At 42.1% G+C, this 288,358-nt stretch overlaps 3 protein-coding genes across 4 annotated transcripts; 2 read left to right on the plus strand and 1 right to left on the minus strand.

The window, feature by feature from the left end:
- Positions 1 to 17,830: 17,830 nt before the first annotated feature.
- Positions 17,831 to 21,819, minus strand: ODF1 (outer dense fiber of sperm tails 1). The gene is made up of 2 exons (XM_077808668.1): positions 21,524 to 21,819; positions 17,831 to 18,146 (listed from the first exon to the last, which is right to left on the minus strand). The coding sequence occupies exons 1-2, from the start codon at positions 21,817 to 21,819 to the stop codon at positions 17,831 to 17,833; spliced, it is 612 nt and encodes a 203-aa protein (XP_077664794.1).
- A 69,724-nt stretch (positions 21,820 to 91,543) lies between these two features.
- On the plus strand, positions 91,544 to 233,679 carry UBR5 (ubiquitin protein ligase E3 component n-recognin 5). Its single transcript, XM_077809900.1, has 59 exons — positions 91,544 to 91,825; positions 119,963 to 120,007; positions 120,475 to 120,556; positions 120,731 to 120,807; positions 121,668 to 121,787; positions 128,242 to 128,431; positions 131,746 to 131,905; positions 139,460 to 139,609; positions 141,638 to 141,849; positions 148,254 to 148,370; positions 148,455 to 148,565; positions 149,332 to 149,486; positions 153,247 to 153,364; positions 164,535 to 164,719; positions 168,876 to 168,985; positions 171,314 to 171,426; positions 178,085 to 178,228; positions 178,314 to 178,425; positions 178,644 to 178,798; positions 180,355 to 180,552; positions 183,275 to 183,485; positions 187,139 to 187,265; positions 188,196 to 188,347; positions 188,808 to 188,903; positions 189,390 to 189,513; positions 190,468 to 190,565; positions 191,234 to 191,382; positions 192,832 to 192,923; positions 193,806 to 193,952; positions 194,058 to 194,176; positions 194,268 to 194,394; positions 194,501 to 194,630; positions 194,927 to 195,087; positions 196,515 to 196,754; positions 197,731 to 197,854; positions 198,742 to 198,853; positions 200,626 to 200,757; positions 201,688 to 201,945; positions 202,627 to 202,895; positions 205,196 to 205,407; positions 205,893 to 206,123; positions 207,923 to 207,996; positions 210,025 to 210,197; positions 210,300 to 210,413; positions 211,094 to 211,314; positions 214,043 to 214,163; positions 214,246 to 214,344; positions 214,764 to 215,007; positions 217,114 to 217,225; positions 218,053 to 218,197; positions 218,505 to 218,635; positions 219,309 to 219,369; positions 221,441 to 221,616; positions 224,449 to 224,533; positions 226,078 to 226,233; positions 226,708 to 226,821; positions 228,717 to 228,861; positions 229,540 to 229,625; positions 230,671 to 233,679. The coding sequence occupies exons 1-59, from the start codon at positions 91,764 to 91,766 to the stop codon at positions 230,881 to 230,883; spliced, it is 8,397 nt and encodes a 2,798-aa protein (XP_077666026.1). The 5' UTR covers positions 91,544 to 91,763; the 3' UTR covers positions 230,884 to 233,679.
- A 14,677-nt stretch (positions 233,680 to 248,356) lies between these two features.
- RRM2B (ribonucleotide reductase regulatory TP53 inducible subunit M2B) lies at positions 248,357 to 286,110 on the plus strand. Of its 2 annotated transcripts, XM_077809901.1 has the most exons (9): positions 248,357 to 248,517; positions 259,668 to 259,823; positions 263,646 to 263,762; positions 266,044 to 266,177; positions 267,331 to 267,425; positions 272,080 to 272,213; positions 279,072 to 279,176; positions 279,821 to 279,934; positions 285,469 to 286,110. In XM_077809901.1, the coding sequence occupies exons 1-9, from the start codon at positions 248,464 to 248,466 to the stop codon at positions 285,619 to 285,621; spliced, it is 1,062 nt and encodes a 353-aa protein (XP_077666027.1). In that variant the 5' UTR covers positions 248,357 to 248,463; the 3' UTR covers positions 285,622 to 286,110. The 2 variants fall into 2 exon arrangements, with proteins under 2 accessions (XP_077666027.1, XP_077666028.1); XM_077809902.1 differs by lacking the exon at positions 279,821 to 279,934.
- Positions 286,111 to 288,358: the final 2,248 nt, after the last annotated feature.

The raw sequence follows: 288,358 nt of genomic DNA on the forward strand, positions 1-288,358 counted from the left end.
GAGGGGAGAGTGGGAATTTGAAAAGCAAATAGCCAGAGATAAAAAACAAAATGAGAAATTCTTTATATCAGAAACAGGAAGTCTGCAAGAGAGTCAATGGATCTGCTAAACTACCAAGGAGTAAAGGGAATATGTAAAGAGGGAAGGAAGGAAGTTGCCAAGAAGATAAATGACTTTGTTAGTCTTCATCTGCTACAGAGACTGAAGTGTCAAAAGGGGTGTATTGGAACAAACTGATAATGTAAATTGCAAGGTCACCAAAACCTGATGCATCCAAGAGTTCTGAAGGAATTTAAGAAAGGAGGGGCTGAGCAATAAAAACTGGCCACTGGAAGTGGGCCCGACTTTCCCACTGACTTGCTTCTCATGTAATTACCTTCACCTTTGCAAATTACAGGAGGTATAAAATGCTCCCAGATCGGAACTCTCCATTCACTCATGGCACAACTTTACACTCCTTTGCAAAGATATAAATGACTATGTAAGTAGCAAGCAAGTGGGGAATCAGGCCCAATGCCTCTTAGTAGTTGAAGTAGCACCTCAGTCATATGAAAATCCAGTCAGAGGAACAATTTTATCTCAATCTAAAGCCAGTACAAGATCATTCATGACAAATATAGTCTTACCTTCAAAAGAAGGCCAGAGCCCAGGATGGCCACAAATCCAAAATGCCACTGGTGTCTGTGATGGGGGGATGCTCTACTCACCATAGGTACGGCACCTCCTCCTGGCCATCCTGGGGATTAACTCACCAGGTCAATGCCCCTTCCCATGGCTGCATTCCATCCCTCCACCTTTTTGTCTGCAGTCCCTCTCACGCTAGGAACTGTTGCAGCCTCTTGGTGACTTATTCCTCCATCCAGGTCACTATTGTGGTTTCCCCTTCCGGGGCGAGGGGTTGGGGAGAGGTAATCCAGGTTCCTAATCTCCAGCCATCTCAGGCAGTCTTCCACTTCACTGGGCCCACCTTCTACTCTGGGTTCCACCTCAGAGACACTCTACACAATAGCCAAAGTCTGTTCTCTGCACCTTGCTGCATTTCTGTGAGCTGTTTCCATACCTCCTAGCCCTCTCCACATCTCTGGGTTTGCCAGTCTCTTTCCTCCCTCCTTCCAGGGAGTAACATTAGGCAGTTCATCTCTGCAGCCCCCCAAACACACCTCCCTTTTCCTAGGGAGCGACTGCAACCTTTCCCAGCACCCCTTATGACGACTCCTGCTTCTTTCCTGCAGGATTCTGTACAGGTAGGAGCATAGTCTTTCCAGGTGTCCCCTCCACCCACAGGCATAACACTCCTTGGGCTGGGCCTCTGGCCTTCTAACCCAGCTACCTCCTTTACAGTTTCACTCTCTGCAGCCTCTACTAACTTCTTCCCACAGGAAGTTAAATAAATACAGCTGCTGTTCAGCCAGTTGTGCCAAATAGTTTTGCAGGTACATCTGGGCCTCCCACTGCGTCTGCTGGTTCTCCAGCACCTGCCTCAGCAGAGCCTGGATCCATCCATGTTGTTTGTCATCCCCCTTTCTGTGTGGGCAACGACTCTGGAGTCCCCACTAGGAGGGTATAAGAACCCTTTGCCTAAAAAGGCTTCCCAACACTGCAGCTCCATTGTCTCTTTTCTTTCTTTCCCTGTCGTGGCCTTTTGCACTCCCCTTGTATCAGGAATGACTGCCTTATTCAGTTTATTCACAGTCCATCACAGTCTCTCCACCTCCCCTTGTATCAGGGATGACTGTGTGCCCACATTCTTCACCAGTTGTCACAGGGTTCACTCACTACAACTGGCCCCTCCTCCTGGCCCTTCTGGGGATTAGCTCTGCCAGGTGCTGCACCCCCCCTCCCAGGTGGCATCTCTCCTGTCGTCTCGCCCTGTGGCCCCTCTCGCTCCAGGAACCACAGACTCCTCTTTGTGACTTGGCCCTCCAGCCAGGCCACTATATGGTTTCCTTTCTTGGGGGTTTACCCAGAGTCATTCTGCACAAACAGTCCCAGGTGGTCTTCTCCAGTGCTGCCCTGATGGTGACACTTCCCCAGTGGCCAGTAGGGGAACCCAGACCTACCGACTACTCTGGGTTCCAGTCCAGGAATCCTCAACAGTTCTGGGCTTTATTCTCCCAGTCCTCACTGCTTCTTTCCTGGACTGCTTGCTACAACTCCTGGTTCCCCTCTCGGTGTACCAGCTCCAAACCCTCTTCCCAGGGAGTGACTGCAGCCCCTTTCTGTTGCCAGCTCCCTGGCTTTTTAGTCCCGCTGCTTCTTCTTCAGCTGAGTATGGTCAGCAATTAGGTCCCAGCCCTCCCTGGCTTCTTGTCCAGTGCAGTTTGGGCAGTTAGTAGTCCTACCTGGCCATCTTAATCCCTTCCAGTTCTGTGTGGGGTGGACACCTCACAGTATCCAAGTATATTTGAATCTACAAGCAACTGTCTTTTAAATTATAGTGTTTTTAATCTATGGGCGATGGAAGAGAAAATGCAAGTTTAGGGAGCCAAAAGGATTAAATGTTAAAATAGATTAACCTATTACTTTACTTTTTCACCTGTGAGTTAAATTTGACTTTAGTCAGAGATCAAATTATTGAACTAAGCTTCCCACCTATTTCTACTTGACTTTATCCTGCAGGGAAAATAATCAAATCCTGATGCTACCTCATAAATTTGTTTCACCTCAAAATGTATCAGTGCAGGATGACACCACACTCCAATACTGTTGCACAATGTCATCAGGCCTCATAAGGCCTGAAATAAATCCAGTACTCTAACTATCCAAACTTGCAGGATGAAAGGCAGATCTATTAAAGGATAGGACTGTCAGGTGAATTTGGGGAGGGTTAGCTTTCTTGGGCATTTGCCCACTTAAAAAGATCCCATCCAATCTAGTGCAACTTGTAGTCTCAACTAAAGAGAGAAAGGTGCCTGCCCAGGATTGTAGTAACAGGGGTATTACTGGCCAGGACAGAGGTGCATTGGCAGAGCTACATCAGCAGAAGCTATTGTACCTGCCTGCACCTCCACATGGTCACACAATTCACCCCATAATTAAAAATGTTTGAGTGAAATTAAAGTGGAATCATATCTACATAGCTCTCCATATAACTGCACTGCAATAGAAAAAACTCCTACATACTCATAAATCAACCACAATACTGAGGCATCTCCTTAAATGACCTTTCATTAAAAGTACTCTGTAGTATATTTATAAACTTCTGATAATGCAGCAAGCTCTCTAATATCAGGGATGTTCTAACAGAGTAACCTTTATGTTAATAGGCCAAATCATAGAGTCTTCACATGGGCACAAATCCAGTTGATGTCAGTAAAGTCAAAGGACATATTGTCTGTGTAACAAAAGCAAAATTTGGCTCAGAGAGCATTTTTTCCACAAGAGTAAGCTGAGGAATACATCTTAAAAATGATGGCTGCAATGTAGAATAAGAACAGTCCAGTAAACTCTTACTTTTGCTAATAGTCTTTACATAAGCAATTCCACTGAAATCAATGGAACTACTCTCACTGGTAAAGACTACTAACATAAGTGTTACAGAATTAAGTCCTAATATAATATAGTCTTGTAACTTAATGTATAACACATTTCATTTTTTTAAATATTTGTTACCCCTTTTTGACCAGAATGACTAGTCAAAGTTCGGGGCTCCGAGGATGCTTTAGTTGGGAGTGGAAACTGATGGAGTCTGGCATTTTCTCTAATGAAATCCTGTTTACTTACAAGTAACGTATAAAGTCCTGCTTTTCTAAACGCAGAACAAACAAAAACTAGGGGATAGTTTCTTTGATTATAAAGAACGCTAAGATTATGTCAGAGGTTGCAGAAGTCATGGAATCTGTGACTTCCAGCGACCTCTGTGATATTGGGCACCCTGCAGCTGACCAGCCACTGCCAGCAGCAGGGGCCCCGCAGCAGCCCGGCCCCCACTGACTGACCAGCTGCCACAGCCGGCGGAGACCCCTGATCTGCCAGGCTGCCGCTGGCAGAGGTCCCCCCTGCAGCGGCTCAGCTGCCACAAGCAGCTTGGGCCCCATCGCAGCTTTCAGTCGCCAACAGCGCTGGTAGAGGGACCCCAGAGCTACTCAGCAGCTGTGGGGGTCCCCTGCAGCTCCCAGATGCCACAGCTGCTCAGCAGCTGGGGACAGGGACCCCCGCAGTTCCCCAGCCTCTGCTGCTAGCAGGCCCCTCCTGAAGCTCCCTTGCTTCTGTGGGCAGCAGGGAACACTCCCCACCCCTCACAGCCCTTCAGGGCAGTGGGGTGGGGAGGAACTGCCCCAGCTCCAGTCCCGCAGGGGGACCCCTCCCAGCCACTGTGGGGGCAGGCAGGGTGCTAGACCCTCCTCTCCCCTCATTTTGTCAGGGATGTTTTTAGTAAAAGTCAGGGACAGGTCATGGCTTGCATGATTTTTTGGTTTTTTGCCTGTGACCTGTCCCTGACTTTTACTAAAAATATCCATGATGAAATCGTAGCCTTAATTATAACCTCAAGCCTCTTTTGCCAGCACCAGACCCAGAAAACTCTCTCTCTGTCAGACTTCTTGCAGGGTCATACGTAGGCTTGGAAGGATTAGATTTTTCAGTAAATGTTGGTAAACATGTATTTTATGTACACATTCAAAGCCCCAGAAAAATACTTCCATCAATAATGGAAATTTACAGATAGGCAGAATAAAAGAAATGCTGCTTGAAAACTTAGAGTCCCTCCTTTTAATGTGTACAAAACATGTCCTAATGTTGCCATCGGTGGATCTGAAGCAGGGGTGTCATTTAGGTAGTTTTAACTTTTTGAATCTCAGCATCTACTGCAATTAAATAATTTCTGATTTCCCCACTCCAAAATATCCTGCAACTGAACATTTAAGTTGACCAAAAAAGGTGTGTGTGTGGAGGGAAAATAAGTAAGTATCAATATTATCCATCAAAATTATTTTTTTAAAATAAATTCTACCAAGCAGCATTAGACAACATGACAACATGTCCCCGGTCTCTTCCCATCTGCCTTCCTCCACCTTGTTCTGTCTCTCTCTCTCTCTCTCTCTCTCTCTCATACACAAAACAGTTTCACCAACCAAAGTCCCAGCCCCTGAATTTTAAAACTCTTGGGCTACATGATTCAACACTTCCATATGCCTGTTGTTTTGGGTGTTAGGTGCTGAAACAATGGCACTGATGACTACGGAATCTTCACTTTTATTCTGAATGGAAGGTGGCAGCTACACCTGACCCATAACAGTGTTTAGCCCAACCCAGAACAGTTGCTATTAATGTTACATGAGAAAAATATAAATTGTAATGTTTACCAGCTTAACTTCTTTTTGAGCATCAGTCTCTTTATTATTTTCTGGAGGTTTTTTAAAACAAATCTGTAGAGACAGACCATGATGTTTGTTTTATAAACATGTGCCACCTAGTGGTAAAATCATGTCTTTTTAGAAGAAACATTTATGTAACTGCACCTAATTATGTGCTAGTAGAGTAGGTTTCCAAAGATATGTTTATTTAGCAAAGCAGAATCCAAGCTCTATTCAGAGGCCTTTTGTGCGTGGCCACAAGCTGTTTCACAAGACACAAACTACCAGGACCAAATGACTCCCAGAAGGATTAATTTCTATTGCAGAGAAGGTAACAGAGATGCTACTATGAGGCATAAGGATACAGTCTGGACTGACATTTTTTTAGATCATGCAAAATGCACCAAGGAATTTTCTCTAGAGCATAGATCTTAATCTGTCTCTCAAATCTGATGTCATCTTTGAGTTTAAACAGTAGAGGCACAGGCATAAGCGCTGACTCCTTGGGTGCTCCAGGGCTCAAGCATCCACAGGGGAAAAAAAAAATATAGTGGGTGCTCAGCACCCACCAGCCACAACTATTTGGTGCCTCCCCCAGCTGCCGAACAGCTGATTGGCCAAGGCGCTTTTAGGAGGACTGAGAACAGAGGACAGGTGGGGGTTTCGGGGGAGGAGATGGAGCGGGGACAGGAAGAGGCAGAACAAGGGCAGGGCCTCAGGGGAAGTGGTAGAGTAGGGGCAGGGCCTTGGGATGGAGCACCACCAGGGAAAAAGTAAGTCAGCACCTATGGGCACAGAGACAGGCTAATTGTCACCACACTGGCGTCACCTGCTGGGTGTTTTGGGAATTAGCTCTGGTCAGCAGGTGTGCCCTCTGGTGGTGGTGGCTCTCCCATCCTTGTCTCCACCTGCAGACCCACTGCCTCTGCTTCCTAGCACAGCCCTCTGGCTGTGTCACAATCCAGGTTCCCCCTTCCAGGGGACTCCTTCCACAAGAGTCTAGCCGCTCCTCGCAGCAGCTTGGGAGTCCATAGCCTGGCCACTCCTGCAGCAGTGAGTGGGGGGGTATAGGAGAACCAAGGCCTGCCCACTACTCTGGGTCCCAGCCCAGGGACCCTGTAAACAGCTTCCCATTGCCCCTCCTTTCTTTCTCCACCAGTCGGTCTCAATCCTCTGGGCCACTGCCCCTCAGCCCCAGCACCTTCGGCTCCTGCCTCTGGCTCCTTCACCCTCTTCCCAGGGCCAGCAAGTTCTACAGCCCTCTAGGAAACCAATCCCCTTGTTTGGGCTTCCTGCAGCTTCCTTTTATATGGGCTGGCTGGGCCTTGATTGGCTGGTCCAGCCGCCACCCTAATTGGCTGCAGCCACTGTCCTAATTGGCTGTTTCCTTGGAGCCCTCCAGGCTGGGTTTTAACCCTATCAGGCCCAGTGTGGGGCTGATGCCCCGTCAACTAATCAATAGAAAAATAGCTATTCTGGAGCTCATAATGTATAAGTCAAACACAGAAAACCAGTCAGTTTATCTTACTACCTGTTTTAATCACTGAAATGTGATTCCCTACTGAACTGTGCATATTTCATTTCTAGGTTACTGGTTCAAATCCATTCCATGTCAATAGTGACTAAAAGTTGATGACAGTTTTGTGGTAGTTGTAAACAGAAAGGTCAAGGAGTGAGTGGGAATGGGGAGTGAAGTAAACTCTGATCCTAGAGATGGGCCCTCTAGGTCAGGATTAAGCCATATTAATAGAACAGTGAGGAAAAGCTTGTGCTCCTGCTGTAGTAAGATGAGGCTCTGAAACATAAACCCTTGTATCAGAGGCCCAGTATGAGGCCTAAGGCCTGAACTAAAGTAATGGTTAAGACTTTGCTAACATAAAGCAAAGTTAAGCTGTAAGCCAGAGGCAGGCCCTGCTCACAGAAGCTGGCAAGAAAAGGGCTGATGTTGCAAAAATACACATACCTGAAAGGTACTGGACACTAGAGAGACAAACATATGCTGGGATGGTACCAGAACACTCCGATACTTGCACATTCTACACAGATAACAAGGAACAGGCTGACCCATCCTAAAGACAGGGACAAAAAGGTAAGATGATGGATAGAGTTGTTTTGTTCTAACCAACATGTACAAGGTGAGAGGCAGAACCTTACTGCGTAGAGGGGTTGTACCTCAGTACATCAGGAATGATGTGTAACTTGTTTGTACCTGTGTATAAGAATGCATCCCTGGGGTGGTGTCTCTTTCCAGCCTAGAGGGCAGTAGAGTGTCCTGCCACTGACTGAGCTGTGTCCATTGTCAGGGGACACATATTCATAGTATGTCCTGTAGAGTCTGCTGGAAACTGTTACTGTGCTTCATTGGACAATAAACCTGGCCGGGTGCCTTCGTACCTTATCAGAGTCTGTGGTCGTTGGGGATTCTCTCGGGTCTGCTGTTCCAGTGATCTGCAGAGCTGGGGCAGCACACAGAGGGAACACACACTCACAGCCAACTGTTGTCAACATTGAACAGGGCAGAGCACAACACCTGTGGCGTCTAACACCTGCTATCCCTGCTGTACCTGTACAGTAGATAAACAAAATCTTCCAGGACATATTTTTCAAATTTGGGTTGCTAAAGATAGGCTCCTAAATCCCAGGTTACATGCCTAAATAATAGACTGGATTTTCAAGTGCTGAGCACCCATTGAAATCAACGGAAGCTGCAGGTATGCAAGATAGGGTGAGCAATTGCTAGATATCCTTGTAATGATATACACCCGTTACTAGAGATGAAGATGCTAAAATTGTTAATGAAACAGAAAAAGCAAAAGTGTTCAATAAATGTTTTGAAAAAAGCAGGATGAGGTACTTGTATCATATGAGGATAAAGAAGTATTTTCTAGTCCATTAGTTAAACAACATCATCTAGGGATAAACATTTTTAAATCAGCAGGCCCAGATACTTTGTATTCAAGTCCTAAAAGAGTTGGCTGAGGAGACCTCTGGCTAATGTTAATTTTTAATAAATCTTGGAATACTGGGGAAATTCTGGAAAACTGGAAGAGTGCTAATGTCATGCCAGTATTCAAAAAAGGTAAGTAAGATGACCTGGATAAAAAATAGGGCAGTTACTCTGACATCAATCCTATGCAAAATAATAGAAAAGCTGATATGAGCTACAATTCATAAAGAATTAAAGGATGGGGATATAATGTCAGTCAACGTGTTTTTATGTAAAATAAGTTTTGTCAAACGTGTTTTCTTTTTCTCATGGGGCTACAAGTTTGGCTGATAAGGGTAACGGGGTAGATTTTAATATACTAGATTTTTATAAGGTGTTTTATAAGGTGGTGTATGACATTCTGATGTAAAAAAATTTAACATTATACCATATCAATAAAATACATGTTAAATGGATTAAGAACTGGCTAACTGACAGATTTCATGAATGAAAAATATCTCTGAAAACAAGGCTATTTTTATTTAGGTATTTTAAATATGGATATAGATACCTGAGTTTGAACCCACTGGCCATAGTGTTAAAAAATTGAGACTAGCAGTGAGAATAAGGAGCAGGCAGAGATAGTTGTGCTGTTGATTCTTGTCAGATTATAAACACTTTGAAAACCTGAAGTCGCTGATCGATGGGATTCATTGAAACATACTCTTCTCTTGTGCCCACCAGGTAATTCCTATTAACAAGAGCTGTCATCACAGAATGAGTGCAATGGCTTTCCAGCTTTTCACTCCGTGGACTGCTTTGTAAGAGAGGGAGTCTCTTATGGACTCAGACTCCCAACAACCCAGTGCCCTACCCCTGGTTTCTCAACATGTTTCACACTGTGGAGCACCAGGCAGGGCTTGGCACGCCACTGGATGTCCACAGACAACAGCGTGAGAACCATGCTACCAGAACGATCCATGTGCATACATGTGATTGGGATCCCAGGGGAGCCGCACTGAAGTTACTCAGTTAGGGTGAACTGCAAAGAATAGGACAGACAATCCCCAAAGCTGGTAGATATTCCAATATTTAGATTTACCAAACCAGCACAAAACAGCTTCTATAATACCTTACTGGTTACCCAGAAGCCAACAACACAGTTCCCTTAAAGCAATCATGCTTAGGCCTCCACCCAGACACCCAAGTCAAATATGATGAGGATTACTGAAAATCTTATTCATCATATAAGAAAGTTCTACCAATCCCAAAGGATTGGACACATTACCTCCCAGGTTAATGAATATTCCAGATCTTACCCAAATACACGCTTACAGCCAGTCCTTATTAACTAAACTAAGATTTATTAAAAAAGAAAAAGAGAGAGTAGTGGTTAAAAGATCAATATACATACAGACATCAGTACAGTCGTGACATCAGATTCATAGTAGAGATGGTGAGCTTTGTAGTTGCAAAGAGTTCTTTCAGAATTAGTTCACAGGTTATAGTCCAATATTCATATTCACAGTAATCCAGATAGGACTGGAGATCTCAGTCTTACGACTTATGCTTCCCTTACATGAAGCATCAAGCAGATCTGAGACAAAAAGGATCAGGACCCACGACATCTTTATACAGTGCCAAGCCTTCTTTTGATAGCTCGGAGTCCTTAGGTGAACAATAGGCAATTATGGAGACTGAAGTATTTCCTAAGCATCACCCGTAATTAGCTACAGGGATTAACATAAGGCAATTGCCTGTTTTCCACCATTTGCAGCTGATTTGCTATACATTTCAAAAAGAGGTGAATACAGTGATATCTCTATGTTTACAGTTCATTTAAACGTTAAGATTTCCTTTTGATCTCTGAATTAACAGAATACAGCATAGACAGGACTGTCTGATTACATTGTTAACCTCTAACAATATATATGTATGTAGTGGGGCAACTGCCCCACTCCTGGAGAAGAGGGGTTAAAAGCAGCTTTGGAGAGGGCTGCGGCTGGGAAGAGCTAGGTTGACTGGGGAAGCAGCCATAGCTGGGGCCAGCCCAACCAGGGCTCAGCTCACGCTGATAAAAGGGCTGTGGGCCAGGAGCTGTGGGAGTCTCTCCCTAGCTCTGGAGAGAAGGTTACTGTGGATGGAGCAGTGCTGGGGAAGGGCAAAGGGAGCTGGGGAGCTCCAGCCTGGTAAACCTCCAGGCTGCAGGCCTCGTTAAAGGCCCCAAAAGGTACTGGGGCTGCAGAGGAGTAGCCTGGGGATAGGCTAAGACAATAGGTCCTAACCCCTTGCCAATGATGAGTGGCCTATACAGACTGCAGTCTGCCCCAGTGAGCGGGGGCTAGATGATGACTGGCAGTAGCCACTGGGGGGTTTAGAGGGTTGTGGGGTTCTCCTGGGAGGGGAGACCCAGAGTGTGGGGATACTGTGGTGGGCAGAACCCCAGGGCAAAGGGCACCAGGGTCCAGGAGGGACATGGAGCCAGTGGCAGGCAAGTCACCGGCCTGAAGAGGGTTCTCCGTACGCTGGAAAAGAGCTAATCCCAGACGACCAGCAGGAGGCACTGTGCCAGTGAGTCTTCACTTCGCTACAGTGTAAACACACAAAACCACAAACATTATCTACTGATATAGGCCTGAAGGTTGAATCTGGGTCAATTAGCCTGCAAGCTGCTTAACCCTTTCTGGCCATGTGTCACAACACTACAGTGTTGCCAGCTCTTGTGACTTTTCATAAGTGAGGGATTACAGCCAGTGCTAGAGCCTGACTGGGCATAGCAGGAGAAGCTCCAGTCCTCCAGTGAATTTCAGCTTTGCCTAGGGGAAACCCCCTCTAATTGGCTGCTTTTCCCACCTGCCTGCCTCCTGGGGCAGAACAGCCAATCAGGGCTGCTGAAGACCTGAAAGGCAAGCTAATGAGCACCCCTCTGCACATGGTGACCCAGACAGGGCAGGTGGATGTCATGGAGTATCTGATCAACACTGGTGTGGATGTCAACTCCCAGAAAAGGGAGTTGTCACAGCACTCTGCATGATGCAAGGCAGCTCAACTGCTACAAGATCATTAAGACACTGATGCTGTGCAGGGCAGACATGATGGCCCAGAACCTGGCAGGCAAGACCCCCCCCCCCCAGATCTGGTGCAGCTATGCCAGGCAAACACCTGGCAGGCACTGGAGACACAGGAGCCTGGTGAGACAGAGGTACTGGCATGAGGGATGGGTGGAAGAGGTACTGGGGGGATGGCGTTTGGCTCTGGGGAACTGGATCCATTTCATGACTTAGCTGTGTGAATCGATGAATAAAACCCAATAAGTGTGTGGGGGGAGGGAACTGGATACCACTCTCGCAGGAGGGCAGGGGAGGATGGAGCAGCTCAGAGTGGCTCTGCTCCCCTCTCCCATCCTGTGAGCAGCCAGACCAAGCCTCTGCTCCTCCCCATCCCCCCCTGAAGCACCCAGCCTGAGAAGGGGCAGGGGTATGTGGGAAGAACCCCTACAGCTGCTCTCCCAGCCTGAAAGGGGAAGAAGGGACTCTGCTACAGCCACCCTTCCCCCAAGTCCTGGAAGGGGGATTTAGAGACCCCCAGGAGGAGCAGAGGTGAGGCTTCGTGGTGGTGGTGGGTGTTGAATCGATATGAGGGGCAGAATTGATCCAGGGGATGGTTGGGGATTTGGGGGGCAGCACCCCTCGGGGGCTGAATGGGAGCTGAATCGCTTGGGGGCTGGGTGTGGGGACTGAGCGGCAGAACTGATGTGGGGACTGGGGGGCAGGATTGATTTGGAGATTGGGGGACAGAATTAACTGCTGGGCAGGGGACAGGCACAGATAAGAGTGAGAGCTCCTGAAGTGGAGGTCAAAATCACCATACCCAATACATTCTGGAGAGTTGGCAGCTCACACGTGCACACACAGACGATGGGCAGGGGGCATTCCAAAACCAAAAGGCAGAGCAAAAAATACAATATAATCTTTTTTTTAAAAAAAAAGTCTCATGATTTTTGAACCTGTGGGGTTGGCAATTCTGCATCAAGCTTTATATACATATTAAAGTTCCATTTCAACAACTTCTTGTATGATACCTGGGATGCTGAATGTATGCTAGAGGAGGCACATAAATCTCCTTGGCACTAAATCATCCAGTGTGTCAAGGTCAAAATAACCTTCATCCAATTCCAAGGAACAAGCTCCCAACACCTCCGCCCTAGCAGGTTGTTCCCTGGAATTCTGTGCCTTCGCTGAAGATGCTTCTGGAATAATGTATCCGAGCACAAGGCTGGAAAGACTAGCACTGTCCAAGCCAAATCAAATCAGATCAGTGGAATGACTGGACCTTTTGGGAGCATATTATAGCAGAAGCCTTTGTCTTTTTTTAGCACCTTTCCTGCAGGGCGTGTGACTAGCCTGAGGAGATGGGGTTGCAGCGGGGTGGGGTGTTCTCTGAAGTCCATGATGAAAGAGGTAGTTGTTTACTGAGTGAGTTTGTGTGTGTGGTTTTTGGAGAGGGGGGGTGAGGGGGTGAGAGAACCTGGATTTGTGCAGGAAATGGCCCACCTTGATTATCATGCATATTGTGAAGAGAGTTGTCACTTTGGATGTGCTATTACCAGCAGGAGAGTGAGTTTGTGTGTAGGGGGGTGGAGGGTGAGAAAACCTGGATTTGTATTGGAAATGGCCCAACTTGATGATCACTTTAGATAAGCTATTACCAGCAGGACAGTGGGGTGGGAGGAGGTATTGTTTCATGATCTCTGTGTGTATATAATATCTGCTGCAGTTTCCACGGTATGCATCCGATGAAGTGAGCTGTAGCTCACGAAAGCTCATGCTCAAATAAATTGGTTAGTCTCTAAGGTGCCACAAGTCCTCCTTTTCTTTTCACTTCCCTTGTAACCTTTGTTCTCTTATTTGGCCATCTCTGAATGACAATAGGGTAATCTGTAGAACCTTAACCTGCTTCTGAACATCGAGACAGGACTTTGCTTTCTGTACCTGAGTATCACTGGGAAACCAGCTGTAACAATAAAAGGACAGAGAGGAAGCTTCCAGGATCACGAAGACCAGAGTTGCTCAAGAGGCATGTTGCAGACAGGGCAGGGTAGGAAGCTTGCGTTGCTGCTGTCCGTTCTGCATCTGTACTATGGATAAAGAGTAATGCTGCTCAACCAGTCACATCTCATGTGGCTCCTAAGGAAGGCTCATTATTATGCAATTTTTTCCCCCACTAGGCTCTTAAAGCTCCACCTCTTGCCTAGTGGCATTGCCACCCAAACTACCACCCATGTTGCTGGTTCAGGCAATATAGAGGCTCAGATTCATTCCTGCTTTATTCCAGCACAAATCAGAGTGAACAGGACACCGTGCTTGAGGGGTTGCATTGTGGCTCAGGGGAGCTGGGGGGGAAGAGGTTGCAGCAGAAAGAGGTTGCCACCTTTTCTTCCCTCCTCCAGGAGGCTTACTGGAGACCAGTTCAGCCTGAAAACAAGGTGGTGCTGTTTGGGGAGCGGCCTTAACCAGGCAGCCAGAAATAGTGCAACCTGCCTGCACCTGCTCCTATTGAGTCCTAATGTAAAATAAAGCTGCCCTCTCCGGGCACAACCCATGAGGGAGTGGAAATGCAGCCTGTCTTTCCCTAGGGGTGAATTCCACTTGGGATGCAGGGGGCACAAATCTGATGCAGCAAATGCAATCTCTGAGCAGATCTGCCTGCCCAGTATTTCAAGACCACTATATCTCCCAGATCCTCCTGCCTCTGCTTAGAACAGCAATGAAAAGAACTCTAGGATTTTACAGTGATGATGCACGACAGTCAGGAAACCAGAGAGCTATGTGAGATCTGCAGTGGCAAATACCCACCAAGCTGCTAGGCAACTGGTCTAAATATTTTGTTAACACTTTGCTAAAAGTGTGTATTGAGGCCTTTCAATATGAAAATGTTTCCATCAAATCCCAGGCTATCAGTTCAGTTCTATCCTAAAGCAGGAAATGCTTTTAGTTGTTCTTACATCTGCTGGTAACTGCTGTTCAATATGTGTGGGAGCCTTGGAAATAAAAGTGCTTTGTCCTTCAAGTGCTGCACCACCCGAGAGGGTTCCTTTTTGTAAAATGTGAGGCAGAGAGAATAATGTTGTTCGACTCCCCCTCTCCTTTTTCTTCCTGAGAGCAGGTGGAAATCTCACCCAAGTAGCCTCCTACATCAACAGCCAAGGGGGCAAAAACACTAACTGACTTCAAGACTGAGCTTCATAAGTTTATGGAAGGGATGGTATGATGAGACTGCCTACAATGGCATATAGCTGATCTGTGACTGCTAGCAGCAATATCTCCAGTGGCTGGTGAGGGGACACTAGATGGGGTGGGCTCTGACTTACGACAGAGAATTCTTTCCCAGGTGTCTAGGTAGTGGGTCTTGCCCACATGCTCAACGTCTAAATTGCACCATATTTAGGGTCAGGAAGCAATTTTCCCTAGGTCAGATTGGCAGAGACTTGGGGTTGTTTGCCTTCATCTGCAGCATGGGGCAGGGGTCACTTGCAGATTTAAACGAGTGTAAATGAAAGATTCTCTGTAACTTAAAGTCTTTAAATCATTATTTGAGGACTTCAGTAACTCAGACCCAGAGGTTATGGGTCTATTACAGGGGTGGGTGGGTGAGCTTGTGCAGGAGGTCAGACTGGATGATCATGATGGTCCCTTTTGACCTTAAAGACTATGAGTCTATCTGGCCGTTAGGGCTGCTACAACTGACTATGTGGAATCTCCTGCTGCTGTTTCAAAAGCCCCCACAGTCTTATGGGGCCTAGATCTGGGGAGCTATCTACATTCCCTCCCCCCCCCCCGCAATGAACCTGCTAGGGGTAATAAAGAGCCCCATGTGGAAAAAAACAAGGGAGGGCTAGAGGATCAAAAATAGCCTGGGGGTGATGGCTGAGGAGACCTGTGTTGCCTCCTTTCTGAAGAAGCTAGTAATCTGAGGGCAGATGGAAGTGCTTCATCTCCCTCCAAAGGAGGAAAAGACAAATTGAAGGTGGCAAGGACAGCAGCTTAGCGCCCCCACCCCCTGTGAAAATGCAACAAGCCAGCAGGATGGATGTGAAGAGGGAAACAGCCTAAGCTCCTCAAAGGGTAGTGAGCTTAGTGGCTGGTACAGTGATCCTAGTGTTGAGGGCTAAGCTCGCTGCTCCTGTATCTGCAGAGCTGAGAGCACCCCACCAACAATCCCTCTCGGCAGCTCTGGGTCTGCTGCTGTCAGAGAGGACAGATTGGGGATGGTTTACATATACACACTCTCCAGGATCCCTCATGCCTGGCTGAGGTGGGTGAATCCATCATGGACAGCTTGTCTTCCTTACAGAACTTTGCCTTGTTTGAACGCAGCAGTAAAGAATCAAGTTAGCTGACAGGATACTGACCATGACTTTTGGGACAATGTAGACAATGACAAGTTGTGTTCAGCACTGTCACCTAACCATGAGTAAAGCCTGCATGTGTGGCAATAGCAAAGGGAGAGCTGTGCAAATAACCAATTTTGTGATTTAGTGGCTGAACCAAAAAATAGAAATTCCTTCCAGGTTAACCCGAAGTCAATGTTTTTCAAATTTTTGGTGAAAATAAAGTAAAAAAAAATTGTTTTGGGGTTGATCGACACATTTTGTTCAACCCAAAATGTTTTGGTTCTCAAGTTTTTACTTTCTATAAAATAAAATGGCTGTAAAATTCAAAAAGAAAAGTCACTGAATTAAAATCAAAATGTTTCCATTTGAAAATGTTGAAATAAAATGTTCTGATCTTTTTCAGTTGAAACAATTAGGCAAATTCTAAATGAATTTGTGAAATGAAATGTTTCAATCAATCTGAACATACCATTTTTTGGCCCCCAAAAAAATATTTCAGCTTTTTTCCCAGCTCTAGTCAAGGTGCTTTCTAAACACAAACCCCTGTGAAGCGAGGAAGTATTATTCATGTCTGCTGGTGAAAACCAGGCTGAAGGTCTCTGGTCACAGAAAGTCTGCCAGGAGCGGGGAATGGTGGCACAAACTGCTTATAACTTCTCTTCTGCTGAGACAGTCCAGATCCATCTGCCACAACCTAGAAAGAGCATGGAGCTGGCCAGGGAGGGGCAGGACCATGTCATCTAGGAAGTGCATCAATTCCGTGCATCTTTCTCGGGCATTCTGCCTGTGAGACTCTTGTGGCCCTAAAAGGGCATTGCAATGCCTCGTCAGAGTTGTAGTTCCATGCCTTATACGCCCATTTTCCTGTATGGGCTTGGATCTCTGACTGGCCTACAACTCCCATGATGAACCATGGCCAGGGAGTCCTGTGGGTACACTCCCACCAAGAGAGGAGAAAATGGTGCATCATGGAATATGTAATCCTACCAGGAACCCCAGCCTATAGATGAGAATAGGAATAAAGCACCTAAAACTACAGCCTCAATAAGGCACCACAGCACCATTTTGAATGCACCACTTTCTCTTTCAATGGAAACAAATTCAATAGAAAATTTCCAACTAGTCCTAGTTTTTGTTTATTTGTGTTCCTAAAAATATAGGGATACACCTATGGTAACCTAGAAAACAAAAGTGTATAAATATTCATGTCCATAATGCCCAGTAAATGTCTGAATGGAACTGACTATTTTATTTCATCCCTGTTCTTAGTGAATATAATACAAAGGCAGTTGGCAGTGCTGGAGAATGGAGAACGTATCAAGTACAGCATGAAAGGTGGGGAAGTGGTATTAGTGAGACCATTAGTGGAACACTATGTCCATGTCTTGTGTCCACACTTCAAAAATGATGCTGACTAATTGGAAAGGGTTCAAGAAAGAGCTATAAGAATGATTCAAGGTCTGGAAAATATGCCTTTATAGTAGGAAACTTAAGAAACTGTCTATTTAGTTTACCCAAAAGGAAGTTAAGAGGTGACTTGTTCACCTCTGCAGTGAAAAGATTTGATAGGTGATGGCTTTTTAGCAGAAAAAGGTATAACGAGATCCATAGGCTGGAAGTTGAAGCTACATATATTCCAACTAAAAATAACCATTAGAATTAGCCATTGGAACAGTTTACCTAGGAATATGGTAGATTTCCCATCACTTGATGCCTTTAAATCAAGACTGCATGTTTTTCTAAAAGATATGCTATAACTCGAACAAAAATTATGGAGTTGATGGAGGAATTATTGGGGGAAATTCTATGGCCTGTGTTATGCAAAAGGTCAGACTAGATGATAATAATGGTCCCTTCTAGGCTTAATCTCCGAAACAATGAGCAGTGGCAATGTCAGCTTCTGGAATTATGCTACACCTATATGGGTCTTTTATTATTTAACAAGTTACCATAGTTTAGTATTTCTAAACAATTTTTTATCTTCATATTGGATAATGTCCCTATTTCTTTTGACTGCTGACAAAGTCACAAGAAACCCTTCAAAATGAAACCAAAAGACTTGCACTCAAAAAAGTAGTTTTGCAGCACTTTTGTTTGTTTCTAAACTGGTCAGAATAGTTGCCAACTTATGCTTAAAAGGTAGAGTTAAAAAACACCCGAGGAGGAGTTTGTGCTATGTACATGTACAGTACTACTGCTGCTCAGAGTCCACTGTCTTCAAATTAGACTCAGGAGGCAAGGAAAACACTTGCGTGGAGTTTCAATCTTCACCATACTGCTAGGTCCTACAGTGTACATCACCTCCTCTTCATGTACCCCTGGAGGCAAGCTGATCTCCTTGGTAAGGTTTGTGTAGTTGTATTCCTTCCCTCGTAGGGTCCTATGCTCCTCCTCATGTTCAGCTGACACTTTAACCTTCCCATCTTTCACCTTCACTGTAACTTCCTCTGGGTCAAACCCCTTAACATCCATCAGAGCTAAAAGCTTATGGTCATGGCGTGAGTTCAACATCCTATTAACTCTTCTTCGAATGCTGTAATAAAAAAAATAAAACAAGAAATTTAGGTCACCAAAAATAAAAAGTCATCCATTCATCCAGACCACCTTAGAAGCTTTGGTCAAATTTTTGAAATTCCTGTTGCTGAGGTCCTCTCCCTTAGCTACTTTCATTAATAATCAGAAATTTATCCCTAGGAAGTATCAAAGTGATTCTTTGTTGTGGGTAAGAGCTGAGATTACTTAATTCAGACATCTGTGCCTGGGTCCTGCTTTGAAATCATACCAAGAGGTATATAATAATGTCAATAATAAAAAATCCCATATTTTCAATATTTACAAGTAAAATATTGTATTGTCAAATATGGATATGAAGTAGCTTTATCTAGACCTTCAACCACATTTGAGGAGTTGATCTAGGAGTAAGCCGGAACAAAAGGTTCAATTTCTAAGATACCTAATTTTGACTGAAAAAGACGTTGATAAGGAAACAACCAAGATGAAAAGATGGGAGAGAGATTTGGACAAATAAATTGATCCGGATGAGTGGGTCTCTGTGGGAAAGGGGATAAACATCTTCAATTTGTGCAGCACATAAAGAATTTTTAAATAAATTACTGTATGGATGGCATTTGACTCCAGTTAAGATCCATCATATGTTTTCTACTACAGAGGCACTCCATTGGAAGGCTTGTGGGGAAAGAGGGATGTGGTTGTATGCAGAAATTAGATGGTTTTGGGAGGAAATTATTAAAGACAAAATGCTGCCTTCCTGGAGATCCCCTGACTTGGTTACTTAATACTCCACTAAAGGATCGATACTTTAAACCGAATGACAAATTAATTTCTTATTGTTAGCAGCTAACTTTGTATGCCACATTATTACAAATGTGACACCCCCCCACCCCGGAATTGTGGTATCAAAAAATATGGACTATCTTTGTAATAGAAAACCTCAAGTATGTACGCAAGAGGAGCACTAAAAAGAGGATAGGTATTTAGAAATCTCCTTTCTAGCATACTCAGGAGAGGTGGGCTCCCCACCCAGCAAGACAAAATCTTTACCAGGTTATTTGAATAAGTAATATATGATGTAGTATTGTTAACATTTTAGTGTAACATTGCCTTAATAAAAAGTTTCAAAAAAATTTTAAAAAACGGAGTTAAGATTAATTTTGTATACAGCATGGAATAAGAACACATTTATTTGATGACAAAGTAAATCCAAGTGTAAGGTCTATTCCCATATATTAATGGAGATAGGTTCATATTTTGATGCACACTACTTGTGGAATTGGCTACACCATCAATGAACAAACATCCATGTCCTTCAGTAATCGAGGGTTTGTGTGCTCTTTGGATGAGACAACTGTGAAGATGAAGAGTTCTGTCACCCTAAACACACAACAGCCAGCCCTCCCCATTAGCCAATAGACACCAATGCACATCCACTTAACAAATCATCCTAAATTGTCAAATGAATGGTTATAACTAATTACATTTTCAAGTGAGAAATTGTTAAATGTGATCTATACATGAGACACACTCTTCAGGCATGCACACACAAAATTAAATGTCTCCTGTGCAGAGCTAGGATGGTGGCTGATTGGACCATTAAAATAACAATTTACAATGTGAAATGACACTAATCAACCAAAAACATGACTCTCATTCAAACCATTTACAAAATATCCAATAGAAGGTCCCAGTCTCAACTGTAACAAACTGAATGGGACATAAGATACCAAATTCAATAGATTGTGTGATGTCAGAGTATATAGGACAATAAACGATAAACTGGACACAGCAAGTCAGATGAGTTTAGCAGTTTATTACCAGTGTAGCCCAGCTCCAGGAATATTATTCCTATTCTACAAAACTAAGATGACTCAATTTAGCACAACATTTAGAAATCTATTTTTCTTCCTTTGTGAGTTCATGAATTCTGTGCTGCTGCCTCCTTGGACTTTCTCATCAATCACTTAAGGAGACTTTATCTTAGGTGAATAAATGTTGTGGAAAAGGAGTGATATGATTGGAAACTTACAGCATCCATATGAGTTTCAGTGTTCTTTGAGAGAGGATGATATTTGATTTTTCTAGACCAAAAAATTTCTTCTCTCATGTGGTGACTATAGTCGGAGCAGTGCAAGCAGATGCATAATGAAAATGTAGCCAATTTCAGAAACAGGGTGAAAGGATTACACTATGGACCTGATACTCGGGCAAAACTCTCATTGAAGTCATTGGCCCAGATCCTGGAGCCCTCAATCTGTTTTTACTCAGGCAAAACTTCACCGGGTTTTGCATGAGTTGCAACTTCAAAATTTGATGTTATGCATCAAATTCTGACTCGAATTCAGCTGGTGAAAATCCAGAGTATCTTCATGTTCCAGCACCTCCTCCACCTCCTCCTGCAGCCTTTGGCATATGATGTGCAACGGGGCTGCGACTGCACTACAGCTATTCTAAGGTGGAGGAGCTGTTACAATGGAGAGAATTTAAAGCAGTCCCGAGGCTGCTCTCACTCCTCCTAGGGTTAGTGTAAAACCCAACCAGGGATCAAGGATCACTATACAGCTCCCCGGGGCTTCCCTCTCCTCCAGCTCTGTCGCATTCCGTGGAGACTGAGCGCAGCAGAGAATATAAGCCAATATTCAAACCTCTGTGTGTACTGGCAGCATCACATTTTTAACTGGCAAAAATCAAAACCTCACCTCCAAGCACAATATTTAACAGAAGTTTAAATTTTGAGTAGGGGAAAAACGGCAGGTAAATAAGATATATTCAAATAATTTATTAATTAAAACCTACCAAAGTTCCCACCTCTTAATGAATATGCTTCTGTCTCTCTGGCAAAGGATTTCTTACCCCTTCTTGTTTCAGATTGCTCATTAACCTTTAACTCAAATGGCAAGTTTATCATTTATCACAGCTTCTCATTTAGAACTGGATTCTGATTTCCTTTATGCCAGTGTAAATCTGGAGCGCCATTGAATTCAATTTCATAATAAATAATACCCAACTCTTAATAGATTGAGTTACTCTGGGTTTACAGTAAGATCGGAATCTGGCCCAAGACTAGATCTATGTATTCTCATTTACTTTTACACGTAGTCTGACATTTAATTTGTTGCCTTAAATATTTTTAAATGATATCCTATTTCTTTTCCATAGGAAGACTACAATATTTAACACTCAGGCACTGTTTATATAATTATCTCCATACCTTCTAGACAATGACATTACCATTTTTTTCAAACTCTTACAGTTCCTACATTTCCCTGAAATTGAGCTTTGTCTATTATCCTGTTTACCCATTTCAACTTTACTCAAAACTCAGCTGTCAAATTCCTTTAATTCAATTTAAAGAGTCCTACTGGCTATAGAAGGCTAATAAATAAGCTCATTTACCTGTCCAGTTCTCGCTCTGCCTCCAGTTTTGCTTTAATGGCTTTCTTCTCCCAAACTGTGAGGCATGATGGTGGATGACAATGTGGATGTATAGCACACAGGCAATGTGGATACGGGTGTACTTCACACTCACAGTGTGGATGCAGGTGTATATCACACAGGCAGTGTGGATGCAGGAGTGTATTGCATAGGTAATGTGGATGCATGTCCATCAGCCTTATCTGTCTCCTTATTTCTCTATCTGCCTTTCTCAAATCTCGCTTGGCATCTTCCAAAAAGCGACAGCACAAAGACATCTTAAAGCTTTAAACCATATTAGCGTACGAGTACAACTTTTGATAACTTGCACTCGTGTGAGAAAAAATTGTCTTGCAAGCTCTGGCCAGAAGTTAGTTTTAAAAAACAAACTGCAGATGCTTTAGCTATATTCCAGCAGTCATTTTATGACATCAGCAGCCTGCAAATGTGTCACAATCCTGCAGTTGGCATGGGAACTGCAATCAGTGGCTGTCTCCCAGAAAGTTATTAAATGCAAAACACTACATGGATTAAACACTCTGGTTGGTATTTCATACCCACACAAGTTAGTCAGTTCAACATTTTGGACAATTTATGGATTCCCCAGCAAGTGTAACTTGGCTCCATTGTACATACATATTATTTTGTGTCACTCTATATGGTGTCCGCTTGTACTGTTTGCTCTAATAGAGTATTTTCTCACTCGTAAAGTTTCAATCACAGTATTGCATTAATATAGTTATTCACATTTATTTCCTCTTTTTTAAAATACAACATATGAACCAAAGCTGGGAGAATGTGCACAGGTGTTTTCAGCCCTTATATAGGCAAAATACTCTGTGGATCAAATCCTGAAGTCTTTATTCACTTTTTAACTCAGACTTTACTCAATCCCCGGTGGGGTTAGATGTGCTACCTGAAGCCTGCTGTTGACCACAAATATTTATAGCAGGAGATGGCACATTTTTTTGTAGTTTTTTTACAGCTGTTTTTAATGTTTTGTTTTGTTTTCGTGCTTGCTGGTTTTGTTTTGTTTTGGCCTGCTTGCTGCTATGTTAGGAGAGTGGGAGCATTTTAAGGCTTTGTAGCTTTTTTAAACTTGTTTTTGTTTTTTTTACTTGCCCTGCCAATTTTGTGGCATGTTGTTAGAACCATTTAACAGCCATGGTTATAGTTTGCAATATTTTTACATTTTAAGGTTACATTTTTTGCCTTAGCCTTACGGACTTTATTTTATGTTTTTTCCCCACTATATTCTTAAAATTTATATGGACCTTTTTTGCTAGCAACCCAGCATATTCATACCGTATTACACTCTGTGGGGATTTGCAGGGAGGGATGAAGGGGGTTTTTTAGCTTGTAGTTTTTTGTTATGTTAGATTGCGATTTTTACAGAGGACAGCTTGCTGACATACCAGATCAGTAGTCGAGGGTTACCAGTGTGGTTACATGTTTGGCTGCGTGTGTGTTTTTCCTGTGTGCTGTCCCAGCTCTGCACAGACAGCTGGCACAGCAGACCTCGAGTGAACCGCCCAATGACCACAAGATCCGTTAAGGTCAAAGGCACCCAGCCAGGTTTATTGTTGACAAAGCACGGTAGTAGCACCTGGCAGACTCTATGAGGATACGTATGTCCGTGACGATGCATGCAGTTCAATGAATGACAGGCCTTTCCATTCCCCCCTTGGCTGGGCGAAGACACTCTTAGAGGTGCCTTTATATACCCTGACACAAACCAGTTATGTACTGCCCCTTAGGCATAATTAGTTACTGCCCCCTAATGTGGCTAGTTATTACCCATTTTTTGGTTAATAAGTTTAATTAAAACATTTTTATTAACATGGTTTAATTAAAGTATTTTTATTTATCACACTGTTATGCTAACCTTATCTTTTAGAAGGGGGTCAGTGTGTTCCTGTTATCCTGGAGGAATGTTTTTGTAAACATCCTTTCTATCGGGATGTTTTGTTACCACTCTTCTGAAATTTGTTTGCATAAGTACTTTGTGCTGAGCACTTCTTAAAAATGTGTGTTTCTGCATTATCAGCCCTGTTCTTGTCAGAGTCTGTAAACTTGCAAGCAGGCAGAGCCTGATATTAGCTCACAGCCTAATTTTTGCTACCTTTGCTTTATATTAGCAAAGCTTGCCCACTACTATAGCTCAGGCCTCATATCTCAGGCTTTCTTCCTAGTACAGTTGGCTTTCTAGACCCTGGAGGTCCTTGGCCATTGTCACAATTTGCCCTCACCTCTGTCTGTCAATGCCATATTTTTCCCATGGATGGTAATGCACATAAAGAGCTCTTAGGTCTTGCTCAATATTATTCATCCATGTTCTCATTGGCTTGCCATGAAGATGGATACCCTAAGGTTGTTCTCCCAAGAGAGGCTTAGCTAGCCTGGCTTGTGTTGTCGTAATTACACGCCCAGCCCACTGAACTTGTTGGAATTTCAATTCAATCCTTACTCAGGTCAAAATTGCCTCTGACTTCATTGCCTTCAGAGCCTCACTTGAGGAAGCCATGAGTTAAAAGTGTGAAAGGAATTTTGCCTGAACAGTAACACAATTACTATCCCTCTTAAAAAATTATTCCATCAGTGTTCACCTCCTTGGTACTTTTGTTGCTTCACTTACCCCAATCTTGAAAAAAGGAAAAAATGTAAATTAAAGAGAGATGTACTGTGTATGCTGATTTAAAGACAATGTGGTTATTGCTTAGAGTTACAGTGGATTGATTCCATTGTCAAAGTGGTATTTGAAGGTACAGTGCAAGCACTTCTCTATGTATCTATCATGTGCTCATCCCTACAGTATCTGAAAAAGATTATGGCCCAGATTGCCAGCTATGTTACAGCCCCTTTATGCCAATGTAAAGCTAGGGAGTCCCTACCCCTAGCGAATATCTAGCTTAGGTGGATTTTTAATGTGGTATAGGGTTGGTAACAGCTCTACGGCCTAGGACGTGTAGCCAGAACATGGCAGGGTCAAGGGGAAAATGGCTAGATGCACTCCAGCGATTTTCAGCTGCCAGAACAGCCTGTTGGGGCTGAGGGCAGCCAAGTCTAAATTAGAGTATCCCTGAGGCTGCTCTGACTTACACCTAGGGTTAAACAGGGCCCTGGCTGGCCTGAGAATATGAAGACATGCAAAAGTGGCATCAAACCACTTTTGTCACCACCAGAGCCTATGCTGAGCACAACGTGACTGTAACTGAGAAACTGGCCCTTTTTATTGGTTATTTGGAGACTTTCAGTTTGTATTATTTGGAGTTCAATTATTTAGGTTTAATACTTTTGTACTAACTGGAAAAGGCTATTTGTTATTGTAAATAGTTTCCCATTTTTTGTATGTTAATGCTCTGTGCATGTCTTAGTAGGGGAGGCATGTTTCAAAATTGTCAAGAATGTTCAGACAAGGGTGCCTTCATTCAGGAACTAAATCTATAGGAGTCATTAAGGAGGCTTAGTTCAGGCACTTAAGATTGAAAATTTTGGCCTTGAAAAATAAAATGATCATTTATTGTTTTCATGCTCATCTACCTTAGTGACCGGGATGTGGGTGGTAGTGCCTAGTGGTTGGAGCGCGAGTCATTGGTCATTAGTGTTAGAGCTGGAGTCACAGGCCAGGCTCCTGAGCCAATGCTCATAGCTGGAGTCAGAACCCAGAGTCAGAGGCCAGATCTGAAGCCAGAAATCAGAGCCAAGGGTCAGCATTGAGTTCCCTGAAGTGAGACAAGGCAGGGGCAAGACTAGGAACAAGGAACTACTGCAGCTGTGGGCAAGCATTTTGAGCAGTAGCTAAACTGCTGCTGGGATTAAGAGCCAGTCTGCAGACCCTTCTTATCAGTCAGGCAGTGTAGCCAATCAGGCAGCCTATTATAGGCCAGCTGCATTTTTTAGGTTGCCTGGAGACTGGTTCTGATTCCTGACACTAGTACCTAAATAGTTCAAATAATATCAGCTGATCCAGGTACTCCCCTTTGTACCTGACTTTTACAGCTCTTACATCACAGGCTCTCTTACTCAAAGTATCACATCAACAATGAGTAACATCATAGTAAGAGTACATGATATTTCAGTCAAGAAGAGAACAAGGAACAAACTGTATAACCCATTCAGAATATAGAAGCATTTATTTGAGATGACAGTTTTACCTTTTCAATACAACAGTATGATGAATAGTAATGTCCATTTGCTCAGTGAACTTTGGAGCAATTTTCTGAAGCAGCATTATGATAAAGGTTTGTGAGTCACAAGCTGATGCCTTTAAGGACTTTTGCAACTACAATCTTCCTCATGTTGTTGCATCAGTTGTTGCTGAAAATGACACGTATGTGTCCTAATCTCAGCTGGATGCCACTAGCATTGTTATAGATTTGCCGGACTCACGGGGGGGAACACACTGGCATAGCTAAAAGTAATTGTGAGCAGCATAACTCAAAGAAGGTTTAAAGCTAATACTGCTAGTTAATTATCAGTCCACAAGGGTTTATTCCACTCTGCAGGGCATTTTCTAGCTCAGTTCTTCTAGGTGACTGAGCTAATAGCTCAGAAATTGCCACAACCTAAGTCTATCAGATACTGAACATGCCATCTAACTGAAAGCCATTTTCTGCTGTTCTAGAATAGCCCTGCTGAACATGTTAAGCAGGATGGGAAACACGAAAGGACTCCTACATTGTTAAGAAGTTGACTGAGGCCTTATCAAAAGAAGTGGAACATGTTCCTTTGATGTGTCTGACAAAACATTCCTTTCCCCAGATGCTATTAATGAAGGTGGGCTGATTGAACCTGAAGAACTGATGCCATATATTAATGATGGCAACATCAGAAAATTTCCCTGTAATCAGCCATATGCTAGAATGCATTGACCTTGATGAGCATATTCAGAGAGGTGACTAATGTTAGGTGCCAGTGTTACAGGAGGAAGAACTGAAAAATGGGATAACAGAGTAGGCCTGCTTCCCCACTGTCCTGCACTGTGTGTTCTCACTTACACCTGTGCAAAGTGAGTGTCCAGGACTATCTTTCTGATCCACACTGCACTCCCTTTGCACCTGGGTCAATCACAGCACAAGGTGCAAGACAGTGGAGAATTAGGCCCAAAGTGGTGACTTGATTTTCAAAAGAAAAGCTGTGTTTTTAAACCTTTAAGGACCCACACAAGTTATTACTTTTCTGGGGTTTTACCCCAGCTTCAAGCACTTCAGGGAAACAAATGCCAGCTTACCACGGAGAGCTGCCACCTGATGCAAGAGTTTGCTTCTGAAGCCACTCACTGTTGCACCAGATTGAGGTGAGCCGGCCTCCTCCCATGGGCTGAGCAAATTGAACACCATGTCCGTGCAATGCTTCCAGACCTGTCAGTCAGATGACTGAGGGGGAAATCCTTGTCTAGAGGAAGATGAGGTGCAATAGGACAGCCCAAGTGGAGGAAAGTTGTTAAAAGCAGGAAAATAAATTCCTTGAAACTTTATTTTGGCTCTCAGAACTTCTTCCCCATTTTGTCCCTCAGGGCCTCATCTCAGGGATGCCTTCATTGTTAAAAAAAACAACAACTCCAAATAGAATCTAATTTTTTCCATCAGTGCTACGTCTCCTTTCATCACTGCTGAGAGATGCACAATGCTCTGTTGGCTTCACAGGCTGTGTCCTCTGCCTCTCTACACTTCTGGCCTTTGCCACCCCAGACAGTGAAAGATCAGCCCTAAAAATCAGACCCAGCTGGAATGGGGGGGACCATGGCCCTCCCACTTTTTGAAAGTGGACAGGCCTAGCCCATCCTCTTTCTACCACAGGACCCACCCCTACCCCTCTTCTTTCCCCCCAAAGCCCCATGGCAGCTGGAGCCTGGCTGGCCAGCCCGGGCAGCTGTGAACCCTCCACCTGCCTGGAGTGGGCCCCCCCCGACCAAGAGCAGTCTCCAGCTTATGTCCCTGCTCCCTGGGATCCTGCCCAGGGCAGGTGGAGGGTCTGCGTCTCTCCACAGCTGCCTGCACAGCTCTTACCATGACTGGGCTGCGGCTCCAAGGCCCCGTCCCCAGCTGGAGCCGGGTCGCAGGCAGCTGTGGGAAGCCACAGACCCTCCATCTGCCCTGGGCCGGGGGCTGCTCTTGGAGGCCCCCACCCAGGGGAGGGGCCTGGCCTCCCCGGCCCCTCTCCAGCTTGGCCTGGGGTGGGGCCTCAGAGGAGGAGAGGAAAGGCAGGGGCAGGGCCACAGAGGGGACGAGGGCACCTAGGCCCCCCACTTTTGGAAAGTCTTTGCTGCCCCTGAAAGCTCTAACAATGGATGCATTGGTTGGCCTGCTAATTGTTTGTGTATTTTTAGAGTATGCCTGCTGTAATATGACCATTTCAAAAATAAAATGTATTTGTTTATAAAAACCAAATACCTGTTTACGTACAGATATTTTGTAACCGTAGTAAGATACTCCGGGGTGCAGGACTGAAATTAGCATCAGGCAACCCAGGTGATGGGCTGGGTGCCAGGCTCGGCGGGGGTGGGGGGTGCGCCAGGCTCCGTGTGCTGTTTTTGTTGTTAGCGACAAAAGGGAAAAAATAGAAAGTTTGAAGTAAAATGTTTCAGGTATTCCATATGTGGATTCATTTTTCACTAATCTCCCAAAATGTTCTGGACATTTGTAGAATCTCATGAAACCTTCCAGACTTTCCAAGACCTACATTTTTCTTGAACTGTCCTAGCCCTGGTCTACACTAGGACTTTAGGTCGAATTTAGCAGCGTTAAATCGATGTAAACCTGCACCCGTCCACATGATGAAGCCCTTTATTTCGACTTAAAGGGCTCTTAAAATCGATTTCCTTACTCCACCCCTGACAAGTGGATTAGCGCTTAAATCGGCCTTGCCGGGTCGAATTTGGGGTACTGTGGACACAATTCGACGGTATTGGCCTCCGGGAGCTATCCCAGAGTGCTCCAATGTGACTGCTCTGGACAACACTCTCAACTCAGATGCACTGGCCAGGTGGACAGGAAAAGAACCGCGAACTTTTGAATCTCATTTTCTGTTTGGCCAGCGTGGCAAGCTGCAGGTGACCATGCAGAGCTCATCAGCAGAGGTGACCATGATGGAGTCCCAGAATCGCAAAAGAGCTCCAGCATGGACCGAACGGGAGGTACGGGATCTGATCGCTGTATGGGGAGAGGAATCCGTGCTATCAGAACTCCGTTCCAGTTTTCAAAATGCTAAAACCTTTGTCAAAATCTCCCAGGGCATGAAGGACAGAGGCCATAACAGGGACCCGAAGCAGTGCCGTGTGAAACTCAAGGAGCTGAGGCAAGCCTACCAGAAAACCAGAGAGGTGAACGGCCGCTCCAGTCAGAGCCCCAAACATGCCGCTTCTATGATGAGCTGCATGCCATTTTAGGGGGTTCAGCCACCACTACCCCAGCCATGTTGTTTGACTCCTTCAATGGAGATGGAGGCAACACGGAAGCAGGTTTTGGGGACGAAGAAGATAGCTCACAGCAAGCAAACAGAGAAACTGGTTTTCCTGACAGCCAGGAACTGTTTCTCACCCCGAACCCCCTCAAGGCTGCCTCCTGGACCCGGCAGGCGGAGAAGGGACCTCCGGTGAGTGTACCTTTTAAAAATACCATACATGGTTTAAAAGCAAGCATGTGAAAGGATTAATTTGCCCTAGCATTCATGGCTCTCCTGGATGTACTCCCAAAGCCTTTGCAAAAGGTTTCTGGGGAGGGCAGCCTTATTGCGTCCTCCATGGTAGGACACTTTACCACTCCAGGCCAGTAACACGTACTCGGGAATCATTGTACAACAAAGCATTGCAGTGTATGTTTGCTGGCGTTCAAACAACATCCTTTCTTTATCTCTCTGTGTTATCCTCAGGAGAGTGAGATATCATTCATGGTCACCTGGTTGAAATAGGGTGCTTTTCTTTAGGGGATGCTCAGAGGTGCCCGTTCCTGCTGGGCTGTTTGCTTGTGACTGAACAGAAATGTTCCCCGCTGTTTGCCACGGGGAGGGGGGAGGGTTGAGGGGGTAGCCACACGGTGGGGGGAGGCAAAATGCGACCTTGTAATGAAAGCACACGTGCTATGTATGTAATGTTAACAGCAAGGTTTACCCTGAAAGAGTGTAGCCACTGTTTTATAAAATGTGTCTTTTTAAATACCGCTGTCCCTTTTCTTTTCTCCACCAGCTGCATGTGTTTCAATGATCACAGGATCTTCTCCTTCCCAGTGGCTAGTGAAGATTAGAAAGAAAAAAAACGCACTCCTGATGAAATGTTCTCTGAGTTCATGCTGTCCTCCCACACTGACAGAGCACAGACGAATGCGTGGAGGCAAATAATGTCAGAGTGCAGGAAAGCACAAAATGACTGGGAGGAGAGGTGGTGGGCTGAAGAGAATAAGAGTCGGGATGAAGCTCAAAATGTGGCGGCAGCGTGATGAGAGGAGGCAGGATTCAATTCTGAGGCTGCTGGAGGATCAAACCAGTATGCTCCAGTGTATGGCTGAGCTGCAGCAAAGGCAGCTGGAGCACAGACTGCCACTACAGCCCCTGTGTAACCAACCGCCCTCCTCCCCATGTTCCATAGCCTCCACACCCAGACACCCAAGAATGCAGTGGGGGGGCCTCTGGCCAACCAGCCACTCCACCACAGAGGATTGCCCAAAAAAAAAGGCAGCTGGCATTCAATAAATTTTAAAGTTGTAAACTTTTAAAGTGCTGTGCTTAAAGTGCTGTGTGGCATTTTCCTTCCCTCCTCCACCACCCCTCCTGGGCTACCTTGGTAGTCATCCCCCTATTTATGTGATGAATGAATAAAGAATGCATGAATGTGAAGCAACAATGACTTTATTGCCCCTGCAAGCGGTGATCGAAGGGAGGAGGGGAGGGTGGTTAGCTTACAGGGAAGTAGAGTGAACCAAGGGGCAGGGGGCTTCATCAAGGAGAAACAAACAAAACTTTCACACCGTAGCCTGGCCAGTCATGAAACTGGTTTTCAAAGCTTCTCTGATGCGTACTGCACCCTCCTGTGCTCTAACCGCCCTGGTGTCTGGCTGTGCGTAACCAGCAGCCAGGCGATTTGCCTCAACCTCCCACCCCGCCATAAACATCTCCCTCTTACTCTCACAGATATTGTGGAGCACACAGCAAGCAGTAATAACAGTGGGAATATTGGTTTCGCTGAGGTCTAAGCGAGTCAGTAAACTGCACCAGCGTGCCTTTAAATGTCCAAATGCACATTCTACCACCATTCTGCACTTGCTCAGCCTGTCGTTGAACAGCTCCTGACTACTGTCCAGGCTGCCTGTGTATGGCTTCATGAGCCATGGCATTAAGGGGTAGGCTGGGTCCCCAAGGATAACTATAGGCATTTCAACATCCCCAACAGTTATTTTCTGGACTGGGAATAAAGTCCCTTCCTGCAGCTTTTGAAACAGACCAGAGTTCCTGAAGATGTGAGCATCATGTACCTTTCCCAGCCATCCCACGTTGATGTTGGTGAAACGTCCCTTGTAATCCACCAGGGCTTGCAGCACTATTGAAAAGTACCCCTTGCGGTTTATATACTCGCCGGCTTGGTGCTCCGGTGCCAAGATAGGGATATGGGTTCCGTCTATGGCCTCACCACAGTTAGGGAATCCCATTGCAGCAAAGCCATCCACTAGGACCTGCACATTTCCCAGGGTCACTACCCTTGATATCAGCAGATCTTTGATTGCATGGGCTACTTGCATCACAGCAGCCCTCACAGTAGATTTGCCCACTCCAAATTGATTCCTAACTGACCGGTAGCTGTCTGGCGTTGCAAGCTTCCATAGGGCTATCACCACTCACTTCTCAACTGTGAGGGCTGCTCTCATCTTGGTATTCATGCACTTCAGGGCAGGGGAAAGCAAGTCAAAGTTCCATGAAAGTGCCCTTATGCATGTGAAAGTTTCGCAGCCACTGGGAATCATCCCAGACCTGCAACACTATGCGGACCCACCAGTCTGTGCTTGTTTCCCAAGCCCAGAATAGGCGTTCCACAACATGAACCTGCCCCATTAGCACCATGATACATGCATTGGCAGGGCCCATGCTTTCAGAGAAATCTGTGTCCATGTCCTGATCACTCACGTGACTGCACTGACGTCACCTCCGCGCCTGGTATCGCTCTGCCAGGTTCTGGTGCTGCATATACTGCTGGATAATGCGTGTGGTGTTTAATGTGCTCCTAATTGCCAAAGTGAGCTGACCAGCCTCCATGCTTACCTTGGTATGGCGTCCGCACAGAAAAAAGGCACGGAACGATTGTCTGCTGTTGCTCTGACGGAGGGAGGGGCGACTGACGACACAGCTTACAGGGTTGGCTTCAGGGAGCTAAAATCAACAAAGGGGGTGGCTTTACATCAAGGAGTATTTCAGGCAGGACTTCACGGAGGGTTCCAATAAGAAATGGTGCACCTAAGTTATTGTTCTTATTGGAACAAGGAGGTTGGTCTGGCCTCTGATTGATACATGGCTAGATTTACCTCGCTGCACCTTCTCTGTGAGTGACTGCAGTGTGACCTAGAGGAATGAGTCCCCTAGACGGGGGAGGGGAAGCAAATGAGTACAAAACAAATCTGGTCTATTTCTTTTTTGATCCACTCCATCTATCTTTTAGATCTTTGGCTGGCAGCAGACGGTGCAGAAGGACTGCAAGCCATCCACATCTCATGGCTGCTCGGCAGAAGATGGTGCAGTAGGACTGCTAGCCATCCTCATCTCTTGCCTGCCTGGCAGAAGATTGTACAGTAGGACTGCTAGCAATCTGTATCGCCTGCCTGCTCACCATAAGATGGTTCAATAGGACTGACTGCAGGACTAACGAGAATGACCTGGTCAAATCACTCCAAATTTAGTCCCTGCGCCCATGTCTGCCCAGGCGCTCCTGATTGACCTCACACAGGCGACCAGGAGCACCTCAGACATGACGATGATGGCTACCAGTCCTATTGCACCATCTGCTGCCACAAGGCAAGGGGTTGCTGCTGCGTAGCCATGCAGTACCACGTCTGCCAGCATCCAGGAGACATACGGTGACGGTTAGCTGAGCGGGCTCCATGCTTGCCGTGGTATGGTGTCTGCACAGGTAACTCAAGAAAAAAGGCGCAAAACGATTGAAAGCAGCAGCAGACACGGAGGGAGGGAGGGAACGGGGGCCTGACGATATGTACCCAGAACCACCCGCGACAATGTTTTAGCCCCATCAGGCACTGGGATCTCAACCCAGAATTCCAATGGGCAGCGGAGACTGCAGGAACTGTGGGATAGCTACCCACAGTGCAACACTCCGGAAGTCGACGCTTGCCTCGGTACTGTGGAAGCGCTCCGCCGAGTTAATGCACTTAGAGCATTTTCTGTGGGGACACACACACTCGAATATATAAAACCGATTTCTAAAAAACCGACTTCTATAAATTTGACCTAATTTCGTAGTGTAGACATACCCCTAGACTGCTGTGAGCCATGCCTTTGCAGGGATATAAGGAGTGGGGCGTTGCCAGTCAGTGAGATAAGAACCAAGCGAAGAGAGAGCCACCTGTGATGTTGTGAACCTGGTTTTATTGTGTAATTGTGAAAGTGTACTTGTGTTTTAAGACTTGGTGTGTACGTAGTGACTAATCAAGGACATATTTAAATCAGATGCCAGAGGTATCAAACCTCGATCTATGCGACAATATAAAATACTGTTACTTCTTTTGCCATGCCGAACACAATATTTGAGGACTTCTTAAGACTGAGAAACATTGACTTTTGCTCTCACTAATACTTTGTTTTTCCTGGTTGAAAATAAAGATACCGCCGAAGAAGCCTTCAGGTGCTCAGTATTGGAAGCAAAAAGTTCAGTTGCAATCTAGTTTGTAGCAAGGGGTAAATCGGATGGGAAATTATTTTTTTGTATTTGCTTATATATGGCATGAATAAATACAGATTTACTGATCCTAGCATGCAAATTTATTGTCTTATATGACAGGGATGAATCATGCATGCAAATTGTGCATTAGAGTCATGAAATGGGATACAAATGTAAAAAAATAAGGTATTAGATAGGTAACAAATGGTAGGGGGTGGAGCGCTGAAAACACTCTTCACCTGGGGTGCCATTTGGTCTAGGGCCAGTCCTGCCAAGGTGTGTCATGCTCAGGTATTGTCCCTTCTTCGGTGGTTACTGCACTTAGACTAGGTAGCCTGAACCCTCTAAACTTTCCAGGGATAGGACATTCACAACAGCTCAGCAGTGTCCCAATTCTACTCCCCATTGAGCTCAATGGTACAGATCCTGTTGACTTAAAATGGGAGCAGAGTTAGGACAGTGCTGAGCTCTTCTGAATATGCCACGCAAGGTTCACAACCTTTTCTTTTTGAGAACTCCACCCTCAAAATCTTGGACCAAATTCAAAGGCAAATCTAAGAGAGTTTAAGTCTAGAGGGAGCCTAAATTGGAAATTTATGTCTTTTTTCAGCCCCACCCCCACCCCAGCATGTATATTGCACCAGTTTAGACTCTGATATACTCACCACCACTGATCAATATCTAACTTACACCCCTCCTTACACATCGCCTCTGAATCGGATATTCAGAGGATAAGAGCATCTAAACTGCTGTAATCCATCTGCTGAATGTCCAGAAGAGAGGAGCATAGCAAGAAAAGCAACTAACAGGAGGATGTAAGAAGGGCATGAGGCCATATTCTGCAGGCTTCTCCATATGTTACTTATATCTGTTTATATACTAACTTACTGAAATATAAAGAAGCTTATCAGTCTACAACAGTCTTACTGAGCACAATGGTGTTGGACACCCTCTTACCCTTTGCTTCTGAATTTGTAACTGAATGACTGTTTGTAGCAGTAGGTCACAACTGTCTCCTTCTGAAGTGTGTCCAAGCTGCTCTTGGTTGGCCAGAGTGGTTGTTGCACTCCATCCCCCTTGAGGATGAGTGTTTAGTTCTTTGGCTGACAGAAATAGAGAGTCAGAGACTGAGTTTGGGTACTGAAGTTAAGAGTCATATGTTGTGTTACTGCTAGACTGCATGGCCATCACAAAGACCAGATATCTCAGGCAAGAAGTTTACTTCCTTAGCAGAAGGCAACCTTCTCCAGATTATGGCAGGGTTTTAACGGGCTTTTCCTGAAATCTACTTGTGCCAGTGGCAAAAAAAAAAAAAAAACTTAAGGGATGAACCTGCTCTTGGGAAGGACATTTACTACTGCCCACCATGGTTATTCCTTTGTGACTAATGGCCAAAATAGCATCAGACTAGAAGATTTCACAATAGAAAAGTAAACAGTATCTGAGTACATCTGTGGCAATGGCCACTCACCTGTTGATAAGACTCTAAAGTTGGCATGCTAATATTTTGCCAGGGGCCTCTGTCAAGGACAACATTTATTTGGTTGAAGAGGTACCAAGTGCTCCCATTGTTTACAATGTTGCTGTGAAATTCTCAAGTTTAGGCCAGGTCTACACTACAGATTTATATTGGTATAACTACATTGCTCAGGGGTGTGAATTTATATGGTCCTAACCCCACCATGTAGACAACACTATGCTGGTGGGAGGTGAGCTACCTACACCAATGGGAAAAGCTCTTCCATCAGCATAGTAGCTTCACCTGAGCGCTACAGCTGCCCTGCTGATGCAGCATTTTACGTGTAGACCTGCCTTGAGAGTCACCTTTCTCTACTGTTTGAAGCATATGAATGACTATTACTATAATAGGTTTCAGAGTAGCAGCCGTGTTAGTCTGTATTCGCAAAAAGAAAAGGAGTACTTGTGGCACCTTCGAGACCAACCAATTTATTTGAGCATAAGCTTTCGTGAGCTATAGCTCACTTCATCGGATGCATCCATGCACCCGATGAAGTGAGCTGTAGCTCACGAAAGCTTATGCTCAAATAAATTGGTTGGTCTCGAAGGTGCCACAAGTACTCCTTTTCTTATTATAATAGGGCATTGCAAATTTCTGTAGTACTTTGCATACATCGAAAGAGAAATGTTTTCTGCCCCAAAGCCTACAATCTAATTAGGACAAGACAATTCAGGGTTAACTTCTCACTTGTGGGAGGATATTATGCACAGCTGTGGTCAAAGAGGCAATGTGACTAGAAAGGGGGCCTGAGGAACAGCACAGAGAACCAAACCATCTATGTGGACACACTGCAACCTGTAGGATTTCCTGTAGCACATGTTACTCTTGTTTTTCCCAGCTATTATATTAGTTAAACGTCAATGTTCAATGCTAAAAAACCACAAAGAAAACAAAACTGTTAAGGTTATTTAAGGGGAACACCTGCCCACACAAACCCTTCAAAGTGAGGAAATATAGAGTTAATGTAAACTTACTCAGTACACCATAATTCCCAAATATCACATTTACCAGAGTCACTTGCCCCTCCCTCTATATATGTTCCATCACCTCCAATATGTACACCAGCACTATGCATGGACCATATTCCCTGACTTTGCGCTATAACAGAAAACCTTAACTCTACCTCAGCAACATCAGTGTTAACTGTATGACTTGTTATTGTCTCAAGGCTGACTTTGCAACAAATCTAAAGAGTGAGATAATATTATGATAAAAATCACCCTTAAAATTATCCACAACATTTTCTGTATATATTATTCAAAAAATTATAACTTCATTCAAAGACAGCCAGTGTGTGAACAATCCCTGTTTCTTTACCTTTCTGACGTGGATTTTTTTCTCTTTAAAATTCTAACGTTCTCCAGCATCTTTGACTCCACTTGAAAGATCCTGTGAGGAGTTCTGTCTCACATAGTAAGATTTTGAATAATTTATTTCATACAGGAGGTTTTCTTTGCCAAGTCATATCTGAAGCAATGAGATCTGGAACAAACCATTCAAACAGAGTACTGAGCTAAATCTTTCTGACAGAATCTTAGGGGTGCAGCCGACACACGCTAATTTTAATGAAGGAAACTGAACAAATGAATGTGTTAACACAACATTGCATCTGTGAATGAAAAAAATCTCAAATGCAAAAATAACTGGAATTAAACCTGCCTTGATTCATTTCAATAACTGGGACTAGGAACATTACAACACATGAGGCCCAGACTCAATGAACCTGGCACAGGCAGGTAAACCCCACCTCCCTATTCTAGACTGGGGGAGTATTCCCCATGAAGGGAGGCTGGTGATCTCATCCTCCCTCAGCATTCTCATGAGGAAAAGGAGCAGCATTAGTGTACAGCCAGGACTCCACACGAGCCAGTAGAAGCTGCTATGGATATGCTGAACCAGCACATCTCCTGCCATACCCCCTCCCAAACAGCACTGGCCACTTTTTTGGCTAGGCGGGCTCCCCACCTGTTATACACTGCAAAGAATGATTGCTGGTGCTTTCTGCTGACAGTTTCCTCATCTGGCAGATTTTCCATTTAGCTAGACTCACTCCCTCGACAAGCAGAATCTAGCCCGTAATACTTTACTCAAAGGTCCTGGAACTCTGGGCAACCATCACTGCATACCCAGAATGGTTCTTTACGGCTATGGAGTGCTACAGTGCTTAGACGCAATGGGACTGAATGAAGAGTGCTGTGGCTAATGTACAAGGACCTTTCTGTTGTGAGTTTAAGCCATGAACAATATTTTCACATTTTTAAAAAAATAGTTAACTTAATTGTCTTAGCTGTGTAACTTGTTACATTACAGCACACGTTGCACTAAATAAATCATTATGAAATGCTGCTTAATAAAAAGGATAGTTTCTTCATACAAGATGTTTTTACGTAGCATGAGAATTCCACCAGAATATGTCTTAAGCTCTTACGCAGTCTAATGGTATTCATATCACTCATTGTGTTGATGATTTGAACTATTCCACATCTGAAAAAATGAAATGCTTCTCTGTGGCATCTTGGCCCCTGCTGCAATATTCAGTCAACAGTTCACCGCACAGCGTGGGGGGACTAACAATAACCAGCATCAGCAACAGGCACAAAGCCATTAGGATCATATGATCCTGGTCAGTTTCCCTCAGAAAAAAAGATTCCACAAATAAAGCACTGCTATTTACAGTCCAAGTGCTACTCTTTTGCTGTGGATAGCAGCCTTACCCAGACAGAGGAAAAAGAGGAAATGAAAATTAAGCAGGTTTGAAGTCTGGGATTTTCAATATTCAGCCTTGGACAAGTGCCATGAAAGAACTGACAGAGTGAGGGACAAGGGTATCCTATTGACCGTGCTTTAAACCACTGAAAAGCTGAGAATCTCAGCTTGCCAAATATATAAATCATTCCCGTCTAGCCCTGTCAGTCATGATATAGCTAACAAAAAAAAAAAAAAAATCAGATCACATGATTCTAATCATCACCTTCCTCTCCCCCCACCTCTTCATTTAAAATATTGACAGTCACTCACAAACTACTAAAATTACAGATTATTATTACGAGATGAAACTCCTACTGAACTCAGTGGAGTTTCACCACTTACACTAAGTCTGGGTTTGTCTCTAATGCCTTAGACCTTTGAAAGCTGGAGTTCCAAGATGCTTTGACATGGTATAAATCATGGGTTTCTAGTTCTAGCAGTTCAGACATCCACACTTAAACCACCACAGAAGTGAAGTGGAAGAAAAGGAAAGTTGTTATCAGAATACAACAACTCTAAGTTCCCATCTCTCATGTCCCTCCAGGGCTAGAAATGCTGGAGGCTTGTACAAATGCTTTCAGACAAAGTAAATATTTCTAAGCACTGGCCCTGAACCAGTAACCAGACAGAAAAGGCTGAAGGAGGAACCGAGAGGGAACAACCTTTCTTTGCCTGGATTGAAGAGCAGGGAAAGACAAAGAAAAGGATACAGCAGAAATAACAGCAGTTGTCCTAAGAGCATGCAACCAAAGATTAGATGTGAACTATTAAAATAAATATTTGGTAGCCCACTGGACTACTATACAACAGACCAGTTTGTTCCCTCCTGCAAACCAATCTAAAGGGATTGGTTGAAAACTTGAAACCTGTTAACAGACATCAAAGGTGCTGATATTTTTCTAATTGGTGGTCCATGGAGCTCTCGTGGGGACTGAGATCTTACTGGCTATTAGAACAAATAGCCATTATTTATTTGATTGATAACCTAACAAATGATCGTAACCTATCTTGGGGCCTTGCTAGATTTAAATTGAGACATTCAAATCACAAGAAGAGAAACCAAAGACTGTGCTCCCCTGCAGCTTTGCCAGTGAGTCAGGAAACCAGGGTTTAATCATTTGGGAAGGCCTGGGAAAAAAGGTAATATTTGGAGGACTGTAGCAAGGCAATCACTCACCAGCATGGCACCTCCTGCTGGCTGTCCTGGGAATTAACTCTCCAGCCTCTGGAGCACTCTCTGCAGGCTGGTGTCTCACCTGCTGCCGGCTCCCATGTCCCTCCCAGACCCCGGTGCCCATCTACATCAAGGTTCTACCCCCAGCAGTAACCCACGATCTGGGTCTCCCCACCCAAGGGAACCCCCAACCCTCTAGCCCCACCTTGCCTCAGTGGCTACTGCCAGTTACCATCTAGCCCCCACTCCCTGGGGCAGACTGCAGTCTGTAAACCACTCATCATCAGCAAGGGGGGTTGGACCAGCTGCCTCTGCCTATTCCCAGGCTACATGGCTCTAGGCCCCCGGCCCCCTTCTCTCCCAGGCAGCCAGGTCTTTCTCTCTCTAGTGCTTGAGAGAGACTACCTAAGCACACAGATCTCAGTCCTTTTATAGGGCCAGCTGCGGCCTGATTGGGGTGTGGTCCCAGCTGTGGCTGCCTTCCCAATCAGCCTAGCCTTTTCTCTCAGCCCCAGCCCTCCCCAAGGGCTGGCTTTAACCCTTTCAGGGCCAGAGCAGGGGGACTGGCCCGCTACAAGGACTTTCTAGACATGGTCCTGGTTGTGTTTGATCATATATCTGCAGAGAGTGAATTCTGGAATTGTGGCCCCATTGCCAAAAAGCTCTGCCACCAGCATCCACAAATTTCCTCTCTGTCACCAGCAAGTGACCTTTAACGGATGTCACACAGCTATATGTTAAAATAAATTATAGGAGGAGAGCCCCCCAAGCTCCTACATGGACACATGTTCTGTTGGTGCTTGGATGACATCTCATGCAGCACCTCCCCTCCACCACTATGCTTCTTAAAATCCTGCGGGAAATAGCACAGTATGATTACCATTGACTAATAATTCTTCTAAAATAAGTTAACACAAGGGTATCCATCATGCTGTCACAGGCACATCCTGAGGACCTGAATTTGGAACATCTTTTGTGGCACTAAACATTCCAAAGTCCTCACAAAGTACCAGTCTGAGATCTTCATTGGTGCTGCCAACCAACCTTTAAAGTTATAAATGATGACGTGAGTTGGAAAATGTGGCTGAATCCACCCTCAGAACTGGGCTGTAGGTCATAAACTAAACCAGAGTGTAGAGCCCTGAGTAACCTGCAGCACTGTATTCATTTTATTGCCATCCCGCATTACAGGCTGGCAATATTTTTTTCCTGTCTCCAGAGCTGTGTGGAGTTTTCTTCAGAATTTTGGTATTTCTTGCTCAACTTGCACTTCCACGAGATGGACGGGGCGGAGGGTGATGGACCGGATGATCTAATAGGTGTTTTCCATCTCTTACTTTTATGATTCTTTTATAAATATCTATGTGGTAATAATCTTTACTGCTCCATCATAAGCTTTGAGCAGAAGTATACAACCGCTTTGCTTTGTTAAGTGCATCACATGTTTGTGTCTCCTTGTTAGAGCACCTAAACTTATAAAGTCTGTTACTGACTGTTCCTAGAGAGACAAGGTGGGTGAGGTAATAGCTTTGATTGGACCAATAAAAGATATTACTTTACCCACCTTGTCTCTCTTATATTCTGGGACCAACACAGCTACAACAACACTACACACTGACTGTTTCTAGAATTCTAACATTGTAATGAATTTATGCTAGCTATAATTGTCAGTCCAGTCACCCGATGCTCCTCCATTCCCATATACCCTTTCTCTCCCAACATGTTTTCCTATCTAATAAAAATATAATACTTTTATTATAGGTAGGGTCTCGTATATCCTGTGCCAACAGAATTTGCCTCCATTTCACCTTCCAGTCCTGAGCAATCAGGCCTGGGGAATCAATCCTTTGCCATAGAATTGTGCTCTACAATCTAAAAAAAGTCTCTAGCCTTCATGATTGGAAAGAAAATGTTGAATACAAGAATCAAAAGTGGAAAATGATAGAAGAGGTGTTTTCTTCTTGCGCCTGCAGATTGCCTAATGTAATAACTTTGGAAGGCGTGAACTGCCCCATTCAACTCAATGAGTTGATCTTTAACGGCTAACTTGTTCCCAACTTCCATACTTTCACAGGTTCCAAAAGCCCCAACTGTCCTCTATCCTCCTGTCAAAATCCTTTGATTCCTCCCTGACATCTTTTCTAATGCAGTTCTATGTTACCAGTACAAAGTTCTATAGCACCTTATAAATGTGGTGACAGCATAAAATAAATGGATTTTAATTTCAAAATAAATAATGCAGGGACTCCTCTGCTTATGGTATTATTCATTTTCATCTTTAATTGGTTTTAAAACTCTTTTGAATATAAATTAAATCGATGCAGAATTTCTAGACCTCCACATATGAGTGTTGTAGAACCCAGGGTCCTTGCTGAAATGAAATTCAACTTGCAAGAAGAATATGGAGGACCTTGACTTTAGGTATCGGGCAGTGTCATGCCTCCCACAGGAAAAAACAATGGAGTTCCATTTGTACCCTCTTACTGAGAGGGCTGAGTTTGTCCCTTATCTCCTTCTGGAGGGGAGACAGGAGACTCTTCTAACTCACAAATATCCTGAGATCCTACTGATAGCCAAACTCTCCTTTCTGCTCACCATCATCCTTTCACCCAGCATCTACATTCATCAACATTAATTCCCACTGGTATTTCCTTGTGGATACCAATCCAGCCCACCCTTCCCAAAGTTTGCAGAGCCCCAAACACAAGGAGATAAAGTATAGGGGCTTCTGCAAGGTTAAATGGAGGAATGGGTGAGATCACAATGCTTACATTCAAACGCTTACCCCCTGGCACATTTTGAACCATTTCTATGGATTTTCATCTCCCTACCGTAGAGGGACTGATGGGGTCCAAAGACACTTTACTACTTTAAAAATGTGTTTTAAAATTTAATTGAGACAATTTAGCAAACTGAGTGAGTCTGGAACCCTGCAGATGTACAAGAAGAGAGAGAAGAAGAAGAGACATACATGGTCAAGTGTCTGAGCACTAATGCCATTTATAGGTTGTTTTCTTGTGGTTTCCAGGTGAAACAATGAGACAACCTCTTGGGTGTGACTGTGCAATAATGACATGGTAGGTTAATTCTTGGGCATGAGACCAAATGCCAAGAGCCACCAACTACAGAACTGTTCCACAATGACTCAACATGTTCCCTGTATCTTGTTTTTTCATTTATCAGTGTAACGGGTTATGTCTTTAAATTCAAATAGAGACAAAAAGATGTGTTTTTGAAAAGTACTGAGAGAGGAACCTTTACCCTGCAAAGTGTAATTTTTGTACTGCCAAAATACATATTTTTACTGTTAAAATAAAGGCTTGATTCTCATTTACACTAAGGCCCCATTACCCTGCTCTGGCAACATAAAAGGCCCTTAAAGTGGATGTAAATAAGGCATGCTGGCCAAACAGTATAAAAGGATCTTGGTGTAAATGAGAATCATGCCATATCTGTTTAATTTCTACAGTAGATATACTTATTTCAGCAGGGGGAATGGCTATGGGACTAATCATGCAAGTCCTCCACACATCGAATTCCCATGGCTTTTTGTTTCCCCATCGGTAACATGGGGATACTAAAGCTTCCCCACTTACCAGAGGTGTTATGAGGATTAATCAATATCTGCAGAGTGCTTTGGATATAAATTACTATGTTTATGAAGGAGATTCCTCAAACAGTAATGTCCTCAGACAGCCATCGCTGCTCTCCTGGAAGACTGTCACCGGCATCTGAAGGGATGTGAAGGGGAATTCTGTAGGTGGAGGGCTTGCTAGGCTGGTCTCAGCATCCCTGATCAGAAACCTCACCAGCTAGTTATAATGCTACTTTGTATTTATATGGTGATGATTAGAGCTGGTTGAACCATAGGAGTTCTGTTCCATGGGAAGTTCCCATATTTCCAGTCTCCTTTCATCCCCAAATTGGAACAAAATGTCAACATTTCCCACAGAATGACGTTTCCAAAAAAATTCATTTCAGAAATATCAGAACGACCTTATGAAATGTTCCCCTTCTGTAAGATCAAAGAGCTTCATTTCAACGTTGTCATTTCAATTATATTGTATTATAAAAGTCTAAATGGTAATGTCTAAATGAAGTACTTCCCTAATTTTTCATCAAAATTTGACAAAAATTGATACATTCCCGCAAAATGTTTCAATTTCATCAAATCAGCATTTTCCACCAGCTCTAATGAAGATGAATTATTAGTTACCACCTATTACAGTGTCATTCTTTACAGCAGTAATTGGACAGTCTTCAAAATTAAAGGGATATTCCTTCAAAGGGATAATTCCTCTCTCCCTCATTTAGCCATTTTCTGTAATATTTGCATCCAAACCATGTTACAATATGTCTGCTTCTTCCTGTGTACACAGAAAAAGATACACGTTATAACTATTAGAGAAACCTGTTTAGTCTCTGGTTCCTTAATGTGGTTATAACTTTTCTTTCCTGTTCACACAGGCATGAACAATCCCTGCTATAACATAGTTTGTCCACAGGCCTTAGGTATAGGCCATATCTACACTAGCCTCGAAGCAGATCTAGACAAAATGGTGGTTAAAGTGCAACAGCTGCTAGTGCTATCATCATGGTCACCACCAATGGAGCACCAGTGGTAGCAATGGTAGGTAACATTAAGGAACAAAATCTATTCTAGACCTGGCAGTATGATCAGATTCTGGTGGTACTTCTGGGAGAACAGTGTCAGGTTAATTCCAGAATGGTTACTTGGAGTAAACACCTTCATAATCATAGCACTTTACATAATTAACTAATGTTCACAACACCTATATGCATTGCTAAGTACTGTGGTCCCCATTTTAGAGATGTTGCCATCATGGTAAGCCCAACGTTTTTAAGACCCCACTAATTTTGGGTCCCTACTTTTAGACACCGGGATGTCTAAAGCTGAAAATACAAAATACAAAATTGAGGCATCCCAAATTGAGGCACCTCAAATCCCAAATCAGAACGACATTCCTGGAATCCTGGAATCCATTCCTGGAACTTTGGCCCTAATCAACTTGCTCAAGACCACACAGTGAAGGGGAGGTACCTCTAAGGCAAAGCCAGATGAATTTAAAATGGCTAATTATATCAGTGTGTTACTGGACTGGTGGGAAAAACAGCCTGAAACAGATGTATGAAGTGCTACTATGCAGGGTTAATTCAAGTGATTTTTTTTTTCTGGGAGTAATCATCAAGTTAAATAGCTTCATAATAGAAATTAGACAAATATTTCTTCAGAAAAAATAATGTAATCCGGAACATGGTTTCCTTCCCCAAGAAAACCATGCAATCTCTCTTATGAAGAGAGAAAGGTAATTTTAATGTATTTTATTATAAAATTGAGTGGAGAAATTAAAGAGTCTGATTGAATGGCAAGTATTCCCAGCCAACTGTGCCTACAAAAAGCACAGTTCATAGCAAGGAACCCTGCTAGCCATGTCTAAATTAGTACATCCATAAAAGAGCTGAAAGGTAGCAGAGAATTGCTATGCTAACCATCTTGACTTAATTTTAAATTGCTGTTAAATTCTCCTATTAAAGAAACTGTGCCACAGGTCTGATCTTTTTGAGGGCTGTTGCAGTTATATAATTGTTTGGCCCTCTCTGTCACATTTTGCATTATGTTTAAAATAGAATTGGTCAGTATTTTGGCTTTTTTCCATAAGAAAGTTTTTTAAAAAATAAATTTCAAATTTTGTTCATAAATGCGCTTTTGATGAAAAATTCAAGATGACAATTTTCTTTAAAAAATTATTTTTCCAACTCCACTTTCCTGGCTTCTCTTCCAAGGGGGGGGGGAAGTGTGGGTGCTTTCCTCCATCATTACCCCCCAAATCTTTTTCAGAGTCATTGTTTCTCAGGATAGAGTCCCCCTTTCTGCAACTATAGCCTATATTCTTTGATCCTAGATGTATAGTTTTGTATTTGCCTGTATTAAAACTTGTATTGTTTGTTTCTGCCTAGCTTACCAAACAATCCAGATTGATTTGTTTCAATGATCCATCCTCTTCATTATTTACTCATCATTTTTTTAAATGAAAAAAGTCTACAAAATTGACCAGTTCTAATAATTAGACTAGATGACCCTTGCAGTGCCTTCTGACCCTATGGTTCTAAGAATAATGATCCCCAATCAGCATTGTACTTATTCCAGGTGTTAAGTTTAATCAGGTTACTCAATTTAAATACCCATATTATGTGATTGGCATATAGATCTCTTTATGCAATTCATTTGATACTAGTCTCTAGAACAGTGGTGGGCAACCTGCAGCCCACAAGCGGCCCATCAGGGTAATCCTCTGACGGGCTGCCAGACAGTTTGTTTACCTTTGCACGGCCGCCCGCAGCTCCCAGTGGCTGCAGTTCACCTTTCCCGGCCAATGGGAGCTGTGGGAAGCAGCAGCCAGCATGTCCCTGTGGCCCACGCCGCTTTCTGCAGCTCCCATTGGCCGGGAACAGTGAACCCCGGCCACTGGGAGCTGTGGGTAGCCATGCAAAGGTAAACAAACTGTCTGGCGGCCTGCCAGAGAATTACCTGATGGGCCACGTGTGGCCCGTGGGCTGCAGGTTGCCCACCACTGCTCTAGAATGTATCTTCATTGCAGAGAGAGTCTGGACAATAGGCACCCACGTTACTTTAGCCTCCTCCAGGGGGAGTGGCCACACTGCAAAGCCCTACCTGAGCTACCTTGTCCTCAGCTGTGCTGTGCCCCCACCCTGTGTATCACTAGGACTTCTGGGAACACATTGCATGGTTCTTTGTGCTGTGATTCTTTCCCAGTGGATTATGGGAATTTGACTGTCATTCGGGGGAATTGGAGGACTATCGCCCCTTGAGTAGCTTAGCCTGCGTCCTCATTGCAAGGTGGGCCAATTACCAGCACAGGTGAAAGTGGAACCTGGCCTCTAACTCCCCCCAGCAGTGGTGCCAGCTAGCCCAGCTTGAAAACATGACTTGACTCAGGTGAGAGGTTTTTGTGTGTTGATGGGACTCAGGAGTGGCAGTTAGTGGCAACACCTGAATAAGAGCCTAGGCTATCGCAGCGGTGAAAATATAACCAACATGCTTGCACAACACTAAAGTCTACACAGGCAGAAACAAGCCATGTCAAAACATTGCTGGAGCTCCAATATGGTTATAACAGCAGTAGAGATGGGACCTTAAACCCTGCCTTCACCATGGTAAGAATGGTGTCAGCAATGACTACATTTAAACCTGGTGGCATGATTTCCCTGAACAGCATGAAGAGGGTCTTTTCTGATAACCTAGTTATGACTATATCACAGATGGTAAGAGAGACGAGTGATCACATCTTGTCTGAGCACACAAGTTGTTGACTTGATTGTATCAGTAATGTGGACAGAACCTAGGGTAGGGTGACCAGATAGCAAGTGTGAAAAATCAGGACGGGGGTGGGGGGCAATAGGCACCTAGATAAGAAAAAGCCCTCAATATCGGGACTATCCCTATGAAATCAGGATATCTGGTCACCCTAACAGGACCTTAACTTTTACCTTTTGGCAAGGCTCCTGGAATGGTCTCTCTCTGTTCCTCTGCATTTTGTTCTGACTGAGTTTTAGATTTTAAATGGCCTACGAGGCATTTCCTGGCATTTCATTTAGGGGGGGGTGCATGTTGGCTGCAATTTTGTACTTCAGTTCTTGTGAAACAAAGAGGCTGGGAATTGGATACAATTCTGTCTTTGATAGGCACATTAACTGCAAAATTAGCCCAATGCAGCATGCATGTTTCCTAGCAACTTCCCTTCACAGTATCTACACTCAGATCAGTTTTGAGAAGTGGTATAGCACAAAATATTGTTCCTACTTATTTAAATAGTTGTCTGGTTCTTTTAAATTGGCAAGGCAAGTGCGGTGACAGCCTTAGCCTCTGTTGACTAATATACTCTGCAGCTGTTCCCTCCTAAAATAATAATAAAGCCAAGTCTCTCTAAAAGAGAGTTTGTTGCTGCTTTTCCTCTGCCCAGATAAAAGATCTCTTGCTCAAATTGCAGCATTTGAAAAAGTTACCCCCACCCCGCAGAAAAGTGGGCACAATATTCCCTACTGTCCATGCCCTTTCACATCACTGATCAAATCCTTTTGCATTTTCAAAACCAGTCTATGTTGCTTATATGCAATGGACCATCCTTCCCACTAGATAGCTGTTTGCCATGAGAACAGCAACACAAGGACCTGGCAGATCTGTCACCCAGGCTCCTTCAATCCTCCCACATCCAAAACTCTCACATAAGGCCTAGTCTAAATGCAGAACTCACATGTTTTAACCAAAATCAGTACAAAACCCAAGTTAGCTAAACCAATGCAAACCCCTCTTTGCACACAGTGATACTGGTTTAAATTGGCTATATCTGTTTAGTTTGTGTACATTTACTGATGCTATCTAAATAGATATAATCCAGGCGTGAGAGTATCCACACGGGATTTGGTATTGGTTTAACTAAATCACTTTAACACTGCATCTTTTATTAAACTGGTGCAACTTTGTAGGTAGAGCAGGCCTAAAATAATGCAAGCTTGGGGTACAGAAGGAATGCAGAACCAAGATCCAGATTAACGTAAACACCGTAAATCCATGAAGTAGCATCAACCCAAATTATTTATTGTAACAGGAAGTACATTATTCATATTTCTTCAAGATCTTCAAACCTAACAGACAAAACAGAAACATTATTTAGGATTTGATAAATGAATTTCAAATATCTTAGTTTCCGTGAAGCCTTCCCTTGTCCTGAATCTCAGCAAGTTTTCTCTTATAGGACAACCATGAGCCACTGAAGGGCCAGAGTAAATATGAAACTCCTGTGAAGCTTTTGTATACTGCATCCAGTCTCATTCTTCACGTCAGCAGGAGCCATTTCCATTCCATTCTGAACAAGCCACATATTTATGAAGTCACAATACAAATCACCTCTCCTGGGCTTTGGAATATAAACAAAAAGGTCATGCCAAAATAATCCTACATGAAATGCCACGCCTTCTCCTCAGGTTTAGCTACCCCTTTAATTACTTTATCTTGGTATAAGACCTCTCCTCCAGCTTGGCTAAATTTAACCTTGAGTATACAAGGAATTTGTCCTGATCTCAGCAATCTGCTCCTTTCACTGGTACAAATATTGGCTTTCTTCAAAGAGACATGGGGTTTGCATTGGTGCAGCTATATCAATGACTGGCTATCAGCTGCTGGAATCGGAGTAAATTTCCAAAGCAACTAAGGCCTTAGAGCTCTTTCTATCAAAACCACTCTGTTCCTGGCTGAGGGTAACTCCAAGCTCACTTATACCTGGGTGCCATAATGAGCTAATTGGAGCCATCAATTAGCATAACACTTAGCTCTTTAAATAATCCTCTCCCCCAGAAAGTGATTGTTTTTATTGTATCTTGTGTATCAGTCATTTTAAAGAGCTTTACTCAACTTCCAGTTGTCAACATCAATTCCTTTTAAAGTGCTGGGGCAGTAATGGCATTTGGAAAGCTACTGAATACTTTCCCCCATGGTAGTCACTTCACACCTTTTGGAAACAGTTTGTATTAAACAGTGCCTGGCTGGCAGCCACACTGCTTCTGCTTCCCAAGACATCCATGCTTAAGGCTGAATTCTACTGCAAGTTCTGGGCAAGAGAGCATGTTTAGCTTCACCATAAACACAACCCCCATCTGATTGTTGTTATTAATTATGCTTTTTTCAGTAGTGCCTAAGGGCCAACCAAGAATAGGACCCCATTATGCTAGCTGCTGTGCAAACACAGGGTGGTCGATGGTCCCTGCCCCAAAGAGTTTATAATTGAAATAGATAAGACAGGCAGGATGGGGGGGAAAGGTATATAACACACAAGCAGAGTGATGGCAGCAAACAGCATGTTAATTCCACAATTTTTTGCAGGGGGAGAGTTACGTTTATTGAGGAGGGGATAAGCTAAATTGAAAGTGAACTGGATGGCGGAAAGGACAGAGGAGAAAAGGGTAAGAAGGGCAGATGTGAAGTGAAGCCAAAATGCTAGACTGTGAGGGAGAGGGAGGGTAGGAGCAAAGAGCCCAAGGCAGAGATAGTTCAGTCAAAATTTTAGAAGCTTCTTTGCATGTCCAAAGGGCAAAAGGTCCAGGCCACTGATTGTAAAGTAGGTATTTCCACAAGGGTTAGCCTAATTCATTCCATCATGTCCTGCCTTAATAAAGATTATTACAGAATCCAAGGGACTGAAAAGAATTCAGAGTTGTAGTTCTTTGTTACAAAAGGCTTGTCCACATTGGCAATTTACAGCACTGCAACTTTCTGGCTCAGGGGTGTGAAAAAACACCCCCCTGAGTGCAGCAAGTTTCAGCCCTGTAAAGTGCCAGTGTAGACAGTGAACCAGAGCTGAGAGCCGGGCTCCCAACGCTGGCAGCTATGCCCCTTGTGGAGGTGGGTTTTTTAGAGTGCTGGGAGCGCTCTCTCCCAGTGCTGCACCGCGTCCACACAAGGCACGTTAAAGCGCTGCCATGGCAGCACTTTAGCATTGCCAGTGTAGACTAGCCCAAAATCTACATTTAACTATAACAGTAAAAGCAATGCTTAATTTGTAATAGGGCTGTTGATTAATCGCAGTTAACTGATGCAATTAACACAAAAAAATTAATCACCCTTAATCGCAGTTTTACTCGCACTGTTAAACAATAGAATACCAATTGTATTAAATATTTTTGGATGTTTTTCTACATTTTCAAATATATTGATTTGAATACAGTATACAAAGTAGACAGTGATCACTTTATATTGTTGTTTTTGATTTAAAATATTTGCACTGGAAAAATGGCAAACAAAAGAAATAGTATTTTTCATTTCACCTCACCCAAGTACTGTAGTGCAATCCCTTTATCATGAGAGTGCAACTTACAAATGTAGATTTTTTTTCTTACATAACTGCACTCAAAAAGAAAACAATGTAAAACTTTAGAGCCTACAAGTCCACTCAGTCCTACTTCATGTTCAGCCAATAGCTAAGACAAACAAGTTTGTTTACATTTACAGGAGATAATGCTGCCCTCTTCTTATTTACAATGTCACCGGAAAGTGAGAATAGGCATTGCAAGGTATTTATGTGCTAGATATGCTAAACATTCATATGTCTCTTCATGCTTCAGCCACCATTCCAGAAGACATGCTTCCATGCTGAGGATGCTTGTTAACAAAATAATGCATTAATTACATTTGTGGCTGAACTCCTTGGGGGAGAATTGTACGTCTCCTGCTCTGTTTTACCTGCGTTCTGCCATATATTTCATGTTACAGCAGTCTCAGATGATAACCCAGCACATGTCATTCGTTTTAAGAACACTTTTTCACAGCCGATTTCACAAAACGCAAAGAAGGTACCAATGTGAGATTTCTAAAGATAGCTACAGCACTCGACCCAAGGTTTAAGACTCTGAAGTGCCTTCCAGAATCTGAGAGGGAGGAGGTGTGGAGCATGCTTTCAGAAGTCTTAAAAGAGCAACACTCCAATGCAGAAACCACAGAACCTGAACCACCAAAAAAGAAAATCAACCTTCTGCTGAAGGCATCTGACTCGGACTATGAAAATGAACATGCGTCGGTCCGCACTGCTTTGGATCATTATCGAGCAGAATCCGTTTTCAGCATGGACACATGTCCTCTAGAATGGTGGTTGAAGCATGAAAGGACATATGAATCTTTAGTGCATCTGGCACATAAATATCTTACGAGGCCGGCTACAATAGTGCCATAAGAACACCTGTTCTCACTTTCAGGTGATATTGTAAACTGGGCAGCATTATCGCCTGCAAATGTAAACAAACTTGTTTGTCTGAGCAATTGGCTGAACAAGAAGTAGGACTGAGTGGACTTGTAGGCTCTAAAATTGTACACTTTTATTTTTGAATGCAGTTATATTTGTACATAATTCTATATTTGTAAGTTCAACTTTCACAATAAAGATATTTCACTACAGGACTTGTATTAGGTGAATTAAAAAATACAATTTCTTTTGTTTTTTACAGTGCACATATTTGTAATAAAAATAAATATAAAGTGAGCACTGTACACTTTGGATTCTGTTGTAAATGAAATCAGTATATTTTAAAATGTAGAAAATATCCCAAACTATTTAAATAAATGGTATTCTATTATTAACAGTGCAATCATCACAATTAATTTTTTTAGCTGTGTGATTAATCATGATTTATTTTTTTAATCACTTGAGAGACCTATCTTGTAATGAAAGAGGTGCCAGAGCTCCAGCAATTTTTTTTTTTTTACTTTCATAACTGACGCAGCAAGCCCAGAAGTGCTGGGGCTATGAACTGCCAAGCCTAGAGGTGCCGGGGCTCAGCCCTGGCAAGCCCTGACACAAATTTAGCACTGAGTAAGTGTTAATATTATGCTGAATACCTACAAAAATCTGCATAATGTGGGATTTGGCAGCTTTTCTGCACAATTTTAAATTTCTCTTTTCTTTTGTAAATAAAATCTAATAGAATTTCAAAAAATGGAAGTGCTGGATATTAACAATATAATATAACAGGACAATACAGTTAAATATAAGTATTATCTGACTTGTTCACTTACAGTTTTTAAATAATGTTTACTGATAATTTATTTCGGTATTAAGCTTATTCATTATTATTATTTAGTATTTGCATTACCATACTGTATTCATGGACCAGGACCCTACTGTGCAAACACAGAACAAAAAGGTGGTCCTGCCCCAAAGACCTTACAATGTAAGTATAAGACAAGAGACAACAGGTGGATACTGACAGGCTTATGGGGAAGTCCAAGGAAACAATGGGACAATATTGGTCAGCATGATAGGCTGTGGTCTCAAAACACCAAAAGCCTAACTATTGTCAAGTTTTTTGTAGGTATCACAGCAAAGGAGAGTTTTAGAAGGGGTTTTGCATTACCTTTGAGGATGTTTATGGGGACCTACCTGCAATGGTAAGGAGCAGCATGGGAGAAATCACAAAGGTGCTTGTTTGAAAATTTAACAGTTGGGCAATGGAGGCTGGCATCATGGGCCAATTGGAGATGTAAGTCAACCTCTCAATAGAAAATGAGAGATGATAGGTAGGGTGGGGATAGGCCAGGAAGCTACATGTCTTCACTTTCAAGGCCCTTATGTTTGAAAAGGGGGAGGCTGTGGAAGGATGCAAAGAGAGGGATAACAGTCTGTATCCTGTTTGCCACTTTTACAAAACTATTGTAACCCTTCTGCCTGTCAGAGTTGGCAGCAACAAGGGCCGGGTTCAGTATCTAGGGGTTCCGTTTCAATAACACAATGCAAAACCGGCTCGAGCCCCCACCCAGTGACCTTTATGACAATTATATACCACCCACCTGGGTGCCTCTAAGAGGCAATACTTCCCCTCTTGTAAGCACAGAGTCTGAGCGTAGCAAAAGCCTTTTAATAAAGGAGGGAAACAATGTGGCATTATGTTGGGGAAACACCACAAACAGGATTCATAACACCAACCATGAGCAAAAGACCCACCCCAAGTAAGTTTGGCAGCATCCTTTCCCCCCCAGGGTCTTAAGTCCAGCAATCCAACAGTCACCCTTCCCCCCCCCCCCCCAGTTTCTGTCCTTGGTCAGTGCAGTCCCCCCACCCCTCCAGAGTTCAGAAGTTCATCTGCAGAGTTTACCTCCCAGCCTGGGTGGAAGTGGAGGGAGGTATGGGGGGGGTATCTTACATGCTCCGCTGCTCGGGTCGATGGCCAAGTGCCACGTCTCTCCATGGGGGTTCTGCTGCAGTCTTCGCCACCAGCTGCGCCTGTCTGTCAGCTGCTCTGCTATCCATTCCACTCTGCTCTCCGCTAGTTGTCCTGCTGTCTGCTCCTCTCCGCCAGCCACCCAGCTATCCACTCCGCGCCAGCCGCCAAGCTATCTGCTCTGCTCTCTGAGCTAGCCATCCTGCTGTTCGCTCACCAACTTGCCTTCAGGCCCCCCCTGCTTAACACAGCTCACAGTGATCGCAGCTCTCAGCAACTTCAGTTCTTTAGTGATTTCAGCTCTCAGTGATTTTTAGCTGGTAGTAGGAAGAGCCTCAGTGCTGGTGCACCACTACCCGAAGGTAGGTCTGATGCTTAGACCTAGGGTATCAGTGATTTCAGCTCTACAGCATGTAACAAGACTCCTAAGGGAACCAAAATTAGTTCTGCTATTACACCATCAAGAGAGGAGGAATCAAAGTAGTGTTTAGGGCCCACAGAAGAGGCCCACACTACCAAACACACATACCTATCCCAAGCCTCTCTCAATTCCATGGGTTTTGGAACCCATGTCCCTTGCCTAGAGAGTGTTACTTAGTTGAGGGCGAGTCCCTCCATCATAAAATGCCAAGTACAGTTCTACTGTCCTTGATTCACATAACCAGGATAACAACCTTTTATTACTCCTGCCCCAATAACAGAGAGACTGGGGATCCCACAGCAGCCAAAGTGACCATTTGGGCAAGCAGTCCACCATGCTAGGCAGGGTGGGTGTGCCCATGCAAATGAGAGTGTTTATGTATACGAGATCAGCCCCTGAAGTCCTTTTCCACAGCTTACCACCAGATGTCAGGGCAGAGCTCATTCTGACTCTGCTTACACAATGATAAATTTTGTACAAAGTATGCCTTGTGAGGTATCATTTGAGAACTCGTAATTTGCTGATCATTACTGTACTGGTAAAATATGTATGGCAATACTGTATGTAAAGTTGTAAGATTCTACTGCATGATGTTACTAAGGGCATGGCTACACTTGCAGATGTAGAGTGCTTTGAGTTAAACCCACTCTCAGAGAGCGCAGTAGGGAAAGCACTGCAGTCTGTCCACACTGACAGCTGCAAGTGCACTGGTGTGGCCGCATTTGCAGCACTTGCAGCAGCATTGGGAGCGGTGCATTTTGGGCAGCTATCCCACAGAACACCTCTTCCCATTCTGGCTCTGTGGCTTGTGGGAAGGGGGCAGGAGGTGCAGGGCATTCTGGATCCTGTCCCAATGCCCCATGATGCATCGGTTCGCATCCCAGCAATCCCTGTGCTTCCGTCCACATTTGGCACCATATTTCAATGTTTTTTGTACTGCGCACTCTGTCTTCCCTTTCCGTCTGTGGGAATGAAGCCCGAACTGCTAAGGAGCATGCTGACGAGTCTCGCCAGCATGTCATGTTTGGCAGTCGAGTTATTCCTCATGTTCCAAAGCGACAGTGAGGGCTCCGACGATGATATTGACGCGAGTAATGCATATGACACGAGTTGGCTTGTGGCATTCACGGACATGCTCACCACCATGGAACGCCGCTTTTGGGCTCGGAAAACAAGCACTGAGTGGTGGGATCACATCGCCATGCAAGTCTGGGGTGACAAGCAGGGGCTGCAGAACTTTCGGATGAGAAAAGCCACTTTCATGGGACTGTGTGATGAGCTCACCCCCACCCTGCGGCACAAGAACACGAGATTGAGAGCTGCCCTGATGGTGGAGAAGTGGGTGGCTATTGCAATCTGGAAGCTGGCAACTCCAGATAGCTACCCCTCGGTCGCTAACCAGTTTGGAGTGGGAAAGTCAACCGTTGGAATCTTGCTGATTCAAGTTTGCAGGGCCATTAGTCACATCCTGCTCAGAAGAACCAAGACTCTGGGTAACGTGCATGACATTGTGTATGGCTTTGCACAAATAGGTTTCCCTAACTGCAGAGGGGCAATAGATGGCACGCATATTCCAATTCTGGCAGCAGCCCACTTAACCTCTGAGTACATTCATCGGAAGGGGTATTTTTCTATGGTTCTCCAGGTGCTTGTGGATCACCATGGGCGTTTCACTGACATTAAGGCAGGCTGGCCCGGAAAGGTGCATGACACATGCATCTTTCGGAATACTGGCCTGTTCAGGAAGCTGCAAGCCGGGACTTTTTTTCCAGACCAGAAGATCACCGTAGGGGAAGTCGAAATGCCCATTGTGATCCTTGGAGACCCCGCTTATCCTTTAATGCAGTGGCTCATGAAACCCTACACAGGGAGCCTTGACAGCAGCAAGGAGCAGTTCAACAACAGGCTGACCCAGTGCAGAATGACTGTGGAGTATGCTTTTGGCCATTTAAAGGGCCACTGGTGCTCTCTGTATGGGAAGCTGGACGTGGCCAATGACAGCATCCCCGTGGTTCTATCCGTGTGCTGTACCCTCCATAACATTTGTGAAGGGAAGGGTGAACGATTCACTCAGGCATGGGACTCGGAGGTTCAGCACCTGAAGGCTGAATTTCAACAGCCAGAGAGCAGGGCTATTAGAGGGGTCCAGCAAGGATTAGGAATGCCTTGAGGGAGAAATTTGAGGCTGAAAGCCACCAGTAATGTCTGGTGCCCTGCACGGGAGTGAAGTGCAGTGGATCCAATGTTAGTAGGAATCTATGTTTGCTACGCTGACTTGCAGTGCCTGTTTCTTTCCTGGGCTAAGGTATCTTTTACTTTATGCAATAATAAAGGTTTTCAAAGCCAAAAACTCCATTTATTGAAAAGAAACACAACTGCTTGGGAAACAGAAAGGGCAAGGGGATGGGGTGGGGAACGGTAAAATCACAGATTTGTGTGTGTCCTGTTCTCATACTCAGCCTTCCTGTCTGGAGTGTTTGTGCAATGAGTGCTGCACTTCAGGATGGCTATACTGCATTGTGTTGTGGGTTGAGTGCAGTGGGTAAGGGTCATAGTTTTCAGGGCTGGGTGGTGAAGCTACAGGTGTTGGAGGTGGCTGGTGGCAATAAGAACCCGTATGTTGGGGAAAGTGGGTTGGAGGTGACATGGGGGCACAAGGGAAAGAGTTTTGGGAAAAGGGTTGTAGGGTGGGGGCGGCTGGCACGGTAGTGCTCCGCCTGCATGGCTACGAGCGCCTGGATAGAGTCCGCTGGGCGCGCCATTATGCTTATCAGCCGATCCGTGCTTTGCTGCTGGAGCACCGCGCTTTTGTACCGGCGCTCCTCATTCTGCTGGTGGATCCTCCTTTCACTGTCCCGCCACTCCTGCACTTTTTGATTTTCATTACTTGAATGCTGCATTACTTCATGCAACATGCCTTCCTTGCTTCTATGTGGCCTCTTTCTGATTCTTTGGAGTCTTTCAGCCAGTGATAACACGGACAGCTAAGATCTCACGGTTGCATCTATAAAGGCAAAATGCAACACTTTACAGAGGCAGCATTGTTCACACCAGAGAGAGCAATGATTCCCCCATACTTAAGGGCAAGCACAATCTACACAATAGCAAATTTGCCAGTCCCAAAGCGAGTGCACATAACCCACAGGAGCCCCAAAATGGTGAGTAAGCACAGGGTCAAGCGTGACTGTTTCACGGCTGTGCTGTCCTCTGGGTTTCTGTGCCTTGGGGAGAGCCAACAGCGGCAGGGGGCCCCTATAATGAACACTGTCCCCACATTTTCCACAGGAGTTCGTCCTGGAAGATATCTCGCTGCTGAGGGTGACCTGGGAAGCGAGGGAGGGTCTTCTACTGCAATGCGGCTTCCGCCCTGGTCCATATGCAGCTTGTCTGTGTGCAGTAATGGTTCCCCTGCCCCTCATGGCACAGTGGCACCGACAAGTTAGCCTTACTGGGTCAAGGACAACACTTGCTCTCCAGAGAAACCTGCTCAAGCGCATTGCCCAAGGTCTGGATGAGACCTTTGAAGAGATCACTGAGGCTGATTACCGCGATGTGAGAGAGCACATCAACACCCTATTCCGCATCTAGGCATGCATACAGCCCTAACCATCCTCGCCCCAAGATCCAACACCAAATAACTTCCTTCACAAAATAAAAGGTGCTTACCGGGAACCTCCTCTGGTGTTTGTCCTTCCCCAAGCACCGGCTGCCGCGGCTGGCTACCTTCCTCCTGGCTTGAGAACAGCTCCTAGCTGCATGCATCTAGGGATTCCGGGGTGTCTTCCTCCACCTCAGCACCCTCGCTCCCAGTTTGCTCCTCCTCCTCGTGCCTTGTTGCACTGGGCTCTGAAGTGTCCATGGTGGTCCTCGGAATGGAGGTGGGGTTGCCCCCAAGTGTCATATCCAGCTCTTTGTAGAAACGGCAGGTCGCAGGGGCAGCACCGGAGCAGCTGTTTGCCTCAAGGGCTTTGCAGTAGGCATTCCACAGCTCCTTCATTTTAACCCTGCACTGCAGTGCCTCTCAGTCATGGACCCTTTCCATCATATCCCTTGATATCTGCCTGAAGGTATCGTAATTCCTATGGCTGGAGCGCAGCTGGGACTGGACAGCTTCCTGCCCCCAGGCACTGATGAGGTCCAGCACCTCGCCATTACTCCATACTGGGGCTCACCTGGTGCATAGAGAGATGGTCACCTGGAAAGATTTTCTGAGAGCACTACACACCTTGCTGAGCAAACAGGAAGGGGATTTTCAAAATTCCCAGAGAATTTAAAGGGCGGATCTGACAGTTGGTCACCTGAGGGCAGGGCAGTAGAGTTCAAACTTATGACCAGAGTGGCTAGAACAGGCATTGTGGGACACTTCTGGAGGCTAATCAGAGTGCACTAACAGACCAGGGTGTCCACACTGGCACCACGGCACTTCAGCAGGGGCGCACCAAATGTTATTCCACTCACTGAGGTGGAGTAGCAGGAGTGCTCTAGCCACAGAGTCAGAGTGCTGTATGTGCCTTGCCAGTGTGGACAGGTAGTGAGCTAGTGTGCCCGGGGCTCCTTTAATGTGCTCTAACTCGCAAGTGTAGCCAAGCCTTAAGGCATATTCCAAATCTGGGCCAGCAGCCCAAACCAGTTCCTCCGAGACAAAAGGCTAGCCAGCACCTCAGCCAGGTGTCATCTTAATCAAATAGACTATCACCTGGAAGAAGAGTGTGAGTGAGAAATTTACATTTTGGCAATGGAACAGCTGGGGGATCCCATGTAACAGACTGGCTTTCGCCTGAATCCCAGCTGGAGATGATTCTCAAAGAGGAGGATAAGATATAAAAATGAGGAACAGAGGCCTCAAATCACCTCTCTCCCCTCACCTCTACTCATGGCATTAACAACATTTGAAAGACAAAAGAAGCATCATTGAACTGGGGGAGTGGTCCTGGCTGAGAGATCCATCCAGACTCCTGTGAGAGAAACCTTTTTGCTTCAAGTTCACTTAGCTTGTTAAGTTAGGTATTTGTGTTTTACCTTTTATTTCTTTGTAATCAATTCTGACTTTTATGCCTCATTACCTGTAATCACTTAAAATCTATCTTCCTGTAGTTCATAAACTTGTTGTATTGTTTTATCTAAACCATTGTGTGTTTGGATTGAAGTGTTTGGAAACCTCCATTTGAGATAACAGTGTTTGTGCATATCATTTTCTACTAATGAAATGATGGACTTTCTATGAGCTTGTATTGTCCAGAAGGAAAGAACTGGGCAGTACAAGATGCACATTTCTGGGTTCAAGTCTGTGACTGAGAGTTTTCTTGTGTCTCTGTGCAATATAATTCAGGAGTGGCATATAATTCAGCAGTGAGTGATTTTGCATGCTAGAGGCTGTGTGTGAACAGACCAAGAGTGGTGGTTTCCACAACAAAGCATTGTAAAAGGCACCCCAAGTTGAGAATTGAGGGGACACAGCTGTTCAACAGTCCAGATGGTATGCAGGGGAACATCACACATGGTCATAGTGACAGGCTGTGAAAAGGATCTTTGCAGCAGTAAGAATGGATATGAGCAGGGCAAGGTTGCATTTGTTGAGGCCAGAGAGAACCATGTTGCTGTAAGAAAGAAAGGAGATGATGAGAGCCTGGGCAAGAGATTTAGCTACATAGGGCAGTAGTGAGCAACCTGCGGCCAAGGGGCCGCATGCTACCAGTCAGGGTAATCCGCTGGCAGGCCACAAGACAGTTTATTTACATTGGCACCGCCGCCTGCAGCTCCCAGTGCCCGTGGTTTGCTGTTCCCAGCCAATGGGAGCTGCAGGAAGTGGCAAGGGGCACAGGTTGCCCACCACTGGCATAGGGGGATAGGAAAGGCTGTATCTTAGAGACATCACGCTGAAGGAAAAAGCATAATTTTTTAGACATAGTCTCGTCATTAGAGGCCTGAGTCTAAGATGATGGTCTGGTTACAGGCCTGAGTGACAGGCTGAATGTTGTTGTTGTCAACAATGACTGAGAAAGGAGGTAGTGGGGAGAATTTGGAGGGGACAATTAAGAGCTCTGTTTTTGCCATTTTGAGCTTGAGCTGACAGCTAGACATCCACGAGGAGCTGTCAGGGAGGCTTAGTTTGGACAGAAGGAGATAGGTCTGGAGTAGAGAGGTAAATTTGTGAATCATCAGCACAAGAGATGGGAGTTGAATTTGTGTTTGCAGATGAGATTACCCAGAGATAGGGTGTAGAGGGAGAAGTTAAAGGCATCAAGGACAGAACCCTGTGGAACCCACACAGAAAGTTGGAGGGGAGGATAAGGATGATTTTCTGAAGGACATGTTGAAGGAGAGATTAGAGAGGCAGGAGTAGAACCAGGAGAGGACTCAGTAATGGAAGCCAAGGGAGGACAGGATTTCAAGAAGAACATGGTTGGCCATGTGAAAGGCAGCTGACAGGTCAAGCAGGATGAAGATGGGGTGCTGAGCTTTGGCTAGGAAGAAATTTTTAGAGACTTTGGTGAGAATGATTTCAGTGGCGTACAAGGGGCAGAAACCAGATTGGAGGGAGTCTGGCATGGAATTGGAAGAGAGGAAGTCCAAACAGCCATTGTACACAGCACATTCAATGAGCTAAGAGATGAAAGGAGAAAGCAGGTGGGGTGGTAGTTGGAGAGGCAAGTGGGGACAATGGTTGGCTTTTTAAGATGGGAGAAACTAAAGCATGTTTGTAATGTGAGGGGAAAGAGCCAAAGGAAGGGTGACCAGATGTCCCGATTTTATAGGGACAGTCCCAATTTGGGGGGCTTTTTCTTATATAGGCACATCTTACTCCCCACCTCCTGTTCCCATGTTTCATACTTGCTGTCTGGTCACTCTAGCCAGAGGAGAGTGAAAGGTTAGGGAGAGAGTAAGGGAGGGGATGAGAGTAGGTGCGAGGGAGATCAGGAGTTACTGGGGCAAATGGAGGGGTTAGAGGATGACAAGAGAAAAGAAACTTCTGTATCTATGACTGAAGAGGAGGAGACAGTTGTAGGAGGGCAAGAGAAGGCAAGCTGAAGGAGAGGGGCAAAGTCGTGTTTTATTTTGTCAATTTTCTCTTGGAAGATTTTGGTGAGATCCTGTGCAGAAAGTGAAGTGGAGGTAGAAGGAAGGGAGGTTTTGAGGAAAAGGCGGCTGGGATCGAGGACATGGGATACAATTAAATTGGAATAGAGTTGTTCAGCTAGGAAGAAGGTAGAACTGAAGTAGGAGAGAACTAATTTGCAGTGGAGGAAGTCAGCCTGATTGCAGGTTTTTTGCCAGAGATGTTCTGCAACACAAGCACAGGAGAGGAGGAAGCAGATATTGGGATGAGCTAGGGGTTGGGAATGCTGACCTTACAATGGGAGAGAGGGGAAAAGAGTCAAGAATGGAGGAGAGTGAAGCATGGAGAGAGTCAACAACCATATCAATGGAAGAAAGGGAAGTGAGAGTGGGGAGGAGAGAGCTGAGAGTAGGTGAGGAGGCACAGAAAGGCCGAATGACAGGACATAAGGGAGGAGGCTGATGGGTGATGTTGAAGAAGACCAGCTGGTGGTCCGAGAGGGGCAACTCAGCAACAGATGAATCAGAGAGCAGTCCTTGGTGAAGACCAACTCTCGGGAATGACCATTTTGGTGAGTGGGAGAGTTGAACCATAGCTGCAGGTTGAATGAAGAAGTGAGGGTGAGGGAACATACAGCTAAGGGGTTGGGTGGTTCATCAACATGGAAGTGAAGTCTCTGAGGGTGAGGGGTGGGATATTGAAAGGAGAGAAAGTGGGAGAGCCATGAGTTGAAATCAGAGAGGATGGCAGATGGTAAATGACAGCAACATGGAGGGGGAAAGGAGAAAAGAGATGGATGCAGTGCTGTTCAAAAGATGGGAGTGGGAAGGGAGAGGAAGGAGAGTTGGAAGCTGAAGGATTGGGAGAGGAGAAGCCTCGATCTGATCCAGGGTGGAGAGTGTGAAAGGAAAGGCCTCCATAAGAAAGAGCAGCCGCAGTGGCAATATCAGATGAAGGGATACAGGTCTCTGACAGACAAGAGGGGGATGGAGTGAGATATAAGGAGGCTCTGGATGGTTGTGAATTTCTGAGAGAAGAAGTGGAAGTTCCAGAGACAGGAGAGGGATGGGTGTGAAGTTAGGAATGGTGGTAGCAAGGTGTCATTTGGAAGTCCTGAACAGTGAAGTCTTATTTAGCCATAGAACAGAGGCAGCATGGAGGGCAGTAGCAATGCAAGATTCCTGGCTCTGCCCTGCCAATGCTCAACCTTATTCTGGAGGGATCCTCATCTCCAATTCTGCTGGCTCTACAGTCAGTTTCCCGCTGCTGCTGCTGTGCCTGAGGATACCCCACTCTCATTGGCTGTTCCCCATTGTGGAAGGCCTCAAAAATGCCACCCAAATAGTGCCAAATTTAGGCCCCAGTCCTGCAAAAAGAAGCGCATGTGCTGAACCTCACAGGCAGTGAGTACTCCCACTGACTTCAATAGGACTTATTCACAGTGCATAACGATCAGCACATGCAAAAGTCTGTGCAGGACTGGGGCCTCAATGTAGTTTTTAAAAAGAGACAAATGGTATTAAAGCACTCCAAAATAGCACTTATGGATAGGGGGAAGTGGTAGAGGTGGTATATCTTGACTTTAGTAAGGCTTTTGATACTGTCTTGAATGACCTTCTGATAAACAAACTAGGGAAATACAACCTAGATGGAGCTCCTATAAGGTGGGTGCATAACTGGTTGGAAAATCATTCCCAGAGAGTAGTTATCAGTGGTTCACAGTCATGCTGGAAGGGCATAACAAGTGGAGTCTCTTAGGGATCAGTTCTGGGTGCGATTCTGTTCAGTATCTTCATCAATGATTTAGATAATGGCATAGAGAGTACACTTATAAAGTTTGTGGACGATACCAAGCTGGGAGCAGTTGCAACAGCTTTGGAGGATCAAATTAAAATTCAAAATGATCTGGACAAACTGGAGAAATGGTCTGAAGTAAACAGGATGAAATTCAATAAGGACAAATATGAAGTAGTCTACTAAGGAAGGAACAATCAGTTGCACACGTACAAAATGGGAAATGACTGCCTAGGAATGAGTACTGCAGAAAGGGATCTGGGGGTCATAGTGGACCACAAGCTAAATATGAGTCAACAGTGTAACGCTGTTGCCCCAAAAAAAAAAAAAAAAAAAAAAGCAAACATTATTCTGGGAAGTATTAGCAGGAGTATTGTAAGGAAGACATGAGATATCAAATACCTCCTCATTCTTCTCTTCCGCAGACTAAACAATTCCAGTTCCCTCAGCCTCTTCTCATAAGTCATGTGTTCCAGTCCCTAATCATTTTTGTTGCCCTCTGCTGGATGCTTTCCAATTTTTCCACATTCTTCTTGTAGTGTGGGGCCCAAAATCTCCATCACTGGGGATTTTTAAGAGCAGGTTGGACAAATACCTATCAGGGATGGTCTAGATAACACTTAGGGCATGTCTACACTTACCTCTGGAGTGATCAATCCAGCAGGGGTCGATTTATCGCGTCTAGTGAAGACAAGATAAATTGACCGCCAAGCGCTCTCGCGTCAACTCCTGTACTCCACCAGAGCGAGTGGCGCAGGTGGAGTCAATGTGGGAGTGTCAGCAGTCGACTTACCAAAGTGAAGACACCAGGATAAGTAGATCTAAGTATGTCGACTTCAGCTACGTTATTCATATACCTGAAGTTGCGTAACTTAGATCGATCCCCGCCCCCCGAATGTAGACCAGGCCTTAGTCCTGCCTTGAGTGCAGGGGACTGGACTAGATGACCTCTCGAGGTCCCTTCCAGTTCTATGATTTGAGGAAAAGGCAAATCTATTTGACAGTTTACTTTTCTTTAATCTCTTACAGACTCACTGATGTATCAGTGAAGACATTAACTTTCAAAGCAATACATATGATTGTGTATGCTAGCTCACTCTTTTCTTCTCTTGTTTTTTGAGTACTGTAGTTGCATTTCCATGAAAGGACCTTTATTTTTTAAGAGCTCATCTGTTAGTGCTGTCTGTATCCCACTTGAGGTCATAATCTACTTTTGGCAATTTAATCATTTCCACAGCAACTAGTTGTGTTGTCCTGGCAGGATTATGACCTCAGGCTAGGAATAAACCACAAGAGAATAGATGAATGTTTAAAGAAGAAAGATTCTGTTTTCATGTAAATCTCCCTGGGGATTAAAAAAAGCAGTGTACGGTAGTAGATGAATTATGGGCTCTTTCCTGGAAGCAAAAATCATCACTTTAAAGGGAACTGGATGGTTCAGGTGATTGGCAATGAGACTATAGATCTTTCATTTCCAGATAACAGATTCCAAACCATCCCTGGCTGGCAGTAACTGAAAGCTATTGGTTGATGGCTTCTGTACAAAGACTTTTGTGGTCTTATCCAATTCCAAATGGATAGGGCCCCAATCCTGCAAAGCCTTACCTTCATACTCAACTTTATCGGAATTAGTGGCACTAGCAGATGTTTAAAGTTAAGCATGTGCATAAGGCTTTGCAGCATTGAGGCTTAGGTATGCACATAATCATCAGTCTCTGAAGAAGCCAGAGATTGAATGGGTTATGGCAGTGGTGGGCAACTTGGCAGTGGTTGGCAACTGCCCGCTGCCCATCAGGGTAATCCGCTGGCGGGCTGCGAGACAGTTTGTTTACATTGGCATGGCTGCCTGCAGCTCCTAGTGGCCGTGTTTTGACATTCCTGGCCAATGGGAGCTGTGGGAAGCAGATTACCCTAACAGCTGGCGGGCAGCCCATGGGCTGCAGGTTGCCCACCTCAGTGTTACGGAGACTGAATTACTCTATGAGGCTTCAAGGTGCTCCTGCTGGCTAGGAATTGAAGCACAGTGGCAAGTTAGTGTTAGGGGAAGCTTCTGATGTTGCCCACACAGGTACCCACAAAGACAGAAGGTCTCAATATGCAGGGCTGCCAGGCTAGTTTTTCACCAGTTCAACTAAGTTTTTCAAAGTGCTGTTTTATTTAGCAATCCAAAATAATCAGCAAAAAAAAGAGCTCCAAAATCACCCGCAGCTTCTCCTACACATCACAGAAAACACTTTAAAGATTCCCTTAAGAGCAAGTTTAAAGTTAGGGAAACGGTGATAGAACTGCACTCTCCTCACAATGAACTCAACAGATTCCTTCTAAAGTGCTTCAAATTATTCAACCATTCAAAAGAGAAATCTGTCACACATCTGTTTCTTTACAAATGTCCACTCCATTAAGAGTTTCCCAATGTGACTATAATTAGAATGCTCTCTGAATAGAATTTATTTCAAAGTTTTCCATGAGAGGACCAGAGAAAGTCTTTTTTTTTTTACTCTTGTTCAAATAAGAAATTCTTCTGAGCACAGGAAGCCTCAATTCTGAATGATATTAAAAACCATTACAGAAGTTGTAATGTGCATAACAACACTTTAATGTCTTGGTTCTTTAAAGAAAAACTACAGTCATTAGTTATTATACTTTAGGTACTATAGTTAAATACAAATATTATTAATGCATTTCTATTCTACAAAAGGGTCATGTAAAATTAACAACTTGTGCTAACTTCAGTGTGTGTATGTATGTGTGTGTTGTAACAGGGTCTGGCCAGATGGCTACAGGAGAGTGATCCTACTGGGATCCAGGAAGTGGGCGGGCAGACGCCCACCCACTGCAAAAGGACCTCCCCAGCCAAAGGAGAGGATCCACATGACCTGGAAGCCAAATGATTCCAGGGGACAATTAATGAGATAACAGGGACAGGAGTGAGGTCAAAGTGTCAAACGAAGGGAACCTGATGGGGACACCAAGCAGAGAACCCAGGACAGTGCCCACTGCTCCTCGAAGGCGTCCAGGAAGCCAGCAGACATCGCCCAGAGGAACTCTGCCTGGATGCATGAGCGGACGGAGGATGGGAAATGGGATCTCCTGTGACTGTGGGGCCTATCCTCTCCCTGGTTTTATAGATGGCCATTTTAGCCACAGCTAGGAGGAGGTTGACCAGGAGGTCCTGTGACTGTGGGGCCATGGATAGGGAGTGCATAGATAAGAAGGTGGGGGGAAAAGTGCAACCAAAAATGTAACAGGATGTCTAAGAGGAGCTGGAATAGGTGCTGCAACCTGGCGCACTCCAGGTAAACATACGCCAGGGTCTCCCTCATGCCGCAAAAGGGGCAGGTGTCCAGGACGGGGGTGAACCGCACCAAGTGCATGCCCACGCTTATGGCTTCATGAAGGAGCCACCAACTGATATCCCCGGCGGGGCTCGGGACCAGGTGGAATACAGGAGAGTGATAGAAGGTAGCTATATTAGCCCCAGATTAAGCAGGTCGCTTTTCCCTGGGTAAGGTAACAGGCGGTTCCAGAACAATCAGGAACTTGCTGGAACCAATTAAGGCAGGCAGGCTAATTAGGACACCTGGAGCCAATTAAGAAGCTGCTAGAATCAATTAACACAGGCAGGCTAATCAGGGCACCTGGTTTAAAAAGGACCTCACTTCAGTCAGTGAGGGGTGCGCAAGGAGCTGAGAGTGAGAGGGTGTGCTGCTGGAGGACTGAGGAGTACAAACGCTATCTGGCATCAGGAAGAAGGTCCTGCAGTGAGGATAAAGAAGGTGTTGGGAGAAGGCTATGGGGAAGTAGCCCAGGGAGTTGTAGCTGTCACACAGCTGTTACAAGAAACACTGTAGACAGCTGTGAACCACAGGGCCCTGTTGTGGAACCCAGAGTAGAGGGCTGGCCTGGGTTCCCCCCATCCCCCCAACTCCCTATTGGATATAGGAGGAGTTGTCCTGGACTGCAGGTCCCACCAGAGGGGAAGGTTCTTGGCCTGTCCCCCAACCCACTAGGTGGATCAGCAGAGACTGCAGGGATTGTTCTCCTTCTGTTTCCCCATGCTGGCCAGTGATGAGGTTAGCTGAGTGAATGGCAGGTTTGAGCCACTAGCAAAAGTGGCCAAACTGAGGGCTGCCGTAATCTCTGAGGCGAGCAAATCCATCAGTAAGTGCAGGATCCATCAAGGCAGAGGAGGAACTTTGTCACAGTGTATATAGATAGATAGATATACACACTCCTGTTAGCCCTTCGGAACCCAAACAACTCTGGGATAATGAGTTTGACTATAAAAGTGGCAAACAGTCCCATGGCACCTTATAGACTAACAGACGTATTGGAGCATAAGCTTTCGTGGGTGAATACCCACTTCGTCAGATGCATGTAGTGGAAATTTCCAGAGGCAGGTATAAATATGCAAGCAAGAATCAGGCTAGGGATAATGAGGTTAGTTCAATCAGGGAGGATGAAGCCCTCTTCTAGCAGTTGAGGTGTGAACACCAAGGGAGGAGAAACTGCTTTTGTAGCTGGCTAGCCAAGCAGTCTTTGTTTAATCCTGAGCTGATGGTGTCAAATTTGCAAATGAACTGAAGCTCAGCAGTTTCTCTTTGAAGTCTGGTCCTGAAGCTTTTTGCTGCAGGATGGCTACCTTTAAATCTGCTAGTGTGTGTCCAGGGAGGTTCAAGTGTTCTCCTACAGGTGTTTATATATTGCCATTCCTAATATCTGATTTGTGTCCATTTATCCTTTTACATAGGGACTGTCCAGTTTGGCCGATGTACATAGCAGAGGGGCATTGCTGGCACATGATGGTGTATATTACATTGGTGGACGTGCAGGTGAATGAACCGGTGATGGTGTGGCTGATCTGGTTAGGTCCTGTGATGGTGTCGCTGGTGTAGATATGTGGGCAGAGTTGGCACTGAGGTTTGTTGCATGGATTGGTTCCTGAGTTAGAGTTACTTTGGTGCGGTGTGTAGCTGCTGGTGAGAACATGCTTCAGGTTGGTGGGTTGTCTGTGGGCGAGGACTGGCCTGCCTCCCAAGGCCTGTGAAAGTGAGGGATTGTTGTCCAGGATGGGTTGTAGATCACCAATGATGCGTTGGAGAGGTTTTAGCTGAGGACTTTATGTGGTGGCCAGTGGAGTTTGACTATATATTCCAGCACATGCATTATCAATGGTAACTCTAATTAAATTCCTATTGTGATACCAAACTCTGCCTTTACTTATACTTGTGCTTAACCCTGGAAGACAACTTGGTTGCACAGGTGTAAATGAGGATAGAATTTAGCTTACAGAATCTTAATTAGTGGTATGTTTAAAAAAGCCAAAACAAACAAAACAAAACCACAGAAAAGTTTGACTTTCAGATCCCAGGCTGAGTTTGCAGAACTGGCCGTTAGTCAAAATATCTCTGTTTCTGCACTGAGCATATTTGAGCTGGTTCACTAACAGACTAATCTTTACAAAGTAACTGCAATTTTCAAAAATTAATTTAATAGATTTTAGAAATACATGTCATCCTACCTTTCTGTCTGTACTATAAATGGCACTACTGTCTCTCTCAATGGTAGATGACACGTGACAATGCTTTGGGCTGGGAAGTAGGTTAACAGTAAGGAGTTCGCAAAAAGAAAAGGAGTACTTGTGGCACCTTAGAGACTAACCAATTTATTTGAGCATAAGCTTTCGTGAGCTACAGCTCACAAGTACTCCTTTTCTTTTTGCGAATACAGACTAACACGGCTGTTACTCTGAAACCAGTAAGGAGTTAAATCCTGGCCCTGTTGAAGTCACTCCCAGAAATAACAGATCATACCTAACAGCAACTTGAAAGAATCTTTGTCTTTCCCATGCATTCCGTTGATAGGGTTACCAAGGCCAATCAGAGGGCAGGCCAGGAGGGCCAGTTGGCCTGGGCCTCAAGCTCAAAGGGGGCCTCAAATTTAGACACTTGTTAATTTTTTGGCATTTGATAAGTTTTGCAACTTGTTTTTATGCACATCCCTATTGGACCAAAATGTGACACACTCTCTCAGCTTACAGGTTTCAGAGTAACAGCCGTGTTAGTCTGTCTTTGCAAAAAGAAAAGGAGTACTTGTGGCACCTTAGAGACTAACCAATTTATTTGAGCATGAGCTTTCGTGAGCTACAGCTCACTTCATCGGATGCATACCTTGGAAACTGCAGTAGACATTATATACACACAGAGACCATGAAACAATACCCCCTCCCACCCCACTGTCCTGCTGGTAATAGCTTATCTAAAGTGATCATCAAGTTGGGCCATTTCCAGCACAAATCCAGGTTTTCTCACCCTCCGCCCCACCACACACAAACTCACTCTCCTGCTGGTAATAGCCCATCCAAAGTGACCACTCTCTTCACAATGTGTATGATAATCAAGGTGGGTCATTTCCAGCACAAATCCAGGTTCTCTCACTCCCTCACCCCCCTCCAAAAACCACACACACAAACTCACTCTCCTGCTGGTAATAGCTTATCAAAAGTGACCACTCTCCCTACAATGTGCATGATAATCAAGGTGGGCCATTTCCTGCACAAATCCAGGTTCTCTCACCCCCTCACCCCCATACACACACAAATTCACTCTCCTGCTGGTAATAGCTCATCCAAAGTGACCACTCTCCCTACAATGTGCATGGTAATCAAGATGGGTCATTTCCAGCACAGATCCAGGCTTTCTCACCCCCCCTCCTTTTTCCGGGACACACACACACACACACACATAAACTCACTCTCCTGCTGGCAATAGCTCATCCAAACTGACCACTCTCCAAGTTTAAATCCAAGTTTAACCAGAACGTCTGGAGGGGGGGGTTAGGAAAAAGCAAGGGGAAATAGGCTACCTTGCATAATGACTTAGCCACTCCCAGTCTCTATTTAAGCCTAAATTAATAGTATCCAATTTGCAAATGAATTCCAATTCAGCAGTTTCTCGCTGGAGTCTGGATTTGAAGTTTTTTTGTTGTAAGATAGTGACCTTCATGTCGGTGATTGCGTGACCAGAGAGATTGAAGTGTTCTCCGACTGGTTTATGAATGTTATAATTCTTGACATCTGATTTGTGTCCATTTATTCTTTTACGTAGAGACTGTCCAGTTTGACCAATGTAAATGGCGGAGGGGCATTGCTGGCACATGATGGCATATATCACATTGGTGGATATGCAGGAGCAGCAAATTTAAGCAAATAAGATGTGATTTAGTAAAAGACATAATTTTTTTGTTAACTGATATAAATTTTGTCATATTAAAGAGCTAAAAATGTTCATAAATACTAATAAAAATATATCAGTTCTGATGGCACAAGATTAGACTGTGATGAACGTGTCCTCTCAGATCAACTGATTATATAAACAAACCACTACTAGTGGCTGGTGCTGGATCAAGTGTGTGTTGAAAGGTAGAGAATTGTTACATTTTAGTGTCTTTATAGTTTTATGTCTAGTTGACTAAGGAATTATTTATGTTTGAGAATTCCTCATTATCATCTTCATACGGTAGCTCAAAGAGGTGACCGGTTGGTTGGTGGAGCCCTAGCTTGGTAGCTTGGCCATCATCATAGGCTTTCATAGTCTACAGGCCCAGATTCAAGGTGAAAATTTGTGAGGACAATCTTGTACAGTGAGTTTTGTGAGGACACAAATTTGAAATTTTTGGAGATTATCCCTCTGTCTCTATCCATGTCTGTGTTTTATTTATATATATACTTATATGTCATCCCTTTGTCTTCAGCTCAGCCTGTTATATTATACTTTGCGTGCTTGAGTTTTGATTCAGTGATGATAATAACCTGTCTGACTGTTTCATTTTGTGTTCTTAATTAATATTCCTTTAAGTCTTTTCAACATTTGTGTACCATTCAGCATTTGTGTACATGTTTACAGTAGAAGATTTCAAGTGTAGATAATCTACTTATTTACAGCAGAATATTTCAAGTATGGATAGGCTACATATTGACCAGATAGATCACTATGAAGAGGAGATTTGAAAGTGGTGCAAGCAAGAGATGGCAAAAACAACTGAATGAAGCAGCATCTAAGAGCTCAAAGCCAATAACTTCATTTCTCAAGCCACTGGAAAACACATCTTACCCAACAAACAATGCTACAGATAATGAAAACTCTGCAACTGCAACAGGTGATATTTCAATGCCAGTACCTGAACATGAGGACAGTAGTCAAGAAGGAGATGTGCCAGCAGTAACAGATGCAGCTGAAGATCCTGTGTACGATCAAGAAACTCAACAGCAACAGGAAGATGCAGATCTTACACAGCAAGAGCAATTCATGAGTACTACAGGTTTGACTGTGACTGACATTGGAATTATTGACAAGAGCAATGCTGCCCAAATGCAATCTTTTCTTCAAATTAGTTGTTTTGAAATTCCAGGTAACATTCCACGAAATGCTGATAATCATGCTTTCCCTACTCATCTGCTGACAAAAACTCTTCCAAACGGTGAGACCTGCACAAGAGACTGGTTATGCTGGAGTATGGAAAAACAATCTCTGTACTGTGCACCCTGCTTCATTTTGAACAAAAGTGCTGAAAGTGCATCAGTTCTCTCTGATCAATCAGGATGGAGCATCAACAGAGGTTGGAGGAAGTTGAAAGACCGAATACCATCACATGAGAGTTCAACATCACACAAAGAAAACTATGTTGCATGGAAATCAGCCAGTAGGGCAGCATCAGCTGAAAGTTCAGTTGAGAATTTACTCTTGACTGAACTTTCTACAGAAACTAATAATTGGAAAAAACTCCTTGAGTGCATCCTGAATGTCATCCTTTTTCTTTCTGAGCAAGGAGTGGTTTTCTTTGGTTCCAGTCAACATATTGGTGATTGTGCAAATGGAAACTTTCTAGGCTAAGTTGAGCTCCTCAGCAAATATGACCCATTTTTATCAGAACATGTTAAACGTGTTCAAGAATCACAAGAGAGTCAAAAGCGCATGCAAATCCATTATCTCTCCACACGCATACAAAATGAGTTTATTGAGCTATGTGGGTCATTTGTACAAACAATAATTCTTGATGAGATTCGAAATGCCAAGTATTTTTCAATCATTGTTGATGCCACTCCAGACTGTTCTCACAAGGAACAGACTACTATGGTTATTAGATATATTAAGATTGTAGACAGCTCAAAATTTTCAGTTGAAGAAGGGTTTATGTTGTTTGATAATTTCACAAGAAAAACTGGAAAGGAAATTGCTGCTCGAGTACTAGCAATTCTAGAAGTTTTTAAGTTAGGCTTGACCAATGCAGACTTGAAAAATCTATGACAATGGATCTAATATGGCTGGGAAGTACAAAAGTGTACAAGCAGTTCTGCTTGAACATAATTCAAACTGTATTTTCTCCAGCTGTGGAAGCCACACACTAAACCTTGTAGGTGATGACTGTGCTGAATCATGCAAGGAGGCAATTACTTACTTTGGAACTGTTCAGCAAATGTACAATCTCTTCAGCAGCAGTCCACAAACGTGGGAAATTCTGAAGCAGTATCTTCCTGTTTCACTGCATGGGATGTCCAAAACTAGATAGTCGGCACAGATTGATGGTGTTCAACCAGTTGCGCAGCATTTGAATTCAGTGAGAAAGGCTTTAAATGAGCTTGAATATCTCAATCTCACTGCACAGGCTTGAACTGAACTTCAGTTTATTCAGAAGCACATGTCCAAATTTGAATGCATTCTGATGTCATCTTTATGGATGAAGTTACTTACAATGATCCACCAAACTAATCTGGTAATTGAAGTACGCAATGCTACACTTGATATTGAGAGGGATAACACTGAAAGTCTTATCAATGACATTCAACAGATTAGTGAACAATGGGAGGCGATCCTGACTGAATCCAATTAGTAGCACAGAATATTGGTATTTCATCTGAGTTCTCCACCAACCACAACTTATCTACTGAATCCGATGCCGAGCAGCATCATAGGGTCAATGTCTTCCTTGTCATCAATGACTCTATTCAATCAGGTCCTACACATCGATTTGAGTCACTGCGACTAATTTGTACCCTTTTTGGATTTCTTTGGCAGCTCAACAGACTGAGTAATGAAGATCTACTTTCTGCAGCTGAACAATTTCAGCAACAGTACAACAAAGAAATCTCAAAACATCTCAGTGATGAGGTCATCTTCCTCAAATGAACGTATTTCATGATCTTTAAATTGGGTTGCAAGCCAAAGGAATTGCTTCAGGAAATACTTGAACTTGGACTCTCTGGGGTGTTTCTTAATATCACAATTGCATTGTGTATTTTTGTCAGTTTGCCTGCATCAGTAGCTTCAGGTGAATGCACCTTCAACCTGTTGAAGCAGGTAAAGAACTATCACCGTTCCACTATTGGACAAGAGCGTTTGAATGGGCTCGCCATGCTTAATATCAACTGTGACATTGCACAAAATCTAGATTTTTTTTTTCCTCCATAATTAGTGCGTTTGCACAGAAAAAGGCTAGAAAAGCATTTGTTAAATAAAAAAAAATTCAAATTATGTCTTACTCTTTTTTTGGTGCCTTATTTTGTTTTCGTGTGTTGTCATTTTTTATTTTTATTATGGCTAGGGGCCTCAAAAGCTGGAAGTGGGCCAGGCCACTCTAGACCTCTGAGAGGGCCTGAGGGTTACCACCTTTTTGAAATGCAAAAAACCCAACAACTAACAAACAAAAACTGGCACCTACCCCCCAAAACAAGGCAAGCCTGCGGCAACCCCAGCCCCCAACCACAAGGCAACTCTACAACCCCCTCTCCTTCAACAGCCACTTAGAGTATCTAGAGTTAACACATACAGATAAGATTGATAACATCATTTTCTTACCTTGATTGAGTTTCTCCAAGCTGCTTTGTTTGTGCCTGTCTTCACTGAGATTATTTTTTTTCCAAACTGCATTGGTTCTATATTTTAACTATATACTTGAATGTATAGCCAGGCTCATCAAATACCAGCTAGGCGGTAACCCTGTTGTGCTACAGAGTGGCCAGTGGCCAGTAGAAGAGTGTTAGAAGGGAGCTCTGTAGAGGGAAGAAAGTTTGCTATAAATTAATTAGAGCACCTGAAGCCAGTCACATGATAAAAAAAACCCTGCTTCAATCAGACATGAGGGGGAGTTAAAGCAGAGAGGATTGGCATTGGAGCAAAGAGCAGTCTGGAGGAGTTGAAACAGAGTGCATTGGTGCTGGAGCAAAGAGCAGTTTGGAGGGAAGCAGAGGAGAGTCTGGAGAAGTGCTGTGGTGGGCTAAGAAGACCAAGACCCTAGGTAAAGGGACACCTGGTTTGTGCAGAGGGAGGGCAGGAAGCCCCACAAGCTGAAGGGCAGGAGAGGGAAGTAGCCCAGGGGAAGGAACCACTAGTTCTAGTGGTTTACCGCTATCCCTAGGGCCCCTAGGCTGGAACCCGGAGTAGAGGGTGGGCCCGGGTCCCTCCCTCTCCACTCCCCTTCTCTAGGACACTAGTGGGGCAGTTAATACCCCAGTTCAGGGGCAAGAAATGGTGCCCGGAAACCCCCCCCACACCAAGAAGAGAAAGCGTGAGACCCATCATAGTAGTGCCAGTAATTTGCCACACTTATCCATTGGTAAGCTGCATTCCGTGTGCCTTAATTTAACAGAAAGCCCTTGTGATGAGGTACAAGGTGGGTGAGTCTCTTATTGGATGGACTTCTGTTGATGAGACTGGAGACAAGCTTTCGAGCCACACAGAGCTCTGCTTTAGGTCCATGTTGCATGAATGCTCATCTCACTCACCAACAGAAGTTTGCCCAATGAAAGATATTACTTCACCCACCTTGTCTCTCAAATATCCTGGGACAAACACAGCTACAACTACGCTGCATACTTCTGATGAGGTGTCAGCAAAACATCATCTCCTGCTATGGCCAGGTCTTCACTAGAAACTTTTGCTGGTATTTCAGTGCTGCTAACCATGTGATTTCCCCCCTCTCCCCGCAATAGTTCTACATTAGCAAAAACTGTAGTGTAGACATAGTTAAACTGGGAAAAAGTGTTTGTGCCAGGCACAACAGGATAAATGGCCCCTTAAATGAAATTAGGCCCACCTCTCTTGTTCCAGTCCAGATGTGCCCTAGTTTGAGGAGGACAGGGCTGCCCCTGGTAGTTAAACGAGAGACAGCCCAAGGGCACAGGAAAGCTCAGAACCTAGAGGAGGAGGAGGAGGAGAAAGAAAGACAAACAAACCAACCCAGCTACCCACAAAGAACTCAGAAGAGCAGAACTGGTTTGAGATCTTCAGGAATGAGTTGCCCTTGAAGGATGGGGCAGTAACAGTTCCTCAGTGAGCAATGGAGCCAGATCAGACTGCTGAAAGCAGAAGATAGTCAGGGGTCACCCACAAAAAGGCTAGAGGGGCTGAAGACTACAAAGGCAAAGCCTGCTGGCTCTCTGAGCTGAAGCCAGAGGGCCGTAGAGAGCTGAAGGTTAGAGAATGACTACGGGGATAAGCTGCTGATGTCTCTGGGTAAAAGCTGTAGCTATACCAAAGAAGGAAACAGGGCAGAGAACACCCTAGTCAGAGGGGGTGAGGTGAGGTGTGATAAGACATGTCAGAGTGATGACGTGTGTTGATGGACTATTGGAACTTGAAATAAAAACTGTATTGTTTAGACTGTGCTGGGAAATTCTGGGTTATGGTTGTGGGACTTCTGTAACAAATTAATCCCACAAAAGGATATTTCTACTCTGAAAGCTTGTGTGGTGTTATTGAGGCCCCTGGAAGAGGGAAATGGAGGCAGGGGGTTTCATGCAGGGCCACCCTGAGGCTAAGAGGAAGCACTCTGGAGTTGGCCACCCTATGACACCAGTATAGCTTATTTTGTTTGAGGAACAAGGAAAACCCTTTTTTTTTTTTGGGGGGGGGGGCAGTTATAATCTACTGTGTGCTTATATTAGGAGGATTTGGTGGTATACCTATGCCAGTATGACTATACCAGCAAGCCTTTTCTAGTGTAAACTAGGCCTAAGGTACCTGGCGGCATCATTTACAGTTATATAGATCGGGGAAGTGTGACATAGTGAGAGATATTTCCTGTGTCTAACCTACTCCATCAGACTTACTCATCCGATGAAGTGAGCTGTAGCTCACGAAAGCTTATGCTCAAATAAATTGCTTAGTCTCTAAGGTGCCACAAGTATTCCTTTTCTTTTTGCGAATACAGACTAACACGGCTGCTACTCTGAAACCTGTGATTCTTTCTTAATCTTTTTAAAGAAAATTATATTTAAGGCATGTTTTAATTTGTTTCATGAGTTAGTAAATGCATTTTTTAATGATTTTTTTAATTAAATTTATTTTGTAATCAGATATAGTGATTAGAGTACCACTTACATTATTGAAGTGTTCCTTAATGTCTTTTTGATGTCCTTAAAATGTGAGAATGGTGGGAATCAGGAGCGGCAGAAGCTCCCTAAAAGTGGGGGTCCACCAGCACTCACTGTACTGGACCTAGGAGCTGATTAGGAGCCAGCGAACTGGAATGCAAAAAGGGGGCTGTGAGAGGGGGAATTGAACCTGCATCTCCCACACCCCAGACAAGTGCTCTAACCACTGGGATAAAAGTTATAAAGTGGCACTACCATTGCCTCTTCTGGCAGCCAGTATTTGAATGGAACCTGAGCAGATAGGCAGCCTCGAAGCACACCTACTGGATTGGGCCCTACATGCAACATTGGCAGATGAATGCTCATCTTCCCCAAGGTTGTGAATCACTCCAGGGCTTTCTGGGGGAAATAGGCATCTGGACACTTTAGAGTAAGGGAGCAACATAGATGCCTAAGGAACTTTTACCTTGAAAACTTAGGTGCAGAGTGAGTTTATTCACTGACAGGGGTTGGTGGGAGTTAGGCATTTATGTACCTTTGTGGATCTGGACCTTACTGTTATCTTGAAACTGAATTTATAAATAAAAATAAGAAAATTGACTCAGTGCTATACATTAATTAGGCCTCATTGATAAGAAAGGGACACTACTGCCAGCCAGTTGGAAATTCCATTTGTGTCCATTGTTCCAAAAGAATATCAGAACATATTAGTCTGTAAACTGCCGGATTTCTCTGATGGATGAAGCACTCTTGAATCTCGTCTATGCTTGGAATTAGTTACCTTTTTTTTTTTTTTAGCCATCAGCGTAGCAGCGTCAGTGCAAACCCCTACTGTGAAGAAAGCAAACTGATATTTGCACTAGTGGACAGGGTGGTTTGATTTAAATCAAAATCACTAGTCAGGAAGACTCTATTTAATCATGGTTTTCTACATAAAAGTGCATTCTTGTTGGTTGTTATAACCTTTAATACATATTCTTCACAACCCAGAGGTAGATGTAGGTTTCATTTTTAGAAGGTACACACTATACATTTTTAAACAGTGATTTATTCTGAAAACTTTTCAGATGAGTTTTACAGCTATATCAGAAAATGAATGATTGGTTATTTCATTTACCAAAGGTAATTGAAGCAGATGTTTATGAAGTCATTGGGAGGTAAACTATCTCCAATTCACAGGCTAATCATTAATGTTTGAGGATTTTCTTGTCATGCTGTATTAGGAGACCATCACCAGACAGACATGTAAATTGTTTTATTTAACAAAAACAACATTAAGTATTCTGGATTTTTTTCTTCAAACAGCAAACATATAATATTTTAACAAAATAAACATGTCCCTCACTTCTCATATTTATCTCCAGACTTCTTCTCCTTGTCCAGATCTATTCTGCCCCCAACAATCTTCTATTCATAGAATTTTTTGAAACTTTGCACTTTTACAGAGAGGTAAGGGATTGACTCTGAGAACACAAATTTGCAGAAGAACAATAGAGTTGAGGTCTTATTTCTCACCTCTCTATTTATTTAAAAACATTTTTGCTGTTAACAAGCATGTTACCTCTGGAGACACAAATTCAGAGTCTGAGAACTGCAAAACTAAGCATCTCTGATGGTATCTTCTAGACTGAGCACTGAGTCCCATTGGGTAGATAGAAAGATTAACCTAAATAATCTATACAGAAACCCCTGGAGCCCCATAAAATTGGGTCCCTAATCCATGATCTATTGGAACTCATTTACAAAACTTCTCTTAAACATTACATGAATATATTGTCTCATACTATAGAATTTATAATCCCTATTCTATGGTGAGATATCTTTGAGCTATAATGTATCTTAATTAAAACTCTTTAGATAAGTTTTTTCCTCAAAAAACATTATCAAAAAAATCCAATTTAAATAAAAAAATCTGATTTTTTTAAATCATTGATTTTTATCCACACTGCTAGTGGAGCTTATCCTGGTTTCAAGTGGGGTAAATTCCACTGGAGCAGATCATGACTTTCCTTGTCTACATCAGGGGTTTAAACTAATGCAGCTACACCAATGGCTAAAATTAATAGGCAGCAGGTTTAAAACAAACAAAAGGAAATATTTCTTCACACAACACACAGTCAACTTGTGCCAGAGAAGACTATGACAGGGTTCAAAAAAGAATTAGATATATTCATGGAGGATAGGTCCATCAATGGCTATTAGCCAGGATGGGCAGTGATGGTGTCCCTAGCCTCTGTTTGCCAGAAGCTGGGAATGGGCGACAGGGGGATGGATCACCTGATGATTACCTGTTCTCTTCATTCCCTCTGAAGCACCTGGCTTTGGCCACTGTTGGAAAACAGGATACTGGGCTAGACGGACCTTTGGTTTGATCCAGTATGGCCATTTTTATGTTCTCAGATAATTTATAGTATAAACAGGGCTACAGAAAATGCCCACATGGAATTCCACCAGGAGGACTCAGAAAAGGGAAGACTCAGAAGACGCAGGCTCCCTTAGGGGGGATTTCCAGTCTCCCCCCCCGTCTGTCTTTTATCTAATGTGTTTCATAAACTTCTAAATTCCAAATAGTGCATGTGAGAGAGAGGAAGGAAGCAGGTGACAAGCTGACTGCTCCTTAGGAGAGTTCCACAGCATCAGTCTTTGCATTTGCCAATTTAAATGACTCGGAGACCCCAATTAACTAGCGTCTGGAGAACTCCAAACACCTGTATATAAACACACTGCTAGTAACAATATCTTTCTTAAGAGAAGCAGCAAGGTCCGTAGCAAAACTCCCCAGGAGCCAATGTTCTACTCACAAACACAGTACAATGGAGAATGGGAATATGTCTGAAATGAAGGCAGGTATTTGAGAATTGTCTGAAATAAAATCAATGAAATCTGAGCTGCAAAGCATCCAGACAGAATTATTAACAGATGTAGAAGATCTTGCTCTCTCAACTTCAGTCATTCTGATTTAAAGAACATTCAGCTGTACCAACTGTTGTAAATAAGAGATTCCAGTTGCCTGGGAGCTTGATCTGGAGAATATTTGCAGAAATAACAGAGTGATAAGGGAATGCAGGACCAAGGCATCCAAACAATCTTAACTTTGCCCTGTAGAGACACCAGGAGGCAAAACAGTGTAAAAAAAATGAAAAAAAATCCATTTAAACGGGGATTACAAACACAAAAATTCCTTATTCATAAATGTATGATTGTTGCATAGGTCACTACAGGGGAGAATTAAAGTTATTTGGGTGTTGTAATTGTGCATTTCCACATTAACGTATTAGGATTTCTTTTAAGTTTAACCTTAACATTGAATATGCTGCGTCAATAATGCTTGTATTGGAATAATTGCAACATCACTAATGTTTTTCTGCTCTAAAATACAGATTTGCACTCTCAACTAACTCCATTTTTAATGCAATTATTGTCTGGAAACAAATACAAGAGGGTAATAACAAAACTAATAAGGTGTGCAGCTACCATCTTGAGAATAAATGCAGAACAAAGTTGTGCTATAGAATCATAGAATATCAGGGTTGGAAGGGACCTCAGGAGATCATCTAGTCCAACCCCCTGCTCAAAGCAGGACCGATCCCCAATTAAATCATCCCAGCCAGAGCTTTGTCAAGCCTGACCTTAAAAACTTCTAAGGAAGGAGATTCCACCACCTCCCTAGGTAATGCATTCCAGTGTTTCACCACCCTCCTAGTGAAAAAGCTTTTCCTAATATCCAACCTAAATCTCCCCCACTGCAACTTGAGACCATTACTATATTCAGATAGTTTGATAACAGCTACAACCCTTACTACAGTGTTATGAAAGAAATTATGGAATTTGGAAAACAGGTTCACCAAATCCTAAAACAGTGAGCTATACGGGCTCCTTCTTGGCATAGCTCTTTGCAGCTGTTCTGAAAAAACTGAGATGTTTCAAATTAGCAAAGTTTAGAATCTCACCTCTATCTGATGACAAGAGAGCACCAGGAGGGTAGGGAAGAGACGGCAAGTTGGGATGTCTAAGGATTAGGGTTATGTAGCTGCAGAAATGCAAAGAAGTGAAACTTCCTACCCTAGACTTTACAAAAAGGGAATGGCTTTTTTTTTTAACCTTATCAAGGGTATACTTATCAGTGTTCGAGAGATTCCAAAATAACTCAACCTGAGTGTTTTGCTATTTTTAGAAAACAAAATATAGGAAACAGGCTGAGTTACACATAGATGTTAAGGTCCCATCAAAGACAAAGATTGGTGTCAACTCCATTATAAAACACAATTTATATCATTTTTTCATTGTTTTACTTACTCTCCACAGCAGAGAAATTATAGTGGGATGGTTGGTGGTAATAGAAGCTGGTCCATTCTGGAAGGTAGCTTCTCTTTAAAATTGTTTGATCATAAATTGTACTTCTGAAAGAGAGCGTTTCTAATTATGGCAATCTAATCCTGCCATCTTTTACCTGGACAAAAGTTCCAGTCCAATTCACTGAATTTATGTCTGAGTAAGGACTGCAGGATTTGCTTATGTGCTACACTTGGCGAGATCTGTTAAAGGGCAATTCATGTTGTATTCCTGAGGGAGTTCTGCACCACTGCACAAGCACATAATTAGAATCATAGAAGATTAGCATTGAAAGAGACCTGCTCCAACCCTCTGCTCAATGCAGTACCAACCCCAACTAAATCATCCCAGCCAGGCTTTGTCAAACTGAGCCTTAAAAACCCCTAAGGATGGAGATTCCATCACCTCCCTCGGTAACCCATTCCAGTGCTTCACCACCCTCTTAGTGAAAGAGTGTTTCCCAATATCCAACCTAGACCTCCCCCAGTGCAACTTGAGACCACCTCTCCTTATTCTGTCATCTGCCACCATTGAGAACTGCCTAGCTCCATCCTCTTTGGAACCCCCTTTTAGGTAGTTGAAGGCTGCTATCAAATCCCCCCTCACTCTTCTCTTCTGCGGACTCAATAAGCTGTTTCCTCAGCCTCTCCTCATAAGTCATGTGCCCCAGCCCCCTAATCATTTTCATTGCCCTCTGTTGGACTCTCTCCAATTTGCCCACATCCTTTCTGTATGGGGGCCCAAAACTGGACGCAATACTCCAGATGTGGCCTCATCAGTGCCGAATAGAAGGGAATAATCACTTCCCTTGATCTGCTGGCAATGCTCCTACTAATGCAGCCCAATATGCCATTAACAATGTGCCCTTGTTGCCAAGAAGGCTGACTCATATCCAGCATCTCATCCACTGTAATCCCTAGGTCCTTTTCTGCAGAACTGCCACTTAGCCAGTCGGTCCCCAGCCTGTAGCAGTGCATGGGATTCTTCCATCCTAAGTGCAGGACTCTGCACTATTCCTTGGTGAATGTCATCAGATTTCTTTTGGCCCAATCCTCAATTTGTCTAGGTCACTCCGAACCCTATCCCTACCCTCCAGAATATCTACCTCTCCCCCCAGTTTAGTGTCATCCACAAACTTACTGAGGGTGCAATCCATCCCATCATACAGATCATTAAGATGGTGAACAAAACCAGCCCCAGGACCGACCTTTGGGGCACTCCGCTTGATACCGGCTGCCAACTAGATATCGAGCCGTTGATCACTACCCGCTGAGCCCGACGATCTACCCAGCTTTCTATCCACCTTATAGTCCTTTCATCCAATCCATACTTTTTTTAACTTGCTGGCAAGAATACTCTGGCAGACTATATCAAAAGCTTTGCTAAAGTCAAGGTAAATCATGTCCACTGCTTTCCCAATACCCAGAGATAATTATCTCATCGTAGAAGGCAATCAGGTTCATAAGGCATGACTTACTCTTGGTGAATCCATGTTGACTGTTACTGACCACCTTCCTGTCCTCCAAGTGCTTCAAAATGGATTTTTTGAGGACCTGCTCCATAATTTTTCCAGGGCCTGAGGTGAGATTGCCCGGTCTTTAGTTCCCCGGATTCTCCTTCTTCCCTTTGTTAAAGATGGGCACTATGTATTTGCCTTTTTCCAATTGTGCGGGACCTCCCCTGATTGCCACAAGTTTTCAGAGATAATGGCCAATGGCTCTGCAATCACATCAGCCAACCCCCTCAGCACCCTCACATGCATTAGATCTGGACCCCTGGACTTGTGCATGTCCAACTTTTCTAAATAGTCCTTAACCTGTTCTTTCACCACTGAAGGCTGCTCCCCCCCCCCCCGCCCCGACTGACCTTGTCTGTGAAGACCGAGGCAAAAAAAGCATTGAGTACTTCAGTTTTTTCCATATAATCTACCACTAGGTTGCCTCCCCCATTCGGTAAGGGTCCCATACTTTCACTTAATGTCCCCCATAGAATTTATTCTTTTCCTGCAGAAAAAACTGATTCAGATGCCCCTCCTGGGCAGTGGTCTGGGGGGAGGAGGTAAGATGCATCAGGTTCTGGCGTAAGAAGCAGCTGGAGAAGATGTAAATCACTGCCTCAGGGGGCAGAGCGTGGTTCTCTCTATCCCTCCTGCTCACTATTGCCATGCGTACAGAGCCAGGGAGGGGTAGGGCTGGGGATAGCCTGGCCGGTGGCTCCTATCATGCACTGGCCTCCAGTTGCTAGTTCTGGCTGGACTGTCAGGGAACAGGACTTCCTCTGCTGCTGCCAGGGCTGGGTCAGACCACCCCCAAGAAGCTCCCCCTGCTGTCGGAAGTTCCACACTTCCCCACCACTGCTTCCCAGTTGCAGGGGGAAGGGGTCACTGTACAGGCATTTGCCCAACCCTGGTGCATCCCGACCTCCACCAGACCCTGCCCCCACTGAGGCCCACCCTCCTGCATTCAGAACCCCACCCCTGCACTCAGACCATGCCCCTCTGTGCCGCCACACACACTCAAACCCCGACCCTGCTGAACCCCACCCCCCTGCACTTGGATCACCCTGCCAAGCGCCTCACACCTAGACTCCCACCCCATTGAGCCCCAACCAGCTGCACCTGGAGCCCACCAAGCTCCACTCCCCCAGCATCCAGACTATCCCCCCAGAATTCCCTGCAGATCTCCAACCACCTTCAGCTGGACCTCCCTGCAAGTCCTATTCCCCCTGCACTTGGAACCCCCCACCGAGCTCCTGTGCATTCAGATCCCCTCCCCACACCTGGATCCCTCACTGAGTTGCCCACACCCACTAAGCCCCTCCACACTTGGATCCTGCTGGGCTGAGCCGGCTTACCCCACACTTGGATCAGGGGGCAGGACTGGACATGCGTGTGAGATTCAGCCCTGCTCGCTCACTGTGGAGCCATATAAATGTGCTAATATGCTTAGTAAGGAATCTACTTGTGAAAAAGTATTTCCTGAATCTGTATTCTTACAGACATACTTGCTGACAGGTATTTTGAAATAAATTACCAAATTAATTGAAATGATGTGATTATATTGTGTTATTTTGAAAAATAAAATTTGCAGAATTTTAAAATGTGTGCAGAATTTTTAATTTTGTGACACAGAATTCCCTCAGGAGTAGTGTTGCTGGCTGATCAACTGAAAATTCTTCACATAAGCTGTTGAAAAGTAAGCTATCCAAACAAGCTGATTTCCCGAATTTTTGATCTGACAGACTCATGAGGTCAAACATACAATGGGGAAATCAAGTGGATACTAAGTTTATTACCAGAACATAGGTCACACAGGAAGTCTATGGGAGACCCAGGTATAGAAACTAGGTCTACTGTGCTATGCCTTCATTTCTTAAAACAGGTATTTGTTTAGCATTGATAACACGCACACTACGATACAGTACACATTATAAAAAACAAATGCAGAGAAAGCAAATATATAATATAGCATTGTTAGCACACTGCTGAATTTCCCCCCCTCACACGAAGTTCAGGGAGACTGATAAAGAGTGGCTGGCTAATGCAACAAACTGCTGATGAGGGGTCCGGGGGGGTGGGGGGGGAGGGAGTATGGGAGCTAGACCAGGTCAACCTGTCACTGGGAGGAGTTGGAGGGCTCAGGTTCACTGCAGCACCCACATTTCACTAAGGGAAAGCTCCCTTTAATAACACGGTAGCATTACTAGAAGACAGCTCATGCCCAAAGCAGAGATGTTATCTCTCTCTGCTACCCATTGGTCTGACACCTCCCCCTCAGAGATCAGCAGAGGAGGAGAGTCAGTTTTCCTGCTGAAGAAACAAGTTACAAGATACAACCGCATTTGCTCCAGTCCCTCAGACAGACACCTACAAGGTCTCTATCAAGCATTCTTAAAACTACAGTACCCACCTGCTGAAGTGAAAAAACAGATTGACAGAGCCAGAAGAGTACCTAGAAGTCACCTACTACAAGACAGGCCCAACAAAGAAAATAACAGAAGGCCACTAGATGTCACCTTCAGCCCCCAACTAAAACCTCTCCAGCGCACCATCAAAGATTTACAACCTATCCTGAAAAATGATCCCTCACTCTCACAGATTTTGGGAGACAGACCAGTCCTTGCTTACAGACAACCCCCCAACCTGAAGCAAATACTCTCCAGCAACCACACAAGAAAAACACTAACCCAGAAACCTATTCTTGCAACAAAGCCCGATGCCGACTCTGTCCACATATTTATTCAAGTGACACCATCATAGGACCTAATCACATTAGCCACGCCATCAGGGGCTTGTTCACCTACACATCTACCAATGTGATATATGCCATCATGTGCCAGCAATGCTCCTCTGCCATGTACATTGGCCAAACCAGACAGTCTCTACACAAAATAAATGGACACAAATCTGACAGTACGAATCATAACATTCAAAAACCAGTAGGAGAACACTTCAACCTCCCTGGTCACTCAGTAAAAGACTTAAGGGTGGCAATTTTGCAACAGAAAAGCTTCAAAAACAGACTCCAAGGAGAAACTGCTGAGCTTGAATTAATATGCAAACTAGATACCATTAACTTGGGTTTGAATAGATACTGGGAGTGGCTGGGTCATTACACATACTGAATCTATTTCCCCACATCCTCACACCTTCTTGTCAACTGTCTAAATGGGCCATCTTGATTATCACTACAGAAGTTATTTTTTCTCCTGCTGATAATAGCTCATCTTAACTAATTAGCCTCTTACAGTTTGTACGGCAAATTCCACCTTTTCTGTATGTGTGTGTGTGTGGGTGTATATATATATATATATATATAGTGACAAAGCTCTGTCCTTGCCTCCAGGGGTCCCACATTTCCTGGTGGATTTTGCTAGCCTCAGCGGCTCACTGTGACCCTCCATGTACCCCTTCTTTCTCTAGAAAAAAGGGTCACAGTCTATTGAGCCATTTTCATCATAACCCAGCAAGGGAGGTGAGAAGTTATCCTTCCTTGCACAGGCTCTGTTGTCTCTCAGTCTCAGTGATTAATCAGGAGGCAAAGGTGGGGGGGGGGGGAGCCCGGGCCCACCCTCTACTCTGGGCTCCAGCCCAGGGACCCTAATAGTATCAACTACGTAGCTGACCTTTTTGAAACATGACATGTATAATTCCCTAGGCTACTTCCCCCACAGCAGCCCTCACTTCCTCAAGCTCCACTTCCCCCTTACCTCAGGGCCTCCTTCCTTGTGCCTGATATGGTGTGTACTACTCAGTCTCTCCAACAGCACAACTTCCTTCCACAGCTCCTGACATGCACACCCACCTGACTGAGTGGGAGGCTTTTAACTAGTTTCAGCCAGCCTCTGATTGGCTTCAGGTGTCCCAATCAACCTAGCATTCTCCCTGCCTTCTGGAAAGTTCTTAATTGGCCTCAGGTGTCTTAATTGACCTGGAGCAGCTTCCATTTCACTTAACCTGGTACCAGGGATTTGTTTAGCCTGGAGCTAATATATCTATCTCCCACTACTTTCTATAGCCATCTGGCCTTGCCCCGTCACATATCCCCCCTCCCGCTCAACACCATAGAGTTGGGCAACTTGGGACACCAGGCAGTATGCTCGTGAGAGACCATCAGCGTTGCCATGGTGGCATCCAGCCCTGTGCCGTATGCGGAACTGGAATGGTTGGAGGGATAAGAACCACCTGGTGACCCTTGCATTCTTTTCCTTATTCCGCTACATCCACTGGAGGGGTGCATGGTCCGTCACAAGAGTAAATCGCCGGCCTGAGAGGTAATAACGCAGTGTCTCCATAGCCCATTTGACAGCAAGGCATTCTCTCTTGACTACTGCGTATTTCTGTTCTCTTGGGAGAAGCTTTCTGCTTAGACAGAGGATCGGGTGTTCCTCTTCTCCCATCATTTGCGACAGAACTGCTCCCAACCCCACCTCAAAAGCGTCTGTTTGTAAAATAAATTCCCTGTTAAAGTCCAGGGCTATGAGTACGGGGTCATTACAGAGGGCCGTCCGAAGGTCTGTAAATGCCCCCTCTGCTGCGTCAGTCCACCTTACCATGTCTGGACCTCGGGCCTTCACCAGGTCTGTTAGGGGACTTGCCCTAGTGGCGAAGTGGGGAATAAACCGTCGGTAATAGCCTACCAAACCTAGGAACACACGGACCTGCTTCTTTCGGGTCGGCCGGGGCCAGTTTTGAATTGTCTCTAGCTTATTCGTTTGGGGCTTCACTATGCCCCTTCCCACAATATATCCCAGGTACCTAGCCTCTGCTAGCCCTATGGCGCATTTAGCGGGATTAGCAGTGAGGCCAGCCCACCTTAAGTTGCACAGTACTGCCTCAACTTTCTCCAAGTGGGTTCCCCAGTCTGGCGTATAGATGATGACATCATCTAGGTATGCAGCTGCATAACTAGTATGGGGGCGCAGCAGCTTATTCATGAGGTGCTGGAATGTGGCTAGGGCTTCATGTAGCCCGAAACGGAGGATGGTGTACTGGAATAGTCCATACAGGGTGGAGAATGCTGTCTTTTCTTTAGCTTCTTTGGTCAGAGGAATCTGCCAGTACCCTTTTGTCAGATCCAGTGTAGTCAAGAATCGGGCACTACCCAGTCGGTCAACCAGTTCGTCGATGCGCGGTATGGGGTATGCATCAAACTGGGATATTTCATTCAGTCGGCGAAAGTCATTACAGAATCTCGTGGTACCGTCGGGTTTAGGCACTAGAACAATTGGACTGGACCACTGACTGTAAGATTCTTCAATAACCCCTAATTCTAACATTTTCTTTACTTCGGCCTTGATTTCTTCTCTTTTGGCTGCTGGGATTCGGTAGGGTCTCAATGTTACCTTGGCTCCAGGGATCGTGCGGATATGGTGATAGGTTTCAGTCATCCACCCTGGTTTTGTAGAGAACACATCTCAGTTGCGATTAATCATGTCAGATGCCTTGATCTTTTGGATTGGCGTCAAGTCGGATGATATCCTCACTTGCTCATGTAAGTTATCCTCCTGGGGAAGGGTCTCCTGCATGACTAAGCATGCCTCTCAATCGTGCCAAGGTTTTAGAAGATTGATGTGGTAAATTTGCTCCAATTTCCGGCGGCCTGGCTGCTGCACCTTATAGTTCACCTCTCCCACGGCTTCGATTATTTCATAGGGTCCCTGCCACTGGGCCAACAGTTTACTTTCTGCTGTGGGCACGAGTACCATCACCCGATCCCCTGGTTGGAACCGTCAAAGCTTCGCTTGGTGGTTATAATGGGTTCGTTGGGTCTCCTGTGCTCTCTCCAAGTGTTCCCGTACAATGGGCGTAACTCAGGCTATCCGATCTCTCATCTGCAGTACATGCTCAACTATGTTCCTTCTGGGATTTGGCTCCTCTTCCCAGGCTTCTCTGGCTATATCCAATATGCCCCGAGGGTGGCGCCTATATAGTAGTTCGAATGGAGAGAAACCCGTGGAGGCTTGCGGAACCTCCCGGATGGCGAACATGAGGTAAGGCAATAGGGTATCCCAATCTTTCCCATCCCGGCTCACCGCTTTCCTGATCATGGCCTTGAGGGTCCTACTGAACCTTTCCACAAGGCCATCTGTTTGCGGGTGGTATACAGAAGTCCGTAGGGCTTATACATGGAGCAATGAACAGAGATCTTTCATCAACTTGGACACTAAAGGTGTACCTTGATCAGTCAATATCTCCTTGGGTAACCCAACCTGGGCAAAGATCTGTACTAGTTCCTTAGCTATTGTCTTGGAAGCTGTATTGCGCAGGGGAACAACTTCCGGGTACCGGGTTGCATAGTCCAGTACAACAAGCACATGTTGGGCCCTACTAGGGGCCCTACCAGATCCATGGCTATCCATTCGAAAGGAACCTCTACTACTGGAAGAAATATCAAAGGAGCCCGCAAGTGCGGGCGAGGGCTATGTAACTGACACTCCGGACAAGAGGTGCAGTATCGCCGGACATCTTCATGTACTCCTGGCCAGAAGAACCTCTGCAGGATCCGTGCCTGGGTTTTCTCTACCCCTAGGTGTCCTGCAAACAGGTGACTGTGGGTGAGACTCGATATGACTTTTTGATGTTTTCGTGGCACCAGAAGTTGTATCTCTTGCTCCTGCATTTGCACCGCGCGGTACAGGAGATCTTTCTTCACTATAAAGTAAGGTCCGGGACCCCGGACCTTCCCATCCACAGATATCCCATTGATCTCGGCCATCTCTTTCCTGGCGTTATCATATGTGGGGTCCTCCGCCTGGTCCCACCCAAAAGTCTCTCTCCCGGGACTAACCTGCCCATGCTCCCAGGGGCCGGCTTCTGCTTCTTCCAATGGCTTGCCGCCATCATGGCTTGGGGCAGCTTCTGGCTCACTTTCTGTGGTGGAAGTTTCTCTGTTGGCTGCTGGCGTCCATCTGCCTACTAGAGAGGTCTTCTGGCCCTGGGTCAGGATCTGGGTTCCCAAGGCTTTCACGGCCGTCCTCTTTTTTTGTCTTCCGAGTCTTTCGGGGGGCTGAGAACAGATCCTGAGAAATCTCAGCGAACACTGGGGGTTGACATTCCCCCGGTGACGAGTTGCTGTCCTCAGGGTCCCCACCTCCCTCCAGCCTCTCCACGGGGAGTAAATTATCAAACCCTGGATAGTCCCTCCCAATGACTACAGGATATGGGAGTTTAGGAACTACGCCCACGGTCACCTCAATGGGGTTTCCCTGAACCTCTGGGAACTCCACTGGGATGGTGGAGTAATGGCTCACGGCCCCATGCACGCGCGTCACTGCTACACGTTTGGCTTGTAGCAGCTATTTTTTACCAGCTTACCCGATATGAGGGTGATAGCACTCCCAGAGTTCACAAGCGCTGTAGTCTCTGCTCCATTTATCCTCACTGGCCTGGTGTAATTATGTGGGGCTAATGCGACCTCTGTGAGGTGGATAAGGGAGCATGGGACCTCCCAATCCCCCAAGTTACATTGCATAGGCTCCTTGGTGCTGGGACACTGTGCTGCTATGTGTCCCCACTCCCCACATGCATAACATCTATAATTGCTTTTAATCACTCCCCTATCCTGGGCGTTAGGGGGTTTAGTCCCAGGATTCCCCCCACTCAGGCCAACCCCTTTCTTCTGGGGTCCCCACTCGTTTTCGGCCCCACCCTTCTTCCACCTAGGACTCCGCAGGGGTTTGGCTGCCCAACCTTCCAGGGTTGGGGTTGGGTGCTTGCTTCGAAAGGGGCCTTCCTTGGGTAGTCGGGTCAGTTCCCTGGCTGTCATCCGTCTTTCTACCAGTGTGATCATCTCGTTGTATGTGGACGGATTGTTCTGACCTACCCATTTGCGGAGATCTGGCGGCAGTCCCCGCATGTAATGGTCGATGACCAGGGTCTCCAAAATCTCCTCGGGCCTGCACACCTCAGGCTGTAACCACTTCCATGCGAGGTGTATGAGGTTGAATAGCTGGGACCTCAGGGGTTTGTTTTCCTGGTATTTCCACTCATGGAGCCTCTGGGCCCTTACCACTGCCATTACCCCTGATTGTGCTAGGATCTCTGCCTTCAGATGGGTATAGTCAGTGGCATCCATGGCAGGCAAGTCAAAGTAGGCCTTCTGGGCCTCTCCACACAAAAAAGGGGTGAGAATGCTGGCCCACGCCTCACGCTGAGCAGTCCTTTCGAATGAGAGGAGATATGCCTCTACGTCATCTCCTGACGTCATCTTTGGCAGACAACCAGTGGCCCTCAGGGTTCGCGTCCCGTCAGACCCCCGGGCCTGGGTGGTGAGGATCTTCAGCTGGTCCACCACCTCTCTCAAAAGGGCACGATCTTGGGTCGCCTGGCTCATAAATAGTTGATTGGTTTCCTGCTGTAGCCGCATAGACTCCTGTTGTGCCATTGCCTGAACCTGGGTGGCCTCCTGCTGGGCTGCAGTGGCTTGTACCAAAGCTCTTACCACCTCCTCCATTGTGGTACAAAGCAAACAAACAAAAAAAATCCAAAACCCCAGTGCATTTTTTTTTAAACCTCTTTCTTCCGTCACGCTGTGAATGAAGTCCCACTCCTGACATCAGTTGTGACAAAGCTCTGTCCTTGCCTCCGTGGGTCCCGCGTTTCCTGGTGGATTTCACTAGCCTCAGAGGCTCACTGTGACACTCCACATAACCCTTCTTTCTCTAGAGACAAGGGTCACAGTCTACTGAGCCATTTTCATCATAAGCCAGCAAGGGAGGGGAGGATATAATCATTGTGTAGATGAGATGTTAGAGTTGGACAAAACTTCGGTTTTGTAAAGACATTTTTATAACACCCTTTTGTTAAATGCTAGAGGAAGGTTGTTTTAATATGGACAAAGGATCGGATATTCATGGAGATCAAGAATTTTTGGAAGGGGATATTGACTTAAGCCTTACAGCACAACATTTAATACCTAATAGATCAGGCTGAGAACTATGTGGAATCTCTCCCCTCACATATGCTCACTGCAGGGTTCTTACACCACTCTCTGAAACACACAGCTGTGGCTCGTGTCGGAAATAGCACACTATACTAGTAGACCACATGTTTATTCCACTGTGGAAATTCCTACTTTAAAAAAAAAAGCAGCCCTGTGATTTTGCAACTACACATTGCAACATTGTTCTGGTGTGTAGAAGCATGATCAATAAAAAAAATAAACCAAAGTGAAACTTTTTTTGATCAAATGAACAAAACAGCAAGCACTATAACTGCTGACCAACTAAATTACAATTTTCCATGTTGGCAACCCAGGGTGTGAATGATCTAAATGTTTTAAACAAATGCTTTTTAAATTGTGACAAGTCAGTGCACTTGACTACACACACTGAAAATACATGTCGTTTGCAACCGTGGGGACGGAAATCCTATTTAACTGACTCTAGTGCTGGTGAAAGTAGCCCTTTTGCTGTCTTTGCAAAGTGCAGTTATCGATCCTTACAAATGGGTACAGCAACAGTAAGCTTAGGCTAGATGCTGAAAGGCAACATCTCAGGCTCGATCCACAGTCAAGACTGAATATCGCTCCCCTCCCCAAAGCGGCTGTGGATAGCTTTTAACACCACTTCAGTTATGTTTCGGGCTCACCCTCCCTGTCCAGCGAACATGACTGAAACAGGGCTAAACCATCCACACATTACAGCTGCTTGGGGCAAGGAAAGAAAAAGTGTATTCTTTCCTGCTACCCTGACGGTTGGAAAAGTCTTCAAGACATCCCAAGTCAGAGAGTAGGCCTCTTCTGGACTCGTTGTCGCCGTATTATCTACTGGTTAGCTGGCAAACGCCACTGTAATTGCTAGCCTGGTCCACTCACAAGTATTTAAGCGTCCAGACCACCGTGGTCAGTGTCGTTAGTTAGCGCCTGTTGATGTTAGCCCCCCCAGACCGCAGCGGGCAGCCCGCCCCTCCCGTGCGCCAGACTCCCGTGTGGCAACGCCTTCCAGCCGCCGCCGACCTGGGCTCCCAGCGTTCCCCCGGAGACGCCGCCCGAGACGGATGCAGAGCGGAGGCCCCGAACCCCGACCTGCCAGTGCCGGGGTCACCCTCTCGGCACAGCCCTCCAGCAGCACTGGGGCGGACCAGCGCCCAGACGCGCCAGGCCGGAAGAAGCCTCAAGGTGCCGCCGTGAGCCGAGCACGGGTGACTGGGCCAGCCGCCCTCCCGCCAGCCATAGCGAGCCACGCCGCCGCGCCCTCTTCCCCTCCCCCGCGCCAGAGCGGGCACCGCGCCGCAACCCCACCCCCCACCGCTTCTCCCAGGAGCACGTGGTCTCCACGTACTTCACGTCCGACGTACTCGCGCTTTACAGACTAGCTGGCCCAATCCGCTACGACCTTACAGACACACTGCCGATGGGCCTCCCAGGCGCCAGTAAGCGCGCGCCTTGCATCGCGGTCGGTCAGTCAGCGCCCCGCCCAGCCCGGCGCGGCGCAAGGAGGAGGGGAGGGAGAAAGGAGAAGGGGCCGCTGGAAGTTAAGATGGCGGTGCGTGTGTGAGTGCGGCGCGGAGTGAGTCTCTTCCTGACGCTGCCGTCTCGGGTCCCCGCACCCCGCTCCGCGTCGCGTTGCTGCGGTGAGGGAAGGACTCTGCCTGCGGGTGCGAGCGCCCCCGCCGCCCCGGGGGAGACGCCGAGCCCCCCCCCACCCCATTGTGTGCCTGGCCTCTGCCTGCCTCTGGGGGGGGGAGCGCAACATGACATCGATCCACTTCGTGGTGCACCCGCTGCCGGGCACCGAGGACCAGCTTAATGACCGGTGAGGGGAGGCCCATGTGGCTGAGGGGGACGCAAGGCGGAGAGGGGAGGGGCGCGGCCCGGCCCCCGTGTGTGAGGGGAGGGGCTGGGCCCATGTGTCTGGCGGCCGGAGCGCGGCGTGTGGCGGGGCTCTGGGAAGGGGAGGAAGCCTCGCCGTGTGGGTGTCCGCGGGGTCGGTGAAGAGTTACACTGGACACCGGGCAGAGAAGCGGGTTATCAGAGGGGTGGGTCAACTCTCTCTCCCCCTGCCCCCTCTCTGCGGGGACGGTGAGGGGAGGCGCCTAGCTGCACGGTTTAAAACATGGTCATTTCCTTGTAGTCCCCGGACACCGCAGACTCTGGGTGCTGGGAGATCGTGACCTCTGCGAGTGAGTGTCTCGCTCCCTTCCCCGCCTCTCTCCGCCCAGCTTTCACTGGTCAGGGGACACCGGGCTTTTACCAGGCTCCCCATCTGGGAAGTGGGTTATCATTACTCCTGAGCTGAGGCTGAGGAGGAGAAAAAATTTGTCCATATAAATCAACAATGAATTGACAGACGATGCGGTTGGGAGGTAGGGGGTGAAAATGATAGAACATACACAAGGACGGGGAGGGAAGTATAAAGTGGGATAAATATAAATGTCTGTACTGGGTTTTAGGCTTTTATTTTGAAAAGGGCTGTTCTGTAAAGTGCTGACTGTGGTAGCTCAGGCAAGGGAGAGAGACATGGAAACACATTGCATCTTTGAGTGTGGTGTTTGGAAACTTTACAATTATATTTTAGAATACGCTGAGAAAAATGCAAGTTATGAAGAAACTAAAACAGGCCTGGGGAAGAAAGGAAACCTTTTATTTAAATGTCAAGAGGTGTGAGACATCTTAGAATTCTCTGTTGTCTTCTTCTAATCCTTATTAATAGAGTTTTCTGCAGCTAGTAAATTTCACAAATATAAAATCTTAATAGGATCTGAATTGATAAATTCTCAGCTTATATTAATTCCCTGTCAAATTGTTTGTGGTTAATAATAGAGAAGTCCTAGATTTAGTTATAGGGTGGAAATCCAAGTAATCTTCTTTCTTATCAGGCTGTATGGGCCTTTGGTTATGGACTTCCGTCCTTTGCTGCCTCCCAGGTTTGAGCATAGATCTAGGCTGCTTCCATGATCATGTCTCACTGAGTAATTTGGAGTAGGAAAAGAGAGAGGGCTGAAATGCCTCCATTAAACAACATTTGAGATTCAGGGGGCTTAATGTTTACAGTGAGCAAAGTAAGTCATTTTAAGGATCTTATTTCACCCAAACGTCTTCATCTTTGACCTTAAACAGAGAGGAGAGATTTGTAGTGATAAAAGGGGGCCCTGACCTGAAGCTTGTCAGTTGGGTGTAACTTTTTTGGAGTGACCCGGTGACACATCTTACAGGACACTGTTTGTCATGCGCTTCCCAAAAGAGGCAGCATAACTACTGCTGGGAGATTGACCTCCTTCACAGTAATGCGTTCTTGTATGGCATGCAGTTGCTTCCTGCAGGAGAAGGTGAGCACTGATACAATGCTGGGATATTTCCATTTTTTCACCTAACTTCTGATATATGAAGATTTTTTGATCTTGAAAGAGCCAGCATGTTTTTAAAAAATATGACGAGACTGTTATTCAGCATGTAATTACGCACATTGCTCCAAGTGTATTGAAGGAATGCTCCAGGTTTTGCTTTAACACATCACCTGTCTTGTTTATTGGCTGAGCTTGTGAAGGCTAACCTGCATTTCTCTGTTTCTCAGTAATGCAGTAAGTTTTGAACACCACTTTTGATCAATTCCAAAATAACAAGAAAAGTGCTAGGGGTCAGTTGCCGGAATTCTAGTGATTTGGGGGAAAATTGGAAAAATGAGAGGGGAAAAATGGCAAATATATGGCGTCTCAGCTATCCAATTAAAAAAGCACCTCTGCAATTATTTATATATCAAACAGGTTGATGACACCCATTAATGCCTTCCAGCATAACAATATACCTGGCTCATCTCTGTGTGTCCTCCCAGCAGAGTTTAACATCTTAATACATTGAATGACTTTTTCCTCCCAGACAAGGAAAAATAACAGTGGGGGGAATAGGAGTGTGAGCACAGCCCCTGGGGGTAGGGTGAATGGGGGACACTGGAATGGATAGGGAAAGAGGCGTTAAGTGTAGGGTACCTGCTATGGTGGAAGAAGAAAGCAGATGTGCACAGAGCCCCTCCTATGGGTGGTAGAATGGGGGATTTTGGAATGTGGGCGGACGAATGAGGAGAGCACTCTGGACCCTCTAGTGTAGGGCGATTAGGAGACCCTGGTATGGGGAGAACACAAAACCTCTGACATAGGGGGAAGGAGTAATGGGACCGTACAGAGAACTGACAGCTGGCATGAGGAGAAGATTGGGGAACTCTGGTGTGGGAAGATGGAGAATGGGAGGTATACAGACCCCTGGCAGGGAGGAGGTTGAGGGATCCTGGTGTGTGGTAGTGGTAGTATAGGAGGGTACACGTAGTCCCAACATGAGGGAGGGGTTGGAGGAAGTTGTGTGGTGCTGCTGAAAGAGATGAATGGCACAAGGGGAGCTTGTGGCCTGGAATGAAGGAATTCAAGAAGCTCCCAGTATGTGCAAATGCAATTACCTTGGTCTACAAGAATTACAAGGTGTGTGCCCCTCAGTTATCTGTACTGAATATGACCCTTCAGTCCTTCTGGCACTTCCTAAATTTATTTTACCACAGCACCAGCACCTTAAGACTTTTTTATTTAGTACAGGAAGCTTCAAAAAATGTGGTAATTAATACATAGAAAAAAAGCTGTAAAAGTGCTATTAAGTAGTGACTTCTGTTGAATCAAGTGTCTTCTTGATCTGAGCAGAAAATTGTAAGTATCCTCTTCACAAACATAATTTTACTAGAAATGTGGTAAATGTGTATGAGAACTTGTAACACTGAATTCAAAGGGGTTCATAAATAGGGTTTGTGTGGTGGGTGTTATTCAGGAAATGCCAATTCATTTTTGTTTATAGCAGTACTACTTATCGCTGTAATGTGACAATATAACAGGGCCTAGATAGCTTTATACTTGTGATTTCACATAAATATGCATTTAGAAATTCCTGTTGAGCTATAAGATGCTTTTCCACATTTTTTTCCATTTTATAGAGTTTCTTTTCTTTTTCTAGACTTGCTATTCTTTCTACCATGAATACTGTCAGCAGGCAAAGTCACTTTTCTCCATCCCCACTGCAGCTTTTAATTGCTTCTCGATCTGATTTTTGTGAGCAGAATTCCATTTTGACAGCCCACTGTAATACTCTGTGCAAAAAAACCCCTACATTAAGTTGGTCTCCTAAAATCATAAATGGATGAGTATCAAGTGTTTAAATTTAATATTTGGGATGTATTTCCTGTTGAACCATGAGGAATTTACACATGTAACTCTCCTGTGAATCAAGATATTGGATGGTCTCAGATCTTAAAATAAGGCATTTAACCAGTGTAAATTTAGAGCAGCAGACATAATGTATGAAGGAGGCAAAGTCAATTAAAAGAGCACTGTTTTCTGAAAATGTTTTACCTCCTATTGTTACAAGTAACACCTGAAATTTGAGGAAAAATCTTTTCACTTTGTGAATTTGACTGCAGTTAGCATATAGTTTGCACTCATTTCCCCCAACATAATTAGTCTCCTCTTTATCTGAGTAGGCATTTCACCCAATAACAGGGGAAAGGAAAGAAACGATTTTAAAGAAATGATTGTAGAACCCACAAAATTGGGAAGGGGACTTTGATTTTTAATTTTTTTTTAAAATAACTGGAGTCCACCTTGATGGTGTCCCTTAGTACGGTCTCATAGAAGTTGAAGTATTGTTAAAATAACTTATTCAAGGTATTCAGTAGTTGTCTAGAAGCTGTTTATTCTGGAGAAAACAAAGTACAAGATGGCGTTTAAAAGGAAGGCAATATGTGGGGCTCATATTAGGATTCATTTTTTGAAATGATTAACTGATTTGCTCATCTTTCTTTAGGATGAATTGAACTAATGAAGTTTTTCCAGAGCAGTAGTGTATTTGTTAGAAAAATAGGTGACTTGGAGATTTTCCCCAAACAATTTCTCCTCTGCAGACCAAATAGAATAAATTTAAATTCAAGATGCAGTCTTCAACTTGATGATCTAGAAATTTTCTTTCTGCAGAGTACAGGTGACACAATAGTTTATGGCAGGTTTCAGAGTAACAGCCGTGTTAGTCTGTATTCGCAAAAAGAAAAGGAGTACTTGTGGCACCTTAGAGACTAACCAATTTATTTGAGCATGAGCTTTCGTGAGCTACAGCTCACTTCATCGGATGCATACCGTGGAAACTGCAGCAGACTTTATATATACACAGAGAATATGAAACAATACCTCCTCCCACCCCACTGTCCTGCTGGTAATAGCTTATCTAAAGTAATCTTCAGGTTAGGCCATTTCCAGCACAAATCCAGGTTTTCTCACCCTCCACCCCCCCACACAAATTCACTCTCCTGCTGGTGATAGCCCATCCAAAGTGACAATGATAACTTCATTATCATGCACATTGTGTAAAGAGTTGTCACTTTGGATGGGCTATCACCAGCAGGAGAGTGAATTTGTGTGGGGGGGTGGAGGGTGAGAAAACCTGGATTTGTGCTGGAAGTGGCCTAACCTGAAGATTACTTTAGATAAGCTATTACCAGCAGGACAGTGGGGTGGGAGGAGGTATTGTTTCATATTCTCTGTGTATATATAAAGTCTGCTGCAGTTTCCACGGTATGCATCCGATGAAGTGAGCTGTAGCTCACGAAAGCTCATGCTCAAATAAATTGGTTAGTCTCTAAGGTGCCACAAGTACTCCTTTTCTTTTTGCGAATAGTTTATGGCTTTAATTTTTAAAACAGAAGTGCCTAGCTACTGAGACAGTTGGCAGTAAAGATATTAATATACTTGGGATATCCCTTTGCTTTATAGCGTTTTAATGTGTCCGGGGCTGGACACCATGGATGCAGTGTGTACCTCCATGGAGTATAGCTCCACAGGCGCTCCTTCACTGATGCAGAAAGGGTATCTGGGGAGAGGCAGGGAACTGGTGGGTCCATGACCTCTAATTAGCCTTTTACCCATTGTAACTTTCTTGTGTAGACAAGACTTTAGTTACAAGTCAGTTGTGTTGGGATTTTGTTTGAAGGACTTAGTCTCTTAAATGCATATGGGATTAAAACTTAATCCAGAAGTTTTAATGGGAATGACATGTCTGCCTCCTGTAATAAGTTACGATAAAACATCGAGGGTCTACTGTATTTAAAAGATATGAACACCAGAGTTACGGATTCTACCAGACACCCTGTGAAACCTGAAGTCCTCAATGAGGCAGCAGTGCAGACCAAAAAAAAGCAAATAATGTACTGTGTTGGGGCTGCAGCCGCAGGGTGTGTGTTTGGGGTCAGGGCTACAGGCAGAGGTGGGGCTTGTGGCTTCTGACCATTGGGAGCAGTGGGGCTCAGGGCTGTAGACCGGGGTGGAGTATTGGGGCTTGGGGCTTTTGCCCCACGGATCTGCTCCCGGTTTCAGTGTGGGGTTGAGGGGACCAATGCCAGGGATGGATTCTGTGTGTCAGTGTGGGTGGGGGGCACGTGCTGGGGATTGGCGCTTCAGCCCTGCAGCTCCTCTCCTGGTTTTAGCCGGGGGTGGGGGTGGAGGGCGCTGGGGATTGGGGCTTTAGCTACAAGGGGAGTGCTGGTTTCAGCCCCAGCGCTCCCCTCCTCCCCTCCTCCCCCCGCCCATAGCTAACACCCGAAACTGGGAGCAGAAGGCTGAAGCCCTGATCCTGCCGCCCTCTGCGGGGCTGAAACCAGAATGGAGCAGCGGAGCTGAAGCCTCAAGCCTCAACCCCCCCCCCCCCCCCCGATCTAAAGCAGTGATGCTCCAGTGGGCGCCCCCGATCTAAAGCCTGGGAGTCCTGGCGGCCCCTAAAGTCAGGAGCTGCAACCCGAACTCCTCCGCTGAAGTCCGTAACATCTTGTTCAGAGTTGCAGACCATTTCAGAGTTACGGACAACCTCCATTCCTGAGGTAACTCTTAGGTTTTACTGTATCTATTTATTGTCTTGAGGAAAGTATCAGTATCTGAAAAGCTTAGTCTTAGAACAATCCCCTCCTTTGAAAAAACAAATTAGAAATTTATGTTTAAAACTCCTCATAATGCTGCTGTTAGAAGATCAAGGATATTGATTTCTTAGACTGCTGTATGTTGTGAAAGCTAACCAATACGGTGTGATGACGTGGGATGGTAAACTTTTATTTACAATACTTCATACACATTTTTAGGTATTGGCCATTGATTGTAGCTTATGTTTCTAGGCAGTAAACAATAAAACTTGTATGCCCCTGTCTGTAACAGACCCAAGTTTGTATGCAATTGATTATATAAGGATTAATTTAATACTAATAATCACTTTCTGGAAACAGAGCTATCTTTGCATACCTGTAAAATTTTTTTCCTTTACCAGTCTTTGTTGCCAAAATCCACCATTTTATCCCAAAAGGTTTAACAGTACTTAATTACAAACAACTGCATAATAGAACTATTTTTTGAAGATAAAAATTGTTGAAATGCTGTAATGGTTTGTACACCTCTTTCCCAATATAATGCTGTCTTCGGGAGCCAAAAAATCTTACCGCGTTATAGGTGAAACCGCGTTATATCGAACTTGCTTTGATCCACCAGAGTGTGCAGCCCCCCCGCACCCCTCCCCCCTGGAGCGCTGCTTTACTGTGTTATATCCAAATTCATGTTCTGTTGGGTTACATTATATCGGGGTAGAAGGAATTCTCGAGTTCTTTCATAGGGTAAACTGTGTTTTAATAGAGATACTCCTGTCGATCATCTCCTCATCCATTCATGATTACACAACGTCTCTGGCAACTACAGCAATTTCTGACTTAGAAAATATTCAGTATATTTGTAGTTCTCCCTAATGCAATTTAGGAGGTGGAGACAAGAAGCCATATGACCACCAGCTCTTCAGACTGCTAATGGTCTGCAGGCAGCAGTATGCAAACCTTTGTACTATAAAGACTTTTCTGTACCAGTTGAGATCTTTGGTCTGTGTAGCACAGTATCCTGTCTATGATAGTGGTCAAACAGTACCAGATACTCCAGAAGAAAGTTACAAGAATCTCTATAATGTAAAATTGTGGAATAGCCTGCCAATAGGAGACGTTTTGTCCAAACTCCAAGCTGTTAGTGCTGTGGTTTTCAACATTTTTTCATTTGTGGATCCCTAAAAAATGTTGAATGAGGTGCCGGACCTCTTTGGAAATCTTTAACATGGTCTGTGGACCCCCCAGAGGTCCAGGGACCACAGGTAGAAAGCAATTGTTGACTTATGCACTGATGAATTAGGGCTTATGTTGTTTGTTTTTTTTATTTTAAGGGTAAGTCATGTAGCAAGTTCACCAACTTCTCGGTTTTAGCTGCTATTGGCTATATTCTTGACAGAGTCCACTGTAGTTAAAATACTCAGAAAGCTCTGTCTGCACTTTCTTTAGTTCTGTAGTTGCAAAATTTACTATGTAAAGGACTTTTATAGAAGCTCAGGGCTTTTCCATACTTACATTTTATAGCGCTCTAACTTGCTGGCTCAGGAGAATGAATAATCGCCCCCCTGAGCGCAGCAAGAGCATAGTGTGGACAGGCTCTAAGCACTGGGAGCACTGCTCCCAGCGCTCGGAGCTATTCCCCTCGTGGAGGTGGGTTACCAGTGCATGACCACACTCTCGCTTCTAAGCGCTGCCGTGGGAGTGCTCCAGCAGCAGCACTTTGAAGTTTCTAGTGTAGACATAGCCTCAGACTGCAAAAATAAATAAATTTTTAATTGACACTTGTCCATGGACAACTTGGTTCTCTAGTTCAGTTGTCAAATAAGTATGGTTGATGCAACTTTTCTGCAGTCATGTTAGCACTTGGGTTGTTAAAGATTTTTTTTAAAGTGAAATTGCATTGTATGCATACTTTGTGTACTTTCCTCAAGGACAAACTTCTAATCTGATGTTCATATACAAACTGTGAATTCTTTTTCTGAGTGGCATCTCAAACCTGAGATTGAAAATGGGAATGAAGGGTTTGGGGGGAGAAGGCCTATTCTTAAATGTCAGTAGTAATAGGCTCTGCTCAGCCACTGCACCCCAAACTTGATTTCGAGGACAGCAAATGCATAATTGGCTATGCATACACTTCCTAAAGTGTGGTCTAAGGTGCAAGTAGCTGAGCAGAGCCAGCAGAAGAGTTTATCTGGGTAGCAGGCTGGTCACACACATTCTCCAATCCCTTGTCCTCCTTCCCCTCCAGTTTTAGGATTGCCTTTGGGATCAGACTTTGTGTTTACTAGTCTTGCTAGATTAGCCCAATGGATTGAGATTATATTGGCCACATCTTGAGGATAGATACGTAAATCAGAAAAATACTCAGATTTTGATCATATACAAAAGTAGGATTTTTGTGACTAGTACAGATATTTTTGCAATGTTTTAATTCATTGTAAAACTTAACCTATAACCAACTAATCACGTATACTAATGTGGTTAGTTTCAACATACTAAGTATATTGTCATACGTTAAAATAATTCCTGATGACAGTTGCTTTAGTTGCCATGCTGAATGAATTTGTAATATGATAAATTTGTTGCCATAAATCCACAAGTTAGGCTTAAAACAGATTTTGTGTGTGATCATATGTTCTTAGTAACTAGAAAGACTATTTAGAGGGATAGAGTAGATACAAAAATGAAAGAAATTTTTACATAAATGTAAATTATACATTGCTTCACCCAAACAGTATACCTAAATACTACAGTTTTCCAGTGTGTTGCAGCTATACTTATTTTTACAATTATGACTTTGTAATTATAATATTGTCTTAAATGTGGGGCATGTGTATTATATATATCACAGATGGGGGTTCAGGGTAACTGACAGAATGCTCATCTTTTATAGTGGTTGCACTCTTAGCATCCTCGGTAGTTAAGTTTGCAAAACATTCCTGTTATAGCCTATTCTTATCACCGCACCACATATCAGCTCTACAGCCTCCTTGCCCCTTAGAATGGTTTAAATTGCACAGAATATTTTAAAAAACCATGTCAGAGACTCCATGAAGTCTCTCTTGCAGGAGACTTCTTACATGGAAAGCAATCAGGCTGAGAATCTCAAAGAGATTTACCCCATGGACTTTAGTGGAAGTTAGTCTAAATACCGGTGAGGATCTGGGTGTCATATACTACAGTGGTGGGCAGTAGAATAAAACTTAGGTAGGTAGAATGAATAGATTGGGGGACTGTCTGGGGACAAGAAGATGGAAGTTGAGGCAACAAACAACTTAGGCAAAGACTGCCTTTTAACAAGTTTGAGAAGTGTGCAGTTCCAATTGTACATGTATCTGCATTGTGTCTAACCTGGAGCAATACCCCTCTCAAATGAAGTCTGTGGTCATAAAGCAATGGCTCACCTGCGTACCAAGTATCCACTCTTTCCCCCCGGCATCCTTTTTTTGGCAGAACCTTTTAAGTTGGAGAAATATTTTACCTGCACCATCCCACTGATTCAGAAGACAGATAACAGGATTTTGTTGCACAAAAAACCTACTTTCTGAGATAAAACATGGAAAATTTCTGAAAGTTGTGAATATGTGAGAAGCACCTCTATTCATAATGATTGTTTTAAACTGGTCATTTGTAAGCTTATACAAGAGCATAGATAAATAAATATGTAGTTGGCTTTATCACTATTCATGCATTTTGAATTGTAAGACAACTAGGTCCTGTATGTGGCAGGATGATGTCTGTTACATGTTTGAAATGCTGATCTATAAAGACACAATCAAAAAGTGGGAAATGAGATGCAAGATACAAGCGTAGTGCTCAGGATGGTGATTAACTATTCCAAAACAAAATCAGGATCTGAAGGATTGTTTATTTAATCTTGAAGTTTTTCTCATTTTTGCTTCTTTGAGTGGCTTCTATGTGAAAACCACAGGTTGTAGAACCTAAACCACATAGGATATGACATTCACCTTCAAAAGAAGTGACACTAAAGATTTGTAACACAGTTTGAAAAATGTTGCTGAAGAACTAAATCTGTTTACTCAAAGTCCATACTACAAATGTACCTCCAACCCATCTGAGATTCAAACATAGCACTTGTTGGGGAAGTTGTGAGGCTTATTAAGATGTAGTTCCTCAATCCTGCTGACCAGCCCCATCTTTTGTATCCTCCATCGGTGGCTAATGTTTACTAAGGTCCTGATGCTGCAGTTGGATGTACATAAGTTCAATAAACTGCCTGTGTGGGAATCTAATTGCAGAGCAGAACTTAAATATGGAGTTTGCCTTTACCATGCCTGTTGAGAAACATAAGTCTTTTAGCAAAGCAGAACTGTCTCAATTCTGCATTTCATTCTGTTGCTGCTGGTTCCCGTTTGCCCAGGGAACTTTCCTACTGATGAATGAGAGAGTGCTCTCCCCCCAGCCCTTCTCCTGCCAAGTCTTGATAATTAAATCTTAAGACAGGACAGGCTGTACATCTTAGGTGTGTTGGGGCTTGAGGAGAAATGCTTCAAATGCAAACAGTTTGTGCATTTATCAACACTACTACACAATTAATCTTATTGCAGTTACAAAATGGGCCTTTGATTAAGATAATGGTATATTTTGCATGCATTGTCTTTCTCTGTACTTATTAGTTTGATAGATGTGGATTGGGACAAGATTGTTACCCAAAAACCCCCACCAAAACTATGTTGTAAAATGGCTCCTAAGGATTTCTTTGTAGATTTAAAAATAATTGAGGAAATTAATTACGTTAGTTTGTTCGTTTTTCCAGGTTTTTGGTTCAGGCTCTCCCCATGCCCTATTGCTCCAGCTCCCTTCTCCTGACAGAAATGATCTTTCCAAAGTGTCTTCTGCCCCTCCTCTTCCAGTTGGTTTTCTCATTTCATTTTGTATTTTTCAAAAACATTTTACATTGGGAATAGGTTAATGCTCCCAAATGCCTTTTTATTTATTTATTTTTTTAAAGGCTGGTCAAACTGTAGGAGTGCAGTGAGAACCTGCGACTGCAAGTTTTAAAAGACAACTGCAATGAATTAGTTGTAATACCATACATAGATAAAATGGTTTTACTAAAGAATACCAGTTACAAAGGGAGTTTTCAAAATGTTTTGCTGTTTTTAATACCTCTTTGCTGAGTCAACAGAAGCAATTGATCACTGCTGTTTTACTGCTGTGTGACGTTCAGTTTTGCTGATTTAGTTTGACAATAGAATTGTAACTTAGCAGATGGAAGCATGAAGGTGGGAGACTTTCATAATTTCTCAGTTTATCTTTTAATATAAAATATTGTGTAAAAAAAACACACATGCACAAGCTGTTTGCTGCTCTTTACTCAAAGCAGCCAGTACTAGCCACAGCCGAAGATGTGGGTAATTTAGGACCATTATTACTGTATTCCAGTAGTGCTTTAATGTAAAACAGACTTCTTCGTCACTTCCCAGGACACGAGCCTTGGCAGCCTCCCTTCCAAATGGGAATCAGCAGTAATAGCCAGGAGGATCCTGCATTGCCTCTTAACATCATTCACTCAGCTCAAACTTAGACTCTGGATTTCTTTTTTCATGTGCTGTATTGCTAGTAGTTGTTAGTCTCTTTATCTTGAACCTCTCCTGCTGCAGCATCTCTTCATCTGCATAATCTAATTCTCCCTGCTTATTATTTTGCTTGCCATCTTCTCTCTTCCCCCTGAGTTTCCCTTGCACTTTATCCACTCCTGCTTCAACAGTTCTTTCCGATCCCACCTCCTTCCCCCCCACTAGCCTGTGGAATGAAACACATTTTTCCTATCCAGCTGGAATGGAACTCTCTCAAAATATCCTTAAACCTAAAATGAAGTTCTTGTCATAAAAATAGATGACAAAAACCATAAAACGTCAGGGAGAAGGATATAACATATATATATATATATATAATATATAAAAAATCATCAGAGTGATAGTAGGTCCAAGTCTTTGTTCAGTTTTTATATATATAAAAACTTACAAGACTTATGCTTGTCATTGCCCTGACTACTTATATGCTATATATCCCTTTCACACACATTTTATATCTCTTGTCTTTTTGTAAGTTTATAAGTTCTTTGAGACCGAAGTTGTCTTTCTGTATGTTTCTCCAAACTTAGTGCAATGAGGCCCTGCTGCTGGTTGGGAGTGATCAGACTAAACAAATAATTTAATTGGATTTTAGTATTAAACTTCACCCCCTTGCAGTTTGACACTACGTAATATGTACAAATAAGTGTCTGTGTTGCACTAAATTTTCTAATAACTTATCTTAATACAATCATCAAAATGCTTCGCCACCTTCATGCATTTACCTGAGTGGCACTTCCTTGGTCACAAGCTATTGGCCTGATTCAGCCACCATTAAAGTCAATGAGTCTTGCTATTTATTTAGGTAAGAGGACGATCTGGCCCCATAACAAACAGGTAAAATGAAGATTTCCTACAAATTATTTAAAAATTGTTCAATTTTTACAACTAGATTAAAATTTTAAATCACCCTTCATAGGTGACATGCAAAATTGTCTTCTCTATTTTGTGTAAAGTTCCTGAAAACTTAACCCCCACCTCAAAGAAGACCCCAAAACCTGCTGCTTGTTCTTTTGAAATACCAAAAATATCAAGTCTCTGCTTCCCGGATTTTGCTGCACTCATAGATCTGAAATATGGATTACGAGCTTTCTCATCCCGTAATATTAAGGGGTTGAAGATGTCAAATCTTTGACACTTTTCTCTAGTGTTTTTTAACTGTTATCCAAACACATGTTTTAAACATTTCAAATAATAATAGCTTCGCCTCTCAGATTTCATTTATATTGTGTCCGATTTCTTATTCATAACAATTGCCTGTAGAGTCTTCCAGGTTAAAGAGGGTAGACAAAAATCTGAATTTCTAATGGAAAAAAAATTACCTCTCCCCAGATTTCAGGCTTTCTTTATACTGCATAAAGAAGCAAAGTGTGGGGACCTTTTCTTCCACCCTGACCTTTCTTGGTCACCTTTTAAAAAGTACTTTAAAGAAAAAATTGTTTTTGCTTTTATTCAGTGGTATAATGGCAGAAGGCTTTTTTTTTTTTTTAGAGGCTCCCTCTTGTTACTTCCTACTGGACACATAGTGGTCCATCTCATTTGTATATTTTTTTTCCTTTGGATTACTTATATAGCATTTCATAGGCTTTGCTGTCAGGACTGTTTCACCCACTTCTGAAATGTGCCCATCTGTAGGATAGAACTCTGGAGCTATTTAACAGTACATAGAAATGTTGCAAAGAATTTTAAGGTATCCAATACCGTATTTTGTTACGGTGGGAAAATAGGCAGCCAGAATATAATGTGATCAGAACAGTCCCACTCCTGCAAAAAGTTATTGTTCCCAGGAGTGACCAGTACCTCAGTTTTTAATATCTGCTGAAAAACTGCACCACTGTGCAGGGCCAGTGATTCAGTCAAAGCAGGTTGAGACAGCTTATATCTGCCAAGATTGCTACCCTAAACAGTGTGGCTTCAGGCACAATATGAAGCAAGAGCTATATAGTGTGATGCTTAATGAGTTTCTCGGCATAAAACCAGAAGGCTGGATAGACTGTGGGGGAAGCACCTGGAAATGTTGTGGCTGCTGTATTGGTAGATGAAGAGGGGAAATAATCAGTTTTTGGGAAATGCAGGCAAAGTAGTACAGTGACCTATTCATCCTAGAGGCTGACTGGCTTTTCAGTTTTGAGACATTCAGCCTGAAATCCCACTTCTGATAAAAGTATGGCTGCTTGTTTTTGTGGCCCAGCACTGTCTCCTAAACAATTTTCCCCTCTGTTTCCCTCCTAAAACAAGGTTGCAATATCTGGTGATATATAAAACGGAAAATGATTTTTGTTATTTAAACATTCTATATTTAGATGATGCAGTTTTACCATTAGCAATTGAAAGAGATTTTAGTTATACAATCAAGGCACTATGTAGCCTGTAGCTTCCCAAATGCATGTTATGCAACAAGTCTCCCTCATTCCTGCAGCATAACAATACTGGCTGTTGTATTTTGGCTGCATTTTAAAGCAAATTAAAAATGTGAGACTTACTGAATTATTTTCAAATGTAATATTGCAGTTAGAACAATGGTCCGTAGGTTTAATTTGATAAATTTAACTTTGGACTGTTCTTACATTGATCATCTATGTGCTGCTGTGTTTTGTATTCACAATTGTATTATTGTATTTGTAAGTTAGGAAGACTAGAGGCTTTTGCACCTGCTTTTGGTGTTGAGAAAGTGGAGCTGAGGTGGTTAATTTTGGATTTGGAGGATTTTGCTCATCCAAAAAGTAGAACTGACTTTTCGTCCTATACTATTTCAGAATGTACCTTTTAAGATAATATTGTTGGACTGGATTATGGTTGTGTATTGACCTATATATCTGATCCAGAAGAGGATGTGATGTCTCCCATTTAATGATTGTGAGTGTGTATAGGCTGCTGTTCTGTCTCCCTAGCCTTGGAATGATTGAATGCCATGCCCAGGGTCTGGTCAGTCCCTTTTTTTAGGCACCATTTATTCATTGCACTGACAATCTTTAGCAAACACCAAAAGTAAAACAGTTCAGCATAAATCCAATAGCTGCCTTTCCCCTGACCCAGGGGCTTTCTTTCCAGAGCTTCGCTACTCCTGGCAGCACTTTCCGAGCTCTCCTATAGAGCATCTGCATGGCAGTTCACCTTCTCCAGGGCCTGCCCCTGGAACTAGCCTGCTTTCTGTGGGTCCCCCTTCTCAGGGCTTGTCTACGCTACCACGCCGGGTCAATCTAGGATACGCAACTTCAGCTACGTGAATAGAGTAGCTGAAGTCGATGTACTTGGGTCTACTTACCACGGTGTCTTCACTGTGGTAAGTTGACAGCTGAGATTCTCCCGTCGACTCCGCTTGTGCTTCTCGTTTTGGTGGAGTACCGGAGTTGACGGGAGAGCGCTCAGCGGTTGATTTATCATGTCTATACTAGACATGATAAATCGACCCACCTCTGGATCGATTGCTGCCAGCCGATCCGGCGGGTAGTGTAGACAAGCCCTGAGAGTGAGCTCTTTCAGCCTTTATAGGAATCAGATGCTCATCAGGCAGTTACCTGACCCATTCCTAGCTTGGTCTGATGATCCCTTCTCTGCCAGGCCCAATCATCTATTCTAAAAGAACTGTGCCTCAGAACTGTACAGGCTTACCTCAGGCTCCCCAGCCCCTAAAGGGGAATACCACCTCGTTATAGAGTGCCTGTGAAAAGCCAACCAAATGTGTCAAAACCACCACGCTTGCAGGACCAGTCCTCTCAAGATCATCTTCTAGCTTGAAGAATGTGATCTGCAAATCCACTGCCCTCTCTCTGTTTAAAAACCCAAGTTGCAGTGGGGGAGGTTTAGGTTGGATATTAGGAAAAACTTTTTCACTAGGAGGGTGGTGAAACACTGGAATGCGTTACCTAGGGAGGTGGTAGAATCTCCTTCCTTAGAAGTTTTTAAGGTCAGGCTTGACAAAGCCCTGGCTGGGATGATTTAATTGGGGATTGGTCCTGCTTTGAGCAGGGGGTTGGGCTAGATGACCTCCTGAGGTCCCTTCCAACCCTGATATTCTGTGATTCTATGGATACACACTTATGCTGTAGGCTAGAAGAAAGTAGCTGAACAAATCATTTGCTAATTTATCGGCGGGGGCGGGAGAAACCTCTCCGTTTGCATATACCCTATGCTATGCACTAGGCTTTGCTGAGTATCCACATTGCCTTACTGATGTCACCTTTGTCTGTTCTTGCTCATACCTTTCATCAAGGTGTTTTGTTACCCTCCTTATTGCATCATGTCCTAAAGTAGTTTGTAAGTTTCACAAGATATGGGTTTTAGTACATTTTGGAATTATGTTAAAAGAATCCATAACCTTGCCCTCGCCTACCAAAGACTTAGGTGTGGATGTGAAAAAATTGGATATGTTACATAATTCCCTATTACTGGAACTTCAAAGTGTATCTGCAGGTGGCTCCTGGCTTCTGAGGTTTCTCTCACACATTTAGCTCCAGGCCACCAGGCTCCATATGTCACAAGTACACCGCTTGACATTCAGACTGCTGGGGATAGCTGTAGTCCTCAGTAACTTATTCAATTCTTTGCACCCATGTCACCTCCAGAAAGTGGGGGGAGACTTGAAAATCTGGTCCTTCCCTGAACCAGTATCTTGTTTCCCTGTGGCACTGTAGCACACTCATAATTGAAAACTGCATGTGTACACTATTGGAGGAGATCTTGAAAAGCCTGCTTTTCCCTAAACCAGTTGCCACTGTGTTCTTGTTACTAACAGCACTCTACTACTGAGGCTCACTGACTACTGTGAAGGAAGGGATGCCATCTGATGGAATAAGGTTTTATATTGACTATAGATCTGTAAAGATTGTTTTATTTAGTGTAGTATGTTCGGATGTTGATCTAAGTGATAATCTTATCTATTTTCCCTTTTGGGAAATAATTTCTGTGCTGTGTGCTAAAGAAAAGGTGGAGTCAGAAAGTTAAATAGTCTGTCAAATATACCACATAAGTACCTGTGCAGTTCTAAAAGTCTCCATTATGTTCAGGGACCAACTTTATGCCTTGTGTTTTTGACTTCAGTGTGGGTTGAACCAAGGATGAATTTGGTTCAAGGTGCTGTCACTTTCATAAGCCCTCTTCCTGGATTGTTCTCTTTGAGCAGAGGTATCAAACATACAACCCACATAATGTATTTATTGGCCTACATGACATTCATATTCTCTATCATCTAAGCTTTCATTTACCCCCCCCCCACCCACCAGTCTCTATCCCTACTGTCTACAGAGAGAACCTTCCAAATGTGAACTAAGTACAACTGATGCTTTGATGTTGGCCTAATTCTGCGGCTAGCTTGAAGCCATGACTTAAAGGTGTGAGCTGCTTCCCCCTTCCCGTAAGTTCATATTCATTCATGTTAAAGCCCAGTAATGACACTTCAGGTTTTTTTCAGAGTGCTTAGTATGTTCAAAGCACAGCTCCTGTTGACCTAAGTTGCAACTGTGAGTGCTCAGCACTTCTGCAAATCTGGCCCCAGGTGTCTCATGTTGGGCATCTAGAAAATGAGGAGTGCACAGTTAGTGATCCCCCATGAAAAGTTTGGGTTAAGTGTGAGTGACTTGGCCAGAGTCACATAGGAACTCTGTAGCGGGGGCAGGGTTAGAATCCAGTTCTGCAGTGTGATGTTCAAATTCCTTAACAGTGAGGCAGTCCTATTTCCTCCTGCTGTCTCTTGCCTCATTCGCTACCCACCTTCAAACTTCTGCAACGAGTGAGGCAGGGGGTCCTACAGAAACAGTGTCAATCACTACACAACTCTGATTCATTCCCAAAGTGTTGTCCATACTGTGCACTAAACAAGGCAGGGGTCCTGGGGAAAATAAGTATGTGATCATATGCTTAAAGGCTGTATATATATCATGATGCATATGCACAAGGAGGTTGAATTAAGGTTACATGGGCAACCTTAATTTTGGGATTTCCTAACTTTCAAACATTTGGCTTAGCAATCTTAACATTCTTTTAATGTTAGGTTTTTAAATATAATTTCCTAGCTTTTTTATATGTTAACATTTTTAAAAAAAACACCGTCATATGGAACAATGGTGATCCTAGGTCATCAGCAGGTTTGGGATCTTAAGATCCCCAGTACAGTCCTCTATCTCTTCTTGATCATATGGTGTAAGTGGTAGTGGTAGAGGCCATGTGGACTTCTACTAGAGGGGGATAGAGGCACTTACTTTGCTGGTGGGTATCACAGCTATTTGCTGACGTCAGAGGAATGTTGAGACTTGGTAAGAATTGATTCAATTCCAGGTTCCAGAGGTGACTGTTTTGTAGTATTTATAGACCCATGTGCCCACAGCCTGTCTGCCTCTTCTGTGCAACCTATCTACCTCTTGACTATGTGTCCTCCCTGCTTCTAGCCAACCAATCCATCCTGTCTCTTGCTCCGATCTCCTGTTCCATTTTGCACCCTTTTTTGTGTCCCAACACCCTCCCCTCTGCATCTGTACAACCTCTTTACCCGCCTCCTTTCGTGCTCTGCTCTTCTCCATCCAATAGATTCTATACACTCTCCTTCCACCACCTTCCAAATTCCTCACCTCTCTGCATTCCAATCAGACTGTTTCTCTTGTGTTCCAATTTCTAGCATCCAAGCAGAATGGAAGAAAAGGAGAAACAGTCTTCCTGCTCTCAGTGCCATTTTCTGAAACCACAGCAGCCTAGAATAGCAATTGTAGGGAATATCCTGCTTTGTCCCTGCAGTCCCTGCTGGATTGGAGCACACTTAGTTCAGATGGACTCCTCAGAATTTTCATAAGAACATAAGCATGGCCATGATTCATCTAGCCCAGTATCTTGTCTTTCAACAGTGGTCAATACCAGTTGCTTGAGAGGGATTGAACAATGCGGGCAATCATAGAATGATCCATCCCTGGACATCCACACTTTTAGCTTCTGGCAATTAGAGGCTAGGGACACCCAGGGCATAGAGTTGCATCCCTGACCATCTTGGCTAATAGTCATTGGTGGACCTAACTTCCAGAAACTTACCTCATTCTTTTTTGAACCCACTTATACTTTTGGCCTTCATAACATCCCCTGGCAATGAATTTTACAGGTTGACTGTGTGTTGTGTGAAGAAGTTCTTCCTTTTGTTTGTTTTAAACCTGCTGCCTATTAATTTCATTGAGTGATTCCTGGTTCTTGTTTTATGTGAAGGAGTAAATAACACTTCCTTATTCAGAAAAGGAGTACTTGTGGCACCTTAGAGACTAACCAATTTATTTGAGCATGAGCTTTCGTGAGCTACACGAAAGTGAGCTGTAGCTCACGAAAGCTCATGCTCAAATAAATTGGTTAGTCTCTAAGGTGCCACAAGTACTCCTTTTCTTTTAGCGAATACAGACTAACACGGCTGTTACTCTGAAACTTCCTTATTCACTTTCTCCCCACCAGTCACAATTTCGTAGACTCTCTCATATCCCCTCTTTGTCATCTCTATTCCCAGCTGAACAGTCTATTTTTTCCATCTCTACTCATATGGAAACTTTTCCATATCTTTGATCATTTTTGTTGCTCTTCTCTGTACCTTTTGTAATTCTAGTATATTGTTTTTGTGGTGGGGTGACCAGAATTTCATGTAGTATTGGGCATGTTGTATAGTCGTGTGGGCGTCCCATGGATTTACATAGTGGAATAATGATTTTTTTTTTTTTAAATCTACCCCTTAATTAATGCTTCCTAACTTTCTGTTGGCTTATTTGACTTCTGCTGCACATTGAGCCAATGATTTCAGGCAACTGTCCACAATGACTCCAAGATCTTTCTTGAGTGGTAACAGCTAAATTAGACCCCATCATTTTGTATGTATAGTTGGGATTATGATTTCCAATGTGCAGTACTTTGCATTTACCAGCATTGAATTTCATCTACCATTTTGTTGCCCAGTCACCTAGTTTTGTGAGGTCCCTTTGTGACTCTTCACAGTCTGCTTTGGACTTAACTAGCTGGAGTAATTTTGTATCACCTGCAGATTTTGCCACCTGTTTACCCCTTTTTCCAGATTATTTATGAATGTTGAATAGCACTGGTCACAGTGCAGATCCTTGGGGGAAACCACTATTTACCTTTCTCCTTTCTGAAAACTGACCATTTATTCCTACCCTTTGTTTTCTGTCTTTTTAAACAGTTACCGATCCATGGGAGGGCGTTCCCTCTTATCTCAAGACTTCTTAGTTTGCTTAAGACCTTTTGGTAAGGGACCTTGTCAAAGGGTATATCTACACTGTGAAATTAGGTCAAATTTATAGAAGTCGATTTTTAGAAAGAGATTTTATACAGTCGATTGTGTCCCCCGCCACTAAGCGCATTAAGTCTGCAGAGTGTGTCCACAGTACCGAGGCTAGCATCGACTTTCGGAGCGTTGCACTGTGGGTAGTTATCCCACAGTTCCTGCAGTCTCCGCCACCCATTGGAATTCTAGGTTAAGCTCCCAATGCTTGATGGGACAAAAACATTGTCCCGGGTAGTTTTGGGTACTTGTCAGTTGCCCCTCCCTCCGTGAAAGCAATGGCAGACAATGGTTTCGCGCCTTTTTTCTGTGCGGGCGCCATATTTCTTTCAGCAGACGGTGCAGTAGGACTGCTAATCTTCGTCATTGAATCATCGCTTCCGCTGCCACTCTGCTCTCCTGCTCTTGTCTCGGTAGCGAATTTCTCCATGTTGTCTGTCATGGCCTCCTGCTTCCACTGCAGCTCTACTCTCCTGCTCCCATGAATTCACCTTGCAGGTCATCAGCCACCACTTCCGCTGCCACTCTGCTCTCCTGGTGGTCTCGCAGGGCTGCTTCCGTTGCAGCTCTGCTCATCTGCTCTTGTCTTGCCATAACACGGCAAGCATGTAGCCCACTCAGCTGTTGTGTCCTGGCAGCAGACAGTGCAGTAGGTCTGCAAACCATCATCATTGAATCACCGCTTCCGCTGCCACTCTGCTCTCCTGCAGACGCCATACCATGGCAAGCATGGAGCCCGCTCAGATCACTGCGGTAGTTATGAGCATTGTAAACACTTTGCGCATGATCATGCAGTATATGCGAACCATAACCTGCAAAAGCAGGTGAGGAGGCGATGGCAGCGTGGTGTCAAGAATGATGAGGTCATGGACACAGACTTCTCTCAAAGCATGGGCCCCGGCAGTTTGGCCATCCTGGTGGCAATGGGGCAGGCTCATGCCATGGAATGCCGATTCTGGGCCCCTGAAACAAGCACAGTGTGGTGGGACCGCATAGTGTTGCAGGTCTGGGATGATTCCCAGTGACTCCAAAACTTCCGCATGCGTAAGGGCACTTTCATGGAACTTTGTGACTTGCTTTCCCCTGCCCTGAAGTGCAAGAATACCAAATGAGAGCAGCCCTCACAGTTCACAAGCAAGTGGCGATAGCCCTGTGGAAGCTTTCAATGCCAGACAGCTACCGGTCAGTCGGGAATCAATTTGGAGTGGACAAATCTACTGTGTGGGCTGCTGTGATTGAAGTAGCTAACGCAATCACTGTGCTGCTGCTATCCAGGGTAGTGACTCTGGGAAATGTGCAGGTCATAGTGGATGGCTTTGCTGCAATGGGATTCCCTAACTGCGGTGGGGCGATAGACGAAACACATATCCCTATTTTGGGACCGGACCACCAAGGCAGCGAGTACATAAACCGAAAGGGGTACTTTTCAATGGTGCTGCAAACACTGGTGGATCACAAGGGACATTTCACCAACATCAACGTGGGATGGCCGGGAAAGGTACATGACGCTCGCATCGTCCGGAACTCTGGTCTGTATGAACAGCTGCAGCAAGGGACTTACTTTCCAGACCAGAAAATAACCGTTGCGGATGTTGAAATGCCTATAGTTATCCTTGGGGACCCAGCCTACCCCTTAATGCCATGGCTCATGAAGCCGTACACAGGCAGCCTGGACAGTAGTCAGGAGCTGTTCAACTACAGGCTGAGCAAGTGCAGAATGGTGGTAGAATGTGCATTTGGATGTTTAAAAGCACGCTGGCGCAGTTTACTGACTCGGTTAGACTTCAGTGAAACCAATATTCCCATTGTTGTTACGGCTTGCTGTATGCTCCACAGAATCTGAGAAAGTAAGGGGGAGACGTTTGTGGCAGGGCGGGAAGTTGAGGCAAATCACCTGGCCGCTGATTACACGCAGCCAGACACCAGGGCGGTTAGAAGAGCACAGGAGGGTGCGGTGCGCATCAGAGAAGCTTTGAAAACCAGTTTCATGGCTGACCAGGCTACAGTGTGACAGTTCTATTTGTTTCTCCTTGATGAAAACCCGCCCCCTTGGTTCACTCTACTTCCCTTTAAGCCAACCGCCCTCCCATCTCCCCTTCAATCACTGCTTGCAGAGGCAATAGTCGTTTCAAATTCATGCATTGTTTATTAATTCATCACACAAATAGGGGGATAACTGCCAAGGTAGCCTGGGAGGGGTGGGGAAGGAGGGAAGCAGCAGGTGGGGTGGGAGAGGAGAGGAGGACAAGGCCACACTGCACTTCAAAACTTATTGAATGCCAGCCTTCTGTTGCTTGGACGGTCCTCTGGGGTGGAGCGGTTGGGTACCTGGAGCGCGCCCCCCCCCCCCTCGCGTTCTTAGGCATCTGGGTGAGGAGGCTATGGAACTTGGGGAGGAGAGTGGTTGATTACACAGGGGCTGCAGTGGCGGTCTGTGCCTTTCCTGCACCACAACCATACGCCAGAGCATATCAGTTTGATCCTCCAATAGCCTCAGCATTGCATCCTGCCTCCTTTCCTCATGCTGCCGCCACTTCTTCTGTTGCTCCAGCCATCTATCCTCTTGCGCGTCCCTCCTGTCCTTGCGTTCATTTTGTGCTTTCCTGGACTCTGACATTGTCTGCCTCCACGTATTCTACTGGGCTCTTCCAGTTTGGGTGGACTGCATGAGCTCAGAGAACATTTCATTGCGAGTGCGGTTTTTTCGCCTTATCTGCGCTAGCCTCTTCGACGGAGATGCTAGTCACAGCATTGAAACATTTGCAGCTGTGGGAGGAAAAAAAGGAGATTAAAATTGAAAAAGACACATTGGCCGTTTAAAAGGAGGGGCTGATGTTTTCATGTTAATGTGCAGCACAAACCCAACTAACCCCTCCCCCCCCCCCCAAATTCTCTGGGATGATAGTTTCACTCCTCCCCCCACCGCATGGCTAACAGCGGGGATGATTTTTTTTCAGCCACAGGCAAACAGCCCAGCAGGAATGGCCACCTCTGAATGTCCCCTGAATAAAATTCCCCTATTTCAACCAGGTGACCATGAATGATACCACTCTCCAGAGGATAACACAGAGAGATAAAGAACGGATGTTGCTTGAATGCCAGCAAACACCCCCGACCACATGCTGCTATGCTTTCTTATGCAATGATTCCAGACTATGTGCTACTGGCCTCCTGTGGTAAAGTGTCCTACTATGGAGGACACAATAAGGCTGCCCTCCCCAGAAACCTTTTGCAAAGGCTTCATTGAGATGTCCCTGGAGGATTTCTGCCCCATCCCCAGACACGTTAACAGATTTTTTCAGTAGCTGTACTGGCCGCGAATGCATCCCAAGTCTTCAGGGCAAAGTAATCATTAAACATGCTTGCTTTTAAACCGTGTATTATATTTACAAAAGTACACTCACCAGAGCTGCCTTCTCCGCCTTCAAGGTCCAGGAGCCCAGGTTGGGAGGGTATTGGATCCAGGGTGATAAACGGTTCCTGGCTGTCGGGGAGAACGGTTTCTCCACTTGCCTGGTGTGCGCTATCTTCAACCTCCCCCTCCTCATCATCTTCCTCGTTCCCAAAATCCTCATCTCTGTTGCATGAGACTCCCCCCTCGCAGGAGTCCATGTACAGGGGTGAGGCAGTGGTAGGGGCACCCCCTAGAATTGCATGCAGCTCATCATAGAAGCGGCATGTCTGGGGCTCTGACCCTGAGCGGGCATTTGCCTCTTGAGTTTTTTGGTAGGCTTGCCTAAGCTCCTTAAGTTTCATGCTGCGCTGCTGCGGGTTCCTGTGATAGCTTCTGTCCTTCATGCCCTTGGAGATTTTTTTCAAATATTTTGGCATTTCTTCTTTTGGAATGGAGTTCTGATAGCACGGATTCATCTCTCCATACAGCGATCAGATCCAGTACCTCCCAGTCGGTCCATGGTGGAGCTCTTTTGCGATTCTGGGACTCCATGGTCACCCCTGCTGATGAGATCTGCACGGTCACCTGTGCTGATCAGCTTGCCACACTGGCCGAACAGGAAATGAAATTCAAAAGTTTGCAGGACTTTTCCTGTCTACCTGGCCAGTGCATCCAAGTTCAGAGTGCTGTCCAGAGCGGTCACAATGGAGCAGTCTGGGATAGCTCCCGGAGGCCAATACCATTGAATTGCGTCCACATGAACCCAAATTCGACCCCGCGATGTCAATTTCATCGCTAATCCCCTCGTCGGGGAGGAGTACATAAATCAATTTTAAGAGCCCATTAGGTTGACAAAAGGCTTCATTTTGTGGACGGATGCAGGGTTAAATCGATCTAATGCTGCTAAATTCCACCTAAACTCGTAGTGTAGGCCAGGGCAAAGGCTGTCTGAAAGTCCAGGTACACTATGTCCACTGGATCACCCTTGTCCATGTGTTTATTTGACTCCCTGAAAGAATTCTAATGGATTGGTGAGGCATGATATCTCTTTACAAAGGCAACATTGACTCTTGCCCAACAAATCATGTTCATCCGTGTGTGTGATAATTCTGTTCTTTACTATAGTTTCAACCAATTTTCCTGGTACTGAAGTTAGGCATTCCAATCTGTAATTGCCAGGATCACCTCTGGAGTCATTTTAAAAGAATCTGTCTCACTAGGTATCCTCCAGTCATCTAGTACAGAAGATGATTTAAGTGATAGCTTACGTAGCACAGTTAGTAAGTAGTTTACAGTTTCATATCTGAGTTCCTTCAGAACTTTTGGGTGAATACCATCTGGTCCTTGTGACTTATTGCTGTTTAATTTATCAGTTTATTCCAAAACCTCGTTTACTGACACCTCAATCAAGGACAATTCCTCAGATTCGTCACCTAAAAAGAATTGCTCATATCCTTTTCAGTGAACACTTATGGAAAGAATTCATTTAGCTTCTCCACAATGGCCATGTTTTCTTTGAGTGCTCCGTTAAGTACTTCAATCTTCCAGTGGCCCCACTGATTGTTTGGCAGGCTTCCTGTTTCTGATGCATTTAAACATTTTTTTGCTGTTAGATTTTGAGCATTTGGCTTGTTGCTCTTCAAATTCCTTTTTGGCCTGCCTAATTATACTTTTACACTTGACTTGCCAGAGTATATGCTTCTTTCTGTTTTCCTTAGGATTTAACTTCCAGTTTTTAAAGGATGCCTTTTTGCCTCTAACCATTTCTTTTACTTTGTTTAGCCATGGTAGCACTTTTTTGGTTCTCTTAGTATGTTTTTTTAATTTGGGGAATACATTTAAGCTGAGCCTCTATTATGACTTATTTAAAAAGTTTCCGTGCAGCTTGTGGGCATTTCACTCTTGTGACTGTACCTTTTTAATTTCTGTTTAACTGGCATCCTCATTTTAGTGTGGCTCCCCTTTCTGAAGTTAAATGCTACTGTAGTGGGCTTCTTTGGTGTGTTTTCTCCCATACAAGCATGTTACATTTAATTTATATTATGGTTGCTCTTACCAAGAAGTTCAGCTATATTCACCTCTTGTACCAGATCCTGTGCTCCACTTAGGACTAAATCGAGAATTGCCTCTCCTTTTGTGGGTTCCAGGACCTAGCTGCTCCAAGAAGCAGTTATTTGGGGTGTCAAGAAACTTTATTTCTACATCTTGTCCTGAGGTGATATGTTAATATGGGGATTATTGAGTTTTTGAGTTATTGGGGATAATTATTATTGGGTTTTCTATTTTTACAGCCCTGCTAATCTTACCATCACCATTCTGGTCAGGTGGTTGGTGATTGTATATCACTGTCAAACTTTAACAAGCCTCTACTGAGGATGTGTGAATTGTCATTTGTTGAAGGTTCATAACTTGGTCAAATTTGAGTGAATTTTCATAGGGGTGACAAAAGGCACATCCCCCACACCAGAGAGTATGAAAGGCATCGTCCCCCCTCCACATTGTCTCCAAAGCATGTGTGCGCTAGAGCTTCTCAACAAAAGAGTTGCAAGAATTGTAACATGGGTTAAAAACATTTTTTCTTAATCTTGTTGCTTGGAAACATCTGAACAGTTCTAGTTGAAACTTTAAAAAATGATTAAGTAAATAAAAATGAAACTTTTTTTTAGGCAAACACCTGGCATGGAGAATTGCAACTTGAACATTTTATGTTTGGCAGAGTTATAAGCAACTGAAAAGAGTCTTATAATGAAAATTTTAGGCAAACTTAACTATAGGAGGGAGTACTAGCTCTCCTATAATAGTTAAATGTTTAATTACATAAAGGTCATACGGTACCTTTTGATCTTTTTGCTAATCCTACTAATACAAGTGAGCATGTCCTGATTTATACCTTTATACCTGATTTATACCTCCGCCCATTTATGGATTGTAATTAAACATTGAGGGAGAGATCTTCACCTCTGCTTCATTTCCTTTATGCTGCATAAAAGATCTGGAGTGTGGTGTAAAGAGACTTTAAATGTCCTATATCCAGATGGGGGAGGATAGCCATAATGCTGCTTCCTCAGGGCCCAATAAGATCCTGGTGTAGAGACTGGGGATCATGAATCCAAGGTGCCTGTTGGGGGTGAGGGCCATAGAGCATGTTGCAGCTCACTTAGCTATGTCTACATGTGCTGCACTCACACCTCACATTGCAGTGTAGGCGTTCAAGTGTTCCTGTGCTCTGAAATGCTTGGGAGACTATTGCTTACAGAGAAGATGCTCTCTGTACCAGACTTACCCCTTTTCTCCATAAAGACTGTTATATGCATTTAGTTTTTCCTTATCCAGGCAGTATTTGTACAGTGTTGATAGGGTAAGAGTTCCCGTGGCTTTGGTTCCCAACAAAATTAAAGTATTACCTTTAAATCTGGCAGACATTTGGAACCAAAGTGTGTAGATCCTAAGTCTTTGAATCTTCTTATTCTGAAGATTAGGCACCGTGATCATTGAGGAGAGAGAATTAGAGCAAGCACTCTCTGAACTCCTGCTTATCTGTTGGCTAAATTACACTGTAAGCATCTTCAATCTGAGAGTGCTTCACTGCCTAGAAACAAACGTTCAAACGTTGTTCGGAGATGGGGAGGGGGAATGGAAGTTACTGCATGGTCCCTGAGGACTCTGTCCCATCTGTGGAGCAGCCCTTGGCCTTGGATACATGCTCTTGTGGGTTCTGTTCAAGCTCAGATCTTTCAATCAATTAGGTGTCATAAAGAGCATCTCAGAGATGTTTGTGTAAATGTTAGACTTTTTAAGCTTTTTGGAGCTGGGTCCATATCTTTGGCACTATTGAATAATAAATATTTCTCTGAATTGTCTACCTATTTTGATCTCCTACATCAAGTTGCATTTATCGTTTATCTCTTTATTTGACAATGTTTATATTTGAGCTTTTCCCCCTCCCCTCACTTTTTTTTATTTGAGAATCATGTGTTGGTTTAAAATCTTCCATGGTTCCACACTGATATTTTTAGTAAAAGTCAGGGAAGCCCATGACCTGTCCCTGACTTTTACTAAAAATATCCATGACAAAATGGGGAGCCTGGGCAGCTGGGTGCAGGCTCCAGGGACCCCCACCACCCATGGGGCCTTGGAGCTCCATCGTCCCCCTTCACTGACAGCCAGGAGTGGTGGTAGTCGCCTCCTGGGGGAGAGCTGAACTCACGGAGGTCTTTGGAAGTCACGGATTCCGTGACTAAATCGCAGCCTTAATCATTGTTTGCCTGTGTTACGTAATATGTATTGGCTAGGAAGGGTATGGTGACAAGACAGGAATAATGTATGCCCTTTTCTTTCCAACAACCAAAAATGAGTGAGAAATGGGAGCAAAAAGATGTACTTGGATTCTGTGGTAATGGGTGGCAGCATAAAATCCTAAAGTAGATTGTTGAATTGAGGCTGGTTCCCGCAAAATTGTAGTGCAGTGTCCTGGCATCTTGCAGTGTTTGTACTGGGTTTCATCACTACCTAGTAGTGAGTCGTTGCTATAATATAACTTTGTTGCCTGCTGATGTTGTGTCCAACACTGAATTGCACAATTTGTCTTATGACTTGTGTTCTGAAATGTAACTTCATTATTAAGTGGCAGTCCATGTGTTTGCAAGTAGAGTTATGCTGCTGTGGTAAGAGGTTGAGTAGAATAAATCATGTCACAAAACAAATATTCTGATTAAGTGAACTTTGCATATAATACAGGATATCTTTCATATATATAGCATGCACTTTTTTTATTTTTTTTGCAGGTTAAGGGAAGTTTCAGAGAAGCTGAACAAATACAATTTAAATAGGTAAGACATATTAGCCGTTGCTGTAAAACCATTCAGCAAAACAATTTTTCTGACTGACAAGCAAAAGTTTACATTGTAGATATACATTTCTACTACTAATGTTTATTTTTTTATATATATTTTTGAAAAGGTAACTTTTGTCCAGGTAGGAAGTCTAGCTGTTGATTATTTATTAGTAAGCATCAACCTCATAAACTGAATTTAATTTGGAGTATAGACTCCACTTTTTATTGCTGACTGAAATAAAATTATACAATATTCCTTTATCACCTTTTAAGGTTTTGTTTTGCCTTTTCCATGCGTAATGACTGAAAATACATCATAGTTGCTTCAACTAATGTACATTTTTAGTCATTTTAAATGTTTTATATCAGTAACCATCATTGCATCTTCCATATAGCACTTAATTTTTGTTCAGAGTTCAAAAGTTTTAAAATGTTATACATGCTCACTTTTTATTTTTTCAGCCACCCACCTTTGAATGTATTGGAACAGGCTACTATTAAACAGTGTGTGGTGGGACCAAATCATGCTGCATTTCTTCTTGAGGTAAATTACTCAGATCTGTTCTCATAACAAATTTGAAACCATACGGTTAAACATAATCCTTTTTAATATTAAATTAATGCAACTGAATTAATTAAGCAACTGAAGACTTGATTTTTCTCTAATTCTGCCTTGCATTTCAATTTTGGACACACGTTTTTCTTATTTTAAAAACAGGATGGTAGAGTCTGCAGGATTGGCTTTTCAGTTCAGCCAGACAGACTGGAATTGGGTAAACCTGACAATAATGATGGGTAAGAAATACTTTTTTTTTTTGTACTCATCAGATATTTGAAATGGATAAATCTGGATTTTCTTATATATTTGTCTTTGAAATCTATCCTCAAAATTTAAAATGAATGCTAGTACCATGTAGGAAATCTTTAGGTGTGCTACAATGGTTGTGATGATGTAGTCAAACAGTTCAGTTCTAGCTTGATAGTTATATTTTTGTGTTGAAAGAAATGGTATACCTAGTATCAAAATGATGATAAAAGTCCTACAGAATCTCTTTAACATAATAATAAAAAAAAACTTTCTGAAAGGAACAGACTTGTGTGTTTAAGCCCCGTATTGAACCTACTCTGACAGTGGTCCCGACTGGAAGGACTTTCATTAACTTTAGCCCAGGTAAGTGCTCTTGATAAGACTACTATCAAAATAACTCAAATGTGGGCTTAAAACAATCTTTTTAATGCTAAAATAGCAAGTTGTTGCCTCTGGTTTACAGAAATAACATTGACAATTGCAGTCTGTACATATACCTTAAATTAAACATGAAGTTCAGAGGCTACCTCGTTTCAAAGTAATTTAGAATAATATGTGTTTGCAGTTATTCTATTGAAAAGGTGGGGTTTTTGGGTTTTTTTTTGTTTTTTTTGTAAGAAGAAAACAATGGATCGCTGACATGAATATCTATTAGGCATGCTTTCCGTATCTCAGTATACACCTTACTGTTTTGCAGTTAGATTAGTTTGGAGTATTCCCCAAGGGTGTTGCTTAAGCTGGTATGTTACCAGACTAAGTCCCTGAGACTTTAGACCTGGGATTCCAGGTGTTGTTCTTAACCCATTTGGGATTGTTTTGTGACTGATTTACCATCTTTTACTTTCAGTTCAAAGTTGAGCAGTGGCTCAGGGGCAGGAAGGACATCCAGGCCAGGCAGGACTAGTGACTCCCCATGGTTTCTGTCTGGTTCTGAAACTCTGGGCAGACTGGCAGGCAACACCCTTGGGTAAGTTTTGATAGGATTGAGGCTGCAATCTTTTTGTACCATATTTGGGTATGTGTGTATACACATATATAAATTGTATACAATTTGTATGAAAGAAGTTTAAATGCAGCAATTGTTTAGCTAGGGCACAACTAAAAAACCCTGTTTATTAAATCACAACTCATCACTCAGAACCTAAGATTTGAAGATATCCTGTATTCAGGACAAAACCAATTCAGAATACGAAGAACCAAAACTAAACTCATATTGTTGGTTGTTGTCCTTTAAAAAGTATTGGTGTTTGAATTTTGGGCCATGACTAATTTTTAAAGGGACACTGTCTATTTAAACACCACACTTCTGCTGGAAATCTTTTAGACTACTAGTATTAAAGTAATACTTAAAATTTTTAAATGAAAGGGATTCCAGAGGGAAAAAATTGTGGTTTATTTTGTGCATTTGGCAACATTCTGTTCATAGTTTTATTTTTGCCCTTCTGTGTACCTTAGTTGGTTTACCATGTATGTGTAGGTCTTTCACACAGTAAGGGGAAACAAACTGCTTTAATAAAAATAATAATAAAAATAAAAAAAGAAAGTGATTGCAAAACCACAAAAATCGAGAAAAGAATTCGGAGGAATACTACATTAGTTTTCATTATTTTAAATTGACTAGATTTCAAATTGATGGATGTTCCATTGAAGTCAAATGTGTATATATTTATGTACCTTAGTCTCCACTATTTAATCATAATAGATTTTGCATTCTGTGACTTTTTAAAGATATTTTGAACACTGCCACATTTTGTTAGTGAATATTTCACTGGATATTATGAAATTCTGTAACCATAGTCCCTGAATATGTGGGAAATTTTGCGGCATGGTTAAATGGAGGAGAAGCAATGGCTTTTGACCAAAGTGGAATATGTCCCTTACTTATGTCAAAGAATAAACTAACTTTAGCTAGTGCTTTGTATGATTTTAAAATGCAAGAAATGAAACCCTATGAAATTTATGTAGAGCGCAATGTTCCCTCTAATTTTTTCCATCCATGTGCGGAATAAATATGTGCATCAAGGTATGTACGCCTCCAGTAGAAACAAAAAACCTAGATATAATGGATATTTTTAAAAAGTTACCATAGGGATAATTACTCCAGCCAGGAAAGGTTAAGCATTTTAGAACTCACTACTCAAACAATTAAATGTAGGTGTAAGAGAAATAAAAATTATGAAATGCATAGACCAGTCAAAACACTAAACACACTTCGAAAGAATAAAATTACAGAGAATATATGTGCATTGCAGGAAGTACCAAGAAGTAACAACAACAATATACAAGTATGTGTTGGGAGGTGAGTGTGAAAGAGACTGTGTATGCGTGCGTGCTGGTTGCTGGGGAAAGCAGTGCACTGTCTCTTTAAGACACTCACTGGAAGCTCTCCTGCTCTTTTCTGAGCCCAGTTGTCTCCCCTCCTCTGCTCTTTGGAGCTGGGGTACATGGGCGGGGAAGGGGGATACCCTGACATCAGCACCCTCACCCATCCCCCGCTCTATGCAGCCAGCAGGAGGAGCAACGCAGGGGTGGGGGCAGAGGTGAAAGTAAGCTGGTACGCCCTGGTATGGCGTACCGGCAAGAGCCCATGTGCCATACCGAGGCAGATCGGCTTCCCCAGATGGCAATTTAAAGGACCTGGGGCTCCCAGCAGCGGCTGGAGCCCCGGGCTCTTTAAATTGCCACCAGAGCCCTGCTGCCAGAGCCCTGGGGAAGTGGCGGTGGGGGCCCAGGGCTCCTGCTGCAGCTACCAACCTGGGCCCTTTAAATAGCCACCGGAGCGGCAGCAGGGCTCTGGGGACAATTTAAAGAGTCCGGGGCTCCGGTAGCCGCTACTGCCCCGGGTCCTTCAAATCATCCCCGGAGCCCTGGGGTAGCGGTGGTGGGGCTCTGGTGGCTATTTAAAGGGCCCGGGGCGGTAACGGCAGCTGGAGCCCCAGGCCCTTTAAATTGCCATTCGAGCCCCAGTGGGGCTCCAGCGGTGATTTAAAGGGCCAGGGGCTCCCGGCTGCCATTACTGCAGCGGAGCCCCTGGCCCTTTAAAGCTCCGCCAGAGCCTGGGGCTCTTGATTTAAAGGGCCCAGGGATGTAAAAGCCCCGCCTCTTCTGGTTGAGGCCCCGCTCGCTCCTAAAGACTCTGGAGTATTGGTAAATCCTTTAAGTTACTTTCATCCCTGGGTGGGGGCGGCACCTGAACACATGCTGCCGGCTGTGCGCACTCAGCTAATCAGCTGGGCGGCACTTAAATCTCTCCTGCGCGGCTGCCTAAGCGAGGAGCTTACAGGGAACACAGTTAAAGAGTCTGAGCCTTTTGTCCTAATCTTATTTTTAAGGCAAACTAAAAAATGTCTGGATCTGTAAGTGTGTAGAAACTTGGTGTTGGAACAGTTCTTGTGTCGCTTAAAGCATGCAGCTTCTAGCTGGGATCTAGAGAGCACTAAATTGAATTTTTATATTATATTCTCAATTGAGCACAGTCAGTATGCTTGATGCTGCTGTATGAACAGGACAACAACCCTAAGGAGCTTCAGACCTTCCCTGGAACAATTCAAAAGTGGCTAATTGTAGGATGCCAAATCAGCACAACAAAAGTAAATGTTAACTGCTGTAGTGAAAGGGATTATCTACCGTACTACATTGGTTCTCCAACTTTTTCAAATTATGGAATACTTAAACTAGAAATCCTCTCATGATCCACGTCCCATGTCTGCTTAAACTGGAGTTAACAAAGTTATAGTCAGCCCACATTAGCCAGAATAACTGTTTGCAGAAACACTGTTTTGTGCAATTGTTTAAAAATGGTTTCCTAGCTAGGGGAAAGTGCAATATAGACAGGACCTCTAGAAATTAAGTGAAGATAAACTTTGTCTAATTCAATACTAACTTACATCCAGTCCCCTTTCCTCCCAAATATTGCACCTTCTCTGTATTTTTATCTCCTGGAATGTACAAGTTTATACATATTAGTAGCAAATCTCTCCTTGCTGCTTCAAAGCCTCTGCTCTTATTTGTCCAAGTTATTGTATGGTTGCTTCTGTTCACTTGTGTTTTTGCTCTCTCTCCAATTTTGCTGCCATCAAGAAATTCATGGTTGATGCTTACGCCAAAGGAATACCCAACAGAGCCTTGTTAACAGGCTTCCTATTTTCTGGGATGATGTGTTTCAGTTGTGTACTTTTTCTTTATTGTGACAGACCATCTTTAGACCATTAGCAGTCCACTGTGTACCGTTTGAGAACTATGCTCTTTGAACTGTGCATTGATAGAAATAACTTGACTATTTGAACCATGTAGACAATATATGCCTATTATAATTCCGACTAATTCCTTGTATCCTGGAGTATAGGACTGCACAGATGGAGGTGAAAAACAAGATATAGATGTGTCTACACTCGATATAACTCCCACAGCTGACTCTGTCAACTGATTCAGGCTCGTGCTGTGGGGCTATAAAATTGTAGTTAGACATCCAGTCCTTTTTTTTAAATCCAGCACCTGTGTGTGTGTGTCTGAACTGCTTTTTTAGGAATCTTTTTAGCAGTTGCTGCTTCAGACAGCATATATATTTCTTTTTATCGATCAGATGTTTGGTCTTCTGTATTTTCTCTTCTTGAAACTGTTAAAGATGAGGCTGATCCTTGCTAACTAGTTCTGTTAATACTGTTGATTAAATTGTCAGAGATGCTATATCTGATATCCTTAAGCCTCAGTGTGCAATATGACAGCATCTACATTGGTCAGAAAAGCTGTCTTTCTGAAGGAATGGATGGCTGATTTATCCTCCAAAACCTGGTCTTATCTAATGATAAACTAGAGAGACTTTCAGATTCTCAGCATGCTGCGAGTTACCTAGGTTTACTCCAGCATAGATCCATCTGAAGGAATTCTGTGGCTGCTTTAAACTAGTAAAAGGTAGCTGTGATCGAGTGGATTGAGGATGGATCTAGAAATTGGGAGATCTGGTTTTGTTCCTTTTTTTGGCACTAACATTGAACAAGTCACTTCTGTTAATCTCAATTACCCTATCTATAAAATGTAGGGCCCTACCAAATCCAAGGCTATGAAAAAGTGTCGTGGACTATGAAATCTGGTCTTTTGTGTGACTCTTTTTTTTAACCCTGTACTATACAGATTTGACAGGAGAGCTCAATGTTTCTCAAACTGGGGGTCCTGACCCAAAAGGGAGTTGCAGGGGGATCGCGGTATTACCACCTTTACTTCTGTACTGCATTCAGAGCTGGGGGGGCTGGAGTGAGGTGGCTGTTGGTCAGGCACCCAGCTCAGAAGGCAGTGCCCCGCAGGCAGCAGTGCGGAAGGAAGTGTGGCAATACCAAACCATGCCATCCTTACTTCTTCACTGTTGCTGACGGTGGCTCTGTCTTCAGAGCTGGGATCCCAGCGCGCTCTCCAGCCCCACAGCTCTGAAGGCAGTGCTTCTACCAGCAGCAGCGCAGAAGTAAGGGTAGCAATACCACAACCCCCCCACCATAACCTTGTAACCCTCCCAAAACTCCTTTTTGGGTCAGGACCCCTACAATCACAACACCCTGAAATTTCAGATTAAAATAGCTGAAATCATGAAATTTAAGATTTTTTAAAATCCAGTGACCATAAAATTGACCAAAAGGGATCATGAATTTGGTAGGGCTCTAGTAAAATAAGAATGTTTGTTTACTCACCCTTGTGAACTGAGATATACTCCTCCTGGGGAAATCATGCTCCAAAAAAATAAAAATTCTATAAACAATATTTTAAAATTCTACATATTTTATTTGTCAAAATAACACTATCTAATCATGCCAGTTTCAATTATTTTGGTAATTTATTACAAAGTACCTATGAACAACTATGTCTGTAATAATAGACACACAAAAACCTCCCCCAGGAGTAGAGAGTTAAAGAAATCCCGACGACAACCCAGCTCCTGTTTCTCTGCCTCCCCCCTCCCCAAGCCCAGTTGCTGAGTGCTGCCTGAGCCCAGACACTTGCACTTCCTTCCCCCGCCTCCTCCCTCCAGCCTAGCTGCGCACCCTACCCCCACGTCCAGACACTCACACCCCCTATCCTTCCAGAGCCCAGGGATCCAGGAGGTAAAAAAGTCTGATTCTGGGCTCCTGGCTTGTGTGGAATTTTCTTCACACTGCTTCCTTCCTTGAGGATGTGCTGGGAACTGCAGCTGCTGGGAACCCTCCAGCTCCTTCCCCCTCCCACAAGCAGTGGCTTCTATTTGCAAGCTGGGGAGGTGAGCTCTGCCAGCTCCAGTGGCCCCTAGTGGCAGCCAGCAGCTCTGCAATTCCAATTCTGTGGAGGAGAAAGGAAATTCTGGGTAGAACATTAATTCTGTGCAAATTCTGCATTGCGCAGTGGCACAGAATTCCCCTGGGAGTGATATACAGGAGTAAATACCAAGCGTTAGTAACTGTTCCAAATGGAATAGGTTCAGACCAGGTAGCATCTGTCCCCTGCAGATAGACTACAGGAGTAGTTGGAGAAGCTTGTCTAAGGGCATGTCTACTGGGGATTGATGGTGTGGTGATGGATGCACCGGGGATCGATTTAGCGGATCTAGTGAAGATCCACTAAATCGACCGCAGATTGCTCTCCCATTGACTTGGTACTCCACCAGAACGAGAAGCATAAGCTAAGTCGACAGGAGGGTGTCTCCCGTCAACCCAGCACAGTGTAGACGCCAAAGTATGTTGACTCCAGCTATGTTATTGACGTAGCTGGAGTTGAGTAAATTAGGTCAGCTTACCTCCGTAGTTTAGACAAGGCCTTAGCATCAGGGAAATGACTGAATGCTTCAAGGCACATTTCTTTTGTGTAGTGGCCTCTTCTAGATGAACAGGTCAGAAGAGCTGTTAGATATTTGTAAGACAGCCAGCTGAGTGTCTTGACAGTCTCTGAAGTTCTGTTGGCTGAATGTGGCAACCTCCTCTGATGTGGCACTTCTCAGTATGATGCTATGCACAGTTGGATGTAATACTTTCCTGTTGATGTTACTGTTGCTTTTAGAAACTCCAAGATTCATGACTGGTGTAGAGTCATGAACAATAAAATTTATTACCCCCAAATTCTTGTTCTTACAATTTCTTCTATACAGCCCAAGCTTACACTTTCAGTTCTTCTGAGTTGGCCAGTTTTACTGCTGTTTACATTGTTTATGCTTTATTAGTGTTAGAGATCACTGCTCTGGAGAAATCAACTGAGAATTCAAGCTGACAGGCTCTTCTCTCTTTTACATGGAGGTGACATGGCTCAGCCTCAGTTGTACTTTTCTCAGCCTGATAGAAATGAAATGTATCCCACAAGGTGTCTGATGTGAAGATTCCAATGAATAAAATCCAATACATTTTACCCTTTTAAAATAGCTCAGAAAATGTACAGATCTGTTTAAAATAATAAAAATGTAAATCCCTTAGAAGCCGCTGGAGTTCAGGGGTTGGTGGAAGTGGAGGAGGATCGTCTGGTAGATCATCAGCTGGAGCTCGGGATTCCCGAAGGCAAACCAGAGTTATTCGCACTGGACGTGATAGAGGATCTGGACTGTTGGGTAGTCAGCCACAGCCAGTGATTCCAGCATCAGTAATTCCAGAGGAACTCATTTCACAGGTAGGTGACCTGGCAGAACTTTGCCTGAGTGGATAAACATTTGGAAACTGCTTAAAGATCGATAGTTGGTGGGGTTCTATTTGGTATTGTGTTCTTTGCCTTTTAATTTCCTCTTGTATCTGAAAAACCTGACCTTGTCTAGCTGAATTTTTTTATTTTTAGATTTATCAAGTTGATATTTCAAGGACACGCTAGTGCCAGTTTCCTCATAATGGAATGTGTGATGAGAATGGTAGATATGGGGAGGTGACGACTTTGGATCTGAGAGTTTGCACATGAGGGAGTTGTTGGCAAGGACTAGAACTTAGAGGTGGAGATGAGGCATGGCATACATACACAATGTTATAGAGTTGGTAATCTGCTGATGGGGGGATGTTGCAGGAGGAGAGTTCGTGTTCAAGAATGGATGTCAAGGTTATTGACAGTACAGGCAAATGAGTCTCTGTTAAGGAGGGTAAAGGAGGTGGAGTTGGTTGGGATTGTTTTGTTTGTCCAATAGAAACACTTTGGTCACAATCCCCACGGATCACAAAGCCCTGGATAACTGTTCTCATGTCCACATTAGAAACTGTAACACTCTTAGTGTCCAATACAGATGGAAGAAAGTCAGTTTGAGGCATTCTTACCCCCTGGAATTGTAAGAGCAGTTGGGTAAGTACTCGATAGTCCTCCCATAGTCATCAGAGGCTGTCCTAAGCATGCTCTTTGCTTTCCTCAAGGATCAAAGCAGTAGGCAACCGATTGAAATTGACCTGATTCTTGTAAGTTTTACTGCTACATGCAGACTTAAGAAGACAGCACTTCATCCACTTACATTCATTTCACATTTGGAAAACTTCCTTTGCATTAGAATTTTTTTTTTGTATAAAAGCTTAAACGCTTTTGTCATTAGTGATTGAGGGAGTTTTACAAGACCTGATTCAACAAAGAAAAAGGAAAAGATGCATAAGCAAAGGAGGGTAGACTTTATTTAAAAAAAAAAAAAAAAGCAAGCAGCAGGTTGAGAATTCAGTCTTCAAAAGTCTGTACAGGAGGGCATGGCAGCCCATGTGTTTGAATGAGACAGAGGCGGGAGAGAGCCAGTGTTGGCAGAAAGGAAGGGATTAACAACATTATGGAACCAGTTTCAGCTCCATAGTTAAGGGTGAGTTGAGATTTTCATTTACAGCAGGGATTAAACATCTTTGTATACAGAAAAGTACAGTATGTTCTTTCCTTACTCTTTGAGTATAAAATGAATTTTTTGAGAATTTACGAGTAAATCCATTAAGTAGTTCAGTAGTTTAAAAATGAAATTTAAAATGTGTCCTTTAAGAAATCTAGCACCCAGTGGCCAACACTTTTGTTCTCCATAATGATTTTAACAACAGAATAATAGACTCCTCAGACTTCCTAAATAGCTAAAAGTCACTGAAATCTGGGTATATAGGCTGCATTTGAAAAACTTTTTTATGGTTGATATTTTTTTTTTCTGTTCTTCATAGCTGAGTTTCTTCAGACTCTGCTGAAGAATAATCTGCTACAGAGAATTCTATGAAGAACCTGGCCTCGCCATAATGATCACCATCTCTCCCTTTGTTCTCAGTGGTTCTGGTGGTTCTCTAAGCCTCCTGACAGCATACTCTTACCCAAGAGCATTTTGACTTTTGAACCAATGGGTTTTTTTTCTTGAGGGTCTCTGAAGGAGAAGACTTTATGTACCACCCTCTTCTTACAGAAGAACTTTTGGGTTATGAAAAATATTCACCCAAAACCCATTAATCCTAAATATTCCCTTCCAAAAGCTGTTGTACCAGATCTATTCAACAGAGAAGATAGCAGGGTGTGGGATTATACAGGGGAAAGGAGAGAAGTGTACATATGCGCTTAGGGGAATGCAGTGGGTGCAGAAGGGAGGACGAACTAGATGTATACGCTAGCTGCTTTACACTACTCTGATGCAAGAAAGCACCTGTAAACTCTCTCAACCAGTCAGTATGCTCTGGCTGCTTTGTGCTGCACCTGAGTGGCATAAAGCAGCCGGAGCATAGTAGCGATTTTTGGCCATAAAAGTTAATTTAAAAAAAAGTAATGATTTAAGGTTGTTACTTTTTATCTTCAAATCACAGAAATATCACATGGGCACACTTAGGTTTCTTGTTTAGTTTTTAATATATGAAAATTTTCAATTAAAGAAAGACCCACCAAAATATTCCTAGACACAAACATCTTAAAACAGGATTATGGTTGAACATACAGATCAATAATTTAAGGTAAAGCTATATTATAAGAAATGAATTATCCCCAAACCAAACATTTTACTATTGTTTTCCTGAGTTTCCAAAGTTTAAACTTAAAAGAAATTAATCCTGTTAAGGTATATGTGAATGCATAGTGAGGGCACCCAGACAACCTTAATGCTGTCCCCCTTGCATCCTGAAGGGAAGAAATGGGGGGCAGGGGGATCTTTCTTTAAAAATTGGTTGAATCCAATCTAGGAGCACAAGTTTTAAAATGTTTTAATCATAATTCTGTTATTACATGGTGTGATAGGGCAGTGTTAAGGTTGTTCCTGTGCCCCAACTGCACACTTCCATACCTTAACCCATTTGTATTTTTTTTTAAGTTTAATTATGAATGTCCTGGGTTTAGCACTCTTGGTTGTGTGATAATTACTACATTCCCATTTTTTTCTATATTCCCAGATAAAAACCACATTAAGACGGAGTTAAGGTTGAAAGTACACATGGTAATTTTTAGAGTAAAATAGATAATACTCTAAAATTTAAATTACTGTGTACTTTCAACCTTAACTCCATCTTAATCTGTTTTTTATCTGGGAATATAGAATGAAATCAAGCAGCAATAATGCATAACAGCTGTATATAACTTTTCACCTCTCACAGTATCACTTCGGAAGGTGATATTGAGAGGTGAAAAGGCAGTTGGGTTTTTTTAAAGGAAATGTGGGGGAAAAGGAATGAAAATGCAGTCTTCACTCCCATAAAACTAGTTTATCTTTCAGCTGTATTACTTTTGTTCATTAGCTTCTTCACCTTGGCGTTCTTCATTACCGTATGCAAACTATCACATGTGGCTTTTGGGGACTTACAAAACCCAAAATCTTGCTTTTCATTTGGAGACTTGATTTCCATGTACTGGTGAACCAAAATGTTGACCCTTGGCCTTCATACACTATGCTTGCCTTTTTGAGAAATCAGCAGTCACACTCCAACTTTTTGTTACTTCAGGAAATTTTGCTCTTGTAGAGAGAAATCACTCAGAGTGGTGGTTGGTGAATTGGAAATGACAAATAAGTGTTCTGCATTTTACAGGCACAAGTTGTTTTACAAGGAAAGTCCAGAAGTGTCATTATACGAGAACTCCAGCGGACAAATCTTGATGTAAATCTTGCTGTAAATAATTTGCTGAGCCGTGATGATGAAGATGGAGATGATGGAGATGACACAGCAAGTGAATCATATCTACCTGGAGGTTTGTATATCATGATACTTACCTTTTTTCCATTTTTCAAATACTGTTGAGCTCTCCTGTCTTAAAAGGGTTATCTGAAAATGCAAACAAGTTCTCAGTTCTCTGTATTTGAACATCAACAATATGCTCTGTGCTGTGCAAGGTACACAATGAAGATAGTCCTTGCATCCAGGAGATTTCAGTCTAAGACATGGATAACAGGTTGCACTGGGAAGCCCGGAGAAGGGAATAGCTTTGATGTTTTAAAAAAACTAACTATTGTCTTTACTAATTTGTGGGTAACACAAGTGAGTTTTGGATGCTGGGCTTCATATCATCAGCATTACAAACTATGCTACTGTTCAGTGAGATGACTGCCATGCAGTTTGCCATAGATGCTAATTCTAATGAAGAAATTAATTCTTCAGATTTTTTAATTTTAGTCTTTATATGGTAATGTGAACTTTTGAGATGCATTGTTTAGAGAAAAATGTGTTCAGCTTTCTATTAAGATATTATTTTGTGTAAGAGTTGAATAAGGTGTAGCTTAATAGTCTTTGACAGTTTTATTGAGGACTTCTGTTCTTTAGCCTCAAAATATTCTCATAGCTGAATCTTATAGCAGTGCTGGAGCGTTGCTGTCATGCTGGTTGAGCCTTTTTCGAAAGAGTGTCTTTTCTGTGTAATTGCTTTTAAAAGTCCTTCAGCCTTTTCTTGCATTGACTAATATTTCCGTAATTGGACTTTTCTTACTGAGTAAACATGCTTGGAAGTATGTAGTAGCCAGCTCTAATGTTTATTTTTTCTGGCTAGGTGCACAGTATGAAAATCAAATGTCTAAACTCTGCGTGCATATTAGCTTTTCTTTTTGTATGATAGAATGACATTTTACTATATTTTTCTAATGGGTTTTTCTGCTCATCTGGTTCACCAAGAAGCCCATGGGCTTCCTTCATCTCTATCTTATCTACCATGTGATTGGACAAAGTGTGTTTTCCTGCATTTGCATCTGACAAACTTCTTTATTTTGTTTTAGAATCAAGAGTCCTTTGGTTGAATCTGTAGACACAGAGAAAGCAAATTAAGGCACTTTTGTTCCATCTCTCTCGTTAGTAATTAGTTGCACAATCTATCTGCCAGAGATGTAGTTGAGGAAATAAGTTCATTTTACTGTCTTCCCAAATTTATTCAAAGTAAATATTCTTACTCCTGAGAAAACAAGGATGCATCAATCCTGAAATTGCCTTCAGCTTTGGAGGTAAGCCCCCTTGGTCACTCTTTAGACCAGAGTTTCTTTCCAACGCAATCCTGTGCTGAGTTCATGATTCTCTTGATTTAGTGCTACTTCAGATTATAGCGGCAAGCTTGCAGGGACCATCTGACAATCTATGACTTGCAACCCGTTTCTGTTTGCGAGTACTGTGACTTCAGCTGATGACTCTAGACTGTCTTGAATCAATGTAAGATAATTAGTCATGAGCACAATGTGTAAGCTTTCAGTAAATGCCTAGAAAACTGTTCCTTCCTTAGCTAACTTTTTTTATGATCCTCCCTTTGGAAAGACCAAACCTTTCCAGATAAGACTGAAACTTCCTGACATTAAAATTGTAATCTTTCTCCTCATCTTACCCTCTACCACCCCTGAGAAAATGGATTTATTTTCAAATTTTTTGTGGGGAAAGGGATTGGAAATGACAACAGAAATGGCCCTTTTGACACCCTTCAGCTCCAGTCTGGGCAAAGTTAATCCAGAATTCCCAGTCCTCAGAATATGCTTTCCCTTGTCTTTCATAAACTACATTAGCTTTTTAAAAACTAAAGTAGATAACTAAGAATTGTCACCCTTCAAGGAGTGTTTAACTGTAGTCAAGATCTGGACATGCCAGGAGGCCAACTTTAAAAATATGATGACTATATGCCTGTGACTCTATTCTTTTGTATATTGAATTTTGCTTACAAATTTAGCAGTTCTTCTAGCTCTTCAGAGTCAAGTTAATTGTTAGGATTAGGATAAAGTATAGGCTCCAGGAAAAATGGTGGACCAGAATACCTTCCCGCATCTCTTGTGGAAAAAATAGTGACACTCTCCTTCAGAAGACTCCATAACAGATACAAATTGAATTTTTGATTATCTGATTTCTCATTCACACCAAGCATAACCTTGCCCTAAGTCTTCTGAACCTTCTTTATTTTCTGAAATTGTTCCTCTCCTTTTGCCTCTGGATATTCTTTGGAAGTTACAGTGCTATAGATTTGAAGAGGAAAAAAATTACAATAAAACCAACATTTACGATCCAGTCTCTCAAGTGAGAACTCCAAGTAACTTTTTTTTTTTAAAGGTGATCCTGAATAGTTGTTCTTTAAAAGTTTGCCTTTTAGTTTTTGATGATGTAGAATGAATGCTTGAAAGTTGTGGTTTTCTGCTTAATTTTAAACCTTGGAAAAGCAGGAATGTCAAGGCTGGAGGGCTTATTGAGTTCTTCAGAAGTATTTAAAATAAACTCTGTCCCCTTAATTATAAGGATATGGTATTGAAATCTCCACATATTGTTCCTTTCTCCCTGATGGGCACCTGGTGCTCTGTGATCCACTATAGCCGGTTATTGCTCCACATCTGCGAAGCATGGAAGTGCCTTTTTTTAAAAAAGTGTTCATTAGAGTTCAATAAGTGTTTAAAAAACAAAATAATTTTAAAATCTGAGTAGAAAATCCCTTCCCCCTCAATTATGCAATTTGCAGCTTTTTGTATATTATTTGCCATAATTTCATTAGTACTTTAATCGCCATAGTTTTTTAGGAAATATAAGAGTTGACTTGAATTTTTAATGTTAAAAATGGGAGAGCAGAAAACACTTGGCAGTACATTCAGGCATTTTTTTTAAACATCATCAAAAAAAGCAAAAAAGGGGTATAAGCCCAGTTTGTTTTTCCTTTTCAGGTCACCTTTAATTAATGCTTTTGCTTTTCTTATGTATGCATGCTTGCTTTCATGACCTAGTTTAAAAAAAATCTAATCTTGTTTGGTGGCAAAATAAGGAGACTCCATTGAATACATTACTAATAAATAAAACAAAGCAATGTAAATGAGACTATGGAAAGAAGAGTACCATTTGGCAGAGGCATGATCAGGTGTCCTGGTTCAGCTCTTAGCTGGCAACTCACGGCAAGTGAGCCAGCTTGTAATCTTGCCTGGGGCTTTGTGTTCTAATAAAATGCGGTGATTCTCCAGAACGTAAAAATGATCCTGGGAGCCTAGTTAATTAGGTTTTTATTTTGTTCCTCCATAGCAATTTATGTGAAACACATATACCTGGTTCTCATTTTCAGCGTGAAGAATACATTTGTCAAGGTTCCTTCCCCACTCTGAACTCTAGGGTACAGATGTGGGGACCTGCATGAAAACCTCCTAGCTTACTTTTACCAGCTTAGGTTAAAACTTCCCCAGGGTACAAACTATTTTACCCTTTGCCTTTGGACTTCCACTGCCACCACCAAACTTTATCTGGGTTTATTTTTATTTGGAAAGCGTTGTTTGGAAACGTCTTTCCCCCCAAAATCCTCCCAACCCTTGCACCCCACTTCCTGGGGAAGGTTTGATAAAAATCCTCACCAATTTGCATAGGTGACCACAGACCCAAACCCTTGGATCTTAGAACAATGAAAAAAAATTCAGTTCTTGAAAAGAAACATTTTAATAGAAGAAACAGTAAAAAGAATCACCTCTGTAAAATCAGGATGGTAAATACCTTACCGGGTAATTAGATTCAAAACATAGAGAATCCCTCTAGCCAAACGTTAAGTTACAAAAAAGACACACAGACAGGAATATTCATTCTATTCAACACAGCTATTTTCTCAGCCATTTGAAGAAATCCTAATCTAACACATAATAGCTAGATTACTTACTAAATTCTAAGGCTCCATTCCTGTTCTGTCCCCGGCAAAAGCATCACCCAGACAGACACAGACCCTTTGTTTTTCTCCCTCCTCCCAGCTTTTGAAAGTATCTTGTCTCCTCATTGGTCATTTTGGTCAGGTGCCAGCGAAGTTACCTTTAGCTTCTTAACCCTTTACAGGTGAAAGGATTTTTCCTCTGGCTAGGAGGGATTTTAAAGGTGATTACCCTTCCCTTTATATTTATGACACGCCCCCCAAATCACAGCTAGGGTGAAATGCTGGCTGGGATTTCTTCCTGGAGCTCTAGGAAAAAGAGTTAATAAGACACATGCACCTCTAAATATACTACCAAGTACATAAAGACTAACAATATTTTCCACATCTCAAGGACGATTTTAACCAGTTGATTCTGGGAAACTTTCATGGGAGAGTGCATCAGCCACTTTGTTAGAAGCTCCTGAGATGTGTTGGATGTCAATTGATTTTAGGGAAACTTGTGAAACATAATTGCAGTGACATTACTTATTGCTTTGGATAGTGGAACATAAAATAATGTGTTCCTTAACGTTCTGATTGTTCAGAAGGAAGAAATATGGAAGATTTAGAGGTGCAGCACTGTCTGGTGTATTTGTATGACATCATAGTGAGTATGAGTTAGCTCCCTGAGCTGAACATAAGAAAAAGATGAAAAGTGGGGTCCCTAAAAATTTTCCGAGTTGAAGAATAACCATTTTTTTCTTAAAATGATCTCCAAGGTGGACAATATCCAGACACAATACCGACAAATGTGTGCGGTGATGAGTTGTTTTCTAAAGTTATAGATTGCTGTTGGTGCACTTTTTGAACTATTTGGACTTGGTCAAAATTAGTTTTCTCTTTACCACAGTTTTCACTGGTAGCTCATTCAGATGAAGTAGGTATAAATCCCTTCTTAGCTGGACAGAGCTATCAGGATCATAATATCTTGCTCAACAATGAGAAATATATGATCATGAGTTAACATTGCTGGAAACATGAGTGACCAAATTGGATAGAATTCTTGAACAATGGAGCATAAAATCATGTGGCAGAATTCCGTGAATAAGTAATGGAATATTGTGTTCTCTCACCCAAACTTCTTAGGCAAAGTTTTAGTTTTGCTGAATCTATTTGTATCTCCACAGAATTCAAAGAAAATACCTGAAGGCTCTTAGAAGGATACTGAGGATTTGGCTCCTCCATCCAAAATTTTATGTAATACATATATTTGATGGTGTAGAGAATGGAAGAAAGAAGGGACTCCTTTAGTTTTTAAAATGTCATCTTATGAAATTTTATCTTTTGAAGTGGAACTGGTCTTACAAGAAGAAAGATAAATGTTTGCTATTGTGCCCTCCTCCTGTTTTTTCTTAATGACTCAGGAGCCAAAAATGTATGTATGTTTGAGTTGTTAAATATTTGTTCAAATTTTTGGAGGAGTTGTGCTGACTTGTAACTTATCTACTGAAAAAGATTTCCCACCTGCGGATGAACGAGATGGCTGGAGGGATGCCTGTTAAATTCTAGCTGTCCTGTATAGGAAATTTCCATCTCTGATAGAAGAGCTGAGGAAGAGGAAGCAGGTTATTCAACTTGGATGAATGCTTGAGAGCTTTCTCCAAGAGATGCTCCCTATAGCTTAATTCTATTGAAAAGGGCTGGGATGATGTGCACTGTAGCCATTTGGATGGACAGGGACAGACTGGTGGTGGATTTAGACCACCTTGTTCCTTTGTAGAGAGCTGCCACAAGGTACAATGAGGTTAGGCTGCTCTGGTGTGTGTATGGAAGGATCTGGTAGACATTTGGACAGCAAGGTCATTGCTTTTTCCTACACCATTGTTTGTGCTCGGATGGTCTGACAATATAGGCAGGTCTGGTTTCCTCATCTTTTTTTTAAAAATAAAAAAAAAAAAAAGGAAAAGTTACAGATTAGAGGTATGGAATAACTCCCATATGAGGTGAGATTAAAAAAAACTGGGAACGGTCATTTTAGAAAAGACTATTAAATGGGGGGAGGGGAAGGGAATATGATAGAGGTCTATAAAATCATGAATGGTGTGGAGAAAGTGAATAGGGAAGTGTTATTTACCCTTTCACAAACACAAGAACCAGGGGTCACCCAGTGAAATTAATAGACAGTTGGTTTAAAACAAACAGAAGGAAGTACTTCTTCACACAGTGCACAGTCTACCTGTGGAATTCTGCCAGAGAATGCTATGAAGACCAAAAATATAAGTGGGTTCAAAAAATAATTTAGATAAATTCCTGGAGGATAGGTCCATCAATGTCTATTAGCCAAGGTGATCAGGGACGCAACTCCATTCTTCAGGTGTTCCTAACCCTTTTGACTGCTAGAAGCTGGGACTGGATGATGGGATGGATCACTCGATAATTGCCCTGTTCTGTTTATTCCCCCAGTACGGACGTTTTTATGTTCTTATGATTGTCATCAGTGAATGTCTGTTTATATGAAATGTCTTACGACTGCTGAGAAAGCAAGTAGCTGTTGTTGGATGCTGGACTATTTGTCTGGCTTCAGAAAATGTTAATGTGGCCCTTCTGGTCTTGAGGGATGGAGGTTCACTGACTGACCTTTTCACGGTCAAGAAATGAAACCCTTCTTAATTCCAAAAGTCCAAGTAGAAATAACTATCTGCCTGCCAGGGTTCAGAGCTTTTATTATTTAACTCTAAAATTAATTCCACTAAATCTAGACTGTTGCTGCATTTTTTTGGGTGTATGATAATTTAGAGGCTTTACAAATTCCATAATAGGAGAGGTCATGGCTGAAGAAGCTGGGTGTATTGTATTCTATGATGATTAAGTTTGACATGTTAGCTCTATGTATTTTTTTTATTATGGAATTTGGTGTTCCTACCTTATATTAGACTCATTTGATAATAGGCACTTGTAGAGGAAACACTGTGAATGTCTGTGTATTTAGGGTCCTAAGATTTTTTTGAGTAGTAATTGGGATTAGACTCATAGTATTTCAAATTAGCTCTTAATTTTTATTGTATAGATTTGAAATAGTGACTATTTTTTTGTAGACATCCTTTTATTCATTTTAATATAGATAGTGAAGTTTGACCTCAAAGCTTATTCTATGAAGGCACAGCGACTGTTTCCGGGAGTGAAGAAATTTCTTAATCTCTGACGCAAATTTGCTGGGCAGCCACTCGGAAATGTGTGTAGTCTTTTTGCTTGGCACCAGAGGGGAAAGGCTGTAGGATCTTTGGAGGGACAGCTTTACCTAATAGCAACACTAGTCTTTTCTAATTCTAGGTAACTAATTTATGGAGTTTGGCTGTTTATTTTAATTGATGCTTTGCTCTTCCCAAGTGTGTGACTAAGGTTTGAATTTCTGGGGTGTGGAAATTTTTTTTGTTTTGGGGTAAGATTTGTCCAGAAAACTTGGTTAGACAAGTGACAGAGCAGTTCCTGTAGGGAAAATTGGCTGCATACATTGGACCACTGTGCTTGATTGTAAACGTGGGTGCATAGGAGGCACATCGGTTTGCACTGGTGAATCTGAAGAGCAGAAATTCAACTTATAAGTAGGACATTTTTTGTTTTGATGTTTATTTGGTGATGGTCTCTCTAGTTGATGTTTTAAGTAGCTGATTATTCACTTAAGACCCTTGTCTCCTCTTATAGAGGATCTTATGTCTCTTCTGGATGCTGACATACATTCTGCTCACCCAAGTGTCATTATTGATGCTGATGCTATGTTTTCAGAAGATATTAGTTACTTTGGTTATCCATCCTTTCGGCGTTCATCACTTTCCAGGCTAGGCTCATCCCGAGGTAATTTTGCATCTTTTTTTTTTCTTTGTAATAAGTAGTTTCCTGTGCAAAAAGCTAGTGATAGTACACACTAGTTAGTCTTTGATTTGTGTGCACAAATTGATTAATTGATAAACATTAAGTCTCTAATAGTTTTGATAATATCAATAGTAAAATTTTTGAATATGAACAGGTAAGTTCTGCAAAAATCACAAGAGCGACTTTGAAGTTTGTCTGATGTTAATCATTTTTTTAAAGAAATTTTGCATGAAACTTTTAAAATCACAAATACCTACTAATTATTTTTGAAACCACAAATGCCTACTAATTATCTTCATGTATCTAATTGAGAATGTTAATTCTGATCTAAAAGTAATACTCAAATTTGATATGACATGCAGCATTCTGAAAGCTAGTTTCTTTGGTTTAGGTTGCTCAGTATGCAGTGCTCTTCTAATTTTCTTAACTAGTTAACTTAATAATAAATGAGTGAAGGCAATTTTAAATGAGGGAGGGAAATGAGAGGTGGACTGTGCTCTTTTTGAAGCATTTTTGGAAATGGGCTTGTAACTGTCTAAGGTTAATGAACACCTTGAATAGTAGGAAGTCATTACAAATGCTTAGAAAAGTGTATTAAATCTTAATATTTATGGCATAGAATCTGCAGCTTTTTCTTCATAGCTTCTTGAAGATAATTCTACTCAATAGATGCCCAGAGCATTTTACAAACTGTTAATCCAACCTCTGCCATGATTGCTCATTTAGTACAGCTCTAACCTGTTTCATAATTCTGTTTTCTTCATTAGTATATTAACTGCTGAGCATATAATTGCTTGATACAAATTATCAGTTGAGGGTCAGTATGTTTCCGAATGAGCAGGTTCAATGTTATGTGAACTTTACCTACAGGGCAAGGTGTCATGTTTGACTTATGTAAAAACTTGTTCCTGTTTGTCTAGTATAGCAAAAGACCCAAGATTTTGAGGAATTTATTGAAAGGATGATACAGTAGTGGGACCATTTCATACATGTAATTCCAATTGAATCTTATGAACATAAATGAGGTACTTAATGGGTTAAATGCATTATGTGCATGTACAAATATTCAACATTTGACATAACTCCTTCTAAATCCCTCCTTTTTTTTTTCCCTTTCCTAAGGTTATTCTATGTAAGACGTTACCACGAATTTTATAATCCTTATTTTCCATGCATAGTTGACTCTTGGAAAGTTAGTTTGATTACCTGATTTAAAAAATTTATCTGCATGAGCGAACTGCAGAGTACTGGCTTTAGACAGTTTGTAGGCCAATTGGAAGGGAAGCATTTTGGTAAGGAACACTTTCCTACAAGGATCCTTTTTAAAACTTGTCTGACTCTTGAAAAGTTTTCATTTGAATACTTAAAAAAACAAAACAGAAAACAACAACAAAAAAACACCACCAGATATGCTTTAATGTATTCAATCCAGTCCTGTAAAACGTTGCTTTAAACAAAAGGGGTTGGATTATCAAATTTTTACAAGAGCCTTTTAAAAAGATTGCTTTGTCTTTAACCTTTTCAAGTTCTTATTTTTGGGAAACTTGTTATGAGACTCTCTAATAAATACTCTGTTTTGGCTTGCTTAAATGTATCTAACATGTCATAGATTAATTAGATGATCTTGTTATTAGATAAACCATCATAGGGTAAAACTTCAGGGCATATCATACTATAAAACCTTAAATTACCTTGTTAAATACATTTTGGCTTTTTACCACTCTGAGTAAAAAATGAAGCATTATGCTTTCAGTAGTGCACAAACTACCTGATTTTCTTATTTCTAGAAATAACTTTATTTTTAGTTTCATTCATATGTTATATATGGTAGTAATAAGTACATGTGCTTGAAAGGGTTAATATATTGAATGTTGCATGTCAGGATTTTTTTATATATCAGTATTTTAAATTTTTGTGAATAGATTTAACTGCTGTTAGTTGCATCCTGAAGGGTCTTTACTAGAGAGTGGCTTACTTTTATCCCACTGGTGTGACCCAATTGCATACCAGTTCTCCTTCTTCCCTTAGAGAGAGACTCTGAGCTGTTGCGTGAACGTGAGTCCGTTTTACGTTTGCGTGAACGAAGGTGGCTTGATGGAGCCTCATTTGATAATGAAAGGGGCTCTACAAGCAAGGAAGGGGAGCCAAACCTGGATAAGAAGAATACACCTGTTCAAAGCCCAGTCTCGTTAGGGGAAGACTTGCAATGGTGGCCAGATAAGGTACTGAGAATTTTTTGGCTCCTTTATATGCTTAGTACATTGCATGTAACTGATCTTATTTTTCCATAGAAATGTCTGTACTTCTGATTTCCCTGGAAAAATCTTGATTTTTTTTGTAAGTGTGATATTGAAGTAAAATGATTCCTAATGTGCTTCTTTAGTTTTGTTTATATTATTGCTATTCATGCCCTTACAACTGAGGTTCAATTGCCACTTCTTTTCTGACCTATTTCATCTCTGTGGCTGCCACTCATGCGGGCAACAACCAGAGAAATCTCAAAGAACTTAAGCTCTCTCTTCCATTAAACAATTTCCCGTTTCCTGTTGAGTTGCACTTATGCATTGGAGTGAATGGTCATATTCATGTCCAGCTCCTTTAAAAGAGGGTTGTATTTTGATTAGTTCAGTTCTTTCAGTTCTGTTTACATTTATTCTGTTTTGTCATGCTTGGTTATGTAAATAAGTGAAGATCAAGAGCTGCACAAATAGTAATTAAGTATCCATCTGGCCTTGGTAGCTGGACCCACTTGCACCCCATATTCCATCTCCATGGGAGCCCAGGCTAAAATTTCAGGTATTCGAGTAGATGCAGAGTGTGCATTCCACCTAGGTGTGTGCGTGTCCAGCGCACTGGAGCTGGAGTCTGTTTCTTAGCTGTACCTCTAGACGGGCGGTGCTTGTGGCTATGACCCCTCCCCTGGCAAAATGAGACAGTGCTGTCCTGACCCCCCTCGGTTTCTTCTCAAAGCCCATGGCTGGAGCCAGAGCTTTGTGGTGTTGTAGTCTCACAACCTCTTATTTAGTCTTAGCCTAGTTTATTATATATAGTAAGTTAGCTAGTAGTCAATAGTTAGTGTTAGTTGATAGTGTCCCTGGTGAAGCTGTTACTGGGGTTAAACACTGTTCTTCGTGTGTAGGTGTGATCCCCACAGTGACTCCGACTTGGTCTCGGTGAAGCGCCCCTTAAAGAGCACTGTTAGATTTGTAAATCATTTAAAAAGAGGACTCAGGTGGCACAGGACCTTTGCCTCAAGAAGCCCCTACTTGAACAGGACATGCGGCCTGATTTGGTACCAAGGGCCTGTTAGGCCAAAGATGAGCCTTGGGCTCGGAGAGCACTCTTGCCCCTCCTTCTAGGGTAGGCGCCTTGCGAGAGAGGTGGAGAAGCTGTTCTCTGTCATCGGCACCAAGGAAGAGGTCTCATAAGACCATTCGGGACTATTCTAGGTTGCAGGGCAACTCCTCCACCTCCCCCAGGAAAAACGTGGACCAGCATGGAATTGGATCTGCCACCAGAATGGCTGGGGTACTTCTGACGCTTCCCTGTTACTGAGTGGGAAGGGCAGAAACCCCATATCGTTGACCCTGGTTCTGGCCTCTGGGTATCCGTTGAGTTCAGTACCAATGAGGAGATACAAGTACCGAATGTGTTGATGCTTTGTACACTTATGACAGCTGCAGACCTCCTCTGCCTTTTGGTCCCAACCTCACTGTTGGTCCAGGACTTTCCCCAGGCTGCCTCACCTATAACCCCTCTAATGGAGTGAGCCGCTGAACCTTCATGTTGGTCAGCACTGCATCCCGACGCTTCCATCCCCATGGTGGGGATGGAGACAGCACCAGAATCGTGTGGGGGACTTCGTCCCTGCTGCATTTGATGCCACAAGCACTCCCATAGCGGCTCTCACCACCTTTGACATCAAAGTATTGGAGCCCTTCCCTACTGTTGTTTGCACTGGGATGTTTTATGCCACGTAGTTGCATCCAAGGGCATCCAAGCGGAATTCCTCCAAGAGAACATGCACAAACTGGTGGACATTTTACAAGTGGTTGCTGAAGGTGGCTCCAGAGAGGAGCTTTTCACCCACGTCGACACCATGTTGCGTTTGCTTGACTCTCTGGGACTCATTTTAAACATCGCAGAGTCAACCTTGGCTCCCACTCAAAAAATTGAGTTCATTGAGGCCCTGTTAGATTCCACGAGGTTGAGAGTGTTGCTGCCGACCGACCGCTTCCAGGCAATTCAACGGCTCTGTGTCAGTCTGCAATATCAGTCTGTCTTCTTCCTTTACCCATTCTCTCCTGTCTTCCTTGCTCAGCAGTTCTTTTGATATTCTATTTTTGGGCTTCCCACTTCTCTGGTTTATTTGCCCTCTTGCCAAGCTAGCGGTAAAGAGCTTGCAGAGGTTTGTCACTTTCCATGTCTATCTGCTGACCTTGACTACCACTTCCTCCATCCTGGTACTCAGGCTGAACAGTGTGGATACTTGGAAAAACTGTTCATTTTTGAATAAGTGCATTTCAACCCATGCCTGGAATTCTGAAGTACAACCTAAACATGTAACTCTGAATTGTTAAATCAGTGCTTTTGGCCCTCTGACTTGTCTTAACAGTAGGATGAAGAAAGTCATGTAGACAAAATATTTAGCAAATTATATAAAATCACTGAGATTCCGTACAGACTTTATATTTATTATTTTATTACTATACATTTAGATTGCAGTAGCACCTGAAGGCCACAATGGGTTGGTGTTCTATTCTATTTAGCTGTTCAATCTTTTAATAAACTTGAGTCCCTCCTTCATGGAGCTTGCAGTATAAAAGACAGGACATGACAGATGGATGAGACAAACAAGCAGGCGGAGGTATAGGGAGTGAAGGTAGAGGCTGGGGTATAGGGAGTGAAGGTGACTGGGTAATAAATATAAGGTATACCCAATTTGTAGCTGTCAGAGGTTGTTGGAAATTTCCCAGTGGAATGTTTTTCAGTTAGAGAATGCTAATTCATCTAAATTAGGGACTATTCATTTTTTACAAGAAGCAAGCAGGATCCTATCTGTTTTCCTGCCAGGTTACCCACGTGGCTCCTTGGCAGTCTGACTGATGAGAAACCAGGGCTCATTTTCATCTCATCTGTTGGGCTGCCATGAAGCAAGGCCTCCAGGCTTCTTGCTCCTCTAGAGCTCAGAGGTTGTCTGACAGGGAGCCTGGAAGTCCTGAGTGGTATGGCTCCTTGGCAGCCCAGGCTCCCAGATGTCGAGAGTCCACAGCTTCCGGGCAGCCAGCTGATCAGATTGTCCCTGGGCTGGGGACCCCAAGGGTTTCCATTTTGCAGAGAATTTCAAAGTTCTATTTTTTCATTCCAAACCAGAGAGAAAGCAACTTTCAGAATACCCAAATCCTCCAGTAAATGGAATTATTTTTCTCTGCAGCACTCTGGTAGCTATTCAGTAGCTGTGATAGCAACTCGCCATCTACCTAGCTGTTCTTGGGTTGCTGTTTTCTGTATAAAGAATACTCTAATTCATATTATATCCTCTCATACAATGCTGTATGTGTATACTTCCTAGTTAAATTTGTTACTGAATAATATCTTAATGTATTTTGGTATTATATAAGATGCATTTGTAAAATGAACCTTCAACTAGTAATAATTTACTGCTCACACTTCATATGCATATTCTAGTGAATACTTCACACTCAACTATTGTAAATGTCTTGTTTTTAATACAGTTATCACAAAGATAAAACTTACTTACAATTTTTGAGGAAGCTTACCTTAAGTCAACATAGCATGTAATATTTCATTAATTCAGAATCATCTTGGAGTGAATATTTGGGCCTCTGTTTATAAATGTAACTATGAAATGGCATCTTTTTTTTTAAAGCAATTTTTGTAATGATATCAGATAAACAGCTCTTGCAATTTTTTGTTTCACGTGAATGAAGACTATCAATAAACATTTTGGGAAGCCTGAATTAAAAAAACAGATACTGTCAGCAATATGGGTACATTTAAAAGTGCTATTCTTGTCTGATTGTGGGTCTAACCTACATAATATGATGGCCCCTCTAGCCACAGTATGAGTGTGTAAATCCAGAGGGGGGGGTGTACACACCCCTACCTTGAAGGTCTCTAAACCTTTGGAATATTTATAAATGTTTCATCTACGGTTTACAAATGTCATAATTATACCATGTTATGTATGGTTTCCTGTGTGTGTGTAGGGTACATCACAAAACATGTTTAGACATTTCTTCCCTAAGGATTTTAAAACATTCATTTGAGGAACAATGCACAAAATTACTGAGGAGTTATGAAAATAAGAGTGTATTGTTGATCAGTGCTCATTTTATACACTTGTGTGTTTATAAACAATTCCTCTGGCAATTTAATGTGCTTGACTGTTCTGGGGGCAAAAAAAAACAAAAAAAAACCTAGTCTTTTTAAACTACTAGAATCTAAATGGCTATAGGAGCTCACAACATGGCAGTTGATTTGCAATCAGTATCCAATGAAAGAAATGACCTGATCTCTTGGAAGAATTTTTGGTTTTTCATATAACGGGGGAGATCAGATTATGTGCTGAATCTGTGTTACGTAATAGTATATTACTATACATATGGTATACATCATGTGAAATGCACTTTTTTTATTTGTATTTATGAATATATATAATACTATAAAGACACAACTTTTAAAGCATATGCAAAAAGGGGGAGTGTGATGGCTTTAATGTCCAGCCTTAACCTCTGACTCCCTCATCCTTATTGTTGTGTTTGCTCTTTGGGGAGGGGGGGAAAATGCTTTTGAGAAAGAGAGAGAAATCTGAGCTACTCAGTTTGCCTGCTAAAATGGAGCCATTTCTTAATGGAGCTATCTTGAAAATTTTTGGAAGAACTGATTTTCCAGTTGAGGAACTGATTTTAAAACTTTTGTAACTTTAAACTATCAGAACCAATTTAATAACAAAATCAACCTGTCCCCAAAATGCCTCCCCTCTTTCCCAAAAAAACCCAAACGAAAACCAGTTTGATTTTTAAAACCTTAGTTTTGCAAAACAAGCTAAATTCAAAGAAAATTAATCTTAATTTTAAGTTGGAAGACTATCCTGAACTGAGAAGGTCTTAAATCCCACTGTTTTTTAAATTCTGTCACCCTGTGCATGAAATTGACAAATTAAGGCCCTGATCCTGTAGTCAGATCTGCATAGGCAGGTTTTCTTTACCTGCATGGAGTTCCCGTTCAAGACACTGGGGATCAGTGTGGACACAGAAGTCCACCCATATGGCTTTGATTGCGGGTTCTGAGTCCTAAAATGTCTATTACTTTAAAACTGCTGAACTTCTTTCTTCTAATGTCTTGAGCCTTAACCTTGAGCTATGTAAAAGTCAAGTGTGATAATTTCTTGCTTAAAATATTTTGACTTTTAACAAAAAAATTCAGATAAGATAGTGTATCTTGTCCCCTTTCCTTCTCTCGCCAGCCATGCTTGTATAATTTAAAAATAGTCAAACAAATTTTGCCGAAACTTAAAATTAAAATACAAATAAAAATTCTCATGGATGATACAGAACGTGCAAATTTCAGTCCCAATAAATGAGAGCCTTGACAAACTAAAGAAAATGGGGCTAAACCAGATAAGAGTGTCACCTTTAAGTAATAGCATGTAAAGATGCGCATATTGGGTTGTGGTACTGAGACACTAACAGAATTTAAAATTAAGGGAACACTGACAACTTGGGTGTGTTAATTTATTATCTTAAAAAAATTCTTGATCACCCTTTAAATGATGTATTTTGAATTAAAAAAACAACTTTCAAAATAAATACAGATGCAGAGAAATGTGTAGAAGGGTGAGAGGCTCAGAGGCAATAAGAGCAATAACAAAAATGCTCATGCCTAGCCTTGTTTCCAGTTCCCCTTTTCTGTGTGCGTACATCTGCCTGCTACTTGTTGTCAGTTCAGCTCTCTTCCCATTACTCCTCACCATACTCCAGCAGGGTGTGAAGAAAGACATGTTCAGTCACCAAAAATGTAATTGACTGTACACAAAGGTGCTGTCAAATGTATAATGTAAAAGATTTCAAATATATTTTTCTCAAATCTTGTGGTTATGGTATTTTTAGTAGTCACTGATAACGGTAATGGGTGCAAAAATTTCCACATGGAAATGGGACTTTTCCAAACTGATAAATTCTGCCCCTAATAGGACACTTATCTGTAACATTTAAATATCCTTCCTTTTGTATCTTTAAACCAAAAACCACACTGTCATAAATATTTTGTGGCTGTGAATTGAATTTTTTTAATGTGATTGGCAAATTGTGATATTACTGAACTGAAGGAAAATAACTTCCTGAATAAAAGATCTTGAATATTTCATTATTTGTTTCCGAAAGTATGATCAGCTTCAGGCAACACATTAGATAACTTCTTTTTAACTACTGAATTTTAAATTCAGTGGAACTCTAATAGTACAGATGACTTGATGAAAATTTCGGTAACCATTGTAAGCTCTGTTTTGCACACTTGACATTTTTTGTTTGTTAAAATCTGCTGTTACTCAAAAAGTTTTAGTATATAGCACTGCCATTTTAGACTTCATCTTTTTCATTTGTAGGATGGAACAAAGTTTATTTCTATTGGAGCTCTGTATTCTGAGCTTGTGGCAGTTAGCAGTAAAGGGGAACTTTATCAGTGGAAATGGAGTGAATCAGAGCCTTATAGAAATGCACAGGTACTGTACATCCTTAAATCTATCTTTAAAATAATTCTGTATGTATGAATTTATAAAATAATAACCTCTTTTATGCTTTCAAAGAATCCTTCATTACATCATCCACGAGCAATGTTTTTGGGGTTAACCAACGAAAAGATAGTGCTCCTTTCTGCAAATAGTATCAGAGCAACTGTAGCCACAGAAAATAACAAGGTATGAGATCCTTTTCTTTGTTGTTGAGTTCATGATAAAACTTTTGGGGTTTTTTCAGCCACTGTTTTGCTCTATGAAGAATAAGTAAACCAAAGTCTGCAGCTATAAGTCAGTAGTACAAATTGATTTCATTATAAAGATCATAGTGAATAATTTTTGTTGACAGGTTCAGCTTTCATAATTATCTTCTTTTGTACTATAGCAATTTAAATCAAAGGCAGTTCTGAGGTCTTTCTGTGAGCAAAGATTAAAAGGTGGTCCCAGCCTCCAGGGACTCTTAAGCAATGAAAGCCTGTCCATCTTATCAAATTTCAAAAAACTGTTAATTTTTTACTGCTGCACTGAAATCTCAGGTTAGAGAGGCCTAATTCTGGAATGGAGTTGTAGCAAAAAATATTAAGGATTTAAAGATTTTTGAGCTCCAAGTACAGTAAAACAGATTATACAAACAGTAAGTTTGTTTTGACCAATAATAGACGAATCTCAGAAAGTTTAGAGTTAAAATGCGGTTTGGTTAAATATCCAAATTTGCTGAAATGCTTTGACCAGGAGTACCCTTTCAGTTTTTTGGTACTTTCATTTTCTGGCTGAGACCAGAACTGGAAGGGAAAATTTACCAGATTAATCAAAACTTTAAAGGGCCAGTTCTAAGACTGGAGTGAAGAATTGGGCTGATGATACTTTTCCCAAACTGATTCATCCTGAAAAATGTAAAGAGTTTGTTTAGGATGCAGTGTTGTTTTTTTTCGCCTCCCCTTCCTTTTAGGTTGCTACCTGGGTGGATGAAACTTTAAGCTCTGTAGCTTCTAAATTGGAACACACTGCACAGACATACTCAGAGCTGCAGGGAGAACGGATAGTTTCACTACATTGTTGTGCTCTTTATACCTGTGCTCAGCTAGAGAACAACTTGTACTGGTGGTAAGTATATATGGTATTGAATATATTTGTCCAAAAGTATCTGCAAACTCATTATAATGACAAAGCTTCCTTGCAGTTCACATGTTATAGTTCTAGTGATGAAGTTCTGTAACTCTGCTTTCATGGCTTATACTATCCTTGAGGGAAGTATTTGTATTATTGCACGCTATGATTACAAAAGAGGAAAGATATTGTGCCTAAAGCATTGGACCTGGCGGGAATCAAGAGATCTGGGTTTTATTCCTTGCTCTGCCACAAGCTTCCTGTGTGACCTTGAGGAAGTAATTGAAACTATTGGGGTTTTTTTTTTTATTTTGTTTTTTGTAAAATGGGATATTGTGATACTTTGTGAAGTTAAATTCATTAGTATTCAGATAGGATAGTGATAGAAAAGTTGGTAAAGAAATGATTCTAGAGAAGGCTGTTTTTGCTAATAGTGCTGTGAAACATAGTGAACGTTGTAAAACTGATACCATTATTGTATTGTAGCTGAGGAGCAGCTATATAATACAGTGAGATGCCACTGACTGAGGTGTCAAGGGTCCAGACGTGCCTGTAAAGATGTACTTTCATCGTTGGATTCTGATGACTGACTGCATAGAGTATGAAAGCCTTGCTAAGAGCTACGAAATTTAGGACATTAGACTGAGACTGTGCAATATAGATAATGAAAAAAATTGTCTTGTCAAGTTGGGTTGTCATCTGCAGATCCAGATAATTGAGTTGTTCTTACTGGGAAAATAAATGCTGGTTGGCTGAATGTTCTCCCCCGGTGTTACATAGTTTCACAAAGTAGTTTTTAATATATTTTGTATCTTTCAGGTCTTTACAAATAATATAGAAAACAAACTTACCTGTGTACACTGTCCTTTTTCTCCCATAGAGCTCTGTGGCTAGAATGTTAGGCAGTCTGATTCATAAACTATATTGTTGGCTTAAATGCATGCTGAAAAATTGGATGAAATAACCTCCCATAAATTGTTAAAACATTTCTATTTGTAAAACTTCACTGAATTTTTAAAATGTCAAGTTTTCTGGACATAAAAAGGTAGAAGTTGATGATGATTTTTCCAAGCATGTAAAAAAATGAAAATACATTTCTAATTACAATGAGTTGACATGCATATCCGTGCCATTTTCAGTGCCCACCTTGTTTTTACCTGTGCTTCACTTAAGAGTTATGCTAATCTAAACAAGCCTTGCTTACAGTGGCAGGGATCTCCAGTAGCTTTTGTTATAGTGGGATTAAATACTCGCTGACCAGTTACTTGCAAGCACCGAAAATTTGAGATACTAAATATCTTTCTGTTTGGGGTGTTTGCTAAATATTAACCAGAAGCCAAACAAAATCACAGCCAGATATATGAGGAAGCTGTATTTTACTCCTAATTTTGAAATTTGGGGCAGAGCGGTAGTAGAAATCACAACTTTCTGATTTTTTTTTTTTCTCTTGACTGTAAAACCAATGCCATTGTGAACACAGTTCATTCTAGAGCATCACTCAGCATAGCAACCAGTAAACCACAACTTTGTGGGGACCGTAATACTGGAAACTTTTGCATGCCTTCTTACCTTTTTTGAATAATAAGCCCATTGTATTTAAGAGGTTTGTTTGTTATGCTATTTAAAAAATAACTACAAATTGAATTATCCTGCAGGGCCCTTCACTAGTTAGGTATGCTTAACTTCAACATTGATGATCATGTATTTGTCATCAGATTATGGAGACATAAGCGACTATTAATCATGATGATTCTTTTCCCAAAAAAATCTAAATTGCTGACAGGCATGGTAGAGAGAGCATCCGATGCTGTTTATACTGTGGCTAGGCTATGGTAAAAAGGTGTCTTGTATGTAAATCCATATTATCTAAATAAAATTGGCTTAACTCTTTTTGTATCCGTGTACGCACAGTTTACCACCTCTAGCTGTATAGTCTGAGGTTATAACTTGACTTGCTAAAATCAAGGTAAGGGTGTTAGGGTTTTCATTTGAGTTGTAGCTGGATCAGTCTAACTCGACTGGGGGGAGAAAGTATCTAGATGAGGAAAAAATATGATGACTTGGAAATCTCACTTAGGGCATGACCACACCAGGACAAAGTATTTTTAACCGGTGCTTTAAAAAACATACAACCTCCCAACACCACTCTTTTCTCCAGGAAGGAAAAGGCCGGTGAGCTTTGGGAATTGTTGCCAGTCATGGTGAGGACAGCCTCAATATGTTTAGGGACTGATTGCCAAAAAGAGTTGGTATTTGCTAGTTAATTGCTTTTGCATTTCAAGAAAATTGTTTCAAGTTGTACTTGTTACCTGTTTTGCCCTTGGTGCATGTATCCTTGCTGCTATCCAGAGCTGATCCTGGCACTCAGTACAGAGTAGAGCAGTAAGAACCCATATACAAAAAGTTCTTGTGGTGTTTACATAGAGTTCTAGTGGGCATAGTGGGGAGAATATTGTAATTGCTTCTCATCCTCAATCTCTTGAATGGCAGCACATCTTCCATCTGCTGCGTTGTCAGGCTGGTGTGACAATGTAGTATTTTAAAAATATATTTAAATAGCATTACCTTGTTCTTTGTTGAGCTAGATTCAAAATGCCATTATGATCAGATGACTTGAAATTGACCCCTTTTTCCTGAATGCATCTCTGTATAGTGCAAATTATATCTGCATTTAACACTGAAAGTGCTGCAAGTGGTGGTTTTTCCTTGTTTCTTTAGCAGAATTGCAAAGTGAGTTTGATTCTAGATTCTCTGTTGTGATATAGAAAGCAGGACAAAAAGTTTTAGGTTTTTAAATAGTATGTTGAGTTTTCAGTACAGGCAGTTTAAAAAAAATGATTTGTAAAGTGAGCATTTTGATATAAGAGCATTTGAGAGTGAGGTGGAGTGAATATGGGACAGCAAGATGTCACTTTTGCTGAGGGCTTTTGGCAGAGTGGTGTTTTACCATGCCTTCCGTTTAAGGGCTTGTCTACACTACCAAGTTTTGTTGACAAAACTTACCTCAACACCCAAAAATCGCCAAAGGGTGTTCATACTTGCTCCCTCTGTCAACAGATCATGTCTACTTTGGGGACACCATCATCGACAAGGTGAGCAATGCACTGTGGGTATGTATCCCACAGTGCAGTGTTGTGGGAAGGAAGAGCTGATCCCCACGCATCTTGGGATCCTCTCCAAGTTCTGCCACAGCCCCCTCCAGCTGCGGAAAGCAGCATCATGAGCAGCTCTGTGAGCTCTCAGTGCGGAGGAATGGCAAAGCAGCACAGCAATCTGTCCCCCTCCCTCTGCAGCAGCAGTCTGCCTGCTGCTGTGTTCCTAGTGCTGGGCAGAACAGGAGCATTCCAGTTATTTACTCTTTGTTTCCCAAATGGAGCAGCACACAGCTACTTCCTGGAGCTTTGAAAGGGGAGGGGCGTATGCTTGCAGGGCAGCAGAGATCAAAACACTGAGCAGAGCAATCAGGGCAGGCATTGTGAGATACTGGCAGAAGCCTATTTATGGACAAAAAAGGGAGGGGAAAAAACAAGTCTCTCATAGCAGTGGAATTTTTTTGTTACCAAAACTGGGCATTTTTTGCAACAAAAGTCCCATTGTAGTGTGTACGTTCTTGCTGTTTTGTCGCCAAAAGGCAGTTTTTGGCGACAAAACTTGCCAATATAGACAGGCCCGAAGTTGTAGTCTTGAGAAGCTCAAGACTATGAACAGACACTTCTTTTGTAGTTCTTGGTTTAATAATTTTGTTTTCTTTCCTTAGGGGAGTAGTTCCTTTTAGCCAAAGGAAGAAGATGCTAGAAAAGGCCAGAGCAAAAAATAAAAAGCCCAAGTCTAGTGCTGGCATCTCTTCAATGCCAAATATCACAGTTGGCACGCAAGTAAGTACAACCACTGTATTGTGAGCTGTCTTAAGTGTTTTGGGAGGGGGATACTGGTTGTCAAAAACATATCAGGCTCTATTCTCCATTTACACTAAGGCCTTGTCTGTGCACAAAAGTTGTATCACTTTTACTGTAGTTAAAGTGCTGCAACCCCCTTCGTGTCAATGCAGCTATGCTGGTATAGCTTATTCCTGTAAATTTAGAGGAATAAGCGGTTACAGTCACAGCTAACTGCACCTCTGACCGCCTCCTGGTATCCCTGAGGGCATGCCACTTAGGTGACGGATAGAGGCCTGAGACCTGTCTCAGGATGGGATCCCATGATCCTTTCTTCCCAGCCTGGGGACTCAGGCTGCAGGTTTCTGCAATTTATTGTAATTATCTCAGTAGGTCTGACTTTAGTTAGGCACCTGCAGTCCTGTTTCAGGGACAATGACAGGGTTAACTGGTGATCAGTCAGCTCTCTGTTTGTTCAGAATAAAAGCATTACAAAGAAAACATCTTATATACATGCCTGGTGACTGCCTAGTCAGTTAATCTCCCACATAGGGACCCTAGTAGGACTAACGTACTTTAGGCCTTCTCCACAGGGCCTGCCTCTCTTGTTCACAGTCTCGTGTTTGTTCTTGGTTTGACTGTGAGTGACTCCTCTGTTCATGGCTGGTATTTTATACCGTTTCAAGTTCTTTGTCTCCCAGGCCTCTTACCAGGTCAGACCAGTATATGCTATTTGCCTTGAGGGAGGTGAGAGCGAAACTTCCACAGATTTGTTACTTGTCTTGTATCACTGGTGAGGATTAGCATCAGTTATCCCTCAGTGACTTCAGTTTTTGCAGAAAACCCTTTAGTTCATCTTTTGAGCCAGGAATACAAATAACATTTAAAATAGATGCAGCTGTTTTTGAATATTCCATGTGTCCATAACATCTGTCACATCTCAATGCAATAGGTAGGACCCTACCAAATTCATTGTCCGTTTTGATAAATTTCAAGGTCATAGGATTTTAAAAAATCTTAAATTTTGTGGTTTCACATATTTAAATCTGCAAGTTTCCGGTGTTGTAATGGTGGGGGTCCTGACCCAAAAGGAGGCTGTGAGGGGCTTGCAAGGCCATTGTTGGGGGTGGGGTTGCGGTATTGCCATCCTTAGTTCTGCACTGCTGCTGGCGGCGACACTGCCTTCAGAGCTGGGCACCCGGCCAGCAGCCACTGAGCTCTGATGGCAGCGCAGAAGTAAGGATGGCAATATTGTGAGCCCCCTACAATAGCCACGTTTCTCAGAAGAGACCAGATTTCACAGTCCCTGACACGTTTTTCACAGCCATGAATTTGGTAGGCCCCTAGCAGTAGGCTTTGAATATTCAGTGTTTCTAAAGCATCACGTGTCACATTAGCTATACCAGTGTAAGGCACCTTCATACCCCTTAATTCCAGAGAAGGGGTTGTATAGATTTTACTACTTTGTTTGGATAGAAAGGTGGATTAAAAAAGTAGAAGAGTACAAAATTAACATGGCATACACATTGAATAGATTTAAAAACTGGCAAACTCTGGGTCTTGAGATGTAATTGTAAATAGGGAATCATCGTTGAATGTCTGTTTCTGCGGGGGTCCTACAGGGATGAGTTCTTGGCCCTATGCTATTTAACATTTTTATCAATGATCTGGAAGAAAACATAAAATCATTACTGATAGAGTTTGCAGACAACACACAAATAGGGGGAGTGGACAGGTCACTGGTAGAGAGAGGCGTGGATTATTTGGTAAGCAGAGCACAAGTAATGTGTTTTAATGCGGCTAAATGTAACCGTATACATCTAGGAACAAAGAATGTAAGCCATACTTATAGAATTGGGGACTCTATCCTGGGAAGTAGTGGTTCTGAAAAAGATTTGGGGATCATGGTGGGTAATGAACTAAACATGATCTCTCAATGCAGTTCTGTGGCCACAGGGGAAAATATGATCCTTGGATGTGTAAACTGGAGATTCTCGAGTAGGAGTAAAGAGGTTATTATGCCTTTGTGTGTGTTAGTGGTGCAGCCACTGCTGGAATTCAGTGTCCAATTTTGATGTCCATAATTCAAGAAGGATGTTGATAAATGGGAGAGGGTTCAGAGAAAAGTCATATGAATGATATTAAAGGATTAGAAAACCTGTCTTATAGTGATGGGCTCAAGGAACTCAATATATTTACTAGGGCTGTTGATTAATCGCAGTGAACTCACGCGATTAACTAAAAAAAAAAAATTAATTGCGATTAATGGCCGTTTCAATTGCACTGTTAAAAAATAGAATATCAATTGAAATTTCTTAAATATTTTGGATATTTTTCTACATTTTCAAATATTGATTTCAATTACAATACAGAATACAAAGTGTACAATGATCACTTTATATTATTTGTATTAAATATTTACACTGTAAAAACAATAAAGGAAATAGTATTTTTCAATTCACCTCATACACATACCGTAGTGCAAGCTCTTTATTGTGAAAGCGCAAGTTACGAATGTAGATTTTTTTTTGTTACATAAATGCATTCAAAAACAAAACAATGTAAAACTTCAGAGCCCTACAAGTCCACTCAATGCTACTTCTTGTTCAGCCACTCGCTAAGACGAATAAGTTTGTTTACATTTAGGGGAGATAATTCTGGCCATTTCTTATTTACAGTGTCACCTAAGAGTGAAAAGAGAAGTTCGCATGACACTTTTGTAGCCAGCATTGCAAGGTACTTACATGCCAGATATGCTAAACATTTGTGTGCCCCTTCATGCTTTGGCCATCATTCCAGAAGACATGCTTCCATGCTGATGACGCTAGTTAAAAAAATAATGCGTTAATTAAATTTGTGACTGAACTCCTTGTGGGAGAATTTTATGTCTCCTGCTCCGTGTTTTACCCGTATTCTGCCATATATTTCATGTTATAGCAGTCTCGGAGGATAACACTTTCACTACAGATTTGACAAAACGCAAAGAAAGTACTAATGTGAGATTTCTAAAGATAGCTACAGCACTCGACCCAAGGTTTAAGAATCTGAAGTGCCTTCCAAAATCTGATTGGGATCTAGAGCATGTTTTCAGAAATTTTAAAAGAGCGGTATTCCGATGTGGAAACTTCAAAACCTGAACCACCAAAAAAGAGAATTAACCTTCTCCTGGTGCATCTGACTCATACGATGAAAATGAACGTGCGTCGGTTTGCGCTGCTTTGGATTGTTACTGAGCAGAACATGTCATCAGCATGGAAGCATGTATTCTGGAATGGTGGTTGAAGCATGAAGGGACATGAATCTTTAGTGCATCTGGCATGTAAATATCTTGCAACATCAGCTACAACAGTGCCATGCGAACTCCTGCTCTCACTTTGAGGTGACGTTGTAAGCAAGAAGTGGGCAGCATTATCTCCTGCAAATGTAAGCAAACTTGTTTGTCTGAGTGATTGACTGAACAAAGAAGTTGGACTGAGTGGACTTGCAGGCTCTAAAGTTTTGCATTGTTTTATTTTTGAATAGTTATTTTTTATACGTAAATCTATATTTGTAAGTATCATGAAAGTTGAAGAGATTGCACTACAGTACTTATATTAAGTGAATTGAAAAATACTTTTATCTTTACAGTGCCAATATTTATAATAAAAAATAAAGCGAGCATTGTACATTTTGTATTCTGTATTGTAATTGAAATCAATGTATTTGAAAATGTGAAAAACATCCAAAAATATTTATATAGTGTTCCATTATTGTTTAACAGCACAATGAATTGAAATTAATTTTTTAATGCTGGACAGCCCTACCATTTACCTCAACAGAGGGAATGCTAAGGGGTGACTTGATCACAGCCTATAAATACCTACATGGGGAACAAACATTTGATAATGGACTCTTCTTTCTAGCACACAAAGGTATAGTAATGGCGGGATGTTGAAGCGAGACAAATTCAGACTGGAAATAAGTCATACTTTTTAAAGTGAGGGTAATTAGCCTCTGAAACAATTTATCAAGTATCGTAGTGGAATCTCGAACACTGGTGATTTTTAAATCAAGATTGGATTTTTAAAAAAGATATGCTATAGTTCAAAAATTATTTTGGGGGAAGTTTTATGACCTGTGTCATACAGGAGATCAGCCTAGATGATCACAGTGATCCCTTCTGACCTCGGAAACTGTTTGTTTTTTTTAAACCACAATAATTAAGTCAATCCAAAAACTCTGTAGACCAAGCCTAAGGTCCCCTTTATACTGCTCTCTGAAACCCACGTAGGTAGGTGTTGGGATTACCTGCATTTCTTAACAGCTGTGTACAACTCTGTAATAGTGTATTGGAGTCATTGCTACCCAGCTCTGAACAGCAGTTCTTCGAGTGCTTGCTCCTGTCTATTCCATTCTAAGTGTGTGCACACCCATGTGTACAGTCATCGGAGACTTTTGCCTTAGTGGTATCCATAGGGTTAGCTGTGGCGCCCCCTTGAGTGCCATGTTCATGCATCTGTGTATGAGGCACTGCTGACCCTACACCCTCTGTTCCTTCTTACCGCCCATGATGTTTGGTTGGAGTGCCTTGTCTTGCATGGCAAGAATGTTAGCGGTTCTTACAGTCCATTGTTCTGTCTCCTTTGTATTTAGTTGATAGGTACATAGTTAGACCGTTAAGTTGAGTGGTAGAGTAGTAGTTTAGGAGTTAGATTCCCAATTGGGGACTTCACCTCGGAGTGGGGCATGCCCCATTCCGCAGGCTTTAAGTCATGCTCATCGTGCAGCCGGGCGATGCCCATTAGCAACCCCCACAAGTGGTGTTTGAGGGAGTCCCACAGAAAGGATAAGTGAAGGATCTGCAAAAACTTTTGCCCTCAAACTCAAAGAGCGGGATATCCACTTGAGGGTCCTCCTCAAGGAGGCTGCGCTTTGTCCTGCCTCAGAGACCGCTCAATCGGACTCCATGCCCGGCATTTTAGCATTGGCATGCAACACGCTGCCAGCACCGGAATCTGCCCAGCACAGATCCCCCTAGTGTAGGAGTCTGATGACCTCTTTAACGTCATACCCTCCTCCACCCTGGCCCGGCTCCCGTTGCCCGTCCACCCAGGGGTCCTGAAAATTGCTAAGTCTTTGGAGACCCCCTCTTCTGTTTCACCTTCCTCCAAGAAGGCGGAAAAGAGGTACTATGTCCCAGCAAGGGATTTGAATACCTGTATGCCCACCTTCCAGCAGGGTCCCTGGTCGTGTCTGTCATCAACGAAAGGGCCAGGCGAGCGGCACACAGAAAAATAAAGATGCCAGGACGCTGGACTTGTTTGGCAGCAAAATTTTTTCAATTGCCAGCCTGGAATTTTGGGTGTCTAACGATCAGGCCCTGCTAGGCAGGTACAATGTCAAACTGTGGGACTCGATCAGCAAGTTCAAGGAGGGCCTTCCACAATAGTTTGTCACCTTGGTAGTGGCGAGAGACGATCTCCAGATGGTCTGGGATGCTATGGAGTTGGCGGCCAGGGTAGTTGCCTCTGTGGTGGTCATGAGCTGCAGCTCCTGGTTGCAGTCCTCCAGCCTGTCCCAGGAAATGCAGACTACCCTTCAGGACCTCCCATTTGAGGGAGCAGGGATCTTCTCGGAGCTGACAGATGCACAGCTCCACGGCTTTAAAGACTCCTGTGCTACCCTCTGTTCCTCAGGCCTCCAAACCCCTGAGTAGGTTAGAAAGCCGTTCAGTCTCCCGCCTCCTCTGTCTAGGTCCTGAGGCGTCCCCCAGTCCAGCTCCTACAGGAAGGACAGAGATAAAGGGTTTAAGTGGCAGTACCCTTCGTCTTCCCATTCCTCTGCCCAGCCTGGTTCTTCCAGAGGCCAAGGAAGCTGGAAGCAGGCATTTTGAGGATCCTGGAGACTGGTATGCTCCCTTTGACTTAAAGGACGTGTATTTTCGTATTTCCATTTTCCCAGCGCACAGGCATTCCCTCTGTTTTGTGTTGGGCCTCTGCCGTTTTCAATCACACACTGCTCTTCGGTCTCTTGTCAGCTCCAAGAGCGTTTACAAAGTGAATAGCGTCAGTGGCTCCTTACCTGAGGCACCGAGGTGTGCAAATTTATCTGTATCTCAAAAACTTGTTAATTAATAAAGGGCTGATTCCGGGATCAGATGCAGTGTCCTCTCGACCTAGTTTGGTCCACCAATCGCGACCTGCAGCGGTTAATAAATGAGAAAAAGTCAACCTTAGTTCCAGCACACGACTTAGAGTTCATTGGAGCAGTCCTTGACTCTACGCGGGCCAGGACCTTCCTCCCTGAGACCCAGTCCCAGGCCATGGCAGACCTGATCTTGTGTGTGCAGGCCCACCTTCTTACCGGTGCTTGTATATGCCTGCGGTTGTTGAGCCACATGGCAGCCTGTACTTACATGGTCTGCCATGCGCGGCTCCACCTCAGGCTGCTGCAGGCGTGGCTGGTGTCAGTCTGTGTCCCCAACAGACACAGCACAGACCATGTGGTGAAGGTCCCAGACCACATCCTGTTGTCACTTGCATGGTGGAAAAATTCTGCATTGGCATTGGAGGAAGTTCAGTTCGTGGCCCTCCCTCTGTTGGTTACCCTAGTCTCTGATGCTTCAGACCTGAGATGGGGAGCCTACCTGGGCAATCTCAGCATGCACGGTCATTGGTCCTGTCTTGATCATTCCCTACACATCAATGTCAGGGAGCTCAGAGCAGTCCACTTGGCCGGCCTGCCTGCCTTCCTACCTCACCTAAAGAGCAGGGTGGTCCAGGTTCTGATGGACAGTACAGCAGCTATGTTCTATATCAATAAGCAAGATGGAGCCAGGTCGTCTACCCTTTGCCAAGAATCCCTTAGGCTATGGGACTTCAGTGTACAACACAACATCCGTCTCATAGCTGCAGACTTCCCTGGGGCCAGGAACGCCTTGGTAGATCACCCATGGCAAGACTAGAAGGTCCTGCTGAGGCGGTCTCTCCTTCCAGAAGCGGTCAGCAGCATCTTCCAGAGGTGGAGTACTCTGAGTACTCAGAGGTGGTAGATCTGTTTGCGTCCAGGCACAACAGGAAATGCCAGGTTTTCTGCTCCTTTCGGGAGCTTGACAGGGGCTTCCTGTCGGACGATTTCCTGTTCCTGTGATTGGGGTGCTCTGATGTACGCCTTCCCCCTAGTTCCGTTGATCCACAGAGTCCTCATGAAAATCAAGCAGGACAGGGTGAAGATAATCCTCATCACACCACCACTGGTTTGGCATGCTACTGGACTTCTTGGTGGCTGCTCTGTTATGGCTACCGCTCCAGTTGGATGTGCTGTCACAAAACCACGACAGTCTTCTGCATCCAAACCTGGCAGCGCTGCACCTTATGGCTTGGCTGCTGCATGGTTAAATGCGGAGGAGCAGAAGTGCTCGGCTGGTGTCCAGCAGGTCCTGTTGGGCAGCAGAAAGCCCTCCACCAGAGCGACCTACCTGGCCAAATGAAAGTAGTTCGCTTGTTGGACCTTAGATAAAGGCATCCGGCACAAGCGGGCCTCTCTGCAGTTGGTCTTGGACTACCTTTTGCATCTCAAGCTCCAAGGCCTGTCCCTTTCAACTATCAAGGTCCACTTGGCCACTCTCTCAGCCTTCCATCCGCCGCTCCGAGGTAGGTCAGTTTTCATCCAGGACATGACTACCAGGTTCGTCAAGGGCATCGAGCACCTCTACCCGCACATCAGGGACCCCGTCCCTCCGTGGGACCTGAATCTTGTGCTGTTGCGGCTCACGAGACCCACCTTCGAGCCTCTGGCTTCCTGCTGTCTCCTTTTCCTTTCCATTTCCTGGAAAGTTGCATTCTTGATTGCAATAACATCTGCCTGCCCAGTCTCTGAGATCAGGGCTCTTACCTCAGAACCACCCTATACGGTCTTTTACAAAGACAAGGTCCAGCTGCAGCCGCACCCGGCTTTCCTGCCTAAGGTGGTCTGTTTCATACGTGCCAGGACATTTAGTTACCTGTTTTTTCCCAAAGCCGCATAAGTCGGAGGAGGAGCATAGGTTGCATTCCCTAGACATCGGGAGGGCGCTAGCCTTCTACATTGAAAGGACTAAGCCATTCCGCAAGTTGGTGCAATTGTTCATCATAGTGGCAGACAGGATGAAAAGTTGTCCAGTGTCCGCTCAGAGAATTTTTTTGGATTACTGCCTGCATTCGCTGCTGCTACGATCATACAAGGATGCCATCTCCGGTGATCATGACCTCCCATTCAACCAGAGCGCAAGCCTCTTTGGCAGCTTTCTTAGCTCAAGTGCCTATCCAGGACATCTGTAAGGCGGCCACCTGGTCGTCCATACACATGTTAACATTTCATTACGCGCTTATCTAGCTGACCCGGAACAATGCTGGTTTCGGTGGAGCAATGTTGCAAGCCACAAGTCCGTGAACTCCAAGCCCACCTTGGAGGATTCTGCTTGTGTGTCCCCTAGAATGGAATTGACATGATGTAGCCAGACAGCCAGCCCCCCCCCTCCCCGCCCCCCCCCCCCCCCCCCCGACCAGCATTGCTGGAAACAGAGGAGGAAGCCGGAACAGGGCACTTAACATATATTCCAGCACAGCCTTTGAAGCTGTGAAAAGCACAGGTGTGCTGCTACAATGTGCCTCTGGGAACAGATACAACGATTAAGCTCACAGCAGGCAGAGGCCCTGTGACAGACATGGCTCTTAGCCCCTACTAAATAGCGTGATGCACACACACCAACATCCTAGGTGGGAAAATATTTACCCTGATAAAAGAAATGTCCAGTAGTCGACACTTATTGTTTCTCTCCCTTGCAAGTGTAAACTACTCTTGCGAAAGCTGGCGTCACCCAGACAGACCAGCCTCAATTTGGCATAAGAAAGGAGAAAGAGAATAAAGGAGTACAGAGGTATTAGTAGGGGACCTACAGCACCATGATTTTTGAGTGCTTTTCACTATCTATCTGCTGGTCAGATAAGTGACAGCCTCCCAAGGCTTCTGCAGCTAAGAGGGTCCCTAAGCCTTGTCCCTTATTCGTCTTTCCGCGCAATTGAGTGACCGATCCTGGCTTGGCACCGCTGGAATCGAGAGATGCAAGGAGGGTAAGAAGCACCCACACCTGATCTCCTATCTTTAGTGTACACATATTTTGAAATAGAGCTCTATACTTTGTTTTTCTTTCTTTGGGATTGTGGCTTCAGTTTTGTAACTTGTTTGTGTGTGTAACATCTCTACATTTAAATAAGTAGGCACTAGCAATTTTGTAACCACATGATTAGAATCTAGCTTAATAAATTTTGGTAACCATTTGTGCATAAGCCTGACTTGTTTTCTCTGGTTTACTGTAAAGCAGCCAACACAATTAAAGAACCTCAGCCGTTTTGGCTCTAAAGCCTGGCCATTAGGTGAGAGTACTAAGAGCCTAGCGTTGAGTTGTGCCGCCTCCACGGGGCAAACTCTTGGGGCACCTGTCAGTCAATCCTGGCTGCCCGCTGCAAAGGAGCTCTGAGCTCTAGCAGTTAAAGTCACGGGTGTGGAGAGGCTCTTAGTGCTGCCATTGGGGCACCTGTCAGTCAGTATTGACTGCCCGCTGCGAAGGAGCTCTGAGCTCTAACAGTTAAAGTCACGGGTGGTTAGGACCTTGGGGCATCCGTCAGCCTAGCCCGGGCTGCCTGCCGCAAAGGGACAGTGCGTCCTAGCGGTTAAAGTCACGGATGGTATAAACGGGCATAGCTGGCACCTCACCAAACATCCTTGGCCGTCGGCTAACACATGAGCAAGCACTTGAAGAAAAATGATTTCCTACTTTTCATAACTGTTGTTCTTGGAGATGTGTTGCTCATGTCCATTCCGTTACCTGCCCCTCTGTCAGAGTTGCTGGCAAGAAGGAACTGAGAGGGTGTAGGGTCGTCAGCACTTAATATACTGGCGCATGAGCTCGGCACTTGAGGGGGTGGCGCAGCTGACGCTACAGATACCAGTAAGGCAGAAGTCTCTAACTGTGCACCTAGGTGTGCGCACACCAAGAATGGAATGGACATGAGCAACACATCTTGAAGAACAACAGTTATGAATGGTAGGTAACTTTTTTTGTTTTTTGAAATTATTTGAACTAATTGCACTCTACACATTCATTAGAAGTATAGAACAAAAATACAGATGAGGTAGCTTAATCTACAACTGTTTTATCTCCTTAAAATCTGTGTACATGAGCTTTGCCCAAGGGGTAGTTATTTGTCCATAATTCAATTTGAATTGCTTTAAAAAGTAGTAAAGAATGTAGTATGGGCTGTAGGACTAAACACTTGATGTACTCTATTGAGAATACTGCTTTATAAGTCATTCGAGTATTAGGCTCTGATCTGGCAAATGCTTAGGTTACTCATATAAGCATTTGCCAGATTGGGTCCTGAAAAGGTCTGAAAACAACCTAAGAGGCTCAACATCACATGCCATGGGATTATAATAATGGTTCTAGTCACACTGCCAGAACAGCCTCTTTCCAAGGAGCTGCTGCTTGTCCTTATTGACTCCCCAGGGGAGGATGGCGCTTTTCTAGGAACATTTTTTCCTAGCATTCTTTTCTGAGCCTGGCCCTTTAAGGTTGTAGTTGCTTGGTAAAGTCATATTTGAAATGGCCATTTTGCAACTGGCAGCTGCTGGTTGCATCTGTACCTATTGTGTCCTCCCCTAAAAAGAAAAGGAGTACTTGTGGCACCTTAGAGACTAACCAATTTATTTGAGCATAAGCTTTCGTGCGCTACAGCTCAGAAGCCATTTCCAGCCCACCTTGATGATCACTTTAGATAAGCTATTACCAGCAGGACAGTGGGGTGGGAGGAAGTATTGTTTCATGATCTCTGTGTGTATATAATGTCTGCTGCAGTTTCCACGGTATGCATCCGATGAAGTGAGCTGTAGCTCACGAAAGCTCATGCTCAAATAAATTGGTTAGTCTCTAAGGTGCCACAAGTACTCCTTTTCTTTTTGCGAATATAGACTAACACGGCTGCTACTCTGAATCCTCCCCTAAAGTTTTCCCTTTCTAATTGCTGAGGAAATGAGACACTTTCACAGAGATATATGTATGTTCAATGTTTTCTTGTGCTCTTATCTGAATTAATATTATTTTTTGTCTGATCTTACATAGAAATATTCAGCTATTTCTAACTCTTGTCTGTAGGTATGCCTGAGAAATAATCCCCTTTATCATGCTGGAGCTGTGGCTTTTTCAATTAGCGCTGGAATTCCTAAAGTGGGTGTCTTAATGGAATCGGTTTGGAATATGAACGATAGCTGTAGGTTCCAGCTTCGATCACCAGAGAGCTTGAAAAACATGGAGAAAGCTAGCAAAACTACTGAGGCAAAGTAAGTGCGCTAAAAAGAATCTGTATATATTTTTGGAGTGAAAATTTACTAGTTTGGCAAAATATTAATTAAACATTAATATCGATATTAATTGAGATACCGATTAATTGAAACTGGCAATCACGAGTTTGCATCAAGCTTACATGAAGTTTCTAGCAGACTCTGATGAAATTAAACAAAATCCCCATAGATTCTGCAGCGTGCTGCTGTGAGCTCTTTCCTGATGTCACTGATGGAGATTACCTGGCAAATAACTATTCAGTAAAATGGATTATTTTAGGGGTAATGAGTGAGTGACACAAAACACTTATATAGTAGAACCTCTGCGTTATGAACACCTTGGGAATGAAGGTTGTTTGTAACTCTGAAATGTTCCTAACTCTAAATAAACTTTATGATTCTTTCAAAAGTTTACAACTGAACATGGACTTAATTCAGCTTTGAAACTTTACTATGCAGAAGAAAAAGCCTGCTTTCCCTTCAATTTTTTAGTAGTTTACGTTTAACACAGTACTGTACTGTATTTGCCTGTGTGTGTGTGTCTGCTGCTGCCTGATTGTGTACTTCTGGTTCCAAATTAGGTGTGTGGTCAGTTTATAACTCTGTTTGTAACTCCTCGGGTTTTACTGTACTCTTTAACATTAAATTGATGGGGTTTAGAAACAGAGCGGCATATGAAAAAGAGGACTGTCTTGTGAAGAATGTCAGGATAACTGAATCTGAAGGAGGAATTATCAGTGATGGGGATCAGGGTAGGCAGGCAAGCAAACAGAGGCATGACAGTGTCACTTGTTGAAACTACTAAACCATTAAAAAAACTCTATTGGTCACTAAAAGAGATTTTTATAGGGCAGTTGTTGGTGATTCCAGTGTTCTCTGGTATTAGTAGGATTGCTTGATGTGAGAGGGGAAAACACACTATTGGGATAACTGAGTTGTTAATATCAGACAGCCTGACTAAAAGTCTACAGGGTTACTGAGCACCATATTTATGCTTCAGTCTAGTTCAGCCAGTAAATTTTGTTCTGGAATTTGTGAGTGAAAGAGAGTGCCCTATTTACCTGTTGGGTCATTTGACTGTGCTTGTCTCTTCTCTTTACCCTACTCAACTTGAAAATCAATGTGTTAATATATTTTTTAACTTCATAGTACTTATTTGAAAATTTCCAAAAATTAAGGGATAAAAATTATCATTTTTATAAGTTTTGAGCTTGCCTTAGTGCATTTACTGTAGAAGTTTGGAGTTGCTAAAATGTTTGCGTGTTTCCTTGGTTCTTAATCAGACCCTTTTCTGGAAAGTTGATATCTATTATGTATTTACCCTAATGTCCACCAACAATCAGAAATCCAGCTTTGTCTAAATAACTTCTTTCAAGTAAAAATTTAAGGCCACTTTTCTCCCTCCCTATGGTACCTACCAAATGGCCAGCTCAGCCATTACTTCCTCCTGGATAGATCAACTGATAACCTGCCAGATGTCACTGGTGCCTTGGACACTACTTTTTCCTTTGTCCTAATACTGGGTCAGATGTTTCCACTACCATTCCTCTTTCCCATATCCTCCTCCTGCTTTTGACTGTCATTCCCTCCTCAGAGTGATCGCTAGTATAGCTCAGATGTAAAGGGTGAAGGTAATCTCTAGGGAAATTCAGTAAAATAGTGGTTTTCAACCTGTGGCCTGCGGACCCCTGAGGGTTCGCAGACTAAGATTTCCAAAGGGGTTCACTTCTCCATTTGAAACTTTTTTTTAGCGGTTTGCAAATGACAAAAGGTTGAAAATCACAGCGGTAAAATAAGCAAGAACATTCAAGGTAAAGTCCTCATAGTTTCCAGAGGGCATTAGTCCACTTTTTTTTATTTTGTAGAGAAAAAAATATTTTTGAAATATATTTACTTTCCCAAATTGGAATAATAGCTTTTAATTATTATTGGTGAGGGACTGAAATTGCACCACATCTGTTGCAATTAGAAGTACGTAGATCTTCAGTACTTATTCTATAATTTTGGATAGCAAATAGCAAGTTAACACAATTTGAAAGAAAAATGTCTTGCTGATACCCTGTTTTGAGAGGTGGTAGCTGACTTGACCGTATTGCTTTTGGTTTGTGTTACTGAATTACTGATGTATTATATGTGACCATATTTATTGCTTTAGCTTTTATTTACTTTTGGCTGAATGTCATTTCCAGCTGGTATTATTGTTTAGCTAGAACAATAAATGATGCTCTTATGTACTGTATATTATAGCAGGAGATTTTAAATTAGGTAAACTATTGATATCTTTTAACAGAACGTGGTTGCTAGCTTATAACATCTTGTTATAACTTGACAACACACAATTTGGGGGGGAAGGAAAAAACAATCCAAAAGGGGTGATTCAGTTACTTTATCAACTAAATAGGTTGTTGAATATTTTAGTTGAGAGAGCTTTGGATCGGTGATGCCAAAATATAAAGGAAAACATTTGGAAGTGGTCAGACCTTAGATAAGGTGTATGGGGTTGAGCGAAATCTGGAGGTTTTTTTTATTATTATTCCTTCTCAAAATGAGACTCGGATTTACTGGTAAAGTCTGCATTTTCAAATTACCTAAATGTGCAGACGTTTTAATTGCCATCAAGATGTCACCACAAGTGTTCGAAACTATGGACATTTAAACAACAGGAGTGTTATGTGAAGACTGAGACTCTTTTGTCTGCTGTGTTGTTTCATAGTGGTAGTAAAACTTTACTTGAACAATTATGTATTTTAGTAAGCTGGAAATTGCTTCAGTCTTGGTACTCATTATATTGTGAAAAGCTGTGTTAGGTACTCTCTCCAAAGTTAGGGTTGCATCCAGCTTCCATTAAAAAGTCCTGTTAGCCCACTGGTAACTCTGATTTGAAAAAAATTGATTTGGCCTGAAAATTTTCACGTACTCTTAAGAGCAAACTGTTTCTGTTAGTTCAGGGGTCTCAAACTCAAATGACCACGAGGGCCACATGAGGACTAGTACATTGGCCTAAGGGCTGCATCACTGACCACCCCCTCTGCTGCCCCACCCCTACTCCACCCCTTCCGTGAGGTCCCGGCCCTGCCCCGCCTCTTCCCACCCCTTCCCTGTCCCCATTCCCACCCCAGCTCCACCCCCTTCCTGCCTCCAGGGGGTTCAGGAGGGGCGCAGGGTGCGTCAGGGGGCTCAGGACAAGGGGTTAAGGTGCAGGGTGGGTGTGGGGTGTTGGCGTGTGGCAGGGGGTTGGCCTGCAGAGGGTTCTGCTGCTGGAGGGGTTCTGGGGGTGGGTCCAGCCCGGCGTGCACCGGGGGCAGGGCAGGCTCCCTCCCTGCCTGCCTGCCCTGCCCCCGCGCTGCTCAGGGAAGCTGCCGGGACCTCAATCTGTGTGTTGCCCTAGTGCTCCTCCAGGCACGTCCCTTGAAGCTCCCACTGGCCGCGGTTCCCTGTTCCCGGCCAATGGGAGCTTCGAGGGAGGTACCTGGAGGAGCGGCCAGGGCAACACACAGACCCCTGTCTCCTCCCACTCCCCCACCCCCAGGTCCCGGCCACTTCCCAGAGCGGCACGGGGGCAGGGCAGGCAGGGAGGGAGCCTGCCCTACCTGTGATGCGTGCCGGGCTGGAGCCGCTCGTGGGGGAGGCTGGGGTGTCGAGGGGAGCTGGCGTGCGACCCCTGTGTTAGTTTGACACTTTTCTTACAACTTATTTTGAGTTTTATAGGTCACTTTAATAAATAAACACCTTTCTCGTCTTCCCTCCCTATCCTACCAAGTTAGTTCACATTTGGGGATGTTTTAACATTCCAAAATGTGGGATTTCAGCTCTCCATTGAGAACAATTATACAGCCAGACCTTGAGTAAGGAACATAGCATCATCTAGACATAACTTTATCCTAGTAGCTCTATAATGGGATATGTTTAAAAGCATAGAAATTTAGATTTATATTAGGATTTTTACTGTTTCATTCTAAATTAAGAAATCTGTTTAAGTGTTTGCAAAAAGAAAAGTATTTTTATCTCTTACACAAGTTACAATGTAAAATGCTTGGCTAGATTAGCTTTTTGTTCATCAAAACAAGCCCAAGAAACAGTTTGTCCAAACCTTGAAATAGACTTTTCATTCTGGTAATGTTTTTTTCATAAATATAATTAAATTCTTAAATCCTAGGCCTGAAAGCAAACAGGAACCAGTGAAAACTGAAATGGGTCCACCACCATCCCCAGCTTCTACGTGTAGTGATGCATCTTCAATTGCAAGCAGCGCATCAATGCCATACAGTAAGTTTTACTTTAATAGTGTACTGTCTATATAACTAAAAAGAAAAGGAGGACTTGTGGCACCTTAGAGACTAACCAATTTATTTGAGCATAAGCTTTCGTGAGCTACAGCTCACTTCATCGGATGCATAGCTTACAAAAGCTTATGCTCAAATAAATTTGTTAGTCTCTAAGGTGCCACAAGTACTCCTTTTCTTTTTGCGAATACAGACTAACACAGCTGCTACTCTGAAACCTGTCCATATAACTGTAATATATCACAGTTACATTAAGTCAATCGCAATGTGTTTGTTTTAATTTCTCTCTAGCACTGAAGAGTGCACTTTACAAGTAATTTTAAAATCAGTAAATGGGAGATGTCTTATGAATAGTGTAGTTAACAGAAATCTTTGAAAATGTAACTTTCTGACTGGCAAAATGCATTCTGGCTCTTCTACCCTAACTGCAGTTCACTTTAATTTAAAAAAAAAAGTCACAGTAGTCTTTAATCCATGGATGCTGAAAGTTCAGATTTGCCAGTGTCCTTCTAATGTAGAATTTATTAGAATAAGAGTGGGAGTTTAGTGCTGGGTATCTTAAAGTAAATATAGTAAATTTCAGTCATGGAGCTTGTAGATTTCTACAAAAGTCAATAAATATGTGATGCTCATTGGTAGAAACACTGTAGTTGGTTATAACGAAAATCTCTGTATAACTATTTTTGTATGTTTAGAACTTCCTGGAATTAAATTTTCCATGCTTGGTTTCAATCTAGAATTGAACTGGTTTTGAAAAATTGAGCAAAATCCATTCTTCAGTTTCTGAAGTGTGCAAGGGTAGCAGAAATATACCTTATGCACTTCCAGATTATTTTAAAACATTTCTATGTATTTTGCTCAGGCAGCTTAACTAGAGCAAGCTTCCAGTTGGATAGTCTTCCACTGAGGACCGTCTTCCACTCTTATTGCACATACCCAAAGTAACAGTTTTAAAAATTTAGAAGTTCAGTATTGCACATATGCTATAAAACTGTTTTCTACTTGCATCAACAGTTCTCAGAATACCAAATATACCACATTAAAAACTCAAAAGCACTTGTCTCTACCTTACCACCTTTGTGACTTTTTAATCAGTATAGCCATAATGGATTCTTAGTCTGATACTATAATTTCAACAACTTTCTCATTTTGACCCCGTCCCTCCAGTTATGCACATAGAGTGTACTGAAGAGTCACATAATTACCTAGATTAGAGAACTTTAGGTTCTGACCTACAATACTAATTTTGTTATAGCCAATATCTAAATAGAAAGCTTTCAAAATAGAAAACTTTTATAGATTAGTTTTGAATGCAGTAACTGTTTTTTGACTTAAAATAGCTGTCTGTTTAATCTTTCTTCATAGAAAAGTTTAAGCACTAAAATCTTTGTGTTTACATAGTTATGTTCCAGCTATTAAAAGACCCCATGTTTTCAGCCCTGTGCTTATACATTTGTGTGGAATTTTAAATCTGTAAGTGCAGGGCTATAAATGTGTGGAGTTTATGAACCTTTCCTGTTTCTTTATTTAAAAAAATATGAAATCATATGTTCATGTATTGTTGGTTAATATGAACCCTTATAAGTAAGGAAGCAAAGGGCCTCATACTAATGTTAACTCAGCCATGTTACGCTATTAACAAGAATACAAATGTGCATCTTAACACTTGCTCTTCAGATGTTGATCTTTAAAACAAAATTATAAGACTGCCATGAATACATTGCAACCCAGGTCCAAAATGTGTTCTATGACTTTTACCACAGTAATACTGTTTTATTCATCTGTCAAATATTGCCCTGGGCTAGTTGGCAGAGTTTTGCAAGGATGTCATAATTAATGCAGCATATTTAACATGTCTGAATTAAGGATCTTATGCTAACTTCAGCTTTTTAGGTCCTTTATCGTAATTACCGTAACATTACAAGAACATTTGGTACTTTAATACTCTGAATCTTTAACATATGGAATAAACAGACATGGCTAGGAATGAATTAACATAACTAAGGAAGTCATAGCTTTAATAGACTTTTTTTTTTTAGTTTCTTTTTGTTGTTATGGAACAGCTTTACTGTTTGGTACAGATTTATTGGCAAAACATTTAAGTGACATTGAGAAATTCTGTCATGCTACCCTGACTTCAGACAGTGTTAGAATCAAACTAAATTTTACTTCTGATTTAAATTTTGGTTTGAGTAATGGTACACTTCTGCAAAGTGTGTGTGTTAGGCATAAAGTAAGACCTCTGCTATATTTAGATGAAATATTTCAAGTTGCAGGTTTTTTGGTACTTATTATTTCGTTGTCGTTTAAGAACGACGACGGTCTACTCCTGCCCCGAAAGAAGAAGAGAAAGTAAATGAAGAGCAGTGGTCTCTTCGGGAAGTCGTGTTTGTAGAAGATGTTAAGAATGTTCCTGTTGGCAAGGTTTGTTTAAAATGAATTCTGATTGCTTTCCTTTTAATTGGTGTGAAACAACCTTTCCTTTCGATTGGCTGACTGTTCAGCTGGTTTTACTTTGGCTGTAAAGTGACCCAGTTCTGGGGACAGATGGGAGTATTGTTTGCTGTGCTTCTTCCCAGCACAACTTTTGTCATATTTTAACGTTTGTTCTTAACACAATCACTGATGCTCACCAACTGCAAACACACTCTGAGTCCAAGACACTGACTGTGAAAGAAGTAATCTTTGATTTTTCCCTGGACTTGATTCAAGCCTAGCATTGTAAGAAAAGCACAAAGATTTGGCCTTGCTCAAAAGTTCTTATAAAGGAAGGAATTTAGCCCCCTGGGCTGTCCAGCAAAATCCTGGTGGGTCAAATAAACTACATTTTTGAGACAGCATCACCTGAAAATTTGCTTGAACAAATCGGTTGATAAAATGGGACCCCGGAAAACAAACAAGAACAAGATTCAGAGTAGAAATAAACTGACATGTTTACTGGAAACTGGGGAATAATCTTATTTCACTTTTTACTAAATGGCACCAGCAGGACATTTTACTTTACTCAAGAACAGCAGTTTGTCTGTTCCTATATATCTCAGGACCCCAAGCTCCTGTCTGAACCCACATGTGAAGGTGAACCTGCCTTCAGAGATCTTGCGCAGGATCAAGAGTGCCGAAGAGGGAGGTACTGTCTCTACACTGCACTGCCCTTTGTTTCCAACACTCCTTTGGTTCTGGCTTCGTGAAATTAGTTAGGAGGGATGAGGTCAGTTGGGCATTTTTCTGCTGTATTCTCTAAACTTGCGGAAAAGCCGGCACAATTTGTAGTGAACTGCAGAAACTTGCACTGCTTCCTTTTCTGAAAGGGGAAGATCCCATGATGAATTTCCACTTTCTCGTATGGATTATTGCTGCATACGGGAGGATTGAGTTATTTGTGTAAGAACACCCGAAAGCATTTTCAGGTTTCTCTTGGGGAGACTGTGTGTTCTAGTGGATAGGGCACTGAACTGGGAATCAGGATACTTGGATTCTGTTACTATTTCTGCCACTGATGTGGTCTGTGACTTTGCAAAAGCCATTTAATCTCTTTGCCTTTTGTCTGTCTCTTCCGTTTAGATTGTAAGCTCTTCAGGGCAGGGACGGTTTCTCGCTGTGTCTGTGTACAGTAGCTGGCACAATAGTGCTAAATCTGGGGTGAGACCTCTACGTGACACTGTAATACACATAAAATAAATGAGGTTGAATTTGTTTCGTGCACACTGTTTTTGTGATGTGCAAATATAGCAGTCTTTCTGCCTGTAAATTTTTACAACTTACATATGTCCACAATTGCTAGTAAGGAGGCCCACCCATCAGGACAACTCAGTCACCTTTGCTGATTTTTTTTAAATATAGAAGGCTAGATGGCACCATAATAATGCCAACAATGTTTTTAAAAGTAAAACTAAAATGTTCAAGCTATGAAAAAGAAAGGGACAGGTCCAGCTGATCTTTACCCAACCCACCAATCCCACTGCTTTCAAGAATGCTTCCCTCCTTCTCCAGTAATCTCTGCAGACTCTCCTTTGTCTGAACAGAAATGAAGCCTACAAAATCTATTCCTCTCTTCCAAGAAAATGGTATCAGGCATGAATGAACAGTTTGGAAAAAATAATTCTGTCTCCAATTCTTGTATTACCAACCAAAACAATCACACAGTTGTACTGCTGTTATTTATGTCCATCCTTTTGCTCTCGTTTTTCTAATCATGAGATATCGAGTTGACTTATTTTAGAATGTGAACTCTTGATGGCCAGGAATGTGTTTTACGCACATACTCATTTATGGTACTGTTTTAATAGCCATTTATATCTCTTAGATTGTAAATTCTTTAAGGTAGGGAAACTTTACTACCTATATATTTATATAGCACTGTAAAATGTACAATACAATATAAATGTCAGCCAATTTTAAGTTGCAAGCAATAGTATAAAAATAGATAACAAAATAAAGATTTAGATAAACAGTAGCTTCCAGAACCCAGCATGCAAAAATAGACATACACTTGTAATGTCCAGTGAAAGAGGGCAGAGAAATGCACGTTGCAACCTTACTGATTCAGATTGCTTAGCGTCTTTCTGCCCATGAAGTTGCGTAGAATAAGTTGGGGACACTGTTAATATCCACTTGAAAAATACTGTTCATTATGCTTCTGTCTTGCAAGCCTCCACAATAGCCAGGCTTGTTCATCTTGCAACAGTAGTCTTGGTAATTGTTTAACCTTTTTTAATTCTTTAGTGAATGGAAAGAGGATTTGGGTCCTCCTATTTTAGATTTATACATTGCATGTATCCCTAATTTTTAGATGCATACAGACTTCCAAATTGCAAACAGTTATCAGACATGTCAAAAAGACAAGATGACCTGCCCAGTTTTGAAATGGACTCAATCCTATTCTTTCCCAGTTGTCCCTCTGTGTGCCACCACCATCTTTGGAAAAGTAGATGTTTTGTACAACCTCCTACAGTATGAAATCAGGGCTCGGACAGATCAGGGTTTGTGAGACTTCCATAGCTTGAGGAAACCTCAATGAAAATCTTCTCCTAAGGCCTGCTACCTTAGACACCTCAGATATACTGATGTGTATTTGTTCCTTTTGTACTACACAGAAGGAATGGTCTGAGTGCAGTAACTCCTAGTTTATTGTATCCTTAAAAGACACTGGAAGACAGGAGAGCAGCAGAACTTATCAGATGGAAGCTCTTGGATGTAGGTTCAGGCTATTTCCCACACCTGTATTTTTTTTCCCTAGTTTTGATGTTCCACTTTAATCCTAATCCTCATGGGTTTGGAACGGAATCCAAAGCATATTCCTCGAAGCCCTATGAGTCAAGGAGATCCTAATTAGAAGGTTGCCAAGGTGGTGAAAACAGATGGATACAGGAACAGGGAGTGAATATTATTCAGCACCAAAGTCTTGCACCTGCTATTTTAACTATTAGATGCTGCTGCTTGGAATGGTTGAAATCAGAAGTGTAGGGAAATTGGGTTGAAACTGCTTCTGTCTTGTACTTTGGCAGCTGCAGTTCCATTCTGAAGCTTCCTATTGGCAGTGTCCAGGGCTTCCCCAAACAGCTTCAGTCCATCAAACACATCCTGGATCAGATTGAGAGTTCAAGATAGCGTACATTTCTAAGTTCATAAGCCAAAATTTTTCTTTTGCTCTTGTGTGTAATACCCAAATTGGATTGAATGGGTAAAAAAGCTTGGCCAGAAAATTGGGATGTATCTTTTTAGGCAGTGCTTCAAATACATTTAGTCTTTGTCTTAGTTTCTGGAATTTTTGCCTTGGGCCTCAACCCCATAGGAAAGATGCCTTAGAGGTACTCACATCTAACATAGTCTCTGAAAGGGTATGTAGCTCCTTTTCATGGCTGTACTTGTCTTAATCCATTATTCCTTTAGGCATGGCCTTTTGTACATGCTCTGAGTGTAAGGAAGTAGTCTTCTCTTTACATTAAAGTAAGTATGGGTTATATTGAAATAGGGCAAGCTATTAAACTGGTCCTGTTCAGTCCCATGGTGAATTGGTTTAAAAGTGTAAAATTGCACTTTCACTTGGCTAGCTGTGCTGCTTTCTGGAGAGGAAATCCAGTCACCGTGGAGAGATGGAATATTTATGCAGAAAAATGTAATTTCTGAAAGGATCAGCTCTGTAATAATCATCTTCCATGTTCTTTAATACTGGAGAGTGTCAGTCTAACATAGACTTCTACACTGAGCCCTAAGGAGAAGAACCTCAGCAGAATTGCCTCCATTTGTTGCTGAAGAACAGAACTTACCATTGAAATTTTTTTCCTGATCATTCAGAATATTTTTTTCTCCACTTCACTTTTTTAGTATAACTTAATGAAATGCACAAGAAAGCGTGTGTGTGTGTGTGTGTGTGTGTGTGTTCAATGTTAGTAAATGTATATCTTTGTGTGGTAAGTGGCAAATTTACTAAAATATTTCCTTTTCAACCAAATTTTAAAATACTGAAAAACTATGGTGGAATATAAAGAGAGAATAGTGAAAGTGAGCAGATGCCATGGAAGGTGAATATTGCTTTTGGAAACGTATTTAAACGTCAGCATTTTTATCTGCTTGTCTTTGTTCTAAATAAGTTTTGTCTATTTAATGACAACTCTTAGAGGCTAACTCTTACTGAATGTACGACTGTGTACAACATATGCATATATTCTGTTGCTAAAATTGTAAAGTGAATATTGTATTTTAGTTTTTGATGGAATTTGCACAAATTGTGAGAAGCTGCACTAGCAGTGTGGAATGTCTAGCAAACAATTCTGTTTCTGAAAGAGATTTCTAAGTCAGGTATTTTTATTAAAAAGAATAAAATACCAGGGCTTAGTAGTGAGCTTCTTTCATTGAACTGAGACTAAAATAAACTGGGAATAAAAATGAGTCTGAGCAACTTGACTAATTTTAAGAAAAATTTTGCTGTTGTATACTGGTCAACTAATCTTTTTCTAAAGGCAAGTATATAATAGATCCAAACTCTTGGGTCTGTGTTCTCTGTATATCTGGGATCAGAGCATCCAGTCTTTACTTCCCAGTTGATTGCTTGATTCGTCAGTGGGTGGTCTATCCTGACTAGTCTGACACACACAAAAGCCAATAACTACTGTAGCATTTGTCAATGAAGGAGCTACCATAGTGGTCTTTTTTCAGGAGCTCGCTTCTAATCCCTTCTCTCCCAAATCTTCTTGAATGAAGGTTTTCCCTGGTTTTCCTAAATCAACTCTGAATGACCATTAGTTTCTTTCTAAATAAAGATTTTCAGTTTTGGTGCTTCTCCTTTAAAAAACAGTTTCCTTTTAGGGTCACTGCATTTTTCTTATTCTGTCTGTATTTCTTTTTTACTGAATATATAAAAAGCAGCTCAGTTGCTTTAAATGGTGACTGAAGTGTGATCAGAAGAAGTCTAGAGCAGATTTGTTTTAGGAAGATGTGTTGATCTGTTAGATGCTGGAGAGAACGCCAACTTTTTCCCCTGTAGCAGGTTATGTAAGTCTTGAAGATGGGAAAGAAGGAAACATGGAAGATGGCCTCATAGCTCTCTGTGCTCGTGATAGAAGTTAAGACTGTACAGAGCCATCTGTTTTTAGAAGAGGCGCAAGTGAAGACTTCCATAGCAACACTTAAACAGTCATTTGTGAGCTCCCATACGTTAAAGCAGTGGTTATGCCAAGGCTTCACTGTGGTCTCAAACACTCAGTCTACAGCACAGATCGCTGGAGAAACTGGCACTGAAGCCTCCCTTCAAGTGTAGATTATTTACTGACACTTCCTATGCCTAGTTTTCCCTGGAATGCCTGGATCAAACTGCTTGAGTCCTCCATGCAACATCATTCTTTTATTACCATTCCTGCTAGCTAAACTCTGGTCTAGAACATGTTCTCTCTTGACAGGGCCAGATTTGTGGCTTTACACCATGTTCTTACAACTTGTCAATCCTGTACGCTCTGTATTAATTGACGTGGAATAGGGCATCAAGCTCGCTCCCATCTCTGGGTGAGTGTGCCTCATGCTTTGGCACCACTGCCTGTAACACTGCCGGTTACGTTGTCGCCAACCTTGGTGCCATCTCTCTTGATACAGGGTGTTAAAGCATCTTTTTCCATCAAAGCACTTGGTGGCCTGAAACTGGTTGGGAGAAGGGTTGCGAGTCCATAGGAGTCTGTTACCCTGAAGATTTAGAGGGAAGCTCTCCTACTCCTTACAACTCCATCGGAGTAGAGGAGGGTGCAGCAGTTGACTAGTGAACAAAATACTTCTTTTCTTTCCTTGCAGGCAGGGTACCTGCACCAATCTCACTTAATTGAGAGGCTAGCAAAAGCTTCAGAGTTACCATTATTCCTTGAGATGAAGGCCTTAGTAAATCTGAAGGCAGGTCTCATTACCTGGTTTTGACCAAAAGGTGAAAGTGTTATTGGACCTTGATTCATCCTAGAAGCCTCAGAAGTTACACTTTTTCTGCTTATTTTTCTCTTGTACTTTTGAGAGACTGGTGACTGCAGCTGGAATGACCAAGGGACATGATGGCTTTGCAGTTTGGTGATTCATGAATGCAATGCTAAACTGAGGAACTTGTTTGGCAAGCATACCAGTCATGCATATATAATGAGCAACTCTTCAAGGGCAAGTATCACTTAAAATTTCAGAAGAAGTGTCTGAGGCTTTCGACTGCTTTTGTAAGGGGAAAGATGCATGTAGTGTAAATGTTCCTGAGTATGTGTGGCTGCATTCTTAGACTCGAGTTTTAATAGTAAACTATTTTTGAGATTGGATTGGGGCAGATAAGTAAGACCACTCTGTTCACCGGTTACTGTCATGCAGCTCCTTTTCGTAGTCATTCCAAATACTGGATTAGGGATAGGCATGAAGAAATCCGTCTAAACAAATAGGTGCACAGGAACCCAGTAACTGCAGAAGAATAATGCCCCTAATAGCTAGGGGCTTCCGAGTTAAGACTTACTGTCTCAGATCAAACTTCTATGCTCTGACAAAAAGGTTCAGGGTACATAAAACTACTTTACAGCTTTATCTCAAAGTTTTTAGTAACACATCAATTACATTTAATATTTTCTGCTTGTAGGTACTAAAAGTGGATGGTGCCTATGTTGCTGTGAAATTTCCAGGCACATCCAGTAATGCAAACTGTCAGAGCAGCTCTGGTTCAGATCCCGATCCTTCTTCCCTTCTCCAAGATTGTAGGCTGCTCAGAATAGATGAACTCCAGGTATGTTGGATGGAGAAATAAAAAAACAGGAATTTGAAATTTCCTCATGCTGTTTGCATACTGAAATCTTGCTCTTGTTTTTTAGGTAGTCAAAACTGGCGGGACTCCAAAAGTTCCAGACTGCTTCCAAAGGACTCCTAAAAAGCTGTGTATTCCTGAAAAAACAGAGATCCTAGCAGTGAATGTAGATTCAAAAGGTAAGTGTTTTCTGTAAACTACCCTGCTGCACTTCTTAGAAGTGTTTTTTCCCCTTTGTGGAAAACATTTCAACTGTCAAATTAAGGTGCATGCTTGTCTGCATTGATTAACAAATTATTAGAGATGCAATGGTTTGTATGTGTGTTCTGTTGTATTACAGAACGCCATCAAGGAGAGATGTTTAATTTTTTTCTTTCTTGTTCATGTACCCATGAAGGAGTGCATGCTGTCCTGAAGACTGGGAACTGGGTTCGATACTGCATATTTGACCTTGCTACAGGGAAAGCTGAGCAAGAAAATAACTTCCCCACTAGCAGCATTGCTTTCCTGGGTCAGAATGAGAGAAGTGTTGCCATTTTTACAGCTGGACAGGTTTGTTTGGGTTCTCTTGTTAATTTCCCTGTTAGAATTTAGTCATTTAAAGTGCTTTAGTGCTTTAGTTTTCCTAATCTGTAAAATGGAAATGCTGCTTACTTTTCTAAAACTCGTTTAAGGTTTGGAAGAGCTGGGATTTTTAAATGGTTTAAGGGAGCTAGGCATCCAACTCCCTTGACTTTCATTGAAAGTTAGGCACTTAAATACTTTTAAGCATGTCTGAAAATCACATATCAGAACTTTGAAATCCTTGGATGGAAGGCGCAAAGTATTTTTATTACAGAGGAAGTAGCCACTGCTTCAGTGAAGACTTTAGTGAACAGCAGATATGGCTTTGTTCAGGAGGAAAGTAGATTTTCATCTGACCCATTTCTGAACATTTGAAAATAGTAAAAACTATTTCATGCTCAGTGTGTTAAGCTTGTTAAGCATCTGTCTAATAGGATGTGAAGTGAATGTGTCTATAAGGAGCTTAATGAACATGTGATCACTGACACATGGCTGTGCAGCACATCCTCTCTTAGGAGCATTCTGAACTACTAAGTCTCCTGGAAGCACTTCCAGAAGACTGAAACTTCTTGAATGTTTCTCAGACCCACGATCTTATTAAATGGAGCCTCCTCTTTGGGTTCCTGTGGCATCAAGGTTGATCAGGTTCCAATGTTGGTGTAAAGACAAATAGGGCTGGCTGTGGACTTGCATGCTTTGTTTGCAATATTTTGCAAATCAGAGTGTCTAAATCCTATGATCTTAATCTGCTTCTTTTAAGTTTGTCATTCCCCTCCCTCTTTTAAAATAATAGAAATTACGGGTCAAAAGTATGTTAAATCAGTGTAGAATTTGCCTGGCTAAATACACAAGTCAGGTAATCCCAAATTTAAGGTTGAATAACAGACTTAACTCAGTATTGTAATGAATATGTAAGGGGGCCATCTTTAACTGCATATCGCTTATTTCTTGATGCAGATTATTATATAAAGGCTATAGAGAAAATATATCACACACAGCAATATTGATATTTTTTCTATGTAGTGTAGGCAGTCCATGACTTGTTTAGGTGACATAAGTGAATAATGGATCTGCAGGCATACATAGGTGTTTAGAAGAAGAAACAGAAAAAATAATATTCAGTGATTTCTGCAAGCTTTTGTATGATCCAAATCTTTAGTAAAGATATGTAAGAAAATTTATTGTCAAAGGCACTGAAAATGTATAGAATTCATTGTTTCCATTCAGGTTTGTAAGTATTTTTCAATAAATTATGGTGTCAAAGATCCAGGTATTGTTAGGATTGATACATATTTCATTTTAATTGAGGTTTCATTTTTAAAGTAAGTTAACACTTACTTGTGCTAGGCCCTTCCCAGTCATTCAAGAAGGGGTGGTTCTTGTCCCCAGGAGCTCAATCTAAGAAGAGGTTATGAATTTCAAATCAACTAGATTTCCTGTAGGCAGCATAACAGAAGTGAGTCTTTAGGAGGGATTTAAATGTAGAAATACATATTACATGATTTTGCAAAATGGTGATCTGGTGTTAATTTATTTTTATGTAGGAATCTCCTATTATTCTTAGAGATGGAAATGGAACTATCTATCCAATGGCAAAAGATTGCATGGGTGGAATAAGGGATCCTGACTGGCTTGATCTTCCACCTATTAGTAGTCTTGGAATGGGTGTTCATTCCTTAACAAATCTTCCTGCTAATTCAACCATCAAAAAGAAAGCTGCTATCATCATCATGGCTGTTGAGGTAATGTTCTGTGTTTTGCTTACTTCATTAGTACGTGGTAATCTTAATAACTGCTTTTTAAAAACGGTAAATTAAAGCATCTTGATATTTAACTCTTTAAATTACCATTGCATTTCTACTCTTAGATGTCGTTTTAAATTAAGTAATCTTTTATAAACATGAAAACCAAACACAACTATTTAGTAAACCAAAAGGTCTTTGACACAACTCCAGTATGAGATTTTTAAATTATTCTTTTATAATTGTTAGAATTATTAGGGATTATGCTTCTAAAGTTTAAAATATTGACTAGTGTGTCTTGCATAATATTGTATTATTCTAGTATGAATGTATGTGTTTTCTCAAGTGATCAGAAGTTTGCCATCTTACTGTAAAGGCACTACAATTTGCCTGTAATTTGAACTAGTGCAGGAAATGTTAAAGGAGAAATTATAGGAGTGATTTCTTGTGAATCTCCACTGTTGTGACGTATAAAATCTCTGGGGAAGGACCTCTTGCTTGAATCCTCTGTAAAGTGCCATATACGCCTACAGCACCGTATAAATAATTATACAATATATTGTACACTAGTTTATGCAAAATGCCAAACATGCTGGAAGAACCTCCACTACTTCCTCTTAAATGGTTGCTGTGGTATATTAGCAGATTCCCTAAAGAATGGATTTATCATGTGTGCTGTACTGCTGCACATCATTCTAGACCAGGGGTCGGCAACCTATGGTACGCGTGCCAGAGACGGCACACAAGCCGATTTTTAATGGCACACTGCTGCCTGCCGGGGTCCTGGCCGCCTGCCCCGCTCAGCCCGTTGCCAAACCCAGGCCAGGACCCTGGCAGGCAGCAGCATGCCATTAAAAATCCTGCCTGCCCCAGCCCGCTCTTCTCCGCTCCCCCACGGGGGCAGGGTGAAGAAGCTTGGTCCTGCCAGCTGCTGCAGGGCAGGCAAGCTCCCCTCTCCCCCGCCTCTTCCCCCAGCCTGCGGGATTCCTGCCCCTCCTCCTCTCCCTCCCTGCCACTGATCAGCTGATGGCCCTTGCGAGAGGGAGCGTGCTTGCCGCTCCGGGGAGGAAGCGGAGAAGAGGTGGGGATGGGACCTTGGGGAAGGGAGGTGGAATCAGGGTATATCCCCTCCAGCCCCCTGCCGTGAGCCGCTCTGGGCAGGGAGCTGGGAGCAACCTCAGGACCCTAGCCCACACCCTCAGCCCCCTGCCCTGACCCCTGCTTCCCCCCACGCACACTCCCAGCCTTCTGCCCTGACCCCTGCACCCCCCACAACCCCAGCCCTGACTCCAGCACCCTCCACACATGCTTCCAGCCCTCTGCCCTGACCTCCTGCACCCTCCTCACACGCTCCCAGCCCCCTCCACACCCCATGCCCTGACTCTCTTGTACCACCCACATTCCCACCCCCACCCTGAGCACCAAACGGGAGCTTCTGCACCACCCCACATTCCCACCTGCTCCCCTCGCACCAAATGGGAGCTTCCGAGATAAACACTCCACACCCAAACCTCTTGCCCCAACCCAGAGTCCCCTCCCTCATTCTAGCTCCTGGCCAGACCCTACACCCCAACCCCCAGCCTGCTCCTTCGCCCTCAGCTCAGTGCAGAGAGAGAGGAGGAGAATGGGCTAGAACAAGGGAGAAGGTAGGTACCCACTCTATATGGGCAGGGCCGAGATCCCAGACCAGCAGTGGGCCGAGTGGGGCCAGCAGTCGGGACCCTGGCTGGCAGGAGCTGGCCGATGGAACTCCAAACCGGCAGCGGGCTGAGCCGCTCAGCCCACTGCTGGTCTGGGGTCCTGGCCACTGGCCCCGCTCAGCCTGCTGCCAGTCTGGTGTTCTGGCTGCCTGCACCTTGCCAGCCGGGGTCCTGGCCGCAGGCCCCGCTCAGCCTGCTGCCAGCCTAGGTGAACGGAATCCCAGGCTGGCAGTGGCCTGAGCTGGCCGGCAGCGTAAGATCAGCATTTTAATTTAATTTTAAAGGAAGCTTCTTAAACATTTTGAAAACCTCGTTTACTTTGTATACAATAATAGTTTAGTTATATAATATATAGACTTATAGCGAGAGACCTTCTAAAAACGTTAAAATGCATTACTGGCACGCGAAACGTTAAATTAAAGTGAATAAACGAAGACTCAGCACACCACTTCTGAAAGGTTGCTGACCGCTGTACTAGACCTATATTGAGTCTCGCATTGGGGTACTTCACATCTGTAGGAGGAAAAGTGGTCACCCAGACAATTTCAACCTTTCCATCCCAGTTCTACCAATCATTAAGAGAGAACCCTCTAAAAGCCAGTTTATACAGACCACTTGCTGTATTCCTTGAATCCTACCATTTTTCTATGTTACATAGTCATGAATCATAGAAATCCTTTATCTTTTGAATTGATGTAACCAGGTATGATGCCAAGAGCCAGGCTTTTGTAGTTTTGACAGATGCTTGGTATTTGAGCATGTCCTTTTTCTTTAATTTCCTTTTATTATTTGGTTATAGTAGAAATGACAGTCAGACTCGATATGAAATGATGTTGAGATAACATTTAAAAAAAAATTCTTTTGGTATATTTGTATTCAACATTTCCTGTGTTACTAGTGAACATCTTAGACTTAAGTTTTGCATGTTCATTTTTCAATGCAAAGCCAGAAGTATCTAGAATTGTTTGTCTAAATTTTTTGTTCCATTTTATTAAAGTCTTTCTTCCTTTTTCTGAGCACAGAAACAGACTTTAATGCAGCATATTCTCCGATGTGACTATGAGGCCTGCAGACAATACCTGATGAATCTTGAACAAGCTGTTGTCTTGGATCAGAATCTACAAATGCTGCAGACGTTCCTCAGCCACAGATGTGATGGAAATCGTAATATTCTACATGCTTGCGTATCTGTATGCTTCCCAACCAGTAACAAAGAAACTAAAGAGGAAGAGGGTGAGCAATGTATCATGAGTGTCTTTTTGAAACTACCTTTTTTTAATACAGTTTCAAGAATATTTGGAGAAGAGCCAAAATTTTCAAAACAAGTGCCTAAAATGTGGCACCTAAAATAAATGGCCCAACTTTTCAAAGGTGTGGTGCATATGCAGCTCCCACTTACTTCATTGGGATTTATGGGAGCTCAGCACTACTTTATGTAGGTACCTAACTATGGTTTTAGGACAAACTTAGAGTACCCAGATCTGAAAATTTTAGATTGTCCCTTTATATCACTGTTAGCTTGGGGTCACGCACGCACGTACGCACACAGTTGTTTAAATTTTCTTTCCAGGATTATCAAATAATATTTAGTGGTGTCTTTGGTATTTCTTCCATTGAGAAATCTGTATTGGAAAATATGAACAAAGGGCTTTCTGTTGATGTAAGGGACTGACATTTTTTATAGCTTTTAAAATACTATTGCATCAAAAAAAAAAAACACATGAAAAGAACATTAAGTTTGCAAAGTCAAATGCTCAAAAGATAGGAAATGCCAGAATTAAGGCTACTTTTGCCATTTTAATTCAGCCCCCTTCTGCATATGCGTTATGATAGTCTTTAATTACATGATCACATACTATTGTTTCCACAGGGCTACTTCATTCAGTGCACAAGATGGACAGTGCTCACCAAATGGGTAGCTATTCAATATTTCTTTTATCCTCATCATTCAATGTGTGGCCCCATTCCTTATTTATTGTACACCATCCAAACCCTGCACTGAATAAAGATTTAACTTCCTCATGGGCTTTACTGTGGTGCTCTCATAGTAGTATCTTGGTTCTTTACAGACATTAATGAACTTATCTTCATAAGGCCACTGTGGTGACTGGGTGGTGGTATCACTATTTCACGCATGAGGAGCTGAAGCAGAGAGATTAAATCCAGAAGTGCCAACTAATTTTGGGAGCCCAGTTTGAGAAGCTGTGGGCCTGATTTTTTTTCCAAGTATTTAGCCATTTAAAACACTCTCTACATTCAGAGCACAAATCTCATTAATCTCAGTTGTAGAAGTGTGGATCACTCACAAGTCAAACCCCACGTGTCTCTGATTGGTTACCCAAGGAGTACATAGTGGTCACCAGTGAAAATTTTGGTTAGTGACTTTGCCACAGAGTTTCTATATGGTACTGGGGGAGGCAGAAACAGAATCCAACTCTCTAGAGTGGCATACAGCTGCCTTAACTGCAAGACCATCCTTTTTCTTCCTGCAATTCCCTGTCTCATTCATTACACACCTTCCAATTTCTGTGACAGAAATGAGGCAGGGGTCCTACAGACAACCGCCTCATTCACTACGCAACACTTATTCTCAGAGCACCATCCATCATGTGCACTGATTGAGGCAGTGGTCCTGTGGGAAAAAATACTATGTGATCATGTAATTAAAGACTGTTAAAATGCATATCCACAAGAGGGCTGAAATAAGGTTGCATTGGCTAGCAACCTTAATATTCTCTCTTCCTAATTTCGAATAATTGACTGTGCAACCGTAACATTCTTTTGACAGTTTTTTTTATAATTTATATATTATATAATGTAATTTACCAGGTTTCTTTAAAACTTAAAATCCAAAAAGATAAAAATTCCATCATGTGGAGTAATATTGACTACTCCCCTCCTCGTAAGTAGGGTTGGGCTCTTTAGTTCCCATGCACAGACCTCCCTACTTGAGCTAACAGTAGCAGTAGTGGTAGAAGGTTATCTTCTGTTGACCTGCCACTAGACAGGGATGGCAGAAAGGAATGTTGACTCAGGAATAATGGGTTTAATTCCAGGTTCTGAAGAGGGTGTGCTTGAGCTTCTCAATGAAACAGTTATAAAATTTTTAACATGGACTAAACTCTTCATCTTTCTGTGAAACAGCTGAACCAATTTGGCTTAAACTTTTTGAAAAAGACATAAGCCTAAAACAGTAAGCATGAAGTTTCAGTCCAAATGATTTGAGTTTGGCAAAGTTATAAGCAACTGAAATAGGGTCTTATAATAGAAAATGTCAGGCAATGTTAAATATAAATGCTAATACCGGTACCACTTATTATGCTATGTATGCTTTCATTATATAGACAGTACCAATACTGTAACCTTGGAACTTTGACCATATTAAAGTAGAAACCTTACGCAATTCTAGTTAAATGCTGGTACGAAAATGCTTGTGAAATTTTTTAACTTAGAATATAAATCCAGTGTGGTGGTTTTTTACAGTTTCACATTATCTGCCTGAATAAAATAAACTCAGAAAATGACCTTGTAAACTGCATTAACTACTTAATTTGAAATGTTTTGTTTTTAGCTTGTATGTTGCTGAACAGTATTTCTTATGACTTTTATTGATGCCTATTTTCTGAGATTCTGAACTAGAATATTTCATAGGGAAGTAAGTAAAGGACTATAGAAGAATATAGTCGATATAATTTTTCATTATCCAGAGAGAAGCACTAAAAGTAAATGACTTAGGGCTTGTCTCCATTGGCACTTTACAGCGCTGCAACTTTCTTGCTCAGGGGTGTGAAAGAACACCGCTCCCCCCTCTCCCCCCCCAAGCACTGGCTGTAAAGTGCCAGTGTGGACAGTGCACCAGCGCTGGGAGCAGGTATTGTGGAGGTGTTTTTTTTCTTATAGCGCAGGTAGAACTCTCTCCCAGCGCTGGTGCTCCAGCTAAACAGCCACGTAATGAAGACATGCCCTTAGTAATTTCTGGATTTTTAGTTAGCACAGTGCTGTAGTGTTTAGGTGGCTTTCTGTTTCACAGGAATGTTGTAACCCAGACAAAACGGTTCTCTTTGAGAGAAACTGTTTATACTAAATTGTACAATTCTTTTTTCAGTGTAGCAGCTGTGTTAGTGTCTGTATCCGCAAAAAGAAAAGGAGTACCTGTAGCACCTTAGACTAACATATTTATTTGAGCATAAGCTTTCGTGAGCTACAGCTCACTTCATCGGATGCAAATTTTACAACATTTTTGTAAAACTTTTTTTCTAATACACAAACCAATGAAAATGTCTTGCTGATCCTATTTGCTGTATCATAGATTTCTGTCATGATTGCCTGCACGATATAGTTTTGTTGTCAGTATCTGGATGAACTTTATTCGGTTGACATCTCAGAGAAATTTCAGAGGGGAGCTCTATGCAATTGTTTCTTTTGCAGTGACTTTTCAAATGCTGGTTCCCTTTGGCACTCAGGACCTTTGTGTGTTTGTACAGCCATTAGAAGAGATTTAAGACTCTTTGGGTTGTTGTATATAGAGATACTAATAGTTCTACACCTTGTTCATTGAATCCAGAGTCTTATTCCAATAATTATTACACACATGTATAAGGCACACAGCAGTAATATCTGGATACTACTTGCAAAATGAAAAACATAGGATCCATGTTTTTGCAGATCATAAAGCATATTCTGTGCAATCATTTCCCATCAACATACTTTCCTCCTAGAGCCAGGGAATTTGCAACTGGAAGACTAATTTGAATTTAAAACAAACAAAAATTAAAAAGTTTGCAGGAAAGTCTTTATGATGTAATAAAGTTCCTTGTTTTAACTCCTTTCTTTATAATGATACTTTATTTAAAATTTGGCACCAAATATTTTTCTTAATGTTTCAGAAGCAGAGCGCTCTGAAAGGAATACATTTGCTGAAAGGCTTTCTGCGGTTGAGGCTATTGCAAATGCAATCTCAGTAGTATCAAGCAATGGTCCAGGAAATCGGGCAGGATCATCAAGCAGCAGAAGGTATAAACTGGTTTTAACAAGCTTGTTTTGTACTTTGAGTACCCCTTGTATATTAATGAAACTATAAAAGGTGATATTAGGAATAGCAATTTCAATATTCTCATCTACTTTGCCATCACAGAAATTGCACTCTAATGTACGCAGACCACACAAACTGCAATCATAAGCCTATCCTCGAAGGCAGGGGAAGGGGGTTTTGGTTTTTTTTGCCTTTTAGCTGTGGTCAAGCATGAGGTGCTGTTGTCAGATTAAGGAGAAGAAAATGGGGATGTAGTGATTAAAGTGCAGGAGTGAGGGCCAGACAGGCTTGGTTCTGTTTCTAGCTCTAGCATAGACTTGTGGGCGTGTCTCAACTACTCTGGCCTTCAGCTTCTTCAACTGTGTATTAGTACTTATCTACAACCTGGAGATTTTGAGGCTTTAATTAATTGCTGTTTATAATGTGCTTTGAGAGTCTAGGAATAAAAGTGTTATAGAAGTGTTTGAAAATTGCTACTTATATTTACATCTTAAAACTTCTAGGATAGGCTTATGATTTCAGTGTGTGTGGTCTGTATATATTAGAGTGTAATTTCTGTGATGGCAAAATAAATGAGTAATATTGTAATTGATACTCCTAATATCTTTTATAGTGATCCATTCTGCGAGCTTCTTGGATTCTTGCAACTCTTATTCCCCTTTCTCCCCCAACTAATCATTGCTGTTGAGGGATTGGTGGGGGTGAGAGGGTATGGTACCTATGTTGCTCTAAGTCATTGATAAACTCACAAGGTGTCCCTATTTATTTGCTGTCTTCAGGACCTCTAATTTCATTAAGTGCTTCCCCCCACAAGTTTGATTTGCCTTTAACTACAAAAGTTTTTCTTTGATTTATAATTAGGTAATATACTTAATGTGGAAGTGAATTTGTTCTGTTTGGTTTGTATTCAGTTTGAGATTAAGGGAGATGATGAGAAGATCCTTGCGAGCAGCTGGATTGGGTAGACATGAAGCTGGAGCTTCATCTAGTGATCACCAGGACCCAGTTTCTCCACCAATAGCTCCTCCCAGCTGGGTTCCTGATCCTCCTGCAATGGATCCTGGTAAGATTGCTAACATATCAATTGAGTGTAAAACTAAACATGTTTTAAAAAAACAATGAGAAACTAATGACTTTAAAGGTGAATCTAAAATTTAGTGTATGAGACTGAAATGTATAGATTTTAAAAAATGTCCTGAAGAGTAAGTAATGTTAGTAATGGACTAGTCAGATGTACTTTTTGTATGGAAGCAGTGATTTAGAATTTAAAAGCACTTATTCAAACTGGTACAATAAACAAAATTTGTTTAAAATGCTGTTGCCAAACTTTTTTAACAGCCAGACTTTGCTATAATGTTGGCTACATTGATGTCAGCCTAATGACATGACTTTTTGCTAAAAGCAAATTGTCAGTTAAATATAAAGAACAGATGTATAGTGTAGCTAGATACTGCAGAAAAAGCTTGTTGTTAGGGATGTTTTTTATATATTGATGTACATCCTGCTGTTCTGTTTACTGAAAGATGGTGACATTGATTTTATCCTGGCCCCCGCTGTGGGATCTCTTACCACAGCAGCGACTGGCACTGGCCCAGGACCTAGCACCTCCACCATACCAGGTGAGAACCTGCTCTTTATCTGGATATGCTTTAGAAGGGGGGAAGGGGGAATCACAAAAGCTACCTTTTGATAGGTTTTGTGTATCCCAACTGCTCCTTCTTTGTAAATACAGATAGTTTTGGCTTGAAGCAGCATTTTACTACTATTCTTAAACTTATTTTTATGTAAAACACAGCTCAATAGAACATCACATAAACTTTTATTTACCTGTAAATTTTGTGCATGTGAAAACTGTCAATAGTAATATGAAATTGTGCTATCTGTTTCAGCTCATAACATTTCACATTCGCAAATCTTACGTCCTTTATATACAGTGAAATGCATGTGTTGCTGAAACTGCCAAGACTGTCATAGTCAAGGTGATGATTGATGATGATCTTAATACAACTATGTCTTTTTGATGAAATTATTTTTATTAAATGACCCCCTGTAAGAGGGACCCACTTTAGGGATTGTTTCCACAGAAGTATTTTTTCTAATTACAGGTCCTTCTACCGAACCGTCTGTAGTAGAATCAAAGGATCGGAAGGCAAATGCTCATTTTATACTGAAATTGTTATGTGATAGTGTCGTTTTACAACCTTATCTTCGAGAACTACTATCAGCCAAGTAAGGGTTTTCAAATGAAAAGTGCTGCCACTGTTTAAAACAAATGTCCCCTGAAGATGGTACATGAGCTGAAACTTACTCATGAACATCTTGGTTAAAATGTCTTCAATATGTAGGCAAATTTTAAATATGAAACGGTATATTAAACTAGTATTACTGCAGAATGTCTGCAAGAGTGTGTGCACACAGATACATGGATTACAGAGTACTTTACTTCTCAAGTAATCCCTTTGAGGATATTTAATCTAGGCACTTAACACTGTGATACTGCTGTATTGGAGAAGGGTGTATCATAAGAAATTGACACCAGATCTAGAGATTCTTTGTGAAGAAAGATGAAATGGAATCCAACTTAATATCTTTGGATAAGACAAGGCTTTGAAATTAACTATTTTCACAATTGACAAGATTGATAAAATTGATAAACTATTCATAGTAGGGAGAATTCATACTAATTAAGAAACAAAGGGACACTACTTAAGTGTCAGGAAACTCTGGAACTTTGACAGACATATTGCCCATTGTGCAATAAAAGTTTGCTATAAGATACCAGAGAGGACTAAAGCAACATTTGAATTCTTTTCTCATGAAAGACTATTTAGATTATTACAGTAAAAAAAAGACACTCTTAATTAATTGCGTTTCTCCCTTTAATCAACATGACAAAGTTTTAAATATATGGTAAATTATTAAATTACCAACTCCCTGCTTTTCCTTAGTGTCTGCGCTATACTAACTTTATTTTTTAATCTTTCCAGTTTTGTTCTGTTACACAAAAAAATTCATTCTTTTTGGTTATTACTTTATATGTACTAATATTCAGCAGCCTCATTTATCCAAGCTAATTCCTGTTTATATAGGTTTAAGTTGGCCTCTTTCATAGCTTTCTATTGTAACTACAAGTTCAGCATTTTTCGACTTACTTGGTAATAACATTACAAATTTGTTTACTAGAGATGCAAGAGGTATGACACCATTTATGTCTGCTGTTAGTGGCAGAGCGTACCCTGCTGCAATTACCATTCTGGAAACTGCACAGAAAATTGCCAAAGGTAAATGAGTTTCAAATATGTTTTATGCATACCGAGCTGTTTCCTTTTTTTAATTTTCGTTTTGGCATACATAGAAAGACAGTAAGTGAATGCATAACTAACATACATTCTTTTATGTAAAATTTCATACGTTTGGGTAAATGCTGGTGTTCAAAATTTACCCCTCCCAAAATATGGTGCCTGTGTCATGGATAATTTGCTATTTGAGAACATGTACTAATATGTGTATTAATAATAGCTATGGAGTTTTGTTAATACTACTACTTTGCTCTAACAAGGCCTTTCATTCAAGGATCTTGTTGCTTTACAAACACTAATGAATTAAGATAGTATTCTCAAAGTGCTGAATGATTAAACTTCACAGTACTCCTGTAATATAAAGGGATCACTTGATCCACTACTTAAGTTTATTCTTTCTGGTTTGGAATACAATATCTGATGCAACTGTACACATTTAGGTCCCCTTTCTGCAAAGACTTAAGCACCTGCTTAACTTCCTATCATAGTTATCTGCAGGTGTTCTTTGTAGGGAAGACCTATAGTGTGTTGGAGAAGAAGTCTTCTAAATATTATTGGGAGCATTTTGTCGTTCATATTTCTAACTCTTTTAAAATGGATTTTACTATGAAAAACTTTGTTTTAAAAGACTTACGCTTGAATTTTTCTAGCTGAGGCAACTTCTAGTGAAAAAGAGGAAGATGTGTTCATGGGAATGGTTTGCCCATCTGGCACAAACCCAGATGATTCTCCTTTATATGTTTTGTGTTGTAATGATACATGCAGCTTTACGTGGACTGGAGCAGAGCACATTAATCAGGTAAGGAAACACATTCCCATTTAACTTATTAAAAAGTGTTTAAAACTATGCATTGTCTGTACTTTAGAGTTAGTGTTACTGAACACCAGTGGCCCTATTCTTGTATAGATGAACTTCATCTATTAATTCATTTTAACAGTTTGGAGTTGTGCTATAGTCGTCTTTATCTAGTTCCACTTCTCAAAATGGAAAACATAAATCAGTAGCTGTTTTTGGTCAAAACCTTGTTGCTAGTAGAGTTCTAGGGCTGTTTCCCTGAACAGCTTGGACATAGATTTGTAAGTGAGCAGAGTATTCTATAGTCTGAAGGATTAACTAGCAGAAATGTTTCACAGTAGTTCTATTGTGTGTTAAAGGAATATTTTAAAAAGCAAGGTTTTAGAGGCATTGCAGTCTTTGATTAACCAACAAAAATGCACCTACTCAACAACTTTTAAAGTCCATTTTTACCCTAGGGCCACTACAGCCACCCTTTAAGCCTTAATGCAGCTCTAAAAATTGAGGTTGTCTTCCTTTCAGCTTGCTTTTATTCCCCCAGAACTGTCCTGTTGCTCAGTCTTGCCTTAGTTTGACATTCAGTTTTAATAGCTTCACTTTTACTGAAAGAATACCAAAAGAAAGCAATGTACAGTAAAAGCTGTTTTATCTGGCACTTCACCAACCAGAAAGCTCTATAAACTGGCATTTCTGATCTTCATTGATATTCCGGTTTATAATCTGGCAGGAGGTTTATAGTCTGGCAGAGGGGGTGTGGAGCGTGGGCTCTGGGAGGGCATTTGGGTGAAGGAGGGGACTTGGGGCAGCAGGTTGGGGCGCGGGAGCGAGTGCTGGGCCCTGGATCTGGGGGGCACTCACCTCAGGTGGCTCCCCACAAGTAGCGACCTGTCCTGGCTGCTCCTAGGTGGAGGTGCGGCAGGCGGCGCTGCATGCTGCCCCTGCCCCGAGCACTAGCTCCACAGCTCCCATTCGCTGGGAACCGTGGCAGTGGGAGCTGCGTGGGTGGCACGTGGAGCAGCCTGCCAGCCTTTGCCTAGGAGCAGCCAGGACAGATCGCCGCTTGCGAGGAGCCGCCCAAGGTGAGCCTCCGTCCCGTCTCTCACTCACTCACTCACACACACACTCACACCCCCACCCCCAGTGCTCCAACCCACTTCCCTGTGCCCCCTCCCGCACCCAAACTCTCTTCCTTAACCAGCATTTTTCACTTACTGGCATCTCCCATCCCCCTAACATGCCGGATAAAATAGCTTTTACTGTATGTAAGTACACTCTAATATACTTAATCCTGTATTATTGTAGAAGATGGAGGTGGACTGGATGAACTTTTGAGGTCTCTTCCAGCACTACATTTTTGATATTGAAGTGAATATTGATACTAGATATCCATCGTGAGGGAGAAATTATGCATATAACTTCAAGTTTATAAAATGGAGATTTTTTTCATTCTAGGATATTTTTGAATGCCGAACATGTGGCTTACTGGAATCTCTTTGTTGTTGCACAGAATGTGCAAGGGTTTGTCACAAAGGTCATGATTGCAAGTAAGTACACACTGAGTTAGACAAACTGATGTCTTAATTGGTTCCATTCACTAACTGCTTTCTCTTCTGATTAGTAGTTGTTTCAAATTCATTAGTTATTGTACAAAATACTTGCATATTAATTAACTATTAAAAATTAACGTAATATGAACCAGTCTATATCCATACATTTTTTTTTTTATATCCATAAATGTTTTTAGTCTTTCTGCTATTTGACTGGAGGCAGTGGCATACAGAGTAAATGGTTAACATATTCAACCACAACCTCCGAAGTTTGCTTATATAGGAATAAAATGTGAACCAAAGCTATGAAGTATCAAAAAAATTTAAAGTATGTTCCCCCTAACAAGTAGCCTTGAGCAAGGGATAAATGGGCTAGAAACCAAATATACATCCAAAATATTTGATTGCTACAAATTTGAAGCTACAGTCCAGGTAACTTCATTAAACCGCTTAAGCCCAGCTTCATTAATATCAAACATATATAAATTAACAAGTTATCAGCTCATACGCACAAAGATGTGCTTGTCATTTTTAAGAATCTTTGATTTTTCTTCAGTAGAAAAAAGGATTTTCAGTTTAACTTTTTGATGCTTTGGAGATTCCTTTTATTTTTAAAAAAAAAAGTAATCTGAAATGTGAAAAGCTGTGTAGTGAAACTGTCATGCTAAATTAGTAGTAGAACAGAACACCAATAAACTAAAGTTGAGTTATTTAGGCATTGTAATTTTTTTCTCTAAAATGAGTGTGTTTACTGTTTCAAAAAGTTTATAGTAGAAAATGAAATTTATTTAAAAAAGCAAAAACCCAAAAGCCGTCTTCAGTAAATATTTTAAAAATGAATTTCTGAACAGTGATGGTAAAGATTTTTATTTGTTTCAGGCTCAAGCGAACATCCCCAACAGCCTACTGTGATTGCTGGGAAAAATGCAAGTGTAAAACACTAATTGCAGGTCAGAAGTCTGCTCGTCTTGACCTACTTTACAGACTGCTTACCACTACAAATCTGGTCACAATGCCAAATAGCAGGCAAGTTTGTATTTGTAGTGACTTGGGGTGAGGGAGTAGAAGGAATAAAATATGTGACAGGTTTGTTTTTAAATATTTTTCTTACTAATGTATTCTGCATTACAGGGGGGAACATCTTCTATTATTTTTAGTACAGACAGTTGCCAGGCAAACTGTGGAACACTGCCAGTACAGACCACCTAGAATTAGGGAAGATCGTAATCGTAAAACTGCAAATCCTGAAGGTGAGCCTTTTTTCAATGAAAAGAAAAATATGTAGGTCTCTGCATTTCACTCCCTTTCTCACATACCACTCTTGCCTCGTTTTCTCTTTAGATTCTGATATGCCTGATCACGATTTAGAACCTCCACGATTTGCTCAGCTTGCTTTGGAACGTGTTTTACAAGACTGGAATGCGTTGAAATCTATGATCATGTTTGGCTCCCAGGAGAATAAAGACCCGTGTGTATTTGCAAATATTGTTTCAATTAATTTTTTTTAAACTCTTGTTTTTGAGATCTGTCAACTTATATAAATTTTTTTTTCATTTTGCTTTGTTTTTTCCAAGTCTTAGTGCAAGCAGTAGAATAGGTCATCTTTTGCCTGAAGAACAAGTTTACCTTAATCAGCAAAGTGGTACAATTCGGTTGGACTGTTTTACACATTGCCTTATTGTCAAGTGCACAGCAGATATTTTGGTAAGCACTCTTAGCCATGTTTTAAATTAATTTTGTACATCCTGCAATATCCATTAGATATTGATACGTTTAAGAGTTGGTTTTTAATTCAGTTTCAAAGGGTATGGGGTTTTCCATCCAATTCTGCTCTTATGTGATCTACTGATATGCCTTTTTTTACATTAAGGGAACGAGCACATTTTTAGATACCAGTTTTCTGTGAATCTTTAATTTAGACACTTGAAACAAAATGCATTAAGCATTTCTAGTGTGATATCTTACCACATAAATAATGCATTATAATGTTGTTTCCATAGCTTTTAGATACTTTGCTGGGTACCCTTGTAAAGGAGCTACAAAATAAATACACTCCAGGGCGTAGAGAAGAAGCTATTGCCGTTACAATGAGATTTCTGCGTTCTGTGGCAAGAGTTTTTGTTATTCTTAGTGTGGAAATGGCTTCATCCAAAAAGAAAAAGTAAGGATTGTGTTTTACTCATTAATAAATAAATAAATGTGCATGAACTGGTGTTTAGTCATTAATAAGGAAAACACTAAAATGGTCCTGTGGGGATAGTTGATCCATGAGGCTTCTGAAACTAGCCTTTTACCTCTGGAGATCTGGATTCATATGGTATTTAAGTTTCATATAAAAAGGAATGGTTTGACTCTTATTTTAGTCTCTATTTTCCCATAGCATAATTAGAGAGAGAAGGTGGGTGAGGTAATATCTTTTATTGGACCAACTTCTCTTTCAAGCTTTCACGCTACAGAGACCTGAACAAGAGCTCTGTGTAGCTCAAAAGCTAGATATTACCTCACCCACTTTGTCTCTCTAATATCCTGGGACCAACACAGCTACAACAGCATGCATAATATAGTCACACAGTTCAGCACAATTGGCAGTTTGTAGTAGTGTCTCCAGACTTAGTGTCAGGTGTCACAGGTCAAAGATGAGTGGTGTTGGTGGAACTGTGAAGTTTACATCACACATGGCTCTACACAGTGCTGCATTGGACCTGAGCTTTTATAAATTGTGTGCTGACCTCACTCTAGTTAAGATATAAAAGGAACCTTAAATTTTAATGTTGAAAGGGTTCTGTTTTTTATACAAAATGTACTGCCTTGACCAACTTTGTTCTGTCAACAGTACACTTATATGTGCTCCCTCATTTTTGAGGTATTAACAAGAAGTAGTCAAACTAGAATTAGTTGAGAATTTTTCAATAAATGCTGATAAAAGCTAAAGCAAACTTTTTGTTGGGGGAGAGAGGGAGGGAGGCAGGTAGGCTCACCCACCCCAGAATATTCAGTGGTTGGCTGCTCATCTGGGATGAGACTTAGTTTCAAGTACCTGCTCTAATGGAAATGTCTTCAAAGTGGAACTATTCCAACAGAAAAAACTGAGACCCCACACCTCAGAATAACTATTGGCGATGGTTAGGACGCTGACTTGGAATGTAGGAGACTGGCAGAGCAGGGATTTGAACCTGGGCATCTCTCATCCGATGTTAATGCCCTAATCCCTAGGTTGGCTGTTCTGGGGGAGGGGTGAGAGTCTGTTGTGTTTTTGTTTTTGTTTTTTGTGTTTGTTTTGTACTGGTGCAGAACAGGAAAAGTTAGGAAATCTCTCTGAAAACTTTGCAGGATGGGAAGACGGTTCCCCCAGTAGCTCTAATTCTAACCCTCTTTTGACCAGCATCATCGTAAATTATTGCAATTTCTGTATCTTCACTTGCTTCACTTGCAGTGTGACTGAGTGTTTTGCTTTAGTTTTGAGAATGCATTACACATATTGTCTCATATTCTGTCATTGGTTAATAATTTTTACCCATATATAGCTTATAAACACTTTTTTTCAAAAGATGACCTATTTGATTCTTCTTTCCACCATTTTTTTTCTAGCAACTTTATTCCACAACCAATTGGAAAATGTAAACGAGTATTCCAAGCACTGCTACCCTATGCTGTGGAGGAGTTGTGTAATGTAGCGGAATCCCTAATTATTCCAGTCAGGATGGGTATTGCGCGTCCTACTGCACCCTTTACTCTTGCTAGCACTAGTATAGATGCCATGCAAGGCAGTGAAGAACTATTCTCTGTGGAGCCTCTACCACCAAGACCATCATCTGATCAATCTAGCAGGTAAAGTTAACTACTTATTCTATTCATCTCGTTATGTGCTTGCTACAATATGGTTTTGTAATGTTCTTTAAAGAATCATTTGATGTATTTAGTAGCAGAATGTAGAGGCTCCATATTACAAGTAAAATGTTTCCAGAATACTTGGCCATGAGTATATAAATCACAAAAAATTGTGTGGCAGCATCCACCAGAACATCATAAAAGAATAACTCGCCTGTGTACTTTGCATCTGGACCTGTAAGGGTGTGAATACAGGATGCTTTTTACAATGCATGGGAGGCAGGAAAAAACCTAGTCAGTTGTTCTGAGGGTAATCTGGTATTGTTTTGGCTGAGTCCAGAGAAATGCAACTGCTACTGGAGACCCCCAATGAGCATGAGAGCAAATCTCTGACTGTATTGTGAACACAGAGAGATGAAGACAGTCTGATTCCAGCCCAAGTGCAGTAAGGGGTAATGATATTGAAGCTCAATCACAGGGGGAGACACTCTAGATCAAGTAACTTTAGACAGAAGATAAGCAGAAAAAATGCTGGTGTCCAGCAGTACTGGAGAAGTACTAATGGCTGGGTAAGAGCAGCACTTTGCCAGTGCCCATGGTACTTTCCTTTCTTCACTGACTAGTGCTGTCATCCCGTCCCACGTACATGAACACACTGATTAATTCCTGCTGTTTGGGTATGTTTGCAGAAAGGTGAACATGTGCTGAGTAAGTGATAATCTAACTGTTCATTTTAGTCTAATTTGAAAGTGTTTTCTTTATCTGGAAGAAAGGAAAGGAAAAGGCTGGTCCTCCTAATTTGATAGTAATTTAAATCTGAGGAAGTCCTTTTGTTCTTCCATCCTCACACTTCCACGAGATTTTTAGATTAGCTCTGTTGTGAGAAGGGAAGTGAATGACTACTACTTTGTTAAAAATATTTACAGTGTAATTTTTTCTGTTGCCATAGTTTACTTATGTTTCTATTTTGTTGTAGTTCCAGTCAGTCTCAGTCCTCCTACATTATAAGGAATCCTCAGCAGAGACGGATCAGCCAGTCACAGCCAGTTCGTGGCAGAGATGAAGAGCAAGATGATATTGTATCAGCAGATGTGGAAGAGGTTATTTTCTTAATTTTTCGCAATTTGGTACATAATGTGCATTTTGATGTTTAAATATCAGTGCATAATCAATGGCATTCAACTCTGAGCTAGAAAGTCATGAATTCAGTACTTGAGCATATACATGGTATAGAGACTGCAGTGGCCTCCAGGAATGCTGCAAGTAAGGTCTGCTGTACACTGGAAAAAAGTGTGGTGAAGGTCTGCGTTACAAGACAGTAGTGCCTGACATGATTAGAACATGGTTCAGTCTTGCTACGGAAATGGGGTTGGACTGAATGGTGGTGTAGACACGTTCTTAAACGTTTGAATTTTGCAAAACTAGAACATGATTCAGAACACTGTTAAAGTAACACTCAGTCCTTTACATGCTGCATGTTTCAAGTGTGTTAGGTGATATTTTGTTGTAACAATCTGTTAACATATGTAGATTTCAGAGCATAGGTCCACCAAGAGGAGATGTCCTTTAGATAAGATCCTTTGTAGTTTTCTAGGTGGATGATTAAAAAAAAAAAACAAAAAAAAAAACTACAAACTCAGAAAGGATTAGTTAATCCTGGTGTTTGTGGCCAACATTTCCCTTTCAATATTAGATTCTGATGTCCAAGGCAACTTTTATTTTTGGATGTCTTGTCTGTTCCATAATATTCCATTTGTGAACTGTCAAATGAGCTGCCACACAAACCAGTGCAAATAAATGCCTTCCTCCTCCTCACCTCTACCAGAATTGTATGCCCATTTTATACTAGTATTGCTGCAGGAAACAGAATTGTCACTTTGCAGTATGATTCACAGAACAAAATTCAGGAAAAAGCAGACAGCTTGTACTTGAATAGAATGAAGATAAATATACATGTTACAGCATAAAAATAAAAAGCATTTTCCAGGTTGAAGTGGTTGAGGGAGTAGCTGGAGAAGAAGACCACCATGATGAACAAGAAGAACATGGAGAAGAAAATGCTGAAGCAGAAGGACAACATGATGAGCATGATGAAGATGGTATACACTTTTCATTCATAATGCAAAAGGAGCTTCTCTCCTTCCTCTTCCTCCCTCTCCCACCCCTTTAAAAGACAAGATTCTGGACAAACTAGTTAACAATAGTACAGTTAACAATAATACAGCATAAAGAAAGTAATAAATTGAAATTTGAATACATCAGAGCCAGGAAGCCTGTGAAAGAATAGATGAGTTTGCTGAACTACCAAGGAATAAAGGGAGCAATTAAGGAGGCTAAGGATTGCAAAGAAGCTAACGGCTTCTTAGCAATGGTCTTCACCACAGAGAATTTTGAGGCAATACAGACTTCATAGTTTCACTTTTCAGCTAATAAATGGGACACTAACAGATTGAGGTTTCAAAGTGATGGAACAAATTGACAGCTAAAGACTAACAAATTGCTCTAGGCCCTGATGATGATGATCCAAGAGTTCTGAAGGAACTTAAGGTCAACTTACAGCAGTGTCTATACCATGCTATGTTGACTAGAGATGCTCTCCCACCAACTTACATTCCGCCTCTCAGGGAGGTGGAGTACAGATGTCAATGGGAGAGCACTCTGCCATCGACTTAGCTTGTCTTCACCAAACCTGCTAAATCGACACCACTGCATAGATCGCAGCACTGCCGATTTAGCAGGAAGCATAGACAAGCCTTATTAAACAGCAAAACCAATTCTTTTTAGCCTATCGGCAAAATAGTAGAAAAAAAAAAACCTGATGTATATAATTTATTTGAAATTTCAAAAAGCATTTAAACAAAGTCCCTCACAAGAGTTACGGGCTAGAAACGGGCATAGATTAAAAAATGAGTCAAAATAGTCAGTATTAAATATGAGAAAAGATCAGGTGGGGTTTTCCAAGGATTCATAAAAGGACTGGTTTTTATTCAGTACAAATATTAATGATGTAATAAGTGGAGTGAATAGAGAGAAGGCAAACATTTTAGATGAGTTATTTAGATTCTTCAAGACTAGAGAAGATAGGACGACTGGGGAGACATCATAAAGAGAGGCAAATGGATAGCATGATGTCAAACAAAATACAGTATTGCCAAATGCTAAGTAATACAGGTTGAAAAGAATAATTTGAACTGCTAATGTACGTTTATATCAGATAGAAAAATAAGACGGATATAAATCTTTTATGTTCGAGGCCTTAAGACCAGCACAAACTGTGTTAGGTTAGGAAAGATTTCTTCCTAATTGTCTGTTATGGGAACTGTTGTACTTTTGTCTGAATTGTCTGGTATCAGCCATTGTCAGAGACAGTATGCCAGCCTAGATGGATCAAACGTATGATGAAATATGGCATTTTCTATGTTTCTAAAGGATTGCCCTGGATTTTCCTTTTGAACCATTTTATTTGCAGGTAATCCTGATTATCCGGATTTGGGTTTGTCCAAAACTGAAATGTGACTAGAAACGATCAAACTCAAGGCTTCAGCTGCTTCCAAGATACTCCGTTTATATGTACATTTTATTTCTTGAAACAGAACATGATCCTGTAGTTAAAGACTATGTAGTACATATGCACAGGCAGAATTAATAAGGCTGGAAGTGCCACTTTAAATGTAGAATCTTGTGGCTTGAGTTCTTAATTCTCAAAACTTAGAAGAAATAAAAGTGTAGAAGTGAGATGGCTTTAAGATGGTTAGTGCTCTGTTATAAGCATGAGGTGTTGTAAATATGCAGGACTACACAAATTCCTTTTATATTAAATTATTTTCCTGTAAGCATTAGATGTTAATATTGTATTTTTTAATTTTTGCAGGCAGTGACATGGAGCTGGATCTACTAGCAGCAGCTGAAACAGAAAGTGACAGTGAGAGTAACCACAGCAACCAGGATAATGCCAGTGGGCGTAGAAGTGTTGTCACTGCAGCTACTGCGGGATCAGAAGCAGGTACACCATTTCATCCTCTCTTGCATTGGTCTTCATTTAAACTTGGAAGCCAGGATTTAGGCATATGTGATAAAGGAAAGTATCTAACTGATTAAATACAGGTTGGGAGAGACTTTACTTGTCGGCTTCTGGTACAAAATCTTTGAAGGGTCACATCCTGCCTAGTGCCAAAGGCAGTAAAGGGCAGGGGAAATGTGGGGAAATAGTTAGTTCTACCCCCAATTTGTAGGGGAGTCCCTTAGCACTTAAATTAGACTTTTCCTCCTGTAATCTTGTCTCTGAAGCTTCCTTCTCCTCTGTTTTTCTCACTTAATGTCTTATGTTTGTCTACAGTGAGACAGCAGTGTGCAGCCTTCTTAAGAGAAATGGGCTCTTGTAGTATGGCTTTCTGCCTATATTCTGTTGCTGTGCAGCTATTAGCATCAGTGTGAAAATACCTAGGAGTGTTGTAAAAGTCAGCTTTAAATGTTTTAATGTTTCTTTTCCCTATGTAACTTGAACACTACTTTTAAGTATTTTTGAGAGCAACTGTTCTGCCTTCTTGTTTGGGAGCTGGATCCTTCTAAATCCGAGTTGAAGTCATCTGAAGGTCAAACTCCTACATTGACTTTCTGCTCTATTACCTGTTAGTGAAAAGGACTGGGGTTTTAAATAAAATGTTCCTGAATCATTTAACTGTCTTTCAGAACATAAGTAAAACTAATTTGATTGCCTTTCCATAAAACTGTCATGGAAAGTTAGCAATAGTATTTTAAGGACAATTTCGTAGAATGCATTTCTGGATATTCTGTAAGCATGGTACTTGAATGTTACAAGTGTAGTTCTTTTTCAGGAAGAAGTTTTCAAACACTTATTATATACGTACAATAGTCTGACTGTGTGCATCACTGCTTATAAGTAAATTACAGTAAACATTGTTTTCCTACATAGGTGCTAGCAGTGTTCCAGCATTTTTTTCTGAGGATGATTCTCAGTCAAATGACTCCAGTGATTCAGACAGCAGCAGTAGCCAGAGTGATGACATAGAGCAGGAGACGTTCATGCTTGATGAGCCTCTAGAGCGAACCACAAATAGCTCTCATGCCAATGGTGCTGCCCAAGCTCCCCGTTCAATGCAGTGGGCTGTACGCAACACCCAGAATCAGAGAACAACTAGCACGGCTCCATCAAGTACATCTGCCCCAGCAGGCAAGTCTCAGCAAAGGGAATGCATGTACATCATTTATAAATGGTTTTGGTTTTGCCGTTTAGTAAGACTTGTCTATGTTTCCTGCTAAATCGACAGTGCTGTGATCTATGCACTGATGTCGATTTAACAGGTTTGGTGAAGACAAGCTAAGTCGGTGGCAGAGCGCTCTCCCATTGACGTCTGTACTCCACCTCCCCGAGAGGCAGAATGTAAGTTGGCAGGAGAGCTTCTCCAGTCAACATAGCATGGTATAGACATTGCTGTAAGTTGACCCTAAGTTATGTGGACTTCAGTTACGTAACTTACATAATTGAAATAGCGTAACATAGGTCAGCTTCCAGCATTAGTGTAGACTAGCCCATAGGATTAAGTGTTAAGTATGTTTTCTTAACCACATATCTTTTTGGTGTAGCTTAAGAGGAACATGTACAGTCTTAAAGTGCTTTGCCTCTTTAAGCTTTAGTTAAGAAATTAGTAAAATACAGTATTTACTCCTGCTCCAAGAAGATATTAGTATTAAGTTTTATTAGTTAGAGCTGCAGGGCCAGTACAGGTACATTATTCATGTTTAATCACTTACAAGTTTAGTTTATTTTAATAACTTTTTCTGTTGTCAAACACAAGAATTAGTAAAGGGTATATAAAATCATTAATGGTGTCATACTTTCTCTTATCTTCAGCAAGTTCAGCAGGTTTGATTTATATTGATCCATCAAACTTACGTCGAAGTGGCACCATCAGCACAAGTGCTGCAGCAGCAGCAGCAGCTTTAGAAGCTAGCAATGCAAGCAGCTATTTAACATCTGCAAGCAGCTTAGCGAGGGCATACAGTATTGTGATCCGACAGATATCTGATTTGATGGGTTTGATTCCCAAATACAATCATCTGGTATACTCCCAGATCCCCGCTGCAGTGAAACTGACTTATCAGGATGCAGTAAACTTGCAGGTATGGTGCAACTAGAACATTCTCGACATTAATGCTGGTTTCAGTGCTAACATTTTTTAAAAATAAAATACTTGTATTTGCATTCCAGTTAATTGCTGTAGAACTTTAAATGTTTTTAACACGTTGAATTATCCATATTTCACACAGAGTAATCTAATCTCTCTGTAAAACCATTTAGTGTAAAATTTTCAGATCTTAGAGTTGAAATTGTGCACACAAACTTTGCATTATTGCTTCTTGGCATTTTTGTAGCTCCTTCTGTCCATGTTTGAATGCTTTGAAATAATGTATTATGGCTTGCAAAACTCATCTCTGGGCATACTTTGTGTACACCAGCACAGTAGTTCCCCTTCCCTGACCCCAAACAAAACACCTTGCAGTAAAATCATTCTCAACAAACTCAGTCAACCTATGCAGGAACAAACCCACGATAAACATATGTAGAAACAAGAGTTTTTTTCCACTCCCCTCTTCAGGGAGAACACTCCAGGTCACCAACTCAAGAGTCAATAGCAGCATTGTGTTCCCAGTTCCTTTAGCCTCTGTGCTGGGGCCCCAGTCTCCAGGCAAGTCTCCTGACTCTTGCCTCGGCCCCCAGGTCAGGTGACCTGTAAGAGAACTCCCCACAGTGTTCCATTCCCCAGGCCTCCCTGCTTGTGAGTCCTGCCCCTGTTCAGGGAACATCTCTTCAGGACCAACCCCTTATCATCCCTCAGCCATCCACTTAGGTCTTCACTCTGAGAGATCCATTCAGTGTTCTACTCCTCAGGTCTCCCTGATGTTGCAGGTTTAATTTAGGCCCTGGAGTGCTGCACATCAATTTTTGGTGGTACTCACAGAAGAAGTGAGCTATAAGGAAGAATTTGAAAGGGTAAAAGGATGACAGCTGGCACGTGGGGAGAAAGGGAGGTCAAAGTCTAAGAGGCACCATGGAAGAAGACTTGAATGTTTGGAAAATAAACATGGGGCTTTCAGGAGGAAGGCTTGAGGAACATAGGCAGTGGGAATAGGGAGCGGTAATTTGGAGATGAAGATGAGGAACTTGAACTTCATACAAAGGTGAGAGGAAGTCACAGAGAGGAGTGACACTGTATAAGCAGCTGGAGAGTAAGATGATTTTTAGCTATGCTATTTTCTTTAGGGCACAGTGCAGTGCGGTGGGATTTGGAGACTACCGAGATGAGCGTGCTTCAGAAATTGAGGCAAAAGATGCTCAGGGTGTGGAAAGAAGTTTCTGTAGTGGGACACGAGAGGAGAAAGCTGACTGTCTTAGTTGTGGAGGAGAAACAATGCGTGGGTACTTTGGTGATTGGTGTCATTATAAATGGATCGGAAGAAAAGAGAGGACCTGATAACAGCTTGTGGGGGGTGGAGGCCAGAGAGGAATTGAATATTACACTAATATGATGAAACTCAGTAGAATGGTGAAGTTGTTTACAGTGAACTGAGATATTTGGGGAAGGTTACAGTTTTGAATATTGAGTTTGAAATGGTGGTGGGCCATTCAAGTGATGTAGAAATGACGTAGTCAGGCAGTGAGTATATAGACCAGACTTGAGGAGTTTTTGAGTTGAGCTGTTGTTTGGATACACAAATAGGGTCAAGGGGAGGATCCTATTAGCATAACAGATACAATAACATGTTTGAAGTCTGCAGGGAGGGAGAGAGCTTGAAGAAGAGGGGGGCAGTGAGTAAGAGAATGAGACATTAGGTGAGGTGGGGTCAAGGGAACAGATTGAGGGGTTAGAAAATGACAGCACAGAGTTGTAGGATAGAGTCAAGGACTCAAGTGCACAGTGGTAAAGTGGAGTTGAAGATAAAGATTGTGGAGTCAATGGAAGAGAGGGAGACTGGAGGGGGAAGATAATTCTTACGAAGCAACAGAAATATCAGAGTTTGGATGGAACACTGAAAATATGCATCTGGGAGGTGGGTTGTGTGTGATCAGCGTCAAATGACACAAGATGGGGCTCTCCAAGATTGAGGTCAGAATGTTTGGCGAAGATTACCTTGAGAGATTCTGAGGTGGTGAATAAGGAGGTGTTGCATGGTTGGAGCTCCAGGCTTCTTTAGAGTAGTGATGTTTATGGGAAGCAGCTAACAGCAGAGTGGATCTTTCTGTTGGCTTTCAGGAATGGGAGGCCTCGTGAGGAGAAATGGCAGATGATAGAGAGATTTAAGTATTTACATTAAATCCGAGTGATTTAGAGATGTCTTGTCAATACCTCAGACTTTTAATTGCCTTTCTTTCTGTTTTTGCTTGTGATGCTGCTAACTCATTATGTCTCATCTTTGTTCAGAACTATGTAGAGGAAAAGCTTATTCCCACTTGGAATTGGATGGTTAGCATCATGGACTCCACTGAAGCTCAACTGCGTTATGGTTCTGCACTAGCATCTGCTGGTGACCCTGGACATCCAAACCATCCCCTGCATGCTTCTCAGAACTCAACGAGAAGGGAGAGGATGACGGCACGTGAGGAGGCTAGTTTAAGAACACTTGAGGGTAGAAGGTGTGAAATTTCATTTCATGTTTCAATTATATGCATTTATTCATTTTATAGTTTAACCTCTTTACTCACTGTGACATTTTGGGAACCTGGACCTCAAGCATAAATGTGTAACTATTTTTATAATGTAACAGGAGGCTTCCTTAATTACTATTACTATCTTCAATATGAATATATATTTTGGTAAATGAGATGCTTTCCTTGCTGATAACTAGACTGATTTTTGTCATAACCCTAAAATTCATACTCTTTCTTAAATATGAGTCACAAATGTAATCATTTGGCTATTTATACATATTAAACTTAAGGTTTTATGTTTTAATTATTGTACTTCATTTCCCAATACTGGTAGAATTGCCATATCTTTGAATTACAGGTATTAGAGGATATACATTCATATACTTTACATAACTAATATATGAATTTCTAAGGCACCTTACCACTGTACTATCTAAGCACCATTTATATATCATTTTTTTCCCTAACAGGCGTGCTACTTTGCTCAGTGCCCGTCAAGGAATGATGTCGGCACGTGGAGACTTTCTAAACTATGCTCTCTCTCTGATGCGTTCTCACAATGATGAGCACTCAGATGTTCTTCCTGTTCTGGATGTCTGCTCACTGAAGCACGTAGCATATGTTTTTCAGGCCCTTATTTATTGGATTAAAGCAATGAACCAACAGACAACATTGGACACTCCTCAGCTGGAACGGAAAAGGTATTTAAGCCAACTCTAGCAAAAACAAATCCTTACTAGAGTGGCAGAAATCTAATGTGCCGTGAGCCTGAAAATTCAAAAGATTTGTTCTTCTGTGGTAGGTAGCAATGTTTGGCAATCATCGTGCTCACCACTGCACCGTGTCACTGAAGCAAATATTCAAAACCTTGAAGCATCCTTAAAGCACCCTTATAAAGTTGGCTTGAAAACTTACCAGCCCACACATGCAGTCTACTCCACATTTTTCTCATGATGGTGGTGATGAAAAAATATTTTACTTTCAAAAATAATACGCTGGTCAAATAGCACTTTTCCAAGCTGCTTTAATATTCTGCTAGCTTTAATTGTGTTAAGAGATACTGAATAATCTACCTGAACTTTAAGAATGGTTTGTGGCATGTAATAGATCCATGTGACACTGACACAATTTGCATAGCAGTTAATTCCATTTGGTTTAGGCACCTAAAGCTCCTCAGACATAAGGCACATCAGAAAAGGACAAGATAGTACAAGGTATTGATACAAAAAGGTTTGTAGGAACTGGAGCAAAAACCAGCCAATATAAGCATATGGCTAGTAGGAAATGTTGGTAGTAGGAAATGCTGTAATTAAATTAGAGATCTCTGCCTTCCAGGTGCCTGTCTGGCTTTCTTTAGTGGCTGTTCAGTCTCTTTGCTTGACAAAAGAATAGTAATTAGACAGACATGTTGGCGTTTGATAATAGTTAAATACTTTCCAAAGGTGTGTGTTCTCTATTGACCTCTCCCTACTTGGGTCATGTGGCTTCCAGTGTGGAATAAAGAGTTGGCTTTCAAATCGAATAGTGGGGTGGGGGGTTAAAGAAATCTCCCATTTAAAGGCGCAATTCATCATCCTAGAGGGAGTATAAATGACAACCTTCACCCATCAATTCCCTTGCCCTTTTGAGTTTTGTGGCGCTGACGCTTGCTTATGGTTGCCAGATATATGGAGATACAACAAAAATCTGTGTCCTTGTAGTGTACCATTCTGCTCTTAGTTTTCATTATAGCACTTCTTCCAAGTCTCTCATCTGGTACAATCTAATGAACTCTCAGTTCTCCATCAAATTTAAAAAAGAGGGTAGACACTATAACATTTCACACTTCCCCCATTTTAGCTCCACTTCTTTGGCATACTGCATACTGAAATTTATTTGGAAAGTTATTGGTAAGATGACTGTCGATTAACAAGAATAAGTTAACTATTTGCCACTGATTGACATACTTTTAAAGTTGCATGCTAAAAGAGTACATTTTGAGTACATTTTTAACTGTGTCCTATAGATGCAATTTTTTAATACTACAATGTCCCAGAGAAAGGATTTATAGAGCTTACCTTTCTCCAAAAGGTATCTGACCTGTCATAATTCTGACAGTGTTATCCACTGTACAACCCTTCTGTAACCTAACTCAAGTGATAATTCCTTTTCTCTTTATTTGAAACCATTGAATCTCTCCTCTTTCTCCCAGCTCCCCCCAAGCTGAATTTTTGAAACTACAGCTCAGTTCAGGTATTAATCAGAAGGAGTGCATCAGTGGAGGGTGGGACAGGGGGTGTTGAAAAGTAGTCAAGAAATACTTTCAAACTTTGTGAGTCAACTCCCAGTGTAACACAGTGGAGGCCAGTTAGGCTGATGTTAGGAGGGCACCTTCTTCAGAGAACTAAACGTATGGTAGGCTAACCACCCTTTAATTATTCTGTCACTTTTATTGCATGATATTAGTGTTATATTTTCAAAATGATTTCTTGAAGAGGACTAACTGATTATTCTCTTACAGGACTCGGGAGCTCTTGGAACTGGGTCTTGACAACGAAGATTCAGAACATGAAAATGATGATGACACAAATCAAAGTTAGTATGAGAGAATTTCTGCCATATACCAAGATGGGACATCCTCTATACTTTTCCCCCTTTGGCTAAATAGTGGAGCCCTGCAAATCTGTGACTATCCGCTTTATGTTCACGGATATCTGCGTATGTGGCTATCCGCAGACCATTTTTGCGGATTGCATGCAGGTACAAATTTTGTATCTGCGCAGGGCTCTACTTAATAAAGCTTTAACTACACTTTTTTTCTGGGTGGGAATTTTGCTACTCCAATATACTATGTAAATGGCGTGAAGGAACACAAATTTGGAGTAAAGCTCTTTGTTTTTAGTAATGATCCACTTACAGGTATCACTTTACAAAATTTCTTTTCCCTTTCTTTTATCCTTTGTCCTCCATCTTCTCCCTTTGTCTGTCTTCTAGGTGTGTGTGTGTCTCTCTCTCTCTTCCTAGTTGATGCTCCCCTTACAGTAGAGAGAGATGATTGCAGTAATGTTTTTACAATGGCAACAAAGGTTTGAACTTGATCAGGACTCATTCCAAGTTGGTACAAACTGTTGCTAGCACAACTGGGAAAGTATCATTGTTCAAGAGCACAGAATCCATAAACTGAGTGATTGTTTTGATTATTTTCCCAAGTGAATGAGAGTGGGGAGAGAATGTGGAGGCTTGTTGTTCTGCACCCAATTTAAAATACCAGTGCTCAGATACTGTGTGGTGCCATTTAAATACAAGTTAGATATTGCGTGGTTCAACTGACATGACTCCAGACTGGGGAGATAGGAGATCTGGGATGTATTTCCAGCCCTGCAACTGACTTGTGACCATAGGGGAAGTTGCTTCACTTTTCTCTGCCTGTTGTATTCAGTTTGTAAAAAGATCAGCAAGTCTGATATGCTAAGCTTCTTTATGGTGATCCCAACCTGTGTGTGAGACTTTCAAGTGATGGAATTTAAGAGTCTTTGATGGATGTACTCAAGTGAAAGTTCAAGATGTTTTTCTTGGCTTTTGTTTTTTATAAAAATCACAATTTGGGGGTATAATCTACTTCTGTAAATTGAACTCTACTGACATCAGTAGAACTTCTTCATCAAAATCGGAATATGGCCCTCAACGAGTTTTGGGTTCTGTTTCCACTGCAGGAGTTGACATATGCACCAAAGAACATTTTGGGGAATGCGGAAGAATGCACTGTTGATACTTATCAGCTCCTCCAGGGGAAATATGCAGTCTTTATTTTGAGTTTTGGCAAGAGTATAAAGGAGGAATTGTCTGTCAGAATTTATTTTAAAGTAATATGTGTGTATGTCTCTTACTGATTCATGCTAGCTCATTTGCATACTTCAGTCCCATTGGTTGAAACTAGTTAGCAAATGAAACTGCAGGTCAGGACTGAAGTGCTTTGACAGAATTGGGGATACCCAGGGGTTCAGGACTGGAAGATCAGGGGCTGCTTCAGATGAGGAGCTGTATTAGCTCAGTAGGAGTGAGGCTCAGGATTTGCACTGTAGCTCCTCCACACTATTCCTGGCTCAGGTAAGATCATTTATCTTTGCCCAGTCAAAACTGTTCTAATTCATCTCAACATTGGCAGCACCAAATGAGCACAGTCAAAGGGAGAGGTGACCAAAGCAACCCTGCAAAGTTAGGTTTAGGGTAACTGGAGGGAATGAAAGGAGGGGCTGGTTGTGTTACCTCTGATGTAACAGTGCTACTGCTCAGACTCTTCTGCCTGCAGCACCAAATGGCACTGTCAAGGGGAACAACGAAGAGGAGCAGCTCAGAGGACTTAATAAAATTTAGGTTTACTGGCAGTATCCTGTAAAATTACTACAGGTTTAGGGTTAGAGACTGTGTTCTTGTACCTCCCACCAACTGCCAGTTCAGCTTACATAAGCTACGAAATGTGTGATCCTCTAGTATATTTAATTTCAACTTTGGCATTTCTTGGCTTTTAAATCCTTCACTTCTCATCCTTCATGTACTCTTAAGGTAAATTTTGTGTAACCTTTCCTAAGGTTTTTTAAGAGTAAAAACTTTTCTGATATTTAGGTGCTACACTTAATGACAAGGATGATGACTCCCTCCCAGCAGAAACTGGCCAAAACCATCCATTCTTCCGACGGTCAGACTCCATGACGTTCCTTGGTTGTATTCCACCCAATCCATTTGAAGTTCCTCTGGCAGAAGCCATCCCCCTGGCAGACCAGCCACATCTTCTACAGGTGACACCAGAGACAGTATGCTTGAGGATACTTATTTGTTGTTTGTTTTTCATTTCTAACTAAAGTATGTTATTTACTCAGCATGCTTCTGTTAATTTTCAGCCAAATGCTAGAAAAGAAGATTTATTTGGCCGTCCAAGTCAGGGTTTATATTCATCCTCTGCCAACAGTGGGAAGTGCTTAATGGAAGTGACAGTGGATAGAAACTGCCTTGAGGTACAGTTATAGGAATTTTGTTTTATTTCAAAGTGTGGCTTATGAAAGCTAATACTGTGTAATCCCTTTTAAAACAAATAAGACCATTATTGTGAATGCTTTACCATAGGGAAAGAATGAAGATAGCTTTTAAAATAGTGGTGGGTCTAAAATAGCCTCTTAAAATTTTAAAACTTACAAAAGTATGTTCAAAATATATTTTTATTTGTTTGAAAAAACAACTTATTTTCAACAGATACCTTTAATAATCAAATGTATGCTCTAATTTTTTCAAGGCTACAGTAATTTTGGGGGATTTACTTGAAATGCTAATAAATCAAGACTATTTGAGAGAAAAAGGGAATAAAAAATTCCCACCTCTAGAATGTCCTATTTAGATCACCCAGAGCCTGAACTGCTGCCATCTTGAAGTGCTTTTGTGCTTGAAATTCTGCAGTGTGTGGTCTGGGGGCAAGCTAAGTCTATCATACATTAAGTGCAGTTCTGTCCTGTATAAATAAATAAAATCAACAAGAAAATTATGTACAAAAGTTCTTCTAAAATTTTACACACTGGAATTGTGGTAGAAGCATATTCATCTACTCACGAAGGACAGTGTTCAGTTTTATTTATTTTATGTCTAATTCGAAAAGGTTCATGGTCTGCTTTAAAATGTAATTAAATGACATCTCCTTGTTTAGGTTCTTCCAACCAAAATGTCTTATGCAGCCAATTTAAAAAATGTTATGAGCATGCAAAATCGGCAAAAGAAGGAAGGAGAGGAACAAAATGTGCCAACAGAAGAATCTGAGACTTCAAAACCAGGGCCTTCAGCTCATGATCTTGCAGCACAGTTGAAAAGCAGCTTGCTGGCAGAGATAGGACTGACAGAGAGTGAAGGGCCACCTCTTACATCATTCAGGTACTCAAGGAGTAAAATCAAATTGTTCTATAAAATAATGCTAAATTAGCATAAAATCTTGCGGCGTTTCAAACCTTTAGTAAGAAACTTTTGGAAGTACTTAAGAGACTGAAAAATATTCAGGACACTTCTGAAACAGTTTCAAAGTTGGTTGGATGCAAAGTAGTGCCGACAGTTGAGCAGAGGTGGATAGGAAGATGAGTGAACTGGAGTGGAAGCCTTTTATTTCTTACATAGTTTGTATCCAGAGGAGGATTGATTGACTTTCTAGGTAGCCAAGTTCCATGCAGGAATTGGCACTATTACCGTCTGTACTGGGAATCTCAGCTGGGTACCAAAGATCATTTGATGGGTTTAGAGATTGAACTGCCTTCATTATTAGTCCCCTCCAGAAGAGAAGATTGGGATACGTAGGAAGAGTGGACAAGCTGGTGCTCTCACTGTTTGTTTTGCTACCTCTTCTAGATGGGACTTTGGTCTCTAAAGTAATGATTCAGCACCTTTTATAAGCACTAAAAGCATCCTTGAAAAAAAAAAATCCACAAAAACCACATTGTTAGGAAATGGTTAATGTTGAAATGTGTAGCCTGCTTAACACCTAAAAATGTTATACTTTCCGTAGAATAATTCCTCAACTTACGTGGTGGTGTTTTTGTTTGGGTTTTTTTAACAAAATAAAATAAAATTTTAAATTAATTTAAATTAAATTAAATAAATACCTTTGGAAATGAACATCTAAGGGATCCAGCAGCTTTGCTCATACTCTTTTTCTTCCTATCACACCATGCAAGTTACAACACCCTATTGAACCTAAATTGTGCCCTTTTGCTGGGTTCTGAAATAATATATCTGTGTGTGTATACACATATATAAGATATAATATGAAACTTAGAGCTGAATATTTCATAACCGTGAAATTCACAGGATTCATTAGCATAGATCAGAGCTCCATACATTTTATGTTTGAGTAATATTTTTATCAATGCACAGGTAAACATTTTCCTTGGAATTATGAAATATAGTCAATATATGTTTTTTAAATATATATAGACGTGGCTAATTGGTATGTTTACTGTTTATAATGAGTAATAGTAGTAATATCCCATATTTTAAAGTACCTTGGAAACAGATTCCTTCGTAAAGAAAAGGAATTTTCCAATTCCCTAGTAATTTTAACTTTATGTATGTATATATGCAAAGGAGGCAATCCTGAGACTGGGTAAGGAGAAGTTACTTGCATGGTAAGATGGAACGTAAAGAATTATATGGCATGAGGAGTGTGGTTCACCTCAAGACTTTCCTATTTTTGAGGGGTTTTTGAAGTAGAAGAATTACGTGGAAGACCGAATACATTTTCTAAGTGATAAGACTCCACTGATGCACACCTTAGCCTCGATTAGGAAATAGTTACGTTTTTCTTAATGAATTGTTTGTATAGTTGTTTTGGGTGCCATATGGTTAGGTTGGGTTGGCAAGTAAGACAGATTCCCTGAACATACATCTTGTAACATTCCTGTTTTCCTGCACCCACTTCTATGTCATCTTATGTGTTGTTCTTCTCTGTGGTTCTGCTATCCCTTTCATTTTCCCATGACGCACCACTTTCTCTCCTCTACATATGACCCCCTTCTGTCGACTCTCTCTCCCAAAACCTCCATTCCTAAATCTGAAATTGTGTTTCCATGTCACCCCCCCATATGCCCCCTCTCCACTGCCACACTCTTGTTTCTGGCTCATCTCAGCAGCTGGAGTCAGGTGGTCATTTTTATATATCTGTAAGTGTTTGTTTTTTTTTAAAAAAACAATGCTCTTTTTGCACTTAAATTCAGTTTCTAACACTCCCGACTCATCTCACATACATGCCCTCAAAAAAAAAAAAAAAAAAAATCCTAAAAGGCAATTCTCAGTTAGATGAGCAAAACAAATATGGAGTTTCAAGGCACCCCATCTGAAGAGATGATGAATGGGAAAAAGCATTAGAATAACGTTGGAGAAGTAAACAAAGCTAAACTTTTGTAAAAGCGTAACTTTAAAACTCTGACTTTTACACAACTTCCTGAAAAAGCATATCCTGAGATGAGATGCAGCATGCAGAATTTCAGGAAGAGTGGTGTCTCTTTGGAGAAGTTTGGAAGGATTTGAAAATTAGGCATAAAATGAACAGCTGCTTACTCCTCCATTATTTTAAAAAATAAATAAATGGAAATTACCAACTTGGTTGGCACAGATTTATTTAATTGGGCAAGCTTTGAAATGTTTCTTGCCAGCTTTGTGCGATCTGCTCCATCTCCTATGTATTACTTAACTCAGAGAAATGCCATAAGTTGCATGTGAGCTGATTTCTGAGCTGTATTTTTCAGGAGCTCTTCCAACAAAATCATATCCCTTATTGTAGCTTTCAGTTTTATTATCACTTAAAACTTTTTTTATAGGTGGTGACTGTCCTCAATAATTTACAGTGCCACTTAAAGTTTAAATTTTGTCCAGAACTTAACAACAAATGATTTCATGTTTGGTATCTCAGCCTCTACATTTGAACTTTCAGTTCAAACCAGAACATGAGCCGCCCTGAAGCTCCTATTTCTAGGTGCTAGAAAATCAGGAAATTGTTCCGAATGCAGTGATTTAAACAAAAGTAAAAATATACAACTGAGTACTATCAGAGGTTTAACTTAGTGTTTGCATTTTTTAAGTATTACAAGTTTGTTTTTTGTCCCTGTTCTACCAGGCCCCAGTGTAGTTTCATGGGAATGGTTATTTCTCATGATATGTTGCTAGGACGCTGGCGCCTTTCTTTAGAACTGTTTGGCAGAGTGTTCATGGAAGATGTTGGAGCAGAGCCTGGATCGGTATGTATTTTCTGTGTGGAAAATAGACCGCATTTTGTGTAATTAAATTCTACAGCTAATTTATTATTTTGGTTTTTTAAAGATCTTGACTGAATTAGGTGGCTTTGAAGTAAAAGAATCAAAATTCCGCAGAGAAATGGAAAAACTTAGAAACCAGCAATCCAGGGATTTAACATTGGAGGTAAAAAATTAGTTTTATTTTCCTGATTTATAATGTAATTAAAAGTTGAATGCAATGAAAACATCATAATATAATTTTATATTCTGTTGTTAAAGGTTTAACACACACTGCAGCTATCTGTGTTTTAGTAATTTGATATAGGAAGTTATGTTTCAAATTCTGTAGGCAAACATTTTGGAACACTTTTCAAGGAGGGGACTCCGGTGCACTGAATAGTGGTGCGTTGCAGTTACTGTGTAGTGTTATGGATTCCTCCTTCTGGTAGCTCCTTCCAATCATAGTATTTCATGGGAACTTTTATTCTGAAATACTAAAAATCCTCTTGAAATAGCATTTAAAGCTGAAATTAATATTTGATCTTTTGCTATGGCAATCATTACAGAAGGGTAAACGCTTAATTTAGCCTATGTATTTGCTAGGTTGATCGAGATAGAGATCTTCTAATTCAGCAGACGATGAGGCAGCTCAACAATCATTTTGGTCGCAGATGTGCTACAACTCCAATGGCTGTTCACAGAGTAAAAGTTACGTTTAAGGATGAGCCAGGAGAAGGCAGTGGTGTGGCACGAAGTTTTTATACTGCCATCGCACAGGCTTTTCTATCAAATGAGAAACTGCCAAACTTAGACTGCATCCAGAATGCCAACAAGGGTACCCATACAAGTAAGTACCATAGAGAAGGTATTCCGTGGCTACCATTAATCATAACTTTGGAGATGCTTTTCACTTTGGAATATTAACTCTGTTATGCCATCAGGGAGCTAAAAGTTCAATATACATTAGGAAAACCAGAAAGATGGCTAAATAACTTCTCCCCTTGATTCCCTGAAAATGTGAATCAGCCTTGACCTGAAGGAACTTCCTCCAGGCTGAAAGGATACATCCATTCAATTCTTTGCCTCTTGGTCAAAATTGCCAAAAAGGGATACTGATTTAGTATTTTTTGAGAGCTAGATACTTGTCCACTTAGAATCAGATCAAAGCCATCAACTTACTTCACTTAGAATATAAATTAGCCATGAGTATCTACTATATTTGGACATTGCCAATATGGTCATGAACAGACTACTGAAATATGAAAGGCTCTATAGCCCATGACCATCCCATCCAGTCCCACTTTGTCCCTGAGATATGAGTGAAGTGGTATGCTATACTAGCACTTCTCTTGTAGAAATTTAAGTTCAGTTTCTGCAGAAACTAAATTTTTCATGGCAGGGAGGGGAATATCTAGTTCTTGCAATTTCCTAGAGATTCTGAACGTGTGCCGGTGCACTTCAGGAAGACTAAAATAACTCTAGGAGCTGCATGCTTACTGTCCTAGCTGAGGTAAAAGATCCTAAATGTAATGGAGCAGCTGTGGTGGGAGCTGGTCACATGGCAACGGTACTTGGACAGTTTGGTGTGGCTGGAGCAGTGCAGAAGAATGGAGAACATCACTGTGAGATTCAAACTCTAATCCTCTACTACTGAAGTCTGTGGACTTAATAGTAGTGGCATTGGAGTCACTCTACAGCTGTTCCTCACCTACACACTATTTGGGGGCCAGGATAATAGAAGAAGAATACTTAGTCCTGCCATGAGTGCAGGGGACTGAACTAGATGACCTCTTGAGGTCCCTTCCAGTCCTATGATTCTATGGTAAGAATGGCTCTGTTTCCCCACAGTTCCTCTTAGAACCGCTGCTCAGATCATTTTAGTTGGAATTTGTGTAGAGTTCTACATTTGATCTGACTGTATGAACTTTTTCTGTTTATCTTAGTTATGTGTTAGCTGATTCCAAATAGCATCTTAAAGTCTATGTCAAAAATTCATTGATCGCTTTAGCAGAAACATCCAGCTGCTCTGGATTTGTGTACAAAGTCTGAATGAAATATCACCTCTTCTATCTCCATAACTGCTGTTTCTGCCTAACCCCAATATTTTTAAAGTCTCTCAGGGCATATCTACACTATAAACTTAAATCAACCTATGTTAAGTCAATTTACAGCCACTGTAGTAATTATTGCGAGTGGTTCGTGTCCACACTGATGTTCTTCTGAGTGCTTCCCCTTACTTAAGAGTGACAGAGTGGGGGACTGAGAGCCAGGGCTCTCAGCTCCGTGTCCAGCTTCCTGCAGGAAGCCCAGCTGCCCTGTTCCCCTCAGCTCCCCGCTGGGAACAGGGTGCCTGAGCGCAGCCCACCTTGGAGTGAAGACCAGGCAGCAGCTCAGCTGTGGAGCCAGCTTTCTTGTAAATTTACAAGAATGACAGCCAATAGATGTAAGTAACACAGAGTCTACAGGGACACTGCGTTGCCTTAACTACACCAACATAAGCCCCACGCCTCTCGTGGAGGTGGAGTTGTTACGTCAGTGTAGCAGGGCACTTACACGGGTGGGAGCAAGGCTGTAGTGTGTACCTAACATAATGAGGTCAACGTAAGGCATCTTACGCTGACCTAATACTGTAGTATAGACCAGGCTTTGGAGCACATATAATAGTGATTAACCCTTTAACAGGCAGCAACCATTTGAAACAGCTTAATCACCGAGTCTGTGACATAGAAAACACATCCTTAGTATTTTGAAAGCATATACCTGCCATAAGACTTCAAAAGCTGAAAAATAAACTTTTAACTAGATTTCAGTTTTGAATCCCATTGCGATCTGCTAAGCCATCTAGTCCACTAAAATTGTGCTCTTTTCCTGCACAAGCTATGCAATAAAGAGCTTGAAGTACATTGCATTGTATGAGGATGAGAAGTTTAAAACATTTTTTTCTTTTTTTCAGGTCTGATGCAGAGATTGCGAAATAGAGGGGAGAGAGATCGGGAGAGGGAGCGTGAAAGGGAAATGAGGAGGAGTAGTGGCTTACGAGCTGGTTCTCGAAGAGACAGGGATAGGTACATGATTTATCTGTAACTTATGTCCTGGTCACAAGTATTTTATGAAATAGATCAGCGATTCTCAAACTGTGGGGTGGGCCTCCCAAGGGAGGTGTGAGAGTGTGTCAAGGGAGGTGTAAGCTGTGTGGGTTTTCTTGTGTGTGTGTGTGTGCTTTTAAAAAAAAAAAAAAAAAAAAAAAAGGAGCTCTGGCTTTCAGCCCTGGGCGGCTGGGTCTCATTCAGAAGTGCCGTGCACACCCAGAAGGCAGAGATAAAGGGGACAGCTGGAGCCCAGCTGTGGTGGTGGTTTATGTATTTGGGGAGGCCTAATCAAATAGGTTTGAGAACCACTGAAATTAATGAATGTCTGTTCTAAAATTTGGACTCTCCTTTCTTCAAACTGAGAGGATACTATGCTTCTCTTTCAAGATAGAGCACTTATATTGAATAACTTTCCATATTCATTTTTTAATATAAATACGTGATCTAATGAATACGCCCATTTCAGCATCACTAGACCGTTGTTCAACCCCATCTCACAAATCACTCCTGTCATTGCAGTAGCCAAGACAAGAAATGCATTACAAACACCACCATTGTTACTTGGTGGGTTGTCCACCTTGTTTCTCCAAAAGATTGACAGAATTCAACTCTGTTCCCTTCCCAAACCTTTATATCCAACTAACTACATGGAATATTACAATTGCACAAACTGGTCCATACTATTTTATTTGTACATAAATAGTATTATCCAAGAGATTTGTACATTTCCTTTGCAACTAACATAGTCTTATCAAGTTTCACAAAATATAAACCAAGAGGGATGTAAACTGTCATTTTTAAAGGGACTTTAGAAGACAACTTTCCATTGACACAAGGCCCTTTAGACCAGCCTCAGAAGGGAATCCTAGTGATGATCCTGATCCTCTTCCAGCACATCGACAGGCCCTTGGAGAAAGGCTTTACCCTCGTGTACAAGCAATGCAACCAGTAAGATCAATCTGCGCAGTACACTTAAGTCTATTGTTGCTATGGGTATCTTTCACTTAAGATTTCTTTTCTTTATCCTTTGCTTGTGAAATTCATGACTTATTAAAATAGTTGAATTCTATAAGGGTATTTTTTTATCTCTCTTGTGACTTTCTCTAGTTTGTATTTCTACAACTTGTCATTTGACTCACAAATTTGTTTTAAATCTTGGGTGTGTTAAGATATGAAGGTTTTCAGAAAACCATATTTGAAACTGAGTGCACTGAAGGAATGATGGGACAGTAAGATCTTGAATTCTTATTTCCAGGCATTTGCAAGCAAAATCACAGGTATGCTACTGGAGTTGTCTCCTGCTCAGCTGCTTCTGTTACTAGCAAGCGAAGATTCCCTTAGAGCAAGAGTTGATGAGGCTATGGAACTCATTATTGCACATGGAAGGTAAAGGATTAAATAAAGATTCAGATAAAAAAGGAAGGCTGGTCTTGTGGTTAAGACAGTGATCTAGGATCCAGCAGATCTGGGTTCAGTTCCCTGTTCTGTCACAGATGTCCTGTTTGCCTTGGGCAAGTCACCTGATATTAGTACCCTCAGTTTCCCATTTGGAAAATAAGAAAGTACTTCCTCTTCCCCACAACTTCTACCTTGTCTCTTTAGATTGTAAACTCTTTGAGGCAAGGGCTACTTCTTACATTGTATATGTACAGTGCCTAGCACAAAGAGACCATTATCTTGGTTAGGTATCTAGGTCCCATTGTTATATAAATAATATGGTATTCTTGTTTGTGTTTTGCTTTAAAACCAACGTGTCGAGAAACTTCACTTTGCACAGTTTGTTTTCAGAACCTGGTTATAATGGCTTAGTATTCCTCCTGTCCAGCTGTAGAGATTGGTTGAGGAAACTCATCTGTATACATGCACGATAAAGAATTTGCAGTCTAGTTCCTTTCAAATTTTTCTTTACTAAATTCTGTTTTCAGAATCATATCTAGTGTTATTATTTTGACTTTTCATTTAAAAAATAAACTTTTCTAGTTTCAGCTCAGAATGTGACTATTTAATTGATAATGGTAAATTAAATCTTGGCTTGCCTCTTCTCCTCCCCTCTCCCCAGGGAAAATGGAGCTGACAGTATCCTGGATCTTGGGTTGCTAGACTCCTCAGATAAGGTACAGGTAAGAGATCTGTTTTGCATTGGGTTCACTTGTGAAATGGAGGAAATTTAGGATCTAGTTATATTGGCTTGCCATAAAAAGATGTATGGTTTTTTTTTAAAATAAATGTAACAGCCTGTAAGTGACCTGCCATTTTGCCTCAGTTGTCTCCTCTTGTCACATAAAATGTAGGGCTATCAAGCGATTAAAAAAATTAATCACAATTACTCGCACAATTACAAAGATTACTCACGTGATTAAATAATAATAGAATACCATTTATTTAAATATTTTTGGATGATTTCTACATTTTCAAATGTATTGATTTCAACTACAACACAGAATATAAAGTGTATAGTGCTCACTTTATATTTATTTTGATTACAAATATTTGCACTGTAAAAAATGAAAGAAATAGTATTTTTCAATTCACCTAATACAAGTACTGTAGTGCAATCTTTATCATGAAAGTTGAACTTACAAATGTAAAATTATGTACAAAATATAATTGCATTCAAAAATAAAACAATGTAAAACCTACAAGTCCACTCAACTTCAGCCAGTCACTCAGACAAACAAGTTTGGTTACAGTTTGCAGGAGATAATGCTGCCCACTTGTTTACAATGTCACCTGAAAGTGAGAACAGGTGTTTGCATAGCACTGTTGTAGCCAGTGTCACAAGATATTTACATGCCAGATCCACTAAAGATTCATGTGTCCCTTCATGCTTCAACCACCATTCCAGAGGACATGCGTCCGTGCTGATGACTAGTTATGCTCAATAACGATCCACAGCAGAGCAGACTGACGAATGTTCATTTTCATCATCTGAGTCAGATGCCACCAGCAGAAGGCTGACTTTCTTTTTTGTGGTTCGGGTTCTGTAGTTTCTGCATTGGAGTGTTGCTCTTTTAAAACTTCTTCTGAAAGCATGCTCCCCACCTTGTCCCTTTCAGATTTTGGATGGCACTTCAGATTCTTAAACCTTAAGTCGAATGCTGTAGCTATTTTTAGAAATCTCACATTTGACAAAACTCAAAGGTGGTACCAATCTGCTGTGGAAGTGTTTTTAAAACGAACGTGTGCTGGGTCATCATCTGAGACTGCTATAACATGAAATCTATGGCAGAATGCAGGTAAAACAGAACAGGAGACATACAGTTCTCCCCCAAGGAGTTCAGTCACAAATTTAATTAACGCATTATTTTTTAATGCACATCATCAGCATGGAAGCACGTCCTCTGGAATGGTGGCCGAAGCATGAAGGAGCATTTGAATGTTTAGCATATCTGGCAGGTAAATATCTTGCAGTGCCGGTTACAGAAGTGCCACGTGAACACCTGTTCTCTCTTTCAGGTGACATTGTAAATAAGAAGTGGGCAGCAGTATCTCCCGTAAATGTAAACAAACTTGTTTGTCTTAGCGATTGGCTGAATAAGTAGTAGGACTGAGTGGACTTGTAGGCTCTAAAGTTTTACATTGTTTTGTTTTTGAGTGCAGTTATGTAACAAAATATCTACACTTGTAAGTTACACTTTCACAATAAAGAGATTGCACCACAGTACTTGTATGAGGTGAATTGAAAAATACTATTTCTTTTATTTATCATTTTAAAAGTGCAAGTATTTGTAATAAAAATATAAAGTGAACCCTAGACACTTTGTATTCTGTGTTGTAATAGAAATCAATATATTTGAAAATGTAGAAAAACACTGAAAAATATTTAATACATTTCAATTGGTATTCTATTGTTTAACAATGCAATTAATCGCCATTAATTTTTCTGAGTTAATCACGTGAGTTAACTGTGATTAATCGAAAGCCCTAATAAAGTGAAGTGTTTTTTTACTTATTCTTCGCTGAAAGGATCTGCTTCTTTAATTTGTTGTTTTTCAGAATAACGAAGTAACTGCTCAATTATTTAAAAATCCACCATTGCCAAATATTACCAGACTTTTGAAATGGCGAGACTCAAAAATCTTTTGGTCCAACAGTGAGCAGGTTTCAGTATTCAGTGGATAGCAAAAATAGGATAGACATTTGATTTTTTTAACTGAAATTCTAAATTAGCTTCTTAATCTTTTGTACTAGGAAAATAGAAAGCGACATGGCTCCAGTCGCAGTGTGGTGGACATGGAATTAGATGATACAGATGATGGTGATGATAATGCACCACTATTCTACCAACCTGGGAAACGAGGTTTTTATACGCCAAGGCCTGGCAAAAACACAGAGGCAAGGTTGAACTGTTTCAGAAACATTGGCAGGTACAATATTAAGCTAGTTTGCTAGTCTTGTGTTCTCTTGGCATTTCAGATATTTCGGTAGCTTATATTTCTCCAAAGAGAAAAGCTGTAATAGAGTTCTCATCTTGGGTTTGAAATCATGTGGGGGAACCTGAACAACTCAGTCTGTTAAATCTTGAGAGAAATCTTCAATTTTTGCAGTAATACCCCTCAACATACGTACACGTGTGTGTGTGTGCGCGTGTGCGTGAGAGAAAATAAAATGTTGGTAGCATCAGATTTATTGCACCGTTGGCATTTCAGGTCCCATGACTCCCTGGTCTCTGAGGACATAAATTTTCTGTAAAAGGCAACTATTTTGCTGATTTCTTAAGCTAAAATTTGTATCTTTGTGCTTTTGCTTTCCCTGCTTCCTTTTTATTTTGTAAGTATGCCAGAGAAGCAGGACCTTAAAGTGCCCCAGTACCATCCACATTATGTCTAAGTTGCATATGCACAGCCAGCAGAACAGACAATAACTGTCTTGGCTTTGATATCTGTGTCCAGATGTCAACATGGGCTCTGAAGTTCAAAAGTGAGTTTCCCTGAAATCATTCCTGGTTCTCCTTCTCTCTCTCTTCACACCCCTGCTCGCACTCGCTCTCTCTCTCTCTCACACACACACAGTTTTCATAGGCAAACAGTCCTCAAATAAACAGTTGAGCATCCTTGCTGGACATCATGACTATCAATATTTCCCACATTGGTAAAGCTCTTACAAAATAGGTGCTCAAGCTGTGTTTCCACAAACAACCTGCTAGCTCTGGTATAGATGGACTCCAGGACTCTGCTCATGTTGTTGGGCACTCCCTTGAGAGGGAAGGGGAAAAAAAAAGGCTTCTCTTCCCAAGAAAACAAGGTGTGTATCAAGTAGAACTCGCTCCAAAGATATTTCACTTTTCTAGACTTCTCAATGCTTGTTCAAGTGTTCTTATATATGCCTTCATCGCCTTATGTCTGTATAATAACAGTGCAGTATACTTGGGTATGAAGACACCAGTCCTTGGAGAACCTCCAACTAGTACAGAACCCTACGCTGCATTCCTCAGCAACACTGGCTACTTTGAGCCCATCTGACCTGGCCTCTGCTCTATATGTTGGCTTTCCAGAGACTATTGAGTAAAGTTCAAGATCTCAGTCCTTACCTTCAAGGAGCTTAGTGGCATGGGCCCAAAATGTTTAAAGAGACTGCTTAAAGCTCCAGGATGAGGACCATGGTCAAGAACTCTACTTCTGTGGCACAGTGGAACTTTCTACCACAGGGATAAAGCTTGTCTGTGCAGGAGACTAAGCTTTCTCAGTGACTAGTCTGACTGTGGAATTAACTATGTCACAAATTAAGGGCTGTCACAAACCTCACCACGTTCCACTCCAAATTCAAGGTGCTCTTCTTTCACCTTGTCTTGTCTGAAATAAATGCATAGTAGTGTGTATGTTAAACAAAACACTACACTGCACAACTTCTCTCCCTGGGGAGTGATGAGAGAAGGAGACTAAATGACATATGACAGAATTTAGTTGTATTGCCTAACACTGCTTGAAGGTTCTCAATGCTGTGTCGATGAGGGCAGAATAAGAACCTATTGTAGGATAGGATGAAGTCCTCTAATTACACTATTTCATACAGTAAAGGTAACTTTTCAGTTCTGAATATATTGTGGGGCCTGGTGTTGTCTTCCTACCACATTGCTTCATCTCCACTGAAAATGTATGTGACAGAAGGTTGCTTCTGACATCTGTCATTGTTCCTTTGTGGGATCATGTGCTTCAGAACAAGGCTTGTGACTAGTGTTTGCTCTCTTGAATAAGTCAGTGAATGTTTTTGCACCCCATTGGCACTAATGGACTCAGTGCACCTGACTTTGAAGTAGGTGATCATGAGGAAAAACATGCAGGATTGCTCTGCTGAGGCGCTTTTTAGAGCGAATTTGTGGAAGTCCATAGGCTTCTGGCTGGAGAAGAATGACACCCTTAAAAATCCACTCACTTCTTGATTGTTTTCACTCCAGTACAGCAGATTCTCCTAATTCCAGAAGAACCATGTCTGTGTTTTGTTTGACTGCATTTTTTATTGTAACAACTGAACCCATAGCTTCAAAGCTCATTCAATCATTTGATATTTACTTACACAGCCAGACTCATAATTTTCCAAACAGATTTATAGGGCAGGTATGTAGAGTTCTTTTCACACCATTATGAAGTGTAATTGATCAGCCAGAAGGCAGCTATCAAAATTCATTTTAACAGCCTTTTTGCAGAAACAGTTTTTGCCTAAGTTGTCCTGTCTGTGTGGGTTTGTTTTGTTTTGTTTTAATTTTTGGGAACCCTCTTATTTTATCCCTATTTTTGCTGAGACTCACATAAAATAGGTTTGTTTTCTTTCCACTAACTTTTTATATTATTGGTTATTTTTGGATATTTTCTTTCATAGAAATATCTGTGGAGATTTTTAGTCTCCAGGAGTGGAGTTCTGTTGCAGCAGGTATTTTTGAGGAAGTGATCCTTCTTTACCCATGATTGTTCTTTCAGGAAAAATAGCGGATTATTTTTTAACCAAGCTTCCTAGAAAAACTTTCCCCATGGGATGAGGTACTGTATGCACCATTTTGGAAACAGTGATTTATTTTGGGGGATGTTGGCATTGGGAATTCTTAAATATGAGGTTTTATAATTGGAAGCCAGCTTCAACCTGAATTCCAGAGTTAATTTTTTTTTTTTTTTTTCTTGTTGAAATATTCAGGAAACTCTTTTGAATCCCACTTTTTTAAACAATTTCCTTTTGTGATTTTCTAATAGTACTCTTTTTGTTCTCAGAATTCTAGGGTTGTGCTTACTGCAGAATGAACTGTGTCCCATCACGTTAAACAGACACGTTATCAAAGTTCTTCTGGGCAGAAAAGTAAGTTGATCAGACATCTGAATTGCCTTTAAGTACATAAGATTTAGTTTTTAAATTTTTTTTTTTTTTTTTTTTACAAAGTATATGTTTTGATGTTAACACTGTGCTTGTTTGGCAATACTAGATTTAATTAAAGCAGTTTTGATTTTTTTGTTGTCTTACAATTAAACTGAGTTTGCCAAGTGGATGCCAAGAAATTGACTGAGGCAGGTTTCCAATGACATAATGTGCGCGCTCGCTCTCTTTCTATATACATCTATATCTATCTGTCTCTATTAATTACATATTTAAAACGGGACAGGGTTGATCTCCCTTTTTTTTTTTGCTCGTGAAGTTGAAGAACCAGTGCTGTAGCATTAGTTCTCTCTTGCTCTTTCTATGTTAATATTTTCAAAAAGGCATTTTGTTTAACAATTGAGAAAATTCTTTAATCAGATTTCAAATTCTGCTTCAGGTGAAGACATAAAATTTAAATGCAGTCCAGCAATTGCCTATGTTTTAACTGTTTTAGGTCAAGATCACATTTTTATTATCTTTTGGCAATATACCTCTCAATATGGTACCTGATGCAACAAACTAAACAAAGTTTTCCATTATCCCTGGCCTTCATTTTGGTGTTTGTTTAAAAAAAAAAAAAAAAAAAGACAATGACTGGCTCTGATGGCTAAAATGGATATGATTTTAACAAATGGGGCAGGGGAATGGTGACAAAGGAGCAAGCGGGTATGGATGCACAAGAACACCCCAATCCGTTTCCAAAACAGAAGGACAATCTCCTTGCTCTACCATCTGAGTAAAAGACTCCTAGGGTTCCCTCATGACGACAGCAGAGGAGTGGGCAACATGGGAAAAATGAGAAGCACCAAAATTCCCTGTAGTTGAGTTTAGGGGCACCACAAAGTACTGTCTTAGATGGAAAGACAGATAATCGATGGAGCAATGGCCCCCAAAATGGGGCAAAAACGGAAAGGATCTGCTCAAAAGATCTGCTTGTTGAGGGTAGGAGGGCAACTACTGGGCACAAAAAACGTCCACCTATAGGAGTTCACAGCTGCTGGGAAGAAGCTTTCTTTCTGTGAAGGTGCAGGTGAATTTTCTTTCCAGAGTTTTAGGGAGTGTGGAGATGAGGAAAGGAGTGGTGACACATGTGACCCCATTTTCAAATCCTCTTGAAAAATCCACCAAGGTCTGTTCTGACCCAAGCTGATTTATGGAAAGGATACGTTCCAAGAGTTCAGTTGCCTAGATCTATAGTCATTCTTAGTGTGGGCAAATGCTTTACAACCTTCTCTGTGCTTTGCCAATGCACTTCAATCTGGTGTTATGTTCCTGCACCTCAGAAAATCAGGATGAGAATGGAAATTACATTTATTTATTGATTGATTGATTGATTGCCATTCTTTCCAAGTGTTTGAGTAAATGCCTCATTACATGGCTATTTAGGTGCCTTATGCTAGTGTACATATTGTATCAGTTCTAGATCTAATTATGTTGAATATATTTATAAAAACAATGCTACATATCAAACATCTACCTTATTTTAGGTGAACTGGCATGACTTTGCTTTTTTTGATCCGGTTATGTATGAGAGCTTGCGGCAACTTATCCTAGCCTCCCAGAGCACGGATGCTGATGCTGTTTTTGCAGCAATGGATTTAGCATTTGCAATAGACCTGTGCAAGGAGGAGGGTGGAGGGCAGGTAGGTGCAAGCTGAACTTGACTTTACAGTTTAATGTTACTTGTTCATAGCCTGTCAAACCCCAGACTGTAGATTTAAGGTGAGATTTTTCTAAACTGATTAAGTGTTCAGGAGCCCAAGACCCATTGAAAGTCGGTGGGATTTGTGTTTCTAAATCACTTAAGTATTTTTGAATATCCCACCCCTAGTATTTATGGGCTGTTTAGTATAATCTAAATGAGAAATCAGCAGTACCACTATTATTGGTCTCATCACGAGGACTGGTTTTAAATGTAAAACTTCTGTTCATGGTAATGGTAATAGTCCGAACCAATAACCTATTGAAAACTTGTTTTAAGAGTGAAAAAGCTGTATAACACCACAATATATTTACTGCATACAGTAATAGAAATGATACTCTTGTTTTAACTGTTTCTTTTTTCTGCTTTTAAAGTATGTTTTTAAATCCTCTCCCCTTTTGCTACTTCATCATAGGTTGAACTTATCTCCAATGGTGTAAATATACCAGTCACCCCTCAGAATGTTTATGAATATGTCCGGAAATATGCAGAACACAGAATGTTGGTAGTAGCAGAACAACCTCTACATGTAAGTGCTTTGTAGTGTTTTGGAATGATTCTGTCTATTTCTGCATATGCCGTGTTCCATTCCAAGTTGTCCAACTTCTGAAGGGTATTAATCTTTGTTTCTTGTTACACAGTTGCTAACTTAATCATGTGGAGACCTCGATTACCCTAAAAGCTCATTTGAATAGAAAGAAGGATATAAATTCAAAGGAAGAATTAAAGTTAGCTCAATGACTAGTTAAACTTCAGCATTTACATATAGATTAAAAAATTAATATCTTGAATTTACATAACATGTATACTGGGGAAATGCTTATCTTCAAAGACATATGGATTCTGTAAAATCTTCCATTTTTCTCTATTTCTTTGTCAGCCTAGATTTATTTAACCTCTTAGCTCAGAGATATAACAAGCCAAACTCTGACAGCATAAAGTCACTGGAGCTTCTGGCCTCCTTATGCCTGCTCTGTGCAGGATCAGTGTGGCTAGTGACAGCAGAATTTTTGTTCTTACCATTGTTGATATTTTTTTAACAAGAAAAATGACCAGAATCTGTCTCAAATTATATTAAAAGTAAAACTTGGTCTTGTTTTTAGAAGCTTGTTTTGAAATAAAGGATTAGATATAAAAATATTTGCTTTATGATCACTGATTTAGAGACCAGTGTTTAGGGCAATTTACTGGACTGCTAAACTGTTTCCAACCATTGTAGGCCATGGGATATTAGACTTTTGAAATTATATTGTCCTTATTGTCATTTGCCTCCCCACCTTCCCGTGCCCCAAATTGCAGTTCTGACATGATTTATCAGTTAGTATCTCCTGAATATTCATTTCAAGAACATAATAATGGCCATAATAAGTCAGACCAAGGGTTCATCTAGCCCAGTGTCCTCTTATCCAACAGTGTCTGGTGCCAGATGCTTCAGAGGGATTGAATGATCCATCCCCTGTTGTCCAGTCCTGGCTTCTAGCAGTCAGAGGTTTAGGGACACCCAGAGCATGGGGTTGTGCCCCTGACTATCTTGGCTAACAGTCGTTGATGGACCTGTTCTCTGTAAAATTATTTAATTCTTTTTGAACCCAGTTATACTTTTGACCTTCAAAATCTCCTGGCAACGAGTGCTATGGGTTGACTGCATTATGTGAAGAAGTACTTCCATATGTTTGTTTTAAAATTGGCTGCCTATTAATTTCATGAAGTGACCTCTGATTCATGTGTTACGTGAAGAGGGTAAATAACACTTCCCTATTGACTTTGTCCACGCCATTCATGATATTGTAGACCTCTATCATATTCCCCCTTTAGTTGTCTCTTTTCTAAGATGAACAGTCCCCGTCTTTTTAATCTCTTCTCACGTGGAAGCTGTCCATACCCCTTCTCATTTTAGTGGCTTTCTAATGAGATACAGCTACAGCATTAGTTTTTAAGTTTAGTGGTTCTCAAAGAGGCAGATTTTTAAAGCAGTCTCATAATTCAAGGAAGTGGGAATTTCAGGTAGAGGGCAGCAAGGTAATAAAAAGAATTGTGGATATATTGTAACTGAGTAGGACATAGAAAAAACGGCTATATTGAAAAGTTCAAATTCCAGTGAGAGAGAGAGCACTTGTTTGTACTACCAGTGGTTTGCAAGGTGCCAACCTTAAAAATAATTGTCACTGGTTCCCTTAGTCTAGCAATGTTTGTTGCTGGTCTAGGCCTGAATACTGCAAGTTCTAGACCATGGGCCCATATAGCTTCCATTCAAAAAAACATTTTTACCATTTGAGATTGAACATGGAAGAGGTGAACGGCCAAGAGGAAAATCAACTGATATTTGTGAGCTGTGAACTTCCTTGTATGTAACTTCTCAGAGATTCACTTAAACAGTAGCAAAGGTGATCAGTGTAAAGTGAATCGTGTGACTCTTTCTTTCAGGCAATGAGGAAAGGTCTGCTGGATGTGCTTCCAAAGAATTCATTAGAAGACTTGACAGCAGAAGATTTCAGGCTTTTGGTAAACGGCTGTGGTGAAGTAAACGTCCAAATGCTGATCAGCTTTACATCTTTCAATGATGAGTCAGGTATGAAATATGTAGTCTGTTTAGGAAATGAGCTGTACAGCTAGAAATTTAGCAGTATTCACCTGTCTGTCCTTTATATAGAGATGGATAGCAAAGATAATTTTTTTTCAACTTTTTCTAAGCTTAAAACCAGCTCTGTTCATTGACCTTAATGAATGGCTCTAAATATAATATTTTAAAAGGATTTTCAGTGTGCCGGACCCTATTATTTGCCACTTTTAAGCATCTTCACTCAAAATGGAAGAGAACAATACACAACTCTTTCCAGGCTATCACTATATAAATAATCCATCAGAATGCAAGGAGAGCAAATTATGGGTTGTGCTATTTTTTCCTGCCAAATCCTGGCCTGACCATATATTTAGAGTTATGATTGATGTAGTGTAATATTTTTAAAGCAATATTTCATTGACCTGTTACGAACTTAGATACAACTAGTTAGTAAATCACATGGTGTCTTAATTTTATTAGTTGTTTACACCAGTGTTCTTCAGTCTAGTCCTTTAATGTAAACACTTTTGAATGTGTGTTTGACATAGAATTGTCCTTGTTCCTGGTGTGCCGGTTTTGTGGGGAGGGGTAGTGACCCTAAGTATTTTACTTGCTGGTGTATATAAAACATGTGCTCTAAATGTTCATTGTCAAATACATTTAATTTAATTATTCTGTTTCAAACAGGAGAAAATGCTGAGAAGCTTTTGCAGTTCAAGCGTTGGTTTTGGTCCATAGTTGAGAAGATGAGTATGACAGAAAGACAAGATCTAGTAAGTTGTCCTTCCCCTGTAAAAGGTTGCTTAAGACTGTTTTTCAACAATCAGTATTGCTTTTTAGTATTTTTTGTTTGTTTGTTTTAACGGAAAGGTTTTCTACACTGGTAGAGTGGCAAAGTAAGTACTAGGGAGTTAGTGCAGTAGGCTTTCAGCTCTGGAGACTGAATATGAAACCTAGCTTTGTTCACAAGAAAATTAATATTGGTGTATCCTTCTTTGTCCATATCTCAGAACTCTGAAGCATATATGCAGTCCATGTTTTAGAGGTTTCACACTAACAGGTGGTCAGAGCATCAGGTTTGAATTGCGTTTATGGAGGATTGGAAAAGTTTGCTTGTTGTGCAGTGTATTCACCCACTTTTTTAAAATGTTCTCTTTTGATCACCTCAGAGATGTGAACCTTCTCATTTTTGAATGAACTGCAAAAAAGAAAACAAGGACTGGTGTAAAAAGGAAAATCTAGAGAGGATTGGTTTAGGCAAAGAACTCAGGGTGCAATGCAGTATTCACTTTGCTCTGCAAGAGGATATTTCACACTTCTAATACTTTTCAAGTAAACTCTTGGTACTGCAATTGCTAGCTGTTAATGCATTTGGTATCAGTGCTGTATTTTATAGTAATTTGATATAAAGTGGCTAATTCGATTATATATAAAAGTTTCTGATACACAGACATTATCCTCTTCCCAAAAGGACAGGAAATCCCAACTTCCTGCACCAAGATGTGGTTAATATCATTTGGAGAGTGTTGCTTCTTTTGATAAGTTGCTTTGATAAATGTGGTATTATATATTTGTAGTTGAAAGAAGAGAGGAAATGACTGGGAGTTTAACATTATCATAATAGTACACAGTGTAACCACTGAGTCTCTACACTACAAGGAATGTTTTATGTTCAAGCACCATGACTGCCCTGTGACTTTCCCATTTTACTCATGTCAAAATAATGATCAGTATGTGATACCAATGTTTATACCATGGAGACAGTTTAAATATTTCTAGACCAGCAAAAGTTACAGCCTACTTTTTCTATTCTTTTAGGTTTACTTTTGGACATCAAGCCCATCATTGCCTGCCAGTGAGGAGGGATTCCAGCCCATGCCATCCATCACAATAAGACCACCAGATGACCAACATCTTCCTACAGCAAACACTTGCATTTCTCGCCTTTATGTCCCACTCTATTCCTCTAAACAGATTCTGAAACAGAAATTGTTACTCGCCATTAAGACCAAGAATTTTGGTTTTGTGTAGAGTATAAAAAGTGTGTATTGCTGTGTAATATTACTAGCTAAGTTTTGTAGATTTTTCCATTTGTCTATAAAAGTTTATGAAAGTTAATGCTGTCATACCCCTGGTGGTACTTTATTGATTAAATGCAAACATTCCTGTACTAAGTTTGTAACCTACAGGCCTAAGGAGAACTAGCAATGTTTGACTGTAACAGTTCGCTAGTCAATAACTTCTTGGCCTAACCCCAGCCAAAGATGACAGCAGAACAATATAATTTACACTGTGATTTATCTTTTTGCTGAGGGAAAATATGTAAAATGTTCAGAAAATTCACTGCTGCCTTTGTGAAAAGTGTTTCAGCAAAGGTTCTTGTATAGAGGGAGTAGGGAATTTCAAAATAAAAAATTAAGTATGTTCTGTGTTTTATTTTAACTTTTTTTATGGTGTTTAATTTGTGGTTGGCTGCAGTTGTGTATCATGTATATTGAACTTGTAAAAAGTTCTTCACAGTTCAGATCCAAGAGTTGGAATCATTCACTTTTACTTATGAAACCACTTTCATTGCAATTTCTGTTCTGATTGCATTGAACTCTGGCACATTAGATCCCATCACTAATATTTTGCATGTAGTCTGTACCTTTAGTGAGGTTTTTTGTACATATGATGAGGCCAATGCACATTATTTCATATTTCACAATCAACATTTTTGTATCCCTGTTTCAGTAAGCAGACAGTCAGGAGATTGTTCCATTTCCAGTTATAACCAGACACTTGAACTGCGGTATCTCAACTGTGTAAACTCAGCCTGGGCACTTTCTGGTAACTGTAAAATGTTTATAAGATCATGATTATTGAAGATACATTTTGGAAAATTTTAATGTTCGTGAGCAGCTTAACTACTTTTGTATCTAGCCTTTTTTAAGTATCTTGTTACAGTTTTTTAATAAAGAAATTATAGACAAAATACCAAGTCATATTGAAGACACAATAGTTTTTATTTATGTAACTCTGAATATTTTAGTTTAACAGCCTACACCAGACACAGTTGTCCATTAAAAATCTCAATTTCTTAACTGAAAAATTGATCTGCATCTGCACTATATAATAAACAATAAATAAATAAATAATGGAAGCAGTTCAGCTCACATTTTACAGTTAGCAGAGAATCCTGAATGGAGCAAGCCAGGCAATCCCTTCTCTTCACAAAAATGCAGAATTTAAGGGAAAGTTTCTCCCTAATAATCAAAATGGATTATGATGGAATAAATCTGCAGATTCGTTGTAGTGGGACCTACTGTATTTCCACTCTTTTTTAATAAAGCGATTATTGGTTTTACAAGGGTAGTCTTTGAACATATAGTAGCCTAGTACTTTTGTCATTAAATTCTTAATGCTTTAATGATTTCCATTATAAATGTTGGAAGGCCATTAGTAAAGGAAGGAGCACCTTTGGCTGCCCTTGCTATCAAATTGTGATGCTTGCTAAGACTTAATAGAGTAGACTGATGATGATGGGTTTTGATGAGACTTTATTGTTCTCCTACTTTTCCCTGCACTCTGAGACTCCATACTGCAATGACCTTTCCTTGCTGAAGGGTGCTAAACTGGTTTTCCACCAAAATTGGTTAATGCCACTTTGAGTGCCAAGCAGAGGTGGATGACCAAAAGTGACCTAAGCTCCTTCCTTTTTCCACCCTACCTAAAAATGCAGCATCCTGCTTCTGTAGCACCTCTAAATCTTGCATGCATGGAGGAGGGCTTGGGACCATAACTGATCACCATGTGTGCCACTTTGACTCTGAAGATTGTTTTATAAGACTAACTCTTCTAGACTTGCTTAGTTAAACTGCAGGTGTACCAAGTAAACCAGGAGAAATATTTCCACATGTATTAATGAAATAATAATAGCATTCCCAAGAACAGCCCTCATAGGCGCGGGGAAGGTTTCAAGTGGTTAGGTAATGGGGACTGGGAGTCTGGTATTTTGGATTCCGTTCCTGTATCTGCCACTGTGACTTTCAGCAAGTTATTTTAGACAAGCCCTCAGCTCAAAGACTTAAACACATGCTGCACTGCTTTTACTAGAGTGGTGTATAGTTAAAGCAGTACAACCTCCCTGATGTGGGTGCAGTTATATACTGGTATAAAGGTGCTTTATACCAGTATAGCTATTCCTGCATGGGAAGGGAATACACTATACAGGTATAAGGCACCTTTATACCGGTATAACTGTCCACGCTAGGGGTTGTACCAGTATAAATACTTCAGTAAAAAAAAAAATCACAGCCCTAACTGAAATAGTTCATATTGGTACAAAAACTGTAGATCAGGCCTCAGATTCACAGTCCATAAAATAAAGAAGCTGCCTCCCTCTCAAAAGCTTTGTGAGGCTTAATGGTGTAAAACTCATCCAAGATCCTCTGATCAAAGGCCGTATGTAAGTGTAAAGTATTGTGTATATATGTATTGTGTGTATATGTATAAAAATGTATGTGTATGTATAACATATAAATATATGTTATATGTATATATATTTCTGTATATAGCATAAACATTTTTTTAAAACCTGTACTGTATAGCTAGGCAGAAACTACACAGGTAACTAGTCTTATACAGTAGTTCACCATATATACACAACCAAGGCACTCTGATGACATAAGCAGAGGGATAAACCAGAATAATTTATGTTGCCATCATTGACTTGAAATGTGTATGTTGCTTTATAAAATAGCTTTTCTCTGTATGGTATATTTAAGCAATATCAAGGTTTTTAATAAGAAAAATGTTTATTAAAATCATACACTTGTTTCCCTTTGACTTAAGCCCTTCTGTTAGTTTATTTTTAAGATGCGGTAGATAAATAAAAGGAAAAAAAGGAGAAAAGTTTGCAATATTTCAGTTTTATGGCCTAATTCCTCAAGTGTTCATAATTCTCTAAGTAGTACAGCAGCCTCCAATAAAATGTCAACATTTGCCAACAGATCAATAGTTGGTTCCTATTGTAATGATATACCACATCATGATCACCTGGCAAATTCTGGATTTTAATGGTAGTCACTGTTCAAATAATCATACACTTCACCTAAGTTAAATTCCATGTTGCAACCCTGTTCTGGGATTCTAGATTTTAAAAAATGATCTGTTTTTTTTCTCATACTTAGCTGGTATAATTTCCCAGTTTGGCTTTGAAATGACAACTGTTTTTTGCTATTGCAAGTGAGATTTCTGTTCATGAAATCTAAAAGTGGAGAGAAGAGTAATAGACTAGAAAATTTGCAAGCAAAAGCAAACGTATTTCTTGCAGAATTTGTTATTTCAAACGCATGAGAAACTGGACTTTACTCTTCCCTTCCAAAGATAAGTGTGGGGTTTTTTTAATTGTAAAAGCATGGACTATATACAAAACTAATGCGGTGTTCTGATTTACTTAAAATTCACCCATCCAAGGATGAGCCATGGCAGAAAATGTTAAAATGCCCTTCATCTTTAATTCTATCATTCAAATGGCGGCCGGGGAGGAATGATGCAGGTCATCCAGTCCCTCTCCCTGTAGTTGCTGTACTGTTATCTATGGTAGGTACATCTTTTAGGTATCTATTGATGGGGTCTTTTGTAACCAGCCCTGGAATATCATTCCACAGTCTAATATATCCCTGAGTCAGGAAGCTTTCCCTGCTATTCTACCTAAAATTTCCTTTTGTAATGTCATCCTGTCATAACCAATATGTAGTATATATCATACACCTTCCACTATCCTTAATAGCTCCTTTCCATTCTGTGTTTACACTCTAGATTTTTATCTCTCCCTCCCTTTGTCTCTTGACCACGTTCAATATATTTAACTTTTAATTTTTTCCTCATTCGTCAGTCCTTCCAGCCGTCTTAAAATTGTTGCTGCTTTTCTCTGTACTCCCTCCAATTTGTCTTTCTACTAGTGGTTTGCCCAGGACTGGTTGTGATATAGTCAAATCCCCAGTTATCCAAATTTCAGTTTCTGACATTTGTCCCAAATCCAAATGTTAAAACTGAAATTTGTTTATCTTAAACTGATCATATGAAGTTTTTAGAGGGCCCTCCAAGACCTCTGGATAATTGAAAGGGAATCATGTTCCTGATGCAGCTGCACCAAAGCTGTGTAGAGAAGACACTACATTCCTGATTTGTGAAATATCTCTGCACCCCAAAACTGTGGCAGCCTTTTTTGTTGCCGCTAGTTACATTACAAACTATTCCCTACAGTAGATATCTTTTAACACTGATTCTCCCTGTCTCATTGGGTGCGTCATATTTTCCACAGTGTTGTTAACTTACCTATCCTAGTTTAAATTTCCTATTGTTTTGTGTTGAAACTGTCTTGCAAATTTTGTCACTGAACAAATGACTCAGATGTGCTGAATTCCTTATGTGTTCGATGAGTGTTTCTCAACCTTCTTGTTACCAGGACCATCTTACTGCCTTTCTAAACTGTGTCAGGGAGATCTCAGGGACCAGTGCCAGTCCACAGACTGGTTGGTGAGAAACACTGTTAGATAACTGAAAAGTTACTTTCCCTGGATTTTCAGCTTTTGATTTTGGAAGGTTTTCTGTGAAATACTTCAAGGGAGTAATTGAGAATTGTTATGTGTGGGGTTGGGGGAAATCCCTCAAGGTTGATTTTGGAGGGAAGATGCTTGTGTGGCTAAAGTATAGAACAGGAAGCCAAGAGCAACCTGGATTTTATTCCCAGTTCCACCATGGACGGACTTTGTAACATTCTACACGCATCTGTCTCAGGTCTTATCTGTAGAATTGAGAATACTTCCTTACCTCGCAAAGGAAATGGGAAATGACTGCCTAGGAAGGAGTACTGTGGAAAGGGATCTGGGGGTCATAGTGGACCACAAGCTAAATATGAGTGAATAGTGTAACACTGTTGCAAAAAAAACCAAACATCCGTCTGGGATGTATTAGCCAGAGTGTTGAAGCAAGACATGAGAAGTAATTCTGTTGCTCTACTCTGCGCTGATTAGGCCTTAACTGGAGTATTGTGTCCAGTTCTTGGTGCCACATTTAGGAAGGATGTGGACAAACTGGAGAAAGTCCAGAGAAGAGCAACAAAAATGATTAAAGGTCTAGAAAACATGACCTATGGGAGAAGATACAAAAAATTGCATTTGTTTAGTCTGGAAAAGAGAAGACTGAGAGGGGACATATGTTTTCAAGTACGTAAAAGATTGTTACAAGGAGGAGGGAGAAAAAATACTGTTCTTAACCTGTGAGGATAGGACAAGAAGCAATGGGCTTAAATTTCAGCAAGGGAGGTTTAGGTTGGACATTAGGAAAAGCTTCCTAACTGTCAGGGTGGTTAAGCACTGGAATAAATTGCCTAGAGAGGTTGTGGAATCTCCATCATTGGAGATTTTTAAGAGCAGGTTAGGCAAACACCTATTAGGAATGGTCTAGAATAATACTTAGTCCTGCCATGTGTGCTGGGGACTGGACTAGATGACCTATCCAGGTCACTTCCAGTCCTACGATTCTATGTTATGATATTTAATTCCATAACAAAGCCCTTTGAGAGCTGATAGAAAGTGCTGTAGAACTGTAAAGTATTTTCATATGTGGTAACCATTCATAGCCACACATTTTATTTTGTTCAGTAGTAATGATTAGGGCTCCATGTTTGTCACGGAGGTCACGGATTCTGTGGCTTTCTGAGACCTCCATGACTTCTGCAGCAGCCAGTGTGGCTGACCCCAGGGCCGCCCAAGTAGCCTGTTCCAGGGCCAGCTACTCAGGTGTCCCCTGGGTCCAGCTGCCTCAGGACTGCCCGAGCAGCAGCCAGTGCGGCTGGCACCAGGGACCACCTGAGCAGTGGTCCCTGGGGCGCCTGCGGCAGCCTCTGACAGCTGGTGCCGCTGGCCCCGGCTCCCCCTCAGCAGCGGCACCCCAAGATTTAGTCAGAGGTATTTATAAGAAGTCATAGACAGGTCACAGCCCATGAATTTTTAATTGCCCATGACCTGTCCATGACTTTTACTAAAAATACCCATGACTAAATCATAGCCTTGGTAATGACCCATAGAACTAAGTAATATGCCCTGTGATTAGCTCGATTATATGATGAAAATTGTAGTGCATTATAAGGACTGTCAAAGTAATCTGTGTTCTCTCTTGTGGCAGCTACCACTAGTGTATCAAGATTTTCAATTTTTTTCAGAGATTTATACCTCAGCCTCTTTCATGCTGAATGACAAACCAGCAATATGTATGCATGTTGTTGTAGCTGTGTCATTCCCAGGACATTAGAGAGACAAGGGGGAGGTAATATCTTTTATTGGACCAATTTCTGATGGTGAGTGAGACAAGCTTTTGAGTTTAAGAGCTCCATGTAAGCTTGAAAGTTTCTCTCACCAATACAAGTTCGTTCAGTAAGAGAGATTACCTCACCCACCTGGTCACTCTACACCTACAATATGGTCAATGTGACCAGATATGCCAGGTACTTTTGAATGTTGTATTCATTTGAGTGGGCTTACTGAAATAGTTGGATTGTATAAAGTCAAAAGTATAAATGACTTGTTTTATAATCCTACACATTCTTTTCCACACTCCCATGGTATAAGCTTCATATACTCTTAACAAATATGGTTAGCCTTAGTTAATGGAATGTTTTAAGGTATTACCTATGGAGAAAAGCACCAGTCTTCATTAACACGTTTCTCTCTGAGGGTACACTTATTCAGAGAGAGATTGCAATGCTCACCATAATATGAGATACCAGTAGGTGCTGTATTGCCAGATGGTTACTGTTACACTTGTAGAAGGGAAGTTTAGTTCAATGTATTCCTCTTTTTAAAAAAGTCCAAAATACATTTTGAATTGTTAAATGTGTTCATGATTCATTTATAGTAGCACCCACTATTTGCTGGGCAATAGGCACTTCCTAAACTCTCAGTGATGGTCTCTGCTTTGAGGAGCTTTCAGTCAAAGAACAAACAGACAAGTAGGCAGTGCTTAGGGGTAGGGGCCCAACAACAAGCAGCTGATATATGCTAACTCAATTTAAGAGTGCAGATTTAAATGAAAAAAATGTAGGGTGTTTTAAGGAGGAAAACTACCAGTAAGCCACCAATATGCTCTGGACAGTGAGCGAGCATGTAGTTAATTGACAGGGTTTCTACTGGGCCACTGGGTCTTGCCTTGGTTCTGCAGTGGTTCACAAACTGGCTGTAAACTCCATTTTTTCTTGGTCCACAAAATGAAAGCTTTAGCAAACCAATCAGTGAGAAAGGAGGGCTTTGGGAAGAGAAGTGCTCCACTGAAAGTTGTGTTATGAAGTGAAGTAGTTGGGAGAACCATTGTCCTAAGACTGGTTTCAGAGTAACAGCCGTGTTAGTCTCCTGCTGGTAATAGCTCATCCAAAGTGACCACTCTCCTTACAATGTGCATGATAATCAAGGTGGGCCATTTCCAGCATAAATCCAAGTTTAACCAGAACGTCGGGGGGGGAGAAAAAAACAAGGGGAAATAGGCTACCTTGCATAATGACTTAGCCACTCCCAGTCTCTATTTAAGACTAAATTAATAGTATCCAATTTGCAAATGAATTCCAATTCAGCAGTTTCTCGCTGGAGTCTGGATTTGAAATTTTTTTGTTGTAAGATAGCCACCTTCATGTCTGTGATTGCGTGACCAGAGAGATTGAAGTGTTCTCCGACTGGTTTATGAATGTTATAATTCTTGACATCTGATTTGTGTCCATTTATTCTTTTACGTAGAGACTGTCCAGTTTGACCAATGTACATGGCAGAGGGGCATTGCTGGCACATGATGGCATATATCACATTGGTGGATGTGCAGGTGAATGAGCCTCTGATAGTGTGGCTGATGTGATTAGGCCCTTTGGTGTCCTCTGAATAGATATGTGGGCACAGTTGGCAACGGGCTTTGCTGCAAGGATAGGTTCCTGGGTTAGTGGTTCTGTTGTGTGGTATGTGGTTGTTGGTGAGTATTTGCTTCAGGTTGGGGGGCTGTCTGTAGGCAAGAACTGGCCTGTCTCCCAAGATTTGTGAGAGTGTTGGGTCATCCTTCAGGATAGGTTGTAGATCCTTAATAATGCGTTGGAGGGGTTTTAGTTGGGGGCTGAAGGTGACGGCTAGTGGATGACCCAACACTGAACACCTGAAGGATGACCCAACACTCTCGCAAATCTTGGAGAACACTTCAATCTCTCTGGTCACGCAATCACAGACATGAAGGTGGCTATCTTACAACAAAAAAACTTCAAATCCAGACTCCAGCGAGAAACTGCTGAATTGGAATTCATTTGCAAATTGGATACTATTAATTTAGCCACTCCCAGTCTCTATTTAAGACTAAGTCATTATGCAAGGTAGCCTATTTCCCCTTGTTTTTTTCTACCCCCCCCCTCCCCCCGCGACGTTCTGGTTAAACTTGGATTTATGCTGGAAATGGCCCACCTTGATTATCATGCACATTGTAAGGAGAGTGGTCAGTTTGGATGAGCTATTGCCAGCAGGAGAGTGAGTTTGTGTGTGTGTGTTTTTTTGAAAAAAAAAGGGGGTGGAGGGGGTGAGAAAACCTGTATTTGTGCTGGAAATGGCCCACCTTGATTTTCATACACATTGTGAGGAGAGTGGTCACTTTGGATAAGCTATTACCAGCAGGAGAGTGAGTTTGTGTGTGTGGTTTTTGGAGGGGGGGTGGGGGGGTGAGAAAACCTGGATTTGTGCTGGAAATGGCCCACCTTGATTATCATACACATTTTAAAGAGAGTGGTCACTTTGGATGGGCTATTACCAGCAGGAGAGTGAGTTTGTGGTGGTGGGGGGGCGGCGGTGGAGGGTGAGAAAACCTGGATTTGTGTTGGAAATGGCCCACCTTGATTATCATACACATTTTAAAGAGAGTGGTCACTTTGGATGGGCTATTACCAGCAGGAGAGTGAGTTTGTGGTGGGGGGGGGGGGCGGCGGAGGGTGAGAAAACCTGGATTTGTGCTGGAAATGGCCCAACTTGATGATCACTTTAGATAAGCTATTACCAGCAGGAGAGTGGGGTGGGAGGAGGTATTGTTTCATGGTCTCTGTGTATATAATATCTTCTGCAGTTTCCACGGTATGCATCCGATGAAGTGAGCTGTAGCTCACGAAAGCTTATGCTCAAATAAATTGGTTAGTCTCTAAGGTGCCACAAGTACTCCTTTTCTTTTTGTCCTAAGACTAAGTCACTTATTTATAGGAGCAGTACTGGCTAATAGAAGTATCTTCACTAGCTGGCCAAAATAGCGAAGATATAAAGAGTACCTTATATGTGCTGTTATCCACCTGTTTTCAGCTAGAGAACACCAGACTTGCTTCCTTAATAGATGCCTGTGTTGTAAATCCCTAGTGCAGTCTGTGAAGTACTGAAGTCTATAGGCTAGTTATTGTTCTCATCAAAAAAAATTTCACTTAAGCAGAGGAAAATTGTTCTACATCTAGAACAAATGTGTTCTTGGATGCTGCACAGACATGTCTTCCCATCTCTTCTACTTATCAACCACTGAGGATAGCCTGGATGCCCTCTTCCTGTGCCTTCTTATGAGCCTTTCACAGAGGGAGAGACTGCATGTATGGCAAGCATGAGTAAGAATCCAGTGGATATATGGAGCTCAAAGAAAAGGCCAGAATCCCTAGACTAAGAATTTGAAGACTTATCAGTTATTGTATGTCTGCTACAACACTCCTTCTAGGATATTGTTATTAAAAAAATACACACCCCGGAGAGCCAAGAAATTCTAAACGAAGGTTAAATTTCTGGAAAATAAGTAGAAATTCTGAAAGGTCATATTTACAATTCTCCCCCCCATCCCGGCTCCTCTCTGTACCTTTAAAGGTCATCTTAGTCCTAGTTCTGTCTGTGTTTGGTAAGTCAACCCCCTGCAACGTTTGTAAGCCTTAAAGTATCATTGCTGTTTGGTTTCCCCCTAGTGCTGAGGCCTAACTTTGTTTAACCTTTTTTCAGCAGCCTGGGCCATAGTACATGCTCTCAAGGTCTTTTGATCTGCCTGCTGAATGGCCACTTCTGCTAGCTGGAAATGCTTCCCAGTACCTCACTCTTAATATGACCTCAGGGCTTGTCTCCACTGGGGTTTGGGCCTGGGGCTGATGCAAACCCCTAGGGCAGATGTACTGCACTAGTGTAAAAAGTGACTTGCATCAGAGCTGTTTACTGAAACTGGGGTAAGCTCTGCTAGTGCAAATAATTTTTACACCAGTGCAGTACATCTGCCAGTACATCAGTGCAACACATCCATATGAGGGGTTTGCATCAGTTCAGCTACTCCATTGTGAAAAACCCATGTTAACAAGCCCTGAGTGAAGAGGCAGGAAAAAATGTAACAGCTGATTAAGACAAATGTTTTCCTCCTGTGCAAACATCTGAAGAGAATTTTTATGGCTGTGTTGGCTCAGGAAGGCCAAACTTTCTGGTTTTCCTACATGGACCATCCCCCATTCCTCTGTCAAAGCAGAGACTAGCTTTGAAACTAACTGAGGGACACCTTCAGCTACTTATTGCTGTGATATCAACAGAATATGTTCAAGCCTGTTTCAGAGACACATGCTTTAGTAACTATTCATAATGACGCAGCTGAATGGACAAACCACATGGAGCTAATGGAGGATGATTGGGAGGAAGAGTCTGGGGCTCTCCTAAATTTCTGGAGAGGCAAAAATCAATGCAGATCTCAGTCAGGTGAACAACTACCTAAAGATTTTAGTGGTATTCAAAAACAGATTAGACACATCCTTCTGATTTCCATTATGTTCACATATATAACTACAAATGGTATTAATAAAATTATCAAGCCCGCCAACCTTTCTGGCTATAGTGTTTGATTTGGTTCCCAATGGCAGTGAATTCCACAGGCTAACTTGATATTTGTGTAATATTTACACTTTTAGACAAAGTGGTGGTGATCAGTGAATTGAATTATCTCTTGTTCTCGTACTACAGGAAAAGATAATAAGGAAGGAATTGATCATAATTTAGAATCACTCACTCAGCTCTGCTGTAATCCTCTATTCCAGACAAAATGATCCTAAATCTCTCTCATTTGTGTCACGTACCCTCTGTAAGCACACTTTCCCTAGACTGTGCCTATCTCCACACTTTGCTTGCTGTGATAGCTGATGGGTGGGGTTTTTTTGTTCTAAGGTGCAAAGAATGTTGTTTTTGACTTGGGAGGGAAAATGCAATTGGATTATAATGGGCTGGTATCAAATCCCTGCCAACAATATTGATGTATTCTGGTTCTCTTCTGCTGAGATGATGTGTCTTGTCTTTCCTGGCAGTAGAATTAGTACCTCTTTGTTATGGCTTCTGATGGGCCAAATTGCTGCTCCCCACCTTTTTTAAACAATAAACTCTGTTGGTTGATTACTTTCTGGGCTTGAGTTCCTTGCAGACTACAATGTAGTTATCTCTGTGGCTAAGCAGCTGCCTCCCATCTGCCTGGTGATCTGATGCAGATGGAGAACACTTGACTCTTTTCAGAGGTTTTTTTGTCTTGTTTTGATGCAAGGTTCAAGATAGACAGTTACTGAGTGCTAACAGGGAGTTCAGTGCTATTCAAAACAGATGGAAATACTGTCTCTGCTCCAAGGAGCTTACAGTCTGGACTGGACAAATAAACAAGATCAGACCTAATATCCTAAAGGGCCAGGAATGTAGGGCATTTTCAAAGCAGTCTTTTTTTTTTAGTAGAATTCAATTGGCTGTGGAAGGGCTTTAGAGATGTATTTTAAGGAGAGCACTTACAGGATAGGGAAGTTGTTTCAGTTGCAGAGGATAGTGTAGAAGTCAAGAACAGGAGAAGAGTGCAAAAGGAGAAATTAGTTGTTTGAAATACATTTGCATCTCGTGGACCCCATTGTGCTAAGGATACATGGGCCAGTCCCTGCCCCAACTAAATTACAATCCAAATAGCAAGACAAAGGGTAGGAGAATGGAAGTTCCATGTCACCTGTTACAGAAGCATCTGATTGTGGCTACTGTTGGAGACAGGATGTTGTGCTAGATGGACTGCCAGCCTGTTCCAGCCAGGAAATTCCGATGCCTCTGAGGCTATGTCTACATTACGCAGCTTTTAGCAACACAGCTGTGCCACTAAAAGGCATGCAGTGTAGTTGCTGTTTGTTGACAGGAGAGAGGTCTCCTGCCGATTTAAAAAAACAAACAAACCTTCCATCCCCCACAAGCGGCAGCAGTTTTGTTCGCAGGAGTGCTCTCCTGCCAACAAAGTGCTGTTCACACCAGTGCTTGTCGTCAACAAAACTTTTGTCTTTCGTGGGGGTGAGTGTGTGTATGTGTTTTAAAAAAACCACCTCTGAACGACAAAAGTTTTGTCTTTCACTTTCCAGTATAGACGAAGCCTAAAAAGTGTTAGTCTTCTCTTTACAGCTTGGGAACTGAGACCCAAAAGAGACAAAGTGATGCCAAACAGGGATTCTGTGCCAGAGCTGGAAACTGAACCCAGATCTCCTGGGTTCTAATCCCATGCCCTGTGAGTGGCTTGAGTGCAGTTAAGGAACTGAGAGGCAGGAGCAGAATAGTGCAGGGCCTTGCAAGTGAGGATGAGAAACCTGAACTCAGTGCAAAGGATGACGTGAAACCAGTGAAGGGAGTCAAATGGGCATATTTTTGGAAGGATTTTGGATAGATGGAGGAGAGCAAGAAAGGGGGAGGGGAGAATTGCAGTTGACCAGTTTGCATCCTTTTCACAATTAGTGGGATTGTTTGCTCTGTCTATGGTTTGTGCTCACATACATGATTAATACTTTCTAAACCTGGCGGTCAAGTGCTTCACTCATTCCAGACGACTAGGTGGGTTTTCTGGAACAACTTAGGCTATGTCTACACTACAGCTTATGTTGGCATAGGTTGTGTTGCTCAGGGGTGTGAAAACCACCCCCCCAAGTGACAAGTTAACCAACATAAGCATTTGTGTGCACAGCGCTACATCAGTGGGAGAGCTTCTCCTGCCGACATAGGTTCTGCCATTCACAGAAGTGGTTTTATTATGCTGACGGGAGAGCGCTCTCTCGTCAGCAGAGAGCGTCTTCACCAGACACATTGCAGTGGCACAGCTAAAATTGGTACAATTGCGCTGCTGCAGCGCTGTACGTGTAAACATGCCCTTAGTAACACCTGCTGTTCTGCAGGTTGGACAGGAACACCCCTAGCTATCCTGCCTCTGTAACCAGTTTGGCTGCTCCTCCTCCCTTCTAGCTGTCTGTGTGGTAGGACATCCCCATGTGCATTACCCAGGTACAGGTGGTTCTTCTCTATATGCATGTCCTCCAATCAATCTGCCCACTGCTCAGGCGTTACAGGTAACTGCCTAAATCTTCCCAGAATGCACCAACACAAACAGCAAAACACTGTGGTAGCTGTGGAGGTGCAGTAGTACCCATATTGTGCTAGATGCTGTACAGACGCATAGGTGGGCACGGTCCTTGACCCCTCTTTGTTCTCTTATGACACAACTCAGCTGTACATGCTGTAAATGGGTCACATGAATGTCACAGTTGGTTAGCAAGTGCACAGTTTGAACTTGTGTGGATGGGCCAGGAAGAAATGGCAGGATTTGGCAACAGCCTGAATACAGAAGTGAGAAAAAGGTAAATGAGTCAAATAACACCAAGGTTATAGGTCCAGGTGCCAGAGAGAACAGTGGAGTAAAGTGTTCAGTATTTTGCCCTTTCAGAACTCTTTGTTTAATCCAAAAACCTATTTGGGTTTTACATGAAGTTTGGACGCTGGTAGCTTTTTCTGGTTTCTGTACGTAACAAGGCTGCTGCTCCCCATAAACGCTTGCAAGTCCAAGTCAGACTGCTCTTGTGTGTAGGAAGGGATAAGTGTTCTCTGGGGTCTGGCACATGATTTTTCTATTTTCTTTCCCTTTTTTTTAGTTGCAGGGGGGTCCTGTTTTTTTTCAGTGTAAACTGGGGTTTGGCAGATTAATAGGAGCAGCAGATGTTATTGGTGCACACTTAGTGACAGGATCAAAATATTTTTGAACATTTATTATGTATGATAATCAAGGTGGGCCATTTCCAGCACAAATCCCCTTGTTTTTTCCTACCGCCCCCCCCCAGACGTTCTTGTTAAACCCTGAATTTGTGCTGGAAATGGCCCAACTTGATTATCATACACATTGTAAGGAGAGTGATCACTTTAGATAAGTTATTACCAGCAGGAGAGTGGGGTGGGGGGAGAGAAAACCTTTTGTAGTGGTAAACACCCATTTTTTCATGCTTTGTGTGTATAAAAAGATCTTCTATATTTTCCACAGTATGCATCCGATGAAGTGAGCTGTAGCTCACAAAAGTTTATGCTCAAATAAATTGGTTAGTCTCTAAGGTGCCACAAGTACTCCTTTTCTTTTTGCGAATACAGACTAACACGGCTGTTACTCTGAAATCTTCCATGGGGCCCTGACTACTGTTGTCAAAACTAACACCAATTTACTTTTGACTGGAAGCAGCCCCACACAGGGGTTTAAGGTGCTGTGAGGTATGTGCATTAACTTTGTACCTTAAGTATCACACTATCTAGAAATACCCTTAATAAGGGGAAATAGGAGGGTTGGCAGGAAGCCTCTGTTAATTCCTTTAGTTAAAATGCTTTAAACTGTTTTTCCATGACACTTGCCCAAATGGAGGGTGGGGCTGCAAACATTCACATGCAAATGCCTCTGATGGCAAAGGAGTAGTGTTAGCCACACAATCAGTATCAGAGTTGTCAAGCTATGCATAATGGTTAATTTAACATCTGAGTCAGCATTATAGTCTGTCCCCTCAGGGTGGAGAAATGTGTATTCTTACCAGGGGATAACTAATGCATTAGCTATCTCCCTGTAAAAACTGTATTTTCCACTGAATGCATTCGATGAAGTGAGCTGTAGCTCACGAAAGCTTATGCTCAAATAAATTTGTTAGTCTCTAAGGTGCCACACGTACTCCTTTTCTTATAGTGGAGAAAAGGCACTTTAGTTTCTCCAAAAGGCAACCAATGCAAAGGAGTAACAGGATAATTTATCTTAGAAAATCCTTGATTTTGGCAAGACGGAACAATACACTTGTCAGAATGAAAAACATCACTGAAATGTATCATAACAAATATATAGCACACAAAGGCAACAAAATTAAAATATGTAATTAGAAGGATACACACTTCAGCAGAAAGATCAACTTTTATGTACGCAACAAATGGAGTAAAGTGTGTACTTTGCTGTATGCAGGATGGGGAATTACTTATAGCCATAAGGATTTTTAATAAGTTTTCAATTATAAAAGGAGGGGGGAATTGCATGTGAGTGCAAGTCCAAAATGGTATTGAATGTTATAGAAATGTAGACCTGTTTTTGATATATGGATTCTTTGGGAAAGAAGACAGCAAAAATATGAAGCTAGTGTACCCTAAAGCACGGGTGGGCAAACTTTTTGGCCTGAGGGTCACATCTGGGAATAGAAATTGTAGGGTGAGCCATGAATGTTCACAAAATTGGGGTTGGGGTATGGGAGGGTGTGTGGCCAGAAATGAGGAATTCAAGGTACAGGATGCTCTGGGCTGGGGCAGGGGTAAGGGGTGCAGGCTCTGGCTGGGGTTGTGGGCTCTGGGGTGGGGCTGGGGATGAGAGGTTTGGGGTGCAGGAGGGTGCTCTGAGTTGGGATTGAGGAGTTTGGAAGACGGATCAGAGCTGGGGCAGGGGCTTGGAGCATGGGGAGAGGCTCCGGGATGCAGGCTCTGAGCGGTGCTTAACTCGAGTGGCTCCCAGAAGCAGCAACATGTCCCTACTCCGTCTCCTATGCGGAGGCTTGGCCAGATAGCTGTGCACACTACCCCTTCTGCAGGCAACACCCCTGCAGCTCCCATTGGAGCGTGTAAGAGCTGGAGGGGGTCATTCTGTGGCTTCTGGGAGTTGCGTGTCACAGCCTGCACCCCAGCTGGAGCGCCAGAGTAGGACAAGCCCCAGACCCTACTCCGCAGTGGGAGCTCGCGGCCGTAGTTTGCCCACCCCTGCCCTAAAGGCTCAGAAACAGAATGGCAAAGTAAGAGAAACCCACATGTATGTATTTCAATTTCATAACTTTTGAGTGTATAACTCATGATTTTTGCAAAAAGAAAAGGAGTACTTGTGGCACCTTAGAGACTAACCAATTTATTTGAGCATAAGCTTTCGTGAGCTACAGCTCACTTCATCGGATGCATACTGTGGAAAGTGTAGAAGATCTTTTTATATACACAGATCTTCTACACTTTCCACAGTATGCATCCGATGAAGTGAACTGTAGCTCACGAAAGCTTATGCTCATATAAATTGGTTAGTCTCTAAGGTGCCACAAGTACTCCTTTTCTTTTTGCGAATACAGACTAACACGGCTGTTACTCTGAAACCTGTCATGATTTTTGAATACTTGTGGTTGTCACTCTATCTCATGGTTGTATAACTATATTGTAGGTTGTATAACTATGCCTTTTAGAAGGATTTCATTTGAGTTTTTAAGGTCAGGATTGAAAAAGCCCTGGCTGGGACGATTTAGTTGGGGATTGGTCCTGCTTTGAGCAGGGGGTTGGACTAGATGACCTCCTGAGGTCCCTTCCAACCCTGATATTCTGTGATAGTATAGGGCCACATTTTTAAAGCTATTTAGGCAACTAATTTTCAAAAGCATCACCTAGGTACTTTCCCCCTTTAAAAACCTGGCCTGTAGTGAACATGTGGGATGCAGGTTCAATACAGACATGGTGCCATGTGAAAAAGCACTACACAGCGGCAGAAAGAGGCAAAATGACAGCTTCTGCTGCAGGCAATCCCCCTGTGTGGATCAAAGGAAGCTGGAGAAGTTTTGACACCAACTCAGGAAATCATTCTGCCACGAGGTCACATGATCCCAAGGAACAAACATGTAGGAGAAAGAACAAAAATTTAAGACTTAAAATCTCAGGCATCAACTAGCAGGTGCTCGACTAGAGCCAGGGCGAGGGCTGATGGCTGAAGCTCCTGGCAGCCCGTAAGACAGTCAGGGACTGGGTGCGAGGAAAAGCTCAGCTAAACAGCCGGCTGCATGCAGCCACCGCCGGGCAACGCTGCGGTGCTGGGGGCAATGACAGTTTCCGAGAGACGTCACTTCGAGGCGGGCCTCTCCCTTTGCAGGTGTGACAGGCCCAGGGCAGCCCACGCAGCGCCCAGCCTGCCCGCTGCCGGAGGCCGCCTGCAGCCATGGGCCGGGCCGGGGGCTCCTGGGAACAGCAAACCCGGGCAGGCCCTTGTCACTTCGGGGGAGGCGGGGGTGTAAAACATTTCACCGACTCACCCGCCCCCTCAGGCCCCTTCGCGCCTCTGGCCGCCCCCGTGCGCAGCCGGGCACAGACTCCCCGCCCGGGGGAGGGCAGCGGCTTCAGCCGAGCTCGCTGAGCATGCTCGGTCGGAACGCGCACGCGCCTTCGCAACCGAGCAGCCGCGCCGTTTGTAACGTTCCAGCGGCTGCGCAGCGCTGGTCGAGCGTGTCCCTCCGGCCAGTGGCGCAGCCCCGCTCGGCCGCCGCGCGCCATGGGCGAGCGCCGCGGCCGCGCTCCGCCGCAGGAGGCCGTAGGGCCGGAGCGGGTAAGCGCTGCCGGGGCGCCTGGCCCTGTGGCGGGTCACGCGCCAGGCTGGCTCGCGCTGCCCTCGGGGCAGGGAGCGCGCTGCGGCCGGCCCCTAGCAGCCTGGTTCGGGGGGGCTCGGGGCCAGGCCTACCGCGGGTGGGCAGCGCGGTGCGGCAGGTGCTCGGCGAGCCGGGATCTCCGCCCAGCGCCGGTTCGTTATTCACCCGGACGCTGGGGCTGACGACGGGTCAGCGTCCGTCTCAAGTGCGGCTCTTCGGAGGTTGGCGAGGGGGGAGTGAGTCGGGGCTACCGGCTCCCCTGGCTTCGGGTGTGTTCTTCTCAAGCCCCCCAGTTCCTGGAGCCCTGAGCTTCGCTAGACTCGCATGGCTCCCTTCCCGCTCAGCCTCGAGCTGTGATGGTGAAGTAAAGCTGGAAAATGTGCCCCAGAAGGCAGCTATGAAGAACCCGGGCCCTAAGGCTATCCAAAATCTCACTGGCTTAAAAACGCTCTCATGGCTTTTGGGGGTGAACGGGGACTTGTGGTGTCTGAGTGCTTGGGGCTGGCAGCGCTATGCTCATAGTATCCAATGGGCACTCCTGCTCTCAGGGCTTGTCCACACTTAAAATGCCACAGCAGGGCAGCTGTAGCGCTTCAGTGAAGACAATACCTGCTGACGGGAGAGGTACTCCGCCTCCCTGAGAGGTGGGAGCCAGGAGAAGCCCTCCTGTTGACATAGCACTGTCTACACCAGGGGTTAGGTCGGCATAACTGCATCGCCCAGGAGTGTAGATTTTGCACCGTAGTTATACCAACATATTGTTGCTAATGTAGACTAAGCCTCAGTCATGACTTTTTGCTTTTTTACAGCCATATCTTCCTGGATTTATTTGTGTGTGTGTTTTAATGTAGTTCTCTGTTGTGTGAATGACTCCCAGGGACAACAGGTGTGCTGACACAGTGCTGTCCTCTATTGTTTCAGTATCATTGTGAAGCATTGAAGCATTCTCTCCTTGGACCTAGTGACTTAGGGTGTTACTACTAACAATAACTGGTAAAGTTATTCAAACAAAAGTGTGTTTTGTTTTTTAAGTTGACTGCATCTTTGTAATGAAATACATTTTTGCATAGAAAAAAGTCTAAAAAAAATGGACACCGGGGCTGCCAAACATCCTTTGATTTGGTCTCCTTAGTTTGGCTAAGTTCATAATAAAACATTTTGCTTTTAAAATATGGGATATCTTTGTTGATCTGAGTCTGAGCATGCACTCCTTGATTTCAATGGGAGTTCCGGCTACACCAGGAACACATAGGTCCTTGGGGAGCTTTTGAACTCTATCATATAGTAGTTGCTAAATTCTAGGGAAATGTCAAATAAATTTTAAGTGTTTACGTGTATTTTGTCTTTTCTAAATTTAAATAAGGAAATTTGGTTAAGCCCTCTCCTTAAAGTGATATTAAGGGGTTTGACTTAAAAAGACAGGTAAATACTATCTTCTCTTGGGAGCGTTGTGATAATTAATTTGCTTGTAATGCACTCTGTAAGTGCTGAAATTCACTAGAATCTGAACAAAACCCTCCAGAAGTTGGAGGCCAAGTATGTTTGGTGATTTGTCTGTTACCCCATTGTTTAGATATTGATAGCTATGCAGGGATCCCAGCACAATTTATTGGTTATTTATATTCGAGTAGTGCCTAGAGGCCCCAACCAAGATCAGGATCCCGTTGTGCTAGGTACTGTACAAAGACTTAAGATATATCTATGTGGCACATTGAGTCCAGGCTCTGATCAGGTTTGAGCCCAAGCCCCCCTTCTGTCCACGACAACTCAGTCTAACTTGGGTCAGCAAGCACTCTGGTCTTGGGGTTCTAAGATCCTGCTGGGGGAGTCAGAGCCCGAGTCCTGCTATAGCTCAGATCCAAGCCTTGTCATTTTGCAGTGTGGACACAAGTCAAACTGCAGATCCAATTCAAAAGGTCTGCGTAGTGCAGTGTGGGTGAGTTAGCATGGCTTTGATACCTTTATTAAATCCAAAGGCCAATACAGTTGCTCTAAATGTGGCTAAAATGCCTAAATAATAAGCAGTTTACTACACCTAAACAGTAACAAAACATTCATAAGTATTTGATCAAGTTACTTACAAACAGGTTAAACCCAGGGGTTATTAGTAAGGCTCAGATTTTGTCATGGATATTTTTAGTAAAAATCACGGACAGGTCACGGGCAATAAATAAAAATTCACAGAAGCCCGTGACCCGTCCATGATTTTTACTAAAAATATCCTTGACAAAAGGAGGAGGGTCCAATCCCTACCCTGGCGGCTGGGCTACTGCGGGGTCCCCCTGCTGCTGCTGCTGGGCTGCTGAGGTGGGGGTGGGAGGCTCCTGCCAACTGCTGCGGCTGGGCAGCAGCACGGATCTCAGCCATCTGCGGTGAGTGGGAGCTCTGGGGGACCCACAGGGAGCTCTGGGGTCCCCCTGCTGCCCAGCAGATAGGAGCTGCTGCGGGCCGGGGCAGAAAATGTCAGAGGGGTCTCTGGAAGTCACAGATTCTGTGACATAATCGTAGCCTTAGTTATTAGACCCATATTGGTTGGCTCCACTGCGGTCATGCAGGTATTAGCATTAAACCCTTTAAGAGTTTTCTTTCTTATGTCCTTTAACAAACAAGTGATGTCATTGCCAATTACTGACTTCAGCTGAAAGCCTATTTGAGACAGTTCATCCTTATTTCTAGTCTTAACCCAGATAAGTTTTACAACCGACTTTCTTCCCAAGGCCTTTCCTTTCCTCCTCCTTGCTGCTCAATAGTTTCTTCATTGCACTTGAATTCACATAGATTTTAACACAGGTGTACAGGTTGGGATGGGCCATGTTGGCTCATTTGAAAACAGATTTTTTTTGTCTTATTTAAAACCATCTCCAGTTACCCCTGTGGGTCAGAGGCCTTCTTTTTAGAAACTTCCCCTTATCTCATTAGTAAAGCTAAGATGATGTCACAGATTCCATGACTTCCAGAGACTTCTGAAACATTTTCTGCTTCAGCCTCAGCATGGTGGGGCTGTAATTATCAGCTGATGGGAGGTCCCTCCTCCCCCCCCCCCCCCCCCGCAGATCCCAACTGCAGCAGGGCTCAGACTCTCATCCCACCGTCAGCCCCATTTTGTCACAGTTATTTTTAGTAAAAGTCAGAGACAGGTCATGGGCTTCTGTGAATTTTTGTTTGTTTCCTGTGACCTATCCCAAACTTTTACTAAAAATAATTGTGACAAAATGTTAATCTTACTCATTAGTTACTCTTTCAACCAGACATCCTCCCTACTTTATTACTTCTGGCCTTGTAACTTATTATTTTCAAGGCCTTTGTTATACAGACAAAACTGCACAGGATCGTTTCAGGGGACAAGACAAGATGTCACGTTTATTATAATAACACAATTTGATTTATGAACAATAACTAATATCTAATAGCTATGTGCGCGCGCACACTCTCTCTCTCTCTGTGTTCTGCAGCTGCTAGATAGTTACCAGTCCTGACTGTAGCCTGAGTTCGTGGCTTAGGTTCGTAGCTTGTGGCGGCTAACTGGCCAGGAAAGCCGGGCACAAGGAAGGGCTGGGTCTCTGTTGGGCATGCACCAATGCCTTCCATGTTGGCAGCAGAATGTTACCCTCCAAAGTCTTCCATCTCACCCATCCTTTTTGTAGGCTTCAGTTTGAATCCAGAGACTGTAGGTCTTGCTGTGTCGCGCTGCCTCTGGGTTCCGTGTGATTGATCACCCATCAATTGCAGACATGACTTTCAGCCTAAGACCTGGCTTTGATGTTTCTTCAGTTGTACTTTTGTTCTTTTTTTTTTTTTAGGGTGGACTCTTCTTGCTTTGTCAGGGCTGTTGTCTGGATCTTCAGTCGTTGTGTTTACACTTTATTTCATCAGGACAGTCTGGGGCTGGAGGTTGATTCCATCATCCATACATACCTCATTCACACATCTAAACTACATTAATCAGATTACAGCAGGGTTTTGCAAAAATGAAGTGAGCATTTTAAAATGGAGTTTGGGACAAGTTAAAGTGGAGTTTGGGTTACAACATGGATAAGTGTAAGGAATGGCAAACAGTGAACAGAAGTTACAATGTTGAAACAGTGTAAGTTTCAGTGATTTAAGCAGCAATTGGATTGAAAGTGAAACTCTATTAGCCAGTTATTGGGTAACCAGTTTTATGAATGAATGTTGTTTATTAATATAACTTCATAAGCAAAGTTTTATGAATGAAAGTGAACAATTAAAAACAGTTTCATTGATCAGTTCTACACCTTCCTTGTACTTGCTAGTCAGGGCCTTTCTTTACAACACACATGTCCTTAATCAAACTAATTCTTTAATTGCATATTTGTCCTACACAGGATTAGAAGCTAGGTCCTCTGAATCCCAGTCATTACCTTAGTCGCAGGACCATCCTGACACCAAGCAAGCAGCTGAGCTCCCTGCTTTTTTCAGTAGAAGGCTATTGGTAATTGGAAAATCATCCTCATTTTAGCAGATAAGGCCCTTGTATGCCCAGGTCAGGGTCTTACAGGTGCTGAGGGAAATCAGAAAAGGGACAAGTACTTATTGTCCCAATGCTGGTCTCCATGCTACTGATGATAAAATGTTATTGTTCCCACTGTTTTGGAATGTCCTTCCCATCTTCTCTTCCTACTCTGGAGTTTGCTTTAAGATTTCCTCCATCATTTTCGAGGTTATTTCCCTCTTGTGTATGCCCCCTGTACCAAAGCTAGGAGGGTGGGGAGTTGTGGGGTGAATGGGTGGAAGACAGTGAGGTTGCATGTTCACTCCTGCAGGCTGTCCTTGCACTGGAGGGTGTTACCTTGAGGTGAGTCCCTAGAAGACATAGAAGGATATTGTTAAAAAAGACAATGGGCAAACTGGGAAAATAAGCTGCACCTCTGTTTGCCAGGATGGTGTCTTTTAGCTAGTGCCGGAGGAGAATAGAAACACTAGCTATATGGACAGCCCTGAGAGAGCTGCTTTGTCTTACAATGTGCATGCTAAAATAGAGCTCACTCTGATTGAAATTCTCTTTTATAAACACCTGTAGATCAGCAGAGTGCACTGCATAATAAACTTTTTCAATTATTGGTTTGGACACAAAGCATTGTGCTTTAAAATGCCTTGCAGTCTGTAGACAGACAAGGTGGATGAGGTAATATCTTGCACCCTGCAATCTCTGTGCATTGTGGAATGCCTCTGTAGGCTGATTTTTGGCAATGTACCTCCACAAAATTTAATGTACCTAATGTGACCCTATACCCCATATTCTTCTTAGAGATATTCTTATGATATGAGTATGGCATAACTAAGATATGTTTTGTGCAAGATGGGTCATGGGAGGTATCACTGAAAAGGTTATGATTTACTGAATGTAATTATTCAATTTGTAGGCCTGTATCTGAAGTTAGAAATATTAGCTATGTAATAATTACAACTGTGTTTTCACCTGGAGAACACCCACCAGACAGTATGTAATCAGCCTGTATGGGCCATTAGGAAGGACAATAGGACTTTGAAGCTACTAATCTCCCTCCTTCCAGAGAGGTTTCCTGGGATGCTGTGTTGACACTGCAGGGTCATGTGATCATGTCACCTGGTACAGGATACCATCTTGAAATGCTGGTACTTTTCCACAGGAAGGGGGTGAGGGGACAAACTAGAAAACAAGGTTCCCACCATATTCAAATCCTGTTTAATACTGGGGAATGAGTTAATCAGGGCTCTTCTCCACTGCTTCCCTGCCCAAAAAGGAAGACTGCTGAAAACACCTGAAGGATCAAAGGAACTAAGCTGGGGGAGGCAGGGGCTGAGCCCAGGCGAGAAAGGTCAGCCTGTAAAAGGAATTTCTGGAGATTTAAGCTGCAAGCAGTGCAGTTTACCTTCAAGAAACTCTGCAACCTGCTTGAAACAACATTTAGGGTGAGAAATTATTTGTAGCCAATATTCCTTAGGGTGTATCTATGCTGGCAGAGTTACAGCACCGGCAGTTAACAGAACCACTCAGAGAGGGCTGAAGGAAAACCACTGTTGTGTGTTCACACTGTCAGCTGCCCGCGCAATAGTGTGTTCGCACTTGCGGCGGTATTCAGAGCAGTGCACTCTGGGTAGATATCCCACAGAGCATCTCTTCCTTTTCTGTCGCTAAGAGTTGTGGGAAGGCGGAGGTCATTGCGGGGCATCCTGGGTCCTATCCCAATGCCCCGTGATGCATTGCTTCACATCCCAGCAATCCCTGTGCTTCCGTCCGCATTTGGCGCCATCTCTCAATGGTTTGTGTACTGCGCACTCTGCCTCTTCGGTCTGCAGGAATGGATCACACGTTTTTTACCAGTATGCTGCTCACTCTGACTAATACATCAGGCGTGGCAGTAGAGTTATTTCTTAAACTACAAAGACGAGGAGTGCGATATTGATCTTGCCACGATAGTAGCTACAACACAAGATTGCTTGTGGCATTCGTGGAGGTGCTGACCACAGTGGAAAGCTGCTTTGGGGCTTGGGAAACAAACACTGACTAGTGGGATCACGTCGTGATGCACGTCTGGGATGACAAGCAGTGGCTGCAGAACTTTCAGATGAGGACAGCCACATTCACAGGACCGTGTTATGAGCTCACCCTGCCCTGCGGCGCATGGACACAAGAATGAGAGCTGCCCTGTAGTTGGAGAAGTGCGTGGTGATTGCACCGTGGAAGCTGGCTACTCCAGACTGCTACTGATCGGTCGCTAACCAGTTCGGAGTGGGAAAGTCGACTGTTGGACTCATGTTGTCGGACATGGGCAGGGCCATTAATTGCATCCTGCTCCGAAAAACTGTGACTCTGGGCAAAGTGTGTGATGTGGATGGCTTTGCACAAATGGGTTTCCCTAACTGCAGAGGGGCAGTAGATGGCATGCATATTCCACCTAGCTACCGAATACATTAATCACAAGGGGTATTTCTCTATGGTTCTCCAGGCGCTTGTGGATCACCGTGGGCATTTCACGGACATTAACCCAGGCTGGTCCGGAAAGGTGCATGACGAGGTCTTTCGGAACACTGGACTGTTCAGGAAGCTGCAAGCAGGGACTTTCTTCCCAGACCAGAAGATCACTGTTGGGGAAGTATACATTGTGATCCTGGGAGACCCTGCCTACCCCTCAATGCCATGGCTCATGAAGCCATACACGGGGCACCTTGACAGCAGCAAGGAGCGGTTCAACAACAGGCTGAGCAAGTGCAGAATGACTGGAGTGTGCATTTGGCCATTTAAAGGCCCTCTGGCGCTGCCTTTACGGGAGGCTGGACCTGTCTGATGACTATATTCCTCCACTTATAGCCGTGTACAGTACGCTCCATAATATTTGTGAAGGGGAGGGTGAAACCTTCACTCAGGGCTGGACTGCTGAGTCTCAGTGCCTGGAGACTGAATTTGAACATCCAGAGACCAGGGCTATTAGAAGGGCGCAGCGTGGGGCCATAAGGATCAGGGATGCCTTGAAGCAGCAATTCGAAGCTGAAAGCCACTCATATTTGTTGCTATGCTCAGGAGTGCAGTGCTTATACTGCTAGGAGGTGATTGTGATTGGTGCAGACGATGCACTGTGAAGGTTTAAGAAAATTTCCTCTTGCTTTGGAGGTCACTGTTTGCTTTTAATTAATGGAATAAAGATTGCTTTCAAACTAACACAATTCTTTTATTAAAAAAAACAAAAACTGGAGGAGAGAGACAAACAAAAAAGCACATCAGCACTGAGGGGGATGGGGGAAGGGAAGGTCCCAGGAGGAGGTGGGGTCCCGGGACAGTTAAAGATTTGTGTATGTCCAGGTATCATATGCAACCTTGTCCTTTGGAGTACAGTGCAGTGGGTACTGAACTTCAGCAGAGCTAAACTGCAGAGGGACAGGTGTTGAGTGCAGTGGTTACTGGGAGTCTGCAGTGCTGTGATGGGGGAGGAGTGGAATGCTGCGGGTACAGACTGGAGCCAGAAGGTTGATAAGTCTGTGTTGGTGGTGTCTGGGGGGGCATGGGAAAGAGTTTTGCGACTGTGGCTTCAGGGGATGGCGGGTGCGAAGCTGCTCAGTTTGCAGTGCTAGTAGCACTTGGAGCGTGTCCGCTTGGTGCTCCATAAGTTTAAGAGCCACTCCCTGGCTTCCTTCTGGTGTGCCGCGTTCTCCTTTCGGTCCCTCCTCTTGCTGTCCCGCCACTCCTTCAGTTCCTGTTTTTTGGCTGCAGAGTGCATCATGACCTCACACAGAAAGTCCTCCTTAGTTCTTCATGGCTGCTTTCTAATTCTGTGCAGCCGTTCAGCCGGCGATAACAAAGATGGAGACTAGGCTCCCAAGGTCATATCTGTGAAGCAAAAATGCAACATTTTACGGAAGCAGTATTGTTTGCAACACACAGACCACTGAGTCAGTGATTTAAAACAGCCACTATTCACATACGTGTCACTAACTGGTTGACCCCAGGCAGCACACATGAGCCACAAGACCCCCAAAATGGTGAGTAGCCGCAGGGGAAATAGGTGTTCCTGGACCCTACTGTACACTGGGCACATGGGTCTTGGGGCCCCACATTTTCCACAGGCTGTGTTCATTATGGAAGATATCTCACTGCTGAGGGTGAGCAGGGAATCAAGGGAGGGTCTTCTCCAAGACTGCGGCTTCCACCCTGGCCTTTATGCAGCTTGCCTGTGTGCAGCAATGTGTGCTCCCCCTTGCCTGTGTGCTCCCCCCCCAAGTGATGGCAATGTGGCGTGGGAAAGTTACACTTAATGGGGTTAAGAAACAAAGCAGCTCTGCCAAAGAACCCACAGTAGCAGATTGCCCAGTATCTCCATGAGAGTTTCCTGGAGATCTCTGAGGCAGATTGACTCCCTCACTTCATGGGAATTAACAGCCTGTTCCGCCATTCAGACTAGGCACGTGGTGGTATGCGCATCACAGACACAAGCCTGCTTTCTGCAACCCTTCTGCCCCCAATAACTCGCTTCAGTGATTCCCAAAATCAAAGCCACTTCCAGGGGTCTCCTCTCCTGTTTACGTTTCGCCAAGCTCCAACAGCTGTGACTGGCTTGCCTCCTTCGCGGTAGAGAAGAGCTCCTGGCTGCATGCATCTCAGGTCTCCGAGTCATCCTCTTTCTCTGGGTCCCCCGCCCTCTCCACATCCTCATCCAAGATTTCATCCTGCTGGCTTGGTCCACTCCTGACTGGCACGTGAGCCACTGAAGTATCCACAGTGGACTTCGCAGTGGAGGTGGTGTCGCCACCGAGTATCATGTGCAGCTCTTTGTAGAACCGGCAGCTCGTGGGCGCCTTGTGGTAGGCGTTCCGCAGTTCCTTCACTTTGACCCTGCACCGCAGTGTGTCCTGGTCATGGCCCCTTTCTGTCATGCATCGTGAAATCTGTCCATAGGTGGTATAATTCCTTCGGCTTTAGCACAGCTGAGACTGGACAGCCTCCTCTCCCCAAATGAGGTCCAGCAGCTCGGCATTGCTCCAAGCCGGGGATTGCCTGGTGTGTGCAGCAGGCCTGGCCATCTGGAAAGATGTGCTGAGACCATTGCACGCGTCACCGAGCAAGCAGGAAGGGGACTTTCAAAATTCCCAAGGAATTTACGGGGTGAGAATGATTAATGATGGTTGTGGGATTTTATACTTCAGAGAAATAAAACTTTATAGCTTTAAGTCTCTGTTGTGGGTACCATTTTTAGTGGGGCAGGGCAGTGTTTAAAGGTTGAGCAGGCTGAGAGGGGCTCCCAGCTCCATTCAACATTGCAGAGGACAGCCACTACCAGAAAATGTTGTTTAAATCCCCTTGTACAGTTTTATTCTATTACACCATGAAATACTTCCTGGTAGAGTTCTACATCACAGCAGTTTCAGGGTGGCTGTCCATATGGGGTTCTTGTATAATATCTAAAATCCTCTGGGTCAGGTGGCATTGTTTGCAAAAATGCTGTCCAGTGGCTCTTAGTATGGACAAGGTGGTAGGAGCATTATCAGTGGTCCTGTTCTTGTCCCTTTTCTTCAGGTACTTTTGCCAGAGCTCCTTTGCTTTGATATGGCACTGGAACCAAGTCTGGGAGTGTCCCTTGCAGTCATTTGCTATGACAATGGCTTGAGGATGTTTGCATTCTGGTGATTCTTATGCAGCTATAACTGGATGTGCAGCTCTCCAAAGAGGGCAGTCAAGTCCAGGAGCTCTGCAGGGGTCCAAAGAGAAGCACCAAGGTGCATGACTGATATAATGGGAATATGAGCCTGGGAGTGTGAACTCACTACTTCCTGGTATCGAACAGGGGCACACCTGGCTGCCCATCAGCATTTAAATAGGAGGATGACATCCAGTGAAGATGAAATCCGAGCAGTCGAAGGCAGACAGATACACAGACAGGTTGATGCATGTATGAAGCATTGCAGTCTGGTAGCAGTCGGAGGACTGCCAGACTTGGAGTAGTTAGGAAGGCATCCACACAAACGCTAAAGTGGTGGGGGGAGGGGAACCTTACTGTAAAGTTTTTCCTGTTCCAGACAGGGTTAATTACTGCAACCTGAGACGCCAAATAATGTACTTAAAAACAGTATGTGTGGACACAAGGACTTTAATGGGAGCAAACCAGAGCTAATCAGATGTAACATCCCTGCATGGACAAGCCCTGAGTAGCTGTGCTAGACACAAACTGGTAGTGGGGTTATGTGACCTTGCATGTGCATTCAGTTCAACGTTGTTTGCTCCATGAATCTTGGCAATACAAGTTGGGTTTCTCCATTGTATTGCACAGAGACTTTTTTGCAGTGTAGAATCAGACATTTCCTGACATTGCTGCACCTACTACAAGGCAAACTTCTAGGGATGTTACTTATTAATTTACAACACTCAAAATTGTTCTAGGTAGAGCCAGGCAGAAAGACAAAGCAATAAGCTATGGTAACAAATAGTAGGGATGGCGGAAGGAAGAGCAAGGGTTACAGCAGAAGATCCTCCAGTTACTTGGTTTAGGCATGTGCATATCTCAGTGGTTTAATTCAGAGGAATTTTTTTATCTTTCCTCAGATGAATTATTTTAAAAAGAAAGTAAGTGGTGGAATAATAACGGGGAAATAATCCTCTGAAATGACACTGCTTTTTCTTTAGGGTTTCCCTTCAGATGCTATTGAAAATGACTTTAAACCAAATGAAGAGCCTCTTCTCAGAAAAAATCCTCGTAGATTTGTCATCTTCCCACTCCAATACCCAGATATATGGAACATGTATAAAAAGGCACAGGCGTCCTTCTGGACAGCAGAAGAGGTGAGTGTGATGTTCTGTTTGGGACACTCAGAATCGTAAGCCACAGTGTGATCTCTCTGCCTCAGCAAGTCTCAGCCTTGTTGGAGATGAGATTTTCAACTGCCTGCCACTCCAGTCTGTCCTTGACACTCTGCTGGTCTACACCTTGCCCATGCAATTAACAGCTAGCGAACCCCAGAGACGTCTCACTGTGATGCTCACAGAAATTAAGTTCGCTGCCTCCAAAGAGAGTGTACATGCCAGCCTGTTAGGTTAGCTGAAGACTCACACTTCACTTTAGAGTATACCACTGATATTATTTTGTAAATAAAACAAGAATGAGTTTATTAATAAAGAACAGAGATTTAAGTGATTCAAGTGGGGTTCACAGGGGTCTGCTCTGGGTCCAATATTGAACATATTTATTAATGACTTGGATATAGGTAGAGAGAGCATACTGATCAAGTTTGCAGATGAGACAAAGTTTGGTGTGGTGGAAGGGGGGTTGCCAATACTTTGGAGGATAGAGTTAACATTCAGAAGTATCTTGATAAATTGGAGAACTGGGCTATAAACAACAAAATGAAATTCAACAAAGGCAAATCTAAGGTGCTGCACTTGGGGGAGAAAAAACAAATGCATAAATACAGAATGGGGGAAAACTGGCTTGGCAGCCGCACTGCTGAAAAGGATCTGGAAGTTGTGGTGGATCACAGCCTCAACATGAGTCAGAAATGAGATGCTGTTGCAAAAAAAGCAAATGCAATTTTAGGTTGCATTAACAGAGGCATAGCATGCAAGTCATGAGAGGTGATAGTTCCGCTTTACTCAGCACTGGTTAGGCCTCAGCTGGAGTACTGTGTCCAGTTTTGGTCATGAATGTATAGAAAGGATATAGAGAAACTGGAAAGGATCCAGAGGCCAGCAACAATGATGATCAAAGGGATGTTCAAAGGAATGCAAGCCATACGAGCAAAGGCTGAAGGGACATGGGTATGTTTCGTTTGGAAAGGAGGCGATTAAGGGAGGGATATGAGAGTGGTCTTCAGATACATGAAAGGCTGCCACAAAAAAAATGGAGAAAAGTTGTTCTCTTTTGCCAAAGAGGGCAGGACAACAGGCAATGGGTTCAAACTACATAGCAGATTTAGATTAAATCTCAGGAAAAAATTCCTAAGCATAAGAACAGTAGGGCAATGGAACAGACTGCCTCAGGAGGTTGCAGAAGCTTCTTCACTGGAGGTTTTCAAAAGCAGGCTGGATAGCTATCTGTCTTGGATGGTTTAGACACAACTAATCATGCATCTTGGCCGGGGGTTAGACTAGATGACCCTTGTGGTCCCTTCTAACCCTATGATTCTGTGATACTAAGCAAGAGAAAAAGACAGGTATGATTGCAGACAAAACAAAAATAAAACGTGTTTTCTAGTATCTAAAGTTTAACAGATTACAATCTTGGTCTGAGGCAATTTCTCATCTGTTGTCAGGTTCCAGAGACTTCAGCCCAAATGGTTGAAGGATCCACCTTTCACAGATTCCAAGAGCTCTGGTCTCTTGTCCTCTAGGTGATGGATTAATGGCTTTTTGTTACCCTTATATTTCCCAAAGTCCATTGTCTCTGCCTCAAGAACCAGGAAGTCTCCCTGGGATGCAGAGACTTTCCCCTGGCTTGTTCACTAAACTCTCTCCTCCATGGTTGTTAGCTTGATAGCTTTACTTACCTTATGTGTAAATGTGCTCTTATTGTCCCCTGCCTGTAATCAAGCAGGTCAGACCTGTAAATACACATTTCTTTATCTAGGGCAGGCAGGGTTTGTGCACTGCCTTCCAAACACTTTTTAAGAATGTATTTCTAGTATACACATGTAACTCTTTTTACACAACCCATACATACATCACACAATGATTTTCAGGACTGGCATATGATCAGTTTAAATATTATACCTTACAAGACACCTTTTAGATACATATTATGATAAGTGTGTTGGGGTTAGTGAGTGTGTCAGGCCTGATATGTGTTGCAGTGTGGTGTCTTAGGGACACAGTGAGTACTATGGTCCAGTGGACAAGGCCCATGATTTAGTAGTCAGGAGACCTGACTTTTATTACAGGCTCTGCAGTTGACTTGCTGCATGTGGCCTTTGATGGGACACTTACACTCTCTGTGCTTCAGTTTCATCACTTGTAAAATGCTTTGAGATATATGGATGAAAATGCTCTATTGAAGTGCTAGCCACTATTATTATTTTTTTTTTTTTTAGGCAGATGATTGTAAACGGTGACAGCTGTTAAATATACATGTAGTTTACTCCAAGTTGAATTGATTAAATACTCCTTCCTACCTAATGACACTCCTTAGCTCTAAGTTAACGCACTTTCTCCACACCAGTCATGATTTTATAGACCTCTATCATATCCTCCCTTAGTTATCTCTTTTCCAAGCTGAAAAGTCCCAGTCTTATTAATCTCTCCTCATATGGAAGCTGTTACATATCCTTAATAATTTTTGTTGCCCTTCTCTGTAACTTTTCCAACTCCAGTATATCTTTTTTGAGATGGGCCGACCAGATCTGCACGTAGTATTCAAGGTGTGGGCATCCCATGGATTTATAGAGGCAATCTGGTATTTTCTGTCTTATCTATCCCCTTCCTAACGATTCCTAACATTCTGTTTGCTTTTTTGACTGCCACTGCACATTGAGTGGATGTTTTCAGAGAACTATCCATGACTCCAAAATTTCTTTCTTGAGTGGTAACATAATTTAGACCTGATCATTTTATAATGTATAGTTGGGATTATGTTTTCCAATGTGTTTTCCATTTATGAAGATTGAATTTTACCTGCCATTTTGTTGCCCAGTCACTCAGTTTTGTGAGGTCCCTTTGTAATGCTTTACAGTCTGCTTTGGACTTAACTAACCTACCAGTTCCTCCCACTCGCTGTCATTTTAGCACCAGTGCCATGCTTGACTGAATTGGGAATCTAACTGTAAGAATAAAGTTTTTGGTGTCTCATTGGTTTTCACATCTGGCCCTACCTAACTGCTGCCATGGTTTTAAAAAAAAAAAAAATACAACCCCTGCTAAGGAAGCTGTGGTTTCTACCCCAGCCAGAATTCACTGTCTTATAGAAGAGCAAACATGTAATGCTTTCTTATTGTCCCAAACAGTAGCCTTGTGGGAGAAATTAGATGTCACATAAAGAAAATCCTTGTCATTTTAAAGGCTCGTTGCAAAATGGGGTCTTTAATTGCAAGTATCATTAAAGACACATTGGAAAGCATCTCTGTTGTTTGACACACATTGAAGTTTTGAAATCCTGCTGCTTTACAGTGAGGAAATGTTTTTCACTTTCAGTGTTGTATGGTTCAATATCTAAAGTAGTTTTCCATTTCTGTAGTGTCTTTCATCCTAAAGTGCTTCACAGACTGATGAAGGGTGCTATGTAAAAGTAAATTGTTCTACTCTGCCATTAGAAATATCTTTGCAGACACACTATAATATAAGACATCTAGTGGTCATTCTAGTGACTCTAAATGGTGTGCATATTCTCTGAGTTTCCAAAGATCTGTATTTGTGTGGGGGAGGGCAGAGGGGAAGGGGTCATTTATAAGCTGCAAAGCAATTAAATTATGTTATGGTGGCAGATACACTACCGTACTTCATTGCTTTCAATGTGTTTGATTTTGAATTCAATTACAAATGTAATAAAATTCTCTAAACATTTTCAAGTTTGATCTCAAATAACTCCCAGCATCACTGATTTGCTTAAGCTTCTTCTATTTTTCTTCATGAGTTATCAACATGAACGGACAATAATATTATATTTTTTTTTACCATAAGGTTGATTTATCAAAGGACTTTCCTCACTGGAACAAGCTGAAATCAGAAGAAAAATACTTCATCTCTCATGTCCTGGCTTTTTTTGCAGCCAGCGATGGAATTGTAAATGAAAATTTGGTAAGGCATCTTTACAATGAGCCCATTTCTCAAGAGTTACCATTCATCTGGCTAGCAAAACCTCTTCATTTCAATTTTGACTTAATATAATCAAGTGACTCTTTATTGTTTACAGGTTGCATTTTCTCTTTTCCACATCATTTCAGTTTTGCTTAGACATCTGAGCAACCTGTTCTCCCTGGGCCACTATTTAAGACAAATTAGGCCTGTGACGGGTTTGGGCCCTTTGGGATGTCACCTGATGTGCTCGCATGCCACTGAGTCAGCCTATTCTGCCAGTCTGGTCCCCTTTACCTGACCTTGCTGGGATAGGCTCACAAGCCTCTTCCAGCCAAGCACACAGGCAGGGCCATACCGAGCTGCACAGAGAGACAGAGATCCGTTCTGGAAAGATTCAGCCTTAGGGGCTTGCTCCAACGCTCTGGTGCCCACTCTTTTTAAGGGGTACAAACACAAAGGTTTTATGAAATTTGACCCCTCCCTCAATGTGGAGGGAGATATGCACAACTTCTTGCCCTCTCAGTTAGAAATTACCTAAACTGGGTTATATTACAAACAAGAAATAAGTTTATTAACTACAAAAGGTGAATTTTAAGTGAATGTAAGAGATAACAGACAGAACAAAGCAGATTACTAACCAAATAAAGCAAAATAGGCAAGCTAAGCTCAATATACTGAAGAAACAGGTTACGAAATGTAAATTCTCAGCCTAAATGTTATTTTAGGCAGGCTGCAAAGTTTCTGTGGTTCAGAGTTCCAGTTATATTCCTTTTCAGACTGGAACCCTGTCTCAGTCTGGACACCCCCTACCCCGCCCCCGCCTTCCCTTCAGCTGGCTTTAGCAGTCTTTCTTCTTGAGCAGACAAGTCATGGAGAGGAGGAGTCCCATTTGCCTTCTTCCCTACCCTTAAATAGGATTTACATAAGTCGGGAATCCTTTGTTTCCCAAATTTGACCCCTCTTCCCTTCCAGTGGAAAGTTACAAGAAGTCCCAGGTAATGTTTATTATCAGGTGATAAGACCACCTGACTCTGTAGTATCACAGCGTACATGAGTCAGTGGCAGTATCAAGGGTCTGCAGGAAGGCCAAGCCTTTTCACAGTCCATTGTCCTCGCTCATGGGCCATCGGCCTTGTCTTGCTTTTCCATTGTTGTACCTGAAGTATTAGCAATGGGCATCACCCAAAATAGCATAGTTGAAATACAGATACATAGACAATATTCCTAACTTCAAATACAGAAAAGATACAGGCGTACAAATTGGTTAATCACATTCAGTAAATTATAACCTTTCCAATGTTATCTTACAAGACCCATCTTGCATAAAGTATATCTCAGTTGTCATATTCATATCATAAGCATATTTTCATAAAGAATATGGAGTGAAATGTCATAAGGCTCACACCAGTATAGTCGGAAGGATTCCAACCACTCCGTTCCTGGAAACAATCTTTAAGTCCTCCCTTCCAGGGGACTGTGTTCATTTTTGGCTCTTTAGGAATGGAAGATGGGATTGAACTTCTCCAGTGGTGTCATCAGTGTTTCTCTTAGAGTTGGTTAAAATCATACTCTCTCTCCCTAACATAGCACTTTTAAAAAACCATAGGGGATACTACCATGTCCTTGCCAGTGTTCTTTATCTCAGTAAAACTTATTCTAAGGACCTGTGTTTACGAAGGTGACTTGTTGGGGATATCTCTGAATCTACCAGGTCTACAAGGAAGTGATGCATCTCCCCTTTCTGATTATATGGATTTTCCATTTGTAGTCACGCTGTGGCTGCAAGATATCTGACCTTAAACCGTCCATGGTGTAGGCCTGAAAATGGCCCATCCTGGACCTTGTGCATATATAACTTCTGGGCGCACATCTAGGGAATACATTATAGTATGGGGTGAGGTTGGAGAAAGAGACACACATTCTCTATGACACAGAGATTTCGTGAAGTACTGGTTCATTTTATTTAATATCAAACCAAAATCCTGAGTGTTTGTGTAATGTGAAGTTTTCAGTGTTGCAGTATTCTGCTTTATACTTTCAGTACTTATACATCATACCTCTTGATTACAGTTTTATAAACTACATATACAGCGGCTTTATTTCACTTTATCAAAGAATAATTCCACAATCTGCTAGCTATTTGCATGCATGTTTGTGAAATGTTTCAATCCAACTGCCCCCATCCTTTCTCCATGGCAAGGGGGTTGCTTTTGTTCATCTCAGGGCTTGAAAATATTCTTTTGGGTAGTGCTAATACCCTAACTGGCACTTTTTTTTGTAGGTGGAGCGATTCAGCCAGGAAGTGCAAATCCCAGAGGCTCGCTGTTTCTATGGATTTCAGATTCTAATTGAGAATGTTCACTCAGAGATGTACAGTTTGCTAATAGACACGTACATCAAAAATCCCAAGAAACGGTAATTCTCAAAGTTGTCACAAAGTCATTGAACATATTATCTCAGTACTGGCTGTGCAGTCTAGAGGGCTAGTCATGTTGCACATGCCAGTATCACCTGCCTTCTTTCCCATACTGACTCGCTGGGTGGCCTTAGGAAAATCATTTATCATTTCCTGCTCTGTATTCCCCATCTATAAAATGGAGTAATAATAATACCTACTACACAGGAGTGTTATCAGGGTTAGTTAATATTTGTACAGTGCAATATAATTGATAGATTGAAACAGTTCGGTTATGGATCGTTCTAGGAATTTAATGCTATTTACTGATCTGGGTTTGGTAATAATGCTATCTGTCACTTTACTTGCATACAACTTGTTTGTTGCTAATATTTTTCAAAACCTTCCTTTAAAACTACCCTAGCCAGTTATTTATAAATTGAAATGTTGTGACCTTTGACTATCAGTTTTGCCGTATATGTCCACAAGAGAGTCTAATGTAAATATTAACAGTAATAACAATAGCAAAAAGTTAGTCTGTGGCTACAGATGTGTGGAGATACCATGGTCCTGTAGTGAGGGTCACGCAGAGCTGCATTTCCAGGGCAGCATCCTACACTGGAGAAGCTCAATATCTCCTGGAACTCCCAAGGTACATGGGTGGTAGGGAGATGGCTGCTGTGTCATCTTGTAAGCGTATGTCTCTACAACCTTTGGGGGTACTGAACACAGTTAGCTTTGCTAGCCAGAATCAGCAGTTGTATTCCACAGGGGCTGAAACTGTACCCAGATCCTGTGTGGGCCTGCAAGAGGAGCTGGGACGGGGAGTCTCCCTGAGGAGGAACTGGCTACTATCTGGCTTATAGTGTGAGATGCACCATACTCTAGTGGATAGGACACTGATTTGGTAGTTGAGAAACCTGGGTTCTATTCTTGGCTCTGCCATGTACCAGCTGTGTGAGCTTGGATAAGTGACTTTCCCTCTCTCTGTCTGTTTGCCCTTGTAGCTTTTGTCTGTTAGATTGTAAAAACTTTGGGGCAAAGACTGTCTCTTACTGTGTTTGTATAGTGTCAAGCAAAGTGGGATCCCAATCTCAGCTGGTGTCTCTAGGTACTAATATAATACAAATAAATTATAAGTGTTTGTAATATTACCTTTGTTTCATTCTATAGAGAATTTTTATTTAATGCAATTGAAACAATGCCTTGTGTCAAGAAGAAAGCAGATTGGGCCCTGAGGTGGATAGCAGACAGAGACTCAACTTTTGGTATGTAGCTTTTTAATTGGGTGATTACCCTTTGTTAATCTGAGGTATATATAATGGAGTTTTCTGGGTCTGAGCTGCAACCTTCCAGAACAGAATTTCTCCTATGTTTAAGGGTTACGTGTATCTTGAGTTTCAAGTCCAGCCGTGATTTCTAAAAAAAAGAAAAAATCAGATCAGTGCGTAGATCTTAATCCTGAGCTAATGACGTGTGCCAATGTCAAGGCCCAGTGGGAATCATAGGTGTAAAAGTTCTGGGGGCTTCTTGTGTTATGAATAAGTGATAAAAAGGCAATTATGACTTTAACATGGGTTCAACTAATACTCTGGGTGTGTCAGCATGTCCAAGCACACACACACACACACACACACACACACACACACACACACACAGACACCCCCACCCCCAAAAATGAAGTCATGTTACTGTGAGAACTTGTTTGATTCACTAGCATAGACACTCTTGTTTTGGGTGGGAAGAAATGAGGTGCAGGTTACATTGTGTATTTGGGGGGGAAAGAGGGATCATCCCAAGTAAGGTTTTTCTTTGGTAAAATTTAGACCATGTAGTGATTATTGGTGGCTTTCCTGAAAATATTTCATTGAGACTATTGAGAACTGTTAGTCAAGTTCCAAATGTCAGTTGTGGGGGGAACTATTTCCTTTCCTGCAATCTGCTGGTAGAGCTGCCTTGGCCAGATGTAACATAGGTATTTATACCTTATTTTCCTATTAGTGGCTCTGGCAACTTGTATTTTCTGTACTTTTTTTTCACTTTTTACCAGACATATTGCCAGATGTTTGTTGCATAGATGTTTCACTAGCTCTGACTTTGTCAGCTGACTGCTCAGTATGTTCATTCTAAAGTATAGCGGGACCCTGTTTCTTCTTCATGCAAAGTGATTGCTAGGGGGGTGAAAAGAACCCATTAGCCCAACTTCATTATGTTTTTTTTCAGGAGCATTCAGAAATAGACACTCCTGATTTGAGATTTCCAATGAGCATATTAAAAACTTTGTTACATATTTCAGTATGCAAGAGCCAGCCAGTAGGCATTCAGCAAGAAATTTTGCTATATGGGTTTTAATATCAGGTATTGCATTTGATCATTAGCTTTATGGACACTTATTTTTTAGGATTGTCTGGTATGTTTTTAGTTGTCAATTATTTTTCTTCCGTGTGAACTACAGTAAATATGCTATTTGTCTTTTAATTGTTTTCTCCATATGACCTTTCCCTAAATAAACCAGCAGATGGCACCTGCATTCCATTCATTGGAGTAGAAAAATAAATGTCCTTTTCTTAAAATGATCTGTGCATGGCGCAGGGGGCAAAGGTGCCAGAGTTTAAGGGACAGACTGTGTACCTCTGGAGACCAGGATATTTATCTATATACATCATCAGGATGCTTTAAAATGTGCATTTTATATGCATTTCTATGGAAACAGGGCTTTGATGGGGAGGAGTACATGGGCTTGAAGGCACTGGGGTGTAGAGTGGGAGGAAGAGAGGCAGAGTATGCAGTGGCCCAAGGTAGGGTGAAGAAGAGATGGCAGCAGAAATAGGAGGCAGTAGGAGTGAATTTGGGGACACAGAACTGGAAGGGATCTCTTGGATCATAGGGTCCCCTCCCCTGCTATCACAGACAACTCTGTCATATAGTCCTGTTCATAAATTTATTATGTTGAATTAGAGATGTAAGAGGTTAACCAATAAGCTTGATGCTTATTGGTTTCTGTTAATGATTAAACTTTGCCCGTGGTCCCTCCTGGTTGCTGCCCCACGCGCCCGGGACTCTGCTGCCGCCCGGCATCCCTGTGCACCCAACATCCCTGCATGCCCAGCAGCCTGGCTGCCACCTGGCATCCAGCACACCCAGGGTCCCTCCGGGCTGTAGGCCCTGCACCCGGGGTCCATTCTGGCAGCTGCGGGGGACCCCAGGCGAGGGGATGGTTATACAGTTACTGTTTTTACATTCAAGATGGGGATGTAAATAACATGTATCTGGATTGTCTGCCCCCACTGCTCCTATTGGGAAGATGTTCCAAAACCTTATTCTTTAGATGTTTAGAAACCTTCTTATTTCTAGCCTAAACTTATAGAGCCAGGCCATAGAGATCACAACTTCCCTAGTCTGCACCACAATAGCTCTGATGTTGAGGGGCAGGTGCAGATTCCATACCCTGATATTGATGTATTGTAGCATATATCTTTCTAACTTCCAGTACACACCCTTCAGGAAGGCCACTAGTACCTAGGCTAATGGTAAGTTCTTTCTGCTTGGCTGTCTGGCAGGTACGCTGTAGGACTCAGTCTCCTGACTGCATGCTTTAAATAGAGGAAGCTCCATAATTGGGACTTACTTAAAACAAGGCTGGCCGAAGCACTAGAATAGGTAGTGCAAGGAATTTCACAGTGGTGGAGGATGGGGCTAGATGAATTAATAGGTCTCATAAGATAATAATCGATAACCCCAGACTGAGGGCTCAGCTCCGCTTTCCTGTATATGATACAGTATGGTCTAGTTGGCCCTCCTCAGCTGAGGTTTCTACACTGATGTTACTGATCTTAATAGTGGAGATACACAGATTATTTTGCTTATTTAGACAAGCTGCTATTTGATCTCCAGTGAAAGAGCCCTGCCTTGGGACACTTCCCAGAGAACTTGCTAAGACTTTTTTGATTAAATCTTAGGAGAGCAATGCCATGAAGAATATTATGGTGCATATTTTTGGCTGGAAGGGAATGTGAGGAGGAAAGTTTGGGTCTATCCTATGTGGAAGACAAGTTGAGTCATTGTGCCACCTAGCTAATACACAGAATGTGTTACAAATACTTTATTGTGATTAAAGGGGTATTGCAAATAGAGTAGCAGTTCAAGACTCGTCGTAGACCCTCTTCCTTTAGCCGTTCCCCAGTTGCTCGCTGCAGGGTGATGTCTCCATTACGAAAAATATTCCACCTCTATTGTGCCTTTTACCCCCCAAATGCTCCACTGATTGGTTTGCAAGGCAGCTTGATTACTAGAGTTGTGCAGGTTGTCCTTATCATGAGCTTTTCTCACGAGTCCATAATCACCCTTCTCTGCATTCCCCTTGCAGAGGCCTTGGTGGACCTCCCCAAGTCACTTCCATTGTTTGTCTTTCTGGTTCTTTCGCTGCCACTGTTGGAAAGAGAAAACGGTTGAAAGGAATTGACCAGATAGAAGAATAACTCTTCTTGCACAGCAAACTAAACCTATGTGCTAAAAAGGCAGTGGAACCATTTCAGATTAATGGCCGCTGAAGAGATTAGCCTGTTCAGCTATCATAAGCATTAAGTAATAGAAAAGGAATATTTGCACTTCCATTGTACCATATGCAAATGTATTTCCTAAAATGGAGCATTTATAAATGAGCACTTCTTAAAAGTTAGACAAGGAAAACAAATTTTTCTGCATCCAAGTTATGTATTAAGAATTTTTCTGTTAGACTTCAAAAATCTCAACCCAGTGGTTATAAATTCATTTAGCGTTAGTTGTAACAACTTTAATTGTGAATACATCTGCTGATAATATGGATGTCAAAGTACAGTGCCTTATAGGATTTCACCATTAATTCAGCTCTGATTAGGCCTTTTTAAGATTAAAGTATTCTGGTGAATTTTGAACATAACAAATCATTAAGTATTGCTGTATTTGCTCTTGAGATTATACTAAATCTCCTGCACGTGTAGATTTTTTTCTGGGTAAATGCCTTTAAGCCTCTCAGTGTATGGTTTACATGCACAGCTATAACTCCTTGGGCTGTGAACTTGTTAAATCTCAGAGGCTGAACAGGCTTAGGCTAGTCATTACCTGGGTGAGAGATCTCCAAGAAGCACTCCTGATGATGCAGGAAGTGGTGCTGGGGATTCAGTAGGTGGCACTGTTCTCTGCAGTTAACATCAATAGCCTTTGTGGAGTCAGTGGCTACTGGGCAGTGGGTGGTGCTGTCATTAGGCTAAGGCATAAAACAGATTCAGATCATTTGTGGTCATTAAAGAGTTTCAGCTATTTTTGCAAGAGTCAAAATAATAATGCTCTAACTTCCCAGATGGAAGAAGCTATAGGAAGCAGAGTACTTCACAAATCTTAATGAATTGTCTTGCCTCTGTCAGGTAGGAGAATACTTTTCCCTTTATGTAGGAACCTGAGACCCAGACAGATTAGGCTCCCATAGGAAGTCTATTTCCCAGTCTTGTCAATTAGTCACAGCCACCGTCTACTAAGAGGAACAGGGGTATTAGGCCTGATGTCCTGGCCAGATGAGGCCTGATGTCCTGGCCAGATTTCAGTTTGAGCAATTAAATTCTTCCTTCTGAAATTCTCCCTTTACTTTCAATTGGATGTGCTATTTTTCCTCTCTTCCTGGTCTAAACTGCTGTGTGTTGAACACTTTTAATAGCTGTCCTGTTTCACCCCAAAAGTGGCTGCATTTCATTGGTGGGTAAATGATGTGTGCACGTACACGCATGTTGTGGGATCCTATGTGATGAAATGTAAAATATGGTACCTAAGTGGATGATGATTTCATGCTGTTCAGTATCAGTGTGTATCTAATGTAAGCTGCACGACTGACAAACTAGAAGCAAATTTGATTTTTCTGAGTCTTAATTGCCAGTGTATTGTATTAAACAGGGGAGAGAGTGGTTGCCTTTGCTGCCGTGGAAGGGATCTTCTTCTCAGGTTCTTTTGCTGCTATATTTTGGCTGAAGAAGAGGGGTCTGATGCCTGGACTGACATTCTCCAATGAGCTCATTAGCCGAGATGAGGTAATATGTGGAACGTTACATTTGGCCGGGGGCGGGGGGGCGGGGAATGCTCCTCTAGCTGAGAGCAGCGCGTGGCTGGGCTCTCAGTGAATCCCCAGGCTAGAGGGGAGAGGCACCATTTTTTTTGCACGTTCCCCTCTCCCCCTAGAGCTGCTGCCCACACACATTTGAGCAGAGCCTGATAGCCATGCTAATAAGGGCATTACTTCATCCACCTCTATCAGCAGCTGTGGGAGAGGAAAGGAAGAATTGCGTCAGGTGCTGAAGAGGTGGGGTTTCACAGGGGAAAAGGGAGAAAGCAGGTAAGTAGATGCAGAAGGTTGGGGGGCGCAAACACCAGTGAAAGAAGGGGAAATCCAGCAGGGCAGAGAGGGTGAGTTGCTGGCAAGATGGAGCTGTTTTGACATGTTACTGCTGATGGGGCTGGAAGAGGGCAAAGGCCTGAGTCAGCTCTCTGAAACCCAGCCTACCCTGACATGCATAGTAGGATTCCGCCAGAGCTTGTTACATGGACAGGTGCAGTATCTAGACTGGGTGAAGGAACTGGTTGACCTGTCCATTAACTTTAAGCCACACCCACAGTATCCTCTCACCCGTTCAGCCATAGCTCGGCTGAGGCAGTGAGAGGCAGTGGATGGTGGCAGCACCAGGAAGACTCACCCTCTCTGCTGGTGGTCACTCTTCCACACAGTGCAGCATGTAGCCCTGAGTCTGCAAACCTTGACATTACTGGGAACTGCAGGAGCACTGAAATCCTGTGAGGGAGTAGGCTATTTTTAGAACACGTTTAAAGGGAGAAGGGGTAGGAACAAGATTGAGAAATAAATTATCACTGGGCAGATGTTAAATGAATGTAGGAGAGCTTAAATACCACCATGTTCCCAGGCAAGAATAATCAACATCCTGAATAAAACTATTCACCTAAATCATCTTAAAAGGAAAAGAAATAAGATGAAAAAAAAATCCTAATTCACAGTGTGAGTAAGGAAGGAACTGGAGACACATGGCCCAAGAAACAAAGTGATGGTGAGTAATGGGAGAGAGCAGACTTGAGCCAGCACAGTGCTCAGCTTCCAGCACTGAGGGCAGCAGAAGTCAAATAGACAGCAGAGAGCAGCAGGTGTGCACGTGTACTGGACTGCACTGCCAGCCAGGGGTAGTCACATACATGGGATTCTACAGTGCAGCCTGTGTCCTCTAGCTTTACAATGGAGGTGCAGCCTGCTCACCCTAGGGTCCGAGTGTGTCTATGAATGCAATTGGCTTTGCACTGGCTTCTACCACAGCACTCAGGTGGTGGATGGTACAGGTTGCCTTGTCCCCTTCTGAAGCTCTCTCCAGTTACAGAACACAGTACTTGCACAGGGCCTTCTGCAGTGCTTGGTCCAGTGTAGGGGGTATTTCTACAGAAGTAGCTGACCTTGCTCCCCTTCTTGTTCCTCTAGTAACATACTGTAAATATATCTTGTGGAGTGGAACAACTGCGGTTCTGTCTTACTGGCACTGTTAGTGGGGAACGCTTTTTAACTTCAAATATTTTTAAGAGATTAAAAAGTATGGTGGCTTGTAATATATTTGTAAGGCTGCACCTGCCAGTATCTTTCTGATATTGAATATGCCAATCACTGTAGTAACATGTATCCTCCTACTCCCTCCTCACCCCATCTTGTAGTGATGGCTCCTCATGGGCGGGGCCTTGCACAGTTAAGGTGCTGTTGGAAAAAATACATCATGTTTAAAATCTGGAGCACTGCAGAAGCTGAAAGACAGATTAATTTGCAAGATCAACAGAGCAATGGTTGAATCTACTGGCATTGGCTTAAAATGGTAAAGGATTCCATCTCAAGGAAAATAGCCAGTAGCTCTCATTTACTCTAATTTAGAAAGAAGCTATATTATGATGAAAGAATTATTGAAGTACATGATAGGACTGGAAAATAAAGCAAGGTATGGCTCAAGCCTGAGGCAACTTTAATGCTTGGGAAAATAAATTCTACTTCATGTCCACTAATAAGATCCAGTTTAATTTTTATTGTAACCTTTTTCATGCAATCAATATGTGTGTGGTTTTCAGCAGAAGTTTTCGATAAAACTTACTTTTAGGTTAATGTGATGTAGGATGCTAAATACAATAGGTCCAACTGCCCGTTTGTGGCGTGTCATTCAGCACCAAAAAAACCCATAGTTTTCCAGTTCAATTTCCAATGGCATAATTGTAATTAAATAGCTAGTTATTGCAATAAAAGTACAAAGTGCACAAGGCATCTGTATTGGGAGAGGATCAGTACAAAACTAAAATGATAAAATAGCAATAAAAATCCTGTAAAGAAAAGAAAATATGAATTGTTTTGATGAACTGGTTAGATAGATTGTGGGCACCACGTAATGCATGGTTATTTGGGGAATGCACAAGCAGTCATTCTCTTTTAAGCGGGAGAGCCACAAATCTTAAAAATTTGCCAAAATCCATTAAAATATCAGGTAACATAATGAAAGTGCCAGACTGGCTTATGCTAGTAGTCCATTTAGTGCAGTATTATCTCTTTGACAGTGGGCAGCAACTGTTGAACCGAAGGAATGTGCAAGAAATCCTGCAGCAGGCAGTTAAGAGAGAAATTTTCCCCTGGGAATTTTATTTCTAATGCCCATTCAAGGTTGGCTTATCTGAAATCTATAACCCTTCCAAAACTCTTGGTTGGCTGATCTGTTTTAATCTTCACTGTTGTCGCTCTGGTTTTTTTTATTGTCCATATTCTATCCAATTCTCTTTTATTTTTATTCTTAATGTCCTTGATGAAATCTTGTGGCAAAGAAGCCTCCACACTAACTGCATGTTGCATGAAAATGTATTTTTCAGTGTTAGATTTGATCCCAGTAATGGAACTTGTTTTGTTAAATTAACCCTCCTCCTTTCTGCAAGAGCTCGGAGGGCACGTGAGAGAAGGAAAAAATCTTAATAAAGATAATTAAAATATCTTGAAACCATGAGTGTTCACAGATCTACTTCTAATGTCTGCTATAACATGATTACAAAGTATGATCCATAACAGGAGGATAGTACTAAATTTGGTTCCACATAAATACCATTTGTATTAAAGGATTGTTCAAAAATGCTTAATATCAGCAAATCGAAGAAAGTCAGCTGCTTTTTCCTGTCTTCTGTTTTTCAACATAACGATTTGTAGATTTTAAATAATTATATTTCTGCCCAGTATAGATGAGTGCCCTTTTAAGATTTGAGAAATACAATTACAACAACATTGCCATCAGGGTGGATTTGATTTAATCTAGTCAGGAAGACTCGATTAAATCACGGATTTCTAGATAAAAGTGCATTCTTGTTGGTTGTCATAACCTTAATACATAGTCTTCACAACTCAGATAGATGTAGGTTTAATTTTTTAGAAGGTACACACTATACATTTTTAAAGTGATTTATTTTGAAAACTTTTCAGATTAGTTTTACAGCTATATCAGAAAATGAATGATTGTTTGGTTATTTCATTTACCAAAGGTAATTGAAACAGATATTTATGAAGTCATTGGGAGGTGAACTGTCTCCAATTCAACAGGTTAATGATCAACATTTGGAGGATTTTCTTGCCATGCTGTATTAGGAGGAGAACATCACCAGACAGACACTTAAATTGTTTTATTTAACTAAAACAACGACGTTATTCTGGATTTTTTTCTTCAACAGCAAACATATAATATTTTAACAAAACAAGCATATGAATTTTTGAATTTAAACATTCAATTTTTTTAAAATCAGGTTTGTTTTTGTTAAAATTGTTTTTAACTAAATTAGTTAAATGAAATATTTTAAAAAACAAAAATTAAATAGACGGTCAGCCAGGTCAACATGAGAAACTTAAAATATTGGCTTCTGCAGCTATCTCAGTCGTCTTCATCTTCATTTTCCTGTTTGTTCATAATCTGGAAAAGAAAAAGAAGTTTCCTGCTTTTTAAGGGCCAAAATGATTTCTCAATTTGAAATGAAGTAGTCCAAAGGAAGAAAATGTTCTTTCTACACCGGCAGAAGAAGCTGCTGCTGTTAAAAGTGAGATTATCACTTCAACAGTCTCTGAATCCAAGTGCTTAAGTGACTTCTACCAGTTCACTGGTGTGACTTTCTTTAAAACATCATCAGCAGACACATTTCTTGAATGGCTCACCCTTAGCTCTGAAGTTTATTATAGTTAACATTATGGAGGGATGATTGCTGGATGTCCATGTCATAGCCAACTCCTCTTCTTCAGCAGTTAAGTTTTGACCCTGGTACTGAGTACTGACAGTATTTGCAAGAAAATGAGCTGGAGATAGTGCTTGTTCCATTTGTTTTTTAATGCTTGTAATTTAACTCTGTCATTGCATATTTCTCTTTTTAAGATCTCACTCAGTTTCTTCCAAATTTCAACAGTGTCAGCAATAAAACAGTGATTTCCCTGCATTTTGTTCAAGGCTACAGAAATAGGCTTCAGGGTACTCAGCATGTGTTCAACATTTCTCTTAAGCCCAATGTTGAGAACATGTTGACAGTGCCATCAATTTTTTCACGATTTTGTTCACAAACTGTCATCAGATTAGGCCAGTTCTTGATATAGTGCTCAAAACCGTCCACTACTGACTTCCATCGCATGTCTTGTGGGAGAGTTAGCTTGGTTACTCCCACTTTTTTCAGAGCAGCTGCTGCAAAGTGGTTGTTACGGAAGTATTTTGCAATTTCAGCAACATTAGCCTTTATTTCTGGAATACTGAAGTCTTTGGCTAGGAGGTGCATCAAATGAACACTGCAACCGTATGTTATTAGCTTGGGACTCTCTTCTAAATTTCTTCTCATCTTGGATTCATTTGCAGCATTGTCTGTGACCAAGCTGCATACTAGACATTTGAATTTTTTTAACAGTTTGTTAGAGCTTTTACTACTTCTTGTAAGTATTCAGCTGTGTGTGCATTTCCTAGTGTATCAATTATTTCTGTAAGGAAGACATTCCCTTCTTCTGTTGTCATGCAAGCACATACAACAGGCTCATTGTGGACATTGCTCCACCCATCAAGACTCAGGTTAACAATTTTATCCTCTAGACCTTTTGCACATTGCTCAATTTCTCTTTCATACATTTTATCCAGCAATTTGCCTGCGACATCTGTTGGGTGGACTGTATCCTGGTCTTAATGATTGAACCATGTTAATGAAGTGTGGGTTCTCAATCATACGGAAAGGCAAGTTTGTTGCATAAACAAACAGGGCAGTTTTTTCATCAATTACCTCATTTTGTAATCTGCTTGTTCTTATCACAAATTTATCTATAGTTGTTTCTGAATGATGGAGTTTTTTTTTCTTTTTGCTGCAGATGATATACTGTGGCTATGTGACATACATGATGTGACTGAAACATTATCATTGGCAGATAACTCTGAAACTGTAGCAAATGATGTTGATCTTGAAGGTGGATCATCGTCAGAATCCTGTATGTTGAGGATGGATTCTCCTAAACAAAATAAGTCAATGCAGTTATTTAATTATTATTACCATAGTGCTCATTTAGTATTACTCATTACATTCACTGACACTCAGTACTACTTTAAAGGTGAAATTGTAAAAGGAAGATCTGCCTATTTCAGTTATTTATTTTTTTATCACAACTGTTTCTAAAATGATAGTACCATAGAGTAACAAGTATATTTATTGCTCAAACATGAGAATTCAAGAATAGTCCAGAAGGAAGACAGGCAATCCTTAAGAAAGAAGTATGAAATAAAAAAGTTTACCAACCTGAAGATCCTGCATGTTCAAACATGTTCCTTTCATCATCTTCAATGCAGCTTCCCCCCTGAGAAGGAACACTTTTCATGATGTTTCATTCGGGCAACCAAGCCTTGCATTTCTTTGTTACACTGTTTGCATTTTGCATGCATGCCTGTCTTACCCACAGGTAGAGGAGCTTCATTAAAATATTCCCAAACTGGGTCTCTTTTACGGCCTGTTGCCATTATAGGTTTTCCCTTCCTGTGAGAGAATGGTATGGTAGATCTCAAATCAATGAAGGCTACACTCAGAAAGACCTCAAGACTTCTGAAATATGCTGCACAAACAGTTTCACTTCTCTTTCTACTGCCTGTCCCTCCCTTCTCACGTTTATCTCCAGGCTTCTTCCCCTTGTCCAGATCTATTCCTCCCCCAACAATCTTCTGTTCATTGAACTTTTTGAAACTTTGCACTTTCAGAGAGAGGTAAGGGATTGACTCTGTGTACACAGATTTGCAGAGGGACAATAGGGTTGAGGTCTGTTGTTCACACCTCTGTATATTATTTATTTAAAAACATTTTTGCTGTTAACAAGCATGTTATCTCTGGAGACACAAATCCACAGTTTGAGAACTACAAAACTAAGCATCTCTGATGGTATCTTCTAGACTGAGCACTGAGCCCCATTGGGTAGATAGAAAGATTAACCTAAATAATCTATACAGAAACCCCTGGAATCTCATAAGATTGGGGCCCTAATCATGAACTATTGGAACTCATTTACAAAACTTTTCTTAAACATTACATGAATATATTGTCTCATACTATAGAATCAGAATTTATAATCCCTATTCTGTGATGAGATATCTTTTAAGCTATAATGTATCTTTATCTTTAGATAAAATGCTTTTTGAGGAAAAAACTTATCAAAAAAATCCGATTTAAATAAAAACTGATTTTTAATCATTGATTTTTATCCACCCTGATTGTCATGAAGCAGGAAGTTAGGAAGCTTATTCCTCTGAGAGACAATTATCAGTACAAGTCTTTAAATAGCAAATCATGAGGGGCAGGAGAAACTAAACATCTTTCATTCTTTTGTATTTCAGGGTCTGCACTGTGACTTTGCTTGTCTAATATTTAATTATTTAGTGAACAAGCCTTCAGAAGAGAGGGTCAAGGAGATTATTGTTAATGCAGTTGAAATTGAGCAGGTGAGCAGACAAGACTGATCAGTACAGTGTCACTGATGGCACAAGAGGATTTTCATGTGTAAAGAAGGTGATGCTCTAGTAGAATTTCTGGAATTCCTAATAAATGACTAGTCCACACATGTAAACCACTGTAAAATTCCAACACACCACCTATAATCAGTCTCTTGGTACTCTTGATTGTCACAGAGAATAAAAGGCAGAGATGATTTTTGACAGTACTAGCCAAGTGATCAGAACAAGCTAAAGCCAGCACAGGTGGGTTTTCTTTCATGTTCAGTCACATTTACCTAGAGGTAAGACTCTCTTGTTGCTACACATAGGATCTGATCCAGCTCCCATTGAATTCAGTGGCAAAACTTCCATTGATAGTTAGTGAGAATTGGATCTGTCACGTAGTAAAAAACACCCGTGAAAGTTCTCACTGACTCTTTCACAAAATAAATACTAAAATATAGAAAGTTGCAAAGAGCTGATCAAAACAGGAGACATTTGCTGTTTTTTGTGATACAAGTTATTGAAGTAGTAAACAACTGCTGAATCTGATTTCATAAAAACATCACAAATGATACACCAAGTAGATACCATTTGTTCCCCTTAAGTTGCAGTGTCCCTTCTTTAAATGTCACTGTTGTGTTTTACTCCAGGAGTTTTTAACAGAGGCTTTACCAGTAGGGCTGATTGGAATGAATTGCACTTTGATGAAACGGTACATTGAATTTGTGGCAGACCGGTTACTTACAGAACTTGGGTTCCCTAAGGTAAGAAAGTTGAGAGAGATGACCCTTCCAAGAAATACTGGCCTGTTAAAATGGCCAAGCAAAGTTGTCTGTGTGCTGCACTAATTTACCACAGGTGTGGGTATCGCACTTGTGTGTTCTGCTGTGTCTCACATAGAGAACAATGTCAATATACAGATTTCATTATTTGGAACAGATGAAACCATTGTTTCTCTGGCCAGAGTTGCCCTGTAATTACTACTTGGATTTAAATTGGAAGTGTGTGTTGCATTCAGTTGCTCTGGTTCTACGAAGCTATAATGAAGTAGAACTGCTTATATTCATTGCACAAGGTTAACAGATTAGCATGCCCATCAGTAAAACGCTGAATTTGCTTAGATGGAAGCAAGTGACCTTTAAAAAATACTGTTACTCTGAGGCAAACAGATCTATTAATAATGCTGACAGGAGAACTTTCTGAGGATAAATCCTTTAATTACACACAGAAAGAAGTGAACCTCTGAGAAATAAGTTAAGGGTTGCACAGAGTTTTTTGTGCTGGATGCATTCATTGGTACAAATCCCAAGTAAAAAAAACACTAATCAATATACAGGGTAGAGTGGCGCTCTCAAGGGTGTGAAAAGTAAACACTTATATTGCACTGCTTTAGTGGAGTGAGAGCCAAGTCTATTCTAATACCTTGTTTCCTGAGATATTTCATGCTTCCTTGCTGGTTGCCAGGGTTGGTGGTTTGAGGAGGGGAGAACCAGTCTAGATATTATCTATGAGAAGCTGGAGAATTCCTGCTTTATTTTTACCAAGGAAAGTTACCAGTAAGTGGGTGCTGCTGCTTCGAGTGCTGGTCTCTATGTGTATTCCACACATGGGCACGCATGTGCTTCCAGTGCCTGAGACCGGAGATTTGTAGTAAGTAGCGTCTGTTGGTCCTCACATTTGCAGTTGCTCTCCTCTTGCTTCAAACTGAGGGTATAAAGGGTGGCACGGACCAATGCCTCTCCAGTTCCTTCTTACTACTGCCTAGTTTGAATTCTTTGTGTCCACTTTGATCTTTCTCTGCTTACAATATCTGTAATTATATATTGTAAATAGTTTTTAGTAAGTTTAGACCTAGTGTTTAAGTGTGTTAGTATTTTCATAGCTAGTCTAGTTTAGTTCTTGGGAGCTTCTCCCCGTGGAAAAGGACTATGCCAAGAGTCCCAGAGTTCAAGAACTGTATCTCCTGCCCTGGTTCCTTCTGCTTCAGCAATGAACACTAGCACTTCCTTTACTGACTTGGGGTGCAGCATCAGCCACAGTTTCTCTCCTCAAACTTGTGAGGGATGAGAGCTCCGTCTGTGGAAGCACCTCATGGAGCTGGCCCTGAGATCTCAGTCGGATGCAGGCTGGGGAGAACCTCAGTATAGTTGCCTTGTTGCGAGTTGTGCCCCTGCTGAGTAAAAGCTCTGGACTAGAGGTCAAAACAATTAAGTCTAAGAAACCTTCTCATAAAAGTAGGGAACATAAGTATAGGCATAAAGAGATCTCCATCCAGATTTGCCTCTATGAAAAAGGATTCCTTCCATCTTGGTCTAAGTTAGGTAAGTCCTCATTCGCTGGTCCTTAGGAATTAGGTCTGCACAAACCTTCTGTCCAAGAAGAAAAGGTGCAAAGGAAGAAGAATCTAACAGTTCTGATTCCCACTCCTTTCCACAGGACAGATTGCCCCTGTCTGGGAGCTTTACACTGTACACCTGGGAGTCAGTGATTCTGGCACACTCTGAGTTCAAGAGCGTTGGAGGCTCGGCCCCAGATCCATCAGTCCCCACCTCAGGGACTCCTGGAACTCCAGGAAGAACTAAAACCTTTACCTCTCTGGAACATATTTTTGCTTCTTAGTTCTCCACAGAGGTCCATAATACCACTGAGGATTTGCCTTTTGAGTATAATCTCTTCAGTAAGAAGAGCAATGAGTCAGCAGCTTTAGCCGTATGGCTACACTATGCTCTCTTAAGCACTCTAGAACAACTTTGCTTCCTGGAGATTTATACCCTGGCCCTGAAGAGAGAGCTCCACAAGCAAACCTATAGCCCCAAGCCTCTCCCCTGCACTCCCCAGCTCTCCGCCCCCGGCACTTTATCACCAGTGCCCTCACAAATCACCTCGCAAATGACAGAGTTCAAACATCCAGGTATGCAGCTTCCTCCAACTCTGCAACCACTGTCTGCCCTCACCCATTATCCAAGGGTTTCATTGAGAATTGCATGCTGATATTGATGCTATGCCGTACTGCCCTGCAGATCTTTGGTGGCTGATACCCACTTCAAACACAACTGGAGGGCAATAATAACATACAAGGGGGTATTAGAGATCATCCACGCAGGTTACGCTTATGCAACATAGTTTGTCTCGCCTCCCTATCACAAATCATCTTCTCAGGGACCACTCTCGCGAGAAGATCTTTCGTCGGGAGGTGAACTTTGTCCTTCAGAGCGGCACCGTAGAACAGGTGCCAGCCCAACATCAAGGAAAGAGGGTCTACTCCCCATATTTCATAGATCCCAAGAAATATGGAGGATGGAGACCAATTCTTGATCTATGCCAGCTAAATGTCTTTATTCACAAATCAGAATTCACATGGTAACACTGGCATCAATAATTCCCTCTTTGGAGAAGAACACGTTGTTTGCAACCCTCAACATGAAAGATCTTTACTTTCATGTGGATATTCATTGGTACCACAGAAAGTTTCTAAGATTCATGGTAGGACAAGAACACTACCAGTTCAGAGTTCTCCCATATGGGATGGTGAGAACCCAAGGTCTTCCCAAAAGTCTTCTCAGTGGTGGCAGCCCAGATGAGGCACAACAGCTACATCGTCTGGCTACTAACGTGCTAAACAAGTCAGGAAGCCCAGTCAGTGACCTTGTCCTTACGCCATTTCTGACGTCATTGGGAGTCTGTATAAAGAAATAAAATTCCACTCCCACCAACACTATAGATTTCATAGGACCAACCTTAGACTCATCCTCAGTAAAGGCTATCTCCCTATAAACAGATTTGAGGCCATGAGCAATCACCCCTAGACCTCACACTACATTGAGGAGTGTGTCTTTCCCTACTAATCCGCATGGCTGCGTGTGTGTATTTAACACCATTTATCAGACTCCATCTCTGTTGCCTCCAGGCCTGGTTTTGGTCTGTTTATTCACCGGACAAGGACAACATGAATACCAGGGTAACAATATTGTAAAAGGTCAGAACCTTTCTTGTATGGTGGACAAAATCGGATCAGATGTGAGCGGGAGTCCCCTTTCTTCCACCCCTACCCAATGCAACCATAATCATAGTTGCATCCCTAAGATGGGGAGCCCATATGGACAGTCACTCTGCACAAGGCACATGGTTCCCATGTGAGACCAGAATACATATAAATCTACTGGAGAGGAGGGCAGTTCACCTTGCCTATAATGCATTCCTCCCCCTCATATGGTTGTCATATCCAGCTAATGTCAAACATGATTGACTGTCTTTTGTGTGAACAAACAGGCTGGAGCGAGATCGCTTCCTTTGTGTATAGAGGTACTGAATTCATGAGACTGGTGCATCAAGGAGAATATCTTGCTGTTGGTGACATACTTACCTGGTGTGCAGAAGATTGGCAGAAAATCTCAGCAGGCCATGAGTGAGAAATACACAATTCTGTCTTGACTGAAATCTTCACCCAGTGGGAAACACCATCTTGGGACCTGTTCCCCTCCCAGACAAACAAGAAATTCAATCTCTACAGTTGCAGAGCAACGTTAGGCTGAGGCTGTAGGGGTGATGCTCTTCTGTTATCCTGGACTGACCATCTAAGGTACGTCTTTCCTCCCATCCCCCGCTACCTCAGGTTCTATAGAAAATTTGCCACAACAGGGCCAAGATTATCCTCATTGTATCCAATCGGCCTAAATGTTTTAGCTTGTGGGCCTCCTATGAATGTCATCCCATCCTCCTACCTATATACAATCTTTTCTCAATCAGGAGAAGGGCAGGATCAGAGATTGCAACCCAGACTCTCTTCGTCTCATGGCCTGGTATTTGGATGGTCATCAGACCTGAAACATTCATATTCAGAGGCTATCTGAAATATTCTTAATCACAGCAGAAAAATCTCCACTAGAAAATGCTCTCTAGCTAAATGGAGGCCTTTCTCTATCTAGTCACAACATAAACAGCGTTCACCAGAATTGGCGGGTATCACTGCCATTTTAGACTATCTCCAGTCCCTCAAGATGTCAGGTTTTTCCACTGGCTAGCTGAAAGTCCACCTGGCAGCAGTCAGTGCCTTCCCTCATCCAGTGAAAAGCCACATTATCTTTACTCACCCTGCCACAATTTGATTCCTCAAAGGACTCATTAAGACTTTCCCACCAGTGACAAGTACCCATGCTACATAGGACCTCAGCTTGGTACTCTCAGCTCTTACTTTCAAAATGATGGTCACATGTTCCACGTAATACCTTTCCATGAAGGTTGCCTTCTTATTTTCCATCAAGTCAGCCAGATGGGTGAATAAATGGGGTGCACTCATGGCTGACCTGCCATATATCATATATCACAGAGAGAGTCTCTCTTCAGAGTTTCACATGAACCAGCTTACTCACTTACCAATATTATTCCCAAAAACTCATGTTTCCAGCAAAAAAAAAAGAGACTACACTCCCTCAGTGTCAAACTGGCCTTGGTCTTTTATCTACAAAGAACGAAACTGAATGGGAAAACACCAAGAATATTTGTCACCATAACAGAGCGCTCACAAGGACAAATGTTACTGACCCGGTGACTCATTAAGTGGATCTCTGGATGCATTATTCCGTCTCATCAGTTGGCATGTGTAACTCGCCCAGATGGGTATGAGGGCCCACTTTATGAGAGCACAAGCAACCTCAGTGGCATCTCTTTGAGCTGTATCAATGCTGGATGTTTGTAAAGCTGCTATCTGGGGCTCCAGCCACACCTTTTATAAAGCATTTTGCCCTCGGCTGGGCTTCCTTGGTAGATGCAGCAGTGGGCACAGTAGTGTTATAATATCCATACCAACTGTATCCTCGCACTTTCCTCCTCTTTGAATATTGCTTACCAGTCACTCATGTGGAATATATATAGGGACCAGCGCTTGAAGAAGAAATGGAAGTTACTTACCTTTAACTGGAGGCTCTTTGAGATGTGTGGTCCCTATCTGCATTCCACTACCCGCCCTCCTTCCCCTCTGCTTTGGATGTGGATCTAATTCATGGTAAGAGAAGGAACTGGAAAGGTGTCTGTCCACGCCACCCTTTCTGCCCTCGGTTTGGAGCACAAGGAGAGCAATTCATGCATGGACCAAAGGACACTACTTGCTACAGATCTCCAGTTTCAGGCACATGGAGCACACACGCACCCATGTGTGGAATACACATGGGGACCACAAATCTTGAAGAACCCCCAGTTACAGGTAAGTAACATCATTTTGTGGATTATGCATATGAGGATTTGTAGGAGCATCATGTTGTCATTTCAGGAACTCCAATTTAATAAAGTTTGCTTTTCTCAGGTCTTTCAAGCAGAAAACCCTTTTGATTTCATGGAGAATATTTCACTGGAAGGAAAAACAAATTTCTTTGAGAAGCGGGTTTCAGAGTATCAGCGCTTTGCAGTTATGGCAGAAACAACGGACAATGTTTTCACTCTGGATGCAGATTTCTAATCTCTCTTCAGAGAGCATCTTGACTTCCCCCTCCCCCATCTCACTTTTTGTTGGGAGGTTTTTCTGTATTTCTTCTGGAGTCTACTAGGTTTTTTTTTTTTTCTGACTTCCTACTTTGTGTGAAGTTATAAATTAACGCTTGAATAGTCTATAATTTAGCTGTACAATATGTAGGTTGTAATCTATAGTGTATATATTTTTTTGCTTTACACCATGTAAAAATGTCCTCTCAGAAATTCATGCGGCTTCTTAAAGGGATATACTATAAAGAGCTTGTTTGAGTCATGTTGTTGTGACCATTGGATGAAACTGGACTGGTGACTTTTTTTTTTTAAATGGCTGCAATAAGTGTTTTACTGTGCTTTAGTTAAGTTAATTATTTCTTAGTTTGTATCTGTGCCTCACTTTGCAGTATTTTAATCTTGAACACAGATGAGGTAACACTGCATGTAAATACGTTCCTATAAACTTTTCTGACAACTTTTAAAATGTAAATTCGTGAATCTAGAACAGTGCTTCCACTTTGTCCCTATGATATAGTACACTTCTCCACTGCTTCAAAAACATTGGTAGAGGAAGGAGTGGTGTGTGTTTAGTGGGTGTACGATATGATTATGGGATGATCTTATCAGATCAAGTGATACAATTTGCTTGGATTTCCCTGTTAACACGTGATCTAGGTCAAGCAGCTTTCATGACGCATGCCAAACCTGGCCTATCAGTAATAGCAGCAAGCGTTCAAAGGAAAATATCCTTCATTTAAGATTTGATTTGTAATATTATAAATCAGGTGGATCTGTATTTAAAACTTGAGCCTGTAACGAGACAGTGAAGGAAAAAGTCTTTGGTGGTCAAATCTCAACCTACCTAATTGCTGCTACTTACATATAAGTGCCTTAACAGTAAGCAGACTTACACCATCTTTAACCCCTTGTTCCACTGGGGTTGTGATCAGCATCTGACACTGAAATATCAATTTCTACATATCTTTATTTTATCCATTCTGCTGGATATTCTATACTCTCCCATCCTTCTGAGTTTCACCAGTATATTTGTAATGTAAGATGGTGTATCGTTCTGTTTTTTTTTTTTTCCCCTTGAGGTATATTTTTTTTACTTGAGCCTTATACCATTGAGAACCCAGATACTATGGTGTTGGTCATCTGTAGAATAGCATGCTCAATGTGCAACATCACACCATTACAATGGAATTATCAGGCCATAGTCAGAATATACTACAGTGTTTTTAAATTATTCTATCAACACTGTAGTATACTGTGACTATCAACCCCTAACGAGTGAGTGCTGTATAAATGGTGTTGTGTGATCTATAGTACAACCTAGCGTGTGTGCGTATTTTAGTTGTTTATGTCACAGGTAACTGCTACAGTATAGGCACAAATTGAAGGGATGGCTTTGACACAGTGTGATTTGGTGTAGAAGGAATAACAGTAACAATCCAGCCCAGATTGGCAGTGACAAAGTACAGCAGAACCCCATTTATCTGATTTAATTGGGACCTCTGGCCAGATCGGAAAATTTGGATAATCCAGAGAATGGAAAAGTACGAGGCTGCAGCACCATCTAGTGGCCACAGGAGAGATCTCCTGCTTCTGGACTGGTGTGGGCTGGTTGTTCAGTTAATAGGAATGCCAGATAATGGAGGGTCAGATAAACGGGGTTCTACTGTAGTTACCATCTGAACTATGTGAAGTAAGTCAGTCATGTCAGTCTAGTTCCTGGTGGACAGGTGTCCACATCACAAAAACTATCAGAATAATAGTTCAGTAACCCCTTGTTCAGAGTCTGAGCAAAGAGGTGAAGGATTTAGCAGACATGGAAGTAGAACTACTTTCTCCTAGAGATGCCCTGTCCAGTCTGGAGGGGGACACATTCGTGGGGCATTGAGGGAAAGCTTGCACCTCTGGCTGTACCTGTTCTTTGATTAAATAGAGAACTACAAATTCTGGAGCTCTCAATTCAGCATATTTCATGAGCAGGACGTTCACATGGAAGGAGAAAATGTTACAACCTGAATGTCAGCTGTTTGGGGAAAGGCAACCTCTTTTCTGCTTGTATCATTATCAGCTTGGTGGTATGAGGAGAATTTTTTTTAAGCATTTATCCAGTGTTATAATTTAAATTAAGATACTTGATTTTTAGTCCAGGATATTCACTGTTTTGTATATGGATTTGCTCAGGTCTTCTACATAAGCATAAGATACCAAAGTCCTGTTACAATCTTTATTCAAGTCATGTGTGAAATATTTTTATAGTTTCAGTAACACAGTTCAAAAGATGGTCCTGGCCATCCCAGACTTCCTAAAGAAATGGATGGGGAAATGTCTATGGCTTGCTAGTTCGTTGTGTTATTGAAAGCCTGAAATTATTTAAATTATGTCTGAACAATATAATCTAGTGTCTTTGGAGCTCTCGTTTTATTTTGTAGGGGTAAGCTTGGCCTCCATACCTTGGCTCATGATAGGAAACAGAATATGCACTCTCCGCATTTTCTCAGAATCATTCTGTTGTGTGGGGCAGGGTTTACTCTCTGTGCATCTAGCAAGGGGTTTCATCCCTTAAACCTATGGATGTCCGAAAAGCTGTGCAGAGCTTTGGATACCCACTGCCAGGGGTGAGGATTCTTGGAAATCTACCAAGAGCTGAGGGAAACATGTAAGATAGAGTGGCTTCTCCCTCAGCCCCCTAGAGCCAAAGAACCTCACCCCACTGGTCT

The sequence above is a fragment of the Eretmochelys imbricata genome, chromosome 2 (genome assembly GCF_965152235.1).
Source record: "Eretmochelys imbricata isolate rEreImb1 chromosome 2, rEreImb1.hap1, whole genome shotgun sequence".
Taxonomy (NCBI): Eukaryota; Metazoa; Chordata; order Testudines; family Cheloniidae; genus Eretmochelys; species Eretmochelys imbricata.

What these genes read in the sequence shown, in the direction of transcription:
- ODF1 (XM_077808668.1), bottom strand. Translation starts at nt 21,819, where the DNA reads ATGTCTTTGTGCTGTCGCTTTTTGGAAGATGCCAAGCGAGATTTGAGA. An exon ending in GCAGAGCGAGAACTGGACAG is followed by an intron (nt 18,147 to 21,523) that starts GTAAATGAGCTT and finishes TTTTTATTACAG; the next exon opens with CATTCGAAGAAGAGTTAATA.
- UBR5 (XM_077809900.1), top strand. Translation starts at nt 91,764, where the DNA reads ATGACATCGATCCACTTCGTGGTGCACCCGCTGCCGGGCACCGAGGAC. An exon ending in TAGCACCTCCACCATACCAG is followed by an intron (nt 188,904 to 189,389) that starts GTGAGAACCTGC and finishes TTCTAATTACAG; the next exon opens with GTCCTTCTACCGAACCGTCT. An exon ending in TAAAACTGCAAATCCTGAAG is followed by an intron (nt 194,177 to 194,267) that starts GTGAGCCTTTTT and finishes TTTTCTCTTTAG; the next exon opens with ATTCTGATATGCCTGATCAC.
- RRM2B (XM_077809901.1), top strand. Translation starts at nt 248,464, where the DNA reads ATGGGCGAGCGCCGCGGCCGCGCTCCGCCGCAGGAGGCCGTAGGGCCG. An exon ending in GAATTGTAAATGAAAATTTG is followed by an intron (nt 263,763 to 266,043) that starts GTAAGGCATCTT and finishes TTTTTTTTGTAG; the next exon opens with GTGGAGCGATTCAGCCAGGA. An exon ending in AGCTCATTAGCCGAGATGAG is followed by an intron (nt 272,214 to 279,071) that starts GTAATATGTGGA and finishes TTTGTATTTCAG; the next exon opens with GGTCTGCACTGTGACTTTGC.